The 243,793-nt window shown below is 38.6% G+C and overlaps 1 protein-coding gene and 1 pseudogene across 10 annotated transcripts; one reads left to right on the top strand and one right to left on the bottom strand.

Annotated features, from left to right (window-relative positions):
* Nucleotides 1-23,647: 23,647 nt before the first annotated feature.
* LOC118608341 lies at nucleotides 23,648-23,766 on the top strand (annotated as a pseudogene).
* Nucleotides 23,767-32,775: 9,009 nt separating this feature from the next.
* Nucleotides 32,776-203,964, bottom strand: ARHGEF9 (Cdc42 guanine nucleotide exchange factor 9). 10 transcript variants are annotated; one of them, XM_016122605.2, is made up of 10 exons: nucleotides 144,000-144,179; nucleotides 104,202-104,393; nucleotides 96,469-96,648; nucleotides 81,606-81,838; nucleotides 76,454-76,583; nucleotides 69,510-69,641; nucleotides 61,245-61,488; nucleotides 49,659-49,727; nucleotides 35,937-36,096; nucleotides 32,776-35,328 (listed from the first exon to the last, which is right to left on the bottom strand). In XM_016122605.2, exons 1-10 carry the CDS (start codon nucleotides 144,123-144,125, stop codon nucleotides 35,325-35,327), a joined length of 1,470 nt encoding a protein of 489 aa, XP_015978091.2. In that variant the 5' UTR covers nucleotides 144,126-144,179; the 3' UTR covers nucleotides 32,776-35,324. The 10 variants fall into 10 exon arrangements, with proteins under 10 accessions (XP_015978091.2, XP_036082630.1, XP_015978090.1 ...); XM_016122604.1 differs by lacking the exon at nucleotides 32,776-35,328 and adding an exon at nucleotides 203,523-203,924 and having other exon boundaries at nucleotides 35,877-36,096; XM_016122607.1 differs by lacking the exon at nucleotides 32,776-35,328 and adding an exon at nucleotides 173,224-174,041 and having other exon boundaries at nucleotides 35,877-36,096.
* Nucleotides 203,965-243,793: the final 39,829 nt, after the last annotated feature.

The following is a 243,793-nucleotide window of genomic DNA, read 5'->3' as shown; positions in this document are numbered from 1 at the left end:
GTTCTTGGAATTGTCAATCAGATTTTTCTTGCATCTCATTGAGTTTATTTTCAGGAGTATAATCCTAAATTTTGTCATTTAAGTCACATATTTCTATGTCTTTCTGCTTATTTTCTAGAGTTTTTTTTCTCTTTCTTTCCAAGCTGTATTGTCACCCTGGTTATTCATGGTGTCTGATGGATGATTTATCTGCCTATACATTAATGAGTGTGAACTCTACTTTTTTCAGAAAGATTTATTACATAGAAGTATCTCTTTAGCCTGTTGAAAGAAGGGGTTTTTCTTTTGATTTCCAGTAGCTAGCATCCACAACTTTTGGATCTCTACTTTGAGGCTGATAATGCTTTTTTCTCTCTGTCTGATATACTGAATATTAAAACCACTATCAGCTGCTTTCAGTACCAGTGTCTGCCTGTGGTCCAAGCAGTGGTTTATGTTTCAGTGCCAGTTGCACAAATTCTACTGAGGCTCTGAGGTATTAGGTCAGGGAGGACATAAGGTGGAGGGAAGGCATGCTCTGGGTTGGTGGGTGTGGGTTGCTGCCAGGCTCCGTGTATCAGCCTCCTGCTTTTGAACGATGACTGCTAACACATAGCTGTTGCCCCTCCACTCTTAGTTTCTGCTCTGTTTTCTGCCCTAATCCCTGGCCTCTGGTGCATGGACCAGGCTGATCCCTCAGGCAGGGCTGTTTGGGGAACCAGCCGCAAATTTTCCACTCTCCCTCCTGCAGGGAGCTCTGGCTGTATATGGCAGCTTCTTTGCTCCTCCTAGTCTACCTCCCGGACTCATGTGGTTCCGACCTTTTGAAGCTCTTATGTGCAAATCAATCCCTCAGATGTGCTTGTGTGCCAGTTAGGTGTTATTTGTTGAGTTTTCGATATTCAGCTTATTATTATTTCAAGTGGGGAGATCCCTCACTACACCATGCTTCTGATGTTACTCTCCAAAATTTTGATATGTTGTACTTTTATTCTTGTTTGTTTCTATGTATTTATTGATCTCTCATTTTATTTCTTTTATGACCAAGTTGTTCTTTATTAGCATGTTGTTGAATCTCAACATATTTGTGCTTCTTCCAGCTTTCTTTTTGTAGTTGATCTCAAGTTTGAAAGCATTATATTCAGAGAATATGCTCGGTGTAATTTAAATCTTAAATTTGTTGAGGTTAGTTTTGTATCCCAACATATGGTTTATCCTTGAGATGTTCCATGTGCATTAAAGAAGAAAGTATAATCTGGTGTTTTGGGATGAAAGGCTCTGGAAATGTCCATTTTGTCTAATGAGTCATTTAAGGTTGACACCTCTTTATTAATTTTCTGTTGAATTATCTAGCCATAGCCGACAGTGGGATATTTATGTTCCCTAATATAATTGTGTTTGTCAGTTTCTTTCTTTAGTTTTGTTAGTAGTTGCTTTATATATTTTGGCACTCTCTGATTGAAAGCATATATATTGATGAGTGTTATGTCTTCTTGATGTATTGTCCCCTTTATCATTATGAAGTGTCCATCTTTGTCTCTCATTACCTTTTTTATCTTAAACTCTATCCCGTCAGATATAAGTACGACTACAACAACTTTTCTCTAGATGTCATTTGCTTCAAGTATTGTTTTCCACCCTTTTCCTTCGAATCTATATTTGTCCTTGAAGCTAAGATGTGTCTCTTGAAGGTAGCATATGGTTTGGTTTGGTTTTCTGATTCAATCTGTTACTCTGCATTTTTATTGCTGTTTAGTCCATTTACATTTAGTGTGATTATTAAAATATGAGATTTTCCTATAGCCATTTTATCTTTTGTTTTCTAGTAGCTTGGTGTCTCCATTGTTTCTTTGTCCTTGTGTTTCTTTGTGTTATTTTAATTTGGTGGTGTTTTATGATTGTTCCCTCTATTTCTTTTGTTTTATGTTATATATCTCAGTTTTTGATTTTTGAGTGTGTGGTTATCATTAGTTTTATGTAAAGGGAAGTGCATTGTTTCAGAAATTCAATCTTTAATTCTTAGTCATTTAAATCACATATTTTCTGGAGATTTTTCACTTTCTTTCCGAGTTGCCTTTTTACCTTTGTTGTTCATGGTGTTTGATGGATTATTTCTCCACATAGGCATTGATGGGAATATACTCTCCTTTTTTTAAAAAAAAAAAATATTCTATTAGTTTTCAGAGTGAGTTGTCTATATCAGGTTGTTAAGAAAAGGTTTTCTTTTGTTTTCCAATAGGTGGCACCAAAGCCGCATGCACTGCCCAAGCCACCTGGTTCTCCGCGTCAGGGCTAAAAATGCCTTTATTCCCTGGATAGGTGTGTGTCTCCTCTGTGACCAGGTCACCTTGATCCCAGAGGTCCACCCCCTTGCAATAATATGAAGTGGGACTAGAATATGAGCCTCTAAAAGAGCCTCCTGAGTCCCAGATTTGCTCCAATAGCCAGATGCAGTGTTGAGGCCCACTGCAAGTTCTGGGAAGTTATAAGGTGGTGTTCTCTGGGATGGTGGAGGCAGGCGGCCAGGCTCAGTGACTCAGCTTTCTGCTTGGCAATGACAGATTCTAAAACACAGCTGTTGCCCCCTGTATTCAATCTCTGCTGTCCTCCCTGTTCACTGAGCTCTGCTGCATGGAATATGCTGATCACACAGGCAGGACTGGTCTGGGTTTCAAAAAGTTTAAAAAAACTGCCATGTAGTTTTCCTCTCCCCCATATCCTAAAGAGAGCTCTGGGCTGCATCCTGCAGCACCTACCTTCTTTCCTCCTCCCTTTCTCAAGTGATTTGCTCACCTTCAGATACTCTGAAGCACGGATTTCTCAGATGTGTATGTGCTAGGCTGGGTATTATCTGTTGGACTATAGATTATTGTAATTTCAAGCAGAAGAATAAGGAGAGTTCCCTCATGCCACCATACTTCTCCCATTTTTTTCTTAATGAGTGTTTTTCACTATAAACTTCCTTCTTCGAACTGTCTTTTTTTTTTAGCACCCCATAGGTTTTGGTACATTGTGTTTCCATTTCCATTTGTTTCAAGATAGTTTTTTTTCTGGCTTTATTGAAATATAATAAACAATTACTTGCTCATATATACATTGTACTATTCAATGAGTTTTTTTAAAAAAAATATAGTCGAATACAATAATATGCCAGCTTCAGTTGTACAGCCTAGTGATCAGAGATCCACATAACTTGCTAAGTGATCACCCCACTAAATCTAGTACCCCTCTTACCCTTTACATGTTTATTACAACACTGTTAATTATCTTCCCCATGCTACACTCTACATCTCTAAGTATTCTGCAACTATCCATTTCTACCTCTTAATCCCTTTGCCTTTTTTGCCATTCCCTCAACATCTATCCCATCTAGTAGCCTTCAAAATATTCTCTGTGTTTATTGCTTTTGTTGTTTATTTTGTCATTTAGATTCCACATGTATGTCATGTGACATTCGCCTTTCTCTATCTGACTTATTTCACTCAGCGCAATACCCTCTAAGTCCATCAAGGCACTATCTTTTTCCATCCCCTTCCTTTTAGTCTGTGTTTTTTTTAAATCTGAAGTGAGTCTCTCATAGGCAACATATGGGTTCTTATTTTCTTATTCTTTTAACCACTCTATCTTTTGGTTGGAGCACTTAATTATTTTCCATTTTAGATACTTGTTGATAGATATGTAGTTATTACCATTCTTTATTCCTGTTTTGGATACATGCTTTTTTCTTCTTAAAGAAGTTCTTCAACATTTCCTGTAATACTGGTTTGGTGGTGATGAATTCCTTTAGCATATTTTTGTCTGGGAAATTCTTTATCTGTCCTTCCACTCTAAATGAGAGTTTTGCTAAATAAAGTATTCTTGGTTGTAGATCCTGGGTTTTCATCACATTAAATACTTTGTGCCAAGCCTTTTTGTCCTGCATGGTATCTTTTGAGAAATCAGCTGCCAGTCTTACGGGTGTTCCACTTTTATTTACTTACCGCTTTTTTTCTTGCTGCTTTTAGGGCTCTCTCTTTGTACTTAACCTTTGGCATTTTAATTATATGTCTTGATGTGGGCCTCTTTGGGCTCTTCTTTCTTGGAAATCTCTGAGCTTCCTGGGGTTTTATACCTGTTTTCTTCACTAGGTGAGGAAAGTTTTCCATCATTAATTCTTCAAATAGCTGTTCAACATCTTGTTTTCCTTCAGGTACCCCTATGACAAATATTTTTACATTTAATAGTGTCTCATAAATTTTTTAAATTGTTATTCAGTTAGATGTGTCTCAGCTATGGCAGCCCTGTGTCCACATGGTGGGAGGGGGGAAGGTCTGAACAGAGGAACAATGGATACAACCAGCATTTCTGCTTGGAGAGAGCCTTGCCCCAGCCCTCACTCTGATAACTCAGTGTCACCCTATAAGTCCCTGGTGCCCCTCATAGAGCTAACCTTGTACTGGTGCTCAGAGACAGCAGTTCTGTCACCATGACAGTCTGCTCATGGATACGGCCCATTTAAGAGGTGTCTAGTGCTGCCGCCTGTGCTGCCACAGCCTCTGTCCCATTCAGTTGCTAGGGACTGGGCAGCTTTGTGTCCTTGCCCCATCCTACTTCCTCCCATTGCAAGGTGACTTCTTTTTTCTCTCCTTCATTGTAGGGCTTGTTCATCTAGACCCCAGGCAACTTTCCTTGCTGTTTTCTCTGTGTTTCTGTCACAACTTTGATTTGGTAGCAAGAGGGATTAACAAAGTCTCTATCATCTATGCCTTGATTTTACTCTCTCAAGATATATATATCTCTTGATATATATCTCTTGAGATATATATATATATAATTTCATTTTCCTTTTTATTTCTTTTTTGGCCTATTTTTTCAGCAGTTTGTTGTTTAATGTCCACATATTTGTGAATTTTCCACCTTCCCTTTCATTACGAATGTCTAGTTCTATACCATTGCAGTTGGAAAAGATACTTGGTATAATTTTAATCTTCTCATATGTGATAAGACATATTTTGTCACCTATCATATTATCTATCCTGGAGAATGTTGCCTGCATGCTTGAGAGGAATATATACTCTAAACCTGTTGAATGAAATTTCTGTATATGTTGGTCAGGTCCATTTGGTCTAAAGGACAGTTCATAGCTAACATTTTCATGTGGATTTTCTGTCTGGATAATCTATTCCATTGTTGACAGGTGAGTTTCGAAGCCCCTCACTGTTATTGAATTATTGTCTTTTTCTCCTTTAGGATCTGTTAGTATTTTCTTAATATTTTTAGGTGCTCCATTTTGGGGTGCATATGTTTTTTATTGAAAAATTCAATCCATTTATATATACAGTAATTATTAAAATGTATGGACTCAGATCTTGGCAGATGGAGTTTCTCTTCATAGCAGCACTCAAGTAGAAATCTCGACCAGTGGCTTTGCCTATCTGCAGAGCCTTTTCTAACCAGGAACTTGGTTACAAAGTTCTGTCTGATTCAGAACCTCAAATAATAAGCCTTGTAAGTCTTGGGACTTATTATGCTACCCTGCATTAGCAAGGAAACAAATAAATAGTCATGTCACACAATCAGGAAACCTGATTAGAGTACACAGACGTTGTCCAGCAGCACTCCAGTTGAGATCCAAGATGGTATATCTGTTCATCTCCAAAGGAAAAACAATGACCGCGTAAGGCCAGAAAACTTGGTGCAGTAGTATTTCTATACACTAGCAATGAATTATCTGTAAAAGATCTATAGAAAATGATTCCATTCACAGTGACATCAAAAACAATAAAATACTTAGGAATTTAAGCAAGATGGTGAAAAATCTCTACACTGGAAGGTATAAGACATTGATGAAAGAAATTGAAGAAGACACAAATAAATGGAAAGTTGTCCCATGTTCATGAACTTGAAGAATTAATATTGTTAAAATATCTATACTTCCAAAAGCCATCTATAGGTTCAATGCTAATTCTGTCAAGATTTCGATGGTATTTTTTGTAGAAAAAAAAATCCTAAAATCTGAATAGAACCAAAAAAGACCCCAAATAGCCAAAGCAATCCTGAGAAATAAGAATAAAAGTGGATTCATTACACTTATTGGTTTTAAACTATATTATAAAGCTATAGTATTCAAAAGAGAATAATACAAATATAAAAATAAATATATAGAACAATAAACAGAATCAAGAGGCCGGAAATCAACCCATTTATGTATGATCAACTAATATTTGACAGGAATACTCAGTGGAAAAGAGCAATCTCTTTAATAAGTGGTGCTAGATATATTGAATATTCAAATGGAAAAAAAAAGTGAAACTAGATCCCCATGTTACACCATTCACAAAAATTAACTCAAAATATATTAAAGACTTAAATACAATATCTGAAGCCATAAAACTCCCAGAATAAAATGGGGAAAAGCTTCTTGACATGGGTCTTGGCAATGAATTTTTGGATAAGACAATCGTAAGCACAAACAAAAGTGAAAATAAGCAAGTGGGGCTACATCAAACTAAATAGTTCTCTACATCAAAATAAATGACCAACAAAATGAAAAGGCAAGCTAAAGAATGGGAGAAAATATTTGCAAACCACACATTTTATAAACACAAAAGGACCTCGTATAACTCAATAATAAAACAAAACAAAAAAACAAATAATATAATTTAAAAATGAGCAAAAGAATTTAACACACTTTTTTTTCAGAGAAGATATTCAAATGACCATTTAATTTAGGATGATTATTGAAATATGAAGTATTCTTATAGCCATTTTATCTTTTGCTTTCTGGTAGCTTGGTATTGCCATTGCTTCCTTGTTCTTGTGTTTCTGTTTTCTTTATTTTGATTGGCTTTTGTGAAATTTCCCTCTCGTTCTTCTTGTTTTTATGTTATATACTTCAATTCTGTATCTTTGGCATGTGGTTACCATTACAAACACGTAGATGATAGTGTATATATATAGCTCATTTTCTTTGTGTGCCTTTTCTCTATTCTCCTTTGGAAATTTGGATCTTTGAGTCCTCTCCTTTTCAGTCATTGTTGTCTCATTTTGTCCCTATGTACACTTAATGTTCATTACTACCTTGCTTTAGCAAATCTCTTCTTATTATTTAAGCTTACAACGCCTCTGCTTCTATGTACCTGCTAGTTACCTTACTCACAGTTATGTATTTTTTTCCCATTTTTTTAGTTGAGCTGATCCCTTTCAGTATTTCCTGTATGCAGCCCTCATAGTGAAGAATTCTTTCAATTTTTATATGTCCAGAAAGGTCTTAATTTCTCCATCATATCTAAAGGAGAGCTTAGCTGGATATATTAGTCTTGGCTGGTAGTTCCTTTCACTTAATATTTTGAATATTTGATTCCACTACTTTCTGGCTTGCAAGGTTTGTGCTGAGAAGTTCAACGATAATCTAATGGGTCTTTCTTTATAGGTTATTGTCTTCTTTTCCCTGTCTGCTCTAAGAAATCTCTTTTCATTGATTTTTAATAATTTTAATACAATGTGTCTTGGTGAAGGCCTTTTTGGGTTGAGATAGTTGGGTGTTTTGTTGACTTGAATTCCAAGCTGCAGCTCATTTCTTACATATGGGAAATTTTTGTCTACTGTCTGTCTGAAAATGTTTTCTAGTCCCTCCTCCTCTTCCTTGCCTTCAATAATGCCTATCATTCCTATGTTTCCTCTCCTGATGGAATAAGCTAGTTTTTGTATTTCTCTCTCATTATTTTTCATTCTTCGATTCTCTCTTCTTCCTTCTGATTTATTTCTAGATTTCTGTCTTCAATATCACTGATCCTTTCCTCCATTTGGTCGACTCTAGTTCCCAAGTTTGCTATTTCATTTTTCATATCTTGCAGTGTGGTCTTCACCTTTAGAAGTTCTAGTTGGTTCTTTTTGAGGAATTTAGTCTCCTTGCTACATAAGTCATTCTGCTCATCTAGTCGTTTTTTTTTTCAGTTCCTGAAATTGTTGATATGAATTGTTTTAAATCTCACCGAGTGTTTTTAGAAGTACCATCCTGAATTCTCTGTCATTTAAGTTTCATGTTTCTATGTCCGAAGCTTATTTTCTGGAGTTTTTTTCTTCTTTCTGAGATACCTTGTTTGTTCATGGTTTTTAATGGATTATTTCCCTGTCTTGGCATTAATGGAAATGTATTCTGCTTTTGATTGGAACATTTCATTCATTTACATTAAAAGTGAATATTGATAGGTACATAGTTATTGCCATTTTATTATTCAAATTTTTGAGTTTCTTTGTGACTTCTTTGTAAAGCAGCCCCTTTAGCATTTCGTGTAATACTGGCCTGATGGTAGTGAATTCCTTTAACTTTTTCCTGTCTGGAAAACTCTTTATCTCACTTTAAATTTTACTTGATAGCTTTGCTGGGTAGAGTAGTCTTAGTTGTAAGTCCCTGCTTTACATCACATTAAATATTTTGTGCCAATTCTTTCTGGCCTGCATAGTTTCTGTTGAGAAATCAGTTGGAACACTTGTAAGTAACTAGCTGCCTTTCTCTCGTTGCTTTTAGGATTCTCTCTCTCTCTCTTTTTAACCTTTGCCATTTTAATTATGATTTGTCTTGTCGTGGGTCTGTTTGAGTTCATCTTCTTTAGGACTCTCTGTGCTTCCTGGACTTGCATGTCTATTTCTTTTACCATGTTGAGCAAGTATTTTTTTTTGGTTATTTCTTAAAATATGTTCTCAATCCCTTGCTTTCCCTCTTCTCCTTCTGGTACCCTTATGAACCTAATGTTGTTCTGCTGATGTTGTCACAGAGAGCCCTTAAACTACCCTCGCTTTTTAAATAATTTTTTTTTGCTGTTCTGATTGAATGTTTTCTGCTACCTTGTCTTTCAACTTGCTTATTCGATCTCCTGCCTTGTCTAATCTACTGTTTATTCTTTTTAGTGTATTCATCCTTTCAGTTATTGTATTCATCTGTGACTGGTCCTTTTTTGTGGTTTCTATGTCTCTTTTATGTTTACTATCTCTCTGTTGAAGTCCTCACTGAGATCATCTATTCTTTCCCTAAGTTCGTTGAGCATCCTTATAACCAGTGTTTTGAACTCTGTCTCTGGTAGGTTGCTTGCTTCCATTTTGTTTAATTTTTTTTTCAGGGGTTTTCTCTTTTTGATTCATTTGTGGCATGTTTGTTTTCTCATTTTAGTTGCTTCTCTGTGTTCGTTCATATGTATTAGGTAGATCTGCCACTTCTCCCAGTTTTAGCTAGATGTACTTATGTAGTAGGTGTCCTACGTGGCTCAGTGGTGCAGTTTCTTGATCACCTGTGCCAGGTGCTCCACAAGTGTCCCTTGTGTGGGTTGCACATGCTCTCCTATTGTAGTTGAGCCTTGATTGCTGTTGGCACATCAGTGGGTGAAATTTACTCTCAGGCTGACTGGCTGTGTGGCTTGGCCAGTTCCACAGCATTTAATCTACTGTGTAGAGGCTGAACCCACAGAGACAGATTTGCTCCAGTGGGCTCACAAGACCATTCTTAAGGTGCGCCACTTGTGGGACTAATCAGGTGGTGCTCTGTTGAGGTCTGATGCCAGCCTTTGGGTGTATTGTTTCTGGAGCCCCTAGGGAGGGTCATCTGTGTAGTCCAAGGTTAGTTATTGCTTGTGACTGGACCAGGGGTTCCTGGTGGGTGTTTCAAAGCTATCTATCTCTGGAGGCATATGGGAGCAGCAGCACAGTGAACCAAAGCCACCTGCTAAGAGTACAGAGCCTACAGCAGTTCAGCAAAAACCCCAGGTGGTTCTTGAGTTAGATGTGGTGGGGGTCCCAGGGAGTCACCAGATGGGGCAAGTGGTGTTTTCTAGGTTGATGCAGATTCAAATTTGATGCCAGTGCTGAACCTGTGTACACTTGCAAATGTCTCAGATGATACTGAGGCCATCCTCAGCCAGCCTTGGGTCTATAGACCATCAAGATTTGTTCAGGAAACACTGCAGCCTGACTTGGGGTTGGTTGCCCTCTGCCAAAAGTGCCTCCTGAAATGTACAGCCTAAGGTCTGTGGATTGCTGCCGAAGGAGCCTTCTGCTGAGAGTACCAGATATGGCTGGTTTCCCATCCAAAATATTGCCACAGGTAACTTGCAATTCAGATGGGACGAGTTCTGAGGGAGTCATGGACGTGGAGTGAGCAGATCTCACCTAGTCAATGCAGATTCAGAAATGGTCGTGTGGGGGTAGGGCTCAACATAGGCAAGATGGTGTCTGCCTGTAGACTGCACAGGAGAGCTCAACACGTGATTAATGGCAGTTATCCCTGCAGCCCTCACCCCGAAGACATATAAATTAGTCTCTGGAACCTCCCTTAATTCTTTCCATTTGCTGGAACCCAGGATGAGTGCCTATAAATGAGTGAGTCTGATAGTAGGCCTTTTATGGGAAAGGCTGAGTTTCCAACTGATGGAAATCCAGTCTGTTAGAATCCCCACTGATTTTCACAGCCAGATTTTGTGGGGACACCTCTTCCAGGCACTGAAACCCTGGGATGGGTAGCCCTGGTATAAGGGTAGGGCCACTCACTCCTCCAGGAGGACTTCCACAGCTGAGTTATCCCTCCTAACTCTTAATTGCCGTAGGAAGGTGAGGGATCCGCTTGTTTTGTGTCTCCATCCCTCTTATTAGTCTCCATGTGGCTTTTTTATATCTTTAGTTATAGGAGTTCTATTCAGCTAGTCTTTAGATGTTTCTCCAGATCGAGTGTTCTATAATTTAGTTGTAATTTTAATGTGTTCATAGGAGGAGGCCAGCGCAGTGTTTACCTACTCCTCCATCTTAACCTGAACCTTAGTCATCATTATTTCTTTACATAAGCTTTTCTCCTTTCTCTTTCTCTCTTCTCTGAGACTCTCATAATATATATATAGATGATATAGATATAGATATAGATATAGATATAGATATATAGATGTAGATATATTATGACCAAGTGAATATATATATAATGACCAAGTGAATATACATATATATATATATATATGTCATATCTCATAAGTCAAATAGACTTTCTTCAGTCTTTTTTCATTTTTTTCTATTTGTTCCTCTGAGTGAATCACTTTATATAATCCACCGTAGAGATTAGTGATTCTTTCTTCTGCATGATTGTGTCTACTCTTTAATCTCTCTATTTCATTTTTAAGTTTAGCCATTTTATTATTCAGCTCCAAGATTTCTTTTTGGTTCTTTTTTATGGTTCCTATTTCTCTATTATACTTCTCATTTTGTTTCCCTGATTTTGTTTAGTTGTTTATCCATGTTGTCTTGTACTTATTGAGCTTCTATAAGACAGTAATTTTGAATTTTTTTGTGAAGAAGTTGATGAGTTCCTATTTCTTTATGGTTGGTTACTGGAGCTTTATTAGTGTTATTTACCTTATTATTCATGATCTATGTAGCTTTGTATTGGTGTCTCTTCACTTCAAGGATCAGATACTTCTTCTACCTCACTTTGGGAGGTAAAGATATTCTTCTGGCTAATGGGACTGCCACTGGATTATGGTCATATGGGGCTGTAGCCATATCCTTTAAATGCTGCTGGTTTCACAGTTGTTTCACAATTGTTACACCCATTACCAGGCGTGTTTATGGGTGTGGGTTCTGCTGGGTCCCTGATTGTGCTTCTGGCAAGTCTCTTGGTAGGCAGAACTGCATCACAACTAGAGTATAACTGGGGTCACAGGTATACTTTAGAGACTAAAGTCAGTCTGAGTTCAGTGTTCCCTGTTACAAGGGCGCAGATGGGCATGTATCCTCTGGTCCCATGGTAGAAGGTTCTGGTAGCAGGCCCACAGACAAGCAGGCTGAATCCAAGTATACAGGAGTACAGAACTGCTTCTGGTCTGCAGTTAAGACCATGTCGCATGACTGCCAGCAGTGCTTGGGCATGCTTTCTCAATGTATGCCTCCACAGTCTTGGATTCCAATGATGTTTCCAAATCTACCTGGATCCCAAAATACCTGCAAAAGTATTTCTGTCTATGGATTGCTATTAAATGTTTGATTTTGTGGGGGCACATGGAATAAGGACTTCCTATTCACTCTCTTGCTGATACTTCTATATGTCAATATTTTTCTCCATTACAGTTCAATAGTTATTGAGTAGTCAGATTTTCTGTTTATCGTGAGTTTATTCTGGCAATTTATATTTTCTTAGAAAATCATCCATTTCATTGAAAGTTTTAAATCACTTCTATATGTCAATATTTTTCTCCATTACAGTTCAATAGTTATTGAGTAGTCAGATTTTCTGTTTATCGTGAGTTTATTCTGGCAATTTATATTTTCTTAGAAAATCATCCATTTCATTGAAAGTTTTAAATCAAAATGTATAAAGTTATAGTGTTATTATTAGTCAGAGTTTGAGAAAAAGAAGGGGAAAGGGAGAGATTATATAATAAAGTATCTACTGTGATTATTGAAGGTGAAAGTCCTATAATCTTTAGTCTGAAAACTAGAGACCCAGGAAAGCCAGTGGTGTAGTTCTGAGAATGGAAAGATTAATGATGTAAGTGCCAGCCAGTCTGAGGGCAAGAGAAGAATGTCCAATTTCAGTAGTCAGGCAGAGAACACATTCCCCCACCTCCTACCTTTTTGTTCTATTGAGGCCCTTAATGAATTTTTTAATGCTCACTCACATTGTAGAAAAGCAATCTGCTTTCCTCATTCCACTAATTCAATGCTAATCTCATCCAGAAACATCCTGACAGAAAACACCTAGAAATAATGTTTAATCTGGACACCCTGTATTCCTATCAAGTTGACACATACAATTAATCATTACTATGTTCTCTAATATTTTTAAAGGTCTCTTGCATATCTCGGGTTATATAGTCCCTTTCTTATCCTTAGAACTATGTTTGTTCATTTTCTCTCTTTTTTTGAGACTTACTACACGTATTATTATTTCACTGATGTTTTCAAACAAGTTTTTGGCTTTCCTTCTCAATTTTAATGTCTTTTTAATTTATGCTGTTTCTTTAGAATTATTTTCTTCTTACTTTTTCTGGGTTTATTTTAATTTTTCTATTTTAGCTTCTAGAATTGACTGCTTAATCATTATTTTTTTTCAATTTTTCTCACTTTTAAATAAAAACACTCAAGATTATGACTTTTGCATCAAGATGGTAGGCTAGGTAAAAGCAGTGTTTGCCCCCTTCCATGAGCACATTAAAATTACAGCCATTATAAAACAAACAACTTGGAGAAACATCTGAAGTCTAGTTTATCACAATATATAATCTGAGAATATAAAGAAAAAAGCCACATTGAGACTACTGGAGGTATAGAGACACCAAGCAGGCTGGTCTCACACACGTGCATGGCAGCTGAGCACCAGGAGGGGGAGCATAGCTGCAGACGCCCCTCTGAAGGAAATAATAGCCTTAGCCCCATACAGGGGATCCCCAGCCCAGGATTCTAGTCCCAGAAAGACAAGTTCCCACAGAATCTGACTGTAAAAATCAGTAAGGATTCGGGTCATCGGGTGAGACAGAAAAATCTGAAAACCCAGGTGTTCTCCTTAAAGGACTTCACACATACTAGCTCACTCACAGACACTCACCCTGGGCTCTGGTGGAGAGTCAGCAGCTGGGGAGGCACAAGAAATATATGAGGTAGGACTGTGTTGTGTGGCATCAGAGCAAGACCTGGAAGGAGAGCCACCATTGCTCCTTTGTTGGTCCCTGTCTGGGGCATTCTATGGCTATTTCTAAAGCTGCATTGGCCTAGTGAGGTCAACCTCCTCCACCGTGTGTCTCTTTGAAACCCCACTCCACCATCCCACAAATTACCTATGGCATGCCTGTTGCCAGGCAGCCAGGCCTACCCTGCACCTTCCCTGGGCCACACATTTGTGGACAGACAGCAGCCCTCAGCTCATACTCTCATGTGCTACCCACACATTATGAGGGAGACTTTTGGTGGTGGGCCACTAGTGCCAGCTCAAACTGCAAGCTCTTTTGGGCAGATCACTGGGGTCTATAGGCCCAAGGCAGATGGTCACTGGCTTCGCTGTGATCTGTGACTTTTGTCAAAGCCTTTGGGCTCAGTACTGGCAGCAATCTGCATTGGCCTGACATGATTGACTCACTCCACTGCATTGGCTAAGTGAAATCTGCATGCTTTACCCCGGTGACTCCTTGGATCCCTGCCCTAACCATCTCTTGTATAAACCAAAGAGTCTTATAGCTGCAGAGATATATAGACAACTGGCAGACAGCCTTAGGCCTTGAGATGCACTGGTTCTCATGCTGACCCACCCCAGGGCCAGTACTGGGGGTATCCAACCTCAGCTTGCAGTGTAATCTCTCTCACTTGCCTCCAGATCCAGAAAAAGCAGTAACCATTTGTGCATCTATTTGTAGCTCCTACCTTGTAGGCTCGAATAATCAAAGGCAGCAGCTGACCTTCACCTATACAGGTGCTCCTCCCAAGTGATCCAGAACCAACACACCCAGAGACTGGCATAAGACCACAACAGGGCACCATCTGAATAGCCCCATAAGTGGCACACCCGAATTGTGGTCTCAACAGTACATCAGCCTGCTGGGACAAACCCCACTCTGTGCATCAGCCTTCACACAGTAGCTCATATGCTTATAGACATGGCTAATTCCCACAGCTAGTCAGCCGAGAGTCAATTCCATCCACTGATGTGCTAATAACAATCAAGAATTAGCTACAACAAAAGAACACACACTATCCACACAAGGAACAGGTCCACAGCCCCTGCTACAGGTAATCAGGGAGACTGTGACACTGGGCTACACAGACATCTATTACATAAGGCCCACTGGCCAAGGCTGGGATATTTAACAAATCTCCTTTATACATAGAAATGAACACAGAGAGGCAACTAAAATGAGAAAACAAAGAAACATGCTGAAAATGAAACAAAAGGAAAAAACTTCAGAAAAAAATGAAATGGAGACAAGCAACCTACCAAAGACAGAGTTCAAAACATTGATCATAAGGATGCTCAATAAATTTAGGGAAAGAACAAATGATTTCAGTAAAGCCTTCAACAGAGCGATAGAAAACATAAAAGAGACATAAAAACCACAAAAAACAACCAGTCAGAAATGAATACAATAACTGAAAGGAAGAATACACTACAAAGAATCAACCATTGACTTAATGAAGCAGAGGATCAAATCACAGAATTGGAACACAAAGTAGCAGAAAACATCCAATTGAACAGCAACAAGAAAAAAGAATCTAAAAGATGAGGAAAATTTAAGAGTCCTCTGGGTCAATGTCAAACATATCAAAATCCACATCATAGGGGTATGAGAAGAAGAGAGAGAGAGCAAGGTATTGAGAACTTATTTGAAGAAATAATAATTAAACACTTCCCTAACCTGGTAAAGGAAATGCATACACAAGATCAGGAAGTACAAAGAAGATGAACCAAACAAAACCACACCAAGACATAATTATTAAAATGCCACAGGTTAAAGACAAAAAGAACCTTGAAATCACAAAGAGAAATGCAGCTAGTTACTTACATTGGTACTCCCATAAAAGTGCTAAAGGTTAAATACAAAGAGAGAATCTTAAAAGTATCAAGAGAAAAATAATTACTTATAAGAGAGCTCTCGTAAGAGTGTCAGCTGATTTCTCAACAGAAACTTTGCAAGACAGAAAGATTGGCACAAAATATTCAAAGTGATAAAAAAAATGAGATCGTACACCTAAGAACACTCTACTCAGCAAGGTTATTGTTTTGTTTTGTTTTGCTTTTTTATTAAAATGGAAGGTGAGATAAAGAGCTTCTGAGACAAGAAAAATCTAGAGGAATTTATCGTCAATGAGCCAGAATGACAAGAAACATTAAGGTGACTTTTGTATAACAGAAAGAGGGAGGAAACCCCTATAAATATGAAAAATAAAATGGTATTATGTACCTATCATTATTTACTTTAAATGTAAATGGATTGGAGATTTGGAGAAACATGGTAGAGTGAGAGATGTTCCAGATCTCTTCCTTTGAAGCAACAATAAGATGAACATCTAAAACTAGACAAAATAAACACCCAAACTGCACACCAGCATGTCTGAGTGTGAGATCTGTGCATGACAGCTATTACAGCTCAAAATACCGGGTGTTGGGTGGTAGACTGAGAGAAATATAGACACTGCCTCTTGCAGGTGCCAAAGCTTACTGTAGGAGCAGGAGGAGGGGTGGAGTGGTGAGTTCCCTAAACAGCCCTGCCTGGGAGAGTTGTGAGTTCCACACAGCCAGAGGCAAGTCATCAGGGCAGAAAGCAGAGATGCGGGATGACAGAGAAACAAGAGTTGATTTTTACCAGCCATGATGCAAAAACGAGGCTTAGCTGCACCCCCAAAACCTAAACCAGAGGGTGCCTCCCCCAATATCCTCTGAGACCGAATACCACAGAGCCCCAGGGGAATCTCAGCAAACACTACCGAAACTATTGCTTACACTACAGGGACTGAGACTGAGGGTGGCAAGCATGATTGAATATCTACAATAAAATAAAAAGGCATTATTAAAGCTTTATATAAAGCAAGGAACCAAAGGCTTAGATGCCACCTACTAGAAACAAACAAACAAACAAAAAAAAACAGAACAAAACAAACAAACAAAAAAAACAAAACAAACAAACAAACAAAAACACTTTCTTTACAGCAGGCTAAAGAGCGACCTTTATATAATAAATCTTCTTCCTGAAAAAAGAGCAGAATACACTTTCATCAATGCCCAGGTAGAGAAATAGTCCATTAAACACCATGAACAACCAAGATGACAAGGCATCTCAGAAAGCAAGAGAAAAATCTACAGAAAATAAGTTTACAAACAAACAAATATGCAATGTAAATGACAGAGATTCAGGATGGTACCTCTGAAAAAAACTCAGTGAGTTTTGAAACGAGTCATATCAACGATTTCAGAAATTGAAAAAAAACACCTAGATGAACAGAGCAAGGAGATTGAAACACTCAAAAGGAACAGACTAGGTCTTCTGGAGATAAAAACAAAACCAAACAAACAAAATCAAACAAAAAACAAACAAAAAACACTGTAAGAGTTGAAATATGAAATTACAAACTTGGGAAAAAGAGTCAACCAAAAGGAGGAAAGGATCGGTAATATCAAAGACAGAAATCTAGAAATAAATCAGAAGGAAGAAGAGAGAAACCAAAGAATGAAAAATAATGAAAGAGAAATAAAAAAGCTAGTTGATACCATCAGGAGAGGAAACATAGGAATAATGGGCATTATCGAAGGCGAGGAAAAGGAACAGGGACTAGAAAGCATTTTCAGGCAAATAGTTGATGAGAACTTCCAAAATCTAAGGAATGAGCTAGAGCTTAAGATTCAAAAATTCAACAGATCACCCAATTATCTCAACCTAAAAAGGCCTTCGCCAAGACACATTGTATTAAAATTATCAAAAATCAATGAAAAGACAGAGTTCTCAGGGAAGCCAAGGAAAAGAAGATGGCAACCTATAAAGGAAAGCCTATTAGACTATCATCAGACTTCTCAGCATAAACCTTATAAGCCAGAAAGGAATGAAATAAAATATTCAAAATATTAAGTGAAAGGAACTACCAGCTTAGAATAATGTATCTACCTAAGCTTTCCTCTAGATATGAAGAAGAAATTAAGACCTTTCCAGACATACAAAAATTGAGGAAATATTCCACTCCGAGATTTGCACTAAAGGAAATACTGAAAGGGGTCAGCTCAGCTAAAACAAAATGACAAAAAAATACATAATTAGGAGTAAGGTGGCTATCAGGCAAATAGAAGAGGAGAAGTGAAACTCTTACTGAGAACAGGACATTATAAGCTTAAATAATAAGAGAACTGCTATGCAAGATTGTAATGAATGTGCACTATATATAGGGACAAATTGAGAAAGCAATGAATGAAAGGGGAGAATTTAAAGATCCAAATTTGCAAAGGGGAATGGAGATAATACACACACAGAAGAAAATTGATGACTGTATATATATAATTATTCTTTACATATTTGTAGTGGTAACCACATTCCAAAGATTCAGAACTAAAGTATATAACATAAAAAAAGAAGAACCATAGGGAAACCCACAAAACCCAACCAAAATAAAGAAATCAGAAACAAAAGGACAAGGAAGCAATGGAAACACCAAGCTACCAGAAAGCAAAAGAGAAAATGGCTATAAAAAGACCTCATATTTCAATAATCACCCTAAATGTAAATGGAATGAACTTACTAATAAAAAAGGCACAGAGTTACAGAATGGATTAAAAAACAAATCCGAACCATATGCCACTTCCAAGAGACATATCTCAGCTCCAAAGGCAAATACAGACTCAAAGTGAAAGGGTGGAAAATGATGTTTCAAGAAAATATCATTCAGAGAAAAGCAGGAGTAGCAGTACTAATACTAGATGAAATAGACCTCAAAATAAAATAAAAGGTAAAGAAAAATACTGAGGGACACTTCATAATGATAAAGGGAATCGTGCACCAAGAAGACACAATACTTATTAATGTTTATGTTCCTAATCGGGGAGCCCCCAAATATGCAAAGCAATTGCTAACATAACGAAATGGAGAAACTGACCAAAACATGATTGCAGTAGGAGACCTAAATACCCCACTGTAGGACATGGACAGATCATCCACACAGAATATCAATAAGGAAATAACATTCTTAAATGACACATTATACCAACTGAACATAATTGACATTTATAGAGCCTTCCATCCCAAAACAGCTACACATGGAACATTCTTAAAGATTGACCACATACTGGGACACAGAGATAGCCTCAACAAATATAAGTGGTTTAAAATCATATCAACCATGTTCTATGACCATAATGCTTTAAAACTATAGACCAACTACTAAAAGAAATCAGGAAGAACCACATATACATAGAGATTAAATAACATGCCACTGAAGAATAATAGGGTCAGAGAAGAAATAAAAATAGAGATCAAGAGATACATAGAAATGAATGATAATGATAGTACAACATATAAAAACTTTTGGGTCATGGAAAAAGCAATCATAAGAGGAAAGTTCCTATCATTACAGGCCTACCTCAGAAAAAAACAGGAACCAGCCCACATAAACAACTTAATGCTTCATCTTAAAAAAAATAACTGTAAAGGGAAGAAAAAATGAAGCTTAAAGTTAGCAGAAGGAAAGAAATAATCAAAATTAGTCCATAAATAAATAAAATTGAAAACAATAACAACAACAACAAACAATAGAAAAAAAATAAATGCAACAAAAAGCTGTTTTTTGAGGTTAATAAAATTGACAACCCCCTGGCTAGACTCATTAAAGAAAATAAAGAAAGGACATGAATAAACAAAATCAGGGATGAAACTGAAAATTATGACAGAAATCACTGACATACAAAGGTTCACAAAAGTATACTATAAAAAAGTACATAACACCAATGATAATAATCTAGAAGAAACGTACCAGTACTTAGAAAAATACAATCTTTTTAGACTGAACCAAGAAGAAATGAAAAATCTAAATAGATCAATCAGCAGTATGGAAATTAAAACAATCATCAAAAACCTACCAAAAAGTAAAAGTCCTGGACCAGATGACTTTACCAGTGAATTCTACCAAATATTCAAAGAACGTTTAATATCTATTGTCCTCCAACTCTTCCAAAAAATCGAAGAGGAGACAATATTTCCCAACTCATTTTATGAGGTCAATATTACCCTGATACCAAAACCTGATAAAGATAACTCAAAAAAGAAAACTACAGACCAATATCTCTAATGAACACAGATGCAAAAATCCTAAATAAGATACTAACAAACTGAATACAGCAACATATTGAAAAGATTATACTCCACGATCAGGTAGGCTTCATCCCAGAGGCACAAGTATGATTCAACATATACAAATTAATTAATGTGATACAACACATAAACAAATTAAAAAATAAGAATCATTTGATCACATCGATTGATGGAGAAAAAGCCATTGACAGGATACAGCATTCATTTATGATCAAAACACTTAACAAAATTGGTATAGAAGAAAAGTACCTTAATATAAGGCCATCTATGGCAAACCCTCAGCCAACATTATATTTAATGCTAAAGAACTAAAACCCTTCCAAGATCAGGAACAAGGCAGGACTGTCCATTATCACCACTGTTATTCAATATAACAATGCAAGTCCTAGCCAGTGCAATCAGACAAGAGAAAAGGCATCCAAACAGAAAACGAAGAAGTCGAACTGTCACTATTTGCAGATGACATGATCCTCTATATAGAAAACCCTAAAGACTCCACAAACACTACTAGAAACAAGAAGCAAATACAGTAAAGTTTCTGGATACAAAATCAATGTTCAAAAATCCATAATGTTCCTATACTCTAATAATGAAGTGCCAGAAAAATAAGTGGAAAAAATAATTCCTTTTGCAATTGCAACAAAAGGAATACAATACCTAGAAATAAATTTAATGAAACATATGAAGGACCTGTATGATGCAAACTACAAGACCTTATTAAAGGAAATTGAAGAAGATACAAAGAAATGGAAAGATATTCCGTGTTTTTGGGTTGGAAGAATCAACATAGTTAAACTGAACTTATTACTTAACTCATTATACAGATTTACTGCAATTCCCATCAAAATCCTATCAGTATTTTTTTTAAAAAAATAGAAGAAAAAATTATCAGATTTGTATAGAAATACAAAAGACCCAGAATCGCCAAAGTCATTCTGAGAAAAAAGAATGAAGCTGGAGGTATCGATCTGCCTGACTTCAAATTATACTACAAAGTGACAATAATCAAAATGGCATGGTATTGGCAGAAGGACAGATACAAGGACCAGTGGAACAGAATCGAGGGTCCAGATGTAAACCCATATTTATATGGGCAAATAAGTTTCGACAAAAAACCCAAAAACATGCAGTAGAGAAAGGAAAACCACTTCAATAAATGGTATTTGGAAAACTGGAAAGTCACCTGCAAAAGAATGAAACTAGACTGTTATCTATCACCCCACACAAAAATGAACTCAAAATGGATTAAGGACCTGAATATAAGACCTAAAACAATAAAATTCATAGAAGAAAACATAGGAACTAAACTCAAGGACCTTGAAATTAAAAAGGATTTTATGAATTTGACCTCAAAAGCAAGGGAAGTAAAAGCTAAAATAAATGAATGGGACTACATCAAACTTAAAAAGCTCCTTCTCAGCAAAAGAAATCATCAACAAGGTGAAGAGACTACCATTCGAATGAAAAAACATATTTGCAAGGAATGCCTCTGATAAGGGCCTAGTATCCAAAATATACAATGAACTCATACAACTCAATAACAACAACAACAACAACAAAAAACAAACGATCCAGTCAAAAAATGGGCAGAGGACCTGAACAGATACTTTCCCCTAGAGACATACAAATGGCCAACAATTATAAGAAAAGATGCTCAACATCACTAGCTACTAGGGGAATGCAAATCAAAACCACAATGAGATAGCATCTCACACCTGTTAGAGTAACTATAATCAATAAGACAAGTAATAACAAATGTTGGAGAGAATTTGGAGAAAAGGGAACCCTCATATGCTGCTGGTGGGACTGCAAATTGCTACAGCCATTATGGAAAAGAGTATGGGGGTTCCTCTAAAAACTATGAATTGATCTAACATATGATCCAGCAATCCCTCTACTAGGCATGCACGCCCAAAATTGAAAACCCACATTTGAAAAGATATTTGCACACTGATGTTCATAGCAACAGTATTCACGGTGGCCAGGACATGGAAGCAACCAAAGTGTCCCACAATAGATGATTGGATAAAGAAGTTCTTGTACATATATACAATGGAATATTACTCAACCATAAGAAAAGATGAAAAATCTGTCATTTGCAACAACCTGGATGGACCTCAAGATAATCATGCTAAGCAAAATAAGCCAGATAGAAAAAGTTGAAAACCACATGATATCACTTATATGTGGGATATAAACCTAAAAGCAACAAATTAACAGGACAAACAAACAGAAACTCATAGACATTCACAATGGACTAGTGGTTACCAGAGGGTAGGGGCTAGGGGAAGCGGGTAGGTAGATGGGGTAAAGGGGGTCAGATATTTGGTGACAGAAAGAAATCTAACTATGGGAGGTAAACACAGAGTGTAAATATATATCTGCCTTACTGTTAAAGTGTACCACTGAAACTTACTGGATTTTGTTATCCAATGTCACCATAAAAATAAATAAATAAATTGTCAAAATTTGTAAATGGACTAGATGCTCCAATCAAAAGACATGGATTAGCTGAATGGATAAGAAAACAAGACCCATTCATGTGTTGTCTACAAGAGAGCCACTTCAGATTGAAATACACAGACATAGTGAAAATAAAAGGATGTAAAAAGATATTTCATGTAAATGGAAATTTAAAAAAGGCTGAAATAGCATTATTTATATAAGACAAAATAGAGTTTAAAGCAAAGGCTATAGTAAGAGAAAAAGAAGTGCATTACTTAATAATAAAATGATCAATTCAACAACAGGATATAACCCTAGTAAACATATATGCACCTAACATAGGAACACCTCCACACATATAGCAATTATTGGCCAACATAAAGAAAGAAATTAACAGTAATACACTCATAGTAGGAGACTTTAACATTCCATTGACACCACTGGACTTCTTTATCGGACCAAAAATCGATAAGGGAACAGCAGCCTTAAATGATACACTAAATCAGATGAATTTAATTAATATTTTCAGAGCATTTCTCCCAAAGCAGCAGAATATATATTCTTCTCAAATGCACATGGAACGTTTTCCAGAATAGACCACATGTTAGGCCACAAGACAATTCTCAGCAAATTTCAGACAATTGAAATCATACCAAGTGTCTTCTCTAACCACAATGGTATGAAACTAGAAATCAACTACAAGAAAAAAAAAAAAACTAGAAAATACACAAACACATGGAGCCTAAACAACATACTAGTAAACAGTGAATGGGTTAACAGCGAGATCAAATAAGAAATCAAAAGATACCTAGAGACAAAGGAAAATGAAAACACAATGACTCAAAATCTATGGGACCTAGCAAAAGAAGTCCTAAGAGGGAAATTCATAGCAATACAGGCCACCCTCAAGAAACAAGAAAAATCTCAAGCAAACAATCTAATCTCAAACTTAAAAGAACTAGAAAAAGAATAGCAAACAAAACCCAAAGTGAGTGGAGGGAAGGAAATAATAAAGATAACAGTAGAAATAAATGAAATAAAGTCTAAAACATAATACAAAAGATTAATGAAACCAAGAGCTGGTTCTTTGAAAGGATAAACAAAATTGGTAAACCTTTAACTGAACTCATGAAGAAAAAATGAAAGGGGACCAAATAAATAAAATCAGAAATGAAAGAAGAGAAGAAACTACAGACTCCACAGAAATATAAAATATTATAAGAAAATAACATGAACAATTAAATGCCAATAAAATGAAAAATCTGGAAGAAATGGATACATTTTTAGACACATACAATCTCCTAAGACTGAGTCAAGAAGAAACAGGATATCTGAACCAACCGATAACCGCCAACAAAATTAAATCAGTAAAAAAAAAAAAAAATCCTGGACCAGACGGCTTCACAGGTAAATGCTACCTATCATTTAAAGGAGAATTAGTCTACAGACATGCCACCCTGAACAAGCCCGACTCCGTCTGATCTCAGAAGTTAAGCAGGGTTGGGCCCGGTTAGGACTTGGATGGGAGACCACCTAGGAAGACCAGGTGCTGTAGGCATAAAAAAATAAATAAATAAATAAATAAATAAGGGATTGTAAGTTGACAAGTTCCTTGCAATCCATGAGGTTAACTAAAGTTTGTCTTGCCTGAAACAAACAAACAAATAAATAAATAAATAAAAATAAAGGAGACTTAACACCTATTATTCTCAAACTAGTCAAAAAAAATCAAGAGAAGAGATGGCTGCTTAATTCTTTTTGTGAGGTTAACATTACCCTGATTCCAAAACCTGAGAAAGACAGTACAAAAATAAAAACTCCAGGCCAATATCCCTGATGAACACTGATGCAAAAATTCTCAACAAAATATTAGCAAAACGAATTCAGCAACATATTAAAAATATTATACACCATGACCCAGTTGGATTTATTCCTGGGATGCAAAGTTCATTTAATATCTGCAAATCAGTTAATGTGACATACAACATTAAAAACTGAAAAATATAAAAGTCATATGATCCTATCAAAAGATGCTGAAACGAGTTTGACAAAATTCAGCAACCGTTTATGATAAAGATTCTTAGCAAGATGAGAATATAGGGAACATACCTCCACATTATTAAGGCCAAATGGTGTTTGGAAACCTGTAACTATCCATGCAAAAAAAAAATAAAACTAGATCACCTTCTTATACCATATGCAAGAATAATCTCAAAATGGATTAAAGATGTAAATGTAAGACCAGAAACCATAAAACTCCTAAAAGAAAACAAAGGCAGTAAACTCTCTGATATTGCTATTAGAAATTTTTTTTTCTGGTATATCCCCTCGGACAAGGGAAACAAAAGAAAACATAAACAAATGGGACTACATCAAGCTAAAAGGTTTTTGCACAGCAAAGGAAACCATAAGCAAAACAAAAAGATAGCCTACTTAGTGGGAGATGACATTTGCTTATAATATATCTGGTAAGGGGTTAATACCCAAAACTTATAATGTACGCATACAACTCAACAACAACAAAAAAGAATCCAATTAAAAAAATGGGCATAAGACCTAAATAGGTATTTCTCCAAAGATGACATACAGATGGTCAATAGACATATGAAAAGACACAGATCACTAATTTCCAGAGAAATACGAATTAAAACCACAGCGAGATATTCCCTCATACCTGCCAGATTGGCCATCAGTAAATCAGAAAATAACAAGTGTTGGACAGGATGTGGAGGAAAGGAAACCTTCATGCACTGTTGGTGGGATTGCAAATTGATACAGCCAATATGGAAAACAGTTTGGAGATTCCTCCAAAGATTAAAAGTAGAACTACCTTTGACACAGTAACTGCACTTCTGGATATCTAACCGAAGAAAACAAAACACTAGTTTGTTTCTATGTTCATAGTAGCACTATTCACAATAGCCAAGATTTGTAAGCAACCTAAATGTCCATCGATACACAGTTGGATAAAGAAGTAATGATACATATATACAGTGGAATATTACTTAGCCATCAAAAATGAAATCTTACCATTTGCAATGACATGCCTGGATGTAGACATTATTATGCTGAGTGAAATAAGTCAGACAAAGATTGGCAAATACCATACGATTTCACATGTGGAATCTAAAGAACAAAAGGAATGAACAAACTAAATAAAAACAGACTCGGAATAAACTGATGATTGCCATAGAGGAGGGGTTTGGAGGCTGGATGAAAAAGGTGAATGGACGAAGAAGTACATATTAGTAATTAGAAAACAGTCACAGGGATGCAGAGTACAGCATAAGGAATATAGTCGATATTATTATAGTAGCTGTGTGTAGTGCCAGATATAATCAGAGGGATCACTTCATAAATGATATAAATGTCTAGCCATTATACTGTGTATCTGAAACTAATATAAAATAAAATGAATATATAAAATTTAAAAAAGATTTTGATTTTGTTAATGTTTGGTTATATTACTTATACTTTGACATGTAGTGTTAGTATTAATTATTAAATAGTCTAATTTCAGTTTTGAGTATGACTTTAAGGTAAGGGCTATATGATAGGTTTTTTTTCCATTGTAAGTGAAGCTTTTTCCTCTCTCTTCCCTTCTTTTTATTGGTCTTTTCTAGTTTTAGTGCATTGTAATTAAAGAATGTGATGTGTGAGATTTCTATTTTTTTGAAATTTCAAAAATTTACATTATGGCCTAGTATAGGATTAACTTTTATAAATGTTTTATGCATGCTTAAAAATATGTGCTTGGTTTTAAATATCTATATTTATATTTAACCAAGATTTCTAATTATGTAATTAAAATGATGTATGTCCATACTCATTTTTTCTAATCTGTCAAATTATGAGAGTAATATGTAAACACTTCTACTGTAATTTCGGCTTTGTCAACTTATTTTTGGAGGTTTTATGAAAACATTTTTGCTTTATATATTGTACTGTGTTTTCTAGTACATAAATTTCATGACTATTGTTTTTCTTTAGTAGGTTTTACCTTTTGCCATAAAATAACCCTTTATAGCCCATGTACTTAATAGTTTGTGGCATGAATTCTGTGCTGAATCAAAATTGCTATTCTTTCTTTCTTTTTGTTATTATTTGTGATGGCTATGGTGGATCGATGCTACACATCCAAGCCATCCTTCCACAATTTTTCTTCTATTGCAGACCGCCCTTATGACCAGGGGTCTGGGTGTGACTTGGGTTCCACCAATCACATGCACCCACCTGAAATTGGGTGGTGAAAGTGAGGCAGAACCACACTGTGTGTAGATCCTGGACATTGTAAGTTTTCAAAAGCATATCAAATAATTCTAATATGTAGCCATGATTGAGAACCACTGGAATAAATGGTAGATGTTGAGTTCTATGAATGGGTATGGTGGGTGAATATTAAGAAGCCCACAGATGGACTTATCTTCAAAATATGTGGGAAGAATTTGTAATGAGCCATTGTTTTTCCACCTCTATACTTATTCAGGGGGCCTAAAGTTACCTGGAGCTGTGCCCAACTTTAACATGCACATGAATCACCTTAGTGTTTTGTTAATATGCAGGTTCTGATTCAGTAGGGACTGAGATGAAGCTTGTGATTCTGCATTTCTAACAGCCTTCCAGATGATATTGCTGCTGCAGGTCTGTGGTCAGCTGCAGGTCTGGGGCAGTCTTTCATTAGTGAGACCCAGGATACTGGCCTCCTTCTCTCTTGGGCCTTGACCCTGATATCTGGAAACTTCTTCATTAAATGCACCCAGACAGGTCCTCAGAAGCTACATCATGGAGGTGGCTACAGCCCTCACTCATTATTCACTGAATGAGGCATTAGCAGAGCTTCTAAAGCCCTGCCATTCTTCCACCAATAGCCTCACAACTGCCTATTGTACCAAGTTCTTGCTGGAATTTGAGGAAGAGTTGAGTTTTTTAGGGTAGATCTGTATAACCACTTTTTAGAAAGGTCCCACTTTGCCTGCAACGAGTTGCCAATATCTCAACTTTGTCTTTTTTTCTGCCATTACTAATCTGCCTATCTGCCTATTATCTTCCAAAAATTCTTCAAATTTTCTGGTTTATCCTTTAGACAGCTTGTTATCCAGCCCTGTTAGATTCTTTTATTTTATGCTTATTTTGTCATTTCAATGAGCTTGTGAGGATTAAGAGAGAAAAATGTATGGGCTTAATTTGTCACTTTGGAGCTGAGGTCCTACTTTTGATTTCATAGTAATTGGAGTCTCTTTTGCCACTTGCTATTTGAAGCCTGAAGTTCTAACATTGGAATTTCATGTCTGTGTTAAAATGTAGGCAAGTTTCTGTTATGAGCTATTTCCTGGGGAAAAAAAATAGACACAAATGAGGAAGGTTATAAGGGAAAGCCACCTCCCTTCATCAAAACCAACCCAGAATCTTTAATGACAGGCCTTGGAAAGGAAGGGCCTGCTTATCAAGTGGCCCAAATATTTCCCTCTGTTGTACTTTTCTTCTAAGGTATGTTTACTTCAAATCCCATTGTCATCACTATACCTAACCCTGAAGGGGTGGCTCTGGTCCAACTAAGTATGGACAAAACTCATCCCTTGGTTTCCTCGGTAAGTATTAGTATCAATAGCAGTAACAGTAATGATAAGAACATTTGCCCTTCTTTATCCTTTCTGTGAATCAAGCACTGTGCTAGGGACTTGGCATAAATTATCTAATTAATTCCTTGTAGTTATCCTGGAAGGTGGCTAAGATTATTATTCCCATTTTGATGAAACTGAGATACCAAAGGGTTAAGTGACCTACCTACGTGGTGATTGACAGAGCCAGAGTTAGAAACCAAATCTCACTATCCCCAGAGACACAAGCATAATAATTTTACTGAACTGAATGGTAATGTATCCCAGTTTCACTGTCTATAGTGCCCTACCATTTACTCCTGGATTCCTGTCAGAGGAACTGACATCTTTCCCAGTGACTGAGGCCCACCATTGGCTTTACCTCTAGGAATAGAAAATTTGTGGCTCTGAGGTGATGAAACAGTAGAATTCCATTTGCCAAATGGTTTCAACCCAAATACTAGATATACCTGATAAAAATGTATCAGCCTAAAAAATATAGACATGATGTGGGATTTTGTGAATAGCAATCTTCTATTTTACATTCAAATCAGAAGTTTAATGCTCATTTTTTTATTCTTAAAAACCCATATTTTGCTTTCAGATAAGTGAAAAGCATATTAAAGAAATCCAAAGTTCACAGTTTACTAACTCAGCACTTAATCTGTTTTGCTCACTCATTTGCAAATTAAACTAGACACTTAACTCTTTTTGTGTGCTGGTATTAAAACTGAATATTGTATCACTTTTAACTAATATGAAAGCAGTAAGTTCTTTCATATATATATATATATATATATATATATATATATATATTCACTTAACAAAATGTGATGTTCTTTCAAAGGAAATGAGCATCATATTCAAGGTGTCTAATTTCTTACAAAAAAAGCATCTGAAATGAGCTCCTTTCCCTATAGTTACAACATAATTATTTGAATAACTTCATCAAAGCAGGACTTTCCCTTAATCAGCTAACCTCCAACCACTAAGAAAAGTTTTAGAGTTTTAAAAAGAAACGCACTTTTTCATATATTTGAGTTTACTTGTATGAACAATCAGAGCTTCTGAGGCAAATGTATTGATCCCATGAACTGGTAAACAGACTTTGCAATGTGATTGTAATTCTCTCATTGAAAAACATCATTTTTTTAGAGAATTTTTGAAAGTAAAATAAATGAAGTAAATAAAATTTTAAAATTCATAATATAGCTGACATATTTTTGATAGAAGGCTGCCAAATATTTTTTTTACCTTAAAAGAGCACTAAGATGCCACAATCTTTTTTAAATTGGCTTAATTGTTAAAGACCTAATATATATATGGAGAATAATGCATAATTCTATATATAGATCAATCAATTTGTTTTATGAACAGAAAGTTGGGCTTATGCAGACCCTTCTCCTCTCTTACATCTCTCCAATGACAAACCTAGTCTGATGGGGCCATGGACCTCTGCTGGGATAATGGAAAGAAGACTGGGACTCAGGCAAAGGGAAAGGGAGGTCATGTCATTTATTTGAGAAATATTTTTCATATAGGCAGGGGAAGTGGCACAGGGGTTTGTCTTTGAGGCAAATTTGGAGAGATATGTTGAGCAATCTTTAAGGGCATAGGAGGAAAAATGTGTTGCTTTAAGGCCCCTTTCCTTTTATTTGTAATGGCTTTACTTTGATATAATTCACATAATATAAAATTCAACCTTTCAAAAGTGCATAATTCAGTGCTTTTTAGTATAATCACAGAACTCTATGACCATACACACAATCAATTTTAGATCATTTTTACCATCCCCCCCAAAAAACCTGTACCCATTAGCAGCGCATTACCCAGCTTGGGGTAACCAGTAAATTACTTTCTGTCTCTATGGATTTGCCTATTCTGGATATTTCATATAAGTAGAATCATATAAAAACCTTTTGAATCTTGCTCCTTTCACATAATGTTTTCAAGGCTGATCCATGTTACAGTATGTATCAGTATTTAATTTTTTATGGGATATGCCACATTTTGTCTATCCATCATCAGTTGATGGATGTTTAGGTTGTTGCCACCTTTAGCAATTATTAATATAACTGCTATGATCATTTATGTACAAGTTTTTTGTGTAGACATGTTTTTATGTCTTTTAGGTATATACCCAGGAGTGGAATTGCTATTGGGTCACACAGTTTGAAAAACTGTGGCACTCCAATTTTAACAACTTGAATGCTTACTATGTCCTAGGCATTGTGCTAAGTGTTTTTCTTGTTAGCTGTAAACTGATTTACTCCTTATGACAATTATGTGAAGTAATTACTGACTACTCTTATTCCTATCTGACATATGAAGAAAATGAGGCTCAAGAGGGGATGTCATCTACCTATGATCCCATAGCCAGAAAGTGGATCATGGAGCTGGAATTTGAACTAAGGTAGTTTGACTCCAGAGTACTTGGAGGAGTAGATGGCTAGGCAGAAATTTTAAAAATTTTGCTAAAAAATTATGATTTGGGATTAGTATGTCCATCTTATAGCAGAAGTTTGGATTTTGGTTTTCAATTCATTCATCTTTTTAGATTAACCAAGTGGTTAAAAGTGCAAACTCTACAGCCAGATAGCTTGGGTTTGAGTGCAAACTCTGTCACTTATTTGACCTTGGACAATTTACTTAACCAACATGTGCCTCAATTACTTCATATGTAAAATAGTTAACTAATGGAATTTTTTCATAGGGCTGTTGTGATTATTAAATTGATTTAATATATGCAATGTAATTAGAATAGGATTTGTATATGTGGTAAGTGTTCAGTACATTTTAAAGAAATACGGAATGGTGTTCTCCCAACTTTATGGATCATGCACCCCATTGGAAAATCATTTCTGAGCATGCCTTCCAAACATAGGTGTACATTTTATAAATTATAATCATGTATTACTGACAATCCATATTTAATTATTGGGTCAGCTTAAGACCTTTCTTATTTTTTAGATAATAGAGAAGTTATAACATTTTCTTATATTGCCCATGGATGATCTTGTGTGCTTCATTCTGTCCACTAGCCTGGATCCAGATGAGGCACCCAGGCTTAGAATAGGAGAAGTGATTTATCCCAGGTTCTTTTGTACTGTTATAATACAGAGGGGCTGGGTCTGTGTCTCCTATGTGAATAGGGAAAGGGATAGGAACAGAAAAGTTGAAGAAGGAACTTCTAGGAGTTACAAGCATGAGCTCTTTATATTTAGGGGTTTCCTCAGTGGGAAGGGAAGTGCCTGGATACCTATAAAATAATGAGTTGTTTCATTTCATAGACATTTATACCTTACCAGGTAAGAGGAATGGCATCAATATCTTTTTGAGACTTTCCAGGATAGCGATAGGTCGAGGATGAATTGTTTAGGAAGAGGCCTTTTCTGGAAGCTGGGATGAGTATCCTTTCTCCATTCTAGTTCTGGCCATTTGGGCACACCACAAAGACATCTCTCCTAGCCCGAACCTCCCAGAAAATACTAATAGAACAAGAGACCGTCATCCTTGACACAATGACCTTGGGATGGATTAAGGCCCTGTGGCCCTCTCCTTTTGAAGGCCTCCTGAAAATACTAAGATACAATGCCCCTTCTATGCCCTGTCAAGGGGAGAAACTTAGTAATTAGACAAAGGAAATTGGAAACTTAGTAATTACAGATGCAAGTGGCACTTCCATCAATGAACATAGCAGCACTCTATCAGTGAATATATGGTGCTTTTTAACAAAACCAAGGGCAGGAAGTGGGTAAATGCTCTAAGCAAAGAAGTTTCTAAGTAGTACAGCCACATGGATTTATCATGTGGATGAGATGGGGCTTTCAAAAATAATTCTTTTGGCAATCAGACATGTTTGAATTTAGTTAACTTAGGAGAGAACCAGCTGTATCCAGGAGTATGACTTCCACCATTTGTCTCCCCACTCTCCACTCTAGGATCCTTAGAAGGTAGTCAGGGAGCACTACTCATATTCTGCAGGAGGTAGTTGAGATTCATGTCTGGAAGCTGGGGAAGCTGGCTGCTGAGAACTGAGCTTTCTGAGTTGTAGGAGAGAGATGGCAGACCCCATGGAAAATGGAAAGGGTAAGGATAGTAAAGAAATAGTTTAAATGAGGAGAGAGCCAAGAAATAAAGGGTAAAGTTTACTGAAGGAGATGATTTATTATCAGTTTTTCCAAATCCTGGGGCAGGAGGTATCCCCAAGGCTTACACAGATAGGGCTTACATTCTAACCCTGAGACGCAATACCTGCTTTTCAGCCCAACTCTGTAGGTTGGAACAATTATCTGGACCCTTTTATTAAGTTTATTATTTTACTCATGTTTTTTAGGGTCAGTGTTTAGTTGCTCTCAAGAAAGGCAGGTGAAGCAGTGCCAGAACAGACCCACTATTGTGTCTTACATGGGCAGCATAAGATACAAATTTGGGGCCTTGTGGGCAGCAAAGAGCATCTATACACCACAATGTAAGAAACGGTGTCACTCCACCCACTTTGGGGAATGGATAAGGAATGTGTCTGTCTGAGGACATGAAACCTGAGCATTTGGAGAGAACTGTGAGAAGGGGATTCCTCAGTTATTTGGTTTCTGGCTGGGTCCAAAAAACAGCCTTTATGTTTCCATGAGTGCCCAGGGCAGTTATTGAACTTGTAGCTGTAAAGAAAAGGGGGAATGTCAGGAACGGGCTTTCAAGTTTGGTCAAAGAGCGAGGTGACCTAAAGGACAATGCCAACCATAAAGAAGCTTGAAATGACCTTGATTACAGGATCAAACTTGATTTTTGTGACCAGCTCTTCGAGATATAAAATGGAAGGTCACAGCCCAAGGAGAATCTGGCAATGGTACAGTAGGGCTTGCAGGCCAAGACTAGGTTAGGGTAAGCTTCCCCCCAACATTAGGTAAGTTCCCTTTATTTTTCAATTGGTAAAACACATATGTATACACATACACGCACACAAAAATGACACAAGAGCTATGCCTGGAGGTGTCTTTTTACTTCTTTTATTGAACTCCATAAATATTTTTATAAGGCTTTGTGTCATTACAACATCATATTTTTGTTGTTAAACAGTTTTTTAAACACACAACTTTGACACTTGTTTGACAGGGTCAAACAGTCAGATAGAAGAAACAAAATAATAAACTGGCAAATGCAGAGCAGCAGGGGTAATTAAAATCACTGTTGCCCATCCAGCCACCCCAGCCCACCCCATCCCCAAAGCACTAAAAGATCACTATTTGGCTTTACAGTAGAATTATTAGAACTCTCTTGTTGCTGTCCTTATAAATCCATTAGAGCTATACATGTAGAGAGAAGGGGAGAGAGGGAGAGAGAAAGGGGAGTTGGGTTTCTGTGTTAGGACTATCCCACAGCAGGGCCCATAGAACACACTAGCAAAGCCTTTTGAAGAGCAAATCTAGGACTCATTGAGTTGAGGAAAAAGAAGCTCAGGGCCATGCAGACATAAAGATTTACAGAGTTCTTGGGGAACAGCACTGCTGTGAGGACACAGAATAAGCTTAGACCATGAGCCCAGATAATGGGGCTCCCCTTGAAGCCGCTGGCCATTGGTCTTATTTGTTGCCATAGGCTGGGGGAACACTACAACCAAGGGCAAACTGATTTCTTCTTGTTTCTACAAGTTATTGGCATCTGGTGATGCCAGTGTGTTGGGTGGGTGAGAGATGGGTGGATGAGAGGCCCATGGTGAGAGGTGATATCCCTGATCCTGGAGTTCTGAGCACAGGCCCAGGGGAGTGTGGGTTCAAAGGAGCTTGGCCAAGAGATATTGTAAGTCCAGAGACTTATCTAAGCACCCCATTTTGGAGTGCCCCAAGACCCTGGAGAAGCATATCAAGGCCAAGTCTCGTGGGGAGGAATGGCAAGTAGAAAAGGGATGTAAGTTCAAGGGCAGCCTGCACAGTCATTCAAACACATTCTGTTTGCCCAAGAGACCATTTTAACTTACACACTGGGTACCAGGTTCCTTGCCACGGGGTCTTAAGTAGTAGGGTCATGTGCTGAGCAGTGGTGACCAGTCCCGAGGCCCAGCCCTCTGCTCAACTCAAACTTATCCTTGGTTTACTCACTAGTCTGATTTGGGTGTGGTGGAAAAGAAGCTAAAACAGCTTGAAATTTGATTCCTACAGAAAAAAAAAATATCAGGCTTGGCAGGGCCTGGTCTGTGTCAGAAGACATAGAACAGTAATCAAGTCAGCTACGCTGAGATCCTTTCATGATGAAGTCTTTCCCATGGAGTCCAGAACAGACTCACAATCTGCAGATTCTTCACTAGAGTGGTTCTTCATAGCAGGGCCAATCCTCACTCCTTTGTACCCCATTCTCCTTGCTTTTCAAGGTCTATCCACACAAGAGTTCATGTGAGGAGGAGGAATAAGTACTCCTGCATCCACAGGAAACCTGCCTCTTTGTGGTGGAAGTTAGTTGTGCGTAAGTGAGAAGCCTGTCAAAATTGAGCCTGAGGGTAGCATCTCTGTCTCAGATCCTTTCACTACAGGGAAAAGTTCCCCTGGGATCCTCAGTTGCTTCAAGTGTCCTAAGATGGGAGAATGCTGGAAACGGGGCCTTTTTCAAGTGCCAGAAGTGTTTTAACTATTTAAATACCAGTCACCCTCTTGTGCCAGAAAAGCAAGAGAAGGAAGGGAGATAGGAATATGGGAAGGAAGGAGCCATGGAAGATTGTCCATATAATCTACTAGCAATGGGGGAAGTCTCACATAACTTGAATGGTAAGAACTGCCATTACATACATTGGGCCAACACTGTTTCTTTCCATGCCTATCCCTCTTCTTTCCTCTAAAAGGTTATTGTCAGGATTGGCTCATGTACAGGTCAATAATTTACAGGCAGTTGATAATGTTGGTCAGGTAGACTCTGCCTTGACCCCTTCATCGACTCCTATCAATGCTGCCTAAACAATTTGCAAATTGAAACAGGAATGACCAGGCCCTCAAACTGATTGCCATGGGGAACCCCACCTTAAACCAACTTGGTACTGGAGGCAGTTGAATCCTTCTGACAGGAGAAAGAGTCTCAGCCATTTTGCTTCTAGTTCAGATCTTTTAGGTTAGGGGAGGGACAAGCTTAGAAGGAAAACCATAACCAAAGCATCTTGAAGAAGAGAATAATTTTCCCAAAGTAAATCCCAGACACAAAACTGTCATGACTCAGCAGTGCTGCAATGTGGGAACTCCCAGTATTAGGAGAAGAAAGAGCCCAAATGCAGAATGTTCTCTGAACAAAAGTTCTCTCCAGCATCATTATACAATGAAACTCCCTTGCTTCTGTTTGATTTTGATCTTTCTACAACATCTAAAATACAGTAAAAGCAATAGAAATATTGAGCAGTTATGTCACAGGGCACAACAGAGCATGTCCAGACTGGCATGACTGAGGACAGAAGATGCAGGAAAAAGGCTGTTTGGGGCAACTGCAGGGCTGCAGAAATATTCACAGATGGTCAGCTGAGGGAGAGGAAAAGGGGTCCCTCCCTTTACCTGGTGAAAAGTAAAAGAAAAAAAATTCCAAACTCCCAAACTCCACCACATTAAATTAAATTCAAAAATCATTAGCATCAGTATCATCAGGAAAGAAATAAAAAACAATACAAATACATCTATGGTAATAGTGACAAGTCAATAAATCTCTTACAGGAGAGCAAAGAGATTATCTCAACAATAAAAAGAACAAATAGAAATATCAATTTCTGAAAGTAGAGGAGAGGGACAGGGTAAGAATAACAGAAAGCTTTTAAGAAACTTTTAACAAGGGATCACATGTTTGGAAGTCATTGGTTCCTCTTCCTACCAACTATAGATTTCACTTCTCTAAAACAACAGAAAATGTTTTTGGTGTGTGTGTGTGTGTGTGTGTGTGTGTGTGTGTGTGTATGTACGTACACTTGAGGGTCTCTGCATGTGTGTATACATCCATATATATATGTGTGTGTGTATATACACACACACATATATATGTGTATATGTGTGTGTGTGTATATTTCAACAGTACTTCTCCAAAAAAAGGTCCATCTATAAATATAATTTTATTTACTTTATTTTAAAATTATCTGCCTCCCTGTAGGTATTATTTTTTGAAGGGGGTTAACCTGCTGAAGTTTTGCCAGAATGGTGACTGGCTGCGCTTGGGTTCGGTGAACTCAAAGACCTGTGACTGAGCGATACCATCGGGAACCAGGTACTGGCCCTGGTTTAACGGGTCCTGCGGAGGTGGGTAGGATGGAGGAACTGAGCGGGCAGAGTTGACACCTAGAGTAGATAGAAGATCAAAGGTAAAGGGTATAAGTTAAATAGCAAGGGGCTTCTCAAATTACCTAGTGATATCTTTGGGCAGACAATTCAAGGCAGTTTATTTTAGAGAGTGTGAACTTGAACTAAAAATCACCCAAGGAAAGAATTACATTCCTTAACAGATTTTGGAATGATATGATTACTGCAACAACACACTTTCCCATCTACACAGTATCACTAAGAAACTTGGAGTGTTACCAGGAGCCATTTTACAGACAAGGACACTAAGACCTGCATGGAAATGTCATACTTAAGGTCACAAAGCAAGGGATCTGCAAATAACTGAACAATCTCCATTTAATGCCAAACAACATTTTCTCTCTTCTCCATTACACCTGGAAGTGTCAAAAGAGACTGGTTAAGAACTACTGACTTAAGGGCAGGTCATGCGGAAATATTTTTTTCTAAAAGCTAAGGTACACATGATCCAGTGTTCTATACCAGGTTGAGAGTAATAAAATTGTATTTAACAGGGAAGTGGCATTGGTAGTTGAGGGAGAAAGCAAACACCATCAGAATATATGATTCATTGAAAACAAGGAAGACTTGGAATATATTTGTTACTTTTCAAAGGAAATGCTTCAATGACTTCTCAACTTTCATTAGGAGTGCTTACAACCATCAAAGCAAAATCTACTTGAATGGAGAATTCTGGAAACCAGGGGACCTAAACTTAAAGTTCAAAATCCCAATGTATAATTCAGCACAGAATAGTCTGAGACATATGGCATACAATTCAGAATGCAAGGATGAACTCTCTGCTGCTCCCACATACCTTCCTAATCTGCCAGCCAGTGTCTAAAATTTCAACATAATAGCTTTTTTATTTGCCTTTGATGACTTGATCTCATTACCCTGGGAGTCGTATATTAAGCTATCAACAGCCTTTGGCACTTCAGTGAGAAGCAATTTTTTTTTTAATAAAAGGCAATATTCTTTCTTTTGTTTTTGTTCTTAGTTTTGTTTTCCTGCTTTATTGAGATATAATTGACAGCACTGTGTATGTTTAAGGTGTACAATATGATGATTTCACACATGTATATATTGAGAAATCATTACCACACTAGGGTGGGTTAGTACACCCATCACCTCACAAAACTACCTTCTTTTTGTGTTAATAACATTTAAAAACTACTCTTCTAGCAACTCTCAAATATACAGTAAGAATGGTTAACTACGTTTAACCATACTGTATATTAACCATACTATACATTATATTTCCAGAACTTCATTTTATAACTGAAAGTTTGTGCCCTCCTTTGTCCAACATCATTCCACTTCTAACCCCAGTCTCTAGCAACCACCGATCGACTTTCTGTTTTTATAAGTTTGCCTTTTTAGATTCCAAATATAAGTGAGATCATATAGTATTTGTGTTTTAATGTTTTATTTATTTCACATAGCACAATGCCCTCAAAGTTCATCTATGCTCCCATAAATGGTAGGATTTCCTTCTTTTTATGGTTGAATAATATTCCACTGTGTATATATGTGTGTATACATGTATGTGTGTGTGTGTGTGTGTGTGTGTGTGTCACATTTATTTTATCTATTTATCCACTGAAAGACAGATAGGTTGTTTCCATGTCTTGGCTATTGTGAATAATATTGCAAGAAACATATAAGAGTGTGGCTAGCTCCTCAAGATCCTGACTTCTTTTCCTTCCTATATATACTCAGAAGTGGGATTGCTAGACAGAAAGCAGTTTTAATTTTAATTTTTTGAGAATGTTTCATACTGTTTTCATGGTGGCTTACAAATTTATATTCTCCCCAACAGTGTACAGGGGTTCTCTTTTTTCCATATTTTCACCAGGGCTTGTTATCTCTTGTCTTTTTGGTAATAGCCATTCTAACAGACATGAGAAAATATCTCATTGTGGTTTTGACTTATATTTCTCTGATGATTAGTGGTATTGAACACATTTTCATATATATGTTGCCCATCTGTATGTCTTCTTTGAAAAAATGTCTATTAGGTCCTGTGTCCATATTTTAATTGGACTACTTGTCTTTTGCTATTGAATTGTATGAGTTGGTATATACTTTGAATTTTAGACTCTTATCAGATATATGGTTTGCAAATATTTTCTCCTATACCATAGGTTGTCTTTTCATTGTGCTGTTTCTTTTGCTGTGTAGAGCTTTGTAGTTTGATGTAGTCCTACCTGTTCATTTTTGTTTCCCGTTGCTTGTGCTTTTTGATGTTGCATTAAAAAACTCATTGCCAAGACTAATGTCAAAAATTTTCCCTTTGTTTTCTTCTAGGAATTTCATGCTATTTGGTCTTACAACCAAGTCTTTAATCCATTTCAAGTTAAGTTGTGTGAGTGGTATAAGATAGAGGTTCAATACATTATTTGTATGTGAATATTCAATTTTCCCAATTCAATTTATAGAAGAGACTATCCTTTCCCCACTGTTTGTGGTGTCCTGACAAATATTAGTTGACTATAAATGTGGGTTTATAATTCCGTTCCATTGCTCTATATGTTGGTTTTTATGCCAGTACCACACTGTTTTGATTACCATAATTTTGTAATATAGTTTGAAATTGGGAAGTATAAGATATTCCCAGCTTTGTTCTTTTTTCTCAGGATAGCTTTGCTTACTTGCGGTCTTTTGTGGTTCTATACAAATTTTAGAATTGTTTTACCTACTTCTGTGAAAAATACCAGGGAATTTGAATTAGGGATTTCATTGAATCTATAGATGGTGTTGAGTAGTAAGGACATTTTCACAATATTAATTCTTATGATGCATTAACATGAAATTGTTGTCCATTCATTTGTGCCTTCTTCAATTTCTTTCATGAGTATCTAATAGCTTTCATTGTACAAACCTTTAACCTCCTTGGTTAAATTTATTCCCAAGTATTTTATTCTATTTCGTGTTGTTGCAAATGGTATTTTCATTTATCTTTTAGATGTTTGTTATTAGTGAAACATGTCTAATTTTTGTACACTGATTTTCTATCTTGAAACATTACTGAATTCCTTTGTTATACTAATATCCTAACATTCTTACTTCTTGAGAGAGTCTGTAGAATTCTCTTTATAGAAAATCATGCAATCAGCAAACAGAAGCATTTTTACTTCTGTCTTTTTGACTTTAATTTCTTTTTCTTGCCTAATTACTCTGGCTAGGACTTCCGGCACTATGTTGAACAGAAGTGGTGAAAGTTGGCACCCTTGTCTTGTTCTTGATCTTAAAAAAAAAACTTTCAAACTTTCACCATTGAGTATAATGTTATTAGCTAGGGGCTTATCATATAGGCTTTAATTATGTTGAGGTACATTCCTTGTATACCCAATTTGTTGAGAGATTTTTTCATGGAAAGATGTTGATTTTGTCAAATGATTTTTCTGCATCCATCTATTGAGATGGTCATGTGATTTTTATCTTTTGTTCTGTTCACGTAGTGTATCACATTTGTTGATTTGCATATGTTGAACCACCCTTGTATCCTAAAGACAAATCCCACCTGATAATGGCGTGTGATCCTTTTAATATGCTATTGAATTTAGTTTGCTAGGATGTCACTGAGAATGTTTGTATCTTTATTTATCAGGATCATTGGTCTGTATTGTCTTGTAGTGTATTCTCTTTGAAAAAAAATGTCTATTCAGGTATTTTGTCTATTTTCCAACTAAATTATTTGTGTATTTTTGGTTTTATTTTTTGCTATTAGGTAATATTAATTCTTTATATATTTTGCATATTAATCCATTATTAGATTTGTAGTTTTCAAATATCTTATCCTATTCCATAGACTGATTTTTCCTGTACAGAAGTTTTTAATTGATGCAGTCCCACTTGTTTATTTTTTGCTTTCATTTCTTGTACTTTATATCTCATATCCAAATATTCATTATGAAGACTCATGTCAAGAAGCATTTTCCCTATATTTTCTTACAGTAATTTGATGGTTTCAAGTCTTATTTTAAGTCTTTAATTCATTTGAGTTAATTTTTGTGAGCAGTGTAAAATAGGGGCATTGTTTCATTCTTGTACATATGACTATCCAATTTCTCTAGAACTATTTTTAAAAGACTGCCCTCTGTTGAGTATTATTGGCTCCTTTGTCAAATATTAATTGACTGTATATGCATGAGTTTATTTCTGCACTCTAGATTCTCCTCCATTAGTCTATGTAATTGTATTTTTTTCCAATACCACACTGTTTTTAATACTATAGCATTGTAATATAATTTGAAGACAGGAAATGTGATGCTTCTAGTTTTCTTCTTTCTCAGAATTGCTTTGGCTATTCAAAGTCTTTTATGATTTCATAGGAATTTCAGGATTGTATTTTCTATTTATGTTAAAAATGTCATTGGAAAAACAGTATGGAAGTTCCTCAGAAAACTCAGAATTGATCTACCATATGATCCAGTAATCCCTCTACTGGGCATTTACCCCAAAGCCTTGAAAACTCATATCCATAAAGATATTTGCACACCAATGTTCAGCGCAGCATTATTCATAGTGGCCAGGACATGAAAGCAACCAAAGTGTCCTATGGTAGATGACTAGCTAAAGAAGCGATGGTACATATATACAATGGAATATTAGCCATAAGAAAAGATGAAATACTGTCATTTGCAACAACATGGATGGACCTCGAGATCATCATGCGAAGCAAAATAAACCAGACAGAAAAAGTTGAAAATCACATGATATCACTTATATGTGGGATAGAAACCTAAAAGCAATAAATGAGGAGGACAAACAAACAGAGATTCATGGACATGGACTATAGACTAGTGGTTACCAGAGGGTAGTGGGTGGGGGAGGAGGGGGAGGTATATGAGGTTAAGGGGGTCAAATATAGGGGGTCAGGGGAGGGCAAAGTGGGTAAAGGGGATCAAATATATGGTAGCTGAAGGAAACTGGACTTTGGGTGGTAAACATACAATAGAATATACAGATGTCAAATTATAATGTACACCTAAAAATTATATAATTGTATTATCCAATGTTATCTCAATAAACTTAATTTAAAAATAAATAAATAAAATATAAATGCCATTGGAAACATGAGAGAAAATGCACTGAATCTATAGATGGCTTTGGGTAGTAGAGATTTTAACAGTATTAATTCTTACAATCAAGGAACACAGGATATCTTCCATTTTTGTGTCTTCTTCAGTTTTTTTTTCACAGGTACTTTAGGGTTTTCGGTGTACACATCGTTCACCTCCTTGGTTAGATATAATCCTAAGTATTTTTTAAATCATTTTTGATACTATTGTAAGTGGATTGTTTTATTTTTCAGATAGTTTGTTGTTGTATAAAATGCTACTGAACTTTGTATGTTGATATTGCATCTTACAGCCTTACTAAATTCATTAATTACATTTAACAGTTTTTTTTGGTAACCTCTAGCATTTTCTATATATAAAAACTTGTCATAGGTAAGAGAGAATCAAGTTAACTTTCTCTTCTGTGATTCAGGTAATTTTTACCCTCTTTTTCTTGCCTGATTGTTCTGCCTAGGATCCAGTACTATGTGGAATAGAAGTGGTGAGAGTGGGCACCATTCTGCTGTTCCTCATCTTATAAAAATAGCATTGAGTATGATGTTAGCCATGGGTTTGTCATACATGGTCTTTATTATGTTGATGTAAATTCTTTCTATACCTAATTTTTGAGAGTTAACATAAAAGAATGTTGAATTTTGTCAAATGCTTTTTTAGCATCTATTGAGATGATCATTTTTTTTGTCTTTTTTTCTATTAATGTGGCATATAATACTTATTAATTTGCATATGTCAAACCGGTTTTGCATCCTAGGGATGTATACAACTTGATGATGGTGTATGATCATTTTAATGTGCTGTTAAATTTTGTTTGCTAGTATTTTGTTGAGAATTTTTGCATCTATATTCATCAGGGATATTGTCCTGTATCGTACTGTAGTGTCTTTACCTGGCTTTGGTATCTGGGTAATCCTGGCCTTGTAAAATGTGTTTGGGAATGTTCAAAGACTCTTCATGTCTTTGGAATAGTTTGAAAAGGACTGGTATTAAATATTCTTTAAATGTTTATAGAACTTTCATAGAATGAAACCATCTGGTCCTGAGCTTTTATGTGTTGGGATGTTTTTTTCTTTTTATGACTGCTTCAATCTTCTTACTCGTTATTGGTATGTTCAGATTTTTTATTTTTTTTATGGTTCAGTTTTGGTACATTGTATGTTTCTTGCAATTTATTCATTTGTTGGTGTATAGTTGTTCATATTATTCTCTTATGATTTTTTTTATTTCTGTGGTATCATTTATAATACCTTGTGTTTAATTTCTGATTTTAAGTCTTCTCTTCATTTTTAGTCCAGCTAAGTTTTGTCAACTTTATCTTTTCAAAAAGCCAGCTTTTAATTTCATGATGTTCTTTATTGTTTTTTGGTTCTTATTTTACTTATTTCTGTTCTGATCGTTATTTCCTTTTTTTCCTGGTAAATTTGGGCTTTTTTCCTTCTTTTTCTTGTTCTTTGTTATAAAGTTAGGTTGCTTATTTGAAATCTTACTTTTTTTTCTGTGTAGGCATTTATGGCTATAGACTTTCCTTCTAAAATTACTTTTCCTGTATCCCACAACTTTTGGTATATTGTGTTTACATTTTCATTCCTCTCATGATATTCTTTTTATTTCCCCTTTGATTTCTTCTTTGACTCATAAGCCATTTGTGTGTTGTTTAATTTCCACAAATTTGTGAATTTTCCAGCTTCCCTCCTGTTACTGATTTCAAGTCTCATACCACTGTGGTTGGAAAATATGTTTGATATAATTTGTCTTCTTAAATTTGCTAAGACTTGTTTTGTGACTTAACACATGATATTCCTGGAGAATGTTGCATATGGGCTTGAGAAAAATGTGAAATCTGCTGTTGCATAGAATGTTCTTTTATGTCTGTTAGGTCCATGTGGTCTAAATATATTATCAGTCCAATATTCTCAATCATTCTTGTCTTGGTGATTTAGCAATAGCTGAAAGTGGTGTATTAAAATCTCCTACTATTATTGTGTCATTGTCTGTTTCTTCCTTCAGATCTACTAGTAATTTGCTTAATATGCTTAGGTGGTCCAATCAATTTTGGGCCAATATATATTTACAATTATTATATCCTTTTGATGAATTATTTTTATCATTACATAATGATCTTCTTTGTCTCTTGTGAGTTTTTTGACTTACTGTCTATTTCTCTTTTGATTTCCACTCGTATGGAATATCTTTTTCTATCTCTTTACTTGAAGGCTATGTGTATTCTCAAAGATGAACTGAGACTTCTATATGCAGTATACAATTGTGTCTTGGTTCTTTTTAACCCATTCAGTCACTCTATTGTGTTAATAGGAGAATTTTATCCATTTACATTTAAAGTAATTATTGACAGGTAAGGAATTACTTTTGCCATCTTTTTATTTTCTGACTGTCTTGAAGTTCCTTTGTTCCTTTCTTCCTCTCTTGTTATCTTCCTGTATGAACTGATGATTTTCCATAGTGGTATGCTTTGATGCACCTCTCTTTTTCTTTTGTATATCTTCTATAGGTACTTGCTTATGGTTACAATGAGGCTAATATAAAACATCTTATATTTACAATAATATATTTTATGTTGATAACAAATTAACTTTGACTACATATAAACATTCTATCCTCTTAATTTTCCCCACCACAATTTGTTTTCGATGTCACAGTTTTCAACTTTTTATCATCTATTAACAAGAAAAGTACCTATAGTTATTTTTAATTCCTTTGTTCTTTATTGTTTATAGTATATTTAAACAATTAGCACACCACCATATTAGATTATTCTGAATTAAGACATATACTTACTTTTACTCTTGTATTTATAATCATATTTTCACGTTACGAATTAGTGGCCTTTCATTTCAGCTTGAAGAACTCCTTCCATCCCCTGACTATTTCATAACTACCAATTTGTACTTCTTAACCCCTTCACCATTTCTCTTAGCCCCACCCCTCCAATTCCCCTGACATCTGTCAACTGCCAGTTTGTTCTCCATATCTATGAGTTTGTTTTCATTTTGTTTATTTTATTTTTTTTAGATTTCACATGTAAATGAAATTATACATCATTCGACTTTCTCTGTCTAACTTATTTCACTTAGTACAATACCCTCTAGGTCCATCCATGTAGTTGCAAAATAGTCATGGGGCTGTAAAGTACAGCATAGGAAATATGGTCACTAACATTGTAATAACCATGTTTAGTGCTAGATGGGTACGTAGTCAGGGGATCACTTCATGAATTAAATAAATGTCTAACTATTACACTATATACCTGAAACTAATATAAATAATATCGAATTACTGAACAAGAAAAATTAAAAAAAAGAATTTTCAGCATTTCTTATAAAACAAGTCTTGTGGTGATGAACTCTCTCCCCCTCCCTCCTTCTCTCCCTATCTTCCTCTCTCTGGGAAAGCCTCTTTCATTTAGGAAGGGCAACTTTCCTGGACACATTATTTTTGGTTGGCAGTTTTTTCTTTCAGCACTTTGAGGATACCATCTCACTTTCTCCTGGTCTGCTAGGTTCTGCTGATAAATCTGTTGATAATCTTATGGGGGTTCCCTTGTATGAAAAGAATGTTTTCTCTTGCTAATTTTAAAATTCTCCCCTTGTTTTAGATTTTAGACAGTTCTATTATAATGCATCTTGGAGATGATATTGGTTGAAATTGTTTAAAGATCAATGAGCTTCATGAAACTGGATATCTAAATAACTACCCAGAATTGGGAACATCTCAGTCATTATTTCTTTAAGTATGATTTCTGCCATTTCCCTCCAACTGCTTCTACTTCTGGGACTCCAACATGTTATAGATTGTTTCTCTTTTTTTAATCCCATATTTTGTATAGGTTTATTTTACTCTTTTTCATTATTTTTCTTTATTCTACTCTGATCAGACAATTTCAAATGACCTGTCTTTGACTGCACAGATTCTTTTTTCTGCTTGATCACGTCCTCTGCTAATGCTCTCTATTGCACTTTTTTTCCCGTTTCTTTTGCTACATTCTTCAGTTCTATAATTTCTATTCAGTTCTTTTTTCACAGTTTCTACTCTATTGAATTTCTTATTTTCTTGATGTTGTTGAATTGTCTCTGTTTTCTTGTAGCTCACTGAACTTCCTTAAAACAACTATTTTGAATTATTTATTGTCTAAATCATAGATCTCCATGTCTTTTGGGATCAGTTTCTGGAAAATTGTGTTCCTTTAGTAATGTAACACTTCCTTGATTTTTTACATTCCTTGCAGTCTTGCATTACTGTCTTTGCATTTGAAGAAACAGTCATCTCCTCTATTCTTTACCGATTTGCTTCTTCTATGCCTCTAATCATAGATTTTTTTTTCTCCAAGGGTTATCTGGAACTTCTCTGCTGGACTCCTGGACTTAAACAAAAACACTCATCTGTGGGTGATTGTCAAAGTCACTGTTCTTTAGGGGAAGGACAGCAGAAAACTTTTGCTATTTTGATGACATCCTCTAAAGCTAGATTTCTAAGATAGTGTCAGAAATATGAGGGTATTGGATGCTAACAAACAATATGTAGATATTAGGGAGGGAGTTTAAAGACTTCTCATTTAAAATTTTTAATTAAGCTTTTTATTTTGAGATCATTGTAGATTTGTATGCAGTTGTAGAGAAAATATAGAGATATGCTTTGTACCTTTTATTCGATTTCTCTGATGGTAACATTTTATGAAAGTATAGTACAATATTACAGCTAGGATATTATTGTTCTTATAGGACATAGTCAAGAGATATAACATTTCTATCATTACGAAGATCATTATCATTACTCTTTTGTAATCACACACACTTCTCTCCTGTCCCCATTCCCTCATTATCCCCTGGCAACCAATATTCCCCATTTCTGAACTATATCATTTCAAAACATTATATGAATGGATTTCTGCAATATGCACTCTTTGGCAATTGGATTTTCTCATTCATCATAATGTAATTCCTTTGAGATTCACCCAAGTTGTTGCATGTACCAATATCTTTCTCCCGATGAGTAATACAGTATGAATGTACCATAGTTTGCTTAATTCTCTCTCACTGAAGGACATGTGGGTTCTTCCAGTTTGAGCTATTATGAACAGACCTGCTATGAACATTTGTTTAGAGATTTTTATATGAAAATAAGTTTCATTTCTCTGAGGTAAATGTCTAGGAGTATTAATTGCTGGGTCACATGACAGTTGTATGTTTTATGTCTTAAGAAACTGCCCAGCTATTTCCCAAAGTGGCTGTACCATTTTATATTCTCACAAACAAGATACAAATGACTCAATTTCTCTGCATCCTTGCCAAAATTTGATGTTGTTACTGTTTTTTATTTTAGCCTTTCTAATCGGTATATAGTAATATCTTATTGTGGTTTTAATTTGTATATCTCCAATGATCGATGATGTTGAACATCTTTTCATGTATTTAACTGCTATCTATATATCTTCTTCAGTGAAATATCTGTTTGCCTTTTGTTATTTTCTCATTGAAATAGGTAGATTTTACTGTTGAGTTTTGAGAGTTCTTTACATATTCTATATCCTAGTATTTTGTCAGAGATGTAGTTTACACATATTTTTCTAATATATAGCTTGTGTTGTCATCACATGGTTTTTCACAAGCAACACTTTCTATTTTGATGAGGTGCATTTTATCAAATTTTTAATTTGTGGTTCAAGTTTTGGTGTCAAGTCTAAGAACTTCTTTGCCTAGCCATAGATCCTAAAATTTTTTTCCTATTATTTTAAAGTTTTATAGCTTTAAATTTAAATCTATTATCTGATCTGAGTTAATTTTATAGGATATGAATTTAATTTGAGGTTCTTTTTGGCCTATGGAAGTCCATTTGCTTCAGCACCATTTGTTGAAAAGGTTACCTTTCTTCCACTGAATTGCTTTAGCATCTTTGTCAAAAAATCAATTGTGTATATTTATGTAGGTCTTGATTACTGTAGCTATATACTAGTGTTGAAATCAGGGTAGACTGATTATTCCATCTTTATTCTTCTTTTTCAAAATTATTTTAATTATTCTTGGGTACTCATTTGATTTTGAGCTGACCCTAAAGCCTCTGGAGATGGGGACTGTGCTTGTGGCCCTAGGAAGCTCTATGATGACAGACTTAAACGCTTTAATGAATCGGGAATTAGCCACCAACTCCAAAAATGGTGTAAATCAATTCTTAAAACCAAGGCAGTGTGAAAGGCAAATGTAAAATGTAAAGGCCTTCCTTGGAACTAAGCTCTGTCCTATGCTTTTCTTCCAGCCAGGCTTCCCCTTCTCCAGAGCAGTATACTGAGTTGGTAAGGTCTCCTGGCATTACAGATAGGGTTGGAAGGGGATACCGGAATAATTACCTATCCAATTACATTGCATTAGAGAAGTTTTAACAACAACGATCCTCATCACTTTCAGGAAGGAGTCATTGGAATAGTTAAGGAAGCTAGTTTTCATGGGTATCTGAAAGAACTCCCTTCTTGCTCTTCCCATGCACAGGACATAACTAATCAATTACTAAGTTTGACAACTACTTCCACATGTGCAGAACCCTTGATTATCAAAATATATCAGTCACCATTGTCCTAGACTAGGAGAGTCTTGAAGACTAGAGATAGAAATATGGGGAGAGATTTATAGAAATTCTGGGAGTTTTGAAACTAGATGTCATTCTTTGAAGTCTCTAAGATTACTGTGAAAGGTGGAAAGCTGCTCAGGTGAACCAGTGTTTAGACACTGGGAAATGAGAGAGGACATAAAAGGGATAGCCTTGAGACTATGCAGGGTGGGAAAAGAACCTGACATAAAGGCTTGGTATGAGTGAACAGTGAAAAGACCAGCCAGTATCAGATAGGCTTGCGGGAACGTGGAGTGAGGTAAAAAAGTACCACCTCATCATGGTGTAGCAGGAACAGCGAAGAAAATCAGAATGAGAGAAGCTCAGGAGGAGAGAGTCTCCAGGAGACAAAGGCAGGCTGCTAGGACAGTAGCCCCTTTGTAGCCCGGGGACTCTCCAGCTTCCTAGGGCTCTTTCATTCTCTAATAGGGCTCTTCTATTCATACAGATCATATCATTACTGCCATTAACTCCATATTGCTTTGTAACACTATCTCTCACATTTCACCCCAAAGAAGTTAGGAATGATCACCTTTAATCCCATATCTAAAAAGAATCACATTTGCATGATGAGAAAAAGAGCCAGTGAGGGTCATTCAAGAGCAAAAAGCAATAAACTGTTAAAGGATGGCTATGTCTAGCCAGAGGGGCTCTAATTGTGTACACTACTTACTTGGAAATCATATATTCATAGGCACTCAGCATCCTCAGTGAAAAGGAGTGTTGCTGGGAATGATTAAGGGTGCTTTATGTGGGTGCTGGAATTTGAGGCAACTTGAATTTGACCATTTTGTAGGATGACTCATTCTGAACCAGAGAGTCCACCAAGAAAGCACAAGGGCGGGCCTGGGGAAAGTAAGGTGTCATTAAGATTGCCTACTCCTGGGGGCAATGACGGTGGCTGTCAGTAATAGACGCAATTGTCAGTAATTGAGATGAGAGAAAAAGGTGAACTATTCTTTTCCAAAATGGAGATTCAGCAGAACCTCGACATGGAGAGGAAAAAACATGGAACTTAGAGTTGAGGTGACTTAGGTTCAATCATTTCACCCAGAAGATCCTCAGTTTCCTCATCTGGAAAATGGGGATAATAATGCCTAACTTTTCAGGGTACCATAAAGATAAAATGAAAGAACTTATATAAAATGACTGGTACTGAATAGGCTCTCAAATAAACAGAGGGTAGCTTCTTCCCTTTGTTCAGCTAAGCATTTTAATTTTGTCTAGTTTATGAAAATGAGAAGATAAAGCTTCATTTCATATTGAAATAGATTCTCAAGGTAGTTTTATTTTGTAAGTACTTAGGTTCAGAGAGGGAGAATGAATATCTGAAACTTCTATCCTAGTTAAGTTTCTTATTCTCCATTACGATTAGGGATTCTTTATTTGGCAAATGCCTCCAAACCAATGAAAGAAAGTTATGCAAATATCTCTATTTATACTTACCAATAAATTCTAAAGATTTACTATTGTCCACCAGTCTCTAAATTGTTAGTAATGTTTAGTTCTCTCTCTCTCTCTCTCTCTCTCTCTCTCTCTCTCTCTCTCTCTCTTTCTCTCTCGTGCACACACATACATTTAAAAATAAAAAAAAAAACAGTGGTTCTATTTTTCTCCTGTAACAAATGAGCTATCTTTGAACGAGATTACTTTACACTATTCACTCCTAAATCTTAAACCTTTAAGACCATTTGCCACCTGTCATCAGGGACACCTGGGACCCAGATAGTCCTCATCATCCCAGGAGAACTTTCAGCAATAAGCCTAGTAATATGCAAGCACATAGCCTATGGTTTTCTAGTCTCACAAAGAGTGAGTGGGGCTGGGGAGAGGGAGAGTTGGTAAAAGGTAAAGCAGCTTTACCTTTTTGTTTAGAAACTTTTCTCACGGTCATTGCAGCCTGCCTCTTCTGGTTTTCAGAAATTTCAAAGCCTATAAACATAAAAACACATGATTTTATTAAGAGAAACAGACCTTTGTTAAATGTGTAAATTAGTACAACTTTTAAGGAAGAGAAATTTTGGCAAATTATATCCGAAGTCGTGAAAAGCAAAAAGTAATCAGAAACCTGGACAAAGACTTAACTACAAAGATGCATTTCACAGTAAGAACATGAGTTAAAGGACTGGTAAGTGGAAAATGGTTGAATAAAGTATGGTGTAAAGTAGAAAGATATTTCACAACCAAAAACAAAAATACAAAGAAAAGTAAATAATGAATCAAAAGAGGTTACAACAGAAACTGTATATAGAGATAAGAAAAGTCTCAGGAGGGAAAAAATTGAAATGGCAAAAAGAAATTAATGAAATAACAGAACTGTCTATGCAAGGTTTTGCCTATTCTTAATTGAGTTATTTGTTTTTTGATATTGAGTTATAGGAGCTCCTTTTACATTTTGGAAATTAACCTCCTATCATATATGTGGTTTGAAATATTTTCTCCCATTCTACAGGTTACTTTATTATTATTATAATTATTATTATTTTCTGTGCTCTCCAGAAATATTTTAGTTTTATGTAGTCCCACTTGTCTATTTTTACTCTGTTGCCTATATTTTTGGTATCATATTCAAAAAATCATTGCCAGCACCAATGTCAAGAAGACTTTACCCTATATTTTCTTCTAGGACATTCATAGTTTCAGATCATACATTTAAGTCTTCAATTAATTTCAAGTTTGCATGTATGTTGTACCATAGGAGTTAATTTTCATTCTTTTGCATATGGATATCCAGTTTTCCCAGAACCATTTGTTGAAGAAACCATCATTTCCTAATTGTGTATTCTTCGCACAATTTTTAAAGATATGTTGACTCTATATGTGTGGGTTTATTTCTGGGCTCTCTACCCATTGGTTTATATATCTGCCATTATGGTAGTACCATACTGTTTTAATTACTGTAGCTTTGTTGTACATTTTGAATCAGGAAGTGTGATACCTCCAGCGTTGTTCTTTTCTCCTAGATATCTCTAGCTATTATGGGTCTTTTGTGGTTCTACATTAATTTTAGGATTGTTTTTCCTATTTCTATAAAAATGTCACTGGAGCTTTAATAGATTTGCATTTAATCTGTAGATTGTTTTGGGTAGAATGGACATTTTAACAGTATTAGGTATTCCAACCCATGAACACAAAATATCTTTCTATTATTTGGGTCTTCTTTAATTTATTTTGACAATGTTTTATAGTTTTCAGTATACAAGTCTTTCATCTCCTTGGTTAATTTATTCCTGAGCATCGTTATTCTTTTTAATGTGATTGTAAATGAGATTGCTTACTAATTTCCTTTTCATATAGTTTGTTGTTAGTGTATAGAAACACAACTGACTTTTGTGAGTCGATCTTGTATCCTGCAAATTTACTAACTTCATTTATTAGTTGTAAGGGCTTTTTTTGTGACATCTTTGGGGTTTTCTATATTTAAGATGTTATCATCTATAGATGAATAATTTTACTTCTTCCTTTCTGATTTTGATGCCTTCATTCATCCATTGATTCATTCATTTTGCATAATTGCTCTGGCGAGGGCTTCCGCTAGTATGTTGAGTATAAGTGGTGAAAGTGGGCATCCTTATCTTGTTCCCGATCTTAGAGAAAAAGCTTTCAGCTTTTCCTCTTTGAATATGATGTTAGCTATGAGCCTTGTATATACGGCCTTTATTATGTTGAGGTACATTTCTTCTATACCTATTTTGTTGAGATTTTTTATCATGAAAGGGTGATGAGCTTTGTCAAATGCTTTTATACAGCTATAGAGACAATCATGTGATTTTTATCCTTCATTTTGTTAATACACTGTATCATACTAATTGATTTGCATAAGTTGAACCGTCCTTGCATCCTAGGGACAAATCACTGGGTCATGGTGTATGATGCTTTTGTGTTGTTGAATTCTATTTGCTATTGTTTTATTGAAGATATTTCCATTATATTCATCAAAGATATTAGCTTGAGGTTTTCTTTTCTCGTAGTGGAAGTGTTAATATTGTTAGGATGTCCATTCTGCCCAAAGCAATATACAGATTCAATGTGATCTTTTCAAAACTTCAATGACATTTTTACAGAAACAGAAAAAAACAATCCTAAAATTCATGTGGATCCACAAAAGACCCATAATACCTAAAGCAATGCTGAGAGAAGAACAAAGCGGGAAGTATCAGACCTTGTTTCAAAATATATTCAAAGCTACAGTAATTAAAACAGTATGATACTGGCATAAAGACAGACATATAGGCCAATAGAATTGGATAGAGAGCCCAGAAATAAACTCACACATATATAGTCAAACAAGGGTGCCAAAAATGCACAATAAAAAAGGATAGTTTTCTCAACAAATGGTTAGGGAAAAACTGGATATCCAGATGCAAAAGAATGAAACCAACCTCCTACATTACACCATACATGAAAATCAATTCAAAGTGGACCAAAGACTTAAATGTATTACATGAAACTGTAAAACTCCTAGATAAAAACACAAGAAAACAGCTTCTCAACATTGGTTTTGGTAATGATTTCTTGAATATGACACCAAAAGCATAGGCAACAAAGCAAAGCAGAAAACTGGGACTACAACAAATTAAAATGCTTCTGCACAGCAGAGAAAAGAAACAACAGAATAATAGGTAAACTATGGAATTGGAGAAAATATATTTGCAAACCATATATCTGATAATGGGTTTATTTCCACATATAAGAAACTTCTATGTGGAACTTTTATGTGGAACACTAAATAGCAAAACAAAAAAACAAACACCAAATAACTTGATTTAAAAAAATGAGCAAAGGACTTCCATAGACATGTCTTCAAAGAAGACATACAAATAGCCGAGAAGTATATAAAAAGATTCTCAACATCATTTAACATCAGGGAAATACAAATCTAAACCACAGGAAGATATCACTTCACTCTTGTTTAGATAGCTATTATTAAATAAACAAAAGATAGTAAGTATTGTCAAGGATGTGGAAAAACTGGAACCATAGTACACTGTTGAGAATTAAAATGGTGCAGCCACTATGGAAAACAGTATGGAGGTTCTTCATAAAATTAAAAAAAAATGTAGCTATCATATAAAAAGCAATCTCACATCTGGGTATACATCCAAAATAATTGAAATTGGGATCTTCAAGAGATATCTGACCTTTAATGTTGATTGCAGCATTTGTCCCAATAGCCAAGACATAGAACAAACTAAATGTCCATCAGTGGATGAATGGATTAAAAAGTATGGTATGTACATACAATGGACTATTACTCAGCCCTAAAGAGGAAGGAAATTCTGCCATATGTGACAACATAGATGAATCTGGAGGACATTATGCTAAATGAAAAATGACAGTCACAGAAGGACAAATATAGCATGATTCTGCTATGTTTATTTAAAATAAATTTAAGGTTCAACTCATATATACACAGAGTAGAATGGTGATTCCCAGAGGATTCAGGGAGGGGAAAAATGGGGAGTTGCTGTTCAATAGGTATAAAGGTCCATTTTTACAAGATGTAAATAAGTTCTAGAGTTTTGCTGCACAACACTGATCCTATAGTTTGCATTATTATATCATTCACTTAAAGTCTGTTAAGAGCATAGAGCTCACAGTAATTGTTTTTGTCACTTATAAAAAAAAGCAAAGCTGAGGTCTCCCTCTGAATGTAGAGTTTTATCCTTCTTATGATCTTCCTGCCTATAGATGACAGCTTTGGCCTATGCCCAGGAGTTCAAGACTGCCCATGATTTGCCATTCCTGACTGCCTGCTCTACAATTTTGGAGATACCTAGCCAGGCTTCATGATCACATAATTCATTTCCTTGTAATGAATCTCTTAATAATGATAACTCTCCTATTTGTTATGCTTCTTTGGTTGAACCCTGACTGATATAAAAATTATAATTAGATTTTATATTTTTTGCCCAGGGAATATAGTCAGTAATATTGTAATAACTATGTGTGGTATCAGGTGGGTACTAGAATTCTCAGGAAGATAACTTCGTAAGTTATATAAATGTCTAACCATTATGCTATAAACCTGAAACTAATATAATACTGAATGTTAATGTAATTGAAAAATTAAAAAGTAAGTTACAGAATAATATGTATAATTTTTGTAAATAAACATTTAACAGTATGATGTGTGCACGTGTGTGTATGTATACTGATTATCTCACAAAGCACAGGAGTGACAGAAAGAAAAAAACTGCTAAATGTATTAATTTTTATATGTGTTTCAAAGGTTATTATGACTATGTATTTACTTTATATCTAAAAAGTAAAAATGAGAAAAATAAATTTATTTGAAATCCATATGCAACCACAAAAATGATCAAAAATATTAAAGGGTTTAGGGAAATACTAATGATATAATTTTAAGCAAAAATTAAGGACATAAAATTACATATATCTATCATGAAGATGCAGAGGTGGGGGAGACAGAAAAATAGAATCAGTCCCCCTACTTTAATATACAAAAAATGTAAAAATATATTAAAATGTTTATAAATGTTAGCCTTGGGTAACATTAAAGTATGATTTTAGTTTTTTTTTCTTCTGTTTTATAATCTACAAATAAAAGCCTACAATTAAAGTGATTTACTGTCATAATCAGAAAATGAACATTTTTATATTGTTTATTGGGGTAACATTGGTTAATACAATTATATATAATGTTCAGGTGTACATTATAATTTGACATCTGTATATTCAAGTGTGTTTGCCACCCAAAGTCAAGTTTCCTTCAGCTACCATATATTTGATCCCCTTTACCCATTTCACCCTCCCCCTATCTCCATATATTTGACCCCTTTTACACTGTCTACCTCCCTCCTCCTTCCTCACCTCACTAGTAACCACTAGTCTATAGCCCTCTGATAACCACTAGTCTATAGTCCATGTCCATGAGTCTCTGTGTTTGTCCTGCTCATCTGTTGCTTTTAGGTTTATATCCCACATATAAGTGATATTATGTGTTTTACAACTTTTTCTGTCTGGTTTATTTCGCTTAGTATGATTATCTCAAGGTCCATCCTTGTTGTCACAAATGGCAGTATTTCATCTCTTCTATTGCTAAGTTGTATTCCATTGTATATATGTACCACGGCTTCTTTATCCAATCATCTATTTTAGGAAACTTCGGTTGCTTCCATGTCCTGGCCACTGAATACTTCTGCTATGAACATCAGTGTGCAAATATCTTTTTGGATATGGGTTTTCAAGTCTTTGGGGGTACATACCCAGGAGAGGGATTGCTGGATCATATGGCAGAGCAATTCTTAGGATTTGAGGAATCTCCATACTGTTGTCCATAGTGGCTGTACCAATTGGCAATCCCACTAGCAGTGTATGAGGGTTCCTTTTTCCCTGCATCCTCTCCATCATTTGTTATTACTTGTCCCGTTGATTATAGCTATTCTACCAGGTGTGAGATGGTAGATCACTGTGGTTTTGATTTGCATTTCACTAATAGCTAAAGATGTTGAGCATCTTTTCATATATTTGTTGGCCATGTATATGTCCTCTAAGGAGAAGAGTCTGTTCAGGTCCTCTGCTCATTTTTTAATTGGATCATTTGTTTTTTTCTTGTTATTGAGTTGTATGAGTTCCTTGTATATTTCAGATATTAGGCCCTTATCGGAAGTGTCGCTTGCAAATATATTTTACCATTTGGATGGTTCTCTTTTCTTCTTGTTGACAATTTCTTTTGCTAAGCAGAAACTTTTTAGTTTGATATAGTCCCATTCATTTATTTTTGCTTTTACTTCCCTTGCTTTTGAGGTAAAATTCATAAAATCCTCTTTAAGCCCAAGGTCCTTGAGTTTAGTTCCTACATATTCTTCTATGCATTTTATTGTTTCAGGTCTTATATTCAGGTCCTTAATCCATTTTGAGTTAATTTTATTGTGTGGTGATAGACAACAGTCTAGTTTCATTCTTTTGCAGGTGGCTTTCCAGTTTTCTCAGCACCACTTATTGAAGAAACTTTCCTTTCTTCACTGTTTTTGGCTTTTTTGTCAAAAATTATTTGCCCATATAAATACAGGTTTCCTTCTGGACTCTTCATTCTGTTTCACTGGTCTATGTGTCTATTTTGCTGTCAATACCATGTCATTTTGATTACTGTCACTTTGTAGTATAATTTGAAGTTGGGCAGAAAGATGCCTCTAGCCTCGTTCTTTTATCTCAGGGTGGCTTTGGCAATTCTGAGTCTTTTATATTTCCATACAAAACTTATGATTTTTTCTTCTATTTCTTTAAAAAATGCAATGAGATTTTGATGCATTAACTCTGTATAATGTTTTAGGTAATATGGTCATTTTAATTATGTTGATTCTTCCAATACAAGAACACAGAATATCTTTCCATTTCTTTGTATCTTCTTTGATTTCTTTTAATAGAGTCTTGTAGTTTTCATTATATAGGTCCTTCACTTGTTTTGCAAAATTTATTCCTAGGTATTTTATTCTTTTTGTTGCAATTGCAAAAGGAATTATTTTTTCCACTTCTTTTTCTGACCCTTCATTATTAGAGTATTGGAAAGCTATGGATTTTTGAACGTTGATTTTGAATCCAGAGACTTTACTGTATTTGCTTATTGTTTCTAGTAGTGTTCTTGTGGAGTCTTTAAGGTTTTCTACATAGAGACTCATTTCATCTGCAAATAGTGACAGTTAGACTTCTTTGTTTCCTATTTGGATGCCTTTTATATTTTTCTCTTGTTTGATTGCACTCGCTAGGACCTCCAATGTTATTTTGAATAATAGTAGTGATAGTGGACAGCCTTGCCTTGTTTCTGATCTTAGAGGGAAGGTTTTTAGTTTTTCACCATTAAGTATAATGTTGGCTGAGGGTTTGTCATATATGGCCTTTATTATGTTAAAGGCACTTTCCTTCTATTCCAATTTTGTTAAGTGGTTTGATCATAAATGGATGCTGTATCTTGTCAAAGGCTTTTTATGCAATTATTGATATGATCATATAATTCTTATTTTTAATTTATGTGGTGTATCACATTAATCGATTTGCATATGTTGAACCATCCCTGTGCCTCTGGGATGAAGTTCACTTGATCGTAGTGTATAATCTTTTTAATGTTGCTGTATTCAGTTTGCTAGTGTACTATTTGGGATTTTTTCATCTGTGTTCATGAGAGATATTGATCTGTAGTTTTCTTTTTTGAGTTATTTTTACCAGGTTTTGGTATCAGGGTAATATTGTCCTCATAAAATGAATTCCGAAGTGTTGCCTCCTCTTTGATTTCTTGGAAGAGTTTGAGGAGAATTGGTATTTAATCTTCCTTGAATTTTTGGTACAATTCACTGGTGAAGCCATCTGGTTCTGGAATTTTCTTTTTTTGTAGGTGTTTGATGATTGTTTCAATTTCCATACTGCTGATTTGTCTTCTCAGATTTTTCAGTTCTTGATTCATTCTAGGAAGGTTGTATTTTTCTAAGTATTGGTCCATTTTTCTTGGTTATTAACGTTGGTGTTATACACTTTTTCATAGTATTCTTGTATGATCCTTTGTATTTCTGTGATGTCAGTCATAACTTCCCATCTTTCTTTGCTGATTTTATTTGTGTCCTTTCTCTATTTTCTTTAGCAAGTCTAGCCAGGGGTTTGTCAGTTTTATCAATGTTCTCAAAGAACCAGATCTTTGTTTCATTTAGTTTTTCTATCGTTTTGTTGTTGTTGTTTTGTTTTCAATTTCATTTATTTCTGTTCTAATTTTGATTATTTCCTTCTGCTGACCTTAGGCTTCATTTTTCCTTCCTTTTCTAGTTTTTTAAGATGAAGCATGATGTTGTGTTTTTGGGCGCGTTTTTGTTTTTTGAGATAGACCTGTAATGATATGAACTTTCCTTTTATGAATGCTTTTTCCATGTCCTAAAAGTTTTGTTATGTTATGTTATCATTATCATTCATTTCTACATATCTGTCGATCTATTTATTTCTTCTCTGACCCTGTCATTCTTCAGTAGCATGTTGTTTAATCTCCATGTATTTGTGGTTCTTCTTGATTACTTTCTGCAGTTGATTTCTAGTAAAAAGCATATGGTTGGGTTTTGTCTTTTGATCCATTCTGCTAGTCTGTGCCATTTTATTGGTGAGTTCAGTCCATTTACATTTATGGTGATTATTGAAATATGAGGTCTTCTTATAGCCATTTTATCTTTGGCTTTCTGGTAGCTCGGTGTTTCCATTGCTTCCTTGTCCTTGTGTTTCTGTTTTCTTTATTTTGGTTGGCTTTTGTTGGCGTTCCCTCTGGTCCTTCTTTTTTTATGCTATATACTTCAGTTCTGAATCTTTTGTGTGTCGTTACCATTCCAAATCTGTTCAGGATAGTTATGTGTATATACACATACAGTCATCCATTTTCTTCTGCGCGTGCCTTATCTCCATTCCCTTTTCTGAATTTGGATCTTTGAATCCCCCCTTTTCAGTCATTGTTATCTCAATTTGTCCCTATGTATGCTGAACATTCATCACTATCTTTTTATAACAATTCTCTTCTTACTATTTAAGCTTATAATGCTCTGTGCTTAGTAGGGTTTCATTCCTCTGCTTCTATTTGCTTAATAGTCACTTTACACTTAATTATGTATTTTTCTATTGTTATTTTGTTTTAGGTGAACTGATGACTTTCAGTATTTCCTGTAGTGCAGGCCTCATAGTGGAGAATTCCCTCAATTTTTGTATGTTGGAAAAGTCTTAACTTTTCCTTTATATCTAATGGATAGCTTAGCTAGATACATTATTCTAGGTTGGTAGTTCCTTTCACTTAATAGTTTAAATATTTGATTTGTTCCTTTTTGGCTCGCAAAGTTTGCATTTAGAAGTCTGAGGATAATCTAATGGGTTTAACTTTATAAGTTACTGTTTATTTATTTTTTCTCCCTGGCTGCCCTGATAATTCTGTCTTTTCATTTGTTTTTGATAATTTTAATACAATGTGTCTTGTTGAATGCCTTTTTGGGTTGAGATAATTGGGTATATTTTTGAATTCTCGAATTCCAAGCTCCAGCTTTTTCCTTAGATTTGGGAAATTCTCATCACCTATTTGTCTGAAAATGCTTTCTAATCCCTGCTCCTTTTCCTCCCCTTCAAAAATGCTCATTATTCTTATGTTTCCTCTCCTGATGGTATCAGCAAGTTCCTTACTTCTTTTTCATTCTTCAGTTTCTCTCTTCTTCCTTCTGCTTTATTTCTAGATTTCTGTCTTCGATATCACTGACCCTTTCCTCCATTTGGTCAACTCAATTTCCCAAGTTTGCTATTTCATTTTTTCAACTCTTGCAGTGTGTTTTTTTTCCTCCAGAAGATCTATTCTGTTCTTTTTGAGGGTTTCAATCTCCTTGCTCTGCTAGTTGTTTTCTCAATTCCTGAAATTGTTGACATGACCTGTTTGGGATCTCCCTGAGTTTTTTCAGAAGTACCATCTTGAATTCTCTGTTATTTAATTTACATATTTCTATGTCTGTAAGCTTATTTTCTGGGGATTTTTCTCTTTCTTTTTGAGATGTCTTGTCACTTGGTGTTTAATGGACTATTTCTCTGCCTGGGCATTAATGAAAATATATTTGGCTTTTTTCTTTTCAGAGAGATAATTTATTAAATAAAGATTTCTCTTTAGCTTGTTGCAAAGAAGGCACTCTTCTTTTGGTTTCCAATAGGTGGCATCTAAGCTTCTAGGATCCATGCTTTATATAAAGCTTTAAAAATGCCTTTTTAGAAAATGAACATTTTTTAAAAGATGAATATAGGCCTGTCAGGAAGTAACTTCTGGAAGACTTTCTATTAGATGCAGAGTCTCAAAGTTACAGGTTATTAGAGCACTATTAATGAGACTTCATGTTGGAACCAGACGGAATGGTAGGGAATCTTTTAGATGATCTAGGGGCTTCAGAAAGCACACTAAGACAATTCCTTTAATAGCTCTAACAACCTAGGCAGCGTCAGAGGCTGCTGCTGCCTACTATTGGGAGAAGCAGCCAGTAGCATTTCTGTACCACTCTACATCATGTCCCAATTCAGTGCTCATATGCTAAAAGCAATTTGACTCTAATGGGACTCAAAGTAAATTTTCAATGTGTACTTTCACAAAAACCTGCAAAGACTAGGATTTGACTAAGCAGTGCCTTTTTGATTATCCTTCCTTGCCTCTAGACCATTTCAATCTCCAACACTGAAGAATAGGAAAAAACATTTTCACCAGAACTCAATTTTCTAGAGGCAGTTTCTACCAACTTGAGCATACAGGTTTCTTAAGGTCAATTCTACCCCCATTAAGAGTGGGGAAAAAGCAGAAACTGTATTTTCTCAGGGAATTAAAAAGCCTAGCTGTTTGCTGTTTTTATGCCAGAACCAAAGGACCATGGGCAAGAGATCTGATAGTACTTTGTAAACCGCAGAGTTATAGCCAATAGTTCCTAAGTCTCACAGTTGGGGAAGCAGCATGAAAAATATCCTTACCACCTAAATTCTCCCTGGAAAAGGGAACAACCTTGTTCATGCCAAAGAGTATGCTTTAGTGTGACTGTAAATCACGCAAGTGGTTGTGGTTTTATATCCTGTTATATTTTCTATATTACACTTTAAAATACTTTCATACAGAGAACATAATAAACACATGTACATTAATTTAAATCTATACTCTAGGAGTGTTTAGTTAACATCTTAAGTGCCCTAATCAGGAATGCACACTCAAGAGGTGATTTGTTGACATATTAAACACTCAGGAATCTTTGCTCCAGAGGCCACTACTACCAGCAGTTCAATCACTTTAATGTGTAAGGCCTAATTAGCCTAACACAAGTTAAAAATGAACTTTTACTGGTAAAATAGATGTCATTCAAGGCACACACTGGGCACAAATGTCTTACAATAATCTTAGCCCTCACAAAAACTGGGGGTAAGAATCCAGTGAGTCCTATAACCCCCTTTAGGAGGAAGCTTAAGATTGAAAACAGGTGCTATGTCTTGACCCTCATTAGAGGATTCTGTCATCAGACTCCAATGAGAAAGTTAGCTGAATCCTGTCACTACAATATTACCAAATCTCCCCTTGACTAACCTTGTCACAGAAGATGCTGTCATGTATCTAAGAGTAGATCTGTGACTGCATTGAGATTAAAGAATAGGTTGTATGATTGCTTTTTTGATTGTTTGCTAATAAATCTATGTTTGAGAGAATAAAACCTAAGGTTTGCTTTTAGTGCAATCATCTTTTTTAATAATGACACTGGCAAGGGAGGCCAACCTATAACTCTCACTTAACCCTGACTAATAGAAACTACTGGTATCTACCAAAAAGCATCTGATAACAGAGAAACAACAAAGTAGATCAGGTAAGTCTGCAATAGAAATATTCCTTCTGTCTTTAGAAAAATAAAAGCTAATTCAAATGCTCTATGTTCTTCATAGCTATATTCTTCTTTCTCATCTCAGGTCACTTACCAATTTTTTCATCTTCCTGTACCATTTTCCTCTCTTCTCTGAAAGCCCTGAGCCAGCGTATCTTCTCTTCCAGCTTCTTGGCGAAGAATAGGTGTACCTCCTCAGTCTCCTTGTTGTGAAGCTTAAAGGCGTTCTTCATACTGACATTGAAATCATCATCTCTGCCATCTTCAATGTCAACTACATCATATTTATCCATGTCAATGCGGCCTTTGTAGTATAGGATGTCTCTCCGAATAAGGTCCTAGTTGGGAAAGAAGATAAAATTTGTTGCTAAAAGTATGTGAAGAGTAGATACCAAAAGAATTGGCACATGGGCACAGCAGGATACTAACGCTGCCACTGATTTGGAGTACCAATGAGGGTTAGTTTGGTCTAAATTTGGGCAGGTTACCTTAGCAGTATGGCATTGACAATTGGTTTACTAGGAGCTCTTTTAGAAATCCTCCATCCTGTATCCAAAGACTCTGTCTCAGACCCAAGCATCAATCCTTGTGTGTGGTTGCAAGAGTGCTGGTGGGAAGTAGGAAGCAGTAAAGGAAGCAGTTAGCCACACAAGGACTGCTAGCAAAGGCTTTTCCTATTCCAAAATATTGCAAACCTTTCAGAAGTATGATATGAGCTGGCTTGATTGCCTGAAGTGTACTCAGGAATTCAGGTGGGCCAGTGAGATCCGCATATCAGAGGGAAGATGCATGGGAAGAGTTGCTAGGAGGACACAGGCTACTGGCCAGGAAGGATTGACCTGGGGAGGTTCAAATAGTTAGTATCTGGGGATTTTTGGAGAAAGCCTAGTCTGGCAAGAGAAATGGAGGTAAAAGTGAATGAAGAGCTTAATAGAATAACATGGATGAATCTCATAAATCTTATTGTGAGAGAAAAATAAAAGTAGATGGATACAAATAGTATATTGCCTACCTGTTATCATTGTTGTTTTGCTTTTAGGTGCAGAGAATTGGATTAATCTCAGTCCATGAAATACTCATTATTAGTCTATGTATGAGGCTCTTATTTCTCTATTTATTTACTTACTTGCTTTCTTTTAATAATGTATTAGTTTTTGGTGAATGCACCAAACAATCCAAAAGCTATGATGCCTAGGAAATCTCTATCATAAATCCCATGCTCATCATTCCCCTGATTTACTTTCTATATGGTTTTATTTCATTTGTATCTATTTCACTTACATAAGGTTTAAAAACATACAAAACATTTCCCCAAAATGTGTAGGGAAACATATATATGTATAAAATCTATGCAAAAAAATATATGACAATACCTGCCAAATTCAAGAGTACAGAGAAGAGAATGGGTAGAAGGGAAGAAAGGGAAGGAAGGGAAGAAGCAGAGAGAGGAGGAAGACTATTTGTAAAAATTATTTCTTAAATTGGATAGTAAGTCCATGGGTGCTCATTATATTATTTTTATATCTTTTTGAATGTGAACTATGTTTTAAGTTAAAAAAAAACAGAAACATGAATGAAATGACCAGGGGGCCTGTGGAAAGTAAGGTCTGATAAGTGTATCTCACAGAAGCCTTTCAGCCCCTCCTCCTCTTGGCAATGCCCTAAGCTTCTGATAGAACACGTAGCAGCTGAGTCTGGCCGAAGAGGGCCCCAGTGAGCCCTGTCTTGATTGATGCCCTCTATTAGGAGTAGCAGGGGCATGTTCTGGCCAATTCTCTCTCCTCTCTGTTTGTATTTGGCCTTTAGATAATATGACAGAGTTAGAAATACTCACTAATTTGTATTAATATTATATGGTTATTTAAACCATTCCCATTTTACTGAATTGCCTGATATGCCTCAGTTCTCAGCTGCAGGCTACCTGCAAAGGATTCGCTTTGGCCACCTACATTCTCAATCCTAACTGTTCACACTACATGATAAACTGTAGTTTTTGGTAGTGCTGGGGAAGGCTGTCCTTAAGGATTCCTAAGACAGCTCTGACAATCTCAAAGTTTCAGGCTGGAAAATACAGATGTTGTTGAATTGCTTTGCAAAAAATAACCATCGCATTGTTCTTTTTCTTACATAATGACCATGCCCATAAATAGGCTATGAGTACAGATGAATTCTGATCTGTTGGATGCTCTTGGCATCAAATTCACAGGAGAGGAAATGGTCAGTTGTATAGAGTGGGCCTATGTTGCTCCAAGCCTATCTCAGAGCCAATGTTCCTTTTACCGGCTCAAAGTGGACAGGTTCAGTTCTGGTCAAAATAACAGGGCAGCTCTCATGCACTGAATTCCACAGCTTCTGGAATAGTTTGTGAGACATATACATAAAAAGTAGGTTCTGTCAGGCTAATCTAACTACAAAATCAGGACACACTGAGGAGAATGGATCGATGTAATCTAGTTTGAACTTGCAAAGGCTTGAAACTTGCCTTACTATACATAATACAAATACACATAGGCCTAGGAATCCAGGTCTGGACCGCACAACTAATAGGTGGGTGCCCACCAGGCTAGAACATAGACAGCCTCAACCTCCATTCCTAACTTCAGCTTGCAACTTCTTTTCCTTCTGAGTTGGTGTGGCACAATCATTATCTTTGAAAACCTTTACTAGTTTCCCAAAATGGAAAGGATGTATATAATCTTGGAGCTAAATTAAAAGCATCAACTGAACCTCCTATTGTTTCTTTAGGTATTTAAGGATAACAAGCAACTAAAGAAATTTCTGCCTCTGTGGCTGGGGAATAAGGCAAGAGGTGTGTAGTTAAAATTCTCCCTTTGCCTGCTCTTTTTGGCTCCCCAGAGGGCTAAATATGAGTTTTCAGGCACCAGATTAATCATAAAGCCAAGTACAATGATGTGATAGAAATGATTAAGAATGAGCTACTGTTTAGAAAATCTAATCGGAAAGGGTAGTTAAGGCCACAAAGCAACATGGAACAGTGAAAAGAGTGAGTTATACTCCAAAGCCCTGAGTTGAGTCCTAGCTCCTTAACCTACTAGTTGTGTAGTCTTAGGCATACCACTTAACCTTTCTGAGAAACAATTTTCTCATCTATGAAACTAGAAGTCATCCTCACCTTGTAAAATGGTTGTAAAGCTCAAATCTAAACATGCAGTTACCAGCTCATGAGGCCATCCTTATCTGACAGATATGATGCTGAGCTTTCTTGCTCCCAGAACAATGTTTTGTAGTGCTTTAAAACTCCTTTTGATAAATCTAAAAATCCAACTGTTTCCTTTAGTTCATTTAAACTATCCAAGTAAGCTAAATATAGTGACTGAAAATAAACGAAAGCAAAGGTAACTCTGAATATTTAAAAATTTACATAGATACTCCACTATCCCTAGAAATTCTTTCAGGGCAGGAATGGAGGTAGTGCCACCCACTCACCAAAATCACAGATCTATACTTAGGCTTGCATTAATATCTCTTTCCAGCCCCAACAATGCCTCCTATTCTAATACCTCCAGACTTTAAGGTCAAATTCACACATTCTTCCTCCCCAAAGAAGCCTTCCCTGACTGCATCCTCCAGGTCATCACTGTGGTTTCCCTTTTCTGAAGGCTAGCACTGACTATACACCCTTATACAACTGACACTTTGCCACCACACCACTGAGGTGCACAAGTTCTGTTTCACAGCTTTTAGTTTTGTCTACTCATTTACTCTGTCTCCAGTACAACACCTTCCTTGGTCTTGCCTCACTCAGGGGTTGTCCAGGGAAGAACAGCTGACAAAGCCTTAGAGGTTTCTCTGCTCAGCTTCTGTTCCTGGAAAGGATATGAAGCTCTATGAGCCCTGGTAACCTCTTGGTCCTATTGAGACTAGGCTACCTACATGCCACTTGTTAGTGGTGGACTAAGTGCTTTCATAAAGATATGGTGAGTAAGTGCTATCTGGGTTGTCAAAAGTTCCTAAATGAGGTTGTTTCTATTAGTATGCCAGTCTTCCTCCTTTTCCCTTCCACTCATCAGAGATGGAGGATATTGAGTTCTAGTACTTCTCCAGGAGGGCCCTATTGGTCTGAAGATAAGCACCCTGGTCCTAGCCACGGCTCCAGCAAAGAGCTTACCCCCTGTCTCACATCATATAATTGAAACATCTGGGAGCTGTTTGAATTTGGCTTCATTGGATGTTCATGGGGGTTTAGTAAGATACTGCAGGACATCTTGCCCAAATGACAGATGCTGCAGTCTCAGGAATCCAGCTGTTCATTATTGTACTCTGCCTCACTTGCTTGTCAATAAGGTGCTCCCTACCTCTTTAGAGGGGGCCCTGGTTACTATCCAAGGGTCACCCTGTTTTATCTCCAGATCCTGTGGAAGACACATGGGGCTAGGACTGGATTTATCTTTCTCATTATTGTATTCCAGCATCTAGAGTATATACTTAATAATAACAAAATAATAACAACAGTGCAACAGTAAACACTTGAACAACATAAATTATGTGTCAGCCATTATTCTAAATGTTTTGCATTTCACCCCGGCTTTATCGAGGTATAATTGATGAATAAAGATTGCATATATTTAAGATGTACAATGTGACATTTTGATATACATATGCATTGTGAAATGATTATCACAATCAAGCTAATTAACATATCAATCACTTCAGTTTGTTTTCTTGTGATGAGAAAACTTAAGATGTACTCTTAGCAAATTTCAATTATACAACACAGTATCACTAACTATAGTCACCATACTGTACATTAGTTCTCCAGAACTTATTCATCTTGTATAACTAAAAGTTTTTATACTTTGATCAACATCTCCTTATTTCTTCCACCCCCACCAGCCCCTGGCAATCACGATTTTACTCTCTGGCTTTATAAGTTAAACTATTTTAGATTCCACATATAAATGAGATCATATAAGATTTATCTTTCTCTTCAGGTCTTATTTTATTTAGCATATTGCCTCCAGTTTCATCCATATTGTCGCAAATGGCAAGAGTTTCTTTTTTTTAAGGCTGGATAATATTCAATTGTGTATGTATCACATGTTCTTTATATATTCATCCTTCAATGGCTAAATGCTTTGCATTTATTAACTTAGATAATCCTCACAACAATTCTACAAGGTAGGTACTGTTATAATCCCATTTTATGAGGAAGTGTACAAAGAGCAGTTAAGAAATTTGTCCAGGAATAAAAGATATAAAATAGCAGAGCTGGGTTTGAGTCCAGGCTATCTGGCTTAAGAATTTGTGCTTGTTTAACCTTCTATACACAGAAATTTGCTGAATAAATGTTTAGTAACACTGAGTATATAGTAATAACATCAATGGCTAGCGTTTACTAAGTACTTACTATGTGCCAGGCACTGCAACTGCATTGTCTCATTTAACCCTCGCAACTTCCCTTCCATGGAGACACAATTATGATTCTTATTTTGTAAATGAGGGGATAATAATAGGCAGAGAGAATCTGTCTAAGGTCATGCAAGGCAGCTCATGAGGAAAAGAAAATTGGTGCCCTCTTGTCTAGTCCTACAATCCATGCTCTTAATGCTATACTTCACTGTTTCCCACTAACTCACGTGGTTATTCTCAAAGCCTTCTGAGATAAATTCTATCATTAGCCTGATTTGACATTCAGGAAAAATAAAGACAAAGTTAAAGAACTGCCCAAAGTAGGGAAAATTAGTGAGACAGTAGAGTCTAGGACCTAGGTGTTCTGGTTTCAAATCCTCATGTTCTTTCTGCTTTATCCCCATCGCTGTTGCTATTTTCACCTTCCTAGTTGTTCTCAAATGGCTGATCCTCCAAGTTTCACTAGTCATTGCAAGAAGAAATGACCAAATGCAGAAAATTCCTTGAACAGAAGAAGTCCCCTCTCTAGCATCTTTATACTCTGTTTAGTTCTGATCCTCCCAGAATACGATGAAAGCAACAAAAATACTAAAGAGTGATGAATGACACAGGGTATATTAGAGCATGTCCAGACTGGCATAAATGAAGATAGAACATAAAGGGAAAAGGTTGTTTGGGGCAACTGCAGGGCTGTAGGAGAATTAGTGGATGAATAGCTGAGAAGAGGAGCAAGGGTTTCTCCTCTCCTTCCTAGTAAAAAGTGGAAGGGAAAACATGATAAAAAGGGGCAAAATAATTTCCAGCATTATCATCTGAGAATAAAATAACAAAACACATACATGAGTAAAATAATAGGGCAATGTGATGCAGAGGAGTAGAGACAGCCATCATAGAGGACAATAAGAAAGAGAACAAAGAGTCTTATCTAGATTTTTCAAAAGAAAAGTGACAAGGAAATAGGGAAGACAGCAAAAGTTGAAGAAAGTATCACAAATTAGAAGCCACTGGTATTGTCATACCTACTATAATGGACATTTAAAAGAATCTTCATATATACGTATAAATACACACATATATACATATATACACATATATACACACACCATACATCTATATACACATACATACATACATACATACATACATACATACATACATACATATGTATATGCACACTCTGAAACAAATCACAATTTTTTCAAGCTGTTTTAAGTGGCTTGGGCAATTTCAACTTCCAGTGTACAAAATGGGGAAGTTCTTGTATAAGTAACTGGGAATTAAGAGAATCTTAAGAACTGGATGGGAACTCAGTGATTGGGCCAAATGATTTCAGACAGAGATCAGACAGGTTGCAATCTCTCCTATACCATGACTACCCATTCTTCTTTAATCATCGGCTCCTACTAGCTGCTCTATATTTGACTCGTAATTTTGGTCTTCTGCTGCCCCTTTGCTCCTAAACCAAGTTCCCTGTTAATCTTGTTTTTTCCCCTTTATTCTTAGCCTTTGCCTTGCAGATGCCCAAATTAACAGGGCCTGAGTGGTAGGAGACCCTAAAATCCAGTGTCCTAATTATTTTGCTATATCTCTCTCTGACTGCTTAACATGCTCTGAGAGTACACATGCCTATTGATGACACAGCTGATATGCTGAGATAACCTTGGCTATCTAAATTAACCCTTAAAAACCCTGTCTCCTGATTTGATAGAAGTCCTAGGAAGAGTTAGGGAGAGCTAAAAGAAGCTTGGGTGTTTGGCCAAGTTCCAGAATCATAAAAATTCTCTCTTCCAGGGCCAGCTCCCAACCAAGGTAGTTTTTGTACCCATTAACTAACCAGCTATTGGTTCCAGAGCTGGCATACAAAGCTTATCCTAACACTGAGACATTTTCACTCAAAGCTCTATTTGTTCTCTCAAACCACTGTCAAAAGTAAATGGACAAAGATTTAATGCAAGATGTGGTACACACAGGGAATAGGAGGCTTAAAAACAAATGTGAGATTCATGTTCCAGGATGGGGAAAAAATAATAGTGTTTAATCAAGTGTTTCATGACTCATCATTCCTCTTCAGATGCATTTAGTACTGGATGAGGGAAAGAACAAAGAGACTGGATGATGGAGAAAGAGCCAAGGGTAGGATAGTGAATTTGGAAAGTCACTTTAAGCGTTCTTTGGTTTTTCCCTTTTTTACTTTCCCTGGTCCCAAATTCTTCCCAACTCTACTCCCTGAATCCAAAAGTGGTCTGAATTCCCTATCTTGAGCAGGAGGTGAAGAGAACAGTATCCTATCAGGAGGGATCAGTCTGGGAACATATGCCGCCCTCTTACCTGCCAAGGATAAGAGATCAAGCAATAAACACTAACGCTAATTCAGTCAGGGGTCAAAAGGAGCAAGACCTCTTCTCAAATGTATTACAGAGAACAGAGGATGGAGAAGAGCATAGTTGAGATTTGCAGGGAAGTGACACACCTTTTGTAGAAAATGGGTAAGGGCACAGGGGAAATGACTACACTACAAAAGTACCTACCTGTCAGGGAAAGGTAGGAGGCCCCTTGTTGGTTCTTAGGGCAGTGAGGGGCCAGGTGACCAGAGCCATCAGAGTGACAATGGGAGGCAAGTACTCAGAGAAGCCACTGTTCACCAACTGGGATAGAAATATTTAATATTTTTAACTGGTGTAAATCAGTAGGCTATCAGTTCTTGGTGGAAGAGAGTGAGAAGGATCGCTATGAAGGGCAGGAGGGTAAATATTTTTAAAAAGATACTAAGATAAAATGTATCGACTTCAGAGTTTTACTGCTCATAAGCCAACTCTGCCTATGATATTCATGTCATACCAGTGGTCCTGATATAGAATTTCTGTCAATCTCCTGTTTTTCACCCATCAGGTTTAGTCTACTTCATTGGGAGCTGTAGATGATGAAAGAAAGAGGGACTGGTGCCCCCTGAAGTGTTCATATCCCTCAGGGGAGAAGACGGTGGAATTACCTTCTTGCAGAGGACCATCTGGTGGTCAAACAGGAAGAAGACCCGCTGTTGGTTGCGGCCATAGGGCTGGTAGATCCAGGCCATCTCCCCAGTGTAGATCAGCTCCGAGCTCCTGTCTAGGATGTCCTCGCCCTGGGAAGGACATGTGACAGTGAGAAGCATCCAGGCAGGAGGGATGGACTCATCACTTGCCTGGAGGCACATAAGGCTGGGCATAGTCCGGGAAGGAGGAGGAAGGAAAGGACTTATGGGTAAGGAGAGATGAACGGAGGTACCCCTGGGAATCCTTAAAAGGCTCTATGAGCTGGAAAGACTCATTACCTTGTTTACTCTGAGGTCAAATGAGCCCTACCATCAAGGATTGCTATAGACAGTTACCCTGGCCCTTGGGGTACCAGCTGTCATGGGGTTCATTCTCTCATTCTCCTTCTTTTTCTCTATGACTCTCTCTCTCTCTCTCTCTCTCTCTCTCTCTCTCTCTCTCTCTCTCTCTCTCTCTCTCTCTCTCTCTCCCAGTATGTTATCCTAGTGCTAGTCTTTTAAACTATTTCCTGTGCCTGAAGAATAAGCCTGAAAAGGTGGTAGAAATCTCTCTATTTCCCAGATGAGAAAAAGTAGACAGGAGAGGGTGAGAAGGAGATGATAATAGAGGGAAAAAGAATTCTGTCATCCCCTTAAAATATTTTTTCTTCTCCTCTGAGTTAATTAAAAGCTATTAATAAAACAAGAAGCTTCACTACAACATGCTTCCTTGGATTGTTAGCTAGAGAGCCTGAAACCACTTCTCCTTGCTTTGTAGAGTCGAACACACAAAAAAGCACCAAGACACCTGATTCCTAACTCATTCAATTCTAAAGAGTTTCCAATGGTCCCTTCTTTATGGTAATTCTGATAGGACAGAAGTATGTGGGGGTGTCTGTCAGATGCCAAGCTAGACTTGGCACCTTTTCTCAATGAGCTTACTGTCAGTGGTGGAGACTAATACAGGTGTGCTCAAACCTCATTGAACACAAGGCAAACCATACCAAGGCCATGGACACAGGGGTGTGTGTTCCAGGACCTATGTGAAGATGGGAACAAAAGAGCAGTGGCCCAGGACTCAGGAGAATTAATACTTACTAAGCACCTATATTGGTCAGACACTGTGTTACGTACTTCCATCCTATCTCTTCTGAGCCTCACGACTGCCCTGGAAGGTATATATTTTTGCTCTTAGAGTCCAAGGTATAGAGAGGTCAAATAATCAGCTGAGGTCACCCAGCTAGTTAGCTAGAGATCCACAACCCAGACCCAATTCTGTAGCTCCATAGAATATGAGTCTTGCTACTACATTATGCTGTCTCTAGGCCAAATATTACTGGAGGATCAGTCCCTTTCTTTCTCTGGGTATCAGTTTTTCCAGCTGTTAAATAAAGTGTATGAGGATGATATATACTGTTTTAGCTTTGATACACTGATGCTAAAAATCTCAATCTTGCACCCAAAATCATAAAGTCAAGGTTAGAAATAGAGGCACCTGCATCTCCCCAGAAATAATCAGAGGTAAACATCCTACGTAAAGCTGTGGGCCAAAGAGAGGGGTAGCTAGAAATGATATTCTCTTCTCTAGTAAAAAGGATGGGAAGGAAAAGGGTACCTTGGGAAAAAATATTTTCTAATAATACAACCTCAGAAAGAAAGCTAAGAGATACTACTGTAACTCCAGACTCCACCTCAGGGATATCTTGGAACTTTAGATAAACATTCCTCCTTGAGGGGCCCACATACTAGCACAGAACTTCTGGAGGCCCAGGGCTGGGAGAAGAAGCCCTTAGAATAAGGTTGCTGTGTAGAGCTTTCCTCTTGGGAGGAATGGAAAGGTGAGAGCAGTATCAGTATGTTGTGTCCCACCCTGAGGTAGGCCAGAAAGATGTTCCACTGTCCATTCTGAACAAATATGAAGTGAAATAAAACTATAAAGAGGGGAGATACAAATGCCATAGAAATATGGCTAAGATTAGTTGGAGAGGCACCACTTGCTAAACTGAGAATGAACAGACAGAAGTATTATTCAGTGTGATATGGTACACCCATTGCACCAGCCAAGAGTAGCCAAATTCTATTTTAAGTATCTTTGCCACAAGTAACTCCATCAAGTAAAACAAACAAACAAAAACTTGAAAAAATGCATCCCCTATGCTCACCAAGCTGGCTAATGATTGATGTCAGGCAGCTCACACAGCTTCTCTGTTTCTTAGTTTCTTCATCTTTAAACTGAGGATAAAAGCAGCACCAACCTCATTTGGCTATTGTAAAGATTATATAAATTAACACATATAAAGTGCTTAGAAAAATGTACATCACACTGCAAACTCTACATAAGTGATAGGTAGTATCTTGACTATTACTTTGTACCCTATATCCTGTGCTACATATTCCTGTTTATACTCACAATAACACAATAGGGAATGTACTGTTATTACTACCAAAACCAAGGTCAGAGAAATTGGAAGTAATTGTCTCAAAGTGGCTGAATCCAGGCCAAACTCTCTCCCAAATTCATGCTCTAAACCACCAAACCACAGTAGAATGATGATCCCTTAATACAGCAACCAGCTGACTTGGAAAATTTCTGAAGGGAGGATCTGAGAAGGCTTGGGTTCTGGACCCACTGCTGCTATCATCTTACTCCGTGCCCATGGGAGATAGCTGAACCACTTTCAATCTGATTCTTTATATGGACAATGGGGATAATACAACGGTTCCTCTTTGGCTTACCTCATATGGCTGATTGAGAGAATGAAATCAGTTTACGTGAAGGAAAAAGTCTTCTCAGAGTTCAGAGCTCTCACCCTTTGCCTCCTCTGTTCCACTTGCACCACATGTTTCTTTGCCTTGTCCCAAAAAGTACAATCCCTTCTCACTAACCTCTCCACATGGGCCTTCTGTTCTCTTTTCTTTCAGCATTTTGCCCGCACTGTTCCCTCTGCCTGGAATATTTTTGCCACCACTAGATAGATAGGCAAGACCACAATTCATTCATCTCAAAATCCCTATATCCAACACCCCATTCTGATTACAGGCTGATTATCTGATGTGTGGTTGTGGCCTGAGCAGATTCAGAGAAAAAAAGAACAATGGAAATGCCATCTTTTTCATACAGTTTATTTTCAATGCTGCTTACTGACAGGAGGGCAAAAAAAATAATAAATCCATCCAGCTCCACATTTGATCTCCTAGTCCCTTGAGCATACTTCATTAAGCCACCTTAGCCTTTAAATAGATTCTTTTGCTCCCTCCATCATGTTGGGTTTTTGTGTATCCTCCAACTTCTTTGGATTAAATCATCCAATGGAAAAGTGGAACAGGCCCTTAGGTATTACACAACCAGGTTGAGGGGAGGGGTGCCATGAGGAGGAAATCATAATCACACACAATCGAGTTCCTAAAGAAGAACATCTGGTAAAATCCTGGTAAAAATCTTGAGAAAAAAAGATTAAAAAGAATCTGTCAAATATATCTAATGAGTGTAAAAGGGTGACAAAGTGACAGCTCATCCGAACATCAGTATCAGAGAAATTAGAAATGGAAATTCCACAGCATTTTGTCCTGAGGAACAGGTTCTTATCCATACTCTTCTCTTAAACTGCTCTAAGGTATTATTACTTAGAGGTATAGGTGACACTTACTCATCCATTTATTTTTCAGGAGTCCTGTGGGGTGGGACAGAGCAGAAGGTAGAGGTACTTCATGAACTCTAGTCCCTATAGGCTGAAAGGAAGCAGGGATGGTAACTGTAGTTGGGCAAAATGACCCAGAACGTTCATGGAATAAGTTGAGGGAAAGTCAAGTCTGGATATAATACAAGACCTCCTGCTCTCTAGCCAGGTGCTCTTATTTATTGAGCAGGCACCAATAGTCTATGTGCCACCAAACCTCTACTCTCTTTCCTAATTCCTCTGAGTGAGATTAAGCTTTGTAGGTTTCCCCTATGACTCCTCTTTTTGATTGGATAAATTAAGCTGAAATTATTATGTGGATGTTTTTGACAGCCACCCTGTTTGTTCAAGCATGTGGAGGATGCAAGGGAGTGGCAGAGACAGCAAAGTACTGCTTCATTTTCTTGATTTACAAGGGTTGTCCACAGCAGCTCTCAGCAAGCTTGACAGGATCTTTCTCTGCCTGGTCAATTTCTTGGGCAGTTGGAACATACAAAGAGCCTATACCAGGGAACCAACGAGGTTGGGACACCTATGCCAAGAACCAGTAAGTCATGGAGTAGAGGCATGTTCTATTGCTTTCTGGGGAAGAACCCTGACCAGAGCACTCATGTACCTTTAGCCTTACTAGGATTTGGATATTCTCCCAAAGGCAGTCTTACTGTCTCACTAAGATAAGGACCCTTTATAGCAAAAACAAGTCCCTGCAGTAGTATCACAAAGGAAAGCAATTGGGCTGCAGGATGAAGAAGGTTGGAAGACTATGTAGTTCATTGGTGAAAAGAGCACCACACAGGAAATCTGGAGACAATACTAGAATTTTAATTTTGTCACAGATTTGCTTTGTGGCCTTAGTCAGGGATAGGCTTCTATTCTATGACTTCCACCATCATCACAAAGTTTGCATGTGTGTGCACACACACGCGCATGAACCTGGACAGGGTTGTTGTTGGGCGGGGCAGGGGGGGATGGTTTTCTAATTGTTTTGGTGAACCTGACATTCTAGAACTCTTTAATAATAGAAGTGGCAAACATTACAGCCTCTTTAGACCTAGGCTTCTGGAATGCACCCATTAGGCCTTGCCTTCCTAGAAGGCAACTCCTCTGGAGTTGACATGTTCCACAGTGATCCCAGAGTCTGAAAAGGGAACCGTGAGGATTTTTTTCTGCTTACTAACGTAGATGAAGACTGACTTCACCAAGCAGGAGGGTGCCAGGGAGGTGTGGGCTTGAATGAGATTACAGCAGTGGTCCCCAACTTTTTTGGCACCAGGGACCAATGACCTTACGAGAATCTAATGCCTGATGATCTGAGATGGAGCTGAGGTGGTGATGCTAGCACTGGGGAGTGACTGCAAATACAGATGAAGCACTCACCTCCTGCTATATGGCCCTGTTCCTAACAGGTCACGGACCAGTACCAGTCTGTGGCCTGGGAGTTTGGGACCCCTGGATTACAGAACCAAGCAATAATGATAATGAAGTAGGCAGAGATCAAGTGTTCTCTTATCAATTCTGGCTCAGAATTACCCTTTTGTTTTCCACCCTTCACCCCTAGACAAAAACACATGAAATTCCTCCTGAGATGCAGATTCATTAAACTATAGCTCACTGCCTTTGAGTTTGGTGTTAATCAAGCTCCCCAGATATGCCAAGGAATTTCAAGCTATTCTTGGTCCTCAATGACCCTAGCTACAGGGATGGAGGCCCAGAGCACATGAAAGAATTAGATCTTCTAGGCTTTGGGAAAAGGAAAGATGTTCCAGGGAATAGGAAGATGAATGCTCCTGGGAATCTCTTCTCATAGAGAACTCTACCAGGATAGAGTAAAAGAAGCCTGCTAACCAGCCACAATTCTGTAGTTCCTTAGAGTTGATGGGCTTGTTAGAGGCATTTTGTCTATTCATCTCCCTCTGATCAGGCAACTAGGTAAAGCAAACCGGACACAAAGAAAGGAGAATCCATGATTTGCTAATAAGTCTGGGTCAGTGCTGGCTTCCTCTTAAGTCCAAGAGGATCTCTTTACACAGATGCATTCTTTTCTCTGCATCTCAAAGAACCTCTGCTGTTTTCTACTCTGTATATGGACATTATCCTTCAAATAAAACTCAAAAATATTCCAGCTGTTCAGGATTGTGGTCTTTTCTGGCTATCTACATTAAGGAGGACTGTGTTTAAGTAGCTATTTGTAAGACTGATGAATAATTCCCTTGGAATGTACTAAATTGCTTGAAATATTAGAGAAATACTACCATTCAAGTCATGAGAAATGGTACCTGAGTTGAGACCAGTAGACTGAGGAGCTGGTTCAACTTCTATGCTGTGACCATGAGGCTTAAGATTGCTGCCACTTCCCTGGTAGCACGTCTAGCCTCTCTCATTTTGGTTATGTTAGCTTGTGGATTGTCAGAGACCACAACTTGGGAATGAAAGGTAAATGTGAAACATTATTACTCTTGGTTCTCTTGGTGGGCACAGGGCAAAAAACACTAAATAGCATAGTCAACACACTGGTATCTGCAAACCCTTATCATTCACACCTATTTCTATTGAACAGAAACATCAGGAACCTCAAACAGAGGCAAACATCTCCATTTATTTGTTAGGTTGTGTATATCCTATAAGTGAGCACCTAGGAAGAGGAGGCTTTAGTGACTTCAGCCACTGAAGACTTTCTGAGTTCAGAGAAGTTGGGGCTATTTCCAATGGACTAGAGGGCTGTCAGAGATTACTTTTATAAGCAGATGATAAAAACACAAATTTTGGTATGTCAGTTTGGCAGAGATGATGATCATGGCCTGAAGTGTGCAGGCTTAGGTAGACCTAGTAGATGTGGCAGGGTGAGGTGATCCCACCAAGAGGTAAAAAAGTGTTGGCTGGCCTGTACCAGAGAATAAACCTTGTTTGGGAGTGAATTAGCACATAGTACTCCTTATCTGGTAGTAATGAAATTCTAGGACTTGAAAGAGTTCTCACAGGCTACTAAGTGAACCCAATTGTTTCCTGGCAATACCCAAAAAGATGAACCTTTCCTTTCTTAAATAAGTATTGCCACAAAGATTTCTCTAACCTTCTCTGAAAGCCATTCAAGTACACACCTCTTATTAGCAGGAAGTTTTGCCTGGCTCTAATCTAAATTCTTCCTGCTGCTCTTCAAATATAACTCCTCTTTGCCCATTCTTGACTATGGGAAGTTCTAGCTAAGCTATTCAGACTCCCCAATGTCCGTGTTGGTAAAGAGCCTACCTCCCAGTCTAGGACAGAGGCCTGCCACTGGGCAATCTTGTCGATATTCTCCAAACGCCGCTTGCGTTCATTGATCTGCTGAGTCACATTTCTCATGACTGCCAGAGCAGCTGCCACATACCTGTAGTCACTGTAAAGACATAAAAGTACAAGATGAATGAATCAATATGCCAGAGAATCTCCTTTTCCTAGTTACTATAAGAGAACCCTGACTTTTAGATAGAACCCATGCCATATGGAGTAAAAGACTACATTATTTATCCTTTTTTACAGTAAGGAGTAACTATGTCACTAAATTATGTCCAGTGATATGTAAATAAAAGTGTTAGGCAGAACTTTTGAGAAATTTCTTTTAAGGAAAACAGCATGGCCTTCTTTTGCCCTTATTCAATCCTGATGCTTGGAATGTTGGTGTGATGGATGAAACTCTAGCAGCTATCTTGTATCATAAGGATAAGGCCCATATTCTTAGGGATAGGATAATAGAAAGTAAGGGGTCCAAGTCTTTGATGAGCATGGAGCTACCATGACAGCCATAGAATGCTTCACTACAAACTTAATTTACATAAAAGAAAAATAGACCCCTATCTTTTTTACACCATTACTTTTATGTCCTATCCAATACAATGAGCCAAGAACTAAGAAGGGAGCTACACACATGGCATGGTCCCCACAACTTTGCCATTTCTTCTATTACCTATTTCTAGGGAGTTCTGCCCAATCACAGTAAAATAATATCCACATATTTTCTCTTATACAATATAGAGATAGGATGTGGCATAGTGGTTAGAACAGAGTCTGGAGCCCAGTTTTTCAACTCAAACCCTAGTTTTATCAATGACTAGTGGTGAGTCCTTTGGAAAGTCTCGTTCACCCTCTCAGTGGCTTAGTTTCCTCAGTTTCCCATAAAATGGGGAGAATTGCAGTAGGATTTGTTGAGGGTTTAATCATCCATATAGACTATTTTACTATTGGCTTACAGTAAATGTTAACATTATTATTAATACAAATCAAACATTTCTCTAGTATAGATTTCACAGGGATTGCCTTTTAAAACCTGGTCCCAGAAGTGCAACCCTAGGCACAGCTTCCTAGGACTATGGATGGCCCATTTGTTGGTTACACTACCCTGCACAGTTTTCTGTGCTTGTCTAATCATATTTCCATTGAGTGGCTCCTGTTAAAGGAAGATTGAAAGTAAGATCCCACACATTTAGTGGAGCTACAATAAATTGAGAAGGCAGAAGGATGCATTCAGTCTTAACTAGCCTTTCCTTAAAGAAGCTGAAGATGGTTGTTGTTACTAACCTGTTCGCTGTCCCGGCACCAATTAGAAAGAAGAGAGGGTAAAATAAAGATTCCCAGTAACTGTCTTTCCCCCCCGTCCAATATTTTGAAATGTGGGGTAATAGACCAAACAGAGGCACAGGGGAGGAAGTTCTAACTGTCAGGGCAGATGTCATGTAGCACTGCATCTTAGCTGGTCTTACTAGCTCCAGTCTGTTTTCTGCATGCCTACCAGATCAGAGTCTTCAAATACTATTGCATTTTATCACCTCCAGTGACAGGATGCTTACTAAACCTCCTAACCAGTCTTCTCTGTCTCAAGACAATTCCATTTAAAAAAAGACTCTTCTTTATCCTGAGCCTTTATGAATGTTAGCTATTACCAGTTTTTCTTCTGGACCCCGCTGCTGACTCATAGTGAACGTATGGTTGACTAATGCTTCCTAGGTCTCTTTAAAATGTGCTCTCAGGAAGCTGCATCTATCTCAGTCTGTATTTCAACTGTTGATTTCTTAGATAGAACTACAAAACTTTACAGTCGTTAATGTTACATTTCAGTTACCTGCACTAGCATATGGGGGAGCTATTGGGCTCTGTAATATTATCAGTTTCTCTCTAGCATTACTGAGCCTGCCATTTAGAAGCAGGTGATAACAGAAGAGGTGGTGTAGAAGCTGCTGACATAAATGAGTACGCCTATACTTTGGGTCCAATTTCTGTCTCTGTCTCCTATACCATTACTCTCTCTGATTTGAGGGTATCAGGAAAATGCCTTTAAAGAACTTTCTGGGAGGTCAAGCATAGAGCTACGCTGTCCAATATGGTAGCCACTAGCCACATTAAATTAAAATGAAATAAAGTTAAAAAATTTAGTTCCTTAGTTGCACCAGCTACATTTCTCAGTACTCAGTACTCAAATATATGGCTAGTGGCTACTATATTGGACAGCACAAATATAGAACCTTTACATCACTGTAGAGAATTCTATTGGACAGCACTGGCATGAGAATGTTTATTACCTAATGCCTGACTCAGCCATGGATTCATCACCACTACTCTTCCATAATGTCAGTCTACCCTTGCCATTTTTAGTTGGATGCCTTTCTCACAATGGTTAGAGAGGGGAATGTCCCCATTTCTAATCTGCTCCCACTAGCTTCAGGAGTGGGTAAGAGAAGTGAATAGCTGTGGTATAGCCTGAACCTTGCTCACAGCCCCTGGGTCTCCAAATAAGGTCTAGGTCCAGCCCTCTAATAAGGAGACTTACTGAACCAAGATTGCATTATTCCAGACATGTCAACTAAACTCTCTCTTGCACACAATCTTCATTCTTGTCAGCTTAAGGAAGGTTGAGGGGTGGAGGAGACATGCCACCTTTTGTAAATAAAGGTAGTATTATTCTCCATCTATGACTCTCCATCCATCTAATCTTTTAACTCAGAGGCCATTCTAACTGCCTGCATTTCAGATCTACCTATCTGAACATCCATCTGACTAGACCTTTACGTTGCAAGCAACCTTCAAATCCAAGCTACTCTGACACACATTACAGGAGGATTCGTTTTGATTCACCTTCCTGAAACCTACCAAAGGGGTGGGCTATGGTCTGGGGGTAGTGCTGCGCCCAACAGGTCTTGCTGAAGGATGATAGGGATTGATGTAGCCTGCTACTGCCTGAGCTATTCTCTCAACACTCTTGAGCCCGGGAGGTAGGAGATGGGGAAGAAGTCCTTGAGGCAGGGGTTCCTGTCACAAGGTGAAAGAGCACAGGAATGGCAAATACCAAGCAGATGCCCTATCTTACTGGCTCCCACTAAACCCAAAAAGGCCCTAGGGTGCTCTGACCTAAGAAACTAAAACAGCTTTTGGTTATACTTTAAAGACAGTCTTTCTGCGCTCTTAAAAGCCCAGTAAAAGCACTTATGCAATATATAATTTACTTAGTCAATAACATCAGTCCCCAAGTATGATTTTAAGAGCCTCCTTCTAGGTTCCATGGAATAGATATTCAGGAGTAGGTGGGAGATATGCTGTGATATAAAAACATTTGAGAATCACTCTTGGAATATCCTGGTTTTAAAACTATTGGTCTGAAGTCTTCTCCACTGAGATTTAGGTACAATATTGGCTGCTTATGGTCACTTAGCACCATGAAGTATAACTATGGAGGTCATTTAGGCTCATGACACCATGGGCTGGCAGAACCAAAAGACATTTTCTAGAGTGGCTAATATTATGGCTCACAAACCTTCTTGGCCGTAAAAATCACCTAGAGGGTTCCCAGACTACTGTCCATAATGTGTGTCCCTGTTTTGCCACAGACTTGTTCTTTGTTGTTTTTCTCTGTCTGGGCCTCAGTCTTTCCAGCCATAGAAGGAGGAAATCTGACTAGAAGACCTTCCTTAAAGGGTCTTTCCATTTTAGGTGTCATAAATATTTTCCATTTTTATTTTTAAAATATCTTAATTTTAGTGAAGGTTCTTCAGTTTCCTATTAGCTCTCACAAGAAACTGTATCCTTAAAAAACTTGAAACTCAGTTCTGGCAATGAGCTGTATTAAATCTTTTCAAGTGAGACTTAGTTACCTCCAAATTTCATGTCTAATGAGTATTCTCTCCCCACCTCCAACTCCAAGCTAGCAAAAAGACTCAGGAAAGGGAAAGAAGAATCCTCCCTTGAAAAGTCCTTCTCTATCTGCCTCCCTCACAGCCAACAGAGCATGTAAGTCCGAACTATCACTACTCACACAAAGGGATAGTCCAGTGCCGAATTTGGATTCATATCTGAAATCTGTCCAAGGCACCGGAACCACTAAAACACATGAGTCATGATTTGCTAAAGAAAAATTAACTTAAAAATGAACCCAGGGGAGTGTGACATAATCAAAATCAACTGGCCCACATGTGTCCTTATGCAACTAGGTCTAGAAGTCAGCTCCAAGGAAACGAGGCAATGGAGACAAATGAAAGTAAGAAGCAGGCCTAATAAGAATCAGAAAGAAAGCTAAAGAAAATTGGGCAAAGGCCTTCTTTCTTCTTGGAGTGCTCAATCAGGAAGAAAGCCGAGAGCTAAGCCAACAAATCTAAGGTTGGGAATTTAATTAATACCAGTTAAAAGCCAGCTACAAACAGGCTAGGGACTCTAGACCATGAAGTAAAGCATGTGAAAGAAGGAGAATGATTCACTGTGGACCATCCTCATTGTTGAAGATGACTCCCAGCATACATCTTAATGGTAGGGGGTTAGGGGTATCATTTCCATTCTGAAAGAGATACTCTTGATTCATTTTGAGTTGGTTTTCTTGAAAATACTGAAAAACTTTGAAAGAACCTCAGGGTAAGTCTCGAGTCTATTTTCCCCTAGTCATGATCTGGGTCTAAGGGGAAAGCACAGTTGGAATTAGGCAGAGCAGGGTAGAAAAGACTTAAAGAAGATCAAGAATGTAGCCTTACAGAAGAAATCAAAGGTCAGTACGGTTGGACAGGTTGTTATCAGGATATCTGAATCTATCAAGCACAGTAGAATAAACAGTGAACAATTATTCCATCTAGGATGATTCGCTTAGCTAAACTCAGGACTAAGGACCAGGCTATAAGCTAGCTGAAGTCAGGGTCTAAGTTGTACAATAATGATGATGTATACTGATTTTGTATGCATATTGACTGATAACTTTATAAGCAACTCTCACAGGCATTCCCTCACTTTATGCACGTAACAGCCTTAAGAGGTAATCAAGAACATGTCATCATACCATTGTGCAGATAAGCTACCAAAAGCTCAGGAAAGGCAAAAGGACATATGCTCTCAGTAAGGACTAATACAGAGGAGGCTCTCTTCCATACTCCTTTTCCCCTTAATCTTTTACCTATGGTCCTGAGCGGTATACTTGAGGAGCTCAGCCAACTGTAAGGGATATTTGCAGATCTTCTGGACTGGAGTCAAAAGGAAACCATCAATAGCAATGTCAATCATCTGCTGCAAGAGGCGACAGGCCTCAAAGAAGTGCTGATAACGGCTGTCTTTCATCAGTTTGGAGAGCTCCATACAGGCGTCCAGGTGGTTGTTACAGTACTCAGAGTATATCCAGAATCCATCTTGCTGTGAGCAGAGTTAAAAAGAAGAGAAAGTGAAAGGCTACTGTGGACTCTAAAAGAAGTTTTAGAGAAATGGAAAAACAGATCAGACCCTGTTTTTATGTAGGAATATTAAAATTATTATAATATCAATCTTTCCTAAAGTGATTCATAATTTAATAATAAAAATAAAGAAATTTTTTGAGAACTAGATAAATTGTAAAAATTCAGATAGAAAAAATAAATCAATAGGAATCATAAGGAAATTCTATAAAAGAAGGATAATGAGGGGAGACTGGCCCTCATAATTGTAAAACACATTATGACAATAAAACTCTGGCACTGGATCATGAAAAGAGATAAGTCAGAGGTTCTACTTCTGGCAATGTCAGACTAAGTTGTTTTAGATAAATCTTACCAATGAGAATAGCTAGAAAAGTCAGAAAAATACAACAAATTTCAGTTTAAAGAAATCACATCATCCAGAGCCTCAAATTGTCTCCAATTAGGGGTAAATAGGTCGTGACGTATACAAGTTAAACACAAATGACTGAATAAAAAATATATGTGCATGTGTATGTATGTATAAATATGCATACAGAGAGAGGAGATGAGAGAGTAAGGAGAGAGAGAGAGCATATTCAAATTATGAAGTAAAAGCAGTGAAATGTTAACAATAGGTGAATCTAAGTAAATGGTATATGAGTGTTCTTTGTAATGTTCTTATTTTTCAAGTTTTCTGTAAGTCTGAAATTATTTCCAAGTTTTACCAACACCCACAATTGTTCTTATACACTGTTGAGTACTCATACAAAAATTACCTGATGCATGAACAAAACCTAAGAGAAATAATAGAAATTAGTAGACAAAAAAAAATCAAGATTGAGTTACTACACATGGACTTAAAAACATTATTTAAAAATTACACATAGGCAAGCTACACAGATTAAAAGAAAGTAGAAAAACATATATTTAATGCAGAACTTACTGACATAAAAATCCCAGAACTTAAAAGAAAAGCAACCTAATTAAAAAAAAAAACATGCAAAATAGTACATTAAAAGAATGATACACCATGCTTAGGAGAGACTTATCCATCCACTTTACCATATTAACAGATTAAAGGAGGAAATCATATAATTATTTTAATAGATACATAATAAGCATTTGAAAAAAAAGCCACCAGTGAACTAGGAATAGAAGGAAACTTCCTCAGTAGGCTAAAGGGCAACCATGAAAAACCTAAGCTAATATCATTTTCAATGGTGAAATACTGAATGTCTGCCTCTAAGATGAGGTACAAAAAAGTAGCCTGCTTTCACAATCTGTAGTTAACACTGTATTGGAGGTTCTAATCAGTATAATAAGACAAGAAAAGGAAAAAGAAGGTATGCAGATTGAAGGAGAAGAAATAAAATTGTCTTTATTCAGAAATTACATGATTGTGTATATAAAAAAAATCCTAAAGAATCTGTAAAGAAAATACTAGAATGAATTAGTGAATTCAGTAATGTGTCAGGATTCAAAGTCAATATACAAAAATCAATTGTATTTCTATATCAGAGCAACAAACTATAAAAAATGAAGTAAAAATACCATTTACAATAGTAACAAAAATTGAAAACTTGGAAACCATTTTTTTTACCTATGGTCCTGAGTGGTATACTTCAGGAGCTCAGCCACCTGTAAGGGATATTTGCAGATCTTCTGGACTAGAGTCAAAAGGAAACCATCAATATTCTGGCTATTGTAAATTGAGCTGTCATGAACATAGGGATGCCTAGATCTTTATGAATTGTTTTCTTTGGACAAATACCCAGAAGTGCAATTACTGGGTTAAAAGGTGGATACATTTTTAATTTTTTGAGGAAATTCCAGACTGTTTTCCATAGTGATTGCACCCATTTGCAATTCCACCAACAGTGGAGGAGAGTTCCCTTGTCTCCACATCTTCACCAACACTTGTCATTTTTTGATTTATTGACAATAGCCATTCTGATAGGTATGAGGTGTTATCTCATTGTGGTTTTAATTTGCATTTCCCTGATGATTAGTGACCTTGAGCACCTTTTAATATATCTATTGGCCATCTGAATTTCATCTTTGGAGAAATATTTATTCGGAATTTCTACTCATTTTTTAACTGTTTTTTTTATTGTTGTTGAGTTATATGAGCTCTTATATATATTGTGGCTATTAACCTCTTATCAGATGTATTATCAGCAAATATCTTCTCCTAGTTAGGTTACCTTTTCATTTTGTTGATGATTTCCATTACTGTGCAAACACTTTTTAGTTTGATGTAGAAATGTTTATTTTTTTCTTTTGTTTACGTTGCCCAAGGAGATATATGAGAAAAGAAATTACCAGTAACAATCATCAGAGTTTTCTGCATGTGTTTTCTTCTAGAAGTTTTATGATTTTGGGTTTAAATCTTTAATAAATTTTGAGTCTGTTCTTGTATATGGTATAAGAAGGTGGACCAGTTTCATTATTTTGCGTGTATCTGTCCAATTTTCCCAGCACCATTTATTGAAGAAACCATATATTCTTGCCTCCTTTGTCATATATTAAGTGAGCATATAGAGGTGGATTTATTTCGGGACTCTCTATTTTGTTCCATTGATGAATGTATCTGTTTTTACGCCAGTACCATCTGTTATGATTACTGTAGACTTGAAGTATAGTTTGATATCAGGTAGTGTGATACTTCCAACTTTGTTCTTCTTTCCCAAGATTGCTGTGGCTATTTGGGGTCTTTTACAGTTCCATATAAATTTAAGGATTATTTGTTCTAGCTCTCTGAAAAATACCATTGGTATTTTTATAGGAATCACATTGACTCTACAGATTACTTTGGGTAGTATGGCCATTTTAATGATGTTGATTTCTCCTACCCATGAACATGGTATATGCTTTGATTTATTTCTATTTTCTTCCATTTCTTTTTTCAATGACATAGTTTTCTGAGAACAAGTCTTTTACCTCTTTGGTTAATTTGATTCCTAGGTATTTTATCGTTTTCGATGAAGATGTAAATGGAAATGTTTTCTGAATTTCTCTTTCTGAAAGTTCATCATTGGTATACAAAAATGCAACCATCTTCTAAATATTAATTTTGTATCCAGCTACTTTATTGAATTCATTAATCAGTTCTAGTAAATTTTTTGTGGAATCTTTAGGGTTATCTCTATATAGTATCATGTCATCTGCAAATAATAACAATTTTACTTCTTCCATTCTGAACTGTACACCTTGTGCCTTTATCTTGTCTGATTGCTGTAGCTAGGAATTCCAATACAATGTTGAACAGAAGTGGAGAAAGTCTTGTTCCTGATCTTAAGGAAATTGCTTTTAACCTTTTCCTATTGAGTATGATGTTAGCTGTAGGTTTATCATATATAGCCTTTATTATGTTGAGGTATGGTCCCATATTCCCACTTTGCTGAGAGTTTTTATTATAAATGGATGCTGAAAATTTACAAAGGCTCTTTTGCATCTATTGATATAATAGTATAATTTTTATCTTTCAATTTGTAAATGTGGTATAACACATTAATTGATTTGCAGATATTGTACCAACCTTGCATCCCAGGAATAAATACAAATTTATCATGGTATATGATATTTTTAATGTATTGCTTAATTTAGTTTGTTAATTTGTTGAAGATTTTTGCATCAATGTTCATCAAGGATATCAGCCTATAGTTTTTTTTTATTGTCTTTGCTTTTGGAATCAAGGTAATGGTAGCCTCATAAAAAGAATTAGGGAGCCTTCTCATTTCTTAAATTTTTTGGAATATTTTGAGAAGAACAGGTGTTAAGTTTTCTTAGAATAACTGGTTAAATTTGCCTATGAAGCCATCTGGTCCACAACTTTTCTTTTTAAGGAGTTTTTCTTTTTCTTTTTCTTTTTTATTACTGATTCAATTCCATTGGTGGTAATTGGTGAGTTCTGATTTTCTGTTTCTTCTTGACTCAGTCTTGGGAGATTGTATGTTTCTAGGAATATATCCATTTCTTCCATATTGTCCAATTTGTTGGTATATAATTGCTTGTAATATTTTCTTAAGATCATTTGTATTTCTGTGAAGTCCACGGTTACTTCTCTTTTGTTTCTGAATTTGTTTGGATCCTCTTTTTTTCTTGAGACTAGTGGAGGGTTTATTAATTTTGTTTATTCTTTCAAAAACCAGCTCTTGGTTTTATTAATCTTTTGTCTATCTAGACTCTATTTCATTTATTTCTACTTTGATCTTTATTATTTCCTTACTTCTATTCACTTAGGGCTTTGTTTGCTGTTCTTTTCCCAGTTCTTTTAAATATATGGTTAGATTGTTCATTTAAGCTTTTTCTTGTTTCTTGAGGTAGGCCTGTATTGCTATGAATCTCTCTCTTAGAATTGTTTTTGCTATGTCCCATAGATTTTGAGTCACATTTTCATTTTTATTTGCCTCTAAGTATCTTTTGATTTCCTCTTGATTTCATCCATTAACTTATTCATTGTTTAGTAGCATGTTATTTAGCCTCCATGTGTTTGCATATTTTCCAGTTTTCCTCTTTTAGTTGCTTTTTAGAGTTTAATAACATTCTGAATAGAGAAGACAGTTCATATGATTTTAATCTTCTTAACTTTACTAAGAATTATTTTGTATCCTAACATATGATCTACCCTAGAAAATGTTCTAGGTGCACTTGAGGAAAATGTATATTTTGCTGCTTTAGGGTGAAATCCTTTGAAAATATCTACTAAATCCATCTGGTCTATTGTGTCATTTAAGCCTATTTTTTCCTTGTTGATTTTCTGTCTGGAAGATCTGTGTGTTGGTGTCAATGGGGTGTTAAAGTCCTCTACTATGAGGGTATTACTGTTGGTCTCTTCTTTTATGTCAGTCAATAACTGCTTTATATATATAGGTGTTCCTATGTTGGGTGCATATATGTTTACTAGGATTATGTCCTCTTAATTTATTGATCTCTTTATCATAACATAATTTCCTTTTCTGTCTCTTATTATAGTATTTTTATAAAGTCTATTTTGTCTGACATAAGTATCGCTACCTCGGCTTTTTATTTTCTCCATTCCATTTGTGCAACATATGTTTTTCCATCCCTTTACTTTCAGTGTGTGTGTCATTTGATCTGAAGTGGGTCTCTTTTAGACAGAAGTTGCATAGGTCTTGTTTTCTTTTTATCCATTCAGCCACCCTATGTCTTTCGATTGGCACATTTAATCCATTCCATTTAAAGTGATTATTGATAGGTACACAGTTATTGCCATTTTATTATTTGTTTTTATTTACCCTCCACTTCTTTTTATTACAGAAGTCCCTTTAACATTTCTTACAACACTGGCTTGTTGGTGATGAATACCTTAAGCTTTTCCCTGTCAAGAAAGCTATTTCACCTTTAATTTTAATTGAAAGCCTTGTTGTATAGAATATTAGTGATTGTAGATTCTTGTTTTTCATAACTTTGAATATTTATTTTCAGTCCCTTCTGGCCTGCAAAGTTTCTGTTGAAAACTCAGCAGACATTTTTATGGCAGTACTCTTGTAAGTAACTAGCTGCCTCTCTCTTGCTACATTCTTAATTAAAATATATATATTATATATATATAATATATATACACACACACATATATATACATATATGTATAATTAGTTTCAAATATACAGTATATTGGTTTGACATCTATATAGTTCATAAAATGATTCCCTCAATTGCTCCCTCCCTGCCCTAAGCCCCCACCTAGCCAAAATACTAATGCTATCTGCATTCCCTATGCCATGCTCGTGACCATCCATCAGCTACTAATTTGTACTTCTTTAACTCTTCATCCCATTCTCCCAGGCCCCCAACCGCCCCCCCCCCCTCTGTCCATCATCAAATTGTCTTATATTTGTGAGTCTGTTTTTGATTAGTTTGTTCTTTTTATTCCTTAGATTCCACATATAAGTGAAATCATATAGTGTTTATATTTCTCTGTCTGACTTAAATACCTTCTAAGCCCATCAAAGCAATATCTTTTTCCATCCCCTTCCCTTTAGTCTGTGTGTGTCTTTTAGTCTGAAGTGAGTCTCTTGTAGGCAGCATATGTAGGGGTCTTCTTTTCTTATCTATTTGTCCACTCTATCTTTTAGTCGGAGCACATAATTCTTTTCCATTTGAGGTACTTATTGATAGGCATATAGTTGTTACCATTCTTTATTCCTGTTTTTGATACGTAATTTTTCTTCTTAAAGAAGTCCCTCCAACATTTCCTGTAATACTGGATTGGTGGTGATAAATTCATTTAGCTTATTCCTGTCTGGGAAGCTCTTTATCTGTCCTTCAACTCTAAGTGATAGCTTTGCTGGATGAAGTATTCTTGGTTGTAGATCTTAGGTCTTCATCACATCGAATATTTTGTGCCAAGCCCTTCTGTCTTGCATAGTTTCTTTTGAGAAATCAGCTGCCAGTCTTATGGGTGATCCCTTATAAGTAACTATCTGCTTTTATCTTGCTGCTTTTAAGATTATTTATTTTTATTTAACCTTTGACAGTTTAATTATGATGTGTCTTGGTGTGGGCCTCTTTGGATCCCTGGTTTTTGGATCTCTGAGCATCTCGAGGTTTTAGGTCCATTTCATTCACTAGGTTAGGGACGTTTTCCATCATTATTTCTTCAAATAGATATTCAACATCTTGTTTTCCTTCAGGTATGCTGATCAGATGGATATTTTGACCTTTACTAGTGTCCCATATGCTCCTTAAATTATTTTCATAGTCTTAGCACCTTGTTTCTTGCCATTCCAATTGAATGTCTTTGGTTTTCCCATCCTCTAGATAGGTCATTCGATCCTCTTCTTTATTCACCTTGTTTATTCCTTTGTTTATTCTATTTTGTATGCTTCTCATATCAGATAATGTGTTCCTCATTTCAGACTGGTTCCCTTTTATAATTTCATTTCCATTTGTGTGTTTTTTTATCTCTTTGTTGACATTCTCACTGAATTCATCTACCCTTCCCAAAAGTTCATTGAACATCTTTATAACCAGTGTTTTGAACTCTGCATCTGTTAGATTACTTGACTCCATTATTCCTGAATCTCTGTTCTGTTTTCTCATATGCTTTCTGTTTCTTTGTCTTTCCATTTTGGCTGCCTTTCCATATCTGCTTCTATGTACTAAAAAAATCTTCTAAGCCTCCTGGTCTTATTAGTGTGGATTTGTGAAGTAGGTATCCAGCAGCATAGTCCTGAGAGAGGTTCAGCTGCAGGCCAAATTTATCCCCAGCCTCTGTCCCTCTGGAGCCACCTTTTAAGATTCAGCAAGCAATCCACAGATGTTGTGCTTCTAGTTGCTTCAAAAGACCACACCAGAAACAGAAGCCAGCTGCCTCCAATGTGACTCTAGATGCTGCACAGCAAGGAGCACTTGACTTGTGGAGACTACACATAGATGTGGCTTGGGTGGGGCCATGAGTTGAGGAGGTGGAGTTTCAGGGAACTCTCTGGGCAGAGCGACCCCTGTTATCCAGTTTGATGATGTCAGGGCTATGGCAGTGCTGTGTCCGCACACGGGATTTGGAGAGGGCTTGACAAGGAACAATGGATACTGCCAGCACTTCTGAACAGAGTTGAGTCTCGCCTGAGCCCTCACTCCGATGAATTCTCCCTGTAAGTCCCTGGTGTCCCCTGCAAGCAGCAAAATTGGCACTGGTGCTCACAGTGAGCAGATACATCATCGGGAAAATCCACTCACAGGCACAGCTTCTTTAAGAGGCATCTGTCTCTGCCACTGCTGCAGCCTCCGTCCCACTCAGCCGCTTGAGACCAGGCAGCCTCGCATCCTTGCCCCATCCTACCTTCTGCCCATTGCAGGGTGATTTATTGGATTTCTCCCTAGTTGTATAGCTTTTTCATCTAGATTTCAGGTGATTATTCCTTGCTATTTGCTTCTTGTTTCTGTCGCAAGTTTGATTTGGTCGCCAGAGGGATGAACAGAGCCTCTATCATCTATGCCATTTTTTTTCAGCTCTCTTTCTTGCTACTTTTAAGATTTTCTCTTTGTTTTTGACCTTTTGCATTTTAATTATAATGCATCTTGGTGTGAATCTGTTTGAATTCTTCATGTTTGGGACTCTTTGTGTTTCTTGTACTTGTATGTCTAATTCCTTTGCCAGGTTAGGGAAGTTTTCTTTCATTACTTTGTTAAATAGAGTCTCAGTTCCTTGCTCTCTCTCTTCTCCTTCTTGTACTCCTATGATAAGGATATTGTTACGTTTCACATTGTCCCAGAATTTTCTTAAACTATCCTTATTTTTTAAACTCTTTTTTTCTTTTTGCTGTTCTGATTGGGTGTTTTCTGCTACCTTGTCTTCAAGTTGGCTGAATTTTCTGATTCATCCAATCTATTATTGAATTCTAGTGCATTCTTCTTTCAGTTATTATATTATTCATTTCTGTCTGGTTCTTTTTTATTGTTTCTATGTCCTTTTTATGCTTACTATCTCTTTGTTGAGGTTCTCATTGAGCTCATCCATTCTCTCTCTAATTTCAGTGAGAATCTTTATAATAATTATTTTGAACTCTGCCTCTGATAGGTTGCTTGCCTCCATTTCATTTAGCTTATTTTCTGGAGTTTCACCTGTTGTTTCATTCGTGGCATGTTTCTTTGTTTTATCATTTTATTTGCCTCTCTATGTTCATTTCTCTGTTAAGATTTGTTTCATATCTCAACCTTGGCCAGATGGCCTTATGTGGAAAGTGTCCTGTGTGGCCCAGTGGCACACTCTCACTTATCACTTGTGCCATGGGCTCTGGATGGGATCTTTGTATGTGTTGTGTGTGATTTTCTGTTGTAGCTAAGCCTTTATTGGTGTTAGTACATCAGTGGATGGAATTAATGCTTGGGCTGACTAACTGTGAGAATTGGCTACACCCACAAGGTACGAGTTCCTATGTGAGGGCTGACCCTACTGAGTGGGATTTACCCTAGCAGGCTTGTGTACTTGCTGAGACCATCCTTTGTACCACTTATGGGGCTAGTGAGATGTTGCTCTGTTGTGGTTTAGTGCCAGCCTCCAGGTGTTTTGGTTTTGTGTCCCCTTGGGAGGAAGTCCCCAGTAGGCCAAGGTCAGCAACTGCCTCTGATTGGTGACAGCTACAGCATAATCTGCAGATGATCGCTGCCTATGCTAGATCTATATGTAAGTGGAAAAGATAATGCTGTAAGCTGTGGTCTAGTTACCCACAGTACCAGGTCTAGAGTAGTTTAACAAAAGGACCAATGCTTCTTAAGTACTGAGGCTGCCTGTCAGTTGTCCATAATACTCCGTTACTGGAAGAATCATTGAGTGCTATGCATGTTGTGTGGTTTGGGGTCCCAGGGAGTCACCTGGATTTATTGAGATTTTCCCCTGCCACTGCAGTGTCAGCTTACATGCCACTGGTGTCTTTTTGGCTTCCTGTGAAAATTTCAGATCACAGTGAGGCCAATCGCTGCCCTCTTCAGGCATGCAAACACCCAAGATCTGTCTGAGAATTACTGAAGCTCATGCACAGGAGTTTGTGGCCCGCCACCAAAAGTTTCTCCCAGGATGTATGGGCTTTGCATAGCCCCCACAAACTGAATGTTGTTTGCCATTGAATGCTTGTTCCAAGGAAATCAGAGAATGAGACTGGGTTCCCTGGGAACAGGCTTGCAACAGGTAATTTGTGGGTTAGGTGAGGCAGTATCTCAGTGAGGCACAGGGCTGTCAAGCCTACACAACACCAGATTTCTGCCAGTTCTGGGACTGTGGTTTCCCACAAAAGTCACATATCACTGCAAGACCCAGTGACATCTGGAATTTGTCCACAAACCACTGTAATCTGCCCAAGCAGTACTGTATCTCATGCTGGCAGCAGTGATCTGCCTGCCACTGATTTCTCCAAAATCTGCACACTGTTTCTAGCCAAGGTCTGCTGCCTGTGCAGAATGTACAAATGTGAAAAGGGGCAGTGTGGGTACAGCTGCCTGTCAACAGGTCGCTGGTACTTTGTGGATCGGGTGGGGCTAGATCTCAGAGAGACAAAGGCTGTCAGGCCAATGCAACCTCAGTTTTGCTGCAACTTCTGTGTCCGTGCATTCCCATAGTAGTCACAGATCACAATAAGACCAGCTGCTGTATAAGGCAGTCCTACAGATCCCTGCAATCCCCCCAAGTGATATTGCAGCTCATGAAGATAGCAGTGGTCTGCCCACAACTGATTTCCCTGAAATGCATGCACTGCTCTAGCTAAAGTCTGTTGCCTGTGCAAAATGCTGAGCCCCAGCGAATGGCAGGGAGAGGGTGGCTGCCTGTCAACAGGCCGTGGGCATTACGTGGATTGGTTGGGGATGAATCTCAGGGAGACGGGGGCCATGAGGCCATTACAGCCTCAGTCTTGCTATAATTTTTGTATCCGTATACCCCCGAAAAAGTCACAGATCACAGCAAGACCAGCTGCTGATGGACTGGCACACAGATCTCCACAATCAACTCAAGCACGTGTTGGCAGCAGTGATATCTACCTGAAACTGTTTTACCTGAAATGAGCTCACAGTACTGGATGAGGTCTGCTACCTGCACTGAATATTTGGCCTTGGAAAGGGGCAGGGAAAAGGAAACTTCCTGGGGACAAGCCGTTCCAGGAAATCCGTGGATCGGGTAGGGCAGGCTGATCTCCCCAGGCCAGTGCAGCTTAAAAATTGGCCATGAGGGTGGAGGGTTCAGCATAGGCAAGCTAGCACCCATCTGTAGACTGTCCTGTTTGGGTGCCCAACTAAGGCACAAAAGTGGCTGCCTGTCCAGCCCTCATTCTGGAGCCACCTAATGCAGTCATTCCCGATGTGACTCTTGCCCAAGGCCCCGTGCCTCCACTGGCACCCAGAGTGTGTGATCCTCAGTGAGAGAGGCTGTGCTTAGGGCCCTTTAAAGTGGTGTCTGGGATTTCAGTCACCTTCCATCTCACCCGGTTGGCCAGAATCCCCACCGATATTTACAGTTAGATTTTTTGGAAACTCCTCTTTCCTGGGCTGGGACCCTAGGCTGGAGCGCCCCCATATGAAGGTAGGAGCCTTCTCTTCTTCATGGGGGACCTCTGAAGCCACACTCTCCCTCCCAGTGTTCCACCACCATCCGTGGGTGCTGGCTCAGCCTGATTCACATCTTTGCACCTCCTACCGGTTTTGATGTGGCTCCTTTTTATTGTCAGACATATGTGTTATGATCGGCTGGAGTTCAGGTGATTTTCCACGTTGATTATTTTATAAATTAGTTATAACTTTAATGTGGTCCTGAGAGTAGGCGAATCTTGCTTTTACTTAGTCTGCCATCTTGACTGGAACTCTATGATCAATTGATTTTTGACGAAGGTGCCCAGATAATTAATTCAATGGGAGAATTAATAGTTTTTCAACAAATGGTGCTGGAACTCTGGATATCCATAAGAAGACAAATTATCTTTGATCCTCACTTTACACCATATATAAAAATTACCTCAAAAAATGATCATAGACCTAAATATAACAAATTTAAAAAGGCCTAGATGTAAGAAATTTCTATTTAGAAAAAACGAGAACTCTTTGTGACCTTGAGTTAGGCAAAGATTTCTCTAAAAAGACTCCCAAAAACATGAACCTTAAAAAAATAATAATGAATTGGATTTTAAAAAATTAAAAGGTTATGCTTTTCAAAAACACTGTTACGAAAATGAAAGGCTAAGACACAGACTGGGAAAAAATAAATCTGACCAAGGACTTGTAAACAGAATAAAGAACTCCTAAAACTAGACAATAAGAAAATAATCTACTTAAAAGTGGTGAGCAAAAGACATGAACAGACACCTCACAAAGATTTTATACAGATGGAAAATAAGTACATGAAAAAATGCTCAACATCATTAGCCATTAGGCCAATACAAATTAAAACCACAATAAAATATCACTAAACATCTATTAGAATGGCTAAAATAAAAAAATACTAATACCACATCCTGGCATCCATGTGAAACAACTGAAATTCTTATATATTAGAAGTGAGAATGCAAAATGGTGTAGCAACTTTGGAAAACAGTATCTTTGTCAGTATCTTATAAAGTTAAACATTTACCATGCAACCTAGTAATCCCACAGATGTGAACAACCTAGTAAACACCCCAAGAGTTGTGGAATGAACTGGTGAATCGGTAGTATATCCAAACAATGGATTATTACTAAGCAATAAAAAGAACCAACTACTGATTCATTCAACATGGATAAATATCAAAGGTATAATCCATGTTAAGTGAAAAAAACTAAACACAAAAGGTTACTACTATATGATTCCATTTATATGACATTATAGAAAAAGTAAAATTACAGTAACAGAAAATAGATCAGTATTTGCCAAGGGCCAAGGGTTGGAGCAGAGAATGACTACAAAGGGAAAATGAGAGTGCTTGACGAAATGACAGAAATGTTCTATATCTTGATTATGATGATAGGTGCACAATTACATATATCCGCTAAAGCCCGTCAAATTATACACTCAAAATTGGTGAATTTTGTATGTAATTATACCTTAATAAAAGCTGATAAAAATGAAATCCTAGAGCTGATTAATAAAAGAGTAAACAATCCAATTTTTTTCAAAACAAAGTACTACATGAAGGATTATACACCATGATTAGGTAGGGTTTATCCTAGCAATGCAGCGTTCATTTAACATATGAAAATTCTAATTCCAAATTCACATGAAAAGATTAAGTGGTAAGAGCATGTTATTCTTTCAATAGATCAGTGGTCCTTTTTGTCTCCCAGGTGACATTTGACAATGTCTAGAGACATTTTTTTTGTCACAATTGGGGTAGGGATAGCTACTACTGGACATCCATTGGATAGAGACCAGAAATGCTGTTAAACACCCTATGCTGCACAGAGCAGGCTTCAACTGAGAACCACTATTCTATATTCTACTTACCCCACTCAACACTATGTTTATGACATCTATACACATTGCTATAAGGTTGATATATTTGTTTCTTGCTACATAGTACCCTAAAGTAGGCATCATCTGTCTGTTTCATATCCATCCCTTGGTTATAAATACCTAAATTGCTTCTAATTGCACTCCACTACACATAACACTGCCATGTAATGAACAGTCTTGCAAATGCTCCCTCATAGACCTCTGTAAGAACTCTAGGATACATCCTCAGGAATGAAACCACTAGGTCATACACATGCTTAACTTTGACAAATACTTCAAAGGTGCTTTCTGGAATGGCTGAACTAGTTTAAATACTGTGCAGAAAAGAGTTAACATATCAGGCCTATGACTGCTATCCTTAGAAAGACCTGCTTGAAATGATGACCACTAACTGGCATCTTGGAACTTGTACCTCAAGAAGGTTCTTACCATTCCCTGACAAGGGTGGCTCACTGTACCTAAACTGTTTGCACAAACAATGTGGCTTATACTGAAACCTCCTTTCCTTCCTAGAGTCTAGAATCGGGGTACATGCTAGGCAGAGGGTGCCTACATGACCAGCTCCCCCCTCCTCACCTAAAATTTTGGACACTGGGTCCCTAATGAGTTTTTCTGGTAGATATTTCACATGTATTTTCACAACTCATTGCAAGGGGAATTAAGTGCAAACCTGTATGACTTCACTGAGAGAAGACTCTTAGAAACTTGTGCCTGGTTTCCTCCAAACTTAACAAATGTGGCTTTTCCTTGTGCTGATTTTGGTTTGTATCTTTTAGCTGTAATAAATCATAACCATGAGTATGACTATATGCTGAGTCCTGTGAGTCCTTCTAGCAAACCATTAAACATAGGGATAGTCTTAGGGATATCTTCTCCAACACACATTCCAATAAGCAAAGCAGGAGAAATTTGCAATAAGACTTACTTTTAGCTGCACACTTTTGTGTGCCATTTGCATTTTGTATCATGTGCACATATTATCTCTTTAAAAACAAATACTCTATACAAAGGGGATTAGAGTTATCAAAAACAATTAGGTCACCTGTGAATGAGAATCAAAAGATGTTAGAGAACCACAGGGGTTTAGAGTGAAACATTCTTATATTCCTGATGAAGAGGCCCAAAGGAGGGACTTACCCAAAGATACCCAGACAGTCATTACGGACACAGAACTCAAATCTTCACTTTCCTAGTTCTTAGTGCTCCTTCCTCATATGATCTCTTTTCCTACACATGTCACTTCCCCTATCCTAGTGCTCTCCCCTAAATGGGGGACTAAGGGGCCTACTTTCATGCTGACCATGGTCACTCCTATTTCTCAGATTCCTGGATTCTCCATGCAGTGAATAATTTCAGAGTCTTTCCGAAAATAGTGGGTCCCATGGAAACTAACCCAACAGGAATGGGAAAGAGAAGTTGAAGAAAAATCCTACTGGTAACTATCTGGAACAATAGATAAAATGGAACAGAAAGGTAAAGAAAGAAAGAGTCTTAGGCCAAATCACAGTGCCTTCCTAAGAGTCCTCATACGCTGGCAAAGGTGTCACTATCAGAGTCAGAGAGGAATCCATACCCTACCACAGGACAATGCAGCTGAGCAGGACCAGACAGCTCAGATACTCCTTCCATTGCTTCCTAACCTCTCTCAAAAACCTCCCCACAAAGGGGAAGAAACTTACGTGCTCCAGGAAGCAGGGTCCTATCTCGCTGAGGTGGGGGTCGTCATTGTTGTACTGTTTCTCCAGGTCTCTCACGAAGCCCATCTGAAATCTGTAGATGTCTTCAATGTTCCCAAAGATCACCTTCAGTTGTTCATCACTGAACATGTCCCTTCTCTTCCGGCATTGCTTTAGGTAGCCCTACAGACAAAGAAAAAAGCTCAGGCTGAGGATATCCCTGATTCCTTGAGGGCTTTACCACTCACTAAGCACTTGGGAGTCTCATTTTAGTTCTGTGAAGTAGATAGAAAAGAATCATTTTCACGTTTTTTTCATATGAGAAAGTTGAGATTTAAAGAAGGAAGCCACTCCACCAGTGAGTAATTAAGAAAGATGGATGTCAAGCAAAGGTCTTCAGAGTACAAAGACTCCAGAGTATGGAGCGTTCTCCATCATTCTCTATGACAAGAACCCCAAAAGACATAGGGAACTCTCAAAACTGGTTAAGCACAAATACTTTCACTCATTTTAGTAGTTATTGCTTTAGCTGGATCTATTCATATATCTCAAGTTCTATTTCTTATAGGATCAATTTAAAAGATCTTTATACTATTGACAACAATATGGCAACAGAGGTCCCATCAGAAAAACTTCCCAAAAGGAAACAGAAATTGACAAAACCAAACCATTCTTTAAAGCAATATCTTAGCCATCTAAGGTAGCTGGCCAAGAGAGATCATTTGGATGAGCTCAGCCAACAAGCCCACAAGTGTCCAGGCATGTGTTTTTAACAGAGTAAGTATTCAGGACCCATTTGTGAATAAACAGATAAAATAATACAGCTAGCCATTGATAAAATGCAAGAATCAATAAAAGATTCTTGGTTTAATAAGAGAGCACTGAGATAACACAATCAGATTCAGGGTACACTGTAAGATAAAATAAAAAAAAAGCCATAGTCTTCCATTTTGAATCTACTGGTGTAGATTTTTAACTAATGGTCACTGTCCTCATTACAAATCATTAGCATGTGAAAATTTTCTTGGTGAGAATGAATTATGGTCGCTCGCCTTCATCTGAAAGCTAAATGCAATTTTCATAACACCTTTCTTAAGTGCTGTGTCGTTAATGAGGAGCATTGTAGTGACTGACTTACCACTTCTGGTTCTATCTCTACCTCTACTTTGTCTCTCCTAACACAGCTTACAATTAGGTCATCTAAGCATACTCCAGGAAGATCCTCATCGCTGGCTTCAATGTCCTTTACTAATCCCTACCAAAATCTCACTTCATTTACCTCTTTCACACTCCAATTCAGCTGTTAATTAGTAAGTATCTTTAAACAGTCTGAAAACTGATAGTCTGTGCCCATGGTGACATTTATTTAACTAACAGCTGCTGCCCTCATTGACTGGCATGCTCAAGATGTTTTACATTCATTCATGTTCAATTCCTGACCAGGAAAATGTTGCACTCTATTCCCAGAATACCCTTTTAGCTCCACTATCTTTACTGAATTAGTTTCCAAAATTCTGCCTCCTTATAAAGCTTTCCTTGACTTATAGAGAGGCAAAAAACTTCTATAGGCCCCTCCTTGTCAAATATCTAACTCCCAAGGCGTGCCTCTGTCTCTCTCCTTTCTTTCCCTCTCTCTCTCCTTCTCTTTATCATCCTTTCACCTTTGGAAATATTTTTGCTACAGTGGAACAGGGAAAGCAATGAGCATATCAACTGGCAGGAAATTTTCCATCTTGACATTAGGCAAGGAGGCAAAGACTTCTTCACCTCTGCTCCCACTTTTTCTCCCTAAGGTAAGCCTGTGAGCATAACTGAAAAAAAAACTGGGAACAATGTCATATCAGCATGTCACATCGGGGTAAATAGTAGGTATCAGTGAGTGACCACATTGGGAAACAAAAGAAGCTGTCAGGGATGCCTCATTCATCCTTAGGAGCTGGAAGTACTTAATACTTTTGTTCACTATTTCCGTTTGAAAGGTCTCAGGCAAGAAACAAATTATCATCAAATCTCCAAAGTGCAGCAAGGATACTAGATCTCGACATCAGTATGGAACATGACAGAAATGAAAGAGAAGAAAAAAAGTGGGCTCTGTAAAAGAAAGAAGAAATAGAGATGTCAGTGCAACTGCCTAATTCCCCAAATGTACTATTCATTGCCATTGTCAAGGACACTGTTTTCTATTATGCTATGTGTGATGTAACAAAGGAACATTAAGCTATATATTAGGAGAAATGCCCAGAGGACGACAGGACACTAGAGTGTTTTGTCAACTGTTTTTCTTTAAAGCTAATGCTAGATTATAACTATATTCTGGTACATTTATCTTAACAAAATATTACAAAGCCACTAAAAATAATGAATGGGAAGATTACCTAGAAACATGGAAAAGTGTTTATGATGTAACATTAAAGAGCAGGACACAAAATGATATGGCATGATGATAACAACTCTTTAAATACATATACATATGGACATATTTGAAGGAAATATGCAAAAGTGCAAAAAGTTCTCTTAAATTTTGTGGATTCTAGTTCATTTTGTTCCTATTTTCAAAATCCCTCTAATGCTGTTTTTTTTATTATTATTTTATGGTTAAAAATGGGGGGAAAGTCTTTGACAGAGAGTATAAAGAAAATGCAGCTGTAGTAAGGCTGCCTTGAATATGTTATCAAGAAAAGGGGGAGGATCCAATGTTCTCTCAAAATATCTAGTGTTTAAGATACATGACTTACTGAAGGGAGTACAAATAATTGAAACTGCCCTTATCGAGGAAATAAGAAATGGGATATAAGAATATGATAGTAGTCTGAGAACCCCAAAATGTTACCTTTAGCCCTTATAACATGCAGCGTCCTAGGCTTCCTAGGGGGGAAAGGCCAGGAGATATAACTAGTATTCTGGAGTCTTGCCTTCATTTTTCATCCCCTTTCTTTGGCTGACCTGGTAATTTTATCAAGTTTTCCATAACAATGAAGAACAAAGGTTTGGCTTAGGGATCAATCGATATTTGTTTCTTCTCACTCACTCATTTTTGAGGGTATGTAAATTTAAGATGAGCAGGCTGTGGAATGTGACTGCCAAAAAAATTGAATGCCATTTTAAGTTAGGGAAAAATCAACTATACTTAAGTAAACAAAAATAAAGATATCGATGTTGAGGTTTAGGGAAAAAAATAAGTAAAACCTCTGGTTAAAATAGAAGAAAAAAAGAAGAAACAGATTGAGAAGGTAGAAAGAGAGACATAATAGGAAGGTAGTCCACCACAGGAGAGTAGCATTCAGATCTGAGCCCTGTTTTCAGAGGAACTTGGAGAAAAGAACACAAAGCCAGAGTGTGGTAGAGAGGTCCTAAAAAGCAACATCATGAAGAATGGTTTAAAGAGCCAGTGATGCTTGTCATGGAGAAGAAAAGACTTAGGGAGTCTCTAAAGGCTTGTCATAGGGCATAGAGAGTAGAAGGGGTCTGTGGCTTTTACTGTCAAGCATGCATTGAATACCCTCTAACACCATCTAAATGTTAAGAGAGAATAGAGTGATATGACAGTAGGAGTGAAGTGATTCCACAGAAGCAGTTTCTGAGAGTCTAACCTCTGCCTCCTAGGAGTAAGTAGACCTGATAAACATTTTGAAAATAATTTTAAGAAAATTAAGGAATGATGAGGATGGTTGTCCTGTTTATAGCTACATCCCCAGAGCTTAACACAGTACCTGGCATACAGTTGCTGATTAATAAAATATGTTGAATAACTACAAAATGACTAGTTCTTCTCATGCTAATGATGACAAAAGTTAGAAGCAGAATGTTTAAATTGGTGGTTTTCTTTTTTCCCTTTTTGGGTCAGGAAATTCTTTCTTAATAAAACCATTTAAAAAAAGAGAGAGACTATCAGGAAGAAGATATTTGACACATGGAAAGCTGGCAATGAATTAATACCTGGACTATACAAGGAACTCCTGTAAATCAGCAAGAAAAATATGAGAAACTACAAGAAAATAGACAAAGGATATAAACAGGGCCTGGAGTTTCCGTCCAGGTGGTAAAGAAAGGAAGGGCGTATGACAGCCAGAAACTCTTGGGTTGGTTGAGCTGCCTTATTCCTTTATGTTAGTAAGCTGTACAAATATGACCATTTTATATAATGTGTTATAATTTTCTATATGTACAGCAAGATGTAAAGATAATTGGGAAGCATCAGGATAGGCAATTCACAGAAAGGAAAACCCAAATGGTTACTACGTTGGCAAAACTCAGATTTAAATGTATCAAATGAAAATGACTTGAAACTATAGCATCAAGCTAAACTCAGGCCTAAAGAAGAATATGTTGAGGGTGAAGGGAATGAGAAAGTAATATAAATGACCAAAGAAAGCTATTCCAGCTTCTCTGGAGGAATTTGAGCACAGAATTTATTTTACGGGTGTGGAATGCCTAATATTATCTTCCTCAAGAGAGGAAGATGAAGCAACCTTATAAGACATCTTTAGCTTTCCTTGCTCTATGCCTCAGTTTCCCTGATTATGAGTTATAAGTTTACAAGATATAATATCACCAATCATTGGTCAAGGTGACCTAGAACTAAGCCAACACTCTTTTATCCCACTGTCTGGATTTAGAAAGAAGAAGATAATCTTTTGCAGAGAACTCATTTAAAAAGATCTTTTCTCTTACTGGCCTCACTGAATGGTTTTGACTTTATTTCCTACTTCCTCATCTGTAAAATGAGGATATTGTAACTTAAATGTTTGTAAAGTACTTCCTCCTCCCAAGAGAGCAGGAGAGGTGGGGGAGAGAGGGAGAAGAGAAGAAGAGACAGAGAGGGAAAAAATTATGTGTATGTATTCTCTAATAAATAGTGGCTCTTATTATACTAATGTAGTGCCTCTATTTCCCCTCAATAGCACAAGAGCGGAAAGTGCTTAGAGCTCTCTCTTGAACTACAGAAAGAGTATATCATGCCACTTTAACATTCATGCCTGAGTAAGACATACTTCCATGGGTACCAAGGAGGAAACAGGAAATTCAGGAGTGACCTGGATTACTACCACAGCTTTCTCTAGTGACAGAATCAGAGAAAGTAAGATCCAGATAGCACTTAAAGCACAGCTCTTACAATCCATTCATTTTAGAGCTGGAGAAGAAAGCCCAGAATGGAAAAGATTCACCTGAGTTTCCTCAGCCAGTCAGTGACACAGGTGGGACCTGAACCTTAGATTCTCAATTCTGAATCTGATGCTCTTTCTGATAAACCATATTCCTCCTCACAGCTTTTGGTTTAGAGGTGACACACTCCTGGGCTAAAATGCTGTCTTCTGGCCTAGATAGACACAGCTTTTCCCACTTTTATTTTTCTCTAGCTAAACCTTCCTTTGACACCTGTGGTTGTAGGGTGGGAACAAAGAAATATTTCTCATTTAAACCCTTAACTTTAGCACCAAGAATAATTAAGAAATACAAAACCAGCAGATTGCCAACAAAAGTTTTGCATGGATTGGCTGGATTGGGAAAGTCCTCAAAGCAGGAAGATAACATTCCCCTTTCTGGAAAGACAAATACTTCCATTGCTATCCTGACCCTGTGCTCTGTAGGAAGAGGGCAAAATGTTTTGGAGTTTGGAAACAGAAGATCCTTCTATAGGACTATGGGACTCCAAGTGGGCCCATGCCTGAGAACTCTGAGAAAGTAATTTTATCTCTCAGATCTAGAAAATGGGAGTAACAGTTGTCTTGTCTGAAAACCAAATGGAATATGATGTGTATGCACTCTGCTAAAGCACTTATATCTAATTCTGACTTTCAACAATATTAATTGAGCACCTACCATGTGACAGGTATCATGCTAGGTACTAAGGATATATTAGTAAATCAACAGGTAAAAATCCCCCCTCCTTATGGAATTTTCATCTTGGTAGGGGAGATGGGCAATAAATAAGTATACAAACGTGTACATTCAAAATATATGTCAGATAGCAATAAGTGCAATGAGGAAACATAAAATGGGAAAGAGGGAGACATAGTACAAAGTTACAATTTTAAGTAGAATGGTCAGCGAAGGTTTCAAGGAATAAAGACTTAAAGATGAGGGACAAAGCCAAGGAGACATCTTGGGGAGGAGTGCTCTAGGTAGAGGGAAAAGCCAGTGTCAAAGTTGCATGTGTGCATGTGGGGGGGGGGGCGGGTAGCATGCTAGGCATTTTTAAGGAACAGCAAGAGGCCAGTGTGGCTGGAAAAATAGTAACATGTAGGAAAGGAGCAAGAGATGAAGTCAGAGAGGTAAGGAGGGTTTGATCACATAGAGATGTATAAGTAATAAGAGAACTTTGGCTTTTACTCAGGGAGAAATAGTGAGCCATTGGAGAGTTTTGAGCAGAGGAGTGATATATGACCTGACTTAGGGTCTTGACAGAATTTGTAATACAGGTAAGTACAGTCTGTTGTATACTTGGCAGCTGTTCTCCTCAAACTTTAATATGTATTGTAAATCAAATAGGAACTGTGTTAAAAATACAGATTCAAACTCATTTGGTCTGGAGTAGAGCTAAAGACTGCATTTCTAACAAGCTCTCAAGTGATTTAGACACTGCTGATCTAAGACAGAACACTTTGAGAGTAGGAGCTATGCCCATGGCTTGGCACAGAGCAGCACTCTACTAAATATTTGCTGAACAAATGACATGTCAGTGGTTTAATGCCCAAAGATACATAGCACATTCCAGAGGGTAATTTACAAAAACAATATATCAGCCATTTGTGCGAATATAGGAGGAAAAGATAAAGATAAAAGAGAGGCAAAGAAGGATGGGAGGGGAAGGAAAGGAAAACTACCTTTTCCCAAATGCTTACAATATTATGTTTACTTAGTTTCATGAATAAACTTGAGGTAGTTAGAATGAAAGTTCTGGACAAATCAGAAAATCTAAGGTCAGAGGAATTAGGAGGCACCTTCAAGGCCACAAGGTTAATTAATGACTAAGTTAAGATGGGAAAGCCAGCACTCCGTATCTCCAGATTTCTTCTTTTTTCCACCCTACTTTACTGCCTCATGGAGAGGGAAGATAACATTTAATCTTTCTGGAAAGAGAAAATAAATTGAGGTAAAGAAAGTTAAGGTCCACAGGTCTTGGGACTTTGATCTTTCCAGAGCTGCACTGTCCAATATGATTGCCATTAGTCACATGTGCCTATTTAAATTAAAATTAAATAAAATTTAAAATTCCATTTCTCAGTCATTCTAGCCACATCTCAAGTGTTCAACAGTCACAGATGGCTGGCCAGTGGCTACTGTATTTGAGTGAAGATGAAAACATTTTCATCACTACAGGAAATTCTATTGAGCATCACTCCTCTAAAGAAACAAAAACTTTGAAAAATATTAGAGCTGTACTGTTGACTACAGCCTAGGTCCTGACCCCACTCAACAAGGCTAAGGGACAGAAAGTAGGACCCAATCCCCTCATCTGGAAGGAAGGGGACAAAAATATTTAAAGTAGAGTTTTTCCTGGGTCAAGAAGAATTCTATAGTGTGTATGTGCATGAGAGACGGAGAGAGAGAGAGAAATTGAGAAGCCCCAAGGAACAATTTCTCTCGATGAACAGAATCTAGGAAGCCAGTTAAGCCCTCTTTCCTACAATGTGGGACTGTCACAAGTAAGGCCCAAGGGGGTTGTTGGTTCTTCATAGAATTGCTTTCTACTCTACTCTAAGTGCCCACATATGCACTGTCATAGCTGGGCCTACCTCACAAATGTCCTTGAGGTGCTTGATGTAATGACGCTCAGTACTCATGATTTCATTGATGACGTTGGCCCGCATCTGGTCCCGGTTCTGCAGAGGCCGGCCCAGACAGAGACAGTCTGAGTTGGGGTCCAGGTGTCCATTCTGGACGTCACTGGGCCCTTCCTCCAAACCATCCTCTTGGTTCACCCAGAGCTGTGGAAGAAAGCAGAAAAATAATGGATTAGCTTCCTTCTTTGAGAAGTTTCTAGCCAAGCAGAAAAAAAGGTTAACTTAAATTCTTCCAGTTTTCAGAGAGCCTTAAACCAGAGACCCCTGTAAACTGAATGCCAGGCCTGGCTCTAGGGTGACTTACTCATCCTAGGCATGAGTCTAATTCTCTCTAGGCCTCTCTGTAAAATGGAAAATGGGGAAAGGTAGGACTAAATCATTTTTAAGAGACTTCTTGGGAAGGTGGTTTCATAGGAGAGAAGAGTTATGGCACGTAGAATTCATTCATGCTGGGGCATATCGAGGCAGCACAGATGGCTCAAAAATAAGGATTAAGCAATACATCTTACATGCCATAGCTGAATTATTGTCAATCACAGCACCTATGAGCACGGGGACCAAAGTTGGATACTGGAGTAGGCATATCAAAAACAAGGCTTTTGGCATTGATTTCCATCAAAAGATGTGCAAATAATCTTTAAATTTTTTTGTAAAATTCCTTGGATATGCAAGGATCTCTACTTCCTCAAAATTGGAGTGCAGATGGTAAAATGTCTCCATACTACATAATAGCAACAGCTGTTAACTAAACAATTACTATATACCAGTCAGTATGATAAGAAGTTTCAATGAAGTTTATTATTCAGTCCTACTAGGCAGGTACCATTATTACCACCATTTCACAGAAGAGAAGACTGAGGCTCAGAAAAGTTCAGAAATTTGTTCCAAGTCACACAGTTAGGCAGTAGAGGAGCTGGGATAGGAGCCAGGGAAACTGACTCCAGAGTTTGCACTCTTAATCATGGTGCTATCACCTTTTGCCGCCGGCTCTAAGGAAGACAAAACAGGAGTAGGGAATGGCTTAGGACAAGGTAAGCTGAAAATTATTAAGACTTATCAGAATTAGACACAGTTGGTAGAGGTTAAGATTAACCATTTCAAATCATGAAGGCAAAGGGATACAGGAAAAAACCTCCATTGGAGAGGTTGGGTAAGAAGTCTCTTGATCTAAGATGACTTAACTTAAATCAGGGACATGGCTAATTTCACCCCGGTCCTAAGAAGAAGGAAAAATGGAGGGAAGGAGGAAGGGTGAGAACATGAGAAGAGTGGTAAGAACTGCCAAGGGAATTAGCCAAATAGCTTGCCAGTTTTCTCAACTGCTTTATTCAGTTATTCATCTTTCTCCTCCATACTCCCAGCTTTTGTACATATTCTAGCCCCAAGAAGCTAAGAAACAATTTAGATGCATTCCTGTTTCTGCCTTCAGAAAAGCCTGTTGGTGGGTGGCCTTAATGGGACAGAGGCTTTGGGATAAAGCTAGAGGGACAATAGGTACTTCCCAACTCTATGTATTCTCCCCTCTCCCTTTACCTCACAGAGGGTGGGGAGCATGGTTATCATTTACAAACTTAGAGATGTCACCAGCATATATTCTACTTATTTGCCACAGTCCTAAGCAAGTAGTGCTCACTCATTTTAATGTATTTTACATATGCTTCCCAAAGTAAAAATATATATATATCTCCACCCAGAAACTATCACCCTCTGCAAATGATCTATTGTAAATCTCTTTCCAGCTTCCAAAGGTAAGCTTTGGGTCTTCGATATGCTATTAGCTTCCCTTTAATAGAATCAATGGGCAATGATGAGGGATGATTATTCAAGAAACAGATCTGTTCAAAAAGGTGATTCTAAGGCATTGAGGCAAACATATCATATGAGTATTGCCATCCATTTGTAACAATAAAAACTTCATTCTCTAACAATCTGTTAGCTTTTCCCACCTTCTCACAAAGCAAGCTAATTTCCGTTATGAAAAGGGTACAAAAGGTAGGTCTTTAAAAGATAAGAACCATTTCTTTTCTTCTCAGGAGTTTAAAATAGTCAAGTCAAAATAAAATGTTGGCTTTCAGATGGCTGAAATGAGATGACTCTTTGAAACAGTTCCATGGGAAGGAGCACAGAATATTGACAGGGGGTGAGACAGGTAGAAATATGGGTAAAGACAGAACTAAATTTAAGTTCAAGCCATACTTCAAATAACAATGAAAGGGCAGAAAGGCAACTTCAACTAGGTAGATGAAGATTACACAAAATCCAATGGTGAAGCTCCTTCTGGCTAGATCTAAAGGTCTGGATGGCAGGACCCTTCATAAGGAGCTTCTGAAAACATACCACCTTAATCTACTACACTTCGACAACCCCATAAGCTCACTAGTTGGGTTAAGGTGCTACTTTAATGTGAAAGAATGATTGGTAGATTCATTCATTAGGTCTGTGTTAAGTATTTACTATGTACCAGATACTGGAGATACAGCAGCAATAAAACATAAAAATCTCTGTCCATTGTGGAGCCGACATTTAAGGGAAGATGTGTCTTAGCCTGGAAAAAGTTGTTATGTAAGGCTCAATTATTGTGCCACAGGCCCAGGGTCCAAAAAACTGCCCCCTGGGCCTGCGGCTATGACTTTCTAGTGTAAACTCTAAAGCTCTAAGTTCCCTGTTCTTGAAAGCTTCGCTGTTTTGTGTAGATGAAAGCCTTTGTCTGTTTGCATGTCAAAGTGCATTGACACAGGCCAGCCCATGAGCTCATCTTTCCCGGGTTCAATGTCAGCCCAGAATACCATATCAACCCCCTGCCCAATTGCCTGTGTAAACTAATGCATACCTGTTAATAAATGTTTTACATCAACACTGCAATTAGTGCACATGGGCTCCTGGATGACAAGAAAGACGACAATGGCCAGAGCCTGGCAAGTTGGAAGTCTTTCCTGGAAGCACTCTCAGAGTACTTGAAGATTATTTTCTTTAGCCTTCATTGAACTCTAAGCAAGACTTGGTTAACGCAATTGAATTTAGCAAATACCTACTTTGGAACTATACAGTATTAACCACTAACTTTGTGAAACACAAGAGTGAGCAAGACAACTGACTTCTGCCTCCTCCCTCAGTTCCAGGGAGTCCTTACCAAATCAGAGAATACCTCTGGTCCTCACCTTGTCCTTTTCCATGCCTACTGCCATGGCCAGTACTTGCTAGGTGATTTCCATGGGTGATCTCCCAGCTCCAATCCCTCCTATACACCAATTTCCTTGACTATCACTTTGACTGGCTACTCCTATACGCCAAAATCCTCAATAGCTTCTCATTCCCAATTCCAAATCTCTTACCCTGGAATTCAAACATTACTATAATCTGGCTTCAATCTGCATTTCCTTTCTTACCTTCTACTATGCCCTTAAGGAATACTGGGTTCCTTCCAAACTGGACTACAGTCTGTCTTCAAATACTCCAAACTATGGTCTTTAATCCCATGCTTAAACATGGAAATTACATAGTTCAGAGGTCGTCAACCACCTGAATAACAATAAACCAATATTCAAATTCCTGATAAAGAAACTAAGGCAGAGGAGAAATGACTGCCAGAGAGTTAACAACATTCCCAGATCTCAATTTTGATAGATATATATATATATATATATATATATATATATATATATATATATATATATATATCATGTTTTTCTATTTTTTAAATTACATAGTTGACACAGGAATATATTTGCTTTGTAAAAAATTAAAATATAAGTTGGATGGGAAGAAGATGGTGGACTAGGTAAAAGAAGAGGTTGTCTCCTTCCAGGTCTGCATTGATATTACAATCAAATTATAAAATAATCAATCACCTGAAGTCCAGCTGACTGTAACACCTACGTCTGATAATATAAAGGAGCCACATCAAAGCTGGTAGGAACAACAAAGTCACAAATCAGGCTGGACCTATACCCACCGGTGATGGAGGATCACCAGGAGAGAAAGTGAGACTGTAGAGGCTCTCCTGAAGGAGATAGGGGTCCCGGTCTCATCTGGGGGATCCCCATCCCGGGGTGGCAGACCAGGGAAGAGGAGATTCCAATAACTTTGACTGTAAAAATCAGAGGGGTTCTGGCCATCTGGGTGAGACAGAAGGAGACTGAAAACCTAAAAGCTCCTCTGAAGGACCTACGCACAAGCTTTCTGATTTGCAGACACTCACCTGGGGACACTGGCGGTGGATCAGACTCACATGGGATTCATACCGAGAAAATCTGCATTACCTGGCACCAGAACAAGGGCTGAAAGGGCAGCCACCTTTGTGCCTTAGTCCCGCCCCCCTACCTGGCAATCTACAGACCACTCCAGCTTGACTGTGCAGATCCCTCCCATAGGGCCATTGGGAGGCACTGGCCTGAGGGGATCAGCCCACTGGACCTAACCTGCAGATTGTCCAGGGCTTTTGTTGCTGGATGGTTGCCACACCCTGAGCCAATCCAGGGCCAACCATTCCAACTGCAGGCCAGCACTGTGAACGCACATTTCCCAGATAGTTTAAGGCAGATCACTGCTGCCAACATGAACTTGGGTAGATCTCGGGGATCCGTAGGCCAGTCCCAGACAGTAGCTGGTCTTGCTGTGATCTGAGACTTCTGTGGGAACTTGCAAATGGTTACCGAAGTTGCAGCAATACTGACTCTGTATTGATCTGCCTGCCACTGTGTCCCTGAGAACCAGGCCCATCCTACCCACATATTGCCCTAGGAGGCCCATTGGCAATGAACTGCCACAGCCCTGCCTTTCCCACCTCCTCCCAATCAACACAGGCAACAAACTTTGGCTAGCAGAGGGTGGGAACTGCACAGAAATCAATGACAAGCAGACCTCTGATGCCTGAAAGAGTTGCAATATTGCATCTGGGGAGCATAGCAGAATGTGGGACCACCCCAGATAGCAGTTGGTCTAACTGTGATCTGCGACTACAGCGGAAACTCCCAGGCACAGAAGTTGCAGCAAAACTTAGGCTGTATTGTCCTGATAGTCCTTGTCTTCCTGAGATCCCACTTCACAAAAGCCACAATGTGTCTGTAGCCCATTGACAGGCAGACTCCGGTGACTTGCTTGGCTCTGGGGTTATGCAGTCTGTGCAGGCAACAGACCTTGCCTAGCATAGTGAGCGCATTTCTGGGAAAACCCTTGTGTGAAGACCACTGCTACCTGTACGAGCTTCAAGATCTCTTGAGGAGATTGTAGGGGTCTGTATTGGCCTGATGGCCCTTGACTTCCGGAGCTACTGCCCCATCAATATATAAAGTATCTGCCTCACATTGATAGGCAGTTGCCCCTGCCCTGGGGTGGCACATTCAGGCCCAAGGTAAGCAGGAGCTAAACTTGCAATGATTGAAAACTTGTATAGGAGCCACAGAGACAGCATTGGAACATAAACTGACACTGCAGTGGCAGGGGGAAATTTACTCAATAGATCCAAGAGACTCCCGGGGTAACTATGCAACCAACACGCATATCACCCAGAAGCTCGTCTAGTTTCAGAGAGTTACAGGCAACTGACAGGCAGCATCAGGCCTTGAGGAGCACTGGTCCCTCTGCTAAACTTCTCTAGGTCAGGGACAGGGGATAACTAACCTCTGTCTACAGTGTTGTCTCTTCCACTTACCTATAGATCCAGCATAGGCAACAACCATTGCGGATCACTTTGTAGTTCCCACAGGGTAGCCCTGAGCAATGAAAAGTAGCAGCTGACCTTGGCCAATAAAGGAGCCCCTTCCAAGAGGCCACAAAACCAATGCCTCCAGAGGCTGGCACCAGACCAGGAAGGAGTAACTCTTCACTAGTCCCATTAGCAGTACATACAAAGAGTGGTTGCAACAAGTACACAAGTCTGCTAGGGAAAATCCCACTCAATGGGGTCAGCCCCCACATAGCAACTTTTACCCTGTGGGTGCAGACAATTCCCACAATTAGTCAGCCTCAGCGTTAATCACATCCAGTGATTTACTAACAACAATAAAGGCTTGGTGACAACAGAAGATCACACACAACCCACACAAAGAAAATGTCCAGAACCCCTGGCATAGGGGATCAGGGAGAGTGCACCACTGGGCCATGCAGAACACCTTCCATTTTAGGCCATCTGGCCAAGGCTGAGAGACAAAACAAATATTCCTGACACATAGAAATGAACACAGAAAGGCTAATAAAATGAGAAAGCAAAGAAACATGCCACAAATGAAATAATGGGAGAAAAATTCCAGAAAATGAGCTAAATGAAATAGACAAGCAACCTACCACAGACAGAGTTCAAAATAATAGTTATAAGGCTGCTCAACGAATGTATAGGGAGAATGGAAGAATACAATGAGACTATGAACAGAAAGATAGTAAGCATAAAAAATGACATAGAAACCATAAAAAAGAACCAGATAGAAATGGAGAATACAATAACTGAAATAAAGAACACACTAGAAGGCTTCAACAGTAGATTGGATGTGCAGAAAATCGAATCAGAGAACTGAAAGACAAGGTAGCAGAATACACGCAATCAGAGCAACAAAAAGATAAAAAGAGGTTATGCGTGGAGGAGGAGAGGGGAGGTAAACAGGGTAAAGGGGGTCAAATATAGGGGGATAAAGGGAGTGTGAAGTGGGTAAAGGGGATCAAATATATTGTAGGTGAAGGAAAGTGGACTTTGGTTTGTAAGCACACAATAGAATATGCAGATGTTAAATTATAATGTACACTTGAAAATTGCTAACTAAATTAGTAACTAATGTTACCCCAATAAACTTAATTTTTAAAAAGTTAAAAAAAAGAATAGCAAAACTGTCATTGTATCTTTTTTCTCTCCATTCATATGTAAAATTCCCAAGAAGCTCTTGGATCAAATAAGTCTTGGCACACATATTTTGGCAATTAATAACAGGTAAGGAAACGTTTTTCTTAATTTTTGCTGGGGGCAAAGCAGCAGTAGTTTCCAGACTTCTGGAAGTTCCCTAAGACTGGCAGTTGCTATGAGCTGGAATTTTCAGTTCTGGCAGTATTTCCACAATTTTTCTATTCATAGGGCTGTTATTTTCTGTTCTTAAGGCTTAAGAGAGAAGTTAGATCTCTAACAAGGAAGTTATTTTTTCCCCACAACTCCAAGCAATTACTTCTGCATTTCTTCCCTTGCTGATCCTTCTTTTTGAAGTGAAAATAATGTCCTTCATAATGCTGCAACTATTTGGACCAAGCAGACAAATTCTTAGTTAAAGCAACATTTCTATACCTGTGAGGGCATTTCACACCAAATCAATCAAATCAATGCATCTCAAAGACTTCTGTAGGTTTTAATAAGCCCCTTTGCCATTTTTTAACCAAGAGGGAAAAGCATGGGTGTATGATGAGGTGATGGCAATTATGGTAGAGAGAAGAGGGAGAATGGTGTGTTTGTGTGTGTGCATGTGCACATACTTTTGTAGTTGGTTAGTAGGTACTCAATAGGTATCAGTTTTTTTTCTTATCATCATTATCCTTATTTTTATTACTGTTTTATTAGCCACTTATGGAATAATGACTTCTTTCTGAAATAATAAAATAAAACTGAAAGCCTATTGAACCTAGGCTACAGTGACTGATAAATTAATTCCTTAATCCACTTCTTTCTTCCATGTTAATAACTAAGTATCTGCCAATACAATGGGAAAAATATGCAAACAAATATGATAAATATTCTCCATGACAGCTGAGGACATCTGGATGTTCCATCAAAATTTGACCTTGACCTCTTGGAATTTGACTTAAAAACAGAAAAATGAAAAATTTAGATTAGATGAAAAATTATATACCTGTTTTTAAAAAGCCCCAGGCTTAATAAACAATTGCTGTAAGCATAGTCTAATAATTAAATTTTATTTTATTTGTTGCTCACACAAGAAATAGATGTTTTAAGCAATAGTTTTTTTCTAATGTTATCTCATCAGAAAAAAAAGAAACTATTTATTTATTAGCTTTCAATCTACAGTGAAATCATAGCTGAAAGGGGGAAATGGGCTAACTTTCTTTTTTATTAAAATAAGATAAAACATCGAATGGAGGAAGATGGCAGACTAGGTAGAAGCAAGGTTCATCTCCTCCCAGGTCCACATTGGAATTACAACCAAATTATAAAATAATCAATGTGATCATAGCACCTACATCTAAAATAAAAGAACCACATCAAAGCTGGTAGAAAGGGAAAAGCCGCGAATCAGGCTGAACCAGTACCCACAGGTGGTGGAGGATCACCTAGAGGGAGAGTGAGGCTGCAGAAGCTCTCCTGAAGGAGAGAGGGTTCCTAGTCTCATCTGGGCTCCCAGCCCAAGGAAGAGGAGATTCCAATAACTCTGACTGTAAAACCAGAGGGGATTCTGGCCGTCTGGGTGAGATGGAAGGAGAATGAATCCCTACACTTCCCTTTGAAGGACCCATGCACAGGCTTTCTGACCTGTGGACACTCACCCCGTGGGTCAGAGGCTTGCATAGAATTCATTCTGAGAAGGTCTGCATTACTTGGTCCCAGAATGAGGGCTGGAAGGGCAGCCACCACAGTGCCTTAGACAGCTCCCCTACAGGGCAATCTATTGACCACGCCAGCTTGACTGTGCAGACCCCTCCCACAGAGCCATTAGGAAGCTCTGGTCAGAAGGGATCAGTCCGCCCCACCCAAATTGTAGATTGCCTGGGGATTATGTTGTTGGTTGGCTACCAAGCTCTGGTCTAATGCAGGGCCAAGCATTCGTAGCCTGCAACCGACTAGAGCCTTGTTTCCAATCCCTCAGCAGCCAGTGTTGTGAGCCACATTTCCAAGATAGGGACAGGTGGATCACTGCTGCCTGCTCGAACTTGGGCAGATATCCAGGAACTGTGAGCCAGTCCCAGACAGCAGCAGGCCTTGCTGTGAACTGGGACTTCTGCAGGAATGTGTGAACAGTTACCAAAGTTGCAGGAAAACTGAGGCTGTATTCTTTTGACAGTCATTATTACTCTGAGACGCCACCTTACTCTACCCACAAATTGCCCAAGGCGACCCACTGACAGTGAGCTGCCGCAGTCCTGCCCCTCACCTCCCCTGAACTCCCAATCCACACAGGCAACAGACTTTGGCTAGCACAGGGCGGGCACTACATGGAAATCAGCATCAGGCAGACCTTTGCTGCTTGCAAGAGTTGCAATATTGTGTTCAGGAAGTGTAGGGGTCTGTGGGACCCCTTCAGACAGCAGCTAGTATCACTGTGATCTGTGACTACAGCAGAAACATCTGGGCCCAGAAGTTGCAGCAAAACTGAGGTTGTACAGGCCAGACATTCCTTGTCTCCCTGAGATCCCGTTTTACCCAAGCCACAAAGTGCCTGCAGCCCATTGACAAGCAGCCTCTTGTGCCCTGCTTGGCTCTGGGGTTGTGCAGTCAGTGCAAACAACAGACCTTTGATAACAAAGTGAGCGCATTTCAAGAAAACCAGTTGTGGACAGACCACTGCTGCCTGTACCAGCTGCAATATCTCTTGAGGGGATCACAGGAGTCTGTATTGGCATAACAGCTTTTGACTCCCTGAGCTTCTGACCCATACAATACACAAAGTACCTGCTGCACATTGATAGGCAGTTGCCCCTGCCAGAGGGTAGCACATTCAGGCCCAGGGTGGGCAGCAGCTGACCTTGCTACAAGTGGAAACTTGTACAGGGAGGCACGGAGACAGCATTGACATGCTAACTGACACTGCAGTGGCAGGGAGAAGTTTACTCAATAGACCCATGAGACTCCCAAGTTCCCTTCACCACCAAACACACATACCGCCCAGAAGTTCATCCAGTTTCAGAGACAACAGGCAACTGACAGGTAGTGTCAGGCCTTGAGGAGCTCTAGTCCCTCTGCTAAACTGCTGCAGGTCAGGGATGGGGAATGACCAACTGCTTCCTATAGCCTTTTCTCTTCCACTTACCTATAGATCCAGCATAGGCAACAATCATCTGTGGATCGCTTTGTAGTTCCCACCAGGTAGCCCTGAACAATGAAAAGCAGTGGCTGACCTTGGCCTATGGGGAAGCCCTTCCCAAGAGGCCAAAAAACTAATACATCAGGAAGTTGGTACCAGACCACAATGGCGCAACTCCTGACAAGTCTCATTAGTGATACACACAAAGAGTGGTTACAACAAGTACACAAGCCTGTTAGGGCAAATTCCACTCAGTGGAATCAACCCCCACACAGCAACTCTTACCTTGCGGGTGCAGCCAAGTCCTGCAATTAAGTCAGCCTGAGCTTTAATCACATCTGCTGATCTACTAACAACAATAAAGGCTTAGTGACAACAGAAGATCACACACAACACATGCAAAGATCACGTCCAGAACCCCTGGCATAGGGGATCAGGGAGAGTGCACCACTTGGCCTCGCAGAACACTTTCCAGATTAGGCCATCTGGCCAAGGCTAAGAGACAAACAAAATATTCCTGACACATAGAAATGAACATAGAAAGGCTAATGAAATGAAAAGGCAAACATGTCACATGTGAAACAACAGGAAAAAAAAACTCCAGAAAATAAGCTAAATAAAATGAAGGTAAGCAACCTATCAGTGTCAGAGTTCAAAATAATGGTTATAAGGATGCTCAATGAACTTATGAGGAGAATGGATAAGCACAATGAGAACCTAAAAAGCATAAAAAAGGACATAGAAACCATTAAAAAGAACTAAACAAAAATGATTAGAATAATTGAAATGAAGAATACACTAGAAGGATTCAACAGTAGATTGGACAAAACAGCAGATCGAATCAGTGAATTGGAAGACAAGGTAGCTGAATACACCCAATTAGAACAACAACAAACAACAAAAAAGGATTTAAAAAATAAGGATAGTTTAAGAGACCTGTGGGACAACATGAAGTGAAATAATATCCATATCACAGGAGTACCTACAGAGAAAGAGAGGGAGAACAAGATATTGAGAATCTATTTGAAGAAATAATGACAGAAAAGTTTCCTAACCTGGCAAAGTAATTAGACATACAAGTCCAGGAAGCATAAAGAGTCCCAAATGAGAGGAATTCAAAGAGGCCTACACCGAGACACATCATAATTAAAATGCCAAAAGTCAAATACAGAGAATCTTAAAAGGAGCAAGAGAAAGGCAGCCAATTACTTAAAAGGGTACCCCCATACAAATGTCTGCAGAATTTTCACGGGAAACTTTGCAGGCCACAAGGGACTGACAAGAAATATTAAAAGTTATGAAAAACAAGAATCTACAACCATGAATACTCTACTCGGCAAGGCTTACAATTAAAATGGAAGGTGAAATAAAGAGCTTTCCAGACAGGAAAAAGCTTAAGGAATTCATCACTAACAAGCCAATATTATAAGAAATGTTAAATGGTCTTCTGTAAAAAAATAATGGGTAAGAAAGAAAATAGAAATAACAAATATGAATAATAAAATGGCAGTAACAATGTAGCTATCAGTAATCACTTCAAATGTAAATGGATTAAATGCTCCAATCAAAAGACATAGGGTAACCGCATGAATAAAAAAACAAGATCCATGCATATGCTATCTACAAGAGAACCACTTCAGATCAAATAACACTCATAGACTGACAGTAAGGAAATGGAAAAAGATATTTCACACAATGGAAATGAAAAAAAAAGCCAGGGTAATAATAATTTTATCAGATAAAATAGAATTTAAAACAAAGGCTATAATAATAATAATAATAATAATAATATAATATATAATAAGATATGATAATATAATAATAAGAGATCAAGAAGGTATTACATAATGATAACGGATTGGTAAATCAAGAGTACATCGCCCTGGTAAACATATATGTACCCAACATAGGAGCACCTACATACATAAAGCAATCATTGACTGATGACAAAGGAGAGATCAATAGTAACACACTTATAGTAGGAGACTTTAACACACCATTGACACCAATGGACGGATCTTCCAGGCAAAAAATCAACAAGGAAACCAATGGGCCTAAAAGATACACTAGAACAGATGGATTTAATAGATGTTTTCAGAGCATTTTACCCAAAAGCAGCAAAATATATATTCTTCTCAAGTGCACGTGGAATATTTTCTAGGACAGACCACATAGTAGGACACAAAACAAGTCTCAATCAATTTAAGAAGATTAAAATCATATCAACCATCTTCTCTGATCGCAATGGAATGAAACTAAAAATCAACTACAAGAAAAAAGCTGGAAAATACACAAACACCTGGAGGCTAAATAACATGCTACTAAACAATAAATGGGTTATTAATGAGATCAAGAAAGAAATCAAAAGATACCTAGAGACAAATGAAAAAGAAAACACAATGACTCAACATTTATGGGACATAGCAAAAGCAGTCCAAAGAGAGAAATTCATAGAAATACAGGCCTACCCCAAGAAACAAGAAAAAAACTCACATAAACAATGTAACCTTAAAATTAAGGAACTAGAAAAAGAACAGCAAAGTTCAAAGTGAATAGAAAGAAGGAAACAAAGATCTGAGGAAAAATAAATGAAATAGTCTAGAACAACAATACAAAAGATTAATGACACCAAGAGCTGATTCTTTAAAAGAATAAACAAAATTGACAGACCCTTAGCCAGACTCATCAAGTAAAAGAGAGAGGACTCAAATACATAAAACAAGAAGTGAAAGAGAAGAAATACCACGGACTCCACAGAAATACAAAGGATCATAAGAAAATACTATGAGCAATTATATGCCAACAAAATGGACAATCTGGAAGAAATAGACACATTCCTTGAAACATACAATCACAAGACTGAATCAAGAAGAAACAGAAAATCTGAACCAACTTATTACCACCAATGAAATAGAATCAATAATCAAAAACCTCTCAGAAAACAAAAGTCGTGGATCAGATGGTTTCATAGGTGAATTTTACCAAACACTCAAAGAACAATTATCACTTATTATTTTCAAACTATTCCAAAAATTTCAAGAAGAAAGAAGGCTCCCTAACTCCTTTTATGAAGCCACCATTACCTTGATTCCAAAACCAGACAAAGGTATTACAAAAAAAGAAAACTATAGGCTGATATCTCTTATGAACATTGATGCAAAAATCCTCAATAAAATATTAGCAAACCGAATTCAACAATACATTAAAAATATCATACGCCATGATCAAGTTGGATTTATTATTGGAATGCAAAGTTGGTACAATATCTACAAATTAATTAATGTGACACATCACATAAACAAACTGAAAGATAAAAACCATACAATCATATCAATAGATGTAGAAAAAGCATCCAACAAAATTCAGCATCCATTTATGATAAAAATTCTCAGCAAAGTGGGAATAGAGGGAAGATACCTCACCATAATAAAGGCTATATATGACAAACCTGCAGCTAACATCACACAATGGGGAAAAGCTAAAAGTGTTTTCCTTAACTTCAGGAATAAGACAGGGATGCCTACTTTCACCACTCCTCTTCACCATTGTATCGTAAGTCTTAGCCACAGCAATATGACATGAAAGAGAAATAAAAAGTATCTGAATTAGAAAGGAAGAAGTAAGACTCTTGTTATGTGCCGATGACATGATACTATATATAGAAAACCCTGAAGTTGCCACCCAAAAACTGTTAGAACTGATTAATTAATTCAGTAAGGCAGCAGGTTACAAAATAAATATTCAGAAGTCAGTGGCATTTTTATACACCAATAATGAACTTCCAGAAAGAGAAAGTAAAAACAATCCCATTTACAATTATGTCAAAAAGTATAAAATTCCTGGGAATCAAATTAACCAAGAAGGAAGAAGACCTGTTTACAGAAAGTTATAAGTCATTGAAAAAAAAAGAAATTGACAAAGATACAAATAAGTGGAAGCATATACCATATGCATGGGTAGGAAGAATCAACATTGTTAAAATGGCCATACTACCCAAAGCAATCTATAGATACAATGTAATTCCTATCAAAATACCAATGACATTTTTTCAGAGAGCTAGAACAAATAATCCTAAAATTTATATGGAACTGTAAAAGACCCCAAATAGCCACAGCAATCTTGGGAAAGAAGAACAAAGTTGGAAGTATCACACTACCTGATTATCAAACTATACTACAAAGCTACAGTAATCAAAACAGTATGGTACTGTAAATGTAAAAACAGATACATCAATCAATGGAACAGCATAGAGAAACCAGAAATAAATCCACACCTATATGCTCACTTAATATATGACAAAGGAAGCAAGAATATACACTGAGATAAAGACAGTCTCTTCAACAAATGGTGTTGGGAAAATTGGACAGATATATGCAAAAAAAAAAGAAGAAGAAGAAACTGGAACATCTTCTTACACAGCAAACAAGAATAGACTCAAAATGGATTAAAGACTTAAATATAAGACCCAAAACTATACAACTTCTAGAAGAAAACATAGGAATAAACTCTCCGATATTGCTAACAGTAATTTCTTTTTGGATATATCTCCCTGGGCAGGGGAAACAAAAGAAAAAACAAACAAATGGAACTACATCAAACTAAAAAGGTTTTTTACAGCAAAGGAACCATCAACAAAACAAAAAGACAACCAACTGGGAGAAGATATTTGCTAACGATCTATCTGATAAGGGGTTAATATGCAAAATATATAAAGAACATACACAACTCAACAAAAAAAATAAACAATCCAATTAAAAAATGGGCAGAATACCTGAACTGATACCTCTCCAAAGAAAAAACACAGATGATTAATAGACACATGAAATGATGCTTGAGGTCACTAATCATCAGAGAAATGCAAATTAAAACCACAATGAGATATCACCTCACACCTCTCAGAATGGCTATCATCAATAAATCAAAAAACATCAAGTGTTGGCAAGGATGCAGGGAAAAGGGAATGCTCATACATTGTTGGTGGGATTGCTAATTGGTACAGCCACTATGGAAAACAGTATGAAGGTTTCTCAAAAAAATTAAAAATGGATATACCTTTTGGCCTAGCAATTGCACTTCTGGGTATTTATCTAAAGAAAATCAAAACAATAATTTGTGAAGATCTATGCACTCCAATATTCATGGCAGCACAATTTACAATAGCCAAGATATGTAAGCAACCTAAATGCCCATCAACAGGCGATTGGATAAAGAAATTATGGTACACATATAGAGTAGATTATTACCCAGCCATTAAAAACAATGAAATCCTACCATTTGTAACAACATGGATGGACCTAAAGGTTATTATGCCGACTGAAATAAGTCAGACAAACAAAGATAAATACCATATGATTTCACTTATATGTAGAATCTAAGGAACACAAAGAACAAACTAATTAAAAACAGATTCACCATTATAGTGGACAATTTGATAATGGGCAGAGGGGAGGAGGTTTGGGGGGTGAGAGAATGGGGTGAAGGGTTAAATGAGTACAAATTATTAGTTGATAGTTTGTTACAGGAGAGCACAGTAAAGGGAATGCAGTCAGGATTAATATGATGGCTAGCTGGAGAGCCAGGGGAGGGAGGGAGCAATTGGAGGAATGGTTTTATGAATTATATAGATGTCTAACCAAGATACTGTATACATTATACTAATTTAAATAAATATTTTTTATGAAGAAACTCAAATAGCCAAAATATACCTGAAGAAAAAATCAAAATGGGGTGACAAAATATATAATAAAATTATAGTAATGAAGATAAGCCAATGGAACCAAATAGAAAGTAACAGTCAATCAATATATATAAAGACATGATTCAGAAAAATCTAGCATTCCAAATTATTGAGAAAATAAAAGTCTGTTCAAATAAGTGGAAGAAAACAAAATCATGGAGTGACATCAGAAACATGGAAGAGAGAGAGATGTCCCCAGATCTCTCCCCTTGAAACAATAAGCTGAACATCTAAAACAAAAAAAAAACACCCAAATTGTACATCAGCATGTCTGAACGTGAATTCTGTGCATAAGAGTTACCACAGGTCAGCACCCCGGGAGTTGGACAGTGGACTGAGAGAAATAAGTGGCCTCTCACAGCCTGGAGCTACCTGTAGGAGGACCTGGGAGGGGAGAAGGTGCAGTGAGTTCCCTGAACAGCCCTACCTGGTAGAGCTGTGAGCTCCATGCAGTCAATAGCAGTACCCAGTCATCAGAACAGAAAGCAGAGAACTGGGGACAGCAGAGAAGCAGGGACAGCAGAGAAACATCAGTTGATTTTTACCAGCTGCAACTGCAAAACTGAGGCTGAGCCAAAGCCTCCTTCCCCAATATAGAGGGCCTCTCCACCCAAATCCTCCAAGATCGAATACCACGTAACCCAGAGGAATCTGAGGGTAGTGCTACCAAAACTCGCTAACCCTGACAGGGAACGAGACTGAATGCAGCAAGCATGATTAAATACCTATAAGAAAAAAATGCATTATTAAGGCTTTATATAAAGCAGGGATCCAAGAGGCTTAGGCACTACTTTCTGGAAACCAAAAGAAAAACACCTTCTTAGCAACAGGTTAAAGAGAGACCTTTGTATAACAAATCTTCTTTCTGGGCGGGTGCAAAATACACTTCCATTAATGCTCTGGTGGAGAAATAGTCCATTAAACATCATGAATAACCAAGGTGGCAAGGCATTTCAGAAAGAAAGAGAAAAATCTACAGAAAATAAGCTTACAGTCATAGAAATATGCAAATTAAATGACAGAGAATTCAGGATGATACTTCTGAAAGAACTCAGAGAGATCCAATTGTCATATAAACAATTTTAAGAACTGAAAAAAAAAAAACAACTAGAAGAGCAGAACAAGGAGCTTGAAACCCTCAAAAAGAAGAGTAGATCTTCTGGAGATAAAAAATAAATACACTGGAAGAGTTGAAAATGAAATAGCAAGCTTAGGAAATAAGGTTGACCAAATGGAGGAAAGGATCAGTGATATCGAAGACAGACATCTAGAAATAAATCAGAAGGAACAAGAGAGAAACCAAAGAATGAAAAATAATGAAAGAAAAATTCAAGAACTAGCTGATACTATCAGGAAAGGAAACATAAGAATAATGGGCATTTTTGAAGGAGAGGAAAAGGGGCAGGGATTAGAAAGCATTTTCAGACTAATAGGTGATGCGTATTTCCCAAGTCTAAGGAATGAGCTACAGCTTGGAATTCTGAATTCAACAGAATACCCAATTATTTCAACCCAAAAAGGCCTTCACCAAGACACATTGTATTAAAAATATCGAAAATCAACAACAAAGACAGAATCCTCAGGGCAGCTTGGGGGGGGTGGGAAATGGTAAATAATAAAGGTAAACCCATCAGATTATTGTCGGACTTCTCAGCACAAACCTTACAAGCCAAAATGGAATAGAATCAAATATTTAAACTATTAAGTGAAAGGAACTATCAGCCTAGAATAATATATCTAGCTAAGCTCTCCTCTAGATATGAAGAAGAAATTAAGACTTTTCCGGACATACAAAAATTGAGGAAATTCTCCACTTTGAGGCTTGCACTACAGGAAATACTTAAAGGGGTCAGCTCTCCTAAAAAAATGGAAAAAGAAAATACATAACTGTGAGTAAGGTGAATAGCAAGCAGATAGAAGCAGAGAAGAACAAACCTTACTAAGAACAGGGCACCATAAACTTAAATAATAAAAAGAGATGTGTTATAACAAGATAGTAGTGGACATTCAGCGTACATAGAGACAAACTGAGATAACAATGACTAAAAAGGGGGATTCAAAGATCCAAAGTCACAAAGGGGAATGGATATAAGGCATGCACAGAAGATAATTTTATATATAAAATTATCTTTTACATATTCTTGAAGGTAACCACCCAAAAGATTCAGAACCGAAGTACATAACATAAAACAAGAAGGACCAGAGGGAAAACCAAAAAAAGCCAACCAAAATAAAGACAACAGAAACACAAGGACAAGGAAGCAATGGAAACATCGAGCTACCAGAAAGCAAAAGATAAAATGGCTACAAGAAGATCTCATATTTCAATAATCACCATAAATGTAAATGGACTGAACTCACAAATGAAAAGGTACACAGTTGCAGAATGGATCAAAAGACAAAACCCAACCATATGCTGCCTCCAGGAGACACATCTCAGCTCCAAAGATAAATATAGACTCAAAGTGAAAGGATGGAAAATGGTATTTCAAGCAAGTGGCATTCAGAGAAAAGCATGAGTAGTGGTACTAAAATTGGAAAAAATAGACTTCAAAATAAAACAAGAAAGATACCAAGGGATACTTCATAATGATAAAGGGAATCATGTACCAAGAAGACATAACATATATTAATATCTATGCTCCTAATCAGGGAACCCCGAAATTTGTAAAGCAATTACTAACATAATTAAGGGAGAAACGAATCAAAACACTATCGTAGTAGAGGACTTAAATCCCCCCTGTCAGAAATGGACAGATCATCCAAAAAGAAAATCGATAAGGAAATAACAACTTTAAATGACACATTAGACCAAATGGACATCATTGGCATATACAGAGCCTTCCATCCCAAAACGGCTGGTTATACATTCTTCTCTAGTGCCCACAGAACATTTTTAAGTATTGACCACTTACTGAGACAGAGATAGCCTCAACAAATATAACAGGGTTGAATTCATACCAACCATATTCTCTGATCATAATGCTTTGAAACTAGAGATTGACTGCAGAAAGAAACCAGGAAGAACAAATACATAGAGATTAAATAATATGATACTGAAGAATAACAGTCAGAGAAGAAATAAAAAGAGAGATCAAAAGATACGTAGAAATGAATGATAATGATAGCACAACATATCATACCTTTTGGGACATGGCAAAAGTGGCCAGAAAAGGAAAGTTCATATCATTACAGGCCTATCTCCAAAAACAAGAATAAGCCCAAATAAACGACCTAACACTGCATCTTTAAAAAAACTAGAGAAAGAAGAACAAATGAATCCTAAAATCAGTAGATGGAAAGAAATAATGAAAATTAGAACAGAAATAAATGAATTTGAAAATAATAAAAAAAATGATAGAAAAAAATAAATGCAACGAAGAGCTGGTTCTTTGACAAACCCCTGGCTAGACTCACTAAAGAAACATGAGAAAGGACATAAATAAACAAAACCAGGATTAAAAGACAGGAAATTATGACAGACAACAGAGAAATACAAAGGATCATACAAGAATACTATGAAAAAGTATATAACACCAATGTTAATAACCTAGAAGAAATGGACAAGTACTTAGAAAGATACAACCTTCCTAGACTGAATCAAGAACTAGAAAGTCTAAGAAGACCAATCAGCAGTATGGAAATTGTAACAAGCATCAAAAACCTACAAAAAAAAAAAGGAAAATTCCCGGACCAGATGGCTTCACCAGTGAATTCTACCAAACATTCAAGGAAGATTTAAAACCTATTCTCCTCAAACTCTTCCAAGAAATCGAAGAGGAGGCAATACTTTGGAATTCATTTTATGAGGACAATATTACCCTGATACCAAAACCTGGTAAAGATAACTCAAAAAAGAAAACTACAGACCAATATCTCTTATGAACACAGATGCAAAAATCCTAAATAAGATACTAGTGAACCGAATACAGTAACATATTAAAAAGATTATATACCATGATCAAGTGGGCTTCATCCCAGAGGCACAGGGATGGTTCAACATACACAAATCAATTAAGGTGATACACCACATAAACAAATTAAAAAATAAGAATCATATGATCATATCAATAGATGCAGAAAAAGCCTTCAACAAGATATAGCATGAATTTATGATCAAAACACTAACAATATCGGTATAGAAGGAAAGTACCTTAACATAATAAAGATCATCTATGACAGACCTCAGCCAACATTATACTTGATGCTGAAAAACTAGAAACTTTAACTCTAAGATCAGTAACAAGGCAAGGCTGTTCACTATTACCATTGTTATTCAATAAAGTATTGGAGGTCCTAGCATGTGCAATCAGGCAAAAGAAAGAAATAAAAGGCATCCAAATAGGAAAGGAAAAAGTCAAACTGTCACTATTTGCAGGTGACATGATTTTCTATATAAAAAACCCTAAAGACTCCACTAGAACACTATTGAAAACAATAAGCAAATACAGTAAAGTTTCTGGATACAAAATCAATGTTCAAAAATCCATACCATTTCTGTACTCTAATAATGTAGTGTCAGAAAAAGAAATGGGGAAAAACAATTCCATTTGCAATTGCAGCAAAAAGAATAAAATATCTCAGAATAAACCTACCAAAACATGTGAAGGACCTATATATTGAAATCTATAAGACCCTGTTATAAGAAATCGAAGAAGATACAAAGAAATGGAAGGATAGTTCATGTTCTTGGAATGGAAGAATCAACATAGTTAAAATGACCTTATTACCTACAGCATTATACAGATTTAATGAAATCTCCATCAAAATCTCATTTGCACTTTTAAAAGAAATAGAACAAAAAAATCATTAGATTTGTATGAAAGCACAAAAGACCCCGAATTGCCAAAGCCATCCTGAGAAAAAGAACGAGGCTGGAGGTATTCCTTTGCTCAAGTTCAAATTATACTACACAGAAACAGTAATCAAAATAGCATGTTATTGGCAGAGAAACAGAGACAAGTGGAACAGAATTGAGGTTCCAGAAGTAAACCCATATTTATATGAGGAAATAGTTTTCAACAAAAAAGCCAAAAACATACAGTGGAGAAATAAAAGCCTCTTCAATAAACGGTGTTGGGAAAACTGGAAAGCCAATTGCAAAAGAATGAAACTAAACTGTTGTCTATCACCGCACACCAAAATTAACTCAAAATTGATAAGGACCTAAAATATAAGACCTGAAATAATAAAATGCATAGAATAAAACATAGGAACTAAACTCAGGAACCTTGGACTTAAAGAGGATTTTATGAATTTTACCTTAAAGACGAGGGAAGTAAAAGCAAAAACAGATGAACGGGGCTATATCAAACTAAAAGGGTTCTGCACAGCAAAAGAAACCATCAATAAGGCAAAGAGACAACAATCTGAATGGGAAGATATATTTGCAAACAATGCCTTTGATAAGGGCCTAATATCCAATATATACAAAGAACTCATACAACTCAATAACAACAGAAAAACAAATAAACCAATTAAAAAATGGGCAGAGGACCTGAACAGACACTTCTCCCAAGAAGACATACAAATGCCCAACAAATATATGAAAGGATGCTGAACATCACTAGCTATTAGGGAAATGAAAGTCAAAACCATAGTGAGATATCTTCTCACACCTGTTAGAATGGGTGTTATCAACAGAACAACTTATAACAAGTGTTGGAGAAGATGCAGAGAAAAGGAACCCTCATATACTGCTGGTAGGACTGCAAGTTGGTACAGCCACTATAGAATACAGTATGGAGGTTCCTCAGACAGCTAAGAATTGGTCTACCATATGATCCAGTAATCCCTCTGCTGGATATTTATCCCAAAGACTTGAAAACATATATCCAAAAAGATTTGCACACCAATGTTCATAGCGGCATTATTCACAATGGCCAGGACATGGAAGCAACTGAAGTGTCCTACAATAGATGACTGAATAAAGAGGCTATAATGCATATATACAATGGAATATTACTCAGCCATAAGAAGAGATGAAATATTACCATTTGTGAGAAGATGAATAGACTTTGAGATATTCGTGCTAAGCAAAATAAGCCAGAGAGAAAAAGTTCAAAACCACACGATCTCACTTATAAGTGTGAAATAAACCTAAAAGGAGCAATCAATCTTGACAAACGAATAGAGACTCATGGACATGAACAACATACTAGTGGTTACCAGAGGGTTAGTCGGGGAGGTGGGAGGTAGATTGGGTAAAAACGGTGAAATATGTGAGGATAGAAAGAAATCTAACTATGGGCAGTGAACATACAATGCAATATGTGTGTGTGTGTGTGTGTGTGTATAAATAAAAAACAAGTGTTGGAGAAGAAGTGTTGGAAGTGTTGCTGTTGAACAGTACTCTTGAAACTTTTTAGTTTTTATTAACCAATGTCACCATAATAAATAAAAAAAAGAAAAAAAGAAAGGTTATATTAAGAAACAATGGCTGAATATGGGGAAAGATATGGAAATTCAGGTACATGAATCTCAAAGTTCCCCAAGCAGGCTCAACCCAAAGAAGATTTCCCTGAGATTCATTACAACAAAAATATTAAAGTATTAAGAAGTACAAATTGGTAGTTACAAAATAGTCACAGGAATGTAAACAGTATAAAGAATATAGCCAATAATATTGTAATAAGTATGCATGGTGCCAGGTAGATAGTAGACTTAGTGCATCGATCACTTCATAAATTACATACATGTCTAACCACTATGCTGTGTACCTGAAACTAATATAAAATAATATTGAATGCCAACTATAATTGAAAAATTAAAAATACTTAAAAAAACCTTTAAGTGAAAAAAAAATCAAAGAAAAAGAGAGAATCTTGAAAGTAGCAATGGAAAAAAAGCTTGTCACATACAAGGTAACTCCCATAGGCTTATCAGAGGATTTCTCAGCAGAAACCTTGCAGAGCAGGAAAGAGAAATGATATATTCAAATAACTGAAAAAAATACTACCAAGGAAGAATACTTACCTATCAAAGCTATCAAATACAATGTAAGAAGGGATAAATATATTTTCCAGACAAACAAAGATGACGGAATTCACCACTACAGATGTCTTACAACAAATGCTAAAGGAGGTATTTCAAACTGGAAAGGATGCTTGCTAGTAACATGCAATCATGAAAGTATGAAACTCATTGGTAAAGATAAATATATAATCAAATTAATAATGCTCTAATGTCACAATATGGTAGTATATAAATCACTTACCTTAATACAAAGGCTAAACAGCAAAATAATTATAAATAACTGTAGCTACAATATTTTGTTATTGGATACACCATATAAAAAGATGCAAAATATGAAATCAAAAACATAAAATGTGTGCAGGAAGGCAAAAGTGTTGAGCTTTTGTATGTGGACAAACAAGTTGTTAACAGCTTAAAAGAGACTGTTATAACTATAAGATGTCTTGTGTAAGCCTCATGGTAACCACAAAACACCCATATTTTTTTTAAAATGGCAATATAAGTACTTACCTATCAATGATTATTTAAATAGAAATGGACTAAAATCTCTAATCATAAGGCAGAGAGTAGTTGAATTAATAAAATACAAAACCCAACTGTATGCTGCCTATAAGAGATTCACTTCAGCTTCAAGGATACGCATAGGCTGAAAGTGAAGATATGGAAAAGATATCTTATGCAAATGGAAACCAAAGGAGAGCAGGGGTCAGTTCATCAAGAGGAATAACAAGAGGAAATGTATGTGCATCAAACATCAGAGAATTGAAATATATGAAAAAAGTATTAACAGATCTGAAGGCAGAAAACACAATGCAGTAATAGTAGGGTACTTCAATATCTCACTTTCAACAATTTATAGATCATTCAGATAGAAAATCAATAAGTTAATATTGGACCTGAACTATACTTTAGATCAAATTATCTAACAGACTTATACATCCAACAGCAGCAGAATGCACATTCTTCTCAAGTGCTCATGGAACATTACTTAGGATAGTATATATGTTAGGCCACAAAACAAGCCTTAACCAAATGTAGTAGAAGGAAGGAAATAACAAATTCAGAGTAGAAATAAATGAAATAGAGATAAGAAAAAAATAGTAAAAGATCAGTGAAATTAAGAGTTGGCTTTATGAAAAGATAAATAAAATGGGCGACCCTTTAGCTAGACTAAGAATAAAGAGAAGACACAGACAAATAAAATCAGAAATAACATGGGAGACATTACAACAGATACCATAGATATACAAAGAATTATTAACGGTATACTATGAACAATTATAATCCAACAAATTTGCAACCTAGAGAAAATGGATAAATTCCTAGAAATATAAAACTTACCAAGACACAGTTGTGGATAAATAGAATATTTGAACAAACCAATAAGCAAGAAATCTGCATCAGTAATCTAAAATTTCCCAATAAACTCAAAAACTATATAGCTTCACTGGTGAAGCTAAACATTTAAAAAATTAAAACCAATCCTTCTGAAACTATTTCAAAACACTGAATGAGAGGGAACATTTCCAAATACATTTTACGAATGCAGTATTACCCTGATACCAAAACCAGACAAGGACACTACAACAAGTTAAAATTGCAGGGCAATATCCCTGATGAACATAGATGCAAAAATCCTCAACAGAATACTAAAGAACAAATTCAACAACACATTCAAAAAATTATACACCATGAATAAGTCATATTTATCCCTGGGATGCAAGGATGTTTCAATATATTCAAATCAAAAAAATTGATACGCCACGTTAACAAAATGAAGGATAAAAAAATATGATCAGTTCATAGATGCAGAAAAAGCATTTGAAAAATAAAAGCCTATGTGACAAGCCCACACCTAACATCATACACCATGGTGAAAAGCTGAAAGCTTTTACTCTGAGATCAGGAACAAGAAAAGAACAAGATAACTCTAACCACTTTTTTTTCGATATAGTACTGGAAGCCCAGGCCAGATCAATTAGGCAAGGAAAAGAAATAAAAGGCATCCAAACTGCAAAGAAAGAAATAAAAGTCTCTGTTTGCAGATATGATCTTATATAAAGAAAACTCTAAAGATGCTATAAAAAACTACTAAAATAAATGAATTCAGTAAATCTGAAGTATGCAAAATTAAGACAAAAATCAGTTGCATTTCTATACAGTAACAATGAGCTAGCTGGAAAAGACATTAAGAAAACAATCTTATTTACAATAGCATGAAAAATAATAAAATACTCAGGTATAAATTTAACCAACGAGGTTAAAAATCTATATACTGAAAATTGTAAAATGTTAAAGAAATTAAAAACACAAATTGAAAGATAGCTCATGCTCATGCATTATACAGATTAATAATGTTAAAATGTCCATTCTACCCAAAACAAATGTACAGATTCAATACAATCTTATCAAAATTCCAATGACATTCTTATAGACATAGGAAAAAAATGTATTTAACCACAAAAGACCCCAAATAACTAAAGTAATCTTGAGTAGGAAGAACAAAGCTGGAGGTATCATACTTTCAAACTTCAAACTATATTACAAAGCTATAGTAATCAAAACAGCATGGTACCGGCATGAAAAGAGATACAGAGAATGGTGAAACAGAATAGAAAGTCCAGAAATAAATGCACACATATATAGTTAACTAATTTTCAACAAAAGTACCAAGAATATACAATAAGGAAAGGATAGTTCTTCAATAAATGATGTTGGGAAAACTGAATTTCGATGTAAAATGAAATTGGACCCTTATCTTACACCATTCACAAAGCTTCTTGACATTGGTCTTGACGATGATGTTTTGGAATTGACAACAAATGCACAGGCGACAACAAACAGGACTACATCAAACTAAATGCCTCTGTACAGCAAAGGAAATAATCAATAAAATGCAAAGGCAACCTATTAGATAGGAGAAAATATGTTCAAATCATATGTTTGATACGAGGTTAATATCCCAAATATATAAAAAACTCATGCAACTCAATAGCAAAAACATATCCTGATTTAAAAATGGGCATAGGACCTGAATAGATATTTTTCCAAAGACATACAAATATCCAACAGTTATAAGAAAAAGATGTTCAAAATCATTAACCATTAGGAAAATAAAATTAAAATCATAATGAGATATCATCTCATGTATGTTAGGATGGATATTATCTAAAAATCAGAAGATAAGTGTTGGTGAGAATGTGAAGAAAAGGGAGCCCATGTGCACTCACTGTTGGTAGGGAATGTAAATTTGTATAGTTATTATGGAAAACAGTTTGGAGGTTTCTCAAACATTTAAAAATAGAACTACTATATGACCCAGCAACCCCACTTCTGAGTATGTGTGCGTGTGTGTGCATGTGTGTGTGTGTGTATGACACACACAAAGGATATGAAATCACTAATTCAAAGAGAAATATACACTCCCATTCTCATTACAGCTTTTTTCACAAGATATAGAAACCACATGATGTGGTGACAGAAAGAAATCTAATTACGGGCCATGAACACACAATGCAGTATAGATAGATAGATGATAGATAGATAGATAGATAGATAGATAGATAGATAGATAGATAGATAGATATAGATATAGATACACATACATATATATAATATATATATATACATATATATATATATGTATTATATGCCTTACTATTAAATTGTACACTTGAAACTTACTGGATTTCCTTAACCAATGTCACCATAATAAAGTTAAAACTAAATAAAAAAAGAAACACATTAATATCGGTTGATAGATAAATGGATGAAGAAAATATGATACACACACGAATATTATTCAGCCTTTAAGAAAGGAAATAATGCCATTTGCAACAACATGGATGATCCTTCAGGACATTAAGCTAAGTGAAGCTAGACACAGAAAAATAATTATCTCACTTATATGTGGAATCACATGATCTCACTTATATGTAGAATCAGGAAAAAGAAACACTTTCAGTTATAAAATGAATAAGTTCTGGAAATCTAATGCACAGTATGTTGAATATAGTAATTATTGTATATTGTATACTTGAAATTAGCTGAGATTTTAAGTGATAAACATGTTCATTAGTTTGTGATAATCATTTCACAATGTATTTGTATATCCAAACACCATACTGTAGACCTTAAAAAATATATATTTTTGCCCAATACAGTCAATTAATATCTATATATCTACATGTTATTTGGCAAAAATAGTTTTAAATGTTGAAACAATATTTTAAGTTGGATTAAGTAGATACTCTTAAATGTTTCAAATACTTTAAATATATTCAATATGTATGTATTCAAATATGTATTCAAATCTATATTTAATAGTATATTGTTACAAAAAAAAACTAGATGTCTCTGAGACAAACTCTTTTCTCCACTCTACCCTTAAGTCGTCACCTTTTATTGGTTTTCATGACCCTGCTTAGGATCTGACAGCATTTAGATTTATATTAGTCAAATATTCACAAAAGCAATACTTGGATAAAATTTAATCAAATAACCCAGGAATTATTCCTTAACTAGTGTGTGCAGAGCCCTGTGCTCTTGGTATGGCGGATAACAAACAAATAACATGTAGATGTATAGATATTAATTGACTGTGTTGGGACATTTAGAAGTTCATTTTTTTTTATATTTCCTTTGATTTGCTTTCTGTTTGGACTAAAAGAAAGAGGAGGTTTCTAGTTAAGCTATGTGATATGGAAACACAAAGCCTTGACCTCTGATTTCATGATCAAAGTTACACTAAGGGAGAAGGCTAAAAGCAAGCTGATCTGAGTTACTCATCTCCCAGAAAACTATATTTGATAGTCATTCAGAAAAACTACCCCAGGGTGATGAACTAGCAAAACACTGGTTTTGGAGTTAGACCTGTTATCTTGTCTCAGCTATGCCATTTACTAGTATATCAACCAGCAGAGTCTGATCCTGCAGAACTCTACCAGTGACCAAATCTGGCACGTTCCTTATTTAGGGTTCTCCTGCAATATCTGCCTTATATTTCTAACCCCTTCTAGTTATCTGCCTTATATTTCTAACCCCTTTTAATCCCTATCCAGGCTGAGGTATTCTTCTATGACTACTCAAGTCATATGCCTCTTCCTGACCTCAGCATCTTCCTGAACCACATCCCTTCCCTAATTATCCTCTGCATTCCATCTGCTGACCTGTGTACAAAATGTTATGGAGTCAAAGGACTAGGATGAGGAAGGAATGAAGAATGACTGCTAATGGGTATAGGTTTCTTTGGGGGCAGGGTATGAAAACATTCTGGAACTACATAGAGGTGATGAATGTACATCGTAAATGCACTGAGTTCTACACTTTAAACTGGTTGAAATGGTAAACTTTATATTATGTGCATTTTACCTCAATTTGAAAAGAAATTATAGAGTATGGGTTAGAAAGGTTCTTGGAGTTTATCTGGTCCAACTCTTCCATCTCTTTGGGGAGATAACTGAAACCTGGCCAAGAGAATGATTTGACTAAGGTCTCTGAGCTTAGGCAAGTAATTTCCTTTCTGTATAAGTTCTCATATCTACTATTAGTCTCTTGTAGGATAGGCTCCATGTCTAAAGTATTTCTGTGCCTCTTCAGTAGCCACTTGATGATCATCTCTTATATGAATGAATTTATAAGTAAGTCCTTCATTCTACAGATGAGGAAACCATTATTGGTTCACTTCACACTGCCTGCCTCTGGATTCCTGGTTACCTGCTTTCTGGCACAGAGCCAACAACCTGATGCTGGATGCACTAATATCAACAATTTGTCATGGCAACAAAGCCAACTTCTGTGCCTAATGACACTTCACTCTGTTTACTGGATTGAACTTTCTTCCCACATGAGCAGTTGGAAGGGACTTCAATCATCCTATGCCCTCAGCCTATGCCAAAGCACATGGGAAGGTGAACTTCTAGGACCTGCCTTCAATTAAGTTTATCCAATTGTACTGCAATTTCAGGATTACTGTGGCCCTGTCTCATATGTAATACCATTATTAAATGTGCCCACAAGAGAATGCTATGATTACCTAACATATAGCTAAACATGGGCATAACTGTACCCCACACATGAGCCTCAGGCCCAAGCATCACTGAGTAGCAATGTCAATAACCTCACTATCTTAATAAGATTATTAAAACAACTAAAACAGGTCTATTATTATGTCTTCTTTCCCCTGTATATCTTACAAAAGATGTTTTCCAATTTATTCTTGAACTCTCATGTACGAGGGTTAACTACTATGCACAACCCCAGGGACATTATTATACCTTTTGTCAGAAGCCAAGAAAGTACTTTGTCCAATTACATATTTAGCAGACTCATAAGCTACAACACCATTCTTATTAGTTTCGAGAAAACTGGCAGTATCAGCATGCCCAGAGCTCCATGAAGCCCATATCTTCATACAAGTGGCTGAATGGGATGGAACAGAAGTCTTTAGTGTCCAAATGGCCTCAGTGTAGCCATTTGTAGTAGCAGCACAAAGCTAACACAGAGGGACAGGATGAAGAATCAGAGGCCTGGAGAACAGGAAAGGCTTAGCAGACCTCATGTCAGGCTTCAGACCTCTGAAGAGCTGTAGACAGAGTAGAAGGTCAGTGTATTCCTGGGAGTATGGAAGAATAACAACATTATTTCTACTATTAACACTGAAAGTTTGCTGCTAGCATCATCAGTATTATTAGTGTTTCCTATGTGTCACAACTTACTATCAGTCCTTTTCTTGCATATTCCTGTAATGAAGTAGATACTATTATATCATCAAATTACAGATAAGGTCACTGCAGCACAGAAAGTACAAGTGACCTGCCCATAGCTTCAATGTTAATTGCAAGGCTGTGATTCCAATCCAGAAAGATTATCTGCAGCTAGTACTCTTAGCTACATATACCATTCCTATGAGCAGACGCTCTGGAAAGACAGATTTAGTTTAACATATGGGCAAATTCAGAGCTGTCCTGAGCTACAACCTGAGCCACAACCTCTGAAAAAGTAGAGAGCCACCTGGCAGTGGAGGTGTAAACACAGAGACTTGATGACCACTCGGGAGGCAGGAATATTCTGGAGGGGTTCAAATATCAGCAAAGAGGCTGAACTAGATGACTTTTAAAATCTCCCCAAGCCTTAAAATTCCCTGGCTGTGTAGTCAACAACCATTACCCATAGAACGTTTTAAGAAGGGTCGATGAATCCAGAGGCCTTTTTCCTACATCCAAGTAAACCAAGTCAAATCAAATATAAACTTAGGCCAGAATGTCCTTTTTTAAGCAAGGGCCCATGGACAGTCACAGAAAATGACTTAGAGCATTAATACAAAAAAATATATACTGTTAATATACCAATGTTGAAGGTTTCTCTTTGATGGTCCATGTGGGTAAATAAAAGGTTCACAAAATATATTATTAGTACAAGTGAGTTTACAGGGAGGATATTTATGCTATTTAAAACAAAATTCCTGTTCTCAAGCATCTTCAAAAAGAGCAAAAACTCCTAGTAGGCAATGTGGTGTCATGGAAACAACACTGAACTAAAAACCAGAAGGGCTAAATTGGGGATCTGATTCTGCTCTGCAAGCCTATCTTACTAGAGAACCCTAGATAGGTCGTGTCCCATCTTGGAACCTCAGATCCCTCATACTCTTACCTGCAATGGGGATGAGAAGGACTGGTGTTGAGAGGCTTTCGTGAGATGGTACGAATCAAGTAATCCATAAAGGTTTTTAAAAAGTCCCTAAGTAATGTAAGAAATTATCATAACAAAACATATTCCTCCATCTGTTTAGCTAGTAAAAGTAATGAAAGAATGGGATTCCAGAGAACTGGGTAAATACTTCTTTTAACTGAGATTTCTAGAACTATGGAGGGTTTGGATAAGGAGAGGCTCAATCTACACTTGGTAGTAATGGTGAGAGTGATGAAAATCCTTCCAGGGTTTTTCTCCCTTTCCCTCCCCATGAGTACTTCTCCTTCCCTCCTTTCAGCTCACTCTGCTCACCCATCCTCTGCCCCTGTCATCTGTTTAGTTTATATCTTCTATTTAACAAGGCCAAGATAGCTGATGATGTTATTTTAATCTGTTTAGGGGCAATTTCACCTTTTTGGTCCTCTACTGCTGGGTAAGGAGCAGTGAGTGGGTGGATAGCGGGATACGTGGTTGTGAAGTGGTGGTGGTGAAAAGGAAGGAGAGGCAGAAAAGTTAGATCCCAAATTTCTTCTTCAACTACTTTTAACCAAGGAACTCCATGCCCCAACAATCCCATGTGTATTTTTTCCCTATATAGCTGCATCTTCTCCCAGCAGAAAGGGGAAAAAAGCAAAGTGAAATAGAGAACTGGCCACTGATGAACCAGGCCTTCCTTTAATTTTTAAGGAAAATCACCTGCACCTGCAGGAGACTTTTGTTTTGCTTCTTCGGCACTATCCCTATAGAAGGATCAAAGAGGAAGTGCCTGGGCCTAGTGTTACTTTAGATACCCGATTATCTAAAACCCCATCCCCAGCCTCCCTCTCAATGCCTAGATACCTCATTCAAAGACAGCCATGTCTAACATCTCATGTGAGACAACAGAAATGAAGTTGAGTGAATCTACCTGTCAGTTCTAGGTGTTTCTGTTCTAGAGCTGAAGGATTATATTTAGGGACAAGGGGTGGGGGGCAGACCAGGAACAGTCCTCAATCTGCCCCAATCAAGAAAGAGAAATGGAGGAAGTATAGGTCAGAAGTCTTGGAAAAGTAATAAAGACCAAAAGGGAAAGGATATTTTTTCCATGTGTTCCTATATTATGTAATTCCTTTGGATAGCATCTCATGACTATTAAATGTTCTGGCATCAGCCAAGCAGTACAAAGACCTGAGGGAGGTACCTCATCTTGAAGCACTAAGTGCTGCCCAAGGACTAGAAATCCAGCTCTCTGTGACTGGCAGACTCAGTGTTGACCCTTAGTTCTGATATACCGTGGGCCCAACTCAGCCCACACCTGAGTTTTGTATCCACTTGGGACAACAGCTCACCTGATCAGATGCACTGCTCTGGGGAACAAGTTATCTCAATGACTGTGAGTGATAATATGAAAGATGGGAAGGGAAGTGAAAAGACCAAGGATGGGAAATTAGAGAAACAGGTACACTCTAAAGCCAAACTTGGTAGACTTGCGAGATTTTATAGGTATATCCAGATCCTTTTGAGGGGGTCAGGAAAGAGAGAAGCTGGCCCTTACAGAATCATAAAGAGGCCTGGAGACTAGCAACCTCAGTAATGTTACCAACAACCCTGGCTCTTGTATGGCTTAGCCAGGGATACTTTTGGTCCCAGGATAGGACAGAAGCTAAGAATCTTGCCATCTTAGAATTGTAACTGAAAGAAGCCAAAGAGAATTGTCAGGGCCAAGCTATCATGAGTTGGTAGCCCTGACAATATGAAGGGTACTCCTTTGAAGGGTGGCTGCCTTCTGCAATGACTCAATCCTCTGTTTTAACTGTGGTCTCTGACCCTCAAGAAAGCCAACTCAATCTTCAAGCTTCTCTCTCATGAGAAGAGAAAGCCTAATCACTCATAGGGACATATACTTCAGAGTTGCTAACTTCCCTTCATACCAACTAGCTCTTTTTGGTCCCAAAATAGTTATACGGAATGGGGAAGGTACTGGATTGTGAGTCCCAAGAAGCTCAAGCTTCAGGTACTACTGGAAGTGACTTGGGTCTCTGGAGACGTTACTTTCTATGCTCTAGTTTTCAGCTTTAAACACGGACTGAGCCTCTCTGCCCTGCTCTGCTACCTTTAGAACTCTCTACATGAGAGAAGGCAAATTGTGACCATGCCTGAAAAAGCTATATCAAACTGCAGCATGCTGTTCAAATATCAGGGTCTAATATCAGAGGAAAAGCAGGGCTCATTACCGCAGTTTTACAGGTGAGAAAAATTAAAGGTTCAAAATTATGAAGAAATATGTTAAAGATCATACCACTCACAAGCACTGGATATAAGATGTGAAGTCAGTTCCATCTGACTCTCAGGCCAGTCCTCTAGAATTAAAAGTATGCCCTGAGGGGCATGAAGCCTTAGAAAACAGTCCCTGTGAAGGGCCAGCCAGCCTCAAGCAAATGCAGGTGCTAGAAAAGTGTGCTAGCAGCACTCCCTTCTCATGATGTTTCTACTCAACTTTGTTTTCTATCCACCTTTTTTTGTTATTTTACTTCCTTTTATTGTTTCTCTCATGATTATTTTTCCCTTCTAAATCATTCTCAGGAAAGGGTTTGATAACAATCATCTATACTTCAGTATGAATAGGCTAAAATTAATAGTCTCTTCTATTATCTCGAATGGTTTGGATACTAAAGAAAAGCTGTAATTACAAAATGAAAGGCTCTGGCTCCTAATAAAGAGCATCCTAGCTTCAGAGAGCTAATGAGAGGGGCATATATAAGGCAACCTTTGGGTCTGGATATTTATATCTCTGGAAGCTTCCTTCTCAAAAGATATGAGTAGCTTTGGCAGAGATCAAGAGCAAATTGTCTCTTAATTTAGAGTCTGATTGCTCAAAAGACAGGAGGGTACAGCTTCTGAGCTGAACTGCTTATTCATGCCACCTCATGTCATCTTCTCTTGTAGTAACCACTAGCTAGTGCCTCACAGAAACAACTTCGCCACCTAGAGATTGTCCATTATCTGTTAATGTGCCAATGGTCCCTCTATCCTCTATTCAACATCTGTAGTATCACGTCAGATCTTTCTCGCTACACTGGACAGCTCCATCAAACCAATTTGATGTATTCTGAGTAGACGTAGGCTTGTATACACAGATAATTCTGGTTCTAGAATCATGGAAGAACCTCAGACTGGTGCAGATAGGGCCTTTAAAAACTACTTGGTTCAACTCCTTGAATTGTCAGTCAAAACACTGAAGCCAGGAGAAAGGGGGTCCCTGCCTGACACCTCCCAGATAATCAGCAGCAGAGTTGTCCTTTCAGTTCAAGTCTCTTACTTCCCAGCCCAACATTCCTGCTATATTCACTGTGCTCTTCCTGCATAATCTAACAGATGTTTAATTTCTATATCCCTAGGAACTCCATTATTCCCTATTCCTCCACAGAGAATGCTCATTCTCAATACGCAAAAAAACTGACCTTTGATATGCCTACATGGGACATTTTCAATAGAGAAGGGCCAGTCAACCTCAAAGGCTAGAAAAATTTCTGCCCGAAGCTTCCTATTCATATGTCTCTCCTGCTCTCTTAGCATCGTCCACCTACCCCTTGGTTCCTCTATAGCAAAAGACTCATAAAAAGTCAGCTTGTGACTAAGATCTCACTGGATCTGAGTTCTAAACTTAGTCAAGGAAAGGGAAGGATAGTTAGGTCCCCTAAGAACTGACATGGCTCAATTGATCAGTCCAGACCACCATGCTCAGAAAGTCCCATCCTCAGTGGTGGAGTCTGGTTTCTTGCCTAAGGCCTACTTTTTCTTTATCTCTATCCTTTGGTAGAAGAGAAAATGTTTCTGAAAGACAATGGTACCTACATGTATTTAGACCAGGAGGTGTTAGACTCCCTTTCTGGATGGATATGTAACAGGAAGAGTGCAAAGGAGGCCTGAGCCCTCAGATCCTTTGCCCTGCAGCTCATATCCTAGAGATAGGCAATCAGCCTCCACGTCCTCCAAAAATAACTATCCTATGTTAACTTGAGAGATCAAGCCCATTCTAGGAACAGAGCTAAAGTAGGAAATGTCAATTCTCTCATTTAATGTTAAGGCATCCCAAATAAAGTTTGAACACTTTCGAACATCAAAAAGGAAACCCACAGGCTTCTGAGTATGGTTTCTCTGGCGATCCTCTAATAAACAGGACAACGTGCCTGGGAGGAGACCTCTCAAGATGCCAGATACCCTCATCCTTTTTACCTAGCTCAAAAAGGTATCTATTGCTAAGTGCTGGGCAATCACTTTTGTTTAGGGCTTAGTAAATACTGGCAAGGATATATTAATATCACTAGTAATAAAAAACCATGAGGAGAAAAAAAGTATGAGGTTTACTCTGACTCATAATAATATCTATACTAACAGAAAAAAGAATATAAAAAGAATATATATATAAGAATATATATAATATATATATTTATAAAAAAGAATATAAAAAGAATATATATATACTAACAGAAAAAAGAATATAAAAAGAATATATATATATATATATATTTCATGATTTTCTAAAATTTTGCAATTCCCAAAGAGACTCAGAAACAGACCTCATCTCCAAACACTCAACTAATCATGGTCTTCCTCTCCTCAAATCATCAAGACCAACAAAATAGTGTAGACATGGTACTAGGGAAGCCCAAGCTGATCCCTAAATAAACCCAGAGGTTGGCTACACAGAGAAAAACTGGCTCCAGGCCCAAGATCACAGTCTTCAACTCAGTAAATCAACCAAGTCACTGATTCATGCTATGGATCAACAACAGGGCCTTGGAAGGAAAACTCCACCATTAAGAGAACAATTCAGAGTGTCTTCTACTGGTGTCAGCTCTTAAATATCATCCTCCTAGTGCAAAGAGCAACATGCTTCAAGAAATTGGCTTAGACTATAGCATAAGGGCTAGCAGCTTTAAATAAAGAAGTAGTTCAGGCTTTACTGACAGATGCTGGCCAGGTTCTCAGAAGTTCAAGATGGTGATTTACTTATAGCCCTGCCTGGAGGCTAGGGAATAGACTACGTTACCTTTAGGGCTGCTTTCAATTTGGGCATTCTAAGAGAGACCTGTAAGGTCACCTACTTGAATATGGAGGAAATCACCTGAGTCAGGCAACAGCCAGATTTAAGGTTCTCTTTGAGTTAGAGATTGCTCCACATTAAAAAAAATCCCTTCCAATTAGCCAAAAGATGTAATGATTAATGTCATCCAAAGCATGTGCATAGTAAGAAGCCATTAAGATGTATCATGAGTGCAAATGAGTGCTAATGATGTCATTTGAAATTCTAGTATGGAGGAGAAAAATCTCTGTAATCCAGGGAGAAAGGTCCTCCCTGCTAATGTCAGCCTCAACTCACAGATACTATAATGAGTCACCTCTAGGGCCACAGACAACACCTTTTACATAAATGGTTAAGGCTAGAGGCCTATGCCTACTTGAAGCTTGAATGGATAAACAAAGGCTAGCATATTTGAATTCATCCCAAGGAAGGAAAATTCTGTTGTCATTAGCCTGGAATTATAAGTAAGTCCTCAAGTGTTAACAGTCTTGTTAGCAGCCCGAGCATATCCTTTCTTCATTGTTCTTTAGCACAGAAAACGCAGAATTAAGATTTAGAAGGGGGTAACAACACTAAAAGTGTCAGATTAGGATGCACAAAAGATCAGTCCCTCCACTGAAAAAACCCTTAGCTAACAAAGACTGACAGAATCGACATTTTCAGAATTATGGAATCTAATCCAAACTTCGCAACAACTAGGGGATTGCATGATGCAGAAAAGGGCAGATAAAATTTGATAAGAGAACACAGAGGAATTTTCATTCATTTGCTTACCATCCCTTATTCCCCAGCAGCTGAAAGAAGGATGCCTCACATTCCTCATGCAGCTTGCTGGTGCTAGGGGGCTAATGATCTTGTTCTTAAAACACTGTGGCTATGTGTTTTGACTTGGTTAGCTCTAAGGGACAAGAGCAGAGGATGGCCTTTGTTTTGTACCCCCAATTCCTCAGGTTGAAGTGGCTTTTGAGGTGTGACTGCCTCTGTTGAAAATTTTAAAGACATACACTACCCGAGCCCGCTGAGGATGAGATGGTGGAAGGGGCGAGCAGCAAACAGATTGAATATCATAAGAAGGAAGAGTCTGAGAACTAAATTTCGTGAAAGAATAATGACTCAGAAGGACAACCACCATGCATACCAAGGAAGGTGAAGTGTAACACACATGCCCTGGACCAGATGTATGCTCAGAAAAAGTTTGAGAAGATTGTACATTTGTACTCTTGGAAGATCTGTGGGTTCCAAGCAAGCAGGAGAGTAGAAGAAAACTAAGGTAGAGTTTTAGGTAGCCTGGAGTAGTGATAAAGGAGCACCCAAGCTGAGAAACAAGCTGCAAAGACCAAGAGAGTAGTTTATTCATTTGTTTGCTTCTTCTTGGCTCCAGGTATTTAGAGAAATGATTGTCAGTTCACTGGCTGACCAATGAGATAACAGAACAGAAACTTCAGTTGCCACAAATAACAAAGAATACAGTCTTTGCAAACGTAGTTTGGAAAAGTCACTAAACAAATGGACAACTGCAGTCTTCAATAACCAATAACAGCAAACTGTGGGAACAGGAGAGAATCTAATTTCCAGAGTTACCACACTATAATATTCGAAAGGCCCTGTTTTCAACAACAATAACAACAAAATTACACGGCATACAAAGAAACAGAAAATTATGGCCCATTCACATGACAAAAAAAATAAGCATTGTATTTACTAGACAAAGACTGTAAATCAACTGACTTAAGTTATATTTATGGCCCTGGGTTCATGTCCTGGCTTTGTTATAGATTCTCTGGGCCTATGTTTCCTCAGGATCTATACAATGAGAAAGTCAGGCTGATAAGTGGTCACAAGCTGGGACCTGTGCATGGGGGGATGTAGTAATTTAGCCCCTAAAGATGTGTTGTTTGACCCTCACAGTTTTTCTTTTAAAAAAATGTGAATTACTTGTCAACATTTTTTAAATATGGAGATTTTTACATAAAATTGAATTCCTGGCTTTTCTTGAAAATACTGGAAGACCTCAGAACACTGGACTTCCTCATTCCTATACCCTACTCCACTGATGAGAACCATCCAATTCATTTTTAATTTGTGCCTTGAATTTGTGTCTCACATTTTATCTCCATTGGACTGTGCTTATCTAGACCAATGGTTCTCAATATCAAAGATGCTTATTTAATCAGCCTAGAGACTGCTTTTTTTTAACTACTACTCAAGTGATTAATTTCATCGTGCAGCTGAGAATCACTGGGCTACACTGTATATCAGGCATCCCTGGGCTTGCCAGTGGTCTTCTCAAAGGTCAGTGTCAGCCCATCCAACTGTGTATTTGGAGGAAAACTCCTCCTGGCCTTGGATGCAGGAATATCAATGTCGGTTCACTGATATTCTAAAGTCTGGCTTTGCTATTAGCCATCCTGAACTATTATGCCTTGCTCAGTCATTTCATCCAATTCCTTCATTTACTGTTTATTATAAAACTGATGTTTCACTGAAAGTGAACCACATTTGGGTTTAGATGACATTGTCACTGGGTGCAGCGTAATTCTTCTTTTAAAGAGAGAGACTGCCAGTCCAAGACATACAAGCTGTCTGTGTATAGGGCTTCATGCTAGTTCCAAAGGCCCCTGGTTATTGATGTGCTCTTTCTAACTACCTCTGGGACTGATTCATCAACCAGAAACGCTTAGCTGGGACACAGATGGCATTTGAAAACTCTGATGGAAGATGCCACATATGTAGAGTTAAAAGGAATTGGATATTTGATTAGAAGACTCTCAGAAGATAAAGGGATAAGAGGTCATTTTGTCCTCCTCTCTGCTTCTGACCAGTGACCTCACTCAAATCATTCCAATCATTAACAATGCTTCCTGGGTCTGCAACCCTCCAAGGAAGAAGTCCTCTTTCAACCAGTATGGCCAGCCTTGATACATAGACCTTCTTAGAGCTAATAAGGTGGTGGTGGTGATGATGAGGAGGATAATGATGATACAGCAAGTTACCATTTGTCAAGTACCCATTGTGTTCCAAGCACTATGCTAGATACTTTACTCACATATGTGATCTCATTTAATTCTTGTAAAAACTCAACTATCCCTATTGTTCAGATGATGAAATCAAGGCTCAGAAAAGTAAAAGTCTTACCAAAAGCCATAGAGCTATGAGGTAAAAAACCTGAGACTGTATCTTGGTTGTCTGATTCCAAATGTCCTGCTCCTTTCCTCATGTCACACTAGAATGCCATCATTCTAATACCAAGGCCCATCATCCTCCAAAGGCCCAAGCCATTCCGATCTTTTGTCTGGGTCAAGACTTCGGCCTTATTTTACAGAAGAAACTAACAAAGGATGATAGGATGTGGTAAGGATAGTCATAAGACATCCTGATGTGGCATTAGTACTCGTATTTCCACAAAGCTTTTTTCACATGTATTATCACATTCACTGACACGCCCTGGCATGAAGGAATTGCCAATACCATTTTGTGGATGGGGAAAATCAGAGCTCACAATTATCAAATAGCTGATTCCAGCTCCTAACTCTAAGGAAAGTCAAAAGTTGGGTCACAAGGGCAATATCTTTCCTTCATAACATACTAATTGGTGACTTGAAGAAAGCAGAAACTGGTAAAGAGCCTCATCCCAAAAGCCCCTTCCCATACTGCCTCAAGGCCAGGTTCTTCATGGTACAATATCAAATAGGTCAAGGCTTTGCACATCCCATCAGGGTGCTTGCTTCTCACCTGCAGTATATCTTAGATCCCAGCCACTTGACTCTTGCAAAAAGTAAGACTTCCAATCAGTAAACTCTAGCCCCTGAGAAAGCAAGGAGCCTATACTCTTACATTAGCAGCTGAAGACAATCCTGAGACAACATACAGGGGTGTTAACACTTTCCTAAATGAGAGAAAGGAGCAGAAAGGAGTGAGGAAGGGAAAGGAAGAGGGAGATCTATAAAAACAAAAAATAAAAAAAAGAGGAGACAAGGACAAGAAAGAAAGCAGAAATGAAGAGAGATAAGAAAAGTAAAAGTTCACAGCAATATAGAGTTAAAAGGATCTTCAAAAACCATCAAGGTCAAAAGGGAAGTAATCTGTACAACATTATAGTGGGTAGGAGGCAGGAGGCAGGAGGTGGAGACAATTAAAATAAGAGAAAAAGGAAAAGTCTCAAAATTAGAAGGGTAAAAAATTAAAGTAAGCTTAGGTTTTGGGTAGGAGACCAAAAAAATGAAGTAAAATGTGAGAGGAGCCACCAGGAGAGGAATGAGTAGAACAGGGGCTGGTGAGGAGGAAGCCAGGGGCAGGCAGCCAAGGAAACAGGAGAGTGAAGGCTGACTGACACTCACCCTCACAAAGCTGGCAGGAAACCATCCCTCCTCATCGTCGATCTGGCCCCACCACCAATCCTTGTTGGAAGCATCCAAGACTTTGATGACGTCGCCAGCCTTAAATGCCAACTCCCGGTTGGCCATGGTGACGTGATCCCATACTGCCTCAGCACTAACGATGGAATCTCCAGTGATCAGCTTAGGAGACAAAATGAGAATGTTTTCAGTCCACGGAGCTGACTACCTTATTTGTCCCTTCCCCCACCCATAGACCTCTACTACTTTATGGAAAAAGGCACATACTAGTGGTGAAGAGTAAGAGTGAGAGAGATGGCACTGGCAATTTCAGGCACCACAAGACAAACAATACTGTCAACTCTCCATTAGCCAATGAGTAGAATGACCCAGAATGCGAATATGGACTACATAGACCTCATACTTTTATCCCTATGCATGATCTCCTTCCCCAGGGAAGAAAGAAAGCTCCAGTCCATCTCTCCTTGGTGATTCAAGGCAGCCCTGGGTAGAGCGGGTAGAGAGGCTGGAATGGGTAGAGAGGCTGAAATCACTGACTAAAATGAAGCTGGAGCAAATTCGCTCTAAAGTCCTTGTGCTCCCCTTTTCCTCCTTCTTATTAAAACTGACCAATTGAGAGTTGGTGGTACATTTTTAACACTGCTGTATCCCATCCCCAGGGGTTACAGACCATGGCATTCCTCACACACAATGGACCCCAGTCCTGCAGCCTTCTGTTCTCACCCATACATGATGTCATTCGGAGAGGTCATGGGTATGAAAGAATATGGCTTTCGGTGATGCCCTGCTTCCAAGAAACTCAGCCTTGGCACAGATTCACTCAGTGATTTGTACAATTACCCTGTGAGATACATAGGGAGGTCTAGGTTGATGTCTGCATTTGATAGATGGCAAAACTGAGCAACAAGTAAGTTAAGGGGTGAGCTCAGGGTCATTTAGCGAGGCACTGGTTGTACATTGATCTTAACCCTGATCATTAGACTTTGTGGCCAGCAGGACTGGGTTCTACACAGCAGCAGGCAGACAACTATCTCTCTACCACATAAACATAAACACACACACACAAATGTTCATATTCACAACAATTATCTAAGCACAGTGATGAGCATGGGGTAGGGGAATAGTCTGCCTCTCTTGGGCTACCATCCTGACCAAAATGTTATTTGTTCTCTTTTTTCCCCAAATGTTTCCAGCCAGTATGGGCCACCAGTCTTCCTGGCATTTGAAGGAACAGATTCCAAAACAGAGAACATATGGCTTGTCAGGCAAAGGATTCAAACACTCTCTCTCCAGCACTGAATTGCTGAACATGTCCTTTATAAGTCAACTTTTCCATCAGTCTGCTTTTAGAAAGAATTGATTTCCCAAGATAATCATGATACCACAAGACCAATGACAAAACAGTTCAAAGACAACAAAGACAGGATATAGAACATACATTCTCTCACAGAGGTCTGCTTTCCAAAATACCAGCTGGAGAATAACCCTATAGTCATAAGTTAAAATGCATCAAACATAACACACAAACATACATACTTTAACTTAGTTAAGGAATTCTGTTGGTCAGGCCCTGCCTGAGGCATCCTACACTGCTCAGTGTTATAGCCATTGTGACTTCCACAGAAGGTAAGGCATAGGGGGAGTTCCTTAGCATAGATGTAAATGAGATATCCAATAGGGCCTTTTATAAAACCACCTTTCAAGTACCTCAAGCTTTACTGTTTACAAAGTGTTTTCATATCTACTGCATCACTTGACCCTACTAAATAAGCCAGGTCTCATTATTGCCGTATTTAAAGGTGAAGACATTGAGATTCAGAGAGGTGGCCTGATCCTTTGAACAATCACACAAGTAATAAATTATGGAGCCTTGTCTTCTGACTGCATATGCTCTAATAGCCATCATATCGTACTACCAATGTCTACTAATTAGCTATCCTGAACTCACAGAACTCTGTCCATTATATAAACCAAATGGCTTTTATTCTTAAGAACCTCAAGTAATGAACAGCCGCCTTTATTCATGGGTACTCCTACCTATGAGGGGATTCATTTTTAGGCTGAACTTGCTTTCTTCCAATTGCTCTAAAAGTCAATTTCTTCTTGTTTTGACCACAGTGGAGAAAATTTTCTTGTCACTGATCTCAGTAAAATAAATCTTTATAGAGAAGTCTCCCCTCCCCTGCCAAAGGTAGGTTCCAACTGGGTGTTGCTAGAGCTCAATAAGCACATACAACACCAACTCAGAGCACCATGAGGGCTTGTGATTTAAAGCTATATCCTTGGCTTTTTATCAATGATCAAAAGAATATATTGACATCGATTACTACCACCCGGCTCAAGATAATATCTGTGATGCTGTTGAGGTCCCCTAGGTCTAGATCTGGCAGATTCTACTGCCTGTGCTTTTTCTACAGTGGGGTTTTCTCTTTAGGGACTCTATGCTTGGTTTTTCCCAGAAGCAGTGGCTCACTCTTGTCCCATTTAGTCCACATGACTTTCTTGGGCCCTTGGGTCAAAGAGCCCAGCTGTGCCCTGGACAAGGCCAATCCAGGACCCAGCGGCTACTAACCATTATCAGGGCCCACTTTGAATCAATGATGGTCAGAACTGTACAGTACTACAAAGATCGTCACCCTTAAAGCCCTCAATTTATAAATCAGATATAATATAGCAAGAGTGACTTGCCTATGATTGCCAAATGGCAAATCCCCTAGAACTCCCCCAACCCACAATATAACACCATAGATAGAGAAGGCAGAAACAAAACATCTGGATTTAAGACCTAGTTCTGCTACTTGCTAAAGCTGTAATGATAATGGTGATAAAAGTAACTAATATAAAGTACTTAATATATGTCAGGAACTATTCTAAGTACTTTACACACATTAACTCATTTAAGCCTTATAGCAGCCCTTTGAGGAAATACTATTACTATCTTATGGATGAGGAAACTGAAGCTCAGAGAGTTGAAATAACTTGCCCAAATTTAAACAGCCAGTAAGTATTGAAGCCATAATTAAAATGTAGGCAAAGCCTGGATCTAGAGTGTCTACTCTTATAAACTATGCTGTGTCTGGATCTCGGTTTCTTCACTTAATAAATGGGAATAATTCTATGCTCCCACTTACTTCATGAGCCATAATAACACACTGAACCAACCAAGAGTTGACAGATATGTGTGCATATGATGAAAGCAGGTTTAATCCTGAAGGGGCTGGTAGCCGTATGGGGCTCCTGTGCTCTCTAGTCACAGATACAAGCAGGAATAACAGGAGAAATAGGCTCCTCCACTATCCTCCAAGTTATTTTAAAAGTAAATTAAATTGGGGCTGGAAATTAGTTTTAAATCTCTTTTTTGTGTACAGGATTGATTTTTAACTTGCTATAATTATTCACATAAATATGCACTTTTCTCTGCTCATCCATTTTCCATCCAACACTCATTTAGTGAGCTCCCACTGGGTGCAGGGATCTGCTTAATATGATTCAGCCACAGTCTTTACCTGAAAATCAAAGGCCCTTCATGTGGCAAGAGTGAATGTCCTTCAAGCAGTATGCAAAAGTGGTTAAGTACAGGCAAACCTAGCTTCAATTCTGGGCTTTGCTTTTTTAGAAAGGGAAGTGAAGAACAGACAAGGAGCCAGAAAACAAACCAAAATGGAACTGCCATAATGCAGTTAGTATACCAAAAAGTACAATATCACAAAAGCCAAGAACAAGAGTTTCAAGCTAAATAACACTGGGCCTCAGTTTCTTCATCTATAAAATGGGGATAATAATAATTGCCTCACAGACAAGATTACAGACAGAGTGAACTGGGTGCTGGATGTTCAGTGCCTAGTATAGTGTTTGGTATATACTGGCCTAGTACAAGACTTCAGAGGAAGGAAGGATCATATGTAACTACTTGGCTTAGAATAGTTTTGTGGGGCACTGAAGATAGGTCTTAAAGAATGAGTAGGATTGTAACAGAGAAGGAAGTAGGAAAGGCATTTGAGGTAGAGGAATGAGATTAATTAAAGTCCCAGAGGTGAAGACTATGGGGAATTTGATGGCAAATAAGTAGTGGAGTTAGAAAGGGCTATGGAAGGGGAGTCTGATAGTGGAAAGAAACCTGGAAGGGTGGGCTTGAGTCTGTCTGAAGGTTCTTAAATCTAGTTTGAGGAAAATGAGTAAGTCAGAGTTGATTTGGTAAAGGGGGAAGGTTCAATCCTAAGTGTGATCACTAAAGCATTAAAGCATGAAAACAAGTTATGAGAAAATGCTGGTTTTGGAGGGGGAGAAAAGATGACAAATACTCTTTAATGTGTTGAATTTAGGGGTCCAGAAGGACATTCAGGTAGATTTGAAGATGAAGAAAGGTTAGGGGAGACAGTTATACAGGTTTGGGAAACAATGGCCCAGAAAAAAAAAAAAAACGGTATAAACCAAGAAAGTTTGCCCTGGAAGAAAGTGCTTAAAAAGAAGGCCAGAAACTTAAGGAACAGCAACAACTGGAGATGAGGACAAGAAGAGGAGCCAGAGATACAAAACAAAATGGAGCTGTCAGCACATAATTAGAATATCAAGAAGTACAATCTTTCAAAAGCCAAAGACAAGAGTTTCAAGCAACAGGAGCTGATCAAATTATCAAATGGTACAAAGCTACAACAGAGGAAAGCCAAAAAAGGCTGTTTGGGAGTTGCTATATCAGAGGTTAAATTCTTTATTTCTTAAACTGGTTTATACCCCCACATGCACACACCAAAAGCCCTAATTTCCCATCTATGTCCACCCCTTCATCCAGCAAGCCCAACATAAAACCAGAATATAGTACTAGGTTACTCTAGCAAGGTACCCAAATAGCTCTTGGCCTCGGGACTGCACTGATGTGACTTCTAACAAAATAATTCCCAATCACCAGAATGTATCAGGTGCAGCACCAAATATAGGTTTGCTCTTGCTCACACTTGCCAGTGAGTGGGACATACAGTATTTTGCACTTTCACACCAAAGACACTTTCGTTGATGAATAAGGTGGGGAGGGAGAAGAATCATAATTCGTATTGAAGTAATGAGATTCTATTCCTTTATACTTAGATTTCCCAAGGCAATCCTTATTTCAATTGTTCTATGCAATTGTTCCTACAAATATATACATCTATTTTCAGACCCACGTGCCCTGACTTTTAACCTGGAAATATGATCACCATATCCTGGAGGCATTGTGAGCTTGACCTCTAAGTCTGGTTTCTGATCAACAACAAGGCATATATCTACAGCTCACTTGGAGTGGTCAGTGGGCATTTTCAGGGGTACGGAAGAAAGATAACATATTTATTGAAAACATATGCCAGGCATTGAGTAATGAGCTTTTGTAATCTCAGTCTCTATAGCTCTCTAAGGTATGCATTAGCACCCCTATTTTTACTGAAGATAACCTGTGAGATTAACTAAGTAACTCACACTCACCCATTTAGTAGGTAGTGGAGCAGATTTGAATCTCTAGTCAGACTCATTTTATAGCTTTACTTTGCCAGAAAAACAAAACAAAACAAAACAAAATGGAGCTGTCAGCACATACTTCCTGTCAAGAAGGCAGAGACAGCTCTCAGCTAGTATCTTTTAAGGGAGACCAATCTATCTTGTGAATGACAGAGAGCTGTAGTTCTCAACCCCCTTGAGGGCTGGTTAAAACACAGATTCCTAGGCCCCAGGCATTTCTGATTCAGTAGGTCTGAAGTGAGACTTGAAAACTGCATTTCAAACAACTTTCCAGGTGATGCCTATGCTGTTGGTTCAGGATTCACACTTGGTGAACCATTGGCCTAGAGCAGGGGTCCCCAGTTCCTGAGCAACAGACCCCTATTAGTCCATGGCTTCTTAGGAACCAGGCTTCACAGCAGGATGTGAGTGGTAGGCAAGCTATCAAAGCTTCATCTGTACTTGCACCACCTCGGCTCCACCTCAGATCATCAGGCATCAGATTATCAAAGAACCACTGGTCCCTGGTGCCAAAAAAAGTTCAGGGACCACTGGTCTAGAGGACCCTCTTAGTCTAAGCTTTACCCTTGCTTCTCCTGATGTTTCATTCTTTCCAGGGATCCCCATGCCACCCCATAGATTGGGCTCCCTGCCTGTCTACAAGGCCTTTCTCAGTGGTTGATATGTCTCAGATAGGGAATTTGGGGTCAGGTAAGGGGCATTCCCAGTGCCAGACCTTGCCAACACAGGAAAAAAAAACTGGGATGACAGCCTTTACCTAGTTTTCCAGAGCCACACCAGTTATCTTACTCTTCTTGCTCTTGCCCTCTAGCTGAACAGTACCACCCCCCAAATAGTTATTTAATTAGCCTGAGTGGCTGCCAGAAATATTAGTTTTAATGGCAAGAAGCAGAAGGTGGAAAGCTTTAAAAAACATGTTGTGAATAATAGCAAATGTGCCAATTGCCATAAGAAGCTTCACAGAAGGACAAAGAGGGACATGAGGGGGGTTTGTCTCTCTACAGGTATTTTTCCAACTGATGCCTGTCCCCATCCCCTCAGAAAGTCCCTTCCCCCAACAGGTAGGCATGTACAAGGGCAAAATCCCTTCCTTTGTTCCCTTTAAGCACATCTAAAATAGGTTGGGATTTTATGCTCTCCCCTGAATAACCAGATGTCTTTTTAATACAGTCCTGTAAACAGACTCTGGCTATCTTGCCCAAAGTGTTGGAGGACAGCAATCCTTCCCATTTCAGAAAAGGTGTGTCCCAGTCTATTCAAACAACTGATAGAAGGCACCTAGGTGTACAGCAAAGACTGGCTATCAGAAGTTTTGTCAGTAACTCACTCGATGATCATAAACGAGTCCCTTTATCTGTTTCTGTTTACCAATAAAGTTGCAAACCTGAACCACACTGACAACCTCTCAAATACCTTTCAGTCTGGCTTTCCATTGAGGCTAACACCAACTTTACAAACACAGGAATTTCATTATTGCAGCTCATTTCTTCTTGCTCTCTTATGTGCTCGATAGGATGCTTTTACTGTTATCTGCTGAGGAAAATGAGAACTTGGAGCTGACTAGTCCCTTACTGAATCCAACTCACTCGGTCACTGCTGGTGACACAATGAAGCACAGGCCAATCAGACTGGCTGGGAACACTGAGGAATGGATTTTCTACTTTAGCTCTTGACTGCCCCATTCAAAAGTCAATGGGGGACCTTTGCTCTTTTGTTCTCTCCACATAGCTGCTCAAAGAAATCATCTTTTGCATGCTATCTGCTCTCACTTACTTTCAGCCTCATATTTCTAGCTGCCTGCTTCACATTTCACTGCATGGCCTGCTGCCACCTCCAATAAAACACACATAAAACTCCTCATGTGCCCCCATTCTCCTCCATCTAATTTTTCCCATTTATGTTAATTCTTCTGGGCCTACTATTTCTTTCTTCCGTGTGTCTGCCTGTCTGTCTGTCTGTCTGTCTGTCTGTCTCTCTCTCTCTCTCTCTCTCTCTCTCTCTCTCTCTCTCAGATATGGTGCTTTATCTTCATTTCCAATGCTCCTTCCTAGGACAGTTCTTAATCACCTCAAGTTGCCTCCCAATTGGCCTTAATGCTACCTATAGGTTTCTGTCCTCCTCAAGCTACTTTTTAGTGATTTCTCAAAACTCTTTGCTGGTGCTATTGTCCATGCTCAAGAAGTTTTAATAACTCCTTTCTGTCAACTTCTCAAAACTATCCTTAATCTAGCCTACCTATGGATCCAATTCTTGTCTCAAACTTGGCAGGGCCCTTCCACTCTGGCTTAACACAATCTCTTGCAGGCAGATGCACTTCTACCTCTGTGCCTCTCTACTTAAGCCATACCCTTAACCATGATTAAGTAAAGGGACACCGAAGGTAGGCTACCTCTTCCTAGCAGTGTGATCTTGAACCACATGTTCCTTAATCCCTTCCCTGATGATTCTAGCCCTATATCCTCTCTACATTTGCCTGTCACTAATTCCTACCTAAAATAAGAAGAAAATAAGACAATATAGAGTTATTCAAGTTGTCAACCAGAGTGTTATTCTCCAAACAACCAGAATGTACACTTGTGAACAGTAGATCTAAAGCATCACTTAATCCATAATTAACAAAATTGTTTTTAGCATCTATCTAAAGTTCTACAACCTGAGCCCTAAAACCAGGCAAGCTCTGAGGTAGATCACAGCAACACAGTTAACATCTCTGCTTGGTTGCAGAATATTCTATGGGGCCAAGGAAATAGTTTACATAACATATACTAGGCAGCCTACAGGCCAATCTATTGTTAGTAGGATTTATGACCAGATGGCTTCTGGAATGGGCTGGTTTTTGTTGAAGAGTTGTACAGGTACTCAATGGTCATCAGGGAAAAGAGAAGAGACACCAGGTAAGAAAACACCCACTATGAATATAAAAAAAAATCATAAGAATTGTTTTTTTCTTTTTCCTATGACTTAATAGTTCACATCTGACTGGTTTCACTTTTAATCTGGGTGTTGCTATGGCCCATAACTAAATAATTTCATTTCTGAGAAGAATAATCAATGCACTCAAGCGATGATGACTGTAAATGTACTGAAAAAAATATGCAAATATCATTCTTTTCATAACATAATTATCATTTTCCTAGTTTGGGCATGTGATTTGTGAGTCATTAGGCATTGGCTTTATTCAGTGTTCCACCATACCATCTATTTTTTACTTTAATAAAATGAAAGATCACCTATTGGATTCAGCCACACCTGACAGACGTGAAATGCAGCTGGCCTGGCTTGATTTGGAAAGGTGAGCCTAGATGTAGATTGGGCTCAGCAAGAACAAAACAGACCATCTGATCCAGAGGCCATTAAGTACTTTGGCTACAAACCAAATAATATCTGGCAGGACCTAAAAGCTTGGGAAACCCCAGACAAGTACCTCAAGGTATAAACCATCCAAAACATGTTCTCATTCATTACAGACTAATAACAAAAAAATGGCAGCTCTTTCCGTACCTCTTCCAAGGGAAGTTAGAAGGCATCTCAATTATAATGGTGACCAAGCGTATGAGGGAAGGGTAGTTGCTTGCTTGGTCTAGACCTCAACAATAGACTCTTCTGGTATGGAACTCCAGCCTCTAGCTCAGCCTAGTGGGCCCAGAAGTTTCTGAAGTGAGACTTGGCTGATGCCCCAAATTTCATGTAGTTAATAGTTTTGTCTTGCTGAGAAATAAGTACTTTAGAGAAAATGCAGCCAGATGAGCCAAGGATTGCACAGACCAGAGAGAAGATATATTTCTGGACCACCAACCATGATCCTGTTGGTTATAGAATTTTTCCACACCAGAGCAGCCTCCAATATGAAAAACATCAGCTTGCATCTCCAAAACATCTTGGAAATATGAGTTACTATCAAGTTGCTCTGGGATCTGTTGGTATAATCCAGGTGGTTCCAATCCATTACACAAGTTTCTCAAGTATGGTCCACAGACCCCTGCTCACAATCACCCCAGAATTTTTAACAAGCATCCCAAGCGATTCTGAATCATACATCATACTGAGATTAAGTATCTTAAACTTTCTACAATTAGAGTTTGAGGTATAAGACTGCACTGGACCATTCAGAAATAACCAGAATATCAAACTCTGTTTCCTGGCTTCTTGTGTCAGGTTCCAGGCAGGCTGAGGAATTATAGTAGCTTGTCCAGTAGGATTTCCCCAGTCTGCCTTAAGAGGCTATCTGCAACTTCCCTGTTACATCTCCACTCTCACCCTGACCCCGACCTTCAGTACTGAGGCCCTCAATGGCCCTGATGGAAAATTCTCACAGCATGCCTCTATACTAAAATCTATAGGCAATTTCCTAGAGCTATGTTCAATCTACCCAAGTCAGCCTCTAATATTCTAAGAGACACATTATTAGTAAAACAAAAGAAAAATGACTTAGCAAGGGTCTCTTCATGAATTGAGTCAGAAGCATCCCATCCCAAGCTGGAGGTTACCCTGACCCCTACCTGTCTCTTGAGCCACCTTGTGCCCTATCTCCAAAATGTTCCTACCCTTCTTGTACTTGCTTCAGGTAATAAGTTTGAAGCACCCATTGGGTTTTTTTGTTATCTTTATACCTTGAGACATGGCCAGGACAAGACTAGGGGAGAGACAGGAGACAGGGGTCTCAAAGACCCCCAAATCCCTGAGGTAACCTAGACATATCTTGGGCCCTGTACCTAGATTCTTGAATTTCTTCATGTAGTTACACTGGGACCAGCCCTGGAAGCCTTAAATTTCCTGGACTATTACTTGAAGGCCGACCTTGAAGTTTCCTGGGAAGGAGTGGGGTGGGGCTCTTCTAGGTGTACAGAAGGGTAGGAGGAGGGGGCTAGAACTGCATGAAGAATCTGTCCTCCATGCCTCCCACATATATAGTTCTATAGTCATCAACACCACAGCCAGAGGGTGGGTGGGCAAGGCAGACAGAAGAAAGTCATTTTTTATCCATTTGACAGATGTCGTGTTAAAATCTTGTATGTTAAGGAGGGCTGTAGGTGGAGGGGAGGAACAGAGCAGGATATAGGTTGGAATTAATGATTCTAATGCCTTTAAATGTGGCCATCTGGTCTAAGGTGGTGAGAACAGGAACAGCATTTAGTCAGGGGCACTGTGACTTGCTCCTATACCTGGAGAAGAAACAGGATAAATAAATATAATTCAATCAAGGTAAATTACCTTGAGGTCTACTAAGCAGGCCCACTCAGGACACAGGCTTGCAAAGGCTCTGAGCCTTAGTATTCATTTCAAAAGAGAATGTAATTGTCTCCTGGGGAGTCCTTACATTATAACCCAAAGAGGAAATCTGTATTCAAACAGCCTATCAGAAAGTGGAAGATAGTTTCCAAGGGCTTATTGATTTCCCTCTGCCTGTTGGCTTACTTAGAGAGAAAAGACATTGGTCAAGGCACTTAGCAGTACCTCTAATCTCTGTCAGCAGTGTTTCATGTTTAGAGATGGGCCATGTTTCTTCTAACAGAGTCTAACACAGTCTTGGGTTCTCAATACCAAATGGTGGATAAATGGATGGCAGAGGTGTTCAGTGAGCAGCCACTGGTTCAGGCCCCAGGGGATTCAAACTGGCTGAGCTTGCTTCCCTTCAGCCTGTGTCATTAAAGATTTCAAACAGAGGGATGATACATCTAAACACAGGCTGATAGAAAGGACACACGAGAAGCACTATCAGTACCGCCCTCCCCACCCCACCCCACGTTCAGGGCCCTAGAGGGATGGCATCAGGTCTGTGTGTACAGGAAAAGTGGTTGTGCTTGTAACAGAAGGACTTCAAGTAGGTCAGTCAGGCTTATGTAAGAGAGCATCTGCCTGCCCGTCTGGGCTATGTGGAGGAGGTTGGGGTAAAGAAAGGGCCCAGGACAGCTGACTGAGAAACAAAGCATCCAGTAAGGTGCCAGGGCTTGAACCCACTCTTCTTGACTCTGACACAGTGGATTCTTATACTCAGAAAAGGTCGGGATTGGAGACTTCCAAAAGCTGGCACACTTAGTTGAATCTAACATTTTACAGATAAGAAGACTGAGGCTCTGGTAAAGAGAAGTTGCCTAATACGTCAAGCTAGTCAGCATCAGAGCCAAGATTAGAAACCAAGTCTACAGTCTTTTAGAATAATGGCTGTCGATTATTTCCAGTAAAAAATTGTCAATTGGTTAAAAAAAATGAACACCTACCCCAATATCTAAATACTACTAATGTAGTATATACTTTATAAAAATATGCACAAAAGTATAAATTAAATAATAATGATTTTAACAGTTTAAAATATAAGGAACTTCTAATATTTTCTCCCTGAGCTTCACTTTGGAGATCACTGTTTTAGACATTTTCTGGTGCTCCTTATCTTCTGCTCTACAGAAGACATCCCTTCAGTATTACAACCAATACATGCCTCTCCCTCCCATCAGTGCGCCCCAAACAAGTTGGATGCTAGAAATTAAGGGTTAAGAATACCTCAGTGTGAAGAGTAAGTAGACACACTTCTAGAATCTCCCTCATTAGCAATGTCTTTGCTAAGGAATCTCAAATGCAGATCTACACAAAAATGCAAATACTAGTGAAAAAATGGGATGGGAAGAATGGGCTCCAGGTTTGGCTTGGTTACTAACCTGTAGTATGAACCTGGGCAGATATAATTCTTTACTGAGCTAGTTGGACTAGGTTATTGCAAATGGAAAGTTGGGGTCGTCTTTGACAGATGTCGTTGCCTTTCTTCTAAAAGCAAGTTTTGACAAGAGACAGGGGGAGACAAAGGAGACAGAGGGGAATAGAAAATACATGGAAATATCTAGGTCAAGATAAGGTTGGGGTGGGGTAACAAAAGTCAGAAGACAAAATTTGACTATTTTAAATTTTTGCCATGGGCTACCTCCACCCAGAAGAGAACTCCAGTACAAAAATGGCCTTTCAGTTCTACTGACAGGAGAAAAGACACTGCCTTCTCTACCCAGTTCTGGCCTTTAGGTTCAAGTTATCCCAAGCAGCTTCTATGAAAAGATTTAGCAGCACCCCTTCCGTATGCTTAGCACATTATAGTTTCTAAGTTGCTTTCATATTCATTAGCTCACTGGATTGTCTGATCAACTCAGAGAGATAAGCAGAGTAGGGGTGAGACCTTACTTTTTAAAAATGAGGAAATGGGCTTGGACAATGGAAGTCAGTCAGCGACCCCAGAAGCAGAGGCTAGAAGAAAACCCAGATCTTCTGACTCACTATTTAATGTTTACCTCCTAATTTTTAAAAAATGGCTAATATTTACTATGCACAAACTTGGCAGAGGCATACCTAAGTTTCTGCATATACTAACTTATTAGATTCCTCTTTTAAAAATGAGGAAACTAAGATTCAGAGAGCTAAAGTAATTGCTGAAGGGCACACAGGACCAGAATCAAAACCCAGGTAATTTTACTCTAGAACCAGTGCTCTTAACCTCAGTTCTCCATACACATCCTCACACCCCTACAGGGTCAAAGAACCTCCAAGGTATATCAAGATATAGAACAGTGTGTATAGTATATTATCACAATACAGACAAAGAGAAATATATTCATATACGAGCATACCTTATTTTATTGTGCTTCACTTTTTTGTGCTTCGTAGATACTGATTTTTTTTTACAAATTGGAGGTTTTTTTGAGATGGAATCTACTCCTGGTGAAGATGCTGTGATGACTGTTGAAATGATAACAAAGGATTTAGAATATTACATAAAACTAGTTATAAAGCAACATCAGAGTTTGAGAGGATGGGCTCCAATTTTGAAAGAAGTTCTACTGTGAGTAAAATGCTATCAAACAACATTGCATGCTACAGAGAAATTGTGAAAGAAAGAGTCAATCAATGTGGCAAACTTCATTGCTGCCTTAAGAAATTACCACAACCACCCTAACCTTCAGTAACTACCACCCTAATCAGCCAGCAGCCATCAACATCAAGACAAGATCCTTCACCAGCTATAAGACTATAATTTGCTAAAGGCTCAGATGATGGTTAGCATTTTTTAACAATAAAGTAATTTTAATTACAGTATGTACATTTTTTCAGACATAATGCTATTGCACACTTAATAGACTACAGTACAGTGTAAACACAACTTTATATGCAGTGGGAAACTAAAAAGTTCCTTTGATTCACTGTATTAAAATATTTGCTTATTGTGATCTGGAATCAAACCTACAATATCTCTGTGGTATGCATACATGCTTAAATATCCATAGAACATTTCTCTAAAAGGACTCATGGGTGGCCTCTGCAGAAGAAGCCGAAAGGCTGGAGGGTAAGGACAGGAGGCAGCCTTTTCACTGTGCGCCCTCTTGTACCTTTTGAATTTTAAACCATGTAAATGGATTTTCTATTCAAAAATAAAATATTGAAAAATGAGATTTCTAGGATCAAGAGAACTGAGGAAACAGTGTGGCTGCTTCTTAACAGAGTGTTGGTGCTAACCCTTCCCTATATAACTTTGGGCTCTCAATTTTGAAGACCAGGAAGTATCTCTCTCCTTTTATCCTCCAGTTTCCCCAACCCTGACATTGCTTGTCTAATCCTCCCCAGAAAGGCCAATACTATTGTCATTTACAGATTTTAGCAGCACAAGTGAAAATAGAAACAGATTAGGTTAGGCTCCCATGGCCAATCAGCAGGCTATAGGAAAACAACATATTAGCAGCAGGACAGATGAACAACACAAAAGGCCTTCTTCCCCAATACCTATTACCCAAGGCTTGAGATCCAAAGATTATTCCATCTCCTTCCTCTCATCACTCTGTCTCAGTGTGACTACTCACTCCTCTCTGGGGCTCAGAAAGCCAAAAATAAACAAGCTAGAAAGGCTCCAGGAAATCTGGCCCAGCTCAAAAGTCTGTGGTATACAAGAGCACACACTAAAGGAGAAAAATTCAGCCTAGCTGGGTTTTAATGTCCACATTGAGGCCAGGTGAGAGTCAGCACAGATGGTCTCAAGGGATTCTCTCAGCTTCGGTTCTTAGATTTCCATCATCTTATCCAAGAATAGGCAAAATAATCCACAGATCAAGGCCCTCAAACATTATTTCCTCAGATACCTTTTGGTCTAACCCCTCAAGCAGGTCAGCCACACACGGCTTCTGTACCCAGGAAGCTGTGAGGAGGTGGGAGTTGTCAAGGTGGATAAAGTGCTTTCAGGGATCCTCCTTAAACAGGCAGCACAATTCCCTTTCACAACAGTTTAGAATTTTCTCCAATGCTTCACTGCTTCCACCATGCAGGAGACGAGTGGGACGTGAGCTGCTGTGAAAAGGATGAAGGGTCAGTCAGTGTGCCTCTCATGGCCAACGCTGGGCCCCAGAGAGCCCACTTCCTTGCTATGTGTTAGAGACAAATCTAAGTTTTTAACATATCTTATTAACTTCAACTGCCACCAGCAGTTTCCCTTAGCACTGGAATTCACTGGGTGGCAGCTTAGGGCCAAAGAAAGAACAGCAAACAGTTTTGAAGGCATGACCCGTAGTCCTAAACCACTACCTAATCCTGTATCTCCATGTGGGTTTCTTCCTTCTCTGACCCTCAGTTTTCCCATCTGTAAAACAGAGACAACACTGGCTTAAAAGAAGGGCAGGAGAAGGAATGGAGAAATAAAGTGAAGACATGCTCCTAGGTTACCTCCAAATTACCTGTAATCACTACTTGGATGAACTCTTAACAATCCAAACAGCAGCAAAGTAGTTTAACAATTTACAAGGCTTTTTTCAGATCCTTCGGTCATAAATTCTTATATCCAACAATCCTGAGACTTTAAAGTCCATGTTATAGATGAGAAAACTGAACTTTGTCCACAATGTATGGGGTGAGGACAAATCTGAATTTGAGCTACATGGTCTAGTTCCTAACCCACCCTCTCAAACAAAGCAGGTGAAATGGCCCTAAATACAAAACTTAGAATAAGGCACTCTCTCAGGGTCAGAATTGGCACTCTTGGCTGGTTCCTCTGGCAAGTGGCAGGACTTTTAGGAAGAAGTCTCTGTTCCTGATGCCCCCAGCTTTCTCTCACTACCTAGAGTTACTGAGATATTTAACCTCTATGATCACCTACCTAAATGTTACAAACCTGTTTTCTGGGAAAGAATTGACCTGGCATTGAAAAGCATCTGTATAGGTGGGGGTGACCTCAGCATAATTTTGAACAACCTAACTCCATGATGTTGCCTTCCCCTGGCCCCTCTTTGGCCTTTCTTTCAATTACTACTCTGACAGGAGTCAGGCCCAGTTGTTGGTGGGAACCAAGGCCTGCTTAGGGGGCAACGGAGGTATAGCTTCATAGGTGAAGAACAAGTACATCTGCAAAGCATTTTCTCAGCTCTTAGCCTAGATGAGCCTTACCAGCATCTGGCGGCAATAGTGGCTATATCACTTCTACATCAAACAAGACATAGGCAGAGGAGGGGGACCTGACTGAGGCACACCCTAAGTGGCAGAATAGCAACTAGAACTTTCGATCTCAGTCCAAAGCTGAGAAACTGGCATGAGGCTGTCACAGTCAACACTGACTGGGGCTCTGAGGACACTGCTCCAGAACAGACCTGCCACACTCTGGCCACTGATCTCACTGTTCCCCACCCTTCATCTGGACTCAGTCTAGGACCTCCTCCTTCCAGTTTCAGCCTTTGTTATCAAGAGCCATAAAGGCCTCTCGAGGTCACCCCAACCTGATTTCTAGCTTGAGAAACTCTAAAAATAGCAGACCCTCATTAGTGGGGCCAGATGGCTGAACCTGCTATGCCTAGGGGCAGGGCTGTGGTCATTAAAGATAGGGCTGTTCTTTCCACCCACCACTGACCCAGGAGACTCTGGGCCTCTGCCCTGCTTCATGCAACCTACTGCATTATACATCCTACTACTTCACCTCCCACCCTCCCACCCACAATTCAGATATACTTGCTCAGGTCCAAGTTGTTACTTCATTCCAAGAAAATGAACTTTAATATTCAGTTCCTTTAGATTTTCTAGGACATTACTTCACAATCATATATTTCCACAATGGTTTGTAAGTGGATTGGGGGATGGAGGAGTAGGCTCAAGCTTTCTACATTAATTGGTATCAATTTATCTTCTCCATTTTTCTCCATCTGCCTGTTAACTCAACATCTAGGAGCTTGGTTCTTAAGTTTTATTTGCTTTGCGGAGCCTGCTGTAACACATGCCACCTTCAGTATCCATTTTATTCCTGAGTTCACTGATCTCTTGAGGCCTGATTTCAAAGATAAAGGGGAATCCAGAGCAAACTGACAGAGGACCATCAGATGGGGCTAGTGCCCTGTCATGCCCACTTGGAAGACTGGAACAGCAGGCCAGCCCTAGGGGTAAAATGTATTCTTCGTCAGTCTGTCCCACAGGGGTGTGTGGGGTATGTGATTGTGTCCCATAGGTGTGTTCAAATATGTCTCATGGAGAGAGGGTTGTCTGTCCAAGTAAGTCCTTAGGAGTGTGTATCTGAGAGATAGGAGTGTGTGTCTTGAGTGCAGGTGCATCTCTGACTGTGTATCTCTGTGCCCTACATGTATGTGTCCTATTTGCACATGCCCTACAGGTATGCAGTTGTTTTATATGAATCCATGTGTGCCCATACAAATTTGCATAAGCATGCCTTGTGTGTGTCTCTGTGTGTACCCTGCCTGTGCCAAAAATGTAGAAGTGTGAGTGTGCCCCATGGTTAACTGAATGTGTGCGCTTCAAATGTGTCGATGTGAAAATAAATACTACACGTGTCCCGTGTGTGCTCCAAATATGCCCCACATGTGTCTGAGTGTAAGTGTGCATCATATACCTGGAAGACATGGATAGACAGCAAGGCTGAAACAATTTTCTTCTCCCATAATTTGTTTCTAACAACTTTCCTCTAAGACACCTGGGCCAATCTTCTCTGAAGCAGGTCAAAGAGCCTGGTTTTAAATTTAATCTCTGTTACTTTCTGAATGTGGTGGCCATAGATGCTTCCCCAAAGGCTTAGCCACCACCCCATTCATCCAAAGGGCCTCACAACAGCCAAGAACTGAACAGAGAGACAGGACAAGAATTGTGGACTAACTCTGAGACTTTCGGTAAGCCTTTGCCTCTCTCTAGGCCTCAATTTTCCCAGAAGTACCATGAGGGAATAGGCTCAATTGTCTTAAAGGTTCTTTCTTATTCTCATCCAGTGACTTTCTCAGTTGAAGCACCATGGACTAACTCTGTTCTCTCATACCACCACCATTATCCCACTACTACCACCACCACAAAAAGACAGAACACAGCTATGTGCATGTGGATTAGCACGTACAGATGTCTCATCCTAGCTAAGCTCCCACAAGCCCTGGCAAGCTACTGGTTGCCTTCCTAAATCTGTCATTCCATATTCATTTTCTCAGTGTCCCAAGCCACTTTGAAAAAAGGGATAAAGTTCAAAAGGTATACAATATTCACCAAAGTTCAGACAAAATGAGATTGGATTTATCCAAAGCATTCAAAGCATTCTTCCCTATCCTTTGGGATGACTGCAGAAACTAGTGATAGTAATGAGAAGAGCTTTTAGGGTCAAAGCCTAGTCTTTAAGAACAAGGCCAGATAAATCTAAAGAGAAAACCTCCAAACAGAGCACAAAGAGCCACAAAATCTAGGGCCACTCTTCTGCATTTGGCAAGGCCTCTTATGCATCCCAGGATGATATGATATCTCGGTGGACTTATCGTAATTCAAATAGAGATATATAAATTGTCTATTAGTGGTTCAACGCCAACCTAGCCAGAGTTACCTAGTGGCATCTGCCTAGTTTTCTCTGCTATCTTGACTAACTTTTATAAGACTTAGATAGAAGCAAAGTGCAAAATGCATTCTTAAAACAAACTCCTTGGTGAAGGCCATTTGGTATGAGTGGGTTGATAACAGCTATCTCTATATACTATGCTCTTCCTAGCACACAGCTGCTTTTAAGAGACGGCACTGATCTAAGTCAATCAAAGCAATTCTCTAAGTATTAATCTCTTGAGCCATAAAACTAGGGAGAATAATCCTGGCCTTGCTCACTCCATAGAATTCTGGGGCAAAGATCGAGACAGGAAGACTATACAATAGCCCTTATCTTCTCACCCTGCTCCAGGAGCAATGAGAATTTTCCAAAACAAAATGATACAGATAAAGGTGAAGTGTGTATTTGTTCTAGGTAGGACATTTGTTAAGAGTCTGCTATTCTATCATAACTCTTAATTATATCGTGAAAACACAGTAATGTTCATCACAAATCTTAGCCAAGGCCTCGGAGGCCAAAAATTGGTTTTTAATTGCTGAGTGCCTAGCCAGTTCTGGATTGATAAACTTGAAAAGGCACTAAATAAAAAATAATAATAATAACTTTGGCTTTCTTTCAATCTTCTCTTTTAGCTTCACAGGAGATATGGAGAGAGAACTAGTCTGCTATTCATAGTAACAATGTATGTGGCCGGGTGGGGGGAAGGAGCTGGGGGTAAATAAAACAAAGTGTCTTATAAAAAACAAATCCCAGCTTCCTACCAAGAAAGGAAGACAGGGGCTAGGCCACAGAGTTTCTGCCTTTCCAAGGAAGGAAAATAAAAAAGAGTCCTCTATGTTCCAATGATGAGAAATGAGGCACAAAGATAATGGGATTTGTTCAAAGTAATCCAGCAACTGAGTTCATATTTACAGCCATTCTTTATTCATGTGTATGCCTTTCATTAACAAAATCTTTACAGAAGGCCTAGCATGTGTCAGGCCCCTCCACTCTAGCATTCATCCAGATATTTCTCCTTCAGAGAGTTCTCACAAATTATCAGCTCCAAATAAGAGAAAGGAAAACCAACTCAGAGAAGCTAAGTGACTTGCCTAAGGTCACAGGGCTAAAAAATGACAAATTACTAGTTCACTGACCCTTGGCCTTCAATCACACTGCACAGTTTTCCCTCGCCATCCCTGAAAGACAAGAGCAGCTTGCAAGTCTTATAGGTCCAAGAACTCAAATCCCAGCAACATAGTATGCTTCAGTACTACCCCAAGTATACTGTTTCTTTGGGAGAGTCTTTTGTCTGGACCTAGTTCTCTGGCTTTTAACAATGAGGGAATCAGACTTTTTTAGAAGATATAGCCATCTGGAATGACCTTAAATGGCACTATAACTTCCAGAGCTTGAGCCCATATCAAGTACTGTATGACAAATCTTTGAGTTTTACTTTTCTCGTCTGTAAAATGAAGATAATCCCTGTCCCATTCACTTTACAGGGCCAAAAAGAAGACCAAGTGAAACAATGTACAAAATCCAGTACAAAATGTAAGACAGTGTTCAAGAGGGAGAGTCAAGAATCAAGTGAGCATCCACTAGCACCAGTTGCTTTTCTCTAAATCACGGTATCAGTCCCTGGCCTGTTAGGAATTGAGACACATGGCAGGAGGAAAGTGGCAGGTGAGTAAAGCTTCATCTGTGTTTGCAGCTGCTCCCCAGTACCAGCATCACCACCTCAGCTCCACCTCAGATCATCAGGCATTAGATTCTCATAGGAGCACTGGTCCATGGTGCCAAAAGGGTTGGAGACTCCTGCTCTAAATTCAAGTACAGAAACGATACATGTTCTGTCCAATAAATCTTCCCGAGCCCTCCTGTGCAATTCAATCTGTAATCAAAAGAAAAGCACCTCAGCTGGTTGCCAGGTTCAGAGGAAATTAATAAACCCCTTCACTCCCTTTGAGCCCTAAGCACAAAGCTGTTTCATCATTTTTACCTTTGTTCTGAGCTCTCCCATCATGCCAGACCTATCAGAGCCTCTCCAAGGGATGCCTGGCTCCCCCATGCCTCTTTCCCATGCCAAAGCACCCACTGCCCGGCCCTCCTGTCAACCAGCAGGGTTCCCAGAGAAAGGAGGAAGGAATAGAGTGGGTGGAGCTGAGGCTGAGGGAGGTACAGCTAAAAGTAGCTGCTGCCTTTAGGCACCACACACTGAGGGGGCGGGGGGTGGGCTCTTAGCACATCCTTCCTGCAGCCAGATGGGCATAGAGGTGCACGGTTTCTCTTCCCCTAATGAAGGCAGGCAGGCAGAGAGATTGGAGCCATTTCCAAAGCTGTCTAGTGATGACTCTGGCCCCTGAGGGTGCATGGCCTTGCAGCACAGGGTTGCATCCAGGTCTTCCTCCTTAGGAGAAAAAATAGTCTGCAGAAGACTCTGTGCTCCCCCCACCCCTATCTCAATGCCTGGCACCCAAAGGGCTGCTGACAGATCTTCTCCCCTCCAGGAGGTTACACAATACTCTCATTCTCCCAGCCAACCTCTCTGTCAGCTCGCTTTCTCCAACCAAACCTGAGAGCATTCAGGTCTCTGATCTAGCCAAGGGAGCATAGAGCCAGCAGCCTGTAGCAGAAGTAGCAGGTTAAAAGGGGCATGGGCCTGATTTGAGGAGTCAGAATCCCAGGTCCATCACTGCAACCTTGGACAAGTCCCATTCCCTTTCAGTAGCTTAGTTTTCTCATTTGTAAAAGAGGAAGAGAAGAGGCATACTGCAGGTCTCCAAAGTACTCTGTCTCTATGTGTTTCTCTGTGAATCCTGGCCACTTAAATGAAATGCTCCCTCCCCTACCCAATGCTGTCCTACTTTCCAAGCAGTCTAGCTGAGCCGAGCAGAGCCATCCCTACTCTCGCAATTCCACTGTGACTAAAGTTTTCATTGGCAAGATGGTTGCCTGAAACTCCAGACTCTACCCTCCACCTCCATCTCAGGCCTATTTCAACTAGACCAGTTCTGCTTTTTCCTATTTCATATAGAAGCTTCTGGCTCAAATTTCACTTGAGGATATGGTTCTTCTATTGAATCCACAGCTCATTTTAGTGACATGGAAACTGAGGTCTACTGGTGAAGGACCTTAATCAAGTTTAGCAGCAAGGTAGGTACAGGGCCAAAGCTTGTTCTCAGAAATCCCAAGGCCATTTCCAGTGTTTTATTTTTCTCTTACTGAAGGTGTGCCTTCTATGTGTTGTCCCTCTGTCATGCATGCACAACTTTACCTCTTCTCTGCTACCAACTCGACCCTGATGCTCAAAGACCAAATGTCCAATTCCTGTCAGGGCCTTAAAACTAGCACAGAAGAGTGATAAGGGCAAGAAAGAACTTACTTCAAACACATTCCAACCTTAATCTTCCCCTTCCATCCAGGTTGCCCCTTTGTTTCTTTCTTTAAACTTTCCTCCTGATTTCTGCTCTATGTCATAATCATATTCTGACCACAGAGTTGACCACGCAGGCTACACTAGAAGAACTGCAGGATGTGGTATCAAGAGGCCTGGGTTTTAGGCCAAGAACTACATCTGGACAGTGTGACTTTAAGTAGGTTGTTTAATTTCTCTGAGCCTCAGTTTCCTCAACTACTTCCAGTTTTGGGGAAGAAGCCAATGAAATAACTAGGGAACTTTATTTGTTGAAAGTTTTATTAACAGTAGTGACAGTACTGACTAAATGAATGGCTACTTAAAATATTGCAGGAAGGGTTTCTGGGTTGTCAAAGCAGACAGCCTCTTGACTCCTAGGCTTTCCCAGACCTATGAATCTGGTATTTTATCTATAAGAGGCAATTTGCAGTTATCCATGCAACATGTCTCTTAATAAATGCTAAATCCAAAATTGGCATCCCCCTGCCACTCAGCTCACTTTAGGGCTCCCTTCCCTGCTGGCAGCTAGTGTATACTCAAGGAATACAACCTATAGTTCAATTGTTCTAGAAGAAACATAAGCCAAATATAATTAGGAAGGCAATTCTATTACCCCCACAATCACTCTATGCATTCCGAACTTGCTAAAAGGGGTCTTTAGATTACCTGCTGGCTTTGAACAATAATATTTTTAATCAGTTTAATCATTAGCATTAATCACAAAGGAAGCACAGATCATTAGAGCTCCAAAAAATTTTGGAAGCTATCTAATCCACCTAACATTATTTTACAGATAAGGAAACAAAAATTCAGAGGGTAGAAGTAATTTCCCCAAAGTTACCCAGCAAAAACTTAGAATTTTCCCCACTATATAGCAAATGCATAGGAACTGGCTTTTTTCCCTGAAAGGTTCAAAGCATCTCACAGCTGATCATTTTAAACCCAAATAGGTCCCCGGACAACTTACTCTTCGGGGTTGAATCCTCCTTTTTAGAATGGGCCCACGCCCCTAGAATTTGTCAAGGCCTCCACAATCCTAGAATAAAATTTCACCATCTGTGAAGCCTGCCTATTCACGTGTGCAATAAACCATATTCAGGCCGAGGTGACATTTCCTTTGAACATAACTGTCATTCTCATCTCTGGCTGAGCATTCCTGTCACTTAGGGGAGCTTTTAAAAAATATTGATGCCAAGGCCTCACTATGACCAACTCAATCAGATCTCCCTCAGAGATTCTAGAAATTGTTGTTAGTCTTGTTAAATCCCCAGGTGATTCCAATGTGCAGCCAGGACTAAGAAACACTAGGTTAATGGAAACAATTATGCCAACCAAGGGAAACAAATGCAAAGAGTTTCCTGAACTTTTTGAAAACCAAATATATTGTTTTAAAACTACATCTATACGGTCCTGCTTTTCCAAAGAGGGAAAAGTGATACACAAAACTACAGTTGTAGCACTGACGCTCAAGCAAATTCTGGACCCAGAAAGGAAACATACAGTTTGTGGGAGGCTGCAACAGGATTTATCAGGAATAAGATACCAAGTGGCTCAGACTCCTAATGGAATCACTTGGCTTCGTAGATGATTGCTATGAACCTAGCATACATCTTGATTTCTATACAAAATACAAGTTTATCATGCCACATTATCCTCATTACCACATTTGTAAGACAGATGATGGTAGAGCCCAATGGATTCTGTACTGATCGACTATATATATATATATATATATATATAAATTAATGGGCTCCAACTCCATGAGGGAGCTCCGATGAGATGTTAGAAGATCTACTATTAACCTCATCATATTGAACACTTCTTTGAACCAATAACTTTAATAATACTTATTCAGTTTTCAAATGATGCAATGCTAGAAGAGTGTCAGTCTGTTTCATGGCTTGAAGAAAAAAAATTAACTCTATGCCCCTCCCCCGACAAAATGTTATAATAGACCAACCAAAGAAAATAAAGTTTCACTAATGTAATGATAGAAAAGACTGGTAATTTGTTACACGATATGAAGAAACATTTAAAAAACCCATAAATATCTAGAATAATGGACCACCCAAACAAAATAAAATTTTAGGAGCTTGATTCAAAACACCAATTGCACAAGAAAGTAGAGGACTGGACTAGACAGTGTTTAGTGTTTGAGCTTATAGCCCAAAGGACTAATACAGTGGCTTTTAACTCTGGCAGCACATTTGAATCACCTTGGGGAGCCCTAAATAAAAAAAAAAAGCTGTCGGGGACCTGTATCCCATGCCAATTAAACTAAAATCTCTCAGGGTGAGGCTCGGCATGGGTGTTTAAAATCTCCTCAACTGATTTGAATGTTTAGTGAGGCTTAAGAACCAGTACAAGGCTGAATTATTAGATATTTCACAGACAGATCAAAGTCCCTTTGTACTTGACCCTGATCAAGTGGCACTTGGGGTAGCACGATCAGTTCTGGGCAGCACATTTTTAAAGAAATATAGCAAAATAATAGTGCTTTGAAAGGAAGGACAATTGTATGAAAACCATAGTTCTTTCAAAAACATTCTATATTTCAGCCTTCACCAATTCATACTGCCTTTCTCTTGAAGATCTCAAATAGTGAGTCTTAATAAGACTGAAGGGAACTATGATGTATATTCAAGATAAAAAGGTAGCATTTCCTAAATAATTCTGTGTGAAATTGTTATACAAATGAAAGGTATAAAAAAGCACTAAAAATATAAATGAGTAGCTAGGGAAGCTAGCTCGCATGACTCCAGGGGAGAATCACCTACCTCTGTCTCCACCTGACTCAATTCACTTTCACACTAACTAGGAATGATCGACTCTGACTCCCCCTCTACTCTGGTTGAAAAGGAGACCCCTTTCCATCCCATGAATCTCTCTGACCTTTACTTTCCTCACCTGTAAAACTGAGAATAACAATCATCCCTACCCACTTCACAAGGCTGACGTGATGCTTGAAACAAGGGTGTGAAACTGCTTCGTAAACTCTAAAGGCCCATGCACTGACAAGGGATTATTAGTATTGCCATTACTGGACTATTTCTGAGTCTTCTCTCTCCTCTAGGTCCTTCCCCCTTCTAGTTTTTCAGCTTTCTACTTTTGTGCCAGGGTAAAGCACTTTTGAAAGGTAGACCCATCTAATGACAGGAGACACTCTGGCCAGATATCAGAAGAGCTAAGCTTTGATCAAGGATTCTTGGAAAGCAAGAAACTCCGTTGGCCTAGAACAAGTTGCAGATCTAGAAATAAGAGCTAGAGAGTCTAAGATCCTCCACCTCCATCCCACTTCTTAGGACAAAGCCACTGGCGCTGGATCCAGATGCTGTGTGGGAGGTCTTCTGAGGAGGCAGTTATTTTGGGACAATAGGTTCAATTCCCAATCATGTCCCTGTCCAGAGCAAGCACTCCACAGACCAAGGGGAACAGAGGCCAAGATAGCAGACAAAGGCTAGGAGGAGGACATGATTTGGCATCATTCCTGCAACTACCAGAGTGTACCCTTTGGTCACAGCCAAGCACTCCTAATCTGGGCTTCACCACAGGGCAGAAGAGTATCTCATCCACAGGTTCACTGGGATCCCTTAGCTCCCTAGCCACTTAATCTCACACACACACACACACACACACACACACACACACACACACACTTAAGTGCATCAAAGAATCTGAATCAGGGCCCAAACCTTGTTCACCAACCCCACAATTAAACTGGCCTTCCCAGATGAAAACTACTCAGAGACCAACAACATAGAAATAAAATCTCCCAAATTTCATACTGCAGCTAGGCTGGCCAGGCCTCCCTAAACCACAAACAAAATTGGGGCATACTGCACAAGCTGATGTTGCATGTTCTGACAAATAGGAGCTGCCTCAATGGGGACAGGCACTGCTCAGTTTGTCCCTACTGCACCGTCCCTTCACTTTCTCCCTGCCTCAGCCAAAAGTCAGGTTGAAAAAAATATATTTTTTAGGGTCTGTAGACCTCCTTATACTAAAGCTGGGCTGTGAAATGGCTCAGTTAATATTAAGAAGGCAGTGACTGAAGAGGAATTTTAACCCAGGAGCCTTCCAATAAACAGCCTCATGGCTGGGACAAGGCTAGGCTATCTATGCCTTCTGTGGACATGTTTCCTAGGCATTTGCAGGCAATGAATATCTTGCTTTTTCTTTGTCCTCTCCCTCAAAGCATCCCTCTGAGACTTGCTGGGCTCAAGCCCCCTTTCTTCAGAGGCCTTGGTGCCTGGACCTTTAAAGGGTGGGCCCTAGAGCTCAGCAGGAGCTGAGTTATGCATGGGTTGGTAGGACATCGTTTGAGGGCATTTTCTTGCATCTCCTAGTGGGCAGTTGGAAGCCAAAATTCCTTAGCTGGACTTTTACTCCTCTAAGTAGCAAAAGGTATCTCCTACCCAAAGAGGTCAGAGAGGGGAAAGAGGAATGAGGAACTTTGTTAGGAAAAGTTGGAACAAATCAGATAGGAAAAGCCCTCTATGTTCTTTCTTATCTACCCACTTACAGAGAGGGGGAGGCTTTATCAGGCAATAGAGGAAAGAGAGAAGGGGGGGAAGATAAAGAATAAAGGCATAATAGGGAAGAAAAAAATTGAAGAAGTCAAAATGCAGAAGATTCTACTCCTATTGCTGCATTTTTCATTTTCTCCCACTTTTTTTATTTTGCATAACCTCACAAGTCTGAAGGAGAAATGGCAAACCTTTAGGATTCAAGCAAGTAAAAGTCACACTGCCAACTTTGGTTCTCTATTCCCCAAACTCCCTTTTAGCTGCTGTTCAATGGCCTGCCATCTGACTAGCAACATCCCCTTATTTGCCTAGAAATTTCATCTGGAAAATGCTTACCCATTTTGCTAGCTAAATTACTGATGGAAGGGCTCAGTCAAGCTACCCCTTTAGCCTAAGGGGTTATAGGATAGGTGAGAGGACTGGTAGGGGGAATACCCATCCATCCTAGCCCCAGTCAAATCCTTACGCCCCTAGCAAAAGGAGGTCATTCAGAGCTGTGATACTCAGTGCACGACCTTCTGTTTTTCCTCATTCCTAGCACAACCAACCCCTACCCACATTTAGAAGTATAGACCCACCCACCCTCACCCCCTACACAGAGAAGGGTGTGCACACACACCCACAAACATACTGTCACACAACCTACACACATACGTTCCCAAAGGCTTTCTGCCAAGGGCTTGGCAGGCACCCAGTCGTGAAGGTTGTGGTATTTCATGACACCAGTTCATCATAAACCTGGCTCAAAGACCAGCTTTAGAGAACCCTTCTCCCCTTAGGAGTTAAAAAACAAACAAACAAACAAAAAACATTCCATTGTAGTAGTACTTTTCTTCCCACAGAGATAGGTGAAAAATATCTTAAATAAAACTTAAGTTTCTCCAAATAGCAGCAACCAGATATTCCAGATATCCCACCCCCACCTCCCATCACCCCATGATTAGCATTTCATTTTCGTTTTCATTTGTCTTTACAGTTAGTCCCCCTCTTATTTCAACTGCCTATGGACACCCAAAATTACAAAATCCAAGAACTTGAAGACCACCTAATCTAACCATACCCAAATGCCAACTTCACAGAGAACCTCAAACTCACTGAGGAAGAAAAAAATGCCCAAGGTCAAATAGCCACTGAACACAGAGAACCCAGGTCTTTAGTGCCCAGCCTAGAGTCTTTCCTCAGTCTTCAATGTTGTCTCAAAACAAAGTGCCCAATCAAAATATAAGCTTTTTTTTGATAATGCTGCTGGAGCTAAGGATGGGTAGGGGGAGGTCTCACGAGATTCTCTTTGCAAAGAAACAAATTCTAAGCTCAACCGAGGGAGTCCCCACAAAGGGACCAAAGAGTAAATAAAAATCAATGCCAGAAAACTTCCCAGATCATGCTTATACCATGGTACCAATGGAATAAAAAATTAGCTTCTCACCCACACCAAGCTAACAAGAGCATACCTCAAAACTCAAAACCTCTTCTGACGCCATTAAATAATATTCTCTGGGTCCTGAAGTCAGGACAATTTCAAGAGCTCCCTTCATGACCCCTCTCCCTTCATAATCAGTTCTAGAGAGATTGAACAGGATATGGAAGTTGACAGCACAATGACAGCAAATTTGCACATCACACATGAGCAGCCGCCCACATGTGTGTATGGAGGACAAGTGTGTGGATGTGTACGAACTCTGATTCATTGCTACATGAGACTGAAATGGAACTATTTCAAATCAGGTAAGCAATGGAATGAGGAATATCTGCCTATATCAGTGGGTGGGGAAAGGGGGAAAAACAAGTATTATGCACACTGGCATCAGAGGCATCGCGGCCACCCCCACCCTACCTCACCCCCCTTTGCCAAGAGCTTAGTGGAAAAATATAAAAATAACAATAGCAATAATAACAGCAATCATCACCACCAACATCTGATACGGACATGCAAATATATGTCAAATTGGAATGTTGTTTCTAGCTCATGTTTTCTGAACTCTCATCCCATTCCATCCAGACTTCTTGGGGTGGGGGGGGGTGCTCAAAACTTTACTTAGCAAGATACATACTTTCATTTTGTTATGAGAATCTTTCAATTAGAGAGACCTCTGATCTTAAAGAATGCACAAGTAAGCAAATAAAAACCACCACTTTCTCATTAGCACAAGCAAGTTCTATGTAAAATGTAGTTCAAGTACATCACTGCAAATGAGATAACCAAAAGAGGCATATTCAAATAGTATTATTCCTATGGTGGGTAAAGAGCTGGCTTTTGTTGATTTTTTGGAGGACACACAGAGAAAATCCTCAAAATCAAATCCGGGGTAGTCTAAAGGAAAAGAAATCCAATAAGAACTCATCAATGTCTTCTATTGCCAATTCGTAAAGATCAGAAAACGCTTTTACGTTCCATTACATGATTAGAAAGAAACTGACATTCAATGTTTTAAGAAATATTTTAAAGGTGGCTTCTTTCCAAATTGGAAACTGCGAACTCTGGACGGCAAATCAAGATTCAAAATAATCACCAACTGCCAGCTCAATGTATGTACCTCACCATATCACTTCTCAAATTCTCTCTTCTCGTCATACCAAAGAATCATTTCCCCTAAATTCATTCCTTCTATCCATTTTGTTCCCTCTGAACATCCAGTGCAAGGCTGTCTTTCGTGAGACGACAAAAATCCATCACGCTCTTTCCACAAGCCCCCTGCCCCCAAACAAACCCAAATGCCCTCCTGATGGCATGAACGACATTTTGACTAAAATTCCCTAATAGAATTTAAAGGTAGTTTTCAAGAAAATGAGTTGACAAGACACCACAAACAGCAAAACCACTGCTTAAGGACAGAATTTGCTCCGTGAACATTGCATAAATGGCGAATGCACACACACATGCACACTTAAATAGAAAGCATTTATCAACAATTTTACTCAAGCAATAAGCAACTACACTCACAAGCATACTTAAAAGACAAGACATAACAAAAGATTTAGGGAGAGATAATATACCAACGTCATACATATCACAGCGAGGCCATGTTGAAGCTCAAAACGCTTTCCCCCCTAAGAAAGCTTGCTCTTTCTCTCCCTCTCTTTCCCTGTCTCTCTCTTGATTTTTTTTTCTCGGTGGTTTTCTGGATGAAATCAAAGCGAGAGTTAGCGACAGCTCAGGCGGCTGGACTCCATTCAACGCGTTCCCAGGAAAAACATGAGTATGACATTGACAAGCAGGAGAACTACAATCACGGCAAAAACGACTACAGTTTGCACATCCAGGGTCATGGTGCAATGCAGAACACTGTAGTGTTCCAGGTGGGGGGCTGGCAGATTGGGAGATGTCAGTCTCTGTTCTGTCAGACTGTCCATACAGCCACCATGCTAGAAAGGGGAGGAGGAAGTCGGGTGGTTAGGGAAGGGCTGGGTTTGGCGCCCGAGTTTGGTATGGGGGGGAGGGGGAATGGGGACAGGGGAGCTTGCTTTTCCCCTTCTCAGGATTGAGCTGATCTTTCTTCCCTAGCTGAGAATTCTTAGCTTGCGCTGAAGTCGGCAGAGTCCAGCATTATCTCTCGGGCGCCACGGAAAAGGCAAAATCCTGGCTTTCAAAGGGAAAGGCGGGAGGAACCAATTCGAGGTTCTCCAGCGTCTGCTCAGTTTTTCTGTCCCGGCGTGCGTCCGTCTGTCTGCCTAGCTACGGGTCAGTTTCTGTCTCTGCTACTCCCCTCTATTTCGCTCTCTAGCTCTCTTCGCGAGGCTCCCAGCTGTCAGCTAATAGTTCCAACCCTGCCTTGCTGGTTCTCTCCCTCTCCTCTCCCCACCCCCCATCCCGTAGGCTGCGTTTTTATTCACAAGCGACAGCAGGCGCCTGCGTGAGGCTCAGCCTCAGCCTCTGACAGACCCAGCGACCAATAGCAGGTGCTGCAGCGGCGCGTTTTCTCACCAGAGGGTGGGACTTGTTCTGGCGTGCTAGCAGAAGCAGCCAATTAGAGGTCCCAAGGCTTCCTAAACTGGCTCACTCCATTCTGACTAGCCGGAGCCACCAGCCACCAGTTCTGGTGTGGGGGTGGGGAGCTCGCTGGGGGTAGATTGAGGGCTCTGTTGGAAGAGGGGGAGGCTGGGAGGGAAAGGACTGGGAAAGAGGGACTGAGTGACTGAGCAGACAAAAGGGGGCGGAGGGGAGAGAGCGTGGCAAGGAGGGAGGGAGGAGGGAACGAGGAGGGAACCAGGGGAAGACCATTGGAAGCCGAGGGTGGGGGGAGAAGGAAAGATGGGAAGGAGAGAGACAAGTGTTAAAATGAAGAGCAGGGTGGGGGACAGGAAAGGAAAAAGGATGAGGAGGACGAAAAAGAAATGGAATAAAAGGGATATATACATGAGGAAGAGATATGCCTTGGCACCCACTTTGGATCCTGGGCCAAAAGTGCCTTTGGCTACTGTGTAAGTATTTACAGGCAACTCACAATTAGCTATATATATTCAACAAACTGGTGCTGTGGACAGGACCACAAGGATATACTACAAATTATTCACAATCCAATTCTATTTGACTTTCTCTGATATCCTTGTGTTGCAAGTCGGATTTCCCTTCTTACCTATGGTTAAACTACTACAGCTCGAAATTTCCCAGCATGCGGGATACTGTGAAAGAGAAGCTTCCAAAAAACTTGTGATTTGCTTGTAATCACTGCCCTGCTCTGTGTGACCCTGTGTCTGGAGGTAAAGAAAAGGTCGTGGACTAGAGACCAGAATTTTTATATTTACTCTCAGTACAACCTGGAGCTTGTTATATGACTTAAGGGAAATGCCTTTTCCCTTTCTGACCTCCATCTGTCACATGAGGTATTAGCTCTATCTGAAAATTCAGTGAAACCTCTGAATTCTCACCTCAGAAAAATACATATAATTTCAGCAGGCTCCTGGGCCCTCAAAAACTCAGTCCTCCTTTATACAGAAGGTATGTAATGTAAGGGCCCTTCTTACTCTTATATTCCGGGACAGTAAATGTGAACATAGATATTGGTGGAGAGGGAGAAGAAACTAGATTAGCCAGGGATAGAAACAAATTAAGTTCTGGAACTCCTACCATACTACAGATTCTAAGAGGAACGAGAATTGCTTTCTATTCTTTAGAAATCCATCTTAACTAGATGACTGGAAATTCTGAATGAATGCAGGCCATAAAATGGTCCCTGGCCCTACAAGATAGAATGGAACCCAAAAAAGTACCCACTTTAAAAGTTTGGGTTCATAAACCACCTGTGAATGATTCCTGCCAAAACAAACAAAACAAAAAAACCTGAATCAAGCTTTCAGATCCAATTTATAGAAATGTACAGAGGATACAAAAACATGTTAAATGGCAATATGGGAACACAGAATACAAAAAAGTACAGGACCAACAACCCTGTTTTTTAGCAAGTAGGAAGAAAAATGGGAAATTTACTCAGATGAAACTTGTGAATGTGCATGCATATGTGCACACACATATTTGTGACATTTATGAGACAACTAGAAATTTGAACAAACCGAATATCTGATTACATTAAAAATTACTATTAACAGTTCAGATGTGATAATGATATTGTGGCAAAGTTTAACAAAATGGAAATTGGTGTAAATCTTTGGATTTGGCAATGGTTTCTTAGATATGATATGAAAAGCACAAGCAACAAAAGAATAAATTGGATTTCATCAACATTAAAAACTATTGAACGTCAGAGGACAATATCAAGTCTATGACAAAAGACTCAAGAGAATGGAGGAAAATATTTGTAAATTATATATCTGATAAGAGACTTGTATCTAGAATGTATAAAGAATTCTTACCATTTAATTATAAAAAGAAAATAACCGAATTAAAAAATTGACGAAGGAGCTGAATAATATTTCTCCAAAAAATGGTAAGCAAGCACATAAAAAGAAGCTCAACATATTAGCCATCAGGAAAATACAAATCAAATGCAGAAAAATATAAATTCAAATGCAGGGTATAGGTACTGTGTTATTAGTGATGAAATACCACTTTACACCCACTTGGATGGCTATAATAAAAAAGCTAGATAATAACAAGTGTTGGAGGATATGAAAAAAATAGAGCCTTCATAACACTGTTGGTGGGAAAGTAAAATGATGAAGCCACTTTGGAAAAAGTCTGTAAGTTCCTTAAAAAGCAAAACAGTTACCATTTGATCTAACAAGTCCACTCCTAAGTACATACCTAAAAGGAAATGAAATCATGTCCATGCAAAAAATTGTACACAAATGATCATAAAAGCATTATTCACAATAGCCAAAAGATAGAAACAAATCAAATACCCATCAACTGATGAATGGATAAATAAAATGTGGTATATTTGTACAATGGAATATTATTCAGCCATAAAAAAGAATGAAGTACTGTTACATGCTACAACATAAGGGAACTTTGAAAATATTATGTTAAGTGAAAGCAGCAAAATATAAAAGACTTTTATTTTATTTTTTATTTTCATTTTTATTATGGTGACATCGGTTAATAAAATTCAATAAGTTTCAGGCGTGCACTTCAACGGTAAGGCATATATATATACATTGCATTGTGTGTTCACTGCCCATAGTAAGATTTCTTTCTGTTACCACATATTTAACCCATTTTACCACATCTCACTCCTCCCTCCCCTCTTGCCCCTCCCCCCTACCTTCTGGTAACCTCTAGTCTATTGTCCATGTCCATGAGTTTCCACTTATTTGTCCTATTCCTTTGTTGCTTTAAGGTTTACATCCAACATATAAGTGATATCATGTGGTGTTCAACTTTTTCTGTCTGGCTTATTTCACTTAGCATGATTATCTCGAGGTCTATCCATGCTGTCGCAGATGGAAGTATTTCATCTCTTCTTATGGCTAATATTCCATTGTATATATGTACCACCGCTTCTTTAGCCAATCATCTATCGTATGACACTTCGGTTGCTTCCCTATCCTGGCCACCGTGAATAATGCTGCTATGAACATCGGTATGCAAATAACTTTTCAGATATGATTTTTCAAGACTTTGGGGTAAATACTCAAGAGAGGGATTGCTGGATCATATGGTAGATCAATTCTTAGTTCTTTAAGGAACCTCCATACTGTTTTCCACAGTGGCTGTACCAATTTATAGTGCCACCAGCAGTGTATGAAGGTTCCTTTATTTCTGTACCCTCGTCAACAATTGTTATTACCTGTCCTGTTTATAACAACTATTCTAACAAGTGTGAAATGGTATTTCATTGTGTTTTTGATTTACATTTCCCTCATAGCTAGCAAAGTTGAACATCTTTTCATATGTTTGTTGTTCATTCGTATATCTTCTCGGGAGAAGTGTCTGTTCAGGTCCTCTGCCCATTTTTGAATTGCATTGTTTGTTTTTTTGTTCTTATTGAGTTGTATGAGTTATTTGTATATTTTGGATATTAGGCTTTTATTAGAGGCATTGCTTGCAAATATATTTTCCCATTCGGATGGTTGTCTCTTTACCTTGTTGACGGTTCCATTTGCTATGCAGAAGGTTTTTAGTTTGATGTAGACCCATCCATTAATTTTTGCCTTTAATTTCCTTGCTTTTGAGGTCAAATTAATAAAATCCTCTTTAAGTTCAAGGTCCTTGTGTTTAGCTCCTGTTTTCTTTTATGCATTTTATTGTTTTAGGTCTTATATTCAGGTCCTTAATCCACTTTGAGTTCATTTTGGTGTGTGATGATAGACAACAGTCTAGTTTCATTCTTTTGCCGGGTTCTTTCCAGTTTTTCCAGCATCATTTACTGAAAAGGCTTTCCTTTCTCCACTGTATGTTTTTGGCTCTTTGGTCAAAAATTATTTGCCCATATTAAAATGGTTTACTTCTTGACTCTTGATTTGTTCCACTGGTCTGCGTGTCTGTTTTTCTGCCAATACCATGCCATTTTGATTATAGTAGCTTTGTAGTATGATTTGAAGTCAGGCAGAGTGATGCCTCCAGACTTGCTCATTTTTCTTAGGATGGTTTTGGTGATTCGGGGTGCTCTGTGCCTCCATACATATCTAATTATTTTTTGTTCTATTTCATTAAATCTATTAAATGCATTAAATTTATATAACACTGTAGCTAACAAGATCATTTTAACTATGTTTATTCTTCTAATCCAAAAACACAGATTGTCTTTCCATTTCTTTGTATCTTCTTCAATTACTTTTAATAGGATATTACTGTTTTCATCATATAGATCTTTCACATGTTTTGTTAAATTTATTCCTAGGTATTTTATTCTTTTTGTTGCAGTTGCAAAAGGAATTGTTTATCCCACTTCTTTTTTTGACAATTCATCATTAGAGTATAGGAACGTTATCGGTTTTTGAACGTTGATTTTGTATCCAGAAATGCTACTGTATTTCTTATTGTTTCTAGTAATGTTCTTGTGGAGTCTTTAGGGTTTTCTATGTAGAGAATTATGTCATCTACAAATAGGGATAGTTTGACTCTTTGTTTCCTATTTGGATGCCTTTTATATCTTTCTCTTGCCTGATTGCACTCACTAGGACCTCCAGTGTTATACTGAATAACAGTGGCAATAGTGGACAGCCTTGTCTTGTTCCTGATCTTAGAGTAAGGGTTATTAGTTTTTCACCATTAAATATAATGTTGGCTAAGGGTTTGTCATATATGGCCTTTACTATGTTAAGGTACTTTCCTTCTATAGATTTTGTTAAGTGTTTAGATTATAAAAGGATGCTGTATCTTGTCAAAGGCTTTTTCTGGACCTATTGATATGAACATATGATTCTTAGTTTTTTATTTGCATATGTGGTGCGTGGTATATCATAGTAATTGATTTGCATATGTTGAACCATCCCTGTGCCCATGGGATGAAGTCCACTTGATCATGATGTATAATCTTTTTTAATATGTTGCTGTATTCAGTTCGCTAGTATCTTATTTAGAATTTGTGCATCTGTGTTTATGAGAGATATTGGTCTGTAGTTTTCTTTTCGTGTGTGTTGTCTTTACCAGGTTTATTATCAGAGTGATATTGGCCTCATAAAATGAGTTGGAAAATATTGCCTCCTTTTCGGTTTTTTAGAAGAATTTGAGGAGAATAGGTATTAAATCTTCTTTGAATGTTTGGTAGAGTTCACCAGTGAAGCCATCTGGTCCTGAACTTTTACATTTTGGTAGGTTTTTGATGGTTGTTTCAGTTTCCATACTGCTGATTGGTCTATTTAGATATTTTGGTTATTTTTGATTCAGCCTTGGAAGGTTGTATCTTTCTAAGTACTTGTCCATTTCTTCTAGGTTATTAAATGTGGTGTTATATACTCTTTCATAGTATTCTTGTATGATCCTTTGTACTTCTGAGGTATCTGTCATAATTTCTCCTCTTTCATCCCTGATTTTATTTGTGTCATTTCTTTTTTTTTAGTGAGTCTCTAGCCAGGGGTTTGTCAATTTTATTAATCTCCTCAAAGAACCAGGTCTTTGTTACATTTGTTTTCTATTTTTTTGTTGTTTGTTTTGTTTTCAGTGTCATTTAATTCTGCTCTAATTTTAATTATTTTTTCCTTCTGCTGAATTTAAGCTTCATTTATTTTTCCTTTTCTAAGTTTTTAATATGAAGTGTGATGTTTTTCATTTGGGCTTGTTCTTGATAGGCCTGTAATGATATGAACTTTCCTCTTATGACTGTTCTTGCCACGTCCCAAAAGTTTGATATGTTGTGCTATCATTATCTTTTGTTTCTATTTATCATTCGATCTCTCTTTTAATTTCTTCTCTGACCCAGTCATTCTTCAGTAGCATGTTATTTCATCTCCATGTATTTATTCTTCTCTCTTTTTACCATTGATCTCTAGTTCAAAGCATTATGATCAGAAAATATAGTGGTATGATTTTAATCCTTTTGTATTTGTTGAGGTTATTTCTATGTCCCAGTATGTGGTCAATCCTTGAAAATGTTCCACGTGCACTGGAGAAGAATGTATGAGCAGCTGTTTTGAGATGAAAGGCTCTTTAAATGTCAATTATATCCATTTGGTCTAATGTGCCATTTAAGGATGTTATTTCCTTATTGATTTTCTGTTTGGATGATCTGTCCATATCCAACAGTGGGGTATAAGGTCCCCTACTATGATAGTGCTTTGGTCTGATTCTCCCTTTAGTTCTGTTAGTAACTGCTTTATATATTTTGGAGCTCTCTAACTGGGAACATACATATTAATGTGTTAAGTCTCTTGGTGCGCGAATCCATTTATCATTATGAAGTGTTCCTCAGTATCTTTCTTTAACTTTTTTATTTTGAAGTCTATTTCATCCGATATTAGTACCACTCTGCTCAATTTTCTCTGAATGTCAATTGGTTGTAATATTATTTTCCACTCTTTCACTTTGCTTCTATATTTGTCTTTGGAACTGAGATGTGTCTCCTCGAGGCAGTACATGGTTGGGTTCTCTTTTCTGATCCAATCTACAATTCTGTGCCTTTATGTTGGTGAATTCTGTCCTTTTACATTTAGGGTAATTACTAGAATATGAGGTTTTCCTATAACTATTTCATTTGCTTTCGAGTAGCTCCGTGTTTCCATTGCTTTCTTGTCCTTGTGTGTCTGGGTTTTGTTTGTTTGTTTGTTTGTTGTTTTTTGTGTTTTTTGGGGGGTGTTGTTGGTTCAGTATTGTGGGTTTTCCCACTAGTTCTTCTTGTTTATGTTATATACTTCGGTTCTGAATCTTTGGCATGTGGTTACCTTACAAATATGTAGAGGTTAGTTATTTATATATGGTAGTCCATTTTCTACTGCATGTGCCTTATCTCCAATTCTCCTTTGTGAATTCATATTTTTGAATCTTCCCCTTTTCTGTTATTGTCTCAATTTGTCCTTATGTATGCTGAACATTCATTAGAATCTTGCAATAGCAAATTTCTTCTTATTGTTTAAGCTTACAATGCCCTGTTCTTAATAAGAGTTGCAGTCCTCTGCTTCTATCTGTCTGGGGTCATATTACTCATAGTTATGTATTTTTTTGTCATTTTCTTTTAAGTGAGCTGTCCCCTCTCAATATTTCCTGTAATGCAGGCCTTGTATTGTAGAATTCCCTCAATTTTTGTATGTGTGCAAAGGTCTTTATTTCTCCTTCATATCTAAAGGAGAACTTTGATGGATACATTATTCTTGGCTGGTAATTCCTTTCTTTTAATAGTTTAAATACTGGATTCCACTCCTTTTTGGCTTGTAAGGTTTCTGCTGAGAAGACTGACAATAATCTAATAGGTTACTGTCTTCTTTTCCCTGGCTGCTCTGAGAATTCTTTCTTTGTCATTAATTTTTGATAATTTTAATATGTGGGTTAGAGAAGGCCTTTTAGGGTTGAGATAACTGGATGTTCTGTTGACTTCTTGAATTCCAGGCTCCAGCTATTTCCTTAGATTCGGGAAATTCTCGTCGACTATTTGTCTGAAAATGCTTTCTAATCCCTGCTCTTTTTCCTCCCCTTCTAAAATGCCCATTATTCTTATTTTCTCTCCTGATGGTATCAGCTAGTTCTTTCCTTCTTTTTCGTTCTTCAGTTTCTCTCTTCTTCCTTCTGATTTATTTCTAGATTTCTGTCTTCAATGTCACTGATCCTTTCCTCCATTTGGTCAACTCTATTTACCAAGCTTTCTATTTTATTTTTTATCTCTTGCAGTGTGCTCTGCATCTCTAGTTCTATTTGGTTCTTTTCGTGGGTTCAATCTCTCTGCTAAAAAAAAAAAATTCTGCTGATCTAGTTGTTTTTTCAGTTCCTGGAATTCTTGATATGACTCGTTTCAGACCTCACTGAGTTTTGTCAGAAGTACCATCCTGAATTCTCTGTCATTTAAGTTGCATATTTCTATGTCTTTAAGCTTATTTTCTGGAGATTTTTTATCTTTCTTTCTGAGCTGACTTGTCATCTTGGTTGTTCATGGTATTTAATGGACTATTTCTCCACCTGGGCATTAACAGAAGTGTATTCTACTCTTTTTCCAGAAAGAAGATTTATTATATAAAGGTCTCTCTTTAGCCTGTTGCAAAGAAGGCATTTTTCTTTTGGTTTCCGATAGGTGATGTCTAAGCTTCTTTGATCCCTGCTTTATATAAATTCTTTAAAATGTCTCTTTTTTTCCTTACAAATAATCATACTCACTACCCTCAGTTTCAGTCCCTGTCAGAGTTAGGGACAGTTTGGTAGCGTTTGCTCAGATTACCCTGGAGCTCTGTGGTGTTCAATATTGGAGGACATGGGGAGAGAGGTACTCTGCATTGGGGGATAGGGACAGAGGTTTAGCTTCACGTTTTTGCAACTGTAGCTGGTAATCTGCTGTTGCTTCTCTGCTGTCCACACTTCTGTGCTTTCTGCCATGATCCCTGGGCACTGCCGCTGTGTGAAGCTCACAGCTCTTTCAGATGGGGCTGTTCAGAGAACCTGTCACACCTTCTCCCCTTCCCCTCATCCTGCAGGGAGCTCCGGCTGCAAGAGGCAGCTTCTTTGTTTCTTCCAGTCTACTGCCCAATTCCCAGGGTTCTGACTTGTGGCAGCCCTTATGAGCAGATCCCACACACAGACATGCTGGTGTGCAGCTTGGGTTTTTTTTGTTGTTGTTTTTAGATGTTCATCTTATTGCTGTTACAAGGGGATAGATCTGGGGACATCTCTCACTCGCCATGTTTCTGACGTTACTCAAAAGGCTTTTATATGATTCCATTTATATGAAATGTCCATATAGTTAGAGTAAATACTGTTTAATGAAGTTTTTTTTTTTTTTAGTTTTACATAAACATAAAATTGCTCGGTTGTAAAGTTAAAATGCATTTCTTATAGTAGGTAATGGTTAAAATAGTTTAAAAACCACTTAACTAGTTTATGTTGAGACAGATACTGGTGATCAGGATGGTGCATAATGTAAGCAACTAGAATCTTTCTTCTTGCCTTAAAAGTGCAATCTTATTATTTCTCCACCGACACTCCAACCCACTGCAGCCTGACTTCCACCCCCACTATCCCATAGGAAACTGGAACTTCATGTGACTATAAACCAATGACCAACTTGTTCCTAAATCTCATGACCAATTTTCCATTTTATCTTACCTGACTTCTCTCCCACTTGACTCCATTGATGCCTTTCTCCTTCCTGAAATGCTCCTTTTGCCTTGGATACACCATTCACATGACCTGTGTGGTTATATAATCTTTACTTCCTGCCTAAGTTTTTCTTCTTTCAGTCATTAAGGTCATGATTTCTGAAGGTTCTTCTAATCTCAGTCCTCTTCTCATTCCACCCTTGCCCTAAATAATGGACCCATGCATTCCCAAGTCTTGAATTACCACCTACATTACATACTGATGCACCTCCTTTCAACAAAGTTACTATACAAAATTATGAGGAACAAAACAGATATAGGCTCTTATCTGCATGGAGCTTATGACTGCTTATGACACCCAGATAACTCTCTTCTCTCTAAATCCAGAGATGAATCTTCAATTGCCTTCTAGATCTATCCTCCTGAATAACTCACACAATCCTCAAACTTAGTAGGTCCAAAATTGAATTAATCTCCCATTCCTGCCATCTTCCTCCTTCCCCTGAGATCTCTTTTTCTTAGGAAAGTTGCACACAGAACTATCCATAAGTCTTGCCTCTCTCTCCCCTTACTGTGAGCCAACCAGTCTCCAGGTCCTTATGATTCTCTTCCTCCTTAATATCTCTTTCATGTGACTTTCCTCTATCTTCCTATTACCAATACCTTTAATCAGTTCCTCATCATCTCTGATCTATTACCTTGCATTTTTTGGTCTCAGTGGCTCTCTCTCCCCAATTCAGCCTCTACTCTCCTGCCAAAATTATCTCTGTCAAAAGCAGTTCTGCTCTCACCAATCCTATGTTGGTCACTATACATTGGTTACTCAGGAGCCATAGCACTCTCCCTCTAGCATCCCTTCCTATATTGCTGAAAAGCTAAAACTAGAAAGAACTACACAACGACCTGTCATTTCTCAGACTCTTTTGGTTCAGTGTTCTGGACATGATTTATTTCTACCAATCATATGTACATGTACAATATTTAGAAGGAAGTGATACAGAAGCCACATTTCTGCTGCTTCTATTGGTATGAACAGTGGTAGAGATTTTAGGGTTTTCTGCCTCCATGTTACCTTTCCATAAGCCCTAGTGTCTAGTCATTGGTTTTGTGTATTTGAGTCAGCAGAGAATGGAATGTATGTCTTTGTCATTGAGAATCTGGCAGGCATAATGGTACTCTAGTCAACAGTTAAGGGAGTGGTGGATTCCTGATCTCTAGATCACAGATAAGGTGAAGTGCTCCCAAAGCCCTTGATACCTCATCGTCCTGCTTGTTGCAGAGAAAACAGCTCCCCTGTTGGTGTTATGGGAGTCATTCCTGGAGGCCCAGCCTGAAGCTTGTTCTACCAGCCCTTCTACTAATTTTGGAAGCACCTGATTTTCTGTATTAAAAACTCTTTCTGCTGAAAATAACTAGAGTGATTTAATTTCTGCAGCTGAACCCTGACTTATATAACTTCTCTGTTCAAAGACCTTCCACGCTTCCCCACTGAATTTAAGACAAATTCTGTGGCATGGTATACAAAGCCTTGTCAATTTTGTGTCCATTGGCCTCTCTATCATCAGCTCTTACCTATGCCCTCTCATTCTTTATTCTCCAGCTAAACAGAACTTAGTTCTTATAACCCACCAGGTTCTCTTGCTTCAGGACCTATTTAACTGCTGCTATCCTTCCCCAGCCCTCACCTTAAAGCTCAGCTCAGGTGCCACCTCCTCCAGAAAGCTTTTCTTGATGTTTTTCCATCAAAAATATTCTGGACCATATTCTTCTCCCACAGGGCCCCGTGTTTAACCCTCTAGGAGCACTTATTAAACTGTATTGCCGTGTTATTTTTGTTTGCATCCTACACTGGACTCTGGAGCTAAGAGGGCAGAGACCACACTTGTCTTGTTCACTGCTTTCTCCTCCCATGCCCAACACATGACTAACATTTAGTAGGTGTTTTATAAGCATCTGGTGAATGCACAATGTCTCCTTAATCTCCTTGTTTCCACTTAGAGAATCATATTTTCCAAACATAAAAGGCAAGAGCTGATGAGACCCCAGAGAAAATCTGGTCTAAATCTTCATGTTCCAGATTAGGAAACTGAAGCCCAGAGAATGGAAGCAAATTGTCCAAGATTACACAGCTAATTACTGGCAGAGCAGAAATGAAAACTCTTGTCTCTTGAGTCTCAAAAGTACTTTTGAGAGATTTTGGACTCTAGAATATGATACCAGCCCTGTCCATGAGTGGTTAGCTTTCCGAGTGAGGTGGCCATTCAACTCAGCTCATTTCAAAAATATCAGATGCATTGTCCACATTTCAAGCAGCAGGACCTCCATTCCAGAGTCAGCCCTTCTGCTGACAAGGATTAAAGTATCAGAGAATCCCTTAGTATAGCAAAAGCCCAATTCCATCTTTCAATTCTTTCTGCAACATCCCGACCAAGTAATTATCCAGTCTCAGATCCAACATGCATAATGACAGAGAATTCCATTCTCCTAAGACAGTTCATTTGTCTTTGGGACAATCTCAGTTGTTGGAAAGTTCTTCAGTCCTTTGATCCAAATGTTATCACCACTTCTTCCACTGCTGAGGAGCTAATCACTCCATGAGATGGTCTGGAATATAAATCTCCCCAACTCACACTGAAATTACTATAAGCACCCAGCATATTTCTCAAGCCTCTCATTAGATGATGATAATGATGATGATGATGATGATGATGATGATGATGATAAAATAATAATAATAATAATAATAATAATAATAATAATAAATACTTATAAAGTGCTTAGTCTGTGCTAGGCACTATTTTAAGCCCTTTCTATATATTAACTCCTTTAATCCTCACAACAACCCTATAAGGAAGATACTATTATTGTTCTTATTTTACATATGAGAGAACTGAGGCACAGTGCTTAAATAACTTGCCCAAAGTCATATGGCTAGTCAGTGGTAGAACCCAGATGCAAACAAACCCAAACAGTCTAGCTCTAGAGCCTATGCTCTTAAACACTGTACTATATAAATGCCACTAGGTGACAATATGCCATCTTCCAATAGGTCTGACATAATGTCACCTAGGTCACAGGAATAAACTGTTTCGATGTTTCGACCTAAGTTGCAGTAGCCTCCCAGGTATATGATGCATAGGCCTTAACTCTTTGCCATCTTTCAGGGAAAAGCCAATGCTCGGTTTTACCTTTCCTCTCTTGGTTCAAACAGCTTCCAAAGTCCCACTACTGCCAGGAATCGTACCCAAGGAAAGTTCTACATTTTGTGCTGGCTCCCACTGTCACTGATTTATTTGCACTCCAATCCCCATCCCAGCAATCGATAACCCCTGATGCTTGCCACAGGCATTCTGAAGATATTGAATCCTATCTGTTTTTTGTCTTGGTTACTGATATGACTACATGCTCTTGCACATTCATGCATGTCAGCTCTATTTAAGAATCAGCTCCCAGAGGTCATGAACTCTTTGTCAGCTCAATTATTCAGCACAGAGATTGTCATTCCTCCACAGTCACTTAAATCCAATAAGCACTTACTCTGACAGCTAAGGGGTACAGAGAGGCTTTCATAAAGCTTATAGTCTAGTGGGGAGATAGTGATAAATATGCATAATTTCAGTGTCATGCACTGAAGGTCCAAAGAACAATCAGATAGTGAATAAAGTTGTTGATAATTACAGAATAAATCATAGAATTTCATGTTCCCAATGGGAAAAGGGTCATTTCATTTCCTCTCAACTTTCCTATGTAGAAATCTCTCTCATATGTAGAGTGGGAAAGGGAAGAGGAAACACCTACTTTGGGCACACATGCTGATAGGCCTTTCAACATATTATTTTACTGAATTCTCTCTAGAAACCTGAAAAGAAAGAATTGTTATTGATATTTTAAAGAGTAAGAAACTAAGAATCAGAGTGTTTGCATTATTTCTCATATCCATACAGGTAAGATATAGCAGTAGCAGAATTTAAACTGAGATCTGTTTCCAAAGCCCGACATTTTCTTCCATTATCCCTAATGAGTTTTGTCCAGAAGCCACTGGAGTATTTTCAGTTTCACGAAGTTCATTCTGAAGCTTCCAAAACCATTATTCATTTTGAGCTGAAATTCACTATTCTATGGTTTCCACCCATTTGTTAGAACACTATCCTCAGGACCATTGAAAAAAGGCCAAGTTCTTCTAAGCAATAGCTCTCTTAAATATTTGAAGACATCTATCACGGTTTCAAACTTTGATTCCTCCTGTACACCTTCTACACACACACACACACACACACACACTTTTTCCAGTATAAACATGACCATTTCTTTAAGCTCTTCACTTGTGGCATGGTTTGCAGTGCCCTCCCCACTCTGGTTGCTTGTTAGTTTGTCCACATCTCTCAGAACACATATCTAGGTGGGAGTGACAAGGGGGAGTAGAGTGGTAATGCCACCTTCCTTATCCTCAACACTGGTCCTTAGAAAGAACTACTATGAGCTCATGTTTACCTAAAATGGTTGATGCTCACATGTGCTGCTGTGCCCCCAAAATGCCTTGAGAAGCTCATGGCAAAGTGAAAAGAACAGTGGATGAGAAGTTAAAACTTTCAGATATAAGTTCAGCCCCTGTTTCTTGGTAGTTGGGTGACTTCCAACAAATCTCTTAACTTCCTTAAAGTTCAAAAAGCTATGACTTGTTTTTAATTGTAGCTTAAAATATATCATTGATTGCATTAAATCTTCACCAGTCTTGTCAAAGGTGTGGGAAGCAATGGAGTTGGTCCCAAGTAAGGTACCCTAAGGAACGTGTAATGAGTAATTAGCTTAAGTTAAAGAATAAGGTTGCACATGTGGTTGTAGGGGGTGGGGTTTTTAGGGTTAAGAATTTGGTTCAGCCTGAAGACTTTTCTCATAGTTATCTACAAGTTTAGCTCTTTCATCTCCTCAAAAGGAGTCCTTCCCTGACCACCCCTCTCTAAAATTTCACGAACTCATCACTCTTTATTTTGTTATCTCGCTTTCCTCCAGCCCAATCCCTACCTGAAATGTTATGTAATTATTTATTTATTGGTTTATTTTCTCCCTTTATAAATTGCAAGCCCTATGAAGGCAGAGACTATTTTTTTTTCATTGCTATATCTCTGGCACCTAAAACCATATTGCCATTCAATAAATATTTTTAATGACTGAATAACTAAATGAATTAATGAGTGAATGAATGAAGACCAAGGCATAGCCCTGCTGACTCACAATGTAGGAGGTAGAGGAAATGTGTCATGGAAATTAGGTTCTGCTGTAGCCTATGAATACCAAATTTGTCTGCCCTCCCCCCCCTAAAGGCCTTCATTAGTCAGAACTTCTTCAAAAGGTACTAAAAGTTTCAAATTATAGGCTGAGAATTTCAGGATCTCTTTGGTTTTCTGTCCTCTCTTGGCAAAGACACCACTCTAAACCACCACCCAGGAGCCTCCTTCAAGAAACACTGCCTATACCGCCCTCCTGTGGCCAACAATCAAATACATATCTGAATAAATACCCAGGAACAGCAATTTCCTCCTATTGCTGTTCATGAATCTATCTCAGGCTTATTTCTTTTCTTCTTTTCTTTTTTTATTTTTGAAGGGGGACTTATTTCAGTTCTATTTAACGTAATCTAGTGGGCCAGACAACCTGCCTCTTCAGAGAATAGAAAGGACTGGTTGGAAAAGAGCAGCAAGGATCTAAAAGCCCTTTCAAGGGAAGTTCGATGCTTTCCTATCAGGTTCAGAATCTTTCCAGGAAAACCAAACCTAATCATGAATCAATTCAAAAATGACATGAGCAGTGAATGCTTCCCTCAGTATCAGACCCACTGTTCAGTTTTAGAGCCTAATTTTCTGGGTAGTTTCATTCTTGGACCATATGACTCATTCAACCAGCTTCCCACCCTGACCCTCATGTCCAGGTTTATTTATTTATTTATAGGCTTAATTTAAACTGTAAACAACTGGGCAATCATCATCAAATTAAAAAGTAGTCATAAAATTAAGCATGGAGTTTTTTTCATAATAGATGCTCCACAAACATTACATAGATAAGGAGGTAGGTTGCTAGGTAGATAAGCAGATGATAAGAATAATTTGAAACTGCAGTAAGAGAGAAGGGGGTTAGTTCAGCTGGGAAGTTTGTAAGATGGTGGATTATGTGTCAGAGGGAGACTAAGGAATTGATTTAGGAACTTTATTTTCTATAGATATCCAAGGTAGTCTGGCAATGAGGCTCAGAATGAAGATATAATAAAGAGAGAGTTGGACACCACCAAAGACTGGTAAAGAAGAGACGTGTGTGCAGGACATGCAGATGGATGGAGGCTTATAGAGATATGTGAGGGCCCAACTGAGACTGCCGAAGCTCTCTGGAGACAGGGAGATATCTCAAAGATACATTATGTGAAAAATAGAAAGATACAGAATAGCATGTAAAATGTGTGCTTTTGGGGAGTAAAAATAAGGGAAATAAAACATTTTTGTATTTGCTTATATCTGTATGAAGAACTCTGGAAGGACACATTAAAAGCTATACAGTTGGTAACCTCTAATGAGCGGACCTGGGTGGATAGAGAACATTTCTGTATATAGTTTTATGGTTTGATTTTTTTAACTATGTGAATTATGATCCATTCAAATAGTAAACTTAAAAAATTGTTAAATATGCTATGCTTCAGTTAACCTAGGAAGAGGCCTTCCCTTAGAAGCAGTATAGCTTGATAGTTGAGAACATAAACACTGGGAATAGCCTGCTGAGATTCAACCTTAGTTCTGCCAATTGCTGATTGTGTGACCTTGAGCAAATCACTTAATGTCTTTGAGCCTCATTTTTCTCATCTTTGAAATGTGGTGAATGATATAATGCCCTGGTGCTCACTCTGCCTTTCAGTTTGAGCAAGCCCCAGGCTCTCAGTACCCTAGTCTCCTCATCTGCAAAACAAAGAGATTCATAATGTTGTTGGTGAAGTTTTAATGAATGAATACATGTAAAACAGGTAGAACAATGTCTGGCACATCGTAACGTTCAATAAATGTCAACAATTACTATTATTTAAGGGTTTGAGTACTATCTCTGCCCTTAATTTTAGGCAAATCATATACTCTCTGAGCCTCAGTTTGCTTATGTATAAATAGAAAAAAAAACAAATAATAACTACCAAAGAGATGGTGAGATAATGGATTTCAAAGTGCTCTGTGTAAGAAATTTTTGATTAGGATGTGAAGAATTGTTACAGTAGAAAAGGTTGGGGGTAGATACTAAATGAAGATTCTACCTATTGGAGGCTCCTCACTCCCACCTACAGCATTGAGAGTTAGATTGTATCTAAGGGGCAAGTGGAAGTCTTTAAAGGCCATGAATCATTTGGGTATTCAATGTAAGGAAATGAGTCCTGATTGCCACCTCTTTAAAGGGGCCGCACACCAGGAGTTTCTACTCCATCGTGCGATGCCAAGTGTTTCTGAGTAATTGTTACTGTTTTGAGGAGGTGCTGAGGCTCAGTAATAATCCCACTATTCTTAGCAGCTTCTCAGAAAGAAAAGGAAGTGGCACTCAGCCTCTGAAGACTCAACTCTCCCCACTCTATACATACAAACAATTTATAAAGAATAAAACAATTTGCTTAAGCAAGAGTACCGTGTTTCCATATCCCAGAAACCAGACTCTTACAGGTTCATTTTATGACAAATAAAACCTTTTTATCCCCATTATCTGATTTACACCTCACAACAGACCAAGAAGGCTGGCAAGGAGTAAGGTGTAATTATTCCCATTTTACAGAAAGGGAACACTTTACTTCTGAGAAGAAAGGTGACCTACCCCAACTCTCACCACTTCATGGGAGAATGAGAAAGAACAAAGGATCAAGAGCCAAAAGACCCAGTTCTGGGAAAAGTGCTTCAGATCTGTAAAATTCTATACATTTTGGATTTTAAGAAACTTGTCGTGCCAGGGCCAGGCCTAGAACCTAAGTTTCCTTTTCTCCAGACAAGAACTCTTGCTATACTGATGATGGAGAAGAGAACAGCAAATAAGAACCAAGGGAAACTTATCCCCCCAAGAATAACTACAGCTTACATTTAAATAGAACTTCACAGCTTCCTAAATACTGTGGCTTTTTATTGCATTTCAGCCTCATGGCAACCTCGTGAGGGAAGTGCGGAAGGAAATAGGAGTCTAAAGTTTTAACCACCCACACACATACTTCTTATCCTTCTTTCCTACTGTATTTTTTTCTCCTTAGTACTCAGAACATACTATACATTTTATTTAATAGTATGCTTAGCATGTACCTTCCTTACTAGAAAATCTATTCCATGAGGACAGAATTTTTATCTGCTTTGTTCACCATAAATATTATTGAATAAGTGAATGAATAAATATATGTGGGGTGTGTGTGTGTGTATGTGTGCATGTGTGTGTGTGTGTGTGTGTGTGTGTAGGGGGAGAGAGAGAGAGAGAGAGAGAGAGAGAGAGAGAGAGAGAGAGAGAGAGGTGGGAGGTAGCCCCATTTCACATATGAGCAAACTGACATCCAGGGGATTTAAGAAATTTTCTCAGGAAGGTCTTCTGAAGCTTCCTATTTCTGCCTGTCACCTCACTTCACTGCCTGGCTGGTTTAGGGACATCTTACCTGGGCCAAAGGTAACATTTACTGAAAATGCCTCTGCCCTTTCGGAGTCCAGTTCCAGGCATGATGGCTACAGGTAGCCTGGGGTTCACCTCCTTTATTAGCTCACTCATCCGTTCCACAAATATTCACAGAGTGCCTACTTTGTACACAAAGCACTCTGTCAGGCCCCATTACCCTTTACACACCCAAATACATGTGTCTCACACTCAAAGAGCTTCCTGAGCTTTCACCATCTCTGGAATGTATAGTGAAGAAGGAAGGAGTGAAAGTCATTTAAATTCTCACTACATGGCCTGAGGGTCCCTCTCATTTATGCAACTTACCTGGCAATTTCCTCCACTGAAGAATTATGCTTACCTCATAGAATTGTTGGAAAGATTAAATTAGATACACATGCAAAACACTTAGAACAGTACCTGGCACAAGATAAACGCTGGCTTAGTAAATGTTAGCTATTTATCCTCAAGACTTACTGCACTCATAATCTTATCACTGGTGCCTCTAACTTTTGGAATGAAGGAGAATAGGCAAACATCCACTTCTGGCAAGAAAGAGCTACTTTGGAGTTACAGATCTATTTCTCATCCTGGCTCTGGAGATAGGTTAAAGTACAAACAACAGTGTGAGGCTTATATGGATTCATGTATGTGAAGGTGATTTGCAAATGCAAAATACTGAACAAATGTGAGGGATTATTATTCTATTAAAATAATAAAGGCTACCATTAATTGAGCCCTTGCTTTGTGCAAGATACTGTACCAAGTGCTTTATATAGATTAAATCCTTTCATCTTCACAATAGTACCAGTAACCAGGTACTGCTATTTTTCCAGTTTCATAGTTAACATGTGATGGTTAATTTTATGTTTCAACTTGTCTGGAATACAATGACCAGATATTTGGTCAAACATTGTTCTGGATATTTCCATGAAGGTACTTTTTTTTGGATGAGATTAACATCAGTGGACTTTGAGTAAAGCAGACTGTACTCCATGATGTGGGTAGTCCTCACATAATCAGTTGAAGGTCCTAATAGAACAAAGACTGACCTCCCCCTGAGAAAGAAGGAATTCTTCCAGGATACTGCTTTTTGACTAAAATTGCAACTCTTCCCTGGTTGCTGGCCTACCCTGCAGATTTTGGACTTGTACCTCCACGATCACATGAGGCAGTTTCTTAAATCTCTCTCTGTAGATAGATTGATAATATAGATATAGATATATACACATTCTGTTGATACTGTTTCTATGGAGAACCCTGACTAATACATAAGGAAACTGAAGATTAGAATAGTTAAATCCCTTGCTCCAAGTCACATAGTTAGTCAGTGGCAGAGCCAGAAACCTAGGGATCATCTTCTTTATTTATTCCCTGTCTTACATCTATCTCAATCAATTCTGCAGCAATTACCACTGTTTCTATCTCCAAAATCGAGTACAAATCTGCCATCCTCTTCTGAACTCCAATGACTTCATATCAGTGAAGGCCTCTCAACTGAGCTTGCCATCTTCAGTTTCACCACCCTCAGTCCATTCTCTATAGCAGTGGTCTCCAATGTTTTTGGCACCAGGGACCAGTGTTCCTATAAGAATCTAATGCCTCATGATCTGAGGTGGAGCTGAGTCAGTGATGCTAGTGTTGGGGAGTGGCTACAGACACAGATTAAGCTTTGCTCGCCTGCCACTCACCTCTTGCTGTACGACCAGGATCTTAACAGGCTACTGACCAGTACTAGTCCATGGTCTGGGGATTGGAGACTCCTGCTTTATAGTCTGCAAAAGACAACTTCCCAGATCACAAAGCAGACCCCATCATTCCACTGCTTCAAATGCTTCCTATTGTACTTAGAATAAACAATACTTGCTCAGAACTGTCATGCACACTGTGAGCATGTTAACTCACTTAATCCTCACAATAACATTATGGATAGTACCATTATTACCCCAATTTTCAGAGGGCATAACTGTGGCACAGAAAGGTTAGGTAACATGTCCAAAGTCACAAAATTAACAAGTGGTAGAACCATAATTTGAACTTGGCAGTATGGTTCCAGAGTCTGTTATTAACCACTGAACCATACTACCTTTGAGTATTACTGATACACACCCTCCCTGACCTACAATCAACCTAGACCAACATGGTCCTATGTGAGCTGTCCCTGCCTGACTGTCTTCTTATCATCTCACTTGCCCCCTCTCTCCCTGTGCTCCAGTCATACTGGCCTTCTTTCTAACCCTCAAGCTTTTGCACAGGCTATCCCTGCTCCTGCCCCCAAACTCTCCACCAGCCTCACTGTGGCTTTCATAGGATCTGTCCCCAAATCTTTACGCAGCTGACTCAACTTAAATGTCACTTCTCTGGTATGTCAGACAGGTCCTTTGATGAAATATCTCCTACTTCCTGGTTTCTGTTACTGAACAGCTTAATCACTTGCAGAACTGGTCATGTTTACACACACACACATACACACACATGCGTGCATGTGCACGCGCACACACACACACACACACACACACACACACACACACCACAGTAAAATAAGAAAACTTCTCAGAGCGATGGGACCTTAAAAAGAAGCTCTCCTCATCAGGTCATGAGGCTGCCTTTTTCATTCTCTCCTCAAACAAAAAATTCAGGAAGCCTTGGGATGGGTCAAGAGGATTGTTCCATGTGAATAAAATTCCTGTTGGATCTCTTAGCACTCAGAGAAGAGAAAAGTTAGGTCTGGTCTACTAAGGTCTGAATTCAGGGGAGTAGAAAAGATCATATTCTGCTCACCCAAGTGTGTATTCTCTCTGCTTTGACAGGAATATCAATTGTTCCCCATATGGGTAGAGAATGGCACAGTTCACAAACTTTACCTATCTACTCACAGAAGGCTGGAAAGATAGTGAGCCTATGTGGCAATTAATGTGTCAACTTGACTGGTCCATGGGGGGCCTAGACATTTGGGCAAACATTATTCTGAGTATTTCTGTGACTTACATTTGAATGGGTAGACTGAGTAAAGGAGATTGCCCTTTCCAATGTGGAAATTGTCCTCTGCTATTGATTGAAGACCTAATAGAGCAAAAAAAAACTGAGTAAAACAGAATTCTTCTGGCCTGACATAACTGTGTGTGTGTGTGTGTGTGTGTGTGTGTGTGTGTGTGTGTAGCCTCCAGTTGTCAAATACAACCATCTTTCCCCTCTTCTCATCCCTTCTACCTGTGTAACCAAATAAATCCTGTACCTCTTAATCTCATTATGTCATTGCTCTTTCTACCAGGCAAAGTTTCTGAGCCTGGCATTCAAGGTCCTTCTTGATGTAACCCCAGTTCACCTTGCCAGACTTACTGGCTTCAGCAACAGCAGAGCACCCATATGTTATTTTCAGAACATACTGGTACTTTCATGCCTCAATTCTTTGTCTAATGTTGTTCCCTCTGCTTGGAACATTTCTTCCTTCACCTACCATGCCTATTCCCCATACCGAACCAACTCTGTCATCTGAAAGGCTTAAAGGTACAGTTTAAATACTATCTTTTCTAGGAAGCCCTGCTCAATGCTCTGAAACCCTCCTCTACTACATTCTTACTCCCCTGTCCACTCACATCACCTTCTTTGTACCTCTTATATCATTTTACCCAGACTGACTTTATTTCTCCCCTCTTGAAGTCATAAACCACATCTTATCTTTGATTATCCCATAGCTCATCCTGGTATATAGTGCCCTGGAAATAGTAGCTGCTTAATAAACATCCTTTTTTTTTCTTAAAATGACCTGTTAAAGTCCATTGCTGCATTGTTTATCATGGCAAATAACTGGAGACAAACTAATTGGCCATCAACAGGGGACACAATAGACTCCCATGTAGCCATACTAAAGGAGGCATCTCTGTATGTACTGATATAGAATAATCTTCAAGACATATCGTTCATTGAAAAAAAAGGCAAGTGCAGAACTGTAGAATATGCTGCTATCTGTATTAAGAAAATAATTTGTGTATGTGTGTGTGTACATAAGTAAATGCTTGTAAAAGCATAGAACATCTCTGCAAAACACCTAAGAAACTTACAGAGTGACTTTCTCTGAACTGTGTGACCAAGGACCGGGAATTAGAAAGGAGACTTGATTTTTGCCACATTCCTTTCCCCACTCTTTGAGTTTTATGTCATGCCCATATATTACCTATCACAATAAATAATTTCTGTCATGCATCTGTTATGTGGGGGAGGGAGCATATTGAGCTGTTATTAAGTGTTGACATAAATTTCTTTTTTGTATTAGCTAGAAAAGACCCTGAGAAATATAAAATGATTAGTCAGTGATTATACACAAATGACGCAGTGGTTCTGAGCCAGTTGTTGAGATGATCTCTAAAGGAAATCTAAAAATAATAACAACAAATATTTATATAACTTTTACTCTGTGCTAGACACTGTTCAAGGTATTTTATAGGTATTCACTCATTCAATCTGCACAACCCTGTGAAATGGGTATGTACTACTATCTTCCCAACTTTAAAGATGAGGGTCTTGAAAGGTTCAGGGGCTGCCCAAGATCACACAGACAATAAGTGGCTAGAGCAAATATTTGGATGCAAGGAATCTAGTTCCAGGGTCTGTGTTCCTAACCATTACACTACGTTGCTCATACCAAGGCAGAACGATGAAAGCTAGGGGACTCTATCTGATGTATAGCCAGCACCTGGTAATTTAAGGGGACTCTACCTGATATACAGCCAGCACTTGTAGTTTATAAGTAATCAAAAAATACGTTGGATGGATGGATGAATGGATGGATGGATGGGTGAATGGGTGAGTAGATTAGTGAGTGAATGGGGGTGGATAGAGGGATGGAGAATGGATGAATCAAAGGTGGATGGGTGGGTTGTGATAAGAGTAAGGCTTTACAATCAGATAAATCTAGATTTGAATTCCGATTCTTGCCCTTTATTTGACCCTGAGCTAGCTAGATACTTAAACTCTCTATCCCTATTTCCAAGCTGGACTAGACTATGAACTCTGGAAGGGCAAGGATATTTTTCTTTTCCATTCTCTGCTGCACCCTCAGTGGCTAGAGGAATATCTGACACATAGTATGTGCTCAGTAAATATTTGTTGCATGAACTTATAAATCAATAAATGTTGATATCAAAAGCTATTTTTTACAGGATAATGTGAGGATGGATTAAGATAGCATTTACTATAACTGTCACATAACAGGTAAGCTTCCTTAACCTCCTGCTAATTTTATCTCATGAATGTTGTAGAAGGCACACTTAACTAGGAATTGGGACATGTTGATTCTTTTCCCAGTTGCTGAGTAGCTGTGTGTTCTTGGGTCAAGCACCCTCCCTCTCTGAAATTCAGTTTTTACAATCCATATAATGACTGATATTCAAACATTTTTGTGTGAAAAGTAGGGAGAATGCAAGGCAAACAAAACTCTTTTCCAAACTCTTAAGTGACAACCCAGGTGCTCTGTAAAATCAAGGTAGAAGATCCAAACTCTTTCTTGCCTCTGCACAGCTCCTCCCCTGCCATGGCAACCCTGTGGCTTTGAGGCAGAAGTCTGCAAACCTTTTCTATAAAGGGCAAAGTAGTAAATATTTGAGCTTTTGCAGGCCATATGGTCCCTATCACAACTATTAAACTCTGCCTTTGTATCATGAAGGCAGAGCAAGCATGGCATGGCCCAATAAAACTTTGTTTATGGGCACTTAAATTTGAATTTCATATACATTTTCATATACTTTCATGTATGTGTCACAAAATATTCTTCTTTCACTTTTTCCCAACCATTTAAAAATATTCTTAACTTGTGGGCTGGATCTGACCAGTAGACTAGTTTGCTGACCCCTGCACTAAGAGGTTGGGCTAAATTATTTCCAAGGTATCTAGCTTGGACATTGCAGCTGAGGCAGCCCAGAAGCAATATGAGCAATGTAGAGAATAAAGCCTGAAACTATATTGTTGCCATGGAAATTCCAGAAATTATATAACAGAGTGGACTGGGTCTGCTATAGGTTAAGAGACCATCTCAAAAAGGAAAAGGCTCAAGTCTTGCTCCTACACTTCACTTCCCCAAGCCGAACTGCATTTAAAAATACCGAGTAGTTGATCTGTGAGAACATCAACTGTCACTGTGCCTCCCAATCATCCTCTAAGCTCAATATGTAGATCACCAACTGCCCATTGGATAATTCCCATATAAGGCTGTCCAAGCATCTGACTCAACATGGTTCAGACTGTACTTATTATCTCCCCTCTCCACCTCGTCCCTAAACATTGCTCCTCATTTAGCATTCTTCATCTCTGAAGGATATCACCATCTACTTGGTCTCACAAGAAGAATCCGTCACTGAAGGAAGCAAAGGAGGACTAGAGCACATCAAGTCTTGATTGATCCTTCACCAGACTGATGATAGCATTTTAGCAATTGACCAAATTTTACTATTGGCCAAATCTATCAGGCTGTGACTCATAGTCCAAAGTTGAGTTCAAGCTCATAAGATTCTGTGTTTCTATACTGACAGGCATACATGTGGGCTAACTGTGATAATGACTGCACGTTGTCTCCCAACAGCTCATTCTCCCCTTCTTTTGTATCAGAAAACTTGCCTGTGATTGTTAGCTGTGTGCACTGCCACCCAGTTTACATGACTACATTTCCAAGTTTCCCTTGCACCTGGGAGCATCCATGTGACTCAGTTCTGACCAATGAGATATAAGTAGAAGTATTATTAAATAAGACTTCTAAGAAGACTTCTTTTAAAAGAGAAGGTCAAGTCCTTTTCTTCTTTTTATACCCATCTTGCTGCCTAGAATGTGGAAATTAATAGAGGTGCTGGAGCTTCAACACCCATCTTGGACCATGAAGCAACCTCAAGAACGAAATCCAAATGCTAGCAATGGCAGAGCAAAGCAATTCTGAAAGACTTCCTGAAGCTGCCATACTGGCACAGATATACCTATTTCCTGAGTTATTTTATGTGAAAAAATAAAACCTGTGTGCTTTAGGCCAGTTTAGATAGATCTCTGTTATTCATAGCAGAATCAAATCAACTGTTAAATTAGGAGTTGGGCATTCCATCTTTCCTATGAAGAGATTTCCACCAACTCAAATGTTGTGGCTTTCATAAAGGTCTCATGAAATTTGGTATGGAATTTAGTCCAAGATTCCGTATTCTTCTCCAAAGCCATGGCATACAAAGGGTGGGGCACTAGGCATGGACAATCCTTAGTGCAGGCAATGAAGGAGTATACTATATAGAGAGAATTTTTTTTTAAAGACTAAAAATCAAAAATCAAAGTGTTTTCTTTATTGTCACCATGCAACAGTAATGTTAAACAATGTCAGTAATAAAATGCTCTCTGAAAAATATATATTTTGTTGGCCAAAGTTCTAAACAATTGTTATGACTGAGTTTTAATAATCTATAAAAAGTTTGAAAACAGCAACTTCTATTACTTATCTTTTAATAATATTGTATTCTACATGGAAGTTGAATTCAGAGAACTTCCAGTTATACAGTTGCCCCAACACACACACACACACACACACACACACACACACACACGCGCACACCCACAGAGAGAGAGAGAGAGAGAGAGAGAGAGAGAGAGAGAGAGAGAATGAGAGAGATCTTGCATGTGTTCTTTCATTTCACTTTACTTTGTAAAGGTTTAAATACATTCCAGTAGGTTTGGGTGAATTTCTTTTCTGCAGTACCTCTGGTACTATATGTTCCAGCATTTAAATAGTAGGTTCATAATAAATGATAGCACAATGATTGCAAAGTCCAAAAAAACACATAAATTACATCAATTCTTTCATTTATGTGACAAATTGGAGTTTTTATTTGTGCTTAAAATATAAAACAATGAAAACAATACAAACTGAAAGGTATACTATTTTTGTTTAGTAAGTTCACATTTTAGATCATTTTATGTTACTGAATTTAAATATTTTAAATTGAAGTTTAGTCTTCTTTCTCACTGTTATTTTAAATTTAAAAAAATAAATCAGGAATGTAATTATTAGTGCTATTATTACTGAAAATCATTTCGTCATAGAGTACTAAAAAAGATCCATTCCAGATATCACATATGTTAAGTGTACCACATCTAGCATCTAGTACTAACGATTTACTTAATCTTCTCCAAAATCTCAGAAAGAAAGGAACTGATTCATTGGTAATCCACATAGAACCAATCCTCAATTAGCCCCACTAGAGGCTGGGAGCCTGCAGCAGATAATTTGATCATTGACTTAGATATGAAATACCCTTGCACACATCCACGCATTCTGAGTTCATTCTAGCCCCACATTCAGCCATCTGAGAATCAGATGGATGATCAGAAAGGAGAAACACAGACCATCTACAAATGATGCCACAAAAGAAAAGACCCAGCCCTTTCATGCAGATTATCATCACTTTGGTCCAAGCCACCATTACCTCTAACCTGGCTAATTTTAGAGCTTCTTTATAGCTCTTTCCTTCACCCCACTACAATCTATTCTTCTGTTAAAATTTAAGTAAGATTATGTCCCTTATCTGATCAAAACGTTCCAAAAGCTACCCATCTCACACAGATTAAATGTCCCCAAGACATTAGCCTCCTTGCTGTTCCTTAAATGAGTTATATGCATTCTTTATCTCTCTCTCTTTCTCTCTCTCTGTTTCTTCTGCCTAGACCCTATTCTCCTAAACAGCTGCATAAAAGTTGTTTCTTCATTTCCTTCACATCTCTGTTCAAATGTCTCTTAATCAGAGAGGCTCTTGCTGATTTAATATATCATCCCACCTCCTATCTCTCTCTATTCTCTTACCAGATTTTCTTTTTCTTCTTAGTACTTAGCACCTCCTGACATACTGTATATTCATTGCATAACTGTTTAGTAAACCCCCCAACCTCCACAGTGTAAGATCCATGAGAGTAGAGACTTTGTTTTTGTTCAGTGCTGTTTCCCCAGCATCTAGGTCAATGCCAACTGAGTAGATACTCTATATTTTTGATGAATGAATTAATTACCTCAGTAATGCCTGTAAGATAAAGTACTTCAACTTTATATTATGGACAAGAATACTGAGGGCGAAAAAGGTTTGACAACTGGCAATTGTTTCAGAGCTGAGAAGTGTAAAGGCCAGACCCTCATCCTCAGACTTATGACTCTGAGACCAGTGTTCTTTCCACCCTAGACACATTACCTAACCAGCACAGATTGGCATTGTCAGGAGAAGCGATGAATAAATATATAGAAAAATTTACCATCAAAAGTGAACTCACAGTTTTTCACACTCTCTGTCTACTGAGATATATTTTATTCTGTAAAATCCTGACTGATGTTTTATGTTCAAGGACCTTCATTTATATGTGACACTTGGAATCAATTATAATATTGAGATGTTCTGAAAATAAATCTCACTGTTATAAAAAGCTCAATCTGAATTTCAAATGCTTTGCAAATGAAAGAACAAGGAGCAAAGACTTTTGACTAGCCTCATTATAAAATGGTGGTTAGATATACACTCCCATTTTTTTTTCATAATGAGCCACTAGTTAAATTTTCCCCAACATTTACTTTTGATAATCTGAGAATCTCAGATCTAGACGGAATTTTGGTGATTATTAATAGCCCTATTTAACAGGTGAGAACACTGAGGCTCAAAGCATTCTTATTGAACAATAGCAGGGCCACGACTAGATTAGAGGTTTCCTGCCTTCCAAGCTAGAATAGAGTGTACCACTCCCACTTCTTGAGTTCTAAAAAGAGTTAAAGACTTTCCTCATATAATATTCACCACTTTAGTACCCCCAAAATATTATAAGATTTCCCCATCAATCAATCTTTAATTATTTAATCTCCACAAGGTGTCTGTTACTATCTCTTCTCTCTCACATACAATTGGCAAAACTTCACATTTCTCCACTAATTTAATATGTTGTTAATGGGTAGCTCTGGACTGCTATATTAAAATATATTTAGAAGAGGAGAAAAGTCTCACCGAAACCCAGCTGACAGAAATACCGGGATTGGCATTTTTTTTCAAGTAAATTTTATGGCATTAGTTCATCCTGAAGGAAGTCCTTTCCCAAGATCACGACTCTTTGTTCTCTTTTGCCTCTCTCAGAACCATCTGAACTGATGATTCTGTAGAGCAGTGAGGAGGGATAGTGATAGAGTTAGGAGGCTCCTGTGCTAGACTCAGCTTTGCTTTCACGGAGCTGTGTGACCCTGGGTGAGTCTCTCCCACTATCTAGTTATCAGTTTCCCTGTGTAGATGACACAGACTTGAAAGTCTTTCCCTGCCCTGACCTTTTCCAGTTCTATAAACATTTGAAATAGCCCAGGTGGGATCCCAAGAAAAGAGGGTCATCTGGGAACAAGAGTCTCTTGAAGCCTTGGCACATAAGAATATAAATTAGATGCCTTCAAGAACCACTAAAACAGAGGCCTAAGGAAACCCTGAGGAAAGGAAGAGGACAGCTCCTCTGAATGCAGTCCTAACCCATGCCAGATTTCCTCCTCCCTTCCAGAATAAGAGCAAAAAAAAAAAAAAAAAGAGGTGAACATTAAATTTTGCCCAGCCGCTTCAGGCTACTTTCCTTTAGCTGCAGGTTGTGGATGGTAGTGCAGAAGTGTGGGCTGGCATAGCCATAAGAGCCTGCAGACCCAACCCAACTGCCCTCCAAGATCTTCTTGCCTGTGCCTCCCAGCTGAGGACAAAGACATGGGGCCTCCCATCCCCCAAAGTCCTTGACCAGACTTCAGCTACCCCTGGCTGAGTCGGAGGCACCAAGATGCAGCCACCACTTCATCTCAACAAGGGAAGTCATTCCAAGGTCTCCAGGTGGAGAAGGGAGTAATATGGCATAGAATAAACTGTTAGAACATGATACTAAACACACACACACACACATACACAAGCACACACTCCTTGGGGTTGAAGAAAAGCTCTCTTAACTGAATGGAGTCCAGATCCATTTCCAGGATAGGGGCTTCTGTAGTTGTCTTTCTTTGACAAAACCCCAAGTATGGAGAGGATGACCCCAGCCCAGGCAAGGAATGGCTCCAGGGCTCCTCTAGGCAGCTTCCTAGATTGTGGATTTCTAGCCCTCACACTCTGAGACTGGTCAGAACAAGGGGGGTACTCGCAATCTATTTGGGGGACCATATAGCTATCCCACACTGCCTCATCCACAATCCCAGGCTATGTCACTGCTCCCTCCCTCCCAACCCCGTGCCAGCTGACCCGCAGCCTGGTATCCTTACTGTTCCCAGAGAGCCCCTCTGCCAGCCCCCTTGCTTTTCTGGCCTTCCAGGTGACCCCCATTACCATTCCACCCAAACCTCTGGGGTTGGGGGGAGGCATTAGGAATGCGGAAGAAGATGGGAGGGGGCTTTTTTTCCGCAGGAAGGCGAACAAGGGCTCCTAAAATGGCCACAGCAAGCTCTCTGGTGTCTCAAGGACAGCAGGGAGGGCGGTGAGCAGAGGCTAGGGGGCTCCCTGCATGGCGGCTGCCGGAGGAGCTGAGGGTGGGGCTGGGGGATTGAAGCTTAAGCAGGGGAAGCTGGGGTTATGTGCACTCACCATTCCTGATCCGCCCCTTATCCACTGCATGGTGCCCACGAAGTCCGGCTTCTCCCAGGCCAGATGGCTGGCGCTGGTTGTCTCGGGCTGACTGGGCTGGCTGGACTGGCTGGGCTGGAGCTAGCGAAAGCCCCAGCGCCCCCTTCGCCTCCCCTCCTCCACAGCCCTACAGCTCAATCCCCTCCGCCCTGGACCTCGCCTTCAGTCAGGTTGTTCCATCTCAGCTGGCAGGCTCTGCCTCTCTGCCCGCAGCTCTGAGGGTGCTTGGCTGTGGAAGAGGCGTGGGAGGGGGTCCCAAACGACTGCCTTTGTCCCCTGCCAAGGCTTAAGAACTGGGAGGTGGGTGCAGGGAGAGGATGGGGGGAGGGGGATAACCTCCGCCTGGGAGGAGACAGCTGCCACCTCTGGTTGTTTCCCACCGTGCTAGAGTTAGATAATGTTTGCTGTGGGGCTCCCTAATTCTGTCAATTCAGCAAAAAGTCCTCTCCAAAGTTGCCAGAGGTGTTAGGCCAGCCTCCAGAATAATAAGATTCTGCCCTAGTGGAGCCATTCCAGCACTCTCCTGCCTCCCTGCCCCCAGCCTTCCCTCTGCATACTCCCCTGGGGGCTTCTCTCCTACAGGGTACTCTCTTGAGGCTTTCGTCATCATGATAACTTTCACTTCTCAGAATAACACTGTGGAGAAGGCATTAGTATCTCCATTTTACAGATTAATAAATGGAGGAGTCTAAGTCAGAAGGGACCTATCTAAGGTCACATAAAAAAAGATAAAACCTTCACTTTACCTTCTGAATCTTTCCAAGCTTCTTTTTGTTATCACTCACACACATATATATGCACACATGCACATACACACACCATTCTCGAATTCTCTCTCACACCATCAGGAATATGAAAGGTAGCTTGTCGATGGATGAATTTTCCATTTGCTTATTTTGCTGAGAATAAGTCAAATGAACATCAGCAAAACAGGTGAATGGAGAAACGGCCTACCTCTTCAAGATGCCCTTAACTCTAAGCAGTGCAACCCAGGCTGGTGCCTTTGCATGCCCTCAGAGTTGACATTGTTGGTCACATTCACACTCATCATTATTCCATATAGTCCTTACAATAACCCTGAAAGATGGAAATGACAGAGAATGTTAATTAGCCCCTTGTTACAGACATGAATGCTGAAGCCCAGAGATTGAAAAACATCTGCCCAAGGTATCACAGCCAAACAAGACAAGAATTCAAGGCTCCTAAACCATAGGGAAGGTCAAGCAAGAACAAAAACGGAGATTACAGCTTCAGTAAGAGGGAATGAAAATATGACATCAGCAAGGAGTGCCTGAAGGTGATTGTTATGAAGATATCACCTGCATGCTACACACACAACCTTATTATCCTCTACCTCCTAGTAAACTGTCTCTACTTCGTCCAAGCCATTGTTTTGGCCAGACATAGGTGGCCAAAGATCAAAGCGTCTGCTTTGATGAGCACCCAGTCCTGGGAGGTATACAAGTAGAAGCTGAATGGTCCTTTGGCAAGGGATTCTTAAATCCAATGGGAGCTTAGCCTGAGTGACCTTTCAACTTCCTCCCAAGTTTAATAGTTCAGTAATCAGAGATTCTATAATGGTCTCTTCACTTTTTTCCACCTCTGGGTTTTCACTCACACTGAGCCTCATAAATGTACTGATAACCAGCCCATTGAAACTGTCACGACTCTTTAAGATCTCCTTAAGACCTAGGCACACCACTTCTAGAAAGCTTTCCCAGAATACTCCAGGATACTGGTTTTATCATCTCCCATCTAACTCCTATGGCACTACCATTTAGTATTCTCAACTAAAAATGATATTTTACTTACTAGTTATTACAGACTGAGTTGTATTCACTAAATATCTGTATGTTAAGACCAAACCACCAATGTCTCAGAACATGGCTGTATTTGGAGATAGGGTCTTTAAAACAGTAATTAAGTTAAAATAAGGTCGTTAGGGTGATCTCCAATCCACTACGTCTGCTGTCCCTATAAGAAAAGGAAACTTAGACAATGATGAGTACAGAGGGAAGACCATGTGAAGACAAAGGGAGAAGGCAGCCATCTATAAGCCAATGACAAAGGTCTGAAAAGAAACTACCTTGATCTTGGCCTTTTACCCTTCGGAATCATGAGAAAATAAATTTCTGTTGTTTAAACCACCCAGTCTGCAGTACTTTTTTATGGCAGCCCTGGCAAACTAATATACTGGTCATGTGTACATTTTTCTATTTCTCATCACTTAAATGGAATTATAATGTTTTTTAAAGCAGAGACAATGAATTACTGAACTTGATATTTCCTACAACAGTGACTGTCAACATAGGAAATAGCCAATAAAAACTTGATTTTTTTAATGGATGCATTCATTCAATAATATTATTGACTGCCTATGTGCCAGACATTGTAATAGATTCTCAGGATATGAAACAAAGTTTCTCATGGACTTTACAATCTACTTGGAGAGAAGGAAAGACAGTAAATAAATAAACAAATAAGATAAATGTTATATATACTTTGAAGATTGTAAACCAACATATGTGATAGTGAATAGCCCTGGAATTATACCCATTGTCAATATCCATCATGATCCAATCAGGAAAATAGAAACCTAGTTATTTTAAAGTGGGAACATTTAATACAGAGAACACATCATACTGTCAGAGCTAAGAAGCCAAACAAGAGATGGTAAGGCAAGCCAGCATTTAGCAACCACAGAAAACTGCTATCACTCCTAGGGCTAGATAGATAATGGGAAAAGGTAATGTTACCATTAACACAGAAACTGGTGCTAAACTGAAGGTAAAAGCATGGAGTGGGTGGTCTGATGGTCCAGGTGCCATGCATGAAGGAGTTGTTCAACAAAATTTGGAGTCATGAAGGAAATATAGCTACTTACAGAATACACCTTTCTAAAGCAGGGAGTGGAGGAAATATCCTGCCTTCTTCTTTCTTTTTGCCCACTAATCTCTTGCAGGTGTCCCCCATTGGACAGAAGATGTGAGATAGCAAGGGAGCCTATAAAATTTAGTTTTTAGGAGAAGAATGAAAAATCGATTTGAGAGAAAACAGTCTAATATTATGTATGTGCCTAAACACTCTTGCAAAAGAGCAGATGTTAATTTCAGAGGCATAGAAGCTATTGAATCCAGTATGTCCTGAGTGCCTAGTTGTCTAGAACCATGTGAGCAATTAGAGGTAATATAGCGTAGTAGGCAAGAATATAAGCTCTATGGTCAGAACTACTTGGATTCAATTATTGGCTTTGCTACTTACCTGGACAGTTTGCTTAATGTTCTGCATCTATATAATTTCCTTATCTGTGAAATAGGGCTAATAATAGTGTCTCCTTCATGTAAAGAAGGCACTTTGCACAGCACCTGAAAACCAGTAAGCATTCGGGACAGGATAATAAAAATCTGGAAAAAGGGTCTCCACAATCTCTGTGCCCCAGATCTCTCCCTTGAATCCTATTTTGTACCCAACCTGGCACTAGCTCTCAGTGGACAAGTGCCAAATGCTGCCCTCTTTTCAGCCATGTGCAGCATGAGGACAGAGACAGTCTTAGGCATGTCCCCAGTCTAGTACATTCTTTTTATTTGCATCCATAATGATTCAAAGAGACCAGAATCATACTTCTGGGGGTAGAGGAACCACCCCGGTTGGTCCCTACCAATCATGGCTGTGGCTTTGTGCATAATTGAGTAAAGGGCTGAATTCACTACTGGTGGATAACCTGGTACCCAGCTTCTCTGAGTCTCAAGTTCCAAATGATACAATGAATACGATAATTGTTTCTTACTTAATAGTGTTAAGCAATCACTTGTCCATAGATATAAGAATCATCAAAGATCTTAAAGATTATCTCCTCAACATTCTCATTTTAGAGATGAGAAAATATAGATCCCAAGAATGAAAAGAACTCCAAAAGTCACTAAGTAAGTAAGTTAGTGACTGAGCTAGAATTAGAACTCATACCCTTGATTTTTGACAGTGAGCATGAGATCTAGGGTCCTTATGCCTTGATCAGATTTAGTTTTAAATACCAGCTCTAGAAATAATAGAAATATTTTCTCTCTCTCTCTCTCTCTCTCTCTCTCTCTCTCTCTCTCTCTCTCTCTCGGCATTAGAAGATAGTAGCCCAGACCTAACTAATGGTCACAGGGTCCAAACATTTGGCAGACTAAAGATAACATCTTGACCTAATTTATGTTTCAGATCCTAAGGCCTAAGGTGAAATGACCCCTGGCTCCTTTCCCATGAGACCAGACAGAGAGACTCACCTGCACCATGACCCCCAACTCCTAACTCATGATGTCTCATGATTTTGTCTGTATAATCTATAACCTACATGCCATCAGAGAACCAGGTCTTTAATCACTAGCTCACCTACATATCCGAGTTTGGCACCTATTTCCTACATAAACCTTTACTTTGCTGCAAACTCCTGTTCACATGTCTTTGATGCACACAGGCAAACAAACACCTTCAGTTTGGTAGCAAGTGAAATGCAGTAGTGAAAAATGATAAAAATTAAAAATACACAAGTAATATAATGCTAGTATTGAGAGTCTAAAGCTAACAATTACATTATAACCTGTGTTGACTTGACAAAATGATATTCACTATCACTATCTATTCTTATTGATACATTTATAAGTTTAATAAACATGTGTGCCTACACTGTGCAAGACACAGTGTGTTAGATACTGATTATATAGAAATGAACAAGATGGACATCTTTCATTTCCTGATTTCTATTCAATAAGTAAGCAAATGAGGTAAATAATTACATTAATACGGACGGTGATGAGCGCTATGAAAGAAAGAAAATGAAAAGACAGAGAGTAATTATGGGGGCAGAAAGAGAGAATTTAGATAAAGAAGGCTTCACCAACAAGGTGACATTTAAGTTGAGGTCTCCAGGCTTAAAGTGAGCCTGCTGCATAAAGAGGTAGAGAGAAAGTATTCCAGGCACAGAAAACAGAAAGTCCAAAAGTCAAAAGGATTGAAAAGGTTGAAACCTGCAGAAAAAAAAGAGAGCTGTAGGAGACAAATTTGGCAGAAACAAGGTCACACAGAGCCTTGAAAGTCATAGTAGAGAATTTGTATTTTATTCTGAGAACAATGGAGAAAGAGTGGAGGGAACTGTGGTGTTTTAATCAGCAGAATGAGTTGACCTGATTTACATTTGCAAAAGACCACTCAGGTTGCTTTGTGGTAAACAGATTGAAAGAGGAATAGGACACAGAAGCTATTACAATCATCCTGGAGAGAGACTAACTTGGAGTGGAAAGGCACTGAAGATGATAGAGATAAAAATACAATCATGAACCCATTTAAAGATGGGGATACTTTCTGAGAAATGTGTTATGAGGCACTTTCGTCATTGTGTGAACACCAGAATATACTTACACACATCTAGATGATATAGAGTACTATACACCTAGGCTAATTGGTACAGCTTAACACTCAGGTTACAACCTGAACAGTTTGTTACTGTACAAAACAACATGAGATTAAATCAAGCATAAGAGAATGGTGCAATCAGGATATGCAATAAACATGAGATATATGAGGCTGCTACAAGTATAGCATGGCATACTGTTTTACGGCAAACTATTTTGTTATAAGTAGAAAGAGTATACTCTAAAATAATGATAAATAGTACAGTAAACACATAAACCTGTAATGTAGTCATTTGTTATCATTATCAAATATTATGTGCTGTACATAATTGTGTGTGATATACTTATATGTGACTGACAGCACAATAGGTTTGTTTACACCAGCATCACCACAAACACATAAGGCATTGTGCTATAATATTAGGAAGACTATGACATCACTAGGCAATAGAAATTTTTCAGCTCTGTTATAATTTTATGGGACTCTTCTCATATATGTTGTATATCCCTGACTGAAACATCATTATGTAGTACATGACTATATTTGAGATATATTTTATTTAGAGGTTGAAATAACAGAACTTAGTGATATATTGGATGTGGAGTGTGAAGGAAAGAAAGAAGAAATTATGGATGACTTGATTTGGCTTGAACGAGTGGGTAGATGGTGGCACCATTTGCTGATGTGGGAAGACTAGAATAATCACAGGTTTGAGAAGGAGTGGAAATCAAGACTTCCATTTTGGATGTATTAAGTGTGAGCTGTCCATTAGTCATATTATTAGAGGAGACGTCAGAAAGATAATTGGATACACAAGCCTGAAGCTCAGGAGAGAAGATCTGCCTGGAGATATATATTTTGCAGTCATCCTCATATATTTGATATTTAGAGACACAAGAATATGAGATCATCTAGGTAGAGAGTGTAGATAGAAAAGGAACATGGACTGAATCTTGAGGCTCTTCAACAATTAAACCGAAGTTGAATAGAGAAGAAAGGGTCAAAAATGGAGAGTGAGAAGTAATGGTCAACAAGGTAAAAATAAAACCAGGAAAAATTGCATTCAGGTGAAAAAAAAAAGAGTTTTAATAAATATTGCTGAGAAGTTAAATGGATAATGAGAGATATGTCCACTGTACTGGCAACATGGTCATCATCATTGGTCTTGACAAGAGGAACTTCATATTGGAGTGAGCTGAGAAGTGAATGAGGGAAAAAAGAATAAATAAAGGTAAAGAAGTGGAGATAAGTATAGATAACTCTTTGATTAGTTTTGCTCTGAAGGGGATAAGAGAAATAGTGTAACATTTGGATGGGTATTTGAAGTCCTTTTTTATTTTTTTTTCTTTTAACATGAGGTTAAGAGCATGCTTATATGATGATGGGAATGAGAAGGAGAGGCTGATGGTACAGGACCTTGCTACTCATAGCATGGTCCACAGAAAATAACATCATCATCACCTGGGCACTTGTTATAAATTCAGAACCTCAGGCCTCATCTCAGACCTACTGAATCATAATTTGAATTTGAACTAGATCCCCGGGTGATCTGGATGTACATTAAAGTCTAAGAAGCACTAATGTATTAGGAGGATACCTGCAGGAACAAAGTCTTTGAGAATGTGAGAAGGGATTGGGTCTAGAGCATTAGAGGATGTATTTTCCATTGATAGTATTTTCCTGTGATATAGCAGGAAAAAAGATGAAGAAAATGGGTGACAGTGCATTTCCTGGTGGGCCTGTAGATTTGGTAAATGAGAGAAGGGAATGCCTTTAAAATGGATTCTATTTTCTCAATAAAGAGATGAAGCTGAAAGATGCAAATGGAAGGAGTTCTGAAGTTATACAAGGGAGAACCAAGGATGAAATAGTCCTCTTAGAGCAGTAGTTCTCAACCTGGCTTCACACAGGAATCACCAGGTGCACTTTAAGAAACACTGCTGTCTAAATCCCGTCTTTAGGGGTTATGCTTTAATTGGAATGAGGTATAGCCTGGGAATCAGGATTTTTATAAGATCCCTAGATTATTCTAATGTGCAACTAAGGTTGACAGCCACTGTCTTAGTTTTGAAAAATCAAACTCATTAAGGACATGTAGTAGGGTTTTCTGGAAGTACTGAGTTCCCAGTTGAGGATTGTGGTAAAACAAAAAAAATCAGACTTTTATCCAGTACATTTTACTGCTCAAGCACAGGTGTAGAGAAGATAAATAGTTGGGTGAAATCTGAGAGAGATTTGTCAGGAAAATACAATGGGAAAAGAAATGGGCAATAGAGTTGCAAGCTTTATCAGGACAGTGATCATAATAATGAACCAGGGAATCTATGCTGGCCAGAAAGGAAAAGAGGACATGAGAAGGGGTAATGAGCAATGGGGTATAAGGTTAATGGAATGGTAGGGTCGATAAACTGGAGATATTGATGACATGGAAGAATTTTTGGAATAGAAGTACCAGAGTAAATGAGCTGGTAAAACAGGACAATGATAAGAGAGGAGATGATTGAAATCAAGATTCTGAAAGCAATTCAATTAGTTACTATGACATGATTCATCATGTTACCACAGGAATTTTCTGGCTGAGGTGTGGTGAAGAAATAGGTTATTGAAAATGAGGCTAGAGTTAAATAGGCAGGCTATCTAAAGGAATGTTGAGGTTACACACAGGAGAAAAATGAAGATAAGTGATGGTCTAGAAGCTGAAATCTTCAGTGAGCAAGGAAGAATTTCCAGGAAGAAAATGTGTCAGCCAAGATTTATACATAAAGTACCTACTATGTGCCGAGTTCTGTTCTAGATATTGGCAATATGGTAGTGAACAAGACAGATCAACTCTCGATCCTCAAGGAGCTTATATTCTAATGGAGAGATTTAGACACTGAACCCAAAAACCAATAAATAAAGTAATCTTAGGTACCTAAGAGTTATTATAAAAATAATAAATAGGGTAATATAATAGAAGGTAACTGAGGAAGGAGGAAACTGTTTTACCTAGGTGTCCAAGGAAGTCATCTCAGGGGAGATGACATCTGAGTTGATGCCAGAATGATAAGAAAACAATCTTGCAAAGATCTTGGGGAAGACCATTCAGAATATGAAGGGACGACAAAAGCAAAGGCCTAGAAATGGAAATGAGACTGATATGTGCAAGGAGCAGAAGAAGGCCAACATGGCAAAATGTAGTGATGTATAAGATAGTGGTGGGAGATAATGTCAGAGAAGAAGGCAGAACCAGAATGTCAGAATATGAAAGAAAAAGAAGGGATAATGGGTAGCAGAAGTAGAGAGCATGCGCTTCCAAGGAGCCAAGTGTTGTGGAGGCAAGAGAGGAAGAAATGAGAAACATAATAGATTTCATCCCAAATAAGCTAACACAAGAAATAATTTAAAGCAAGATGTTAGTGTAACAGTAAAAGTTTGTATAGGTATATAATATATCTAAATATAATCTAGCTTAGATTTTAAGAAGATAAATTCAGCTAGATGAATTCTTAAGGTCAGCTAGCCCCTTGCTGCTACTCAAAGTGTGGGTCTCAGACCAGCAGCATCAGTATCACCTTGGAGCTTGTTGGAAATGAAGAATCCCAGGTCCACCCAGACTTACTGACTCAACATGAGCATTTTCACAAAATCCTCAATGATTCACATACACATTAAAGTGTGAGAAGCCCAGGTAGACTGAACTCCTGTCACTATGCTGGAATCATTGAGATAATATCTTTTACTTCCAAAAGAATAGAACACATCTTCATCTATATTTGGAATTATAATAGAGGTGTTGGGGTCAGCTAGAGTTTCTTATTGGGGGAAGAAGGTTTGCTGGACATGTGGGCTTCCACTTCCTTTGTGGAAACATCAGCTAGGACAGCCATTCACCTAGGAATGCAATTCCTCATCCTGAAGTTTCCCAAGTAGCTCTCCGACCCTGCAGACTGGGGCCAGAAAATAAACCCAGTGAACCTCAAAGGTACCTGAAGGTAACTCTTGAAGCATCTTCAAGCAGCTCAGGGAAGGGCAGGGAGGAAGCAACCACACTTGTCTTTCTTCAGGCTTCAGCAGGCAGAGCCTGGCAACAGAGTAAGATGCTGCTCAATGGGCTGCTACAGAAAGCACCATTCTGGGGGCCTTGCCCAAAGAGCCTCCCCACAAGGCCGCTTCAGCTTAATCATAGGAACTATCCAGATAAAATGACTTCTCCTTCCCCTGTGGTAGGGACACACTAGTTGCTCTCCTCTAATCTCTTCATGGGCCTTTTACTACTCTCAGGCTTGTATAAAGAAATGACTTCATCTCATTCACCCCCTTTTCCTAGCACTTATCCCTTTCCTCTTTACTTCCCTCTTGCCTTTCTCCCATGCCATCCCTTCAGCCTCAAACAACTTCCTGTCTTTCTAAGAACTTTACTTTTTAGTCAATTATTCCTTTTCAATACAAAGGCAACAGCCGAACTAACTACATGAGGAGTTTCAATTTGATGAGGAAATTTAACTGCCATCTGGACAGAGGTATTACTTAAACTTAGGTGAATTCAGGACCTGCAAAGTTTATGAACGATAGGTATCTAATCAAAGATTCTCTGGCAAGCCAAACTCACATGCTAATGTCCAACCTTATGAAGTGATGAACTTCCCATCATTAAAGGTATCCAAGCAGTCTGGAAGAGCACCTGCCAATGACACTATAGAATAAATCCTCCATTGATAGAAGACTGCACTAGAAAGTCATGCAAAAAAGTGTGCGAGGCTGAGATGGGAAGAGCACTGGTCTGGGAGTTGGGGGATTGCTAAATTTCTGTGTGACCTTGGACAAGACTCTCAGAGTTTCTTCATCTGCCAAATAGTGTTGTTAGAGTCTCTCAATGCTTTTTGACCTCTTCTTTTATAGAGTATAGGGAGGGTCCTTCAGAGGCTACTTCTTGTCCTAGGGGACATGGGGGAGGCTGAATGGGAGGAGTTCTGGGTCCTACTTCAGCTAGAGTGGTTCTCCTTTCATATGCTTAATACGTTAAGCTTTCAGGTAAGAGTCTGATTGGTCAAAGAGTCCCTGTTGATAAAAACAAACAAACTTAGACTACATTAAAGACTGTAAATGGAAAGTCTGACCAACAGTCCACAAAAGTGTTTTAAACTTGTTGGAGGTTAAATATATATATATTTAATTAAAGTATAGTTTGCATATTATATCATATTAGTTTCAGGTGTACAACATAGTGATTCAATATTTATATACCTTATGATGTCATTAGTACACTAAATCTAGTAACCACCTATCACTGTGAAAAGTTATTACCATATTATTCACTATATTCTCTGTGTTGTATATTACATCTCTGTGGATTATTAATTTTATAACTGGAATTTCATACCTCTTATTCCCCTTGACCTTTTTCATTCATCCCTTACCCCACTTCTTCTGGCAGCCATCAGTTTGTTCTATTTCTATGAGTTTGTTATTGTTCTGCTTTGTTTGGTCATTTGTTAAATATTATTTTTTAGATTCCACATATAAATGAATCATATGGCATTTGTCTTTCTTTGTCTGACTTATTTCACTTAGCATAATACCCTCTAGGTACATCCATGTTGTTGCAATTCAACCCAGCAATTCCACTTCTGGGTATTTATCTCAAGAAAATGAAAACATTAATTAAGAAAGACATGTGTACCTATATGTTAATATGTTCATTGCAGCATTATTTACAATAGCCAAGATATGGAAGCAACCTAGGTATCCATTGACAGATGGATGAATAGATAAACAAGATGATATATATATATATATATATATATATATATATATATATATACACATTCAATGGAATAATACTCAGGAATAAAAAAAAAGAACAAAATCTTGCCATTTGAACAGGGTATTTCATGTAAAAATCTGGAATTCCAGCTTCTCTTAAACATGAGAAGGTCTGGCAGCCCTAAGCTGGTATTTCTACCTTACAACAATCAGCTGGAACTGGGCGGCAGCTGCCTCCTTTAGAGCCAGAACCCCTGGCTAGCCTCTGCAGACATCTGAGTGGTAACCCCTGCCCTCTACGACTCTCTGACCTTCAGTTTTTTATCCCTCCACAGTTTCAGGCAAACCCAGAATGGGTTGCTCTAGGAATGACTGCGCCTATAGAGGGATGTAGTCTATGTAGAGCAGTGCTTTTTAAACTTTAAGGTTCACGGATGTTATTGTTAAAGTGAAAATTCTGATTAAGTAGATCTGGTGTGAGTCCTGAAGTTCTGCATTTGTAACAAACTCCCAGGTGATGTGAATGGTGCTGGTCCATGGACCACACTGGTAGAAGTGAGAGGACAATAGAAAGAGCAAAAAAGTGAACAAGCAAGAGCTGTGGCCTCCAGCTTCGACTGTATTGGGGGAAATTGCTAACCCTTCTGTTCAATGGGCCTGCTACACCAGTCTCCATAGAGGTGGTGAAAAGACAGGAAGAGACTCTTTAAGCCAGAGGACTGCTTGACTATGAAAAGCATTACCATGCAGCAAGGAATCTATTTAATGGAAGATGAGGCTCCTACTAGGGGACTTGCCCCCGCCCCAAGGGCTATCTTCTGAATTCCGAGGAAAACATGCGTGTGTGTGTGTGTGTGTGTGTGTGTGTGTGTGTGTACTGATGATGGTCAGGGAGAGAAGGGAGAAAAGGAGGAGGGAGGGTAAGAGGGGAAAAAAGGAGAAAAAATAAAGAGGAGGATGAGTAGAAAGGGAGAGAAGGAAGAAGAGAGAACAGAGCAGGAAGAGACAAAGAGAAGAAAAAAAAGAGGGAAAAGAAGGAGGAGGAAGGGGCAGTGGTGAATGAAGAGGAAGGAGCAAAAAGGGAGGAAGTTGAGGGGGAGAAAGGAAAGGAAGACAAAAGAGAAAGAGTTTAATTTGAGATCAAGGCTAGTTCTTTTCCTAAAGGCTCCTACCTTGCTAGACTCCTCCATACTTATCTGGCTTCTGCTCACAGTAGGACATCCTCACATCAGGGTCCTAAGGTCCCTTTCCTTCTCTAAAATTCTGTGATCTGAAATTCTATGGCAACAGGACAAGCTGGCTATGTCTAACTTTGCCTCCTGTCTTGTCTGTGATGAACAATCACCTCTTCCTTACCCAATGCACAGCAGGAGCCACCCACCCACACCTATGCTTCCTCTTCCTGGTATGGGTGGATTTCCAGAGTTCATCAGAATGCTTTAGAAGCCCTGGGTTGAGGGGCAAACCAGAAGAGAGGAAATAAGTCTTTGCCTCTACACACAAACATATTATTAGTTGTCAAGTAGTGTTGCCTCTACACTTATGGCATTTCTTTTGTGTGTCCCCTCCTTTCCATACTCATGAGGACTTCTCCAGATCAGGCCCTCATTTATGTCTCTCTTGGATTATCACATCAGCTTCCTAAGTATCTACCTACCTCCATTTTTGCTGCCCTCAAGTCTGTTCTCACATTTCTGCCAGAGTTAGAACCTTAAAACATTGCCTGATGAAACACTTTCAATGACTCCACATTATCTATAAGATAAAGTTCAAGCTCTTTAGCAAGATATTAACAATTCTCCATAACCTGGCTCTAAATCTTTTTCAGTCTCTCTATATATCCTCATTTTCAGCTCACATGTTCGTTTTGTTTTAATACCCTCTGAGAATTTTACCACCTACTTCTGCTTGTCTAAGCCCTAGCCATCCTTCCAGGTCATGCTCAAAATCCATCTCTTTTATGAAGCTTCAACCCAAGTTGAACTCCATCTCCCTTTCTATGCATGCTCATGACATTTTGCTGGCACCCTTTTTATGCCACTTGCTACTGCTTGCTTTATGTAGTTATCTGATTATGAGCGTTGAACAACCAAAGTGACTCCATCTTAGGTATAAGACTCCATCTTAAGCACGGGCTAGTTTCCGAAAAAGCCGCAGATAGCGAGACGATCACCCCACCCTAGACTCAGCCAATCAGAGCAACTATGGAAAGTAACTCTCTAAATTACCCGCCTTGTTCCTTGGCACCATCACCCAGCCAATCCTGCTAAGCGACAAGCTCGTTGTTCCAATCCTGTAATGCCAAGACATCGCTCCCCATGCTTACGATTTTTCCCTTCAAATACCCCTGAAGCCCCATGTTCGGGACCGCCTCCTACTCACTGCTGCATCAGTGTGCGGACTGCAGTCCAGAATCGAGTCTGAAATAAACTCCCTCTTGCTCTTGCATCAGTGTCGGCTTCTTGGTGGTTTGTGGAGTTACGAGTTGGGGCATAACAAGCGTGTCCCCCCTCCCCACATAATTTTGCTTTCCCATAGCCTCTGGCAGATCACCTAATGCATAGGGGCTCAGAAAATGTTCGTTGAATGATGTTCAGAGAAAGGATAAAAAGACTGGCTGAGCTTCAATTCAGAGGACAGAGAAGATTCTGATGGGCAGAGCCAAGCAGAGTCAAACTTTCACTGGGCACTCTGAGGCATGCTAGGGGTGCCTCCACCTCTACCTTGTCTTAATTCCTCACATTCTGGGACTATAATGATCCCCTTTGAGTCTGAAGACATTTTTAAGGTCTCTGAGAAATGCGAAGAGCCTTGGAAGGGGACACTCACACTAAAGCAGTGATTTTCAAAGGGTGATTTGAAAGTCTTTAATGAATGGTGAAGTGGACTCATTTGGGTGATAAAATTAATTTTAACTGAGGAGAAAATATCAGACTACAAAGAAAATAGTAAGTATATTGTTTCATGAAAAGTTTGTTTCAATTTTGTATGTTAGTTGTGATATGATTTCTCTGTAAGCATGCCTCTGGATCCTCTCAGAGTGGTTAGGATTATTTTATATTCTCAGAAAGAGAACAGACAATATGAAGAGGTGATGGAGGAGAGGAGTTATTTTCATTTATTTTTTCAAAAAATATTTATTGGGTGGCTTTTTATGTGCTAGGCACTTCCTGGTCCTGGAATTGTGGATATTTGGTGAGTAAAACAGTCAAAATTCTTGCTTTCGTGGAACTTATGTCCTAGTAGTGAGAAACAGATGGCAAAGAAACAAATAAAATTTATGGTATGTCGGATGGTTATAGTTATAACTGCTATTGGGGAAAAAGGCAGAAAAGAGGATGGGGGTAGCAAGTGTGCAATTTTTAAAAGGATAGTAAGGGATAGTCTCATTGAAAAAATAGAAATGTGAACCATACCTGATTGGGGTGACAAAGCAATGCAGACATCTGAGGCCAGAGTGTTCCAGGTGAAAGGAATCTCAAGCAAGACCTTAAGGCTAGAGTGTGCCTTGTAGTTCTGAAGAAGAGAAAAAAGGACAGAATGAGCACTGGAGATTGTGTTGGGAGATGACATCATGGAGGTAATGAGAGCCCGATCATGTAAGGTCTTATAGATTATTGTGAGGAGTAGGCTTTTACTCTGAGTGAGATGGGAGACAACTAAAAGATTTTGAGCAGAGGAGTAACATGTGATGCGATTTGAATTAACAAGTTCACTCTAGCTGCTGTACAGAGAATTGATTGTAAGGGGGGGTTAAGGGAGGAAACAGCAGTAAGAAGAATAATGTAGTACTCCTAGTGAGAGATGATGGTAGTGTAGGGTAGGGTGGTAGCAGAGGAAATAGTGAGAAGTAATTGATACTACACAAATTTTGTTAGTAGAACCAAGATTTCCTAAAGAAATAGATGTAGGGTATGAGGGAAAATAAGTTAAGGATTTTGGTCTGACTATCTAGAAGGAAGTATTTGGAAGTTGCTGAGGTAGAGAAGGGAGCAGGAAAAGCAGATTTGGGGTTTTATATCAAGAGCTCGGTTTGGGACATATCAAGCTTGAAATGCCTATTAGATATCCACATGGAGATATTAAGTAGGCAATTAGACATATGGGTTGAGGAAGGCCAGGCAGGGATATAAATTTATGAGTCATTGATATGTAAAAGTTACTTAAAGCCATGAGGCTAGATGAGGTCACCAAAGAAGGGAGCACAAATGGAGAAGGGAGCAGCTCCAAGGACTGAGCCCTGGGGCCTTCCAACATTTTGAGGCTGAGGAAGTGAGGATAAAATAGCAAAAGATTGTGAGAAAGAGCAGTTGGGGGGGGGTAGGAATGAAACCAGGAGAGTGTGTTGTCCTGGAAACCAAAGAAGAAAAAGTTTCAAAAATGGAGTGGTCAACTTTGTCAAGTAATGCTGAGAGTGATCCTTTTAAGGGTTGAGACGGGTCTAGCCTCATGGCAAGCTAATACAATAGTGGTACCTGTTCTCAAGGAAGAGGGAAAGTTTGCTTCCTAAGAGCTCCCTGTTTAGCCTATATAGAAGTGTGGCATCAAGTTTCTGGTTCAATGCACATGGGCTTGGGCTGGATTGGCCAGCAATCCTGCGTATCTGGTATCATCTGAGGCAGCAGAGCACATAGGAGAACCTGGCCCACTAGTCACAGATGCAAAAGGAGTTGCTGCCCATAGGGTACAATCAGAAAAGCACTAGAGAGGCCTCACATCCCAAGCATGCCTCTCCCATTCCTAAATCAGATTCTAGGCTTTCTTATTTATTCAGCAAACACTGTTTGTGGGGTACTATTCTAAGCACTTATAAATAATGACTCAGTGAATCCTCACAACAATCCTGTCAGGTAAGTTCTATAATTATCCCATTATTACAGATGAAGAAACTGAGGTAGGGAGAGGCTAATTGATTTGCTCAATTGCACACAGTTAGTGAGAGGTGGAGCTGGGATTTTAACCTTGCTGTCTCCAATGTAAATGCTCTTAACCTTTCACATCTAGGTATTAGCAGGTATGGGACAAATCCTGCCCATGACTGGTTTTTGTACATTTCTGTACATTTCTAAAGGTTGATTTTTTTAAAAGAAGTAAAAATATGCAACAGGGACCTAACATGGCCCACAAAGTCTAAAATATTTACTATCTGGTCCTTTACAGAAAAATTTTACCAGCCCCTGTTGATAAAATACCTCAGTTGATTTATGAGTAGATCAAATGATATGATTTATATAAAGCAGCCATAGTTGCTCAAAAAGTAAGTTTTTAATGATTAATTTTATATTCCTTCTGCCATCAGCATTTTGCTTCCTGTACTATCCTCAGAGAAATTCTTAGATTCGACTAATTTCATTTGAAGTCCCACCAATCCTCCCTGACCTTTGCTGAAAAGTTATCAAAAACAATCAAATTAGACAACAATACCAGTCATTTTAGTTGATATCACCCTTGAACACAACACATTAAATTTTTTAAGTTCAATAGGACTTTCAGTGGCCTTAAAAATTTTAAGTCAATTGGATGAAGCAAGTAGGTTCTAAGAAGTCTTGACAACAAATGTTAAATTAATGACTAGATATTTTTCTTGGGTGACAATTCCAGAGATAGCAAATCAATATATGATGGATTATATCTCTTAATAAAATTTAAAAATAAACATCTAAAAAGTTTTTTTTTAATGCAATGTTTCCTTTGGCTATTACATACAAGGGAAATTTTATAGATTGGAGCTCAAAGGCTCCATAGAAATTCTCGAGTCAAACACCTTCAGGTTAAAGATGGAGAATTTGAAGTCCAGAGATAGAACAATGCTTACACATGATCATACAACACATGTGGGGCGAGAATCCTGTTCTGAAAATACAGTGTTCTTTCTATTATATTAATTTGAAAACTAGCATCTTTGGGCTGGACTCTATGTTTAGTTTATGCCACAAAATTAACAAAAAAGTTGATTCAACATTTAAAAAGCAGAATATTACACAAGAAAATCTGGGTTTCCAAATTCTACTGAACAAAATCAGAAGATCTGGCAAAATAAGTCCACTTATCCAAATGGCCAAAATCCAGTGGAGCTGAGTAGGGTCTACCTCATCTTGAAAGGGCATGTGCTCTCCAGTTTGCCATGTTCCCCACTATTCCCAAATGCATTCAATCTGTATGATCTCTCGTGTAAATTACCAACCAAAACCCTATAGGCATTAGTAGTTGATTTCCCTACCCAAAACCTTGCTGTAATGGATATCCCTTCTATCCAAACAAAGGATAGAAGCTCCTTTCTCAGGATTCCTAGAAGGAACATGGGCTGAGGAAGCAGAGCCATGGACTATGTAAGAGGCTTGTTTCTCTTAACAGTTGTGGTAAAAAGACTACTAGCTATCTACCAAAAACCCATTTTCCTTTCTTCTTGAGTGTGAATGTGCCTTAGCCTCCTTCACTAATAAGAATGGTAAATAAGAGGTCAGTGAAAGCTCTTAGGTGGACCTTCCAGGAAAGCTCCTTGAAACAGTGATAGTTAGGTAGTAAGTGCCATTTTTTTCCCTACTCACTGTTTGTAATATGGATATGATAGCTGGAGTTCCATCTAGTAGCCTTCTCGTGACCTTGAGGATGAAAACCATGTGGTAGGAATGACGAAGTCACCACAGCAGCCCTGAACAGCCTACCTCTAAATCTTTTTCACCTGATAAAAAAAAATGTTTCCCTTATTTAAGCCACTGTTGTATCTTGTTTGTTACTAGCAGCCAAATATAATATCTAACACATAAAACATGCATAAAAGTTCTTGGCCTTGGGGTGGTAAAGATAGATGATGGAAGGAAACATGTAAGTAGATATAACCTTAATAACAACCCTATATTTGTAAAATATCTAAAAAAATAATCTTTCTCTTGGTCCTCCTCCCAGCTCCAGGCATTTTATTTCTTTTTCATAAATAATACCTTTCCGCTTCTAATCAAGTATACATATCTGCTCTCCTTTAAATAAATGCTTACTTACTGGATTCAGTGCAATAGGCATGTGAGTGCATCACTGAGCTAGGCACTGGGTATATATAATTGAACGAGACTCTCCCCTAACCTGACTGGGACATCTGCAGCATAGTTGGGTGGGTAAGAAGATAAACCCTGGAGTTAGATTGTCTGGGCTCAAATTCTAACTCTACCACTTCTTAGCTGTGGAAACTTTGTCAACCTACTTAACTTCTGCAAGCTTCTGTCTCCTTGTCTGTAAAATGAAAATAGTAATACTCTCTACTTCAGAAGTGTTATTGTGAGGATTAAGTGAGGTCAAAACATGTAAAACACTTAGACTAATACCTGAGACACGATATGATAAGCAGAATAAAGGTTCCCCAATGATGTCTAGGTTATAATCCTTGGAACCTGTGAATATGATAGGTTATATAACAAAAGAAAATTACGGCAGCAGATGGAATTAAGGGTGCTAATCAGTGATTTTAAAATAGGGATATTTTCCTGGATTATCCAGTGGATTCAATGTCATCAAAAAGGTGCTTACATGTGGAAGAGGGAGGCAGAAGAGTTGGTGTAAGAATAATGTGATATGAGAAAGACTTGACCAGCCATTGGTGGCTTTGCAGATAGGAGATAGCCATGAGCTGAAAAATGCCAGCAGGCTCTGGAAGCTGGAAAGAGCAGGAAACATATTCTTCCCTAAAGCCTCCATAAAGGAATGTAGTCTGGCTGACACTTTAATTTTAGCTAGTGAGACCCATTTTGGACTTTTGCCTTCTACAACTTTTAAAATAATAAATATTTGTCATAAGCCATCAAGTTTGTGGTAATTGGTTCAGCAGCAATACAAAACAAATACACATAGTGAGTGCTCTATAAGTGATAAATACAAAACTAAAAAAAAAAACTCTTAAACCAAGGTTGTATTTGCTGAAAAAGTTAAGACATTTTTCATTTAATCCATTCAAATTATCCCTATATTACAAATGCGAGAAACTGAGATCCAGAAACAAGTAAGTGACCAGTGAGTTAGTGGCAGAGTCCTTTCTCCTTACTTGTTACCTGCAACTGGCTGCATGGCTAGTTTGTGACTTGTCTTCCCAGCTCTAGCAGTAGCAATTTTGCAGACAGACTCTCAGATCTGCTGTAACTAAGGTGTGGAAATTGGTTGCTAAGCCATGCAATTGGTTGCTAGGCTTTCTTCCCCCTTTTAGTTGTCAACACACTTCAGCAACTGGAAGTTAATAATCTGCCAGCAGATTAAATTTGGAGAAAAGATCAGACAGTATGTTGATTGAGAACCAAGTGACCCAAGTTCATTTTGGAGATTCATGTGACCTTTTACAGAGTACATCCCCAGTGTGAGCTGCTATTTCCCTACTAGGTGCATGAACTTCTGGACCTCTGTGAATCCAAAGGGGGTCATAAGCATTTCTTTGAGCTGCTAATGAACATCTTCATACCTTTGCCTGAGCACTTCTCTCTGCCTCAAATGCCATAAACTCGTGTTACCTAGAGTATTGTAAGATGAATATAGGTAGTGGAAGCTTTATTGCATAAGGCATATGTTCTCACTCCTGGCTGTCTATGAGAATTGCCCAGAAACTTTGCAAAGACACAAATGTTGAAGCCCCACCCCAGAAATTTTAATTTAATTGGGGCCTAGACATGAGTATTAGAAAATTCCCCAGGTGATCTTTGTATGCAACAAAGGGTGAGTACCAATGGGTAGTGGTTCAGAATATGGAGCTCAAATTCCAGCTCTGCTACTCACTATTTGTGCAACACCGGGAAAGTTACCTAACTTCTCTGAGCTATTGCTTTCCCATCTGTAAAACAGAGAAGACAACACCCCTATAGCATAACATTGTCACAAGGATTAAATGAATTAGTACATGTAAAGCACTTAAGGATTTATAAGCAATTAATGTAAGAGAATAATGAAATTATCCATTAGCAGCACTTAGAATTGCTCTTAGCACATAGTAAGTACTCAGCAAATGCTAGCTATTATTAAATCAACAAAATCTTTAATAGATGCTTATTTTAAATGTACATTCAAAACAGAAAACTAAAATCAATTTGTAGCACCAGAATAAAGTTGTTCTTATAAAACAAACTTTTCAAGTGAGCCACTTTAAAAGAAAATAGTAAGTAAAATGGTGCCTGTAAAAGACAAAATTTGAGAAGTGCTGCCCTAACCTCTCCCCATTCACCCTCCCTCTACTAAATCCCTATACCCAATCCTACCTATTTTTTTCAAACCCAGCATAATATAGATGTCACCTTCCTCATAAAGTCTCCCTTGATCTCATTTAGAGATGTCTTCCTCCTCCTCTGAATTCCCACAGCTTCTTTCTCTATAAGCACCTAAATCTTGGCCAGCAAAAACTCTCAATTCCCTTTGTTCCCCTCCACTAACCCATAGTTCCCATTTCTTTAACCACCAGTGCCACCATTCACTGTGATAAGGCCAAAAACCTAGCAGTAATCCTTAATTTCTCACTTTCCCTCACACTCCTATCCAGTCCTCCATCAAAGCAGGTTACTTTTACTTTCTTAATATATCCAGAATCTGACCACTTAGTCTAAACCAACACCTTCCCCTACCTGGATATCGTGGTAGCCTTTTTGCTGGGCCCCCAGCTCCCTTGGGCCCTTACATATCATTCTCTTCCCAGAAACCAGATAGCCATTTAAATCATGTTGCTCAACCCCCTCCAGTGGTGTAGGGTTAACTCAGAATACAGCCCCTCCACATACTCAGAAGACTGATAGCTGCCTGGCTAGCAGCCAAGGAAGGCAGTACACAAAGAGCTTTCAGCAGTGCCTACTCCCAAGGACATTTGCTGTTGCTCCCATGGACGTTATCTGCTCCTATAACCAAGCAGCACGACTTGCTCCCACCTGTCTGAGAAGGCAGCTGCTCCTCCTCCAATGACATAACTCCTCCCTCTGCTTGTGTGCATAAATAACTCCATTTGCACTTGGTCAGCAGCAGTTTTTCTTCCTGCAGCTCCAGCTAGCTACTGTTGAAGCTTCCCTGCCTCCTGAGTAATGCTCAGCATTTCTCACCTCAATGGTCCTCCTATGGTTTTTTCAGAATATCCAAACCCAGAGGCAAGTTCCAGGCTTGGAGCTCCTGCATTATAAGTGGCTTCTCATCACAGAACAAAATCTAAACTCCTTACCAAGGCCTCCAAGGCTCTACAAGATCTGCTGCCAGCCTCCCTCTCTGAAGTTATTTACCTATCACGCCTTCCTCTCCCAGAGCTATAGACACTGGGTCTCTGAGGAGCTTTATCCAAAAACCAAAGGGAAGCCATTAAAGGAGTTTGCTTAGATTTACATTTCAAAAAGATCACTCAGGCTGAAGTGTGGAGAGCAGATCTAGAGGGACTGTGAAGATAAAGTCATTGAGAAGGCTTGGGTGGGGGAAATGCAGAAGTTCAAATGCCAACTCCAACACTTACTAGTTTTATGATCATTGGTCCTCACTCTTGACACTTGTTATGCACTGGATACAGTTCTAGGTGTTTTGTTTGTAGTAGTAACTCATGTAATGCTTTCTAAATTCTGTTTCCTCTTGTCAAATAGTGATTAAAAAAATAGTCCCTGATTCTCAGGATTCTATAATCCTGAAGATTAAATACATTATTTATTTGTAATGGATCTTGCCACAGTGCTTGACACAAGGTCAGCACTCAATAAATATTAATTATTATACTTATTAACACAGGCTTTAGCCTCAGAAAAAAATAAAAGTGAATGCATTTAGGCAGTATTATATGAAGGATGAACACAATGGACTCTGGAGCCAAACTACCTAGATTATAAATCCTCAAACTACCATTTACTAGCCGTCAGGCCTTGGATATAATATGTCTCGTTTATCTTCTGTATAAAATGGGGGTGATAGTAATTGTATCTACCTCACACAGTAGTGAGAATTGAACGAGCTAATATGCATACATTATTTGCTTGACTCATAGTAAATGGGCTAATAAACTCAGTAATCAATGAACTCAATAAACATCTGTTATTGTCACTATCATTGCTGTCTGAGGTATATCTGCCCAATTCTACTGAGTCAGTGATTTTATTTGTGCTTTTTAGTATGCTCATAGATTCAAGATTCTTACAAGCTCAACTCATTTTAATTGCCATCCTTTGTTTTTCTGTGTGTATGTTTTTTGTTTGTTTTTACTTGTCACTACTCGACCAGTGGGAGGGCTTTTCAGACTAGACTAACTGTCATTAAACAACAATAATACCCCACATAAATCTGAAAATACTCTTTCTGAAAGCATGTAGTATAGTAGTTACAATCAAACTACCTGGGTTCAAATACCAGGATCTGCCACGCACCAGCTATGTAGCCTAGAACAAGTGATTTCACCTTTTTCTACATCAGTGTTATGCCATCTCTGTACCACAGGGGTGATGATAGTACTAGTATTTATCTACTAAGGCTGTTGTGAGAATTAATTCATGTAAAGTTTGTAGGATAGCATCTGGCATGGAGTAACACTACAATTCATGTTGTTTTTCATTATTAAAAACACCTAGCCCAAAGCAGATACCCAATATATGGTCATTATAGTTAGTATTACTGTTATAATTCACATGTGTATATTACTTTACAAATTTTTACTCACTTTGACATTCATTTCACATTTGAATTACAATATGGTCATACTGGAAAACCAGGAAGGGATTACCAATTCCAGTTTACAGATGAGAAAATTGTGATTGGACTGGACTTATTTGCATTTCTGATGTTTTACATGCCATTTTTTGGTTTTGTAAAGAAATCCTGAAACTCCAACATAAGATTAAAGATTAGTTACCACAATGTTGTTGTTTTAAAAAAGTTTTTAAAACAGTAAATTATCTATGATTCCTTTAAAAAGACTGAATAAAATCAGCTGTGATCCAATTAATAATTGGCTATAAATTAATTACATATAATTGTTAAGTTGTAATAGCCAACAGTAAAATGGAACTGTGAAACACTTCACTGCCTGAGAAATTAAAAGTGTGTGTGAATGAGAGACTCCCAAATGTCAACCAAAATACGAGTTGGGGCCATACTCCACAGTTAATCTCTGTTATCTAAGTCACTGCATAAAGGTCACCAATCATACTCACACCTTAATTTCCACAATTTGCATTACAGCTACAGCCAAAACCCTGTTGAAATGTGTCCAAGATACTATAACCCCTGCCAGTACACTACATCTTGCATGACTTCTCTTAGCAAAATTCTTTCTCATCCATTTGGTCTTTCGGGAGCTATACAGGGTAAGCATTATAGTATTGCACAGATGAGAAAATAGGGCTCCCCAAAAGAGCAATGACTAGGGCAGCAAGATTTTAATTTATAATTTATCTGGCTCCTCCTATGAGTCAGACAAAATCCTAGTAGCTTTATCAGGAGGAAGTTACTGAATCCTCACAATAATCTAGTGAGGTAGGTATTACTATTATCCATGATTTTCAGAAAAGAATACTGAGGTCCAGAGAGATTAACTATATTGACCAAAATCACACTGCTTGAAATTAACAGGGGAAGTCTTCAAACACAAGCAGTTTGTTTCCAGAGCCCACATACTCTTTACTGTTAAGTTTCACAGAAAGCAAATAATAGGGAGAAAACCAGTAATCTCATCATGAGCAGAAAAAATGGAAGACTTATATGAGGGCCCTGTCAGTACTACAGCAAGAAACTATAATCTCAGGCTGGGGGTCACAAGCAAACTTTCCTTTAACTACCTTCCACAGAGGGCACAAGATTTGGAAACCATGTCTGATTCTCTATCCCACTGAAACAAAGGCTGGAGGACCTGGTTCTGTCAGGGATCTTGCTGGCTTTCCGTGGAAAAACAGGTGCTATGGAACCAGAGGTAAAGGAGTTGGGGGGATAATGGATTGGACTCAAGCTACTGAATCACCTTGACCAGCATTTGATGCCCTTCCAGTTGCCTGGATCTGCCCTGCCTCTGAATTTTGTTGGCTTCCCTGCAGCCTCAGCAGGCTTCTGTGAAAACTCCAGCTCAGAACAATGATAAGGACTTTCATATATTTTACCAAGGATTAACACTGAATTTCACCCCTCAGAGGGACATGATGAAATTCTAGTTAATATATACACACACATATGCACGCATCACACCACATCATATCACAGAACTAAAGCTCTATCACCCATCTCCAATCTCATAGAACTGAAGATAAAGATCTTCTCTTACCCTTTACCCAGTAAAAGCTTCTCCAGTCTGTGGCCGCTTTCACTCCTAACCTGTCAATGTTTCCACACTTTGTACCAGAGCCTAAAGACCTTGGCCTGACCTGTAATGACCTTTCCACCTCTTTCTTCTCACATTCATTTTTAAGGTCATGTTCAAATGCCACTTTCTCCACATTCCTCTGACCTTAGATGTCTGTCAGGGCAGCATCTATACCATTCTGGAGAGGGCTAGAGCTAAATGGAAGGTCAAACAGGCACCATTTCCACTGCTCTGTCACATCTAATCGCCCCCTTTTGCCAAGCTATAGTTTAACCTGAAACATTTATTAGGTACAAGCTCTGTGCCAAGAACTTGCCACAAATTTTCTCATTTTTCCCCCCACAATCCTAAGAGGTGGTAACTATTGCTTGTAACTATTTCCCTTACTAGCATGTCAGCTCCACAGGGTCAGGGATTTCATTCATTGCTGTATCCCAAGGACCTAGAACAGTGCCTACCTAGTATTTGTTCAATAAATATCTGTGAATGTGTACCAGTTTCTTAGTGAAGAAACTAAGGAAACTAAGGTTTAAATCCTATGGCTTGGAGAACCTAAATGATTTGCCCAAGTCACGGGGTTAATATGTGGTAAAATCAAGATTTGAACCCAAGCAGACCAGTCTGGGGCTCATGCTCTTATCTACTACCTGAGAAATGAGGAACTATTCCAACTCATTCATTCATTCAACAAACTACTTCCCTCCCTGTGGCCCTATGACTACTTAGCACTATGCATTTGGGTCATTTGTTCACCTCCCTGTCAGATTCCAGGGTCCACGATCTTAAACTGTAGGCAATTCTTTTCCCTTGACATTTGCTACTGTGGTGCTATTAGAATTTCTAGACCTCAGAGTCTGCTCGGAGCATCTCATTACCTGACTTATCTGTTCCTTTGGAGAGGCCATTTCCAGTGGTGCACAGCCCCATCCTTGGACACTTACAAGGAGAAAAGTTGGCAAAGGCAGCTTCTGAATTCCAGCCCGGGGCCCTTCTTGTCATGTAATATTGCATAAGCCAGTTCTCCTTTCTGATATCTTGTGTTCCACTACTGAGAAGCAGGCAGAAGAAATGGCTTTGTGTCCATATTTAACAACACAGGATATAAAAGTGATTACTTCTGTATCCTAAGTGACATTTTAGAAGCAAAAAAACAACAACTTTTATTTCAAAGGAAAGTCAAAGGAAGATTTAAATGAAATTTCAAATAGGGGTTGGCTGGAGATATGTCCTCTATTGAATGCTTCTGGGCTATCTGCTACTGTAGGTTTCAGGTGATAAGCCTCCTTGCCATTAAGGCCACTGCACATTTTTCCTCTCTATGAATCGGGTTTGACCTGTATATTAGGCTTTGTTGCTCTCTGAGTCTCCCCCACCTTACTGTTGAGCAGCTGCTGCTAGGTGGGAGGAGCTCATCCAATCTCTCTTCTCCCTTCCCCTGCTTTCCTATCAGCTTACTAGAAGGTGCTTGCTGAGGAGTTTGGTGAGCACTAAGCAGCTGAAATGCCTAGTCTATGAACTGGCCCAATTTAGAAGATTTTTTAAAACCCAAAAGGCCTGCTTTTTATGCTGTAATATATGGCAGTGCACAGAGAGACTGGGGTAGCAAGCTTCAAGGTTTTTCAAATCACTCAATCAATATTTACTGGGCACCCGCTGTGAGCCAAACATGTAGAATGCCATGATGAGGAAGATTCAGATCTTGTCTTAACACGATTACATTGTTTGAGTGTGCAGTGAGGAAGGTGATGATGGAGATAAGACATAATTATACAGCTCTGAGAGTAGAATATGTTAAGTGCTATTGAAGAGATATAAATATAGCCCAAGGGAAGGCCCATGTGATGCAGCAGCCTTGTGGAAAGTGTGGCATTTCAGCTAATAGTCTAAATAGGTGAATGTAAGTAGAGGGCATTATGGAGAGTAGGATCAACACAAGAAAAGCTCAGGTATGGGAAAATAACTGTTCCTAAAGAGTGAAACTACTGGAAAAACTGTGCTTAAAAACAGTGACTCTCGTATGCCAGGGAGGATGAAACAGAGGAGGTGAAATGGGAGGCAGGGAGAGCAGAAAGAAAGCTATTGCATCAGTCAGGTGAGAAGCAATAATGACCTTCAATTAGAACAAATGAGAAGCAGGGCAAGATATAATTAAGATATCATTAAACTAGAATCTGTAAGGCCTGATAAATGATTACATGGGGAGAGCGAGAAAAAGGGTGGTGTCAAAGGAGACTGAAGATCACAGCTAAATGACCCAGAGAATAGTAAAACTAACAACAGAGATAACTGAGGAGAACCAAGTTCAGGTGAGATCCTAAGTGATGGTAGCAGAGAAAGCATCTTAATTGAGTTGAAGATGCCCAAGTGACATGAAGATGTACTCGGTACAGCAAGCAGCTGAATACAAGTCTGAATATCAGTAGACACAGTAGTACCCACAGTCTTTGGGGGAAGTCAGCAGACAAGTATCATGAGTTGGATTGCATTCCTCCCCCGCAAGTTTGTATGTTGAAGTCCTAAACCCCAGTGACTAAGAATGTGCACTTAATTGGAAATAAGTTTATTGTACATGTAATTATTTAAGCTTAGTTCATACTGGATTTAGGTGGGCCCCTTATCCAATATGACCGATGCCCTTATAAAAAAATATGGACATAAATGCACACATACACACACAGAAAGAATGCCATATGAAGATAAAAGCAGAAATTGGGGAAATCAGCAAAAGTCAAGGAATGCCAAAAATTTCCAGCAAACCACTAATATCTAGAAGAAAAACAAACAAACATGAAACAGATTCTCCCTCATAGGCCTCAAAAGAAATCAATGCTATTGATACCTTGATTTCTGATATCTAGGCACCAGAAATGTGAGACACATTTCTGTTGTTTAAGCTACCCAATTATGATGATTTTCTTTTTTTTATGACAGCCCTAAAAAACTAGGCAGCTAGAAGCTGAAGTCCTAGGAGTGGCTGAGGATGGCCAAAAAGAGCATTCGGATTGAGAAGCCAACCCGGGATGGAAGGCTTAGGAACCCCTATAAGGTAATGGCTGGGCAGTGAGAGGAGTCAGCAAAGGAACCAGGAATAGAGTTCTCTGAGAGGTAAGAGGAATGTAAAAAAGTAGCTCTCAATGATGTTTGGTTCCAATTAAATCATGTGAAGAATTTATTAGTTACCCAAGAAACAATATAGTGAACTAGGAGATGCTAGAGAAGGAGCAGGACCTTGCCAGAAATAATCCACTCTTTTTACTTCTTTGTCCTGCTCCATTTCTGCCTACAAAGCCTTCCATTTTATGTAGCTCCTCTAAGCACTTTTGTATTTACTAAATGGGATGCTGTCTGACTCATGAATTGTTTAATAAAGCCAATTAGATCTTTAAATTTACTCAGTTGAATTTTTACTCTTTAACAGAAAGCTACATTAAAGGTTATTGAGGAAAGGGGCCATAACTGATTTCTGATGTCTGCTTAGGGTAAAGACTGAGCAGAGGAGGCATATTTACCATCCCTGCACTATACCATACAATGGCCCTTGGGTAAGAGAGATGGGAAAGGGGAATCCTTTTCCACACATTGTGTATAGATGGGCTTTGTCATTCCTAGCACAGTCACTTTGATTCTGGGAGCATTAGATCCAGGAAATCAGTGCATAACATTTCATGCTTCCAGAGCATACCATGGGTGAACACACTCACCAATATATGTATTCATGGCATACAACCTGAAATTGCTTTTCAACTAGAGAGCCATCACCCCTCCCCCCTCTTTTCACCATGTAAAAAAAGCCTGATGGTTCTGACTCAAAGAAACACCAACCAAAAACTAGGTCAATTGTTGAGAAATTTACATATGAAAGATAAAAGGATGGCTATGTGTTTGTGCATGTGTGTGTGAGATACAGGTTTTCAAATCAGCTAGGCCTGGGGAACTAAATAGACTTAGGCTCAAACCAAAAATAGTCAAATTGAAAATCATCATCCTGTATTCAGTCAGAGTTGACCATGTGCAGAGCTGGAGTAGACAGCCCCCTGCCTACAAGGGGTGATATATAAGACCAATTCCCCTAAATTTCATCCATACCACCACCAGCATCCTGTAATGATGCCCAAAATTCCACCACTAGCATCTCTCCAAAGGATGGTTACCATCTGTAAATGACCTCAGGGAATAAAAGCACATTCCTGGGTGTAGAAAAGCCTGATGCCTAGAATATGACTTCTTAGAAAAATTATGAAAAATGTTTTCTCTGGCATTCTTCCCATTCCACACTTAAGGGGTGGTCCCTATGAGGGAGCATTTATATTTTCTCAGGGTAGTAGAGACCTAAAACATGCCTTTGAGGCTCCGCAAAGGAATCTCCCTGATGGTTGATTCTAAGACCAACTGAAATGCAGGGGGTTAGAGGGCTCTTTGAGTTCAGCAGTTTATCAAAAGAGGAACAAGCCTGAGAAGCAGGAAATGAAAGTTCTAGGCCAGTCTGTGACTTCAAAGAGGTCACTTAACTCTATGGTGCCTGTAAACTAGCTATGAATACCCACTCTTATCGAGGCTTCTTGGTGAACTGGATAAAAAAGGAATTGGAGGGAAGAGGAGGGAAGGGAAAGGGAAGAGGGGCAAAAGACAAAAAGCAGCCCTGAGATGGGGGTTGATATGGCAATATTGGAATGCTTGATCCTTCTCACAGTATGAGTAGAAACTTATCAACCTTCAAGCATTCCAAGATAAATGAATCACTCCTTTCTTCCCTTCCTTTCTCTTCCCTTTCTTTTCTTTCTTTCTTATAAATGTGGCGAGATGTATTGCAGGAAAAAAAAAACACTGGATTAGGAGTCAGAAGACTGCGCTAATCCCCACCTCTCAAACTCTGACTTCTAGGATATATTTCTGCCCCTCAAGAAACATTTCTGACATTGAAGACACGGTTCCTGAAATTGAGAAGCAACCAATGTAGTAGGAGAGGTTTAGGATCTGGGTTTTGAAAGATACAGCACTGTACTTGGAGTTAGAAACTGTCTGCTATTCTCTACTCTGCTTTTTAAGGTCTGTATAACTTTGGCCTAGTAATTTTAACCTCTTTGAGCCTCAGTTTATTAATTTATAAAACAGTATTAGCAACAGTCTACAGTGTAATTTATGAATGTTGTTATGAGCCTGACATAAGATCAATTGTGTTACTAAACCTTTTAAACCAAGGATTCATGGCCCAGGCTATACATAAGAATCACCTGGGAAGATTTTTAAAATATAAATGCTCAAGCCCCACCCCAGACTAATGACATTGGAATCTCTAAGTGTGGGACCCAGGCATCGAGTAGTTTTTAAAAGATCTTTAGGTGATTCCAATGCACAGCCAGGACTGAACCACTGATTTAAACAGCAAAGCATATAGGAATAATCCAATCCCCACTAATTGAGCAATGGACTAAGTTGCAGGTGTGTGGCAGTCAATTTCTCTTAAGTGAGTACCATTAAGGTGTCACGTGTAAACAATGACAACACATGACAATATGTAAAGATGTCATATGAGTTAAACAAATGAAAATTCTCTGAGAGAAGGAAGAGGTCATTTCCAACCAAAGAGCTCAGGAAAAGAAGGCTTCAGGGAATAGTTAGCATTTCAGCTGGACTTAGAAGCATGGTAAATTTTTAAGAAATAGAAATGAGGGCAATAAGAAATGTTTAGGTGAGACAAAAGAAATTTCATAAACCAAAGCCTAAACTATGTGCCAGACATTGTTCTAAGTGCCTGACATATACCAACTAATTTAATCCTCACAACAATATATTTTTATAGATGAAGAAACTGAGACCCGGAGAAGTTACCATCACACAGCTAGAAAGTAGCCTAATTGGATAATTGATCAAGCAGGAAATCTGGCTTCTAGAGCCTCCACTCTGACCATAATATTGTTTAGCTTCTCTAACATGAATAGCGCTATGCCCTGTGAGGGTTAATCTGGCCAAGGACCAAATGACAAGGATAGGAGAAGTGAGAGATGAGGCAGAGAGATAAGTTTGTACAATTATCAGCCTGGGATGTAATGGAGGTCTGAAATAGTCCTTGAGTTATTTATTATAGCTAAGAGATGGTCTACTCTCAACAAAAGAAAGGAAAAGAGAAAATGGGTTTATACTTCATCAGGAGGGATTTGGGTTAACTCTAAGAAAAGACTGCCCGGTGGTGAAATTTGGCAAAAAGAAATAAAACTGGAGAAGGAAATTAGGAGATCTCTTAGGAAGACTGGAGGATTGAGATGACTTCCTAGGGTCTGTGCAAGACTTAGAACTTCCCAGATCACCTATACTCAATTAGTAGCCCACTTTGGTCCTTGAAACATGATGGGGATCTAAAATGGATAAAAATAAGTAGATTAATCAATCTTTGAATTAAGGGTCTAAACTTGCCAAACCGTCACCAGTCACCAGTTAATCTCCAGGCAGAGGGTTTTTTGTTTGTTTGTTTGTTGTTGTTTATAGCAAGGCTGGGAACCTTGTCCTTCCCTTCCATAAAGAGCACCAGTGCCAGAGGCCTACCTCTTCCTTCAAAGTAATTTCCCAGAATTCTCTACTCTACACTTTTTCCTGCCCTTGCCCCTCTACTTTTACCCAACTACATTGACAGCGAGCCCAGGATGTTCCTCCCAGAAGGTAGGGCACTTCCCTAACCATCTAGTCCCACCAGTTTGTACACACACCCCACCCTGCTGTTCTGAGCCAAATAATCTCTTTCCTCTCCGACCTTGAGGGAGCCACGTTGTCCCATCTGGTTTGGGATTTGGCAAAACAAGTAAGAACGCCCATCTCTGCCTTTTTTCCCCAGATGGAGCCTTTCTAAACTCTGCTGTAAGAATACTGGGCAGGTTCTGGAGCTAGAGAGCCCTACAGAACTAAGAAGTTCTACTTGAAACAGAAAAAGTAGGCAGCTCTTCCCAATGGTCTCCCTGACCTGTTCAAGAAATACCTACTCCAAGGGCCTGGTGGGATGAGATACAGTGCAAAGAGTTCTAGATACGAAGTTAGAAGACCTGAGCTTGGTAGATTTTCCAGCTCTGGTCAGCCTCCCTTTTGTCAGAATTTGGTTCCCTTATCTGTAAAAAAAAAGGAGATTATAACATCAAAAGAGAGAGAGAGGGAGAGAGAGACAGACAGACAGACAGACAGACAGAAGAGAGAGAAACCTAAACTTAACAGAGACTTAAGAGACATGTCAGTCAATTTTAATGTATGAACTTTATTAAGATCTTTATGGAAATTGTTTAAAAAATAGCATTTTGAGACAATCATGGAAATCTGAATACTGACTGAATACTGAATGGTATTAAGAAATTAGTCTTAGTATAGTTTTAGGTTTAATAACAATATTATGGTTATAATGTTTAGAATCTTTATAATTTAGAGTTAATACTATTTTTGGACAAAACGATATATCAGGAATTTGCTTCAATATAATCCAGAGGAGTGTGGTGAGGAAGTGGATGAAGGAATGTATATATTAGTAAATGTTGAAGTTAGATAATGGGTACATGGGGGTTCATTATACTGTTTTCTTTACTTTTGTGTATGTTTAAAAGTTCTGATAATAAAGAAAAATGTTTAAAAAGAGGAGGTATAGATTGATCCAGCAATTTGGAGGAGCCCCAGAGTTCTGAGAGCACACTTTGGAGAGTACTATAAGGTGAAAGAGTGCACATATAGTGGTAAGAGCATTTAAAGTCCATCTGTGCTTTGGTCTTAGCAAGGCCATTTTGTTATTTTTTCTGTATAGCCTGAACAGTCCATCTTTGGCAATCCAGGCCTACTTGAGTTTGCCTGGGGGATAGATCAAGCCACTTATACTTTAGACTGACAGAAATGTACTTTTAAACTTTTAAACACATACAAAAGCAGAGCAAACAATATAAACAGTGGATTTTCCAGCCCCAATTCTTAGAATTCTCCGTGTATCGTGGGACTCCGTAGTTACTCTCTCCTGAATCACTGACTTCTAGGACCTCTGCCCTAGTTCTAGGTGCAGGCTGCAAGTGGGAGAAATATTTCTAGTTTTCCTTAAAGAGCCCTCCCTCCTTGCTAGGCCTCCCTTCTACCTTACTAAATAAGGAACACCACACCTCCAACCCAGATGACTCATCCCTCAGAGGCCTACCTGCCCCCACCCCTCACCCCTAGTAGTTTTCCAGACCCAATAATCGCAGTAGTATTGAAAGCCTTTCACATACAGTAAAATAAGAAGTTATAATTTCCAGAAATAAGAGAGCTGAAAAGACTTTGGGGAAGGTCAGGGGTCGAAATTTTATATAAGGCCTGTCTTGACTGGGGAGTAAAGGATCGGGAGACTTACAGTGTACTATGATGGTAACCCCACCAAACGAACATGCCACAAGCAAACATGTTGTTGAATATGGGCCTTTTGGGCTAGAGAATGCAGCTATATAAGTTAATCTTGGAGAATAAGGTCCTTCTAGGACATCATGTCTGGTGGAAAATGGTCCTCGGTTGGAGAGAGAGACCCTGCTAGACTGCCCCTTTCATCCTCCAACTCCATATCCTTCTCACATTCTATGACAGCCCTAATATAGAAGTGGAAACAGCATTGAGAGACAATTCTAGAACACCTAATGGGAAGCTTCATTGATTTTTCTGGTCCCTAAAAGGCAGTCAGAATGGAGATAAGATGCTGGGTGAGAACCTGTCTGTCAGTCACTATCTCTGAACTATACTCCAACCTTCTAAGGGAAAAATACATGCCTGTCCAGTGAGATATGTGGCTCTCATCCCTGCTCCCAGCCCTAGCTCTTGGCTTACATCCATCAGCCCTCTGCGAAATCTGGCAAATATAGTGTCAGCTTTAGAACTAACATGAAAGGCCAGCTTTCATCTTCTCCCAAAATTTACTTTTGCTGAATTGACATTCAGCATGTATATTTCCCTACTTATCCCCACCCTAGTCTCTATTTATTCACAGGAATAGATGTTTTCCAAACAGTTTGATTTGGGGGAGCCTTGTCAAGGCAATCTCTCAGTGTGTTGGGATCTGAGATGAGAGGCTTTGCTTTTCAGGGCTTGGGAGACCTCTTCCAGACTATCCTATCTCATGTGGTGGAGGGAAAAAAGAGTGCTATTTATGCAAATCCAGCCCAGATCCAAGTGCAAGATACTCAGGCTTCTAGAGAGAGGGAGTATCTTTTGCTGGGGATGGAATGCAAACTTCCCTTCTACCTGGGTCTCATGCAACTGCTAGGCCTTTCTGCATACAGGATTTACTGGTGTAAATGAAATCCACAAATAATATGAAAACTTCACTTTAGCTACTACTATATTGTCAGAACCTCCTCCCCAACTATACATTTTAAAAAAAACCTTTTGATTATGGAAATTTTTAAACATACACAAAAGCAATCATATAGTGAATCCCCAAGTGCCTACTACTCTGCTTCAATAGTTATCAAATCATGGTCACTCTTATCTCATCCAAGTTCCTTTCTACACTCAAACTTTCTTTCTAGAATACTATAAAGCAAATTGCAAACATACCATCATATCATTTCATCTAGAAATACTTCAGACTGTACCTTTTATATACTTTTTATAATCAGAAATGAATGAAAAATATGAAAGTCCCCTTTAGATGTTCAGCAGTTCTGCTCTCAGCTGATATACACTCTAATTTTGGAACTGTCCTTTTCCTTCTCTAGACCTCAATTTCCTTATCTGCACGATGGGCTAAGAGAAGTATGAGAGCTGGAGCAGTATATATGTTAGCAGTGGTGGTGCACTAAACTAATGCTACTCAAGTTCCCTGTTAAAATGGAGATTCTGATTCAGTTGGTCTGAAATGGAATCTGGCATTCTGCATTTCTAACAAGTTCCCAGTTCCACAAACCATGCATTGAGTAACAAGGCAAAATTATCTCAAGGGACTTCCCAGTTCTTCAATTCCACAAGTATAAAATTTCTAATAATTTCATTCATTTCTCTACACCACCCAAGGTGGGAAGCATGCTTAAAATCAGCCCAGACAAAATATCCCAGTTTTAAGATCCTCAAGGGAAAGTTCATGTGCATCCCCAGTCTTTGGTTCCAAGCAGTGGTATGCTGAAATCAGCTGGTACCAGCTCTCAAGACCTGATTGTCAAATTTTATTATTAACTGTGTTTAACAATTCACAATTGTTAAACACAGTTAATAATAAAAATTAATAGCCCTATTCATAGCAACATTATTCAAAGTTGCCAAGAGGTGGAAGCAACCCAAATGTCCAGTTGAGGTATAAATGGATAAACAAAATGTGATATATACATGCAATGAAATATTATTCACTTTTAAAAATGAAGGAAATTCTGACACATGCTACAACATGTCTTTGATAACACTATGCTAATTAAAATAAGCCAGTTACAAAAAAAAACATACTGTATGATTTCACTTATGGGAGGTATCTAAAGTAGTCAAATTCTTAGAAATGAAAAGTTGAATAGTGTTTGCCAGTAGCTGGGGAAGGGAGAAATATGGACTCGTTTAATAGATATAAAGTTTCAGTTTGCAAGATGAAAAAGTTCTGGAGATCTGTTTTACAATAATGTAAATATACTTAACACTAATGTGTTTTTAATCATGATTAAAAATGAAAAATAAATTTTAAATAAATTATATAAACTTACAATTACATTCAAAAGAGGGTAAAATATTCAAAACTCATAGCTTCCAAAATGCTTTACTAATTTCACTATTTATATGTAATATTATTACTATATTATATACATATATGTGTAACATATAACTAATATCTGTACTATTGTTATATAGTGAAATACTACATAATAGTGTGTTACCGTGCATCTCTTACCAACTCTGCATTTAGTAACATGGAATTAATAGTTTGAAATTGACAAATGCTACAAATTAGGTCTCTCCCAACCTCCCCTCACCCTACCAGAGAGCTGATTGTTAAACATCTACCAGCATACCACTGGTTCCAGGGCCTAGCAAACTTTCACTACCAGTAAACTATCCTTAAAACTATCCCAAATACTTCCTATGGCATTTCAACATTTCTTGTCCACTATGGAGGTAGAAATCAATCCTTAGTTAAAGCAGGGCAAAACTGGCCTTCCTGCTACTGTATAGTAGAAAAAAAAGAAGTAGGGAGAAAGCTTAGAAAAACTCATTAAATGAATATTAATTGAGTACCTTTATGTGCTAGATTCTGAAATACTTGCTAAGAATTTAGATAATTCACATATGACATAATTTGCCTCTGACCAATAATTGGGAATTGTCCAAAACTGGTTCTGAGACTTCTATGAAACTATTTTCTACATGGATGGTTTCATCTTGGCTTAGAAGATATAGCATTGAGTCAAGAGACCTGGGCTCAAATCTCAGGTTTAAAACTGGCTGTGGAATCTTAAGCAAATAATTTTGCCTCTCTGCACTTCAGTTTCCTCATTTGTAATATGTTGGTGGCAGGATCATCATCATCGTCTTCATTGTCATCGTCATCGTCATCATCATCATAGCTGACACATATACTCACTGTTCTAAGTCCTTTACATATATCTTCTCATTTTCCTAAAACAACCCTTGGAAGTAGCTTTTATTCATTTCATCTCTGTTTTACTGATGAGAAAACTAAGGTCCAAGCAGATGGAGTAGCTTGTCTAAGGTTACAACAGTTAATAAGTGAAGGGAATCTACTAGATGACCACCCAGCTCAAAGTGTCATTCGATTATATTCTGGAGAGACAATTTCCAACCTGGAGCTTGGGTTAGGCTTCGAGGCCATACTCTACTGATTAATCCTGAGTCAGAGGGCAGGGCCTCAGAAATCTGAGAAACAGTGAGGGTATATTTGAGTCTCTTGAAACCTGGGAAATGGAGCCATGACTCCTCTGTCCAAATTAGAGCAGGAAATCCAGGGGGCAGAAGAGTTTTTGGTAAGTCTTCTTCTACAGCCCAGTATTGGGACAGAGAAAGTACACTTTTCTAGGGAACCCAGGTTCTTGTGGACTTTACCAAATGTTTTAGGTGAGACACTCTCAAGGCCAATGTTTGAAGCTGGTCAGGGTTGGAGGACTAGTTAGTTCTATATCTTTTCTTGATGGAATCCATTTGTTCTCTGGGTTTGAGTTTTTGGGTATATTTCCTTAGGTCCTTGGACGCCCCAAGGGACAAAGTGATAGGTGTGCCTAATTGGATTCTACAATGGATTCACTCTTTTACTGATGGGCAAAAATGATACAAAATTACATGCCAGGAACTTGGGTATTACTTGGCTAAAATTCTCCTGGCCATTCTCTAGTCTTCTGTCCTGAGGATAGCTTCTTCACTTGATCTTTTAATTTTTTGCCTCTTACCTGAAAGCTAATTCCAAGCACCATACTATCTATAGAGCCATTTTAAGGCTCATTAAAAGCCCTTTCTTATTAGTTCTTTTTGCCAAAATGGCCCAGGGAAAGGTATTAGGCCCACATGTAATAATAACAAAATTGTCAAAATGTAAAAGTTTAAAAATAAGCTTCTTTCTACAGGTACCAGTGCCACTTCACCCAAAGTGAGGCTCTGTGAGAGGCAAAAATATTAGTCACCAACAATGACCCCCAATATTTTACATTCCAGAAGACAGTAATCCAGCAAAGACCTTGAAGGGATTTCAGTTTAAAGCCCCTGTTTCTAGGTTTGAGAATATACTAGCGATCAGTTCACTTACAGGGGTATTGATGGCCAATCTGCTCTGACTACAAATTAACTTATGTATCATCTTCCTAAAGCATGCCATGGGTTATGCTCATTATGCGGAAACTTTCTCATGTTTCAGGTTTCCTTTCTTTCCCTGATCTCTTGTGATTATCATTTTATCTCCCAATTGCTGCTATTGTTTGGGAAATGATTACTTTATAGAGAGTATCTAGCAGGGACTAGTATATATGGTGTCATACAGCATTGAGATCTATTATTCTCCTGTATTTTAATTTTTTATTGACACCAGAGACAAAACTGAAAACCTGATATCTGTCTTTGGGAACTTATACTTTTTCCTTTGTTATTTATAACTCAAATCCAATTAAGGACCCCCACAAGTCACGTAGAAACACATGCCTGCACCAAATGGAAGGCAGTGTGATAAAGTGAAATCAGCACAGGCTTTGGAATTTGGCTTTTGAAGCCTTAGATTTCTCATCAATAAAACGGGGGTAGTGTATAGAAATGGCCTGGCACGGAATAGGTACTTGATAAATCTACCAGTTCTCAGTAAATGATAATCCAGTATAAGAGTGACAATTTCCCTCTTTTCTTTAATAGGGCTCCTCAACCCAATTCCACCCCAAAGGCTAAGAGGATATTGGAGCCATTATAGCTTGATTTCCCCAAATCTTGTTCTTTCTCACTCTGTTTTTTTTTCTTGTTCTATTCCTTCCCAACTCTTCCTTCTTTCTCTTTTATATCCCACCATCTTCTTACTTCTCTTTCTTCTTTCCCTAACTAGTAGAGTGAGTTATGTTTGCACACAGCATGAAAGAAAATGCAATTCAGCCAAATAACAAATGACTTGCCAAGTGGATCTGATGGGTTGCAGTCCTCTTCCTGCTGTGATGTGTGATTATTTTGATTAAGCCTCTGGAGAAAACAGTGACAACTAATACAGAACCACCAACATATGCTCTTCCATAGGTCTTTGCTGTAGGCCTAGCAATTGGCCTGACCTCTAGCACTTGCCCCCAGCTCAAAAAGCCAGAAAAACTGACTCCTGACCTTATAGCACTCTGCATTTGGGGAGAATAAGAAGGAGGAGGACAGAGCAGAGTCTATAGCTCAAAGGGTTATGTAAATTGCCTAGCTAGAGGACCATCTCTATTCAGAAAATGATGATAAAAATAGTCACTTGTAACTGAAATGAAGCTACACTCTGGTTCCTTCTTTCTTTTTCTGACACAAAACAAGTTTCTGCTACAGTTAGCACCATACAGGCAATCGGGCAAAGATAGGGCAGTACTAAGCCAGATCCTAGTGCATCTGCAAAGGGACTATCAGCAGAATGCCAGCACCAGCTGCTGCTGCTGCTGCTGCTGCTGCTGCTGCTGCTGCTGCTGCTGCTGCTGCTGCTGCTGCTGCTGCTGTATTTCTGGGATTGATGGCAGAGACAGAGGAAGCAACTGAATTCCAAGGGTACAGTGAGGATACCTGACCTCTGGTAGACTTTGTTGGACTGTGTATTAATTTGCTAGGGCTTCCATAATAAAGAATCACAAACCAAGTGCTTTAAACAATAGAAATTTATTGTCTCACAGTTCTGTTGTCCATAAGCCTGAAATTAAGGTGTCAGCAGGGTTGGTTCCTTCTGAGGGCTATGACACAGAATCTGTTCCATGTCTCTCAACTTCTCATGATTTGCAAGCAATCTTTAACATCTCTTGGCTTGTAGATCACTACTCTAATTTTACATGACGTTCTCCCTGTCTGTATCCAAATTACTCTTTCTTATAAGCCTTGTTCGATTAGGGGCCCAACCTACTACAGTATAATCTCATTTGAATAAATTACATCTGAAATGACCTTATTCCCAAAAAATGTTCCATTCTGAGGTATTGGCAGTTGGAATTCAACATATGAATTTGAGGGGAACATAAATCAATTCATAACAGGCTGCAAAGTTCAAGGAGTGGTAGTAGTAATGCCTGGTATAGGAGGCATAAAAAGCACCTTTCATTCTTATTGTTAGTGATAAGACTAGGCACTACTATTTATTGAGTTATATGTTAGGTACTGAGCTGGGTTCTTTACATGAATTATTTCATTAATCCATGAAGTAGGTGCTTAACTTTTATCATTCCCACGTTTCAGTGGACAAAACTGAGGCCCCAGAAAGGGAAATGACTTGCCCTGTAGAAGGAAATTGACTTGGTCCAGGTCATATGTCCAGTAAGTAGCAGAGTAAGATTTAAACTCAGGTCCATATGACACCAAAAAATCTCCCAAGCACTCTTCCCACTATACACTATGGCTAATTGGGAGGCCTCCACTTTCCCCATTTCAAGGCATGAAACACCAGAGCCTGCAGAGGAGTTCTGATTATAGGATGAGTGAGGCCAGTTTAAGCCTACCAGGGTAGCTGCTGAAACTTCTCTGTAGGCCTTTAAGAGTAAGAGAGCTCTCCACTAGAGCTGCATGTGATGGGATGTTGTCTAGAGGTGGGGTTATGGATGGGATGATCTCCAGAGGGTCCTGTCAGGAGTGGTGGGTTAGACGTGGGAGGAGGTGAAAGAAAGGAAGTAAAGAGGAGAGATTTCTAAGGAACCAGTACAATCAGTGAAACATGATAGCTCACACTTATATGGCACTTACCACATGTCAGGTACTATTCTAAGCACTCTGTCTATATATAGATTTATTCATTTAATCACCAAAGCAAACCTATGAGGTACAGTTTATCTTTTTCCTTGGTTTATAAAAAATGAAACTAAGGCACAGAAAGGTTAAATAACTTGTCTAAATTTTTACAACTAACATATATTAAGATTAGGGTTTGAATCCAAGAAGTTTGGCTCAGCCAGCACCCCCCAAATCTGCTTTTCTCTGATTGAACAATCCAATCAAACCCACTGCCATTCTGTGACTCACATGTTACCCAGTCCAACTTATGCTAAGTTACATTAAATTGTCTCCTTTAATCTTTACAAAAGCCACATGAGGTATCACATTTGCTGTCACATCAGTGCCATGTGATAGCAGAGGGAACCAAGGCTCAGAGAGGTGGAGTGAAATATCTCAAGTTATACAGTCATATGGCTAAGCTGGAATTCAAAGCCAGGTCTGTCTTGCTCCA

This window comes from Rousettus aegyptiacus, unplaced genomic scaffold (assembly GCF_014176215.1).
Source record: "Rousettus aegyptiacus isolate mRouAeg1 unplaced genomic scaffold, mRouAeg1.p scaffold_m13_p_9, whole genome shotgun sequence".
NCBI classification, from domain to species: domain Eukaryota; kingdom Metazoa; phylum Chordata; class Mammalia; order Chiroptera; family Pteropodidae; genus Rousettus; species Rousettus aegyptiacus.
The sequence above is the reverse complement of the archived record's forward strand: the minus strand, read 5'-3'. Positions and strand labels throughout refer to the sequence as shown.

Excerpts from the sequence above, each read along its gene's own strand:
- ARHGEF9 (XM_016122604.1), bottom strand. The coding sequence starts at position 203,552 with ATGCAGTGGATAAGGGGCGGATCAGGAATG. Across the intron at positions 61,489-69,509 it reads AGATGGTCCTCTGCAAGAAG|GACCTTATTCGGAGAGACAT; the intron begins GTAATTCCACCG and ends TTTCCCAACTAG. Across the intron at positions 36,097-49,658 it reads AAAAGTTTCTAAACAAAAAG|GTGTCAACTCTGCCCGCTCA; the intron begins GTAAAGCTGCTT and ends TATCTACTCTAG.